Source organism: Trichosurus vulpecula, chromosome 5, assembly GCF_011100635.1.
Source record: "Trichosurus vulpecula isolate mTriVul1 chromosome 5, mTriVul1.pri, whole genome shotgun sequence".
NCBI classification, from domain to species: Eukaryota; Metazoa; Chordata; class Mammalia; order Diprotodontia; family Phalangeridae; genus Trichosurus; species Trichosurus vulpecula.
In genome coordinates this window covers 205,946,726-206,211,810 of record NC_050577.1, presented here as the reverse complement: position 1 = coordinate 206,211,810, position 265,085 = coordinate 205,946,726, and the positions used below count along the sequence as shown (strand labels likewise).

Sequence of the window (265,085 nt, the reverse complement as noted above, 5' to 3'; positions counted from 1 at the left end):
GAAGGGTTGATATCTAAAAATAAATAAATACAATTAAGGGGTGAGAGAAGAATATATTGGGAGACAGAGAAAGGGAGAGATAGAATGGGGTAAATTATCTCACATAAAAGTGGCAAGAAAAAGCAGTTCTATTGGAAGGGAAGAGGGGGCAGGTGAAAGGGAATGAGTGAATCTTGCTCTTATCAGATTTGACTTAAGGAAGGAATAATATACACACTCAATTTGGTATCTTACCCTACAGGAAAGTGGGGGGGGGAAGGGGATAAGAGAGGGGAGATGATAGAAGGGAGGGCAGAAAGGGGCAGGAGGTAATCAAAAGCAAACACTTTTGAAAAGAGACAGTGTCAAGGCAAAAACTGAACAGGATAGGATGCAGGGAAATATAGTTAGTCTTTCACAACGTGACTGTTATGGAAATGTTTTGCATGATGATAACAGGTGTGGCCTATGTTGAATCACTTGCCTTCTCAAGGAGAGTGGGTGGAGAGGGAAGAAGGGAGAAAATGTGGAACTCAACGTTCTAAAAATAAATGCTCAAAAAAAAAGTTGTTTTTACATACAACTGAGAAATAAGATATACAAGCAATGGAGCATATAAATCGATCTTGCCCAACAAGAAAGTAAGGGGAAAGGAATGGGCGGGGGGGGGAGTGGGATGACAGAAAGGAGGGCAGATTGGGGAAAGGGACAATCAGAATATATGACATCTTGGGATGGGGGGAGGGTAGAAATGGGGAGAAAATTTGTAATTCAAAATCTTATGGAAATCAATGTTGAAAACTAAAAAATATTAAATAAAGAAAAGGAAAATGCAATACTTTCAGTAACTAAGGAGCAGCTAAGGAAATTTTGAAAAGTCTGAAAATCATTTAAATGGTTTTTTTTCCTAAGTTTTTAGTATTTGTACTTGAGTTATTTAAGCTTAAAACTACCTTAAGATTTTGGGTACATATATTATTCTTCAGGTCCTACTAACTTTACATCAGTTCCTAAAGCTTCCTATTGCCAAAGAAAAAATACTAATAGTAATGCTATACTCTGGCATTTAGGCTCAAGTCTTACTAGACACAATTAAAAGAACAGGACTGGAGAAATATATCTGTAAATAATGCTTTGAAGAAACACAGGTTATCCTGTAATCTGCTGTGCTTAAATGAAATTCCATGGAAATATCAAACTCCTATGCGGCCAGTATCTTACTCCTACAATCACTTATAAGGTAGTCTTCCCAAACCTGTGAATTTCATCATAGTTTATCTCTTCTTCAAATCTTTCCTGTGGTTCTGCCCAACAAAACAAGTTACTATGTGGTTATTTTGAATGGGATTCAAATAAGTACAAAGACAATGATAAAATGTCCTAGACTTAATTCAAGATAGGCCAGTGGTTCAGGTTTAAGATGGAATTGCACTAAGGTTCTCATTGATGATAAACTATTTAACAAAGGGAAATTTTCTCAATCCAAAAAGGATCTTGGGGCAGCTAGGTGGTGCAGTGAGTAGAGCACCAGCCCTGAAGTCAGGAGGACCTGCGTTGGAATCCGGCCTCAGACACTCGACACGTTCACTAGCTGTGTGACCTTGGGCAAGTCACTTAACCCCAATTGCCCTACCTTCCCCCCTACAAAAATTTAAAAAAAAAAGGATCTTAAGGTTATAACACTGATTCATGATTGAGATTCCCAAGTCCACATCTATAACGGCAGCAACTCCCAGAAATGTATATTAATTCTGACAGCACCTGAAATTCCATCAAGCCTAAGGATCTCTGACTCCTTATAGGCTGGACTATTTATATTTCAGGCAGGCAGGATGCACCATCAACATTAAGTACTAATAGATTCCTTGCCCCTTTAAAGAGAAAAGAGTACAGCCTCCATAAAATAATTGCTATCACACAAGGTAAGGTCAGATTCTCATTAGTGTGAATCATAAATAATCCCATGAAGGGTCCCATTATTCAAATTCACATTAGTTATAATTATAGACAAAAATATGGCAATTGGTTTCAGCCCAAGGAAATGTGCAATGAAAAAAATTTAAATACTTTTTTATCTGTTTATTAACATAAGAGCAAAGGATAAGAAAAATACACTTCTGATTCAAGTTTATTATAAGGATAGAGTAGCTATAGAAAGCAAGTTTTTTTAAAAGCAAAATCACTGAATATCATAGCTAAAGATAAGCCTACACTGACAACAGGATAAAAAGATCATTAAGACCCTGTTTAAAATATTTTAGCAAGGTAGACTGAGCTGTTTCTTTAAATCATCACACACATATGTAGGCAGATACAGAGAGCTTTATCCAAATCTCAGTAAATCTGCTGGCTCACATTCTCACATTTTAAACCAAATGTAGTTGGATGACCTGGAGTATTACCTAAAATCAGCAATACAAGAACATAATACCTTAGTCCTGTGGTGTGGAACCCTAGGTCCTCAAGTGCAGTCCCTTGACTGAATCCAAACTTCATTTACAATCATTTGGATTCAGTAGTAGGGCTGCACTAAAGGACCTAGAGTGCCACCTGTGGCTCCTAAGCCACAGGTTCCCCACTCCTGCTAGTAGTCCTTGAAATATTTTTCAATAGCTAGGCTAAAATAACTTCACTAGGAGACAGACAGGGAGGAACACACTGGGGACAGCACTTTACCTACCTACGTAGGTAAAACAACACTGCCCAGGGACAGGTTGTACATCAGGGTAAGAGGATGTCCATGACCCATACTAAGATATATCAACATTGCCAGCAAGGCAACAAGCGCCAACCGATGGCTTTGTTATGCAGAGTATGAAATAGTCATAGGTCCAAGGTGCTGTACGGATAGACGAACAAGTTCAGATCAAGAAGAAACTGTGCAACTCAGAACCAAGGTGCCAAACAGGGTCTCAGTTCCAACTTCTACCCTCCTCTGAAGCCTACAATTACTTGGACAGGTATTCCAAATCAAAGGGGAGCCTGCAGTTCTATCACTCTGAACCCAGAGAGATTCCCAGATGGCTGGCAGCAGCTGAGTGCAGCAACATTCTATTGTTCAGACCCAATCCCAGGTCAAGGACTTCCAGTGTTCAGATCAAAGGCGTTACACTCAGATTTTGCCCTGATCAGACTAGCTGGAGAGCAATGAAAGCTTGAACACCTGAGCTGTCCCAGAGATCTCAGAATAGTACAAAACTCAGTACACCAAGAAAAGAGCAACAGGACCAGTCTCCAAAAGGATCAGTCCAAACAGTCAAGTCTAAAGTCAGGAAAAAATCCCACCATAAAGAGCTATTAGGGTGACTGAGATGTTTATGACACAAACCTAGAAGAGAACGGTCTCAAAACAGATACAAGAAAAGCCTCAAAAACAAAATAAAAACAAAAACCCCACAGCTTAGGCAAAAATTCAACTAAAATTCTTGGAAGAGATGAAGCAACAGTTTTGTTTTTTTTCCCCACATTTATTTTTATTGTTGGAGGGGAGAAGGCAGGGCAATTGGGGTTAAGTGACTTGCCCAAGGTCACACAGCTGGTAAGTGTGTCAAGTGTCTGAGGGCACATTTGAACTCAGGTCCTCCTGACTCCAGGGCTGGTGCTCTACTCACTGCACCACCTAGCTGCCCCTGAAGCAAGAGTTTTAAGAAGTTTTTTTTTTTAGAAGAGTTTTTAAAAGTGTTTAAAAAAACATTTCATAAATGAGAGCACTGGAGGAAATACTGGAAGAGAAATTATAAATATGGAAGAAAAGGATGGAAAGACAGTTAACAGCTTGGCACAAGAGGTACAAATTTCGCCCAAGCAAAAAAACTTCCTGAAAATTGGAACAGATGCAGAAGGGGCTGTGGGAAAGCAGATACTCTGAAAAGCAATTTGGAACTTCAACACAAAAACTATTAAACTGTGCATATGTTAAATAAATAAATAGATGACTAAATAAATGAAAATTGGAAAAAGACAACAAGAAACATCAAAATCAATCAAAAGGTTAAAAAAAATAGAAGAAACTGTAAAACATTACATAGCAAAAAAAATTGACGAGGAAAATGGATTAAGGAGAAAAAAAAATCAAGAATCATTAGACAACCTGAATACCACAACCAAAAAAGCCTATAAATCATATTTCAAGGAATCTTCAAACAAATCTGTCCAGATCTCTTACAACCAGAGGGCAAAGTGGAAATAGAATCTGCCAGAGACTTTGTGAACGAAACCCCCAAATGAAAACTCCCAGGAACACTGTAGCCAAATTCTATCATTTTCAGGTCAAAGAAAAAAATATTTTAAGTAGCCAGAAGGAAGAGCCACAGTCAAAATTAGACACAATCTGGGGCAGCTAGGTGGCACAGTGAGTAGAGGACTGGCCCTGGAGCGTGGAGGACCTGAGTTCAAATATGACCTCAGACACATGACACATTTACTAGCTGTGTGACCTTGGGCAAGTCACTTAACCCCAATTGCCTTGCCTTCCCCCCTCCAAAATAAAATTTAAAAAAATTAGACACAATTTAGCAGCCACCACCATAAAAGAGTGGAGAGTATGGAATATCATATTCCAGAAAACAAGGGATATGGGCTTAGAGACAAGAGTACCTTATCCAGCAAAACTTAAGTATAATCCTATAGGTGAAAAAATAGACCTTTAATAAAATAGAGGACTTCCAAGCATTCTTTATGAAAAAAGACAAGACTCCACAAGCACTTTGAAGTTCAAACACAAGAGAAACATAAAAAGATAAAGAAGAATAAATAATCTTAAGAGAATAAGCAAAGATAAACTACTGACATTCAAATATGGGAAAATGATTCACGAACCCTATCATTACCAGGGGTCAAAAAGAGAATCTAATTAGATGGAATGCCTAGGAGTGGTTCAATTATATCTTGATGATCTTAAAAGAACAGAAAGTGGGAGGGGTGTGATTTGTTGGGGAGGTAGAAAGCGGGGGTGATGGGGGAAGTGAGTGAAAACAAAGAAGAAGGGGTAGGGTGGAATACTTGAACCTTACTCTCCTCTAAACAAAGGAAAAATACACATACATATATACACATACACCCACTAACTTGGGCAAAGAAATACATTTCACTCAACATGGAAATAGAAAGGCAAGGGGAGAAGAGAAAGCTAGATGAAAAGTAGATTAAGCAAAACAACCTCTAAAGATATACAAAAATATTTATAGCTTTTAAAATGGCACAGTATGGGAATTTGGGAGAATGACCATCAAATGGAGAATGAACAAACAAGTTTTGGTATACAAATGCAATGGAATATACTTGTGGTATATGAAATAATGAAGGGGATGGTTTTAGGGAAGCCTGCAAAGACTTGTAGAAACTGATGAAGAATGAAGTGAAAAGAATCGGGAGATCAATTTGTACAAGGGCAACAATATTGCAAAAGCAAACAACTATGAAAGAATCAGAAACTCTGATCAGCATTAATGACCAACCATAATTCCAGAGGACTCATAACAAAACATGCTACCTACTCTGAGAGATGAACATAAGACTGAAACTGCAGGAGATATATGTTAGATAGACACATATATGGAGAGATACACACATACACATATACACATTGACATGCACATTATATAGATTTGTTCTTTGGACATGGCCAATGCAGAAATTGATTTTGCTTGACTTGACATGTCTTTAACAGAAGTTTTGGGGGGTCTTTTCATCCTCCATTAGCAGAATAGAGGATTCAGGTTGGTTGAGAAGGTGGATTTTTGCTGACTGAAAACAACATACACTTTTCTAAAAAAAGAAACATAACATGTGACAGAAACAATGTACCTATTCTGAACCCCACCCCCCATTAGATATCAACCACTCAATAAGCATTTATTAAGTATATGCCAGGCACTGTGCTAAGTGCTGACAAAAGTGAAAGTCCCTACCCTCAAGGAGTATACATTCTAATGGGGAAGACAACAAGTACATGGGACATATTGGTATTCCGGGAGGACTAGCATCTCTGGTGTGAGGGCTTTTGAGCCCTTCTCAGGACTGCTCATCTACTTTTGTTGTCCACTTTCACCTGTGGCTCCAAAAAGCTGTGGCACGCATAGCAGCCACACCCTGGTAAGTGGTCTCAGCAGGCAGGCTAAAACAGGTTGAGGGTAACTAATGTGCCTCAAACCTCTCTTAGGGGGATGTCTACCCCAAGCATGATGTGAAAACTTTCCCCAGCAGAATGAGCACATGAGCAACAAATTTTTCCAAAGACCATGAAGACAGCTGAAGCAGGTCCATGGACTGCTTACAGCTTAGTCAGGCATCCTGGGGCCACTGCCAGTCATCTTGACTTTTGTCCTGCCACTGGACTTCAATGACTAAGGAAGAGTGAAGGTGACAACTGTGACAACTTTGTGCAACACTGCCTCACTTAAATCCAATTGACATGCACTAGTCAAGACATCACCCCATGATGTGACTGGTCCTCTTTGAAAATGAAGGACAAACAAAGGCTGAGTCTTGAAGAAAGGCAGGGATTCTAAAGGACAGAGGTGAGGAGGGAGGACATCTAAGGCATGGGAGACAGCCAATACACAGGCGACTAAAAACAACTAAAACCAAGAAGACTAGGACTACAACAATACAGGGCCCCCAAGGAATATTGAGAAAGTGAAGGAGTTAAGCACAAGGCCTCTGGTTTGAAAGGCAAAGCAGCTGGTGAGATGACTTGGAAGTGAAATGAAGCCCAGGGCTAGTTGCAGTAGGTACTGGGGTGTCAGTAGGAGAAAAAAGATTACATCTTCTGGGGTATCACTTCAATAAACTATGTAGAATTTTGTTGGTGTAGTCGGCTGAGATAAGTACTTCCTGGATGGTTCATGTGTCTTTAGATCTTTCTTGAGGAATAAAAATGAAGATGCTTATTACAAGTTGTGGATTTGCAAACATTGCTAACCATTGTGGGAAATACAGCCAGCCAAGATATGCTTTGTTTTAAAAACTGAACAGACACTAAGTATGGTATTTTAATAAGTAATATACAGTTGAACTCAAAAACATGCTTATCTAACTGAAACACACTAGTTAAAACTTTGTGATGACAGCTGCCCAAGAATATTTATAGTCACTGACAGGCATCCCTTTACGCTTTGTTTCTGATCTCTACTACTACAAATAGAACTTTTTAGGGCACTGCGTTTCAAAATAAATTAAACTTCCCTAAAATTACCTAAAAATAGGTGATAAGTATGATGTGAGTGATAAATTCACTTACAGAAAAATGTATCCTTTTGGGAAAGTGACAGGGAAAGAATAGGTAGCCCCAGAAGAAAACTTCTACCAATGCAGATAAGCCACTCCAATTAACAGTCACAGAAAGAATTTTTGATGATCTCAAGTCTTCCTTAGTGGAGAAAGTCTCTCTATCCATCAAGCCCCACTCTTTCTATATATAGTTCATATTTCAAGGCACCTCTTGTCTTTAGCACAGCCCTCTGCAATAAAATGAAATATGTGTAAAGGACTATATGGCAACCACCTTATTTGGCTGGACTATTAGTCAAAAATTTCTTTGATTAAAAAAAAAGACTTCATTCTTGTTTTGTTAAAAAGATGTTACCACAGGGAAACATCATACTTCAAAGCAGAGGTCCTTAATTTTTGGGGGGTCATGGACTTAGCACTCAATGGACCCCTTCTCAGAATGCTTTTAAATGCATAAAATAAAAAGCATAACATTACAAAGGAGATCAATTACATTGAAAGAGCTATCAAAATATTTAAATAAGTTAAAGGACTCCAGGGGCAGCTAGGTGGGGACAGGCCCTGGAGTCAGGAGGACACTTCACACACTTACTAGCTGTGTGACCTTGGGCAAGTCACTTAACCCCAATTGCCCTGCCTTCCCCCCCTCCAAAAAAAGTTAAAGGACTCCAGGTTAAGAACCCCTGTTCTTAAGGTTTACTATTAAAGGCATTCAATAATTATTTGTTAACTGAATTTTCTAATAAACATTAACTTCTAGCTTATATAATCTACTAAACATGATTTAACACATCCTTCAAAATGTAAGGTTTAGTATCTTCAACCTATTATACAAGCTCCCTCTCTTTCATTTTTTTTCAATATATTTCAGTTGGAACTACCCCTGGTAAGCTAGGCTCTCCTAAGTAATTGATCTTTCCTTCATCTTGTCCCAAACCAGGTGTTCACAAGGCTTCTGGGCCATCTCTACTATGCATGTTATCTGCCTGAGAGACGGAATAACTCCCTCCACAACTAGTCAAACAAAGATCTAAGAAATGTGTCAAACTGAGTTGTGCACATGGAAAAAAATCTCTACAAAAGGGAGGAGCTGGTATCACTTGAACCTCACTGTCATGTGAAACTAGTCAAATTAGGGTAGAACAAAGAGTTTGGTGTAGAAATACATTCAACTCAACAGGACAGGGAACAATGAGAGGGTGGAAGAGAGATTAGTCATTGGCAAAACAAAGCTCTGAGCATGTAACTGGCAAGAAAAGATTTAAAAGGAAAAATAAAAGGTAAAAACCTATGCTTTCGGTCTGGATGAGAGGAAAAGAGGGACTCCAAGCATCAAGCATAGGGAACTATCAGATAGTTAGATTTTACCCAAGAAGCAATAGTTAGATGAGGGTTGCCAAGCAATAAAGACAGACTTAGTAATATTACTTGGCAGCTGTGTGGAGGGTAGGTGTTAGAGAAGGGAAGAAAGTGGTAGCAAGCAGATCAATTAGAACCCTGTTACAATCGGCTATACCAGAGGCGATGCAGGCTAGTGAATGAACAGGTAGGTATTTCTGAAGTAAAAGAGAACTGTCAACTTAAAATCCTAAATTCCTTAAAAGCAGGAACTGTATTGGCTTTCAATTTTATATTCTCAGTCCCAAACATACCTGCAACATAGTAGGTGCTTAATAAATGTCTGAAAAATATAACAATTACCTTCAACAATTAAAATATTCCTACATATCTCCAGATTGAAAGATTAATGAGCAGGATCTACATCGAGATAATTTCTGATCCCATTCCTCTCAGCTTCGTATTGCTAAATAAAGGTTATTTCATAATGCTTTAAATACTCATGATACACAAGGTACATTTACCCAAGGACTTGTGAACATTTCACAAGCACAAAACATCACCAGTAGATTAGTACTTGCTCAATTCTCTGGAGAAAAAAAAATACTAGAAGAAAGTAGCTACTTATCCAAAGTTATCAGTACGTCAGGGAAGAAATAAGTAACACTGGCATTCTGGTAACTAAATTTTGTCTCTTACAAGTAACCAGTGGAAATTAATAGCTTTTTTAGCCGTCTGTTTTCCCCTATTTTGATGAAAAGACCTCAATACAAAAGCAAGATATAAAGAATCGGCTCGGTTTATTGGAACTCTCCCTTTGGATAATTAGCGTTCGCAAAGCGCTTTGCATATAGTATCTCATTTGATCCTCACAAAAACCTTGATAGGTAGGGTTTATCATAGACCCCACCATTTCATAGTGACTTAATTAACCCAGGGTCATATTAACTAGTCCCTAAGCCAGCAACTTGCTGCGTGACCCAGCATAATCAATAGTTATTATTTGTAAGATTATTTGATCACACTTAAGCAAAAGAATTCTTCTTTATCAGCTCTCTGGTTTTCAACCACAAGCAAGCCTCAAGTTTTGGACCCGCAAAGGAAGCGCCCTCGCTCTTCCTTCCAGTCCAAAAGTTGTCACTGGAAAAAGGGGGGGGGGGGGGTCTCAGCTAGACTCGCGGCAAGGGACTGGTCTATCGTCCCCCTGAATGGCCCCGGGGAGGGGAGTTGGGAGCACAAAAGCCACCCGGGGGGGAGGGGCTGGGAAGGAGACGCCGAGCTAGGGCACCCAAGCTCCCGGCTCGAGCCCCCGCTTCCTCGGCTGGCCCGGCCCGGCCCCTGGCTGCCCGGACCCCGTCCCCTCGTCACCTGGCCCTGGTTCCGGGGGAGGAAGAGAAGAAGGAGAAGAAGAAGGAGGAGGAGGAGGGAGAGGAGGCGGCGGCGACCGCAGCGGCAGCGACGGGTCCTCGGACAATCCCGCAGAGGCGGAGGCAGCAACCAGCCCGACCCACGACCCTAATCTACTGCCGCGACCATGATGGAGGCGGAGGTCAGCCTGCGTGATGACGTTAGCGCCAGCGTCAAGGCGGTCGGGAAGGGGAGGGTCGAAGGAAGAGAAGGGAAAGGAGAAGGAGGAGGGCCAGAGACAGCCAGATCCCCTCCCTTCGATTGAGGCGGAGGTGTCTGGGGAGTTGGATGATAGACACCCGCAGCGGACTCGACCGGAAAGAGTCTGCGAGGTCAGCACCACCCCCTGGCTCTGTGCGTTCTGACTCTATAATTGCGGGCCGAGAGGAAGCGACGTTGGCTGCAGTTACTTCCGCGGTCGTGGCTCCTCTAAAAGATGGATGCTGGGAGTGGGGTGGGGGGGAGAACGCAATCGGAAGTGAAAAAGACAATTTATGTCTTTATGAGCCTAATCCCTAACTAGATCAGAAGGAGAGGCGAGGGATCACTTATAAAACACGTGCTGCGAGGTGGCGTCATTACGTTGGCAGGCAATGTCATTAAGAAAGATCTGGTGGTGTCGTTACGTCTAAAGTAGTCAGCAATTAGGCGGCCTGGCAGCAGTTTTTCCAGTTGAGGGCTTGGGTGTTTTGGAGAGAGACAGCCAGCCTGGAATTCTGGGTTCAAGTCCTGCTTGTATCCGACTCTGGCTCAAGGTGATTACCATACTTCACCTCATAATCATCATAGATTTTATGCCAAAATTTTTTTGCAGAAAAGCGGGGTGAGACCATTGTGCGAAGCTTTAAAAAAAAAGATGAAACCTTGTGCTGGTCCTTGCTTGTCTTTTAGTTGCTCCCCATCTTGCACGGACTGAAAACTGTCTTTCCCAAGCTCTGTTTCCATGCTGTTCAACAACACAACCACTTGCCGCTTGAAGCTCGCAGAATAGTTTTTATATTTACCCATAATCAGAAAGAAATGTATTGCCAGAAGACAAGTTGTACAATTTAGCTAGCTCGGGGAAGATGCAAGTCTGACCGTATCACGTGACTTACTCAATGCCCTCTGCCTTTGAGCTTCCATTGGATATGCCAGAGAGATAAATATAGATCCATGTGCCGCTGGTGAATACATTGCTGCTGTTTACCATTTAAGCAGTATGACAAACAACAGAATTATACTGTGTGTAAGGAGGATTTTTTATCCTTTTTAGAGTTCAGTTTCTCAGGATCCATGGCCATGGATAGTTCCTGGGTGTTAGATAGGAACTCCCAGAATAACCCCAAGGATCCTAGATAGTAATTCCCAGATTCATAGTGACAGACAGTCCTACTGAGGCTGTACCATGAGACATGGGGGTGACATAATTGATATTTACTATGCTTGCGCAGAATGACAATATTGCTAAAGTTAGCCTGTGAGCTTAATGTTGGCAAGATGCCTTCTTTGTCTGTTGCCCTGAAAAGCAAGTGGGCTCTGGTCAGTGAGTGGGGAAACCACTGGGAACCCATAGGGGAAACTTGTGTGTGCCTTGACTTGCCCCCATCAAGGCTTGAGGAGATTTAGGGGGGAGTGCACAAACTGTGCTTGTCTTGATTGGCCCCAACCATAGTAGGGGTAGTTGCCCCGCCTTCTCACCTGCCCCTTCGAGAAAGGTTGTTAGGGAATGCTATAGAAGCTGGTTTTCCCATTATCAGCAATCCTTTGAGAAGACTAGACTAAAATAGAGTAAGATTATTAATCCTTCCGAAGCTGTCTTCCTGTCTTTCCTGTCTGACGAGACCAAGAGTGCACCTGTTAGAGGCTGGAGTCCAGAAACTCTAGTGCCTCCTGTGTGTTATCTGTCAAACATATACCATGGGATGGTTACTTGATGAAAGGTCATAAACCAGTTTTTGGAATGAAAAAACAGGGTGTGATGATTATGCTGTGGCAACTGTTATGTGATGAAATATGCTAGTACTCTAAGCAATTCTCCCACCTTTCCTGAGCAATTTCCTATAAAGTTCAGTCACTAGGTAAAGAGAAGGACCAGAATTCAAGACAAGGTCTAAAAGAGGAAGCTGAGTTAATTGACTCATTGCATTTCTGTTGTTGTTTATCCAGAACCTTAAGGCAAAGAAAATGGAGATAGGATAAAAATTTTTGTTGCAAGAAAATCTGCTTGTAATTACCTTAAGTAGGCAAAGGAATTGGCGATAGGGTGAAATTTTTTTCAAAGTAAAGTCAGAATATCTGCTTAAGGCAAAGAGAATAGAGATACTGGGGTAAAATTTTTTATTTAAAAGTAAAATTAGAAATTCTGCACAAATATTTGTATTTAAAATACATTTGCACAGATAGGAGACATAGTTGTTCAGTCATGTCCAACTCTTTATGACCCTGCTGGGGATTTTCTTGTCAAAGATAGTGGAGTGGTTTGCCATTTTCTTCTCATTTTATAGATGAGAAAATTGAGTCAAACAGGGTTAAATGTCTTGCCCAGCGTCGCACAGCTAGTAAGTGTCTGAGACTGGTTTGAACTCACAAAGATTCTTCTTCCTGACTCCAGGCTTGCCGTGCTATCCATTGTACCACTAGCTGCCCCCAGTAATTAAAGTAAGTTATAGTAAAGTTACAAAAGTTCTCCATCAATGGGCTGGTTCTTCTAGTGTTAAATGCTTACTTATTAAAATGTGGGAACCAGACTTGGGCCTGATATTCCCCAACACAGTATACACTGCATCATGTTGGCTACTCAAATACTTATCCAAAGAACACACTCCAGAATCATGAGTCCAGCCTCCCTTCCTGTTTCCCATGCTTGACATGCTCTTCCTCCTTAAATCCACCTCTGCTTCCTTCAAGTCTGCTAAAAATTGACCTATAGAAGCCATTCTGGCTCTTTTCCCCACAGCTCTTCATCCTCAGATTACCTTAATATTTTTTAAACTTATTTATTTATTTTTAGGTTTCAACATTTACTTTTATAAGATTTTTAGTTCTAAATTTGTCCCCTTTTCTCCCCTCCCTAAAACGGCATGCAGTCTAATATGGGTTATACATGTATAATCATATTAAACACATTTCCACATTAGTCATGTTGTGAAAGAAGAATCCAAACAAAAGGGGGAAACCATAAGAAAGAGAAAAAAGAGACAGAAAATAGTATGCTTCGATCTGCATTCAGACTCCATAATTCTTTTTCTGGACATGGATGGGATTTTCCATCCTGAGTCTTTTGGTATTATCTCCTTAGATCATTGTATTGCTGAGAAGAGCTAAGTCCATCAAAGTTGGTCATCGCACAGTGTGGCTGTTACTGTGTACAATGTTCTCCTGGTTCTGATTACTTCACTCAGCATCAGTTCATCTAAGTCTTTCCAGGTTTTTCTGAAATCCACCTGCTCATACTTTCTTATGGAACAATAGTATTCCATTACATTCATATACCACAACTTGTTTAGCCGTTCCCCAACTGATGGGCATCCCCTCAATTTCCAATTCTTGGCCACCACAAAAAGAGCTGCTATAAATGTTTTTGTACAGGTGGGTCCTTTTCCTGTTTTTATTATCTCTTTGGGGTACAGACCTAGTAGTAGCATTGCTGGGTCAAAGGGTACGCACAGTTTTATAGCCCTTTGGGCATAGTTCCAAATTGCTCTCCAGAATGAATGGATCAGTTCATAACTCCATGAACAGTGCATTAGCATTCCAATTTTCCCACATCTTCTCCAAAAATTATCATTTTTCTGTTTTGTCATGTTAGCCAATCTGATAGGTGTGATGTGATACCTCAGAGTTGTTTTGATTTGCATTTCTCTAATCAATGGTGATTTAGAGCATTTTTTCATATGACTATAGATAGCTTTAATTTCTTCCTCTGAAAACTACCTGTTCATATCCTTTGACCATTCACCAATTGGGAAATGACTTGTATTCTTGTAAATTCGACTCAGTTCTCTATATGTTTTAGAGATGAGGCCTTTATCAGAGATACTGACTGTAAAAATTGTTTCCCAGCTTTCTGCTTTCCTTCTAATCTTGGTTGCATTTGCTTTGAAACAATGTATATACTTTACATACATTGTATGTATACATAGTTATTTATATTTAGAATTGAGAGCAGGGACCTTGGTTGGGTTTTTTTTTTGTTTGGTTTTTACTTTCTCTGTATCTCTAGTACTTGACATAGCACCTGAGATACAGTAAAGCTTATTGATTTATCCCTAAGTCCAAGCTCACATACTAGGGAACTCTTCATTCTTCATGTAAGTTCACCTGATTCCTGTTGGCGAGCTCAAATTAACAATGAGGATCGCTTCTTGAGACCTGATGGAACTCTTGATTTACAGCATGATCTCCTCGAAAGGAGGAGTTAGAAAGCCTCAGTCAGCCTCCTCAAATTAGCTTGCATTTACTTACATGTATCCTCCCATGAAAATGAAACCATCTTTAAATACATATACATATATATGTATGTGTGTATATGTATATACGTATGTATATGTATGTGTTTACATACTGCTTTTACATTTGGGGGGAGGGAAGGACATAAATTTATATAGAGCCTATTTTGAACCACTGCTCTGTGCTAAGGACTTTACAATTTACAATTTACATTTGATTGCTAAGTACGTGTTATACCAACTCCATTTTATAGTCAAGGAAACTGAAGGAAACAGTTTAAAAGACCTTCCCAGGATCACACAGCTAGTAATCCATGAAGGCTGGATTTGAACTCAGGTCTTCTTGACTCCAGGCCTCTATCCTCTGTGCCACCTAGATGCCTCTAACATTAACTATATTTCCCCCTGTGTTACTCCACTATGCCCTCCCAGAAAGCCATTCCTTATAGCAAAGAATTTAAAATGAAAAAAGGAAAAGACCTCAGTAAAACTGATTAACACATTAAAAAAAAAAAAACCTTAGGTTACATGCAATATTCCAGGTCATTGGACCCTGACCACTGCAAAGGAAGAGGGAAGGGAAGGTAACTTCTCATAGCTCTTCTTTGGGGCCCAACTTTATTATTTCACAGAATTCATCTTTGATTGTTGGTGGCAGTTCTTCCCATTTACAATTGCTGTAGTCATTGTGTATATTGTTTTCCTGGCTCTGCTTACTTCACTTGCATCAGTTCATAAAAATCTTTCCATGCCTCTGTATCGTTATGTTTGTTGTTTCTTACAGCACGATAATATTCCTTTACATTCCTGTACTACAGTGTCTTTTGCCATTCCCCAATCAATGAGCTTCTACTTCGTTTCCAACTCTTTGCTATTACAAAAAGTTCTGCTATAAATATTTTAATTTATATATGACTTTTTTTTGTCACTGACCTTATTGAGGTATACACTTACCAGTGGGATCTCTTCATCAAAGGGTATGGACATTTTAGTCTCTTTCTTAGCATAATTCCAAATTACTTTCTGTAATATTTGTACTAATTCCCAGCTCCACCAAAGTTAAGTGTGCTTGACTTTCTGTACACCCTCCAACATTGACTAGGCCCGCTTTTGTCATTGTGCCAATTTGCTGGGCAAGGCGAAACCACATGGTTGTTTTGTTTTGCATATCTCTTATTTCCAGAGATTTGGAACATTTTTTCACATAGTTGTCAACAATTTGCAATTCTTGGTTTGAGAATTATTTGTTCATATCCTTTGACCACTTGTCTGTGGGCATCAGTTTTTGATCTTATGTATTTCTGTTAGTTGTCTATATATCTGGTATATCAAACTATCTATATAGACATAGATAAAAAAAGATGTATCTCAAACTCCATATATCTGATACATCAAACAAAGATTGCTGCTTCCTTTCTTACCCTAGATGTATTCACTTTGTGCAAAATCTTTTTAATTTTATGTTATTAAAATTATCTGTGGGGCATAAAGACTTTAAGGGTCCTTATGTCAACTCCAGCTCACACTAGCAAATCAGATCTTCAAAACAAGCCTAGCTACTTCTCTCCCTCAGGTTTTTAGGAGTCCCTCTGAGGGGCAGTTGGTTCTTTTAATGCTATTAGGTGGAGCTCCTATTCAAATTATCAATCACCAGTGCCAGTTAACATCTACTTGATATTATTGACAGCAGGAATTAGAACCCCAGTCATTTAATTATTTGATATCTCATCGATGTCATCAATATCAGTTAGCTTTTACAAAGGGATACTTAATGAGAAGATACTACACAGAGGTACATCACCCTCCCACTTGGGGTATGCACATTCTTTTTCCCCTGTACTATCTCAATGGGTAGAGAGAGTAGGCTCAAACATCCTTCCAAGTACTTCTGGATGTAGCATAACCAATGGATAAGTCATTCTCTTGCTTTCAGGACACAAGCTTCACTTGCCTGGTTCATCTGCTGCAGTCCTAGGTCAAATTGGTCCAAGTCCACTACAGCTACTAGCTCTTCTGATTTTTCTAGGTTCACAAGGTCATACCATCTCAATGCTCTCACCTCATAATATAGTTTAAGTTCTGCTACTGTTGAATCTACTTCCTTTACATCTTTTTCCCCTGGTTTCTTTGAAGTTCCTAAACTTTTGTTCTTCCAAATGAACTTTGTTATTATTTTTCTAACTCAGTAAAATATTTTAATAACTTAATTTGGATGACATTGAATGAATAGATTAATTAGGTAAAACCGTCATTTAAAAAATTATATTGGCTTTATCTATCCATGAACAATAAATCTTATCTCAATTATTTCGATCTGAGTTTATTTGTATAAAAAGTATTTTATGTTTGTGTTCATATAGTTCCTGTGTCTGTTTTGGCAGGTACTACCTAGGTATTTTGAATGGTCCAAAACAATATTGAATAATATTGCTGGCACATAATGTGTACTTTCTTTATTTTTCACTTTTGATTAAATCTGTTTTAACTTTAACTTTGTCTGAGATCATGATTGCTATCCCTACTTTTTTTACATACTAAATTATACTCCTGCCCTTTATTCTATCTTTGTGTGTATCTCTCATTTTTATAATGTTTCCTGAATGCATATTGTTGAATTCAAATTTTTAATCTACTATCCATTTCCATTTTATGGGTAAATTATTCCTATTCACTTTCTAAGCTACAATTACTTTTGTATTTTCCTCCTTCCTATTTTCCCTCACTTTCCTTCTCATCCTATTTACTCTATCTCTTTTCTCTCCTCTGCTTTACTTCTACCCTACCCACTAACTTGCTTTCCTGTTCCTTAACCTACCTGCCCCTCTAAAAATCCTTCCCTTATCCTCTCCCCCAACCTTATTCCCTTACCCTCTTATTTATTTCTAAATTTAGAAGACTTTTATACCCTTCTAGCCATATATATTGTTCCCTCTTTAACCCATTCCTGAAGAGCGTAAGGTTCCAGCACTACCAGCTCTCCTCCCCTACTAACTTCTTCTGTATGTTTCTCCTTTTATGCCTCATTTGTATGACATAATTACTCCTTTTTATCTCTCCCTACACAGTTTTATTTTTTTAGAATCACCCCATCGTGCTCAGCTCAGCCCATGCTTTTCTTTCAAACGACCCAAATAATAATAACAATCAGAAGAGTACTGCTAATATTTTCACATATACAAAGTAAACAATTTGACCTTATTGAGTGCCTTATAATTGGTCTTTAATGTTTATCTTATATTTCTCCTGGATGTTATATGTCAAATTTTCCCTTAAGTTCTGAGGTTTTTATCACAAAATAGTCATCTTTTTTAAAACGCTCCAAATCACTAATAAAAAAGATAATTGCAAATTAAAATAACTCTGAGGTTTCACCTCACAACAGCTTGGCAGAGATGACAAAAGGGAAAATGACAATTTAGGATGGCGTGTGGGAGGAAAGGCAAACAAATACACTGCCAGTAGAGCTCTGAATTGGTACAAAGATCCTGGAGAACAAATTGAAACTATAACCTCAAAGTGACCCAATTGTGCATGCTTTTCAACCCAGTGATTCTGCCACTAGGTATATACACCAAAGAGAACCAAAAAAAAAAAAAGGCATATGTACAAAACTATTGTACAAGGACTTTTTGCTGTAGCAATGAATTGGAAATTATGAGGGCACAGAAGCAAATAGGTGCAACCACCTAGTTTTTGATAAACAAAGATTCCAGTTCTTAGGGCAGGAATTTACTATTCAATAAAAATTTTTGGGCAAACCATTTGACAGGAAGTAGGTATGGACCAATATCTCACACCATAAACCAAGACAAGCTCAAAATGAGTACATGATTTAGACGCAAAGGGTGACATTATAAGCAAATTAGAGGAGCATGAAAGAAATTACTTTGTTGGACTTGTGGCTAGGGGAGTGCATGGCCAAACAAGAGAAAGAGAGGTTCACAGGAGATAAAATGAATAATTTTGACTACATAAAATTAAAAAGGTTTTGCACAAACAAAACTAATGCGGTTAAAGCTTAAAAAGAAGCAGGAAATTGGTGATGGGGCTGGGCGGGGTGGGGAGGGGGAGGTGGAGAATCTCTGCAGCAAATTTCTCTGATAAAGTTCTCATTTCATTATAGGGCACTAAGTTAAATTTATAAGAATAAGAGCTATTCTCCAATTGATAAATGACCAAAGGATATTAATAGTTTTCAAAGGAAGGAACTGAAGTTATCAATCACCATGTGAAAAAGTGTTCTAAATCACTAGTGATTAAAGAAACACAAAACAACTCGAGGTACTATCCCATACCTATCAGATTAGCTAAGTTGGTGACAAAGGAAAATGACAAGTACTGAAGGGGATATAGGAAAATAGGTACTTTATTTAATGTATTTTTGGTAGAGTTGTGAACTAGTCCAACCATTCTGGAAAGCAATTTGAAATTATGCACAAAAAGCATTATATCGTACCCTTTGATCCAATAACACCGCTACTAGGTCTGTGATACAAAGAGATCAGAAAAAGAGGAAAAAGGCTTCAAAGGGCAGACGGAGATACACATTTTTATTTTGTTCATTTGTCATAAGGGAGTTTTTTGGTTTTGTTTTGTTGTTTTTTAATTTGGGAGAGGGAATTTAGAGGAAGAAGCAGGACTGGTGATAGTGATATCAAAACAAAAGAAGGAAGGAAAAGAGAGTTACGGCATTTTTGTGGACAGGAGAGAACACAAGGAAATTCAAAAGGTGACATGCTCAAAAAGATGACTTTAAAATTAACATGTATTTATTATATTTTTAAAGAAGCAATCCACATATAATAGATTCATGGGTTCATATACATGCTTCTTTTTCTGTTCTATGTGTGTGGAAGTTTTCATTTTTGATTATACATATCAAACGCAGAACAACAAAAACATGTAGATTTGTTTTAAAGATGCTAACCCTTTATTTTTGGAGACCGAGGAAGCCATCTTACCCTCAGAGATCAAGATGATGAAAAAGGCTGACCCGATATAATCAAGGAGGGGTACATAAAAAAGGAGTTTACTTGAGCTGGTAAAGGTACAGATGTCAAATAAGGCCTAATCATTGTTCCAGCCAGAAGACAGATTCTCCATACCTCTGCCTGAATCCCACAACAGCTTCCTCAAAATCAGAGGACTTTACCTGGTCAGAAAAGGAATGACCTCTCTCTCTTCCTCCTTGCTACTTTTATCCCCAAATGCTGAGTGCTGCATCAGTCTTGGGAGTTGTGTAGGTAACAGTCAAAACAGGATCTAGATGACTTCAGTATGTCTATTAAATGTTTTGCAATATTTTTTCTGACTTCTTTCCCTCCCTTATTTTACAACATATTTCTTTCTGGTTTCCACCTAGTTAATCCCTTATTATGTTCACTTAGGGTACGAATCTCACCAAAGCCTACCACATTGTTTATATAACCAACATAGAATGTCAAAATTAGGATATATATGCATGGAGTATTTTTTTCCCTATAGATGATATGGAAATGGATTAGACCGATGTTATTTATTAATTGGACTAATGTTGTTAATTAATATTTGTTTTGACAAGTTTTATTGTATATTTTAGAAAGATTATTTTAATGCAATGTTTATAATTTTCTTGCATATAGTTTTAAAGATTAACCTATTAATATTGGGGAACATATTGGACATGGGAAAATGCTGAATTACGAAGTTATATACAACATGGACCTTGCTCTTAGAACTTTGGCTTCTGGGGAACAAGGTGACAAAGGAGAGAAGTCCAGACAATGTACTATGAACAATTTTAGATGGGAAAGATCATTTTAAATTTGGAGAGTGAGAATAAGGAAGAGTTTGGCAACTCTAAGAGGTGACACCCTTCCTTTAACCAAGAGAAGAATTTAATCAGACACCCACTTTATGTATTGGCAAATGGTATACCTGTAGTGGCTTGTGCAAAGGCATGAAGACAAAAAGGCAAAACAAGAATGGGTTAGAGGTTAGACCAGTTTGACTGTAACGTAAAGTATGTTAAGAGAAGGAGTAGTGGAGTTAGATTGTAGAAGACATTGAACGCCATATTCAGGAGTTAATTCTTTATTTTGTAGGCAATTGGGAAGCCACTAAAGGTTTCTGAGTAGAGGATGGGCCTAATGACTAGTTCTCTATCAGAAATTATGTGGGCAGCAGTATAATGGACGTTAGAGACAGAGAAGACTAGTTTGGAAGTGAATGCAATAGTCTATCTAGATCAGGATATTTGATGAACTCTTTATCAAAGAACTCCTGAAGTGTAGACATTGTGTCATTTTTTTATTATTTGTATCCCTTGTACCTAGCACCATGCTTGGCACATAGTAGGCACTTAATAAATTCCTGTCAATCACAGATTTTATCCTGGAGTCTCAAGTTATAGCTTTTTTGTTTGTTTGTTTGTTTTAAAGATTTCATAGGCATAGGAACAGGGGGCATGGGTTATGTGTCTCCATGTGATATAGAGTGTTATTGAGGTGTGTAGCAAGGGGATCATGAACCATGATCATTAAAGAAAAAGGGTTGAAAATGAGAGGTGACAGGCCATCAGAGGCAAAAGTCTTCTTTCCAAAAAGGAGAAAAAGGTGGATTCTGCAAACTAAAAGCGGACAAGGTTGATTCTTGAAAAAAATTAGAATCGAATAATCAGAATGGATCATTGAATGGGGTGGCCTGTGAGGAAAGCAGTGATCACAGAGGGCAGCACTAGTTCATCAAGAACAGGTTATACCTCATTTTCTTTGTTTAGACAACAATTAACATTTATTAAATACCTACTATGTGCCAGGCACTGTGCATTGGGGATTCAAAGAAAGGCAAAATATAGTCCCTACTCTCAAGGAATTCATGGTTTTGGAGTCTGGATCCAAACAGTTATTTACAGAAAGCTAAATACAGGATAGATTTGAAATAATCAAAGGAGAGAAGACAGTAGAAGTAAGAGGAATCGAGAAGGGTATCCTATACAAGCTAGGAGCCAAAAGAAGCCAAAGAAGCCAGGAGGCAGAAATGAGTAAGGGAGAGCGTTACAAGCATCAGGGACAGCCACTGAAAATACCTGGAGTGTATTAGGAGATAGAGTGTCTTGTTTTCAGCAAAGAGGCTGGATCAAAGAGTACCCAGATTTGGGGGTTAGGAAGTAAGGTATAGGAAGACTAGAAAGATTGGGTGGGGGGAGGCAGCAGAATAGGTAAAAAGGGCTTTGAACACCAGAGGATTTTCTATTTTATATGAAGCAATAGGGAGCCACTAGGATTTATTGAATCAGGGAGGGAGGGTGACATTGTCATACCTGGGCTTTACAATGATCACTTTGACAACAGAGTAGAGGAAGGACTGGCATGGGATAGAGACTTGGGGTAGGGAAAACAACCAGCAGGCTATATCAGTCCAGGCATGAGGTGATGGTAGCCTACACTAGGGTATTGACAGAGGGCACTTGGGTAGCATAGTGGATAGAGTGTTGGGCCTAGAGCCAGGAAGACTCATCTTCTGGGGTTCAACTCTGGCCTCAGAGACTTACTAGCTGTATGACCCAGGATAAGTCACTTTACCCTTTTTGCCTCAGTTTCCTCATCTATAAAATGAGCTGGAGAAAGAAATGGCAAACCACTCCTCTTGGCACAACATCTTTGCCAAGAAAACCCTAAATGAGGTCATGGAGAGTTGGACACAACTGACCAGCAGTGTCAAGAGAAAGAAGAGGACATATGCAAAAGATAAAAGGTAAAACTGATAGGCTTTGGCACAGATTGGAGATGATAAGTGAAAGAGAGTGAGGAGTAAAGGATGACACTTAGGCTTTGAGCCTGCACAGCTAGGTTTATAGACTAATAAATCTGGGGAATGCTATAAACATGGTCTTGAGAGTATTGTCAATTTAGAAGGAGGTCTTATGTGAAGTATTCCAGGTTTTGTCCTCCCTGTTCTGTTCAACATTTTTATTAATGATTTAGAGGAAGCCATATGATGTTCTCATCAAATTTACCAACAAAAGTGCTGGGAAAGAAAGCTAATACACTGGACAAAAGAATTGAAATTAAAAAAAATCTTGACATTCTAGAAAGATGGGCTGATTTTATTAGGATTCTTTTTTTTTTTTTTACTGGACTTATGATCAGTATGTCTGCTCTATAATATAAAGTCTTCGAGTTGTCTGGGGCACTGAGAGGTTAAGTGATTTGCTCAGAGTAACCCAACTAGTATGAATCAAGGGTGGGACTTGAACCTGGGCCTTTCACCAGTTCTATCCATTATGCCATGCTGCCCCTCAGGAAATTTAATGGTATTAAAATGTAAAGCCTAACATCTGGCTTTTAAAAAATCAAGTGCACAAATACAGAAGTACAGAAAGAGAGCAGGGGAAAATAGAAAACAGTTAATATGAAAAAGACCCTAGAGTTTTAGTAGATTGCAAGACATGTATGACACAACATCCAAAAATCTTAGGCCACATTAATACAATTATAATGTCTAGAAAGAAGGAAGTATTGTGTGTACCACTGCTATTTACCCTGATCAGACTACCTTTGGAGTATTGTATCCAAATCTGGATGCCATATTTTAGGAAGGGCACTGATAATTTGGACTTTTTCCAGAGGAGGCAGGATGGTATGGAGACCAGAAACCATAAAAAGATCATTTGAAGGAAATGGAGATTTTTAATCTGAAGAAAAAAAGGACAGACATGCTCATCATGTTCAAATATTTGAAAGGTTGTTATGTTAAGAGGGATCAATTAATTTTTGCTTTATGCCTTATGACAGAAGTTGTGGAGAATCACAGTTTCATATACAGTTGTCTTTTTATGTTCTTTTTAGTATGAGAAAATATTGTTATTTTTCTTGACTTTTGTCAAGTTAATAATAAAAAGAAAATGAATGCTGTGTATTTATGACTAAGTTTAGTCCATGAGAAGAGCTGAGAAAATGTACTTCTGTTCGGTGTTTGTGCTTGGGCCCCAGCCCTAAGATCATGTCTTTGGAAGCCTCCCAATCTCTCAGTAGCCCCCTGCCCTGTGAGAAAATTTTCTCTTGTTGCAGAACAAACACAGGCCTGACTCATTAATTCCTTTGATCAGAACCAACACAGGGGTGCATGGCCCAAGGGTTTTTGTCCCTGGCTGACCTGAGGACTCTCCCTCGACAGGATCTGCAAGGTCCATGCCTCTGGCAGCAAAACAAAACTGTTTTTTTTCCCTCAGTGTTTGGTATTAGCAAAATTATCCCTGCAGACTCTGTATTTTCTGATCCATAGATTATAGGTGCCTGCTCCCAAAGACCCCTGGACCCCTGGCATATCCCTTTAAGTCCCTAGTTTACCTAATTAACATCCTTGGCATTCTTTTGCCTTGTCCCTTTTCCACATAAGCCCCAGTACCATCCTCATTAGTTTGTAGGTTACCTTGGAACTTCACCTGCTTTTGCTAATGGGTTACAATGAACTTTTGCCACTTAACTGAGAAGGCTTGAGTGTGTGAATTCGTTCCAGGAAACTCTCCGTTGGCATTCTCAGGGTCCCAGCACCCCAAAACCTCTTCACTTTTCTTAGCATTTCAGAGGTGGGACACTGTGGATGTGGAATATTTAATATACTTTCAGACATGATTGATGTATTGATTGACTTTAATGAGCTAATTTTCCAGTTCCTTTTTTTTTTAATCTATAGCATAGGTGAACTGGTTCAAGGGGGCCAGACACTGGAGCATAGGCGGATGTCCCTTTCCTATTTACAGTCTACCATGTGGAAGCCTGTGGAAATGCTGCTCACCTCCAAAAAGAGAGATGATGAACTTAAAATGCAAAAAAAAAAAAAAAAGATACATACACTTTTGAGACACAGCTAATGTAGGCATTTGCTTACCAGAGTACCTAGCTGTGTAGCTGTGTATTGAGGGCTTATTTATTTTAATTTGCTCAGGTAGTGGAACAGATAAACAAATAAAAATAAATAAGTAAAAATAAATAAATGTTTGAAAAAATTGCCAGACATGGAAAAAATTTTTTGGAAAGCCTGAATTGCACTGAGTGATGATGAAGAGTTTCCTGATTGATTGCTGAGCTGGAACTCAGTGGATATACAAAAGGAGCAACCCAGCCTTCTTCCTTCCTTGTTCCTTCCTATTGGAAAGACAGGTCTGGTTTGAGTAACCTACTGAGAGCTGTGGGCGGGATATACAGCTGCCTATGGTAGCGTGGGCGCATGGCACCTTCTATCTCTTTTGGCTTTGTTCTGTCCAAATGATTATACTGAGATTGAAGCATCCAGGTTAACTCGTATGTTCTGAAAGGCCCAAAGATCCTGGGAAAACTGCAGGGGGAACAGGAGCTGTGTGCCCAGAATGGTGGTGGTCAACAATAAGGAAAGTGTCTTTACTGGGAACGAGTAGATGCACACGGGACAGATAAATTCAGACAGTGTGATCCTTCACGGTGGAGAGAGGTGCCAGCTTTGTACTCAAGAAAGGCACAGAACCTTGGAGCCTGATTGAGCTCCCTTTATACCAAAAGTGAACCCTTAGGGAAATTTGTGAGGATAAGGGAGAAAGCATTTCCAGTCCTAGGGTCCGTTACTTTTTTTTTGTCATGTGTATTCCCTATATGTGTGTCTTACTATTGTCCCAGTTCAGTCTTCCTGTGGACACTGTGTGTATCTGTGAGATTGAGCCCCAAATTTAGGGGTGGGGAGAGATGTTTTAGAACAATTGTCTTAGTAAAGGCCTTTGCTGAAGGTTTGGTTATTAACTGAACTGATGAATTTAATTATCAGCACGAAGGTGGGGGCTCAGGAGCTGTAGAAGTATACACAGATTACTCCTAGAACCCCAAGCATAGGACCCAAGCCTCAGGTTCAAGTGTAAAATGGGAAATAACCCAGAGTGGGTATTGGAGATCTCTGTTCCAAGGGGTAGCTCTCTGGGTAGGAGACAGGAGTACTGAGGGAGAAAAACCCAGGGATTCAGGGATCCCAAAGCTGAAGTTCCCAGGACTGGAGTTCCCAGTTGAGGGGGAGTGCCCCTCAATGACCCAAGTACTGGAGAGGGTTGGGGTGTCTGCAATGAATTTATGATCTCAAGCATTCTTTAAGTCAAGGTGGCAAAGATTTATTATGCTTTACAGCAGGCAAGAGTTCTCAGGGAACTTGTAACCTTAGAGGGGTGCAGGGAGAGCTTTAGGGGTGTTTTGGGGTGGGATTAGGGCGTGGTTAAGGGGTGGTCAGTTCTTAAAGGAACATGTACTTTTAGTATCTAGTACGCAGGCATATTACCCAGAGTTCACTGGGAGATAGCCCAAGGAGGGGGGCTATTAGGGGGTATGGTTTTGACTCTGAAACTAATCAGTCAGGGCTAACAAGCAATCTCTATGTAGCTTTTCATCTAATGTCTTGTTAGACAAAATACTATGTCTAGGATACATATTAGAAAGGTCAGTAACTAGCAAATATGGTCATGACTCAGTGAACAGTCAATTATCAGCATGGGGGAATCAATCTACAGATAGGCACAGCTGCTTGCTGAGGAAGAAGCAGAGATAAGCTGGGGCACACTGCCCTTTAGCTAGAGGGAAACTGCCTGGAACAGAATATGTGTTTAGAACTGGATGTGTTTTGGAATTGGGGTTCAGGCACAAGCACCCAAGCAGAGGCTGTTAGAATTAGGGTCCAAACACAAGCACCCCATCATGAGGATAAATTCTGAAATGGTGATGTAAAATCAAAAGCTGTCAATAGAAAGGTTTTTAAAATAGGTACTTTCTATAGTGTTTGTCTTTACATAAATTTGAGACTCGGAGTCCACACCCTCCTCCACAGCAAACAAAAAATCTTCCTGGCTAAAGTAGATGAGCCTCCTGAATTATTCAAACAAGAAATTCATTTTTTCTGTTTACTCTGAATGACAAGCGTAGAAATATAGTATTTGGGTACAAAGAAATACAAAGGCTAGGCTAGACGCTTTCGGATACCACACAGCTAGCAGCCAGCAGTCTAATAGCTTAGGCCTCACAGCCTCACATTTACTATGCAACGAGGGGGCGGGAAAGTAGGCGGGGCTTCCGACTCCTCTTTTTCCCGTGGGCTACCAGGGAAAAGGAAAAACGGGGCGCTCGCCGTATCTGGAGGAGCAGCTGACCGGAACCGGAAGCTGAGCTTGTAGAGTGAAGAGAAACCGGAGCGCCGGGCCTCCACGGCTATTTCATCTTCTGCTGTACTCTGAGGCTGCCAGATCAGTGTAGGGGTAGCTGCTGTCACCATGGCTCTCAGCGACGCCGACGTCCAAAAGCAGGTACGGGGCCCACACTCTCGAACCCGCGTCAGTTTTCTGAGGTTGACGGACCGGGAGATGTTGGGTCGGATAAGTGGTTCTCCTAACGCTAGGGAGACCGGGAGCCTCGTAGCCTCCGTGGCCTTCCCCCCTGAGCGCCCTGGGGTCGTGTTGTCCAGGGGAGGGCGACGTGGGGAAGGTCACCCACTGCAGTAATTCCCCCACCTCCAGTGACCTCTTAGCTCCGATCCTGTCCCGGGATCTGAGTCTTTGGGACCGAGGATGACTGTCTCCTGACGGCCTCTAGGCCCCTTTTCCGTGCGCGGCTCCGTTGGGACATTGCTTAGTAGGGGGCAGAGGGAGGGAAAGGGGTGTTAGAAATTCGCCTCGCTCATCTCGGGTTGGGTTTTTTAGGGGCTTTAAATGTGATTCTGCGATATTTACCGTGTTTCCCGACAGAGCAGCCCTAAAGTATTCCGCCATAGCCTACACGTAATTTGCAAGAAAAAGGAAGTATGGGGGGAAGAGCACTAGATTGGGAGTCAGGAGACCCGGGCTCTATTTTTATCTCTGCCTCTGATCTTGGGCAAGACACTAACTATTCGAGGTCTTTTTTTCCTTTTCAGTAAGATTGGTTTAGATCGAAGAAGAGTCTTATCATTTATATAATCGGTTTGCTTTGTAATCTTACGTATTTTATTTTATGGCTTTAAAAACAGTCTGAGAAAAGATTAAGGATGATCTTCGAGGTCCCTTCTATCCATAACATTCTCTGATTCAATTAAAACCTACCTTGTGAGTTCAAAAACAGCACTTTAAAATATTTGCATTTTCTTTACCACTGTCTGTATCATTTCTTGATTTCTTATGGAGAATCTTTTCAAAGAAAGAAGAATGATTACACTTATAAGTAATTTCCATTTGAATACTTAGCAGTGAAGAGTTAAATACCCTTGCCGAAAGGGTTTTTACAGACAAGGAAACTAAGATCATATTAGCAGGTAAATGGTAGAAACCAATTTAGAGAGAAGCCCCTGAATTGACATATTTTGAGGTAGTTGGAAGATTATCTGACTCATATTCACAGACTGGTGAATATGCTGGGTGAGGAATGGGATGAAACCACATTAGAATATAGAATTTTTTTCTCTCAGGCTTGGAAATGACACTCACTATATATTATTTACTAATTTGATTGTTACTCCACTAAGAGGGAGAGCAATCTTTTTAAGCTTTAACTGCTGCCGAGTTCTAATTAAAATTTAGTTTAGAAAAACTTATAGGAAATCTTGTATTGGTATGCATTGCAAATGAATAGTAGCTTCTTGAAGTAAAGTAACCAAGGGAATGTGTTTTCTTAATTCCTCAAGGGAACCAAAAGTTTGAATCTTTAATTAATTAAACCTATGACTTGAAGGCTGTTCTCCCCTCTTCCCCCATGCCTCTAGAAGTCTCCCTAGTTAAAGTAGATTTGCTCCCAGTATGATCCAAAGAATCAATTTTTTCCTATTTGTTTCTGCTAAGTGACAGGTGTCAAAATGTATAGGTATTTGGGTACAAAAGAATCTAGTCAGTTGTCTATAAACTTAACTGCTTTGTTAGTTGGGGGGCAAGGGGGAGGGAATAAGCAATTATGTAGTGCCTATTGTGTGCCAGGCTAAGTGCTAAATACTTTAAAAATGTTGTTTCGTTTGATTTTATATAATTCAGCCAACATTGATGATTTATTGGATGTTAAATTTATATTTTATTGTGTAATACTTTTTTGAGTAATTTTTTAAAGATTGCTAAAACATTTTGTTGTTAAAATATAAGGAATTCTATTTTGTATATTTTCTTTAGGGAACCTCTTTTGCTTAGCAAAATGTCTGTTGTCTAAGTTTATTCTACAGTGAATTTGCATTTGTGGGAATTTGAGGGAAGAGGATTGTTATCTTTCTGAGAGCCAGAATCTTCTGCTTTGAGGCGAAACCTTTTCTTTCCCACAAATCTCTGAGGTAGAACACATTGTCCTCTTTGACAGTCCACTGGACTCTTTTAAGAGATCTGCACTGATCTAGTCAGAACTAGTTGCTTCCTCCCTCTGGAGTAACAAAAGGCAGATAATGCAGGTTTGAGCGAGGGGACAATATTATGTTAAACAAGGCTTCTGTAGCATTTATAAATACCTACTTTTCTTTTTGCTGTTTTAGTTAAAGTAATTTAAAACCTCAGGAACTAGCAGACCAAACAAGTTGCTTCAAATTGAATAGCACCAATCATATCCTCTGTGTCTCTGAGGTCCCTCATACAATCACTGTATTTTTCCACAAGTATAATAAACTTAAGAGTAATGATATTGTGATCCAGAACATTCTAAGACTTGGAACTTGAAGTCTATTGTTCATGTGTAAGGTACAAAAGTTTCATGATTATCTGTGTAGATTTTTATAGGTGTTTTTAGATATATGAAAAACCTGCTTTTGAAGATACCAGTTTAATAAGACATAGCATCCCTTGGGTAGTATTCCTGATTTACTTCACTATGCAGAAATGTTATAATATTCAGATGGTCAAAATATGTTCATAATGTATTATTTGTAGAGCATTATTAAAAAGTAAGTAGTGTCAGGGGCAGCTAGGTGGCGCAATGAATAGAGCACCGGCCCTGGAGTCAGGAGGACCTGAGTTCAAATCCAGCCTGAGACACTTGACATGTACTAGCTGGGTGACCTTGGGTAAGTCACTTAACCCTAATTGCCTGGCCCTCCCCCCTCCAAAAAAAGAAGTAGCATTACACTACTTCCAGAGTTAAATCCACAAAGGTTCCCAGGCTACCTTGTACTTCTACAAAGCATTTATTTTATGGGACATAATGATCTAGAAAAAAAAAAAAGGAGTTGGTAGATAATTTCTTTTTAATTTTCAATTCACCAGTTACTGTTTTTAGGCCCAATTGTTATCAATAAATTTGATTAAATAGGTTAGCCTAGAGTCTCATCCAAGACTGTAGAGAATTGTTGAGAGGTGCATACTTTAAAGTATTTCTAGAGCCAGAAGGAAATCAAATTTTTTCTTCTTACAGATCAAACACATGATGGCTTTCATTGAACAGGAAGCAAATGAGAAGGCCGAAGAAATAGATGCAAAGGTAAGATTAATGATCTTTAGCGAAGTATTAGTACATTTGTAATTCTTTATATGACTAGTTGATTTAGGGGAAATAAGCATTTATCCTGTTAGTGTCAGTGAAATTCAGAAATCAACTTCCTAGAAATTCTCAGTTGCAAATGCTCTGATAAGGCCATCAGAGAAGAGTAATTTTCCTATGGAAACTTGGAATTTAGACATTGAATGCCTTTGAACAGACTATAGCCTATTATCCTAGGGCCAGGAAAAAAAATGGTCTTTGTATACAGAAAACAGTTTTGTAAGCACTGTCATTTTTTTTCCTCACAAATTAATTTAGGCTATGAGGAACACCTCAGGATTCCTTTAATGGAAATAAGATAGATGTAGATTTTTCACTTCTGAAAACCAGAAGTGTACAGCCATGCTTGCAGTATGAATATTTTGTTTCTATTTCAATATAATTAGTTTCCTTGTTAATCCTATGAAACTTTTTGAAATTATTTTTTCCAGGTCAAACAATATTATAAATATGAATAATGCATAAAAGTTCCATGTGGAAAGTATGCAAATAAAATGATGAAAATGAGGCACCTGATAAATACTGTATAATTAGTAGCATAAAAGACAGCCTTTCCTTTTCTTCTTTAAACAAGAAATTTCTGAAACTAAATTGCCATGATAAGGTCTCATTAAAAAGCAAAACAACACGCCACCCCTCCAATCTCCCTGCCAGCAAAAAAAAATATTCTGAGGCAGGGTCCATAGGTTTCGCCAGCTTGCCTAAGGAGTCCATAACACAGAAAAAAGGTTAAGAGCCCCTGCTTTAATAACTAGCAAGTACTTACAAAGTGCCAAATGCTTTGCCAAGCTGAGGTTACAAAGAAAAAGCAAAAAAGAGTCTGCCCTCAACATACATAAATCAAAACATAAAATGAATATATAATAGATGGATGCTAAGAGGGAATGTCACTAGCAGCTGGGGTGATCAGGAAAGTCCTCCTGGAGGAGATGGCCCTTCAGCTGAACCTAAAAGGAAGCCATGGATTCTAAGAGTCACATGTTGAGAAACATCAGGTAAGCCAGCATGGCTAGATAGGAGAGTTTTTGGAAGGGAATAGCACATATGAAGATTGGAAAAGTAGAAAGGGGCTAGGTTATAAAGAGCTTTAAATGCCAAACAAAGGGCTTTATATTTATTTGATCCTGGAGGTAGGAAGAAGCAACTGAAGTTTCTTTGGTGGGGGAGAATGGCATCTTCATATCTACACTTCAGAAAAGTCACTTTAACATCTAGGTGGAGGATGGATTGAAGAGGGGGAATATTTGAGGTAGGGCATTTAATTAGAAGACTGTTATAGCTGAAGTGAGAGCTGTTGAGAGCCTGCACTAGAGTGAATAGAGAGAATGGCACATGTTCAAGAGAAGTTAGTTATGAAAGTAGAAAGATTTGGCAGTGGATTGTGGGGTGAGTACAAGCAAAAATTTAAGGATGATACCTAACAATATAATTGGGAGGTTCAAACCACTGGAGGATTTTGGGGGGAAATCTCACTTTTGGACATTTTTGAGTCTGACATGTATAGGAGACACTCAGTTTGAAATGTCCTACTAGATGTTGGTGATGCAAGATTGGAACCATAGGGAAAAACTGGACTGGATAAATAGAATAGATCTGGTAATTGTGTGCATAGGGATGAAACAATGGGAAGTGATAAGATTATCCAGTGAGAAAACACTGAAAGAAAAGAGGGGACTGAGCCTTGTTTAAACATACTATGTGCTAGCCACTTACTAAATTCCTTACCAGTTTATCTCATTTGGTCTTCACAGTAACCATGTGAGGTAGGTATCATTATTATCCCCATTTTACTATCGAGACACTAACCTTTAGTGAACTTTCTGGATGACATTGAGGAAAAGAAAAGGAATGGAAAAGGGAAGTAGAGAGCAGTGTCAAAACCTTAGGCCACAGAAAGTATCTAGGAGTTGAGGGTGGTTTGTAGTGTCAAATACTACAGAGGATAGGAGTTAAGAATAGGTCATTCTGTGTGTCCGTTAAGAGATCAGTGGTTTGGAGAGTGCAGTTTCAGTTGAAGTCAGAAGCCAGAGTTTAGAAGAGAGTTTGAAAAGACACAGTAGAGGCACTGATAATAGATATGCTTTTTCAAGTACTTTAGTTGAGAAGAGGAGGAAAGATAAATGGTTAACTGGTGGTGTTTTGAAGAGGGGGAAGATAGTAGGTGTATTGGAAGAAAGTGAAGATAAGAATAATAGATGAAGAAATAGAGATGCTGGTGGAGGCATTTGGCTAGAAAAGACAAGAAGGAATCAAAGGTACATTTTGGTGCATTGGCCTTGGCTTTAATTATTTAAAGTTAACTTCCCAATTTTTTTTTGTGCTCAGGGAATTCCTCTAGTGAATTCCATCTGTAATTTTGGTAAATTAGCCTTATAATGTTTCCTGGCACACTGAGCTTAGATGTCACATCTAGTATGTGTCAGAGGCAGGACATAAACCCACATCTTCCCAACTCCAAGGCTGTCCCAGCATACAGATACAGCCTTAAAGTTGGCCGTGTTGGCTTTTATAGACATAGGAAAAAGAAAATCACTCTATAACTTTCTGACACATTTGACTAACTCAACAGTACGAGATTTTTTTGTTGTGTGATCGTGTTTTGATGATCACAAATGCTGCGGCCTTTTACTGATGATTACTATACTGTAATTACTGTACTATATTCGTTTCTTTTTGGCCCGTTATCTATCTGATGTTCTTCAGATATTGAAATCTTAGCATTATCTGTAACATCTTCATCTACCATGATGGGAAAGGAGATAAGCTGTTAAGTTGTTTTTTTTTCTGTTTGTTTGATTTTTTTCAGAATATGAAGACTTAGCTATTTTTAAATACTAAACTGTTTTAATTATAAATTTTAGCTCATTTTTTCAAATCCCTAATTTTATTTGTTAATCATGGACTACTGATATACAGAATAGGAGGAAAAGTCAGAATTTTATGTCCTTATATGAGAAAAGTAAGTTTAAATACAGAATTTTAACATTTACTTTTCTTGAAAAAAATTTATCATCTCTGGAGACAATGTTTTTCTGCCTCATTTGCATACAAATTCTTGGATCAAATATTTTTAGTTTCTCAAGGCCAGTTAATCTTTGTTTTTAGTAATAACTGACATTTATATATCATCTTAAAAGTTTGCAAAGCACTTGACATATTTTTCATTTGATCTTCATAATTTTATAAGGTAAATGCTTATAAGTATTGTCTCCATTTTACAGATGTAGAAACTAAGGTTCATAGGTTAACCAGTAAAGATAAAAGCAGGATTTGAACCCCAGTATTGCCTAACTCCAAGTTCAGTGTTTCTTCCTACATCAAACTGCCTTTCCTGTATGTATTTGAGAATTATCTGTCTCTCATTTTCCAGATATTAAAGCTAAAAAAGCAAATTCTGATAATGAGATGAGGCAGAGTAAATTTCAGGTTTTCCTCATTGAATGACATAGTTATGACAAAACACATGTCACACAGGAGTTTGGACAAGTTTGCTGCTATATTGGAACCTTTTTTGGTCAGTAATTAGTGCCTCTTATCTGAATGTAAATTGGTTCCATGTAGGCAGAAGAAGAGTTCAACATTGAGAAGGGTCGTCTTGTGCAAACACAGAGACTGAAGATAATGGAATATTATGAGAAGAAGGAGAAACAAATTGAGCAGCAGAAGAAAATGTAAGTAGCTTCTACTTCCTGGTCTTTCGAGTAAACTTTTCCACTTTTGAGTAAAGAGCTTTAGTAATGGCACTCACTGAAATCATTGGGTACAACATAGGTAAATATTACCTCCAGTAAAGAAAAGCATTTGCACTTTGTCCAGAATGTATAGCAACTTCTGCTGCTGTTGTTAAAAGCACTCTGTACTGACTCTTATGTTTCCATGCAACTTCCAGTCAGATGTCCAACTTGATGAACCAGGCAAGATTGAAAGTCCTCAGAGCCAGAGACGACCTCATCTCAGTGAGTATCTAGCCCCTGTGGTATTTTTTCCAGTGTACTTTGCTTTGATAGGGATTGAATTGACCCAGTTGACTCCATTAAATGGTTGATGATTTGATTTTTAAACAGATAGAATGTCAAAAAATGTTTAGGTCAAATATAAGTAACTTGGCAAAAGAATTTCTATAATTGCTACTCGAATTATAGAGAACAGCTCTCAAATTAGAATCCTTTATTGCTGGCTTGCAGACCGGTTCTTAAATTGGATAATTCATCTTTTATGCTGCTGAGCTCAGAGAATGGGAAGAATTTTATGACTAATTCAGTTTGTCTAATGGAACAGAAATACAAAATGTTCGTAGCTCCAAGTAGCTAATAATTTATGTCTTAAACAATTTTTAGCCTTCTGTGAATAATGGTAGTTTCCCCCTAGAATTGATTGACTCAACTAGTTCATTAACTATTTTAAAGAATACTAATCCTTTTTGATCATAATTCGTGTAGTTAGTTACAACATTCTCCAGTAACACAAAAAGTGTAACTTTATTGCAGGTGCCATTTACAAAATTCAAAGCATTATGGGTTTGTGAATTTATTACAAATGAAGAATTGTCTAAGATGTGTCAAGAGATAACTAGCAGAAATGGTCAGCCATGCAGCAAGTGTGGGGAATAACATGGATAGCCTACATACTTCATTGATACCCATTGGTGTCTAAGTCAAGAGACATAGAGAAAGGCCCCTAAGCACGTTGGGAGGAAATGGACAAGAATATTACAAGACAGAATGGCCTGGGTGGTTTGCACTTTTCACAACATTGGAGGGAGTGCTCACAGATCTAGAAAGTATCAGAGAAGTTTATGATGTAAATGCCATAACATTGTTTAGTGTTAGTGCCAAGAGTTTTACCACATTCATATAGTTATGATCAAATACTAGTTTTTGTAATTTGGAACATCTAGTTTATTTCTTTGTTCTATTTATTGAAAACAATCCTTTTAGAAGTGGAAAATGCTGAAAAATATCTTCTAATTTATTATAGAAATACTTCCATAATATATCCTTTGATAACTTAATAGTTTTAGATGGTAGAGTTTGTATGTATCCACACACATATATGCATATATATGTATGTTATATATCATATATACATATAAATCAAGAACCTTTTTTCAGTAGATTCAATTGATTATGAACATGCAGCTCTAAGAAGACAGGCAAGGTATCAACAACCATATGTAAAAATGTTCCCAGTTACTAATGAAACATACAAATTGGAATATACCTCAAAAGTCATTAAATTGTGCATAGCCTTTGACCCAGCAATGCCACTACTTGTCACTTACCTTAAAGAAGAAAAGGGAAAGTGTGTTGTGTGGATGTATGTGTGTATTCCAACAACAATCACCAGTGGGCCTATCCCTCCCAAGATTAGCCATTCCCATCTTTTGTCCTAAGTACTTACTATGTGTCAAGCACTGTGTTAATTGATAAAAATATAAAGAAAACCAAAAGACAGTTCCTGCTGTCCAGGTCAAAGGTCAACTCAAGGTCTAATAGTGGAAACAAAATACAAACAACTATGTGCAAATAAGATACATAGATGGTAAATAGGAGATAATCAACAGGGGGAGGGTGTGAGAATTGAGGGGGAAATGGGAAAGGCTTCTTTTAGAAGATGGGGTTTTAGCTGGTTCTTGAAGGAAGCCAGGAGGAAGGGATGAGGAGGGAGCAGTGAACTGGCAATAAAGTGAGTACCCTGTCAATTGGGGGATGACTCAGCAAGTTATATATGTGAATGTAGTGGAATATTATTGTGTGGTAAGAAATGGGGGCGGCTAGGTGGCACAGTGAGTAGAGCACCAGCCCTGGAGTCAGGAGGACCTGAGTTCAAATGCGGCCTCAGACACTTGACACACTTACTAGCTGTGTGACCTTGGGAGTGTCACTTAACCCCAGTTGCCCTGCTTTCCCCCTCCAAAAAAAAAAAGAAATGACGAAAAGGATGGTGATTAACTGATGAAGAATGAAATGAACATAACCTCAAGAACAATGTATAAAATAAAGAAGAATAACTAAAAAGGATGTAAGAATTTGGATCAGTTCAGTAGCCAGCCTCTATTCTAAAGGATGAAACACATTCCGCATTTCTTGACAATGAGATAATGGACTATAGGTGCAAAACAGTATACTCTCAGATGTAATGAGTTCATGAGGTTGTTTTGCTTGACTGTACTTGAGGGGAGAGATTTGTGAGGCAAAGGAGTGGGTAGTAATTATGATGATGCCAAAAAACCAAACAAATGTCAGTGAGGCCTTAAATACACAGAAGAAAGTAGAAGGAAGTTCAAAATGGAACTCAAGACAATCTGGACAGTGTTGGGACTATTGTCTTAAATTTAAAATATGTCTTTAAAAATTATATACTTTTGGGGCAGCTAGATGACTCAGTGAGTAGAGCACCGGCCCTGGAGTCAGAAGGACCTGAGTTCAAATCCGTCCTCAGACACTTGACACATTTACTAGCTGTGTGACCTTGGGCAAGTAACTTAACCCCAATTGCCCTGCCAAAACCAAACAAAAAAAATTATATACTTTTGTGTGCCGAAATAGTAGCTTTGGTTTTTTTTAATGGTATTTTATTTTTTCCCAATTACATGTAAAAACAATTTCTAACTTTCTTTTTTTTTTTAATTTTGAGTTCCAAATTTTCTCCCTTCTCTCACTGAACGTAAAAATTTTAAATAGGTTATATGTGTGCAGTCACGTAAAACATATCCGTATTTGTCGTGTTGTGAAAGAAGAAACAAATCAAAAGGAAAGTCCCAAAAAAGATAAAGGAAGTGAAAACAGTATTCTTCAATCTGCATTCAGACTCCATCAGTTCTTTTTCTGGATGTGGATTGCATTTTCCATCATGAGACCTTTGGAATTGTCTTGGGAAAATATACTTTAAAAAAATAGCAAGATGTATGTAATAGAAACTCATTGATTTATATGCAAACCTCATTTCCCATTCTCTGTATATGGAAATGTTTGTGTTTGTCATTGTTGAGTTCTTAATTAAAAAAAAAAAGGATAGTGTCCAGAAATAAAGGAAGTAGTAGTCTTTTTGTCCTCCACCTTGAACATTTGGCATATTGTGCTCAGTTCAGGTTGCCATGTGTTAGGAAGTAAATTAATATACTGGAGATCATATAGAGATTCCATGCTTTGTGAGGATGTCAGTAGAACTGGGGGGAAGGGGAAGGGAGACCTGAGGAAGGAGAAGCCTTTGGGGGAGGGGAGATAAGGCAGGGGAGATGGCTTTATGAAGCACTGTTATTTGGAAGAGTGGGTATACTTGTTCTACTTGCTCCTGGAGGGTAAAACTAAGAGCAGTGTTGAAGAGATAAAATTATGCTTTATGAGGAAGTCTTATGTATGATCAGAGCTCTCCCAAAGTGGAATAAACTGCTGTGGGACATATTCAATTCAGCAAGCATTTATTAAATTGCTATGTGCAAAGCGCTGTCTTAATTGCTTGAAATACAAAGATAAAAAGGAAAAATCATCTTTTAAGCAGCTTACTTCCTACTGTGAGGATACAAAGAAGTAAACAAATAAATACAAGAAAATTTGAGAAGAGAATTGTAGGAAGGTTATTGTAGGATGTGGCAAGAAGCTAGGGGATTCTTTGAAGTAAGGGAGAAGGCAGAGTGCATTCTAAGCATTCATGATAGTTCGTACAAAGGCAAGGCAGTGACAGGTAAGATGTCAAATCTGGTTAACAGCAAGTAGGCAGTTTGGGTGGAATGTGAGAAGAGTTATATGGAACCGATATGGGAATATTCATTGTAGCCTGATTAAGAAGGGCTTTAAATGCCAAACTGAGGAATTTGTATTTTTATCTTAGAGACAATTAGGGATCCACTGAAGATTCTTGTTCAGAACAGTAGAATTGTGGTCATTTGGCAACTGGTTAACTATGGAGAATGAGGAAGAAGGAAGAGTTTAGGTTTCTGAGGTTAAAAAATTGAGTAACTTTCAGGATGGCTTTGTTGTTTTCAGTTGTGTTCTACTCTTCAGGACTCCATTTGGGGTTTTCTTGGCAAAGATATGGGAGTAGTTTGCCATTTCCTTCTCCAAGTTCATTTCACAGATAAGGAAACTGAGGCAGAAAAAGTTAAGTGACTTGCCCAGGCTCATACAGCTAGTAAGTAAGTGTCTGAGGCTGAATTTGAACTCAAGGAAATGAGTCTGCTTGATTCCAAGCCCAGCACTTTATCTACTGTGTCACCTCTGCCCCATAAAGACCTCACGAAAAATATAGAAAGCAGAAATACTAAAGCCTTCATTTCTTTAGGGAAGAAAATTATATTCAATAAAGGGCCCTTAAAGAAAAAAAAAAAGAAATTGGGGACTGAAGAGACTAAATATAACCTTAAGAACTATATAGAAGCAATAGAAAATTTTATCAAATTATATGACAATGAGACGATATATTAGATTTATGCAGCTAAAGCATTTTTTAGAAGAAAATGTATATCTAAAGTATTTTATCAACAAAGGGGAAAGAAAAAATGAATTGGATATGAAATTTAAAAAAAACCTTGAATAATGTCAAAAAATCCTCAACTGAGTAACGAAGTAAAAAATCTGAAAGTTAAAGAGTTTAATAAAACTGAAAGCAAAAAGTCCATTGAACTGATAAATCTAGAATCTATTGGTTGGGAGTTTTTTTGGGGGGGGGATAATAAAAAGAAGAAAGTCAAATTTTTCATATCAAAAAAGAGAACTTACAGTTGAAACAGGAAAAACAGTTGAAGAGGAAATAATCAGAAATGATTTTGCCCTACTGTCAAAGCTGATAACTTAGAGAAAATGGTACTAACAAAAATATAACATTCAACAAAAGAAGAAATATACTATTTAAATAAGCCAGAAGAAATTGAATAAGCCATAAATGAACTCCTGAAGAAGAAAATCAGGAACAGATGGATTTATAAATGAGTATCAAACATTCAAAGAACAAAAATTTGATTCCAATATTATATAAGCTGTTTACAGTAATAAGAAAATAAGGCTTACCTCCATTCTCTTTCTATGATGTAAATATGGTCTTGCTACCAAAGGAAGGAAGAGACAAAGCAAAGAAAAGAAACCATACACCAGCATTCCCAAAGAATATTTGATGCAGAAATTTTCAGATAAAATATTAGTAAGTAAACTATGACAACATATTAGAAAAATTGTTCACTGTGACCAAATTTGATTTACACTAAGGCTGCTCTGCCCAGTTGGTTCAATATAAGGAAGACTATAACAAATAATTTTTTTAAAAAACATGCAATTATACCAAAGGATAGGGAAAAGGATTTTGATAAAATTCGCCATTGATTTCTCGAACTCATATAAATAAAAAGACCTTTTCTTACTATAGTAAATAATATTTATCTAAATCTAAGAACAAACATGTAATAGAATAAAATTAGAGGCCTTTCCAGTAAGTATTCTCATCACTACTAATTAACGTAGTGCTAGAAATGCTAGATTTGGCAACAAAACAAGAAAAATAAATTGAGGGAATAAGCATAGGCAAAGAAGAAAATAAATTGAGATGATCTACTTAAAAGAACTCTAGAATCAACTAAAAATGAAGTAATTTTTAGCTACTTTGTAAGATACGAGATAAATCCACATAAAATATTGGCATTCCTATATATAATGAAGAAAACCAGCAGGAATAGCTAGAAGGAGAAATTCCATTTAAAATAACAACCTATAAAATGTTTGGGACTGTATCTACCAAGATTCATTCAGGTAGTATTTGAATTTTACTATAAAATACTCACTGCAGAATTAAAGACAGACCTATATAATTGGGGAAATAGTAATTCCTCATATGTAGGTCAGGCCAGTATAATAAAAATAACAATAGTACCTAAATTCACAAAAGAATATTTCGCAGAGCCAGGAAAAAAATAAAATTCACACGGAAGAACAAAAGACTAAGAATCTCAAGGTTAATAATAAGAGCTGTGGGTATGAAGTTAATCAGTACCAGATGTCTACAAAGCAGTAATTATTAAAATGATTTGATACTGTTTCTAAAAAGAGGTGATTAGTGAACAGTTTAGGTATATGACATACAGAATCAAACAAACACAATAGCATAGTGTTTGATAATCCTGAAAATTATAGTTACTCGGGGAACAACTGCTGGACAAGCAGTCTAGCATAAATTAGGTTTAGACCAACAGTTTATCCCATACCAAGATAAGCTCTAAAATGGATACAGAAACAAATCAGAGGAATAAGGAAGACTTTACCTTTTAGATTTTTTAGATACAGGAAGACCATAATAAAATGAACAGAGTTTTCAAAGAAAGAAATCCAAGCTATAAATAATCATGAAAAAATACTGTCCCTAATAATTATAAAAATCCAAATTAAAGCAACTTTTAAGAATCCACCTCATAACTACTTATGACACTGGCAAAGATGACAAAAGAGGAAAATGACAAATGTTTTAAGGGCTATGGGGAAAAAAAAGGGTACACTGGTTTACTGTTGGTGGAGCTGTGAATTGGTCCAGCCAATTTGGAGCTATGACCCAGAAAGTTAACAAACTTTATCTATACTCTTTGACCCAGGTATAACCCTACTAAGCCAATGAAAATATTTATAGCAACTTGTTTTGTGGTAGTGAAAAATTGAAAAATGAAGAGGGTGACTAAACGAATCATGACATATGTATATAATGGATTGTTATTGTGCCATTATAAATGACAAAATGAATAATTTTAATGGAAACTGGGAAGACCTTTTTGAATTGATTAAAAGTAAAGAGAGTTGAAGTAAGAACAATTTATGCAATGAGGCAGTGGTGGGAGGAAGAAATTTTTTTAAAAGTTATTAAAAAATGAAAATAAACTATTCTTTAAAAGAGGATTGGCAATTGTTATTGAGTTGTTTCAGTCATGTGCAATTCTCCATTACCCCATTTGGGGTTTTCTTGGCAAAGATACTGGAGTGGTTTTCCATTTCCTTCTCCAGCTCATTCTACAGATGAGGAAACCAGTAAATAGGGTTAAATGACTGGTCCAGACTCACACAGTTATTAAGTGTCCAAGGCCGGATTTGAACTTAAGTTCTTCTGATCCAAGGGCCAGAGCTCCATCCGCTGTGTCACCTAGCTGCCTAATCTTCAGGCATAAGGAGTATTTTTCAGGATTTGAAAATTACTTTTCCCCTTTCCTTTATTCTTTCTTTTCAGGACTTATTAAGTGAAGCAAAACAGAGACTCTCCAAGGTAGTGAAAGATACAACCAGGTATCAGGTGCTTTTGGATGGTCTGGTCCTTCAGGTAATTTTGCACACTATATAATATGGTTAGAGGCCCCACCCTTTCTAATAACCATTTCCTAGAACTTTTTACTAAGTACTACCTTCTTTAGTATTGGAACTTATTAATCATGAAATCATTTCATTTCCATTAACTTTCTTTTAATAAAGCTCCCCTTTAATTGATTCTACTCTCTTTTCCTTGTCTAGTATGGAAATCTGTGCTATCTAGCCTAATAAAATGGTCCTGATGGCATTTTTCTACAAATTTATCCTAAATAATTCAAGTAAAGTTTGTTTGGAACACTCAAGTTCTAACTTCCAGTTTGTATCACAGACCCTTACTATAAATGTTGATTTTTGGCAGTTTGACCAAAGAATCTATGTATTTATTCGTTGTCTGATACTATTATGTAATTATCTTAATTACAGTATCTCATGATATCTTAATTACAGTAAGACTTATTCCTTATTGTCTGTAGCCAATAAAGAACAAAAACTGGATTTTGTTTTAACCTGACACTCTTATCTGCATTTTTATGGTACCAAATAAAATCATTAACTTCACTTTTATTATTTATGTAAATACTGTTATCTTTTGGAAACTTATGATTATCTTTTTTTCTAAGCTATATGAAATAAGTGCTAGGAAAAGTTTTCTCTGCTTTTGCTGTCTTAAGATTTTATTTTGTATTTTCTGCCAGTTCTACCTATTCTTATCTTGCACAGGGTTTATACCAATTGCTGGAGCCACGAATGATTGTCCGTTGCAAGAAAGAGGATCTCCCTCTGGTCAAGGTAAAGAACATGTTTATAAGAGAAGAAAACTTCCATTCTTTAAGAGGGAATTGTTGGGACTTCTGGCTACCTTGAATCAGGGGAGTTGAAACATGGCATGTAGACAGTATTTGTTATTTACTATCATCTCTGGGGAAAACAATGAATTTTTTCATAAGAGCATCCAATTATTATCATTGACTGAACCTCTAAGAAGGGTTTAATTTATCAGTGGGATTGAGTCAGTCTGTTACAAAAAAATATGAAATTCAAGAAATCTATATGTAAGAGGGCTCACTCATGCAAATCAGTTAAACATATAAAGGTTTATTGGCAGAACATATTCTCTATTAACTGTTTTGGTGCACTGCAGTGGAGTGGTCCTAAAAATCTAACTGCAAATTGATCTCCCACCCTTTAGTACCTTTTTTCCCCCAGAAAGTAGATGACTTATAAATATAATTAATAACTGAAATTTCAGATACAAAAGTAGAATGATAAAATCTCTGACACCTCCAGCCTAGTACAGTGTTCACTTAATTCTCAAAGAAAATGGAGAGATTGCTGGAACAGGGGATGTTCTCACTGTGCTTCTGACACTTTATTGGATCTTTGATGTGTAATGACAGCATTTATTAAGCACTGTACAATCACAATGAACATTCACATATGTTTTCTTATTTGTGTATACTGCAAAGTTGCTGCCAAACCCTTTAATCACTATTGTCTTTTGTTTTCTAGGCTGCAGTGCAAAAAGCAATCCCTATGTATAAGATTGCGACTACAAAGGATGTTGATGTCCAAGTTGATCAGGAGGCATACTTGCCAGACGAAATGTAAGCAGCAGTATTATTGCTTTAATATCTAGCTTCCAAAGATGAGTCCTTTTGCTTAACATTTATTATGGTATAATTTCTCCAAGGCACTTGGAGCTGCAACTCACATTAAAAACCCCATAGTAGAATTGAACAGTGAGCTTACAACTAACACTTTTATAAGGCTCTGGTTTTTCTTTGTATGCTTTTTCATATTGCTCTCCCTTGTTCATTACTTGAGAGATGTCCCAAAAGCCAGCTTCCAAGTGTCATATGTGCTCCAGACACAGCTCCAAGCAGAGGTAGAAATCAAGTAGCTACTATATGCTAAATGCTGTGTGCACTAGGTTTTAGAAGGAACTAAAAAAAGAAAGAAATAACATATTGTCTGCCCTTGAGCAGTATATCATAAAAGAAATTCAGGTTACTGTGGTGGCTCTTTTTGCCAGCAAGCAGTTGGAATAGACCACAAGATGTGCCTTTGTAGTATAGGATGCTGACATGGCAAGGACAGTTTTGGGGGGTGTGGTCAGCATTGTGATCCCCAATGCTATAAAGCAGGTCTTGGGGACTTAAACTCCTTCCACATTCTTTGCTAGAACTATCTCTGCGATTACAGTTGAGAGCCCTTCATTGTACAGGATGGAGCAACAGTAAAAAATAGAGAAGATACATCCTTCATTCCCAGGGAACTAGGTCTAAGCAGAGAGACCAAATACAGATGAAATAAGTAACTAGATGATGATTACAAGACAATAGATAAACATTTTAAAGATAATCAGATTAAATTCCATTAAAACATAATTATTACAAAATAAATGCTTATAAAACAAGAATTTCCATGTCCCAGCTGATGTTTGATACTAAAGAATTTTTGTGCACCAAAAGAATTTTTTCCCTTGGGTTTCCTTATAACAAGACTTGACCTCCAGGCTATGTAGGGAGGTGCTGAGGTCTTGAGGGCTTGGGAGTGATCATAGTGGAATGTTGGGGGAGGAAGTGGATTTTAAGCCAGGACTCATTGTTCCATTGCAGTAGAGCCACTAGGGCCCTCCCTTTTCTGCTTGCTTGGCAATGAACGACACTGTTTTCACTGGATCAGGTGTTACATTATCAATTGAAATATTTCCTGTACTGTAGTTTTATACCCATTGTGTGCTTTTTTGCACTAATTTTTTATTATATTATTATTTGTTGCTTGGAGGAGCAGGGTTCTCTTAAACTGTTGGTATTTTATGCCCAAATACTGCCTTGTCAAGGATATTCTTTGTACCTCTTGAATCTGAAAATTATTACTATTTTTTGCAGAGCTGGAGGTGTTGAGATTTATAATGGGGATCGTAAAATAAAGGTTTCTAATACCCTAGAAAGTAGACTGGATCTTATAGCCCAACAGGTGAGTAGAAGTAGTCATCGACGTTCACTTTCCCTATTTACCAAATACAAGCTTTGGTTGGGAGGGGTAGAGAGAACAAATGTCCTTGGCTTGTCTGAAAATGAAGATGGTTTTGTCACTTTGTTTCTAGAAAAGGTCAGTATAGAGGGGTCTCTCGTGATCAGTGACCTTGAAGAGAACATTTATCAGGCACTAGGTCCCATGTACTGAGGTTATACTTCACATAAAAGAGGATTTGAGTCAAAGAAAGAACTCTTTTGAGCTCTGTTTATGCATAGTATTTTGCTATGTGTAGCAAATACTAATCAAAGTCCTCTTCTAGGAATGAAAGGAAATAAAGTAAATATCCCTGTAAGAATGGCTGCTGCAATCATTCTATTAGGGAGTTTTGAGCAGTGCACTTCAGGGTGAGAGAAGGAGTTGTTTGAGAAGTATCTGTTTCCCAAAAATCAATTTTTTAAAAGTGACTGCAGGGCCAGAACATTCAGGCTTGAATGATCACCACAAAACCAGCTGGGGATACGTCTGTGCTCCTGAATACTCTGCAGTTTGCAGTAGTGGCAGGGACTTCTTCCTCATCCAGGAATGCAGGTTGGTCTCCAGTAAAATGCTTGCTAGAGTAATGCATTAGGGAGTAGCTCAAGATGACCAGATCAGTTCCATTCAACCTAATAGGTATTTGCAAAGCACTTACTGGGCAACATGTCTGAAAATATGGTCTCTCTTAGGAACTTTGAGATTAATTGTGTAACATAAGAGACACTGCCCAGGACTGCTCAGCATAGTGTGCCCTCATCAGAGAAGGTGTTGTGCTCTATGAGAAACGCAGAATTGAAGTAGCTCAAAAGAATCCACCCCAAATATGTGCCCAACTTGTGTTATTGCATTCCAAGCTCATTTTGGTCTGATCAGCCAGTCAAACTAATTGTAACTTGACTCTAACAGTGATATCATTTTTGTCCTCTTTGAGAACAAAGGACAACAACCAGCCATCCAACTAAACCTGGGAATTCAAAGATCAAAATGATACTGTCCCTACCCTCTAGGTGTTTAGATAAGGAAGATGAGTCTGGTATGAAGGATGGTTTGGGGAGGAGGGGTAGAACATAGGGGCAAAAAGGTTTATTGGGAGTCTATGGTAGTAGTCTAGGTGTGTGGTAAGAAGGGCAAGAAAATGAGTCTAATCCTTTGACAATTAAAGTGCTTCTCTAAGTTTCTCAGAAGGAGTTAATGGAGGCACCAACAATGTTGGAGATGTTTTATCATTTATACTTTTATTCCGCATATTAAACCTTCCTACACTTACAAGTATTTGTAGGATGATCCAGGCCTACAGTAGGAAAAATTCCTGGTAGGAGAGTAGTCCAAATTTTTCTAAAGAAGTCTTTCTAGTATTAATGGATACTTTATACACTTAGCTGAATTATGATGTGTGGAAGACTTATTAAATAAACAGTTTAGGGGGATGGGGTGACTGTCTTTGAAAATATCAATTTAAGAGTTGGAAAAAAACTTCCTTGGCTGTCTAGTTCAGCCACACTATTTGAAAAATGATCATCCAGCCTCTGATTGGAGACAGGGACCTTAACCATCACTACTCCAATTTTGTAGAGGTTTGTTAGGAAGTTTTCCCTAACATCAAGTAGATATGCCTCTTTGCCAATCATTTCCTCTGGTTCAGCCTGTCAACCTTCTTATTCCTTGAAGTTATGCCCTTCGGTTCAATACAAGATCTCATTAGCTTTTGTGCCTGTCACATCACACTCCTGATTCATATTGAACTTGCAGTCCGCTTAACCCCAAGATTGTTTCAGAAGATCTGCTATCTGTACATGCTTCCCCCATCAGTACCAAGCTGATAATGTTTACATGGAACCATTTAATCTGGCAATCCAGCCGCTTCCAAATCCATATGGTTATATTATCTAAACAGTATCTTTCCATCTTCTCTGCAAGAATAGGTTGAGATACTTTATCAAAAGTTTCGCTATACTCTAAGTAATCTATATTGACAGTATTCCTCTCATCTACTAGTTTTGTAATCCTTTCAAAAAGGGAAATGAGGTGAGTTTGGCATGACTTGTTTTTGAAGTAGTCATAACTGGCAAGAAGTTTGTGTTTTTTTCAGTTTCTTTTCAAATCTTTTTTAGGGTGGGGTAGGGGGAGTAACTTTCTGGCTTAGAAACAGTCATTTTCAGTAAGAATGATCTCAATATGGCAAGGACAACTTATAGGGCATGAGCCCTATAAGTATGCCTGCTCATTTTGGGAATTACAGTAACCAGAGAGTGGTAATATCCTTGGTATGGGGATAACTGGCCAAAGAATCCCCCAATCTTTTCTCATCTCCCCCCCTGCCCCCCAGTTACCCACACAAGGGCCATGGAATGAAGCCTTGCTTTTACTGGGCTGAGACATGAATTCTGGGGCTGGGGTGGGATAGCCTGTTCCTTCTAGGTGGCCCACAAGAAACCCAGGCCAGCTCTTTGTAATCACTGCCTCTTTTTCTAGATGTTTGCCTAACAAAATCAAGCTCAGGATATTTGTCCGTCTTCCAATTGTAGCACCTTCTCTATAGGACCCTGTGGTATAGCTGATAAGCCAGGTGACTTAGATTCAACCAGAGGAGCTCTCTCCTTCTTTAGCTTGGGGCAACTACCTGTTAGTCTTTTTTTTTTTTTGGTCATTTTCATTCTCTTTGATAGAAAAGAACAGAAACCAAGAATTGAGCAGCTTTTTTCCCCCTTTGTTTTCAGTTAGCAAGATCTCATTTGCCCCAAACAAAATAAGAGTTCTGACTCACCAAGTTTTGCATGCAAGAGATCTTTAATTTAAATCTTTGCATACTTGTCAGTCAAGGGCAGATTTTTATGTTCACCAGGTGTTACACCTCACCAGCTCCTTACAGGACCAACAAATTGGTTCAGATGGACAGGCTTTGGTTGTATTTAGGGTCTTTAGCTTGCAAATTCTGCCTTCCTATTCCTTTTTCTTCTGCTTAGTTCAAGCTTTTACCATCTCTTGCCTGAACTAATATAGTAGCTTCCTAATTGGTTTCCCTGTTCTCTACCTTCTCCAGTCCATTTCTCACAGCTGCCAAAGTGATATTCCTAAAACAAGTTTCACCGTGTCACTCTCATGGAAATTTCCAGTGGTTCCCCATTACCATAGGATGAAATGCAAACTCCAGCATTTAAAGCCCTTCAGATTATGCCTCTAACCTATCTTTTTAAGCTTATTATGCATAACTTCCTTTTATGCATACTTTCATCCATCCCCACAGCTGGAATGCATTCATTCATCTCCTTAGAATCGTCCTTCAGCTGAAGTGCCATTTTCTAAAAGAAGCTTTTCCTGATTTTTCTGAGCTGCATCTTCCTCTCCCAACCACTTAAAATTAACATAAATATTCCTTCTTCAGTTGATTTTGCAGATAAGGAAACTGAGGCAGCAAACAGGGTTAAGTGACTTGCCCCCAGGGTCATACAGTTAGTGAGTGTCTGAGGCCAGATTTGAATTCGCAAAGATAAGTCTAATTCTAAACCCATTGCTTTATCCATGGTGCCACCGAGCTGCCCCCTTTCCGACTAATACTACTTTGTATTTATATGTTAATATATTTTCCTCTCAGCATAATGTAAAGCCCTTAGGGGCATGGACTGTTTCATTTTTGTCTTTATATCCCCAGTGTAGCCTGGCACATTTGTCTGCCTGGCTTGTTCAGTTGTTTTGGTTGTGTCCAACTCTTTGAAAACCCATTGGGGTTTTCTTGGCAAAGATAATTGGAGTTCCCCAGCTCATTTTACAGATAAGGAAACAGGCAAACAGGGTTAGGTGACTTGCCCAGGGTCACACAGCTATTAAGTATCTGAGGCTAGATTTGAACTCACAAAGATGAGTCTTTCTGACTCTAGGCTGGACACTGTATTTACTGCACTACCTAGCTGCCCATCTGGCATATGGTAGGCACTGAAAAAAAAAAAGTAGTTACTGAATGTTGTATGAGTTAACCAACTGGAACTATTAAAAGGGGAGGAAAAACCTATTCTTTCTCTTTGCAGATGATGCCAGAAGTCCGTGGGGCCTTGTTTGGTGCTAATGCCAATAGGAAATTTTTGGACTAAGCCTCTGATGAGGTGGGATCCATTCCATCTGCTGTATTGATGAGTTATGTGTGTCTAAAATTGAAGAAACAACTATCAATATTCCTCCTTTCTGATGCTCTGACATTGTCCTGTGTTCTTCAGTGGAGTAACCTTTGTGTAGAATGCCATCAGCCTAAATGTTAACTTTGGGAGAGGATTTATGGACTTAAAACTGTCAAGAAGTAACCTAGTTCATCTAAAAGTGACTAAGTTCTGATCTACATTCTAGAGACAAGGGGATTACATAACAGTTGCATGGTTTTCACTGAGAATCCTTCTGTGATCTGCCTTAGATTGGAGTGAGCTGTGTATGTGAGGTATATCATAGCCTCTTTGTATTTTATTTCTGTAGGTTACTTTAATAATGCATATAGAGCATGCCTTCACTCCAGCATTAATAGTATTACCCGTTAACTATTTGGGCTTAGAGGCTTTCCTCAGTTATATCTGTGATTCAGAAACCCAAACTATGAATATGCTTTATTTATTAAAATAAAAGATAATGTGGATCAAACTACAATAATCTCTTATTCAGGACATTCTCAGATTTGAGGGATGAGGTGAAACGTTTAGGGTGTTCTCTAGGAAAGAATAGCTTTCTACCTACTTTGGAGCATTTAGTTCACAAGTTATTACATCTCCTGTTAACCTTTTTTTTTTTAAGTCTACCAGGTCTGTCTTACTCTCTGATCTTATATGCTATAGTAATATGGTACACATCCATTTAGGATTTTAAGACTTTTGGCAGGAAAATACTTTTATTGGTTTCGGCTAAAATTGTGAGTTACGGTGTATTTGCATTCAAGACCATGTTAGCACCATCCTCTACAATCTTTCTCCTACAGTAGTCTTGGGATGTGTGAGAAAGACCTGGCTTTTGTAGTCCTTTCTTTTGGGAAATGAAAACATTTGTATGCTCATTTTTTTTTTCTCATAGCAGACTTAGGGAATTCTGAACAATTATGACTAAAGCAAGGCTAAATGACTTCTCCAGGATCTCCCCATTGATGGTAGAACTTAAAATCCAATGCAGCGCTCATTTGTTGATAAAAAGTAATTAATGATATAAAGAAACTGGTAACAATTCTTTGTTCATTGCTTGTTTTAATGTTTATTTTGTTTGTTTATATAAGACACAAGGATTGTTGGCTTTAAAAAAAAAAAAGACAGCCAGTATTCACTGTTGCTTTTAGTTCTCACTCAAACTTTTCATAGAATAAGATCTTAAGCAATCTTTTTTTTACCTCTAACACTAATTATCAAGAGTGTTGAGACTTGGTCTCAATGACTGCTTTAAGGATTGTCATGTCTACAGCTGAACTGACTTTTTCCCAGAGAGTGCTCATCAGCTCTAGTCACCCTGATTCTTGAACTGGCCATGGTCTGGCGTTGGTATAATTAGTTACATAGGTTCCCATAATTATCTCTTAAGCTTCTGATTTTTCTTTTCCCCAATATCTGAAATTAATTCCTGGCTTCATACCTAGGAATTAATGTGACCAGGTCCATTTTTCAGTGTTGAGCAACTACTAAATTAAAAGGAGTATTGTTATATTTGCAGGAGAGTCCTTTTTTAGCTAGATCTAAAGAAAACTGTTAAGATGGTTTCCCCAACACCAAGGTAATAGACACCTTGGGCAATACCAAAGAGAGGTGCTATGACTAGGGCCCGGCAACCAGCCCCTTTCATGAAGGCAGCAGGTCCCTCGTTAGTCCAGATTTTCCTGGAGAGAAAGAAGATCCTGGTAAGCTGAAGAGCAAAAGTACAATGAAATACAGGCATTATGCAGTGAATTCTATCCCTATATTACTGTTTCTTGTGGTAGGTAATTTCCCTTGGGCTAGAAGGAGCCTAACTAGGAAACCCTGTTCCACGGGCTAATATCAGCAGATGAGTGATTCAGCAGTCATACCCTGTATACTTGAGGTCATCCTGAACTGCTGGTTAGAGGAAACTGGCTAAAAGGAGCTTCCCACTGACTACCTTTAGCAGTCAAAGGGAGCAAAAATAGTTGTTTTCCTCCCCTGGAATTGGAAGGGAGAAGTAGAATGGGTAGGTCCTAGCATTTTTCAATATGACAGATTATCAGGTGGGAGGGAATGAGGAAATGCTAAGGCTTAATAGGGCAAAGCAGTGGATGGTACTTAGGCTGATTTTTAGGAAAACATACTCTACATGTTCAGTTAAATGTTAAAGTATCTGTTATGTGCAATGCATTGTGCTAGGTAGAAGGGGAACAACGGTGAAAAAGTGACAGGTTATGAAGCTCCTTGGGGGTAGGAACTACTGGGGATAAGATGTGCAAAAACTAGAATATACAATTTGCAAATTAATTACAGTCAAATCACAGAATTAACCCAGTGTCAGGCCATAAAGGAAAACAGTTCTCACCTGGCACAGTCTATGATCCCATCGTAGGCTTCATCCCCCACACCTTTCTTGAGAGTTTGAATTCGTGTTTTCAAAACTAAAACAGGTAGAAAAAGAAGTCATAAACTTCTTGCCTCTGATATCTTAAGTGGTTGGATTTCCCTGACTCCATGCTCCAACAAACAAGAAAGAAATCATGACAGTTGACCCAAGGCACTTCCTCAGAAGAGACATAACTAGTCACAGCCCTAAAGCCAAGCACTGCTAGAAGCCCATTATTTTGCTTGTCACCTTAACTAGAGACTAAAACTTGTCAGGTTTTTTCCTGGTCTAGACCAGCCTATTGGGAGGTAACAAGTTGGTGAAACCAAGGCAGAAAAGGACCTGTCATTGGCTGAAAGTAAAACCCAGCACTTAAGTCCAGTGCCTAACAAGTCCCTCCGGTAGTTCTAAGTAGGTACTGCTGTCGTTCTTTGTGGAGTATGGAAGAACTACGTCTATGAAGAACTACTTCTAATAAATTCCCTATTTCTCTAATTTTTATTGTAACTTTCTCCTAATCAGATGCTGCAGAATTAATTTGTTCAGTATTGTTACCCTAAAAACATTTTTAAAATGTACCTTAAAGTTGAATTAGCCTTCACCACAAACAGACCTAATCCTGTCTCTTAAGCCACCAGTTTAACCCAGACTCTTACCATCCAAGGGTGTCACTGCAACAGCAGCCAGAGAACCTGCTAAACAACCAGATGCAAATGAGTGGGCAAAAGGGGCCTTCCCAGTAGCTTCATTGATCCCCAGATGGTTTAGGTTGGCAAAAAAAGGAAAATAGATGACCGAGAAAGGAATATCCCTGTAGGAGAGGAGGGGAAATTGCTTATACCACAAACCAAAAAGACCGATATCCTAGCAACACATATGCCAGTCAGTAGGCAGAGGTTCTTTCAATTGTCTTGGGGCCCTGGGGTAGGATCTTGCCAAAATCCACCTTCAGCAAACAAATGGAGCATATGGACAGTCAGCAATCCCAAGGTGGAACTGGGGATAAGGGAAACTGGGGAAAACATTTGACATTCAAAGATCCCTTTGAATGATCCTATACTTCTCTGATCCATTCAGTTGCTGGGAAATTAAGCCAGATAGTGTTCCAAACTAGAGAATGACTTCAACTCTTACCTTAGGAGAGTGGCACCAAAACCCCTATAAAGGCCAGTCAGGCCTCGAGTACGTAAGAGTTCCCAGGCGATGACAGTGGCAGAAGGACGCTTAGGGGTGGAGTCTGTGGTATAGGGCCTGACAGGAGAAGCTGCTGATGTGCATGTCCTGTGCTGCTGACCAACTGGAAAAGATGGGAAAAGCAGGCAGGCTTCCTTTTCCTCCCAGCCTGACTTCCCCTTCTATGCACACTCACAACCCTCCCATGTCTCTCAGTGGTGGTAAGGGAATAAGAATGGCCACACTGGGCTACATCTAAGATTCACTGAACCAAGTATTCCGTATTTGACAGAAATTTTCCGAAAGAGGGCACTGGAAAAGTCCTTTTATGACTGATGTTAAAAAGATCTAAAACTCAACCTTCATCCTTCCATACTAAAGAGTCCCATTTTTTTAAGTCACTCATAATCATCCATCCCTCTGTCCCCGTGACCATTTTAGTGGTCCTCTTAATCTACTCCATTTTCTTTGGTAGCAAACACTATTCCAGATGCAAGCATACTATATTCCATATCTTTTGGATTGTTTCTAATATCTTTCACTTGCAATGCCTTAACGCTTGCTGGTCTTTTTTAGTTAAAACAGCACACTAAATTGAAATTTTCATGGAAGTCATCCAGGATACATTCCTAAGTCATAAATAATAATTGAGAGCCCTTGGAGCATAGCTTGGATATAAATACTTTGCATAATTTTCCCTAATACATTGCCCATTGAAATTAATTTGCTAGTTTTCTGTCTTCTACAGCCTTGTGAGGTATCGTATCCCTGATAGTCTGGCACTCTACTACCTACGAGAACTGTCACCTACGATTTAGGGGATTTCCCAGATTATGTCTGATTGTGCTCCTGCCTTGAAATCTGAAGCTCCCACTTTGGTGCCCATAGTTTGACAAATTCCTTAGGCTGCAGTCAGCTCACTTAGAAGGGCCTGAGATTAACTTACAGAAATTAATAACAAGCACTTCTTATCTCATACATATGCATAGAAACATCCAGTAATGACTACAGCATTCAACAAGAAAAATTATGAAGTTCGCTGGTTTTGCCATGCTTCTCAAGTTCTGTCTTAATTATGAGTTCCTAGTAAAAAATCGTAATTCATAGCTTGTTTGAATTCAAGGTGCCATGCCCCAAATGAGAATAACGGTGTACACAGAAGCAAAATTATTTAATCACTATTGTGATCCTTGTAACATAAATAGTGTATTCATAACCTAAAATGTTCAAAGTCATAAAGTACTGGGAATTACCCCAGTTTAGTTAGAACTATATAGAACCTTAACTCAGGCTGCTTTGGATTGGCCTGGGAAGAAAAAAACCCAGCTAGCTAAATTCTAGTTAGGCATACTAAATATTTAGCCTGAGGACCCAGTCCCCCCAAAAAGATAAAGATGCTTTCCTGTGTCCCTCCCTGGTTCCTTTCTTCAGGCCCCCTTTCCTTAGGAGTGAGGAGTCTAGCTTTGCATGTCTGAATGGGCTGAAAGACCTTTGCCACCTGCCAAAAGGACACAAACAACCCAGTCAGTCTTCTACCCTATCCAAGCCTCACCTGGACGTCCAGCATCCTGCAGCTGTATCTTCAGCATTTCCATAGGAGAGGTAACCACCGCCTGGCACACCCCAGCTCCACACCCAGCCAGCATCTCCCTTATCAGCTTGTGTTTCGACCTGCAGGACCAGCCCAGACACAAGCCCCAGAGAGACCAGATGGACAGTCAGACTCCTTTATCATATGGATAGCCATTCTCCTCACCCTTTGAAATGGGTAAATTAAAGTGGTGAATGGCCAAGATGCTTCTTTCTATTCAGCTTTGCTCCCAATGACCGCCACTCATAGCTAAGTAAATGAACACCCACCCACGGGGGTAAGGGGAGCCAAATTAGGGTGTTAAGATAAAAGAATTTGAAGCCACTGTAACAGTTTCTGCTTTCCCTACTACTTGAGACTCAAATCACTAGGAAGAACAAGAAGGGCTAGGGTTTTGTTTTTAAAAAAATTTCAAGGCTGGTAGACATTGTCCTAGAATTCTGCTTCTAACTGCATTCCTCCTCCACCTATTCCCAATTTCTACCAACATTCTGTATGTAAACTCAGGTACACACAGACACATGCACACCAAAGGGAGTTAATCAAGCCACCCTCTTGCCCATTACCCATCTTCTAAGAGCTGCTCTCGGAAGAAGTCATTGGCTGCCAGCTTGATAGCTTTCTCCGGAGTGACTAAGGTTAGGTTCACTGCTGCCCCTGGGAATTTATACAGAAAAATAAAAGGATTGATTCAGTGTCAGAGGTAACAAGATATATAAACCATTATGCATATAACTGGTTATACACATAATCTGTTCCAAGACCTAATTACCAAAATGAATTCTTGGATAAGTGGAATTTGGCTTCTTAGAAAGAGAGTAACTAAGGGCAAACAGTTTAGGGGAGTTCTGGTATACCTGTATTACCCATTTTTTTTAAATTTGCAGATTCATTTAGTATTGTTCCTGTTTTCTACAAGTCCTACTCTGCCTCTTAGAAAACAAACCAACCCCTAGAGGAGAGGGAATGTCTCTAATTTGCTATGGCTTTGTAGGCATTTGTTTTATATTTTTTCATGCCTGGGTATCATTCTCTGCCCATTTTGGTCTCAACTCCAAAGAGACTGGAAGTGTACTGCTACCTATAATGATTTTTCCAGTGCTAATCAGAGTCTGTGGTCCAGGGTAGCTGCTCAATCAGAAAGGAACAAGGTCTAGGAAGGGATGGGAAAAGTGCAAGAGGAGTGTCAGGAAGATCCAGTAAATTCTGTGAAGTCTGGATTCAGTCAAAGGGCTGCACTTGAGGACCTAGAGGGCCATATGTGGCCTTGAGGCTGCAGGTTTCCCACCCCTGCAACTATACTGACTACTAATTTCATTGGGTGGGATGATTTTTTTTAATCTTACTGAAAATCTGTAGATGAGTTTCTGGGAAACCCTATAAAATTAAGCTCCAACTCTAGTCAATATGCTATTTTTAGCTTTTCTAAGAGGCTACATTAATTTCCTTTCATAATACTATGGTGAGGCAGCCACCCCCTCTGACCTTGAACCTGGCTTCCTGCTCCTTCCGCCAATGGATGGAGAGCTGGCCTTGGAACCAGGAAGACCTGGGTTCAAGTTCCACTTCTGACACATACTGGCTTGGGATTCTGGGCAAGTCACATCATTTCTCAGTGTATAAAGAAGGTGCTGGACCTGACTGGTAGAGGGAGTTTTCTCATCTGGGAATTACCCAGAACAGTGAAATAACATCTCTTCCCCTATCTTAATACCATGTAATTAATAATAATAATCTCATTCCCTAAAGATACCCTTTCTTTTAACTGCTTAAATTGTATATGGGGCCTTTTGAGAACATAAGTTTAATAACATTTTTTAAAAAGTCAGTGTTATCCTTAAACATAGATTTTCAGCATCTCTTTGCAATCAGCTTATGTCACTTCACCTTCTAAGCCTCAGTTTCAACATCTGGAAAATGACCCCTGGGTCTCTTCCAGGCTTAAGGTATCTACAAAATGGTGGGGCTAAAACTGATAATCTATGATCCCATGGTCTTTAAGGGCCCTTTTAGCTCTCAGCATTTACTGCCATTTACTACTCCATGGGCATCTGGGTGGCGCAATGAATGGTGCCAGGCCTGGAGTCAGGAAGACTCATCTTTCTGAGTTCAAATCTGGCCTCAGACACTTAGTGGCTCATGTGACTGGGGAAGTCACTTAACCCTGTTTGCCTCAGTCCTTCCTTGTCTATAAAATGAGCTGGAGCAGGAAACAGCGAACAGCCCCGGTATCTCTGCAGAGAAAACCCAAACGGGTCCGAAGACTTGGATGCGACTAACACCACTGAACCACTCCACTGACTTGCTGGCGCTGCCATGTCACAGCGGCCTGGGAGGGCACTGCGGGCGGATGGGTTGGGTGGCACTAGATGGGAATCGCTTATCCTTTCCTGAAGACCAAAGGCAGATGTGGGGTCAGAAGCAGAGAGCCTCCTAATTCAGCCCAGGGCTCTACCTGGTTTACACCGTGTTCATTTAACTCCAGCTCCGCCACACGAAACATAAAGGCCGCAGTTGCTGCCCAGGTGAGGCGGGTAGTCTCCCGCCCTCATGCTGCGGCTCTCTCTCCAGGAAAGAGGTCTGGGTCATGGGTTCTGTCCACATCCTCGGAGTCCGAGGGCCCCTGCGCCAAATCCACAGCCCTCCCCCACCGGGCCTTGCCCTTCCCCGGGGTCCCGGGTAAGCCCACCTCTGTACATGCCAAAGAAGCCATCTGCGCGGGTGGTCTTCACCAAGCAATCTATCCTAGAAGAGAAAGCGAGAGGGGCATCGCCTGTGTCTGAAGGCCGCTCTCTCCCGACCCTCCGTTCTAGCCCACGGCTGGGACGGCTGCCCCCAGAGCCTAGAGTCGAAACCTTGGGGAGATGCCAGATGCAGGAGAGGGGCAGCGTCCTCCTCGGGCTCCTTCTCCATGCCCCTCTGATCCGCCTCTCCCCCTCTCTGGTCCTCCCCCCACCCCTGGCACCTGCTCATCCCTGCAGCCTTCACCTACATTCCTTTGTAGGCCATCTTGCCATGCTGGTTCTGCAGTCGGGTCTTGGCCAAGTCGATAGGGAACACACAGGTCACCCCCACCAGCCCCGCCACGCCACCATTGATGAGCTTCGCTGGGAAGCTGGGAGAAAGGAGAAAGATGATGGGAAAGGGGGGGCCGGTCCGTGCGGGGGGATCCTTCCGGGGTTGGCTGGGTCAGGCAGGCGGCCCACGAGGAAAACTGTGCCCCCAACACTGGGGAATACAGCTGCTTCCCCCCCAACCCCTGCCTCCCTCACCCCATCCTCCCCCCACGTCGAAGGTGCGAATGGAGCCCGAGTTGACTCACCAGGTTTGGTCCCCACCTTCCCAGCAGCCCTGCATAGCTCCCATAATGCCTAGCGCCTCACAGTGCCTCTGGGGAAAGGGGCGGGGCTTCCCTGGGGGAACAGTCCAAGGATGCCCCGCCCACCCCTTGGGCGAGTGGGGGGGGGGAGGGGGTCCCCGGTACCCAACTGGGCACTTACCTAATCTCATTAGACATCACCATTTCCTGGGTGGGGCCTAAGGGCAGCCCTGGAGGAGAAGGGATCCCAGGTGGCTTCAGCTGTGAGGGAAGAAGTAGCATCTACTCATTTCTTTGGTGGCTGCATCACCTGGCCTGGAGCCCAAGGAGCTGATTCAGTGCATCCTTCCTCCCCCTGGGCGCCCTCTCCCACCCCCACTGCAGCAAGATCATAATCCTTACCAATCTTTAATCTCACCCACGTGGATGCTGTTGAATTCCTGGAACTCCTTTAATTAGGATATCAGAAATTCTACCAATGGGTTAGCAAACTAGACCTGTTCCCAACTTTGTCTAAATTAATTTACTATGCTGACTTTCTTCCCAACTTCTAGAAAAGAGCAGCTGGGAGTTTTGACGAGGGGAAGGGAAATAAGAAAGGGAGTGAGGATGGGAAGGGAGAGGTAATTTGGCAGCAGGGTATGATTTAGGTCAAAGGCTGACCTGGTTAGGATCCAGCGATGGGGAATTTGGGGGAGGGAGAGGAAGGACTTTGCTCACATCACAGCTTTGCTGAAGGAGAGCCCTTGAAGTTGGGTCTGCAAAATTTCAATAGAGGAGACATTTTAGGTCATGGTTAGGGATCCCATGGCCTGAAATTGTTCACAGAAGTCAGCCCAGGAGGGATGAAGAGCTCTCAAAAATGAATTTCTAAAGATACAGAGAGAAGGAATTCTGATGAGAAAGGGGGAAGTTGTCAAAAGGGATTGATCTGGATACACAGATAACAAACTATAGAAGATAAGAACTAGGATCGGTAATGAAGATGACCACAACAGCTTGGCACAATATGTAAATAATGATGCCAGGCATGCTAAGGACAGCAAAAAGAACTATAAAAAAAGTTATCAAAGGAAAGATATGGGGGATCAAAGAAGGAATGAATGGAGAATCTGCTGGTTGGAATGATGGCAATGGATGAGAGAAGGCAGAAATACTCGATTCTTATTTTAATTCTGTTTTCTCAGCTCAAATATGAGGTTTGAACTGGAAAGGGCAAAACAAAATAGTTTGATGGAGAGTTAAAATAAAAAATCAGCAAGGAGATAATAAAAGAACACCTATATGAGTTTGTCACTAAGCTCAGATGAACTGCATCAGAGTGCACTAAAAGAACTGGCAAACGCAATTGCTGAACCGCTGTCTGGGATCACTGAAAGATTGTGGAGAACAGAAGAAATGCTATGTGTCTAGTGAAGGTCAAATGTCATTCTGCTTTTCAAAAAGGGATGAGCAATCTGCATACTATAAGTCCTGGCAAAAAAAAAAACCAAACATTTTTAAAAAATAATTTTCATAATGCCTTCTAATTCTACAGCACAGGTATTTCCAGACATCCCTTCCTCACCCCAAAACTGACCCTCCTTTGCAAAAAGAAAAAGTCAATAAAAAAACAAATAATACTGTGACTGTATCAAACTATCTGGGTAACATTTTGCTCCCATAGTGCCCTGGCTTTCCATTGAGAGAATAGAGGCTTGGTTGACAATCTGTCTAAAGCAGTAAAAGACCAAATATTGACACTTGAGAAGTTAAATTATCTCTATTTAGAGACTTCATGATTGTATACCTTGAAAGCCCAAAACAGCCAATAGAAAAATTGTTGGAGGTAGCATGAGATAAATGCATAAAAATAATCTGTGCTTCTACCAAAAATTACAAGGAAGTGATTAATACCCTTTATAACAATGGCAAAATATAGGAAATATTTAAAGTTTTGGTGAATTCAACCCTCTCATTCTCTTCCTCATTCCCCCATCATTTCATTCTCCCTAGGGAAAAACAAGTATGCCTTATCAATCTTTATTAAGGGAGATTTTTTTTTTTGCTTCTTGTTTTGTCACTTTAAAGAAACCTGTTTTCTCTAAATATGTGGCCATTGTTACCATACAGATTTATTTGTGTGTCCTGGGGTGGGAGAGAGGAAGGGAAAGATAAAGTATGAAAAGAGAGTACTTTTTGTGATTGGACTAGCAAACAAGACTGCCACACAAACAAGATATATCATCTCAGCTCCATGCATTTTCTTGGGCTTTCCCAGGTGCTTGGAATGCTCTCCCTCCTCCACTATACTACTGACCTCCCTGCCTTCCTTTAAATCTCAACTAAAATCTTACCTTCTATAGGAAGTCTTCTAAGCCCTCTCAATTCCAGTGTCTTCCCTCTTTTTAATTATTTCCTATTTATCTTGTATATATCATACTTTGTATGTATTTGTTTGCATGTTGTCTCCTAGAAGGCAGGGACTATCTTTTGCTTCTTTTGGTATCCCTAGAACTTAGCACAGTGCCTGGCACAAAATAAGTGCTTAATAAATGTTTATTAATTGATTGAACACTCCCAGTTTAGGGGCTCAGAGCTAGACTGAAGACATATTTTTAAATTTTGTATTTTATAAACTTCCCAAACTCTGAGTAAGTTCAAGTAAATCTGTTCTAAAAGATTGTTGTTTGTCCTTCATTTTCAAAGAGGACCAGTGACATCACAGGTGATGTCTTGACTTGTACCTGTAAATTGGATTTAAGTGAGGCAGAGTTGAATAAAGTTGTCAGCCTCATTCTCTCTTCCAAAGTCATCAAAGTCTAGTGGCAAGACAAAATTGAAGACTACTGGTGATGGTCTTGGATGCAGTAGATGACCTTGGCATCTTCAACGTCTGATCACACTCTAAATGCACCACAGCTCCTGCTTTAGCCACCTTTATGGCCCCTGGAAGAAATTGTTCTTATCTGCCCATTCCACCAGGGGAAGTCTTCATATGCTTGGGGTAGATACTCCCCCCAATTCACTGATGGGTTTAAAGTCTATAGGGTTATCCTTAACCTGGTTTAACCTGGCTGCTGGGATGGTTTTATTGCAGTGTGGCCACTGTGCATGCTACAACTTCTTAGAGCCACAGGTGAAAGTTGAGTGCCAGGTAGACAAGAAAGGTGGATAAGCAGCCCTGAGAAGGTCTTGGCAAGCCCTTACACCAAAGGTGCTAGTTTTCCTTGAACACCCCATGTGCTCCTGGCCTTGGATTATAGAACATTGGAAGAACCAAGAGGTCAAAGGCCCTCAGAGCTCAGAAAACAGCACCAAAAATCCGAAGCCTGAGACATTATCCCCCACACCCCAGGAATAGAGCCTGCCTCTAACATAAAGTTAACAGCCAAGAAATAAGCTATTTAAAAATGAGTAAAAAACAGACCATAGATAGCTACTTTTAAAGCTTCAAAGAAAAATATAAAATGATCACAAGCCCAAAAAGAGTTATTGAAAGAGCTTAACAAGAACTTTAAAAATCAAAGAAGAGAGGTTGAGGAAAAATTGGAAGAAGAAATGAGTAAGATAATAAAAGCAAGAAAATCATGAAAAGAATGTCAACTGGAAAAAGAGATCCAAAAACTTACCAAAGAAAATAACTCCTTAAAAATTAGAATTGGGCAAGGGGAAGCTAATGACTTTATAAGACATCAAGAAATAGTAAAATAAAATCAAAACAATGAAAAATATAAGAAAATTTGGAGCATCTCATTAGAAAAACATCTGAAAACAGATCAAGAAGAGATAAGAATTATCAGATTACCACACAATTATGATAAAAAGAGTCTAGAGACTTGTGCATAAAATAAATTACTTCAATAACTTATTAAGGAAAATTGCCACAAAGTTCTTGAACTAGAAGGTAAAATAGAAGTAGAATAAATCCACCTATTACCACCTGAAAGAGATCCCAAAATGAAAACTCATGGGAACATTATAGCTAAGTTTCAAAGCTCCCAGGTCAAGGAGAAAACATTACAAGCAACTAGAAAAAAGAATTCAAACATCATAGAGCCACAGTCAGGATAATACAAGATTTAGCAGCTTCTACATCAAAGAAAAAAAAAACCTGAAGGGCATAGAATAGAATATTCTGAGGAGTAAAGGAGTTGGGTTTGTAACCAAGAATACCCTACTCAGCAAAGCTGAGTGCAATCCTGCAGGGGAAAAATGAATATTTAATGAACTAAAGGGCTTTCAGGTATTCTTGAGGAAAAGATGAGAACTGAACAGAAAATTTGACTTACACAAATCAGGAGAAACACAAGAAGATAAATTTGAAAGACTAATTATAAGGGATTTAATAAGGTTCAACTGTTTAATTCTTCTATGGGAAAATGAGATTTGTAACTCTTAAGAATGTTATCATTACTAGAGTAGGTCAAACTAAACCTTATAGCAGCCCGTGTGAGGGAAGAGCTAGAATTAGGTTTGCTCAGGCTGGCGGCTTCAAGTATCTTTAATATCTTCGTTCAGAGTTAAAAAAAATTCATCCTCTGAGTGAGAGCTGAGAATGTTGACTGAAAAGAAAGCCACAACTGAAGGGAGGATTTGGGAAAGAGCGGTGCTGCCAATGCAAGTCTGGAGACCAGTCAAGTGGGAGTAACTAATTTGTATGCTCACCAACCATTCACCTTCTGTTCCATTCATAGCTAGATGCACAGACAGCCATTATTAAAAAGTGTTAGACTGTGAAAATCATAACAAAATTTGTAAGGAAAATATATCTACAAGAATATCAGGAATATTTTTTTTTAAAAAATAAACATGCAAAGGGAAATTAAAGCTATCAATTATCAAAAATATACTACAAAGCAGTTGTATTATGAAGGCAGAATTAATTTATGATTTCAAAGAGAATCATATATATGTCTGAATGGTTCAGAACTGCAGGATATAAGGAATTGTCTAAGTAGAAGGCAGAAGAATTAAAGCATTTATTCAAGCTCCAAAGTAACAGAAGCACGAACCAGCATCCCCATTTTGATATTTCGATCAAAAGCTTCCAGGCCCAATAAGTCCTCCTTACAAGAATAACCAGGAGGCCACAGAAAAACATGCTGGTATTAAACCAAATCACATTCATGCTTCCCCTCTCCAGTAAGAAGATTACCCACTGGCCTCAAGTCCTTGCTCAGCACTCCTCAGTCCACACTGTGGGTCGGCAGCTCCTGCTTCGGCTTTATCTTCAGCTTCGGCTGTAGCTGTCTCTGGCTCCAACAGAAATCAATCTTCAAGCTGTCTTCTCTCCTCTTATAGAGTTGTTGATGTCATCAAGTGGCATCTGAATGACCAGAGCTTGGGCTCTGGTGATTGGTTCTTGAGTTGACCCCTCCCCTTAGGACCCTGGGAGGTTCACATCCACATAGATTAGGTTAACACCTAATAGGGCATGGCTCTGGAGTTAACACCTCCCCTTAGCCAGCCCCACCTTGGGCCCCACCCCAGTCACCAATCCACACCCACATAGGTTCCACACCTAATAGGGCTTTGGGCCTGGGGCTTAGCACCTAGTAAGGCTTAATGAAATACACTGAGTTACTCAAAGAAAACAAAGGCCATTTTGCTTACCAACACAGCAGTATTTTTTAAAACTCTTTGGTACTTAGAAAAAGAAAAGTGAGATAGGTCATTGGAATAGAACCAAATGAAATAAGATTGGTGCTTGATAGCCACTCATTAAAAAACACTGGGATGGAACATTATAATACAATTAAGATAAAGTATGAGGAATCCAAAGAAATCTGGAAAGACTTTTGTGGAGTAATATAAAGCAAAAAAAAAAAAAAAAAAAAAAAAGCAGAACTAGAAGAAAATACATATTATCATGATATAGGGAAATGTGAATGAGTGTGAACAAAGCATCCTGAGGGGAAGTTGTAAGGACTGAAAAAAAAAGTTATGATACTTTATGTGCTAGAACGAAGTCATTTAGAAGCAAATAGTACTAAACAAGTTTAATGTCTCTACTGATGTTTAATGTTATAATAAATCTTTTAATTAAAAAGACACTGGGTAATGGAATCACTACTAAAGCAAAATTGCTGGGAAAACTAGCTCTATGGCAAATCAAAAAAAAAAAATTTGGATCCATCCACTACAACAAATTCTAACTAGTTAGGTAATCTAAATATTTTTAAAACAAAAAAGCAACACTATAACAAATCCTCACCCATGAGGAAGAGGGACATTTTTATTAGTCAAATAGAAGAATACATTGGGAACAAAAACCACAAAGATAGTTTTGGGTTATTTTTTTTTTTGCACAAGGAGCCACATCTCTAAAATGGCAACATTTTAACAGAAATATTTGCAAAAAAAAATCAGCTAAATGTCTGACATCCAAAGTCTATAAGCCAATTTATACATATCTTCAAGCTCAGGTTCAAGGCTGAGAAGCATTTTGTGGAAGAGACTTCTACAATGAGAGAACAAAGAGTTTCTCTCTTTTCCTTTACCCCATTTGTCATGGCATCTAGCAGTGACTTGCCCAGGGGTTTGAGAGTACAGTAGTTGGAGGCATAGTTGAGAGAAGTATACTCCAGACAGATACAGAGAGAAAGTCACAGAGGGGAGCCAGGAGCTTTGAGAAATGGGAGCCCTACCAGCAGAGAAGAAAGATGACGATGGAGAGAAGACCCTGGGGACCAGCTAAATTGCCTGCTCAGCAGAGATGTTGTTTGATTTCCCCAGCTGTTAATAGCTACCCCATCCCCTAATCACTTTGTATATAGACTATCCTTACTTATCTGGAAGCTCCTTCAGAGCAGAATCTACCTGACTTTCCCCTTTCTATCTCTAGCCCTGAAGACAGTGCCTGTCGCATAGGAAGCACTTAAAAAATGCTAGTTGGTTGACGATTGATGGTCTCTGTGATCCCTTTCAATTCTGAGGTTCTGTAAAGATAACTTATATAAAGAATTTTGGAAAGTATAAAGTTCTATATAATTGTCAACCAAATGAATTTCAGATCCTTTCTGAAAACTAGCAGGGAGGAATAGTGTTTAAAAATATTGTCAAGTCACTGCGAGATGCCAAAAGATAGCAAGCAGGAAGGACATTACCATCAAAAGAAAAAAAGGCAGAGAAGTGGGGGAAAAGTCCCTGAAAGGAGAGGCCAATGTCCTTGACTATCTTATTAACTTGGCTACTTCATACTTTTATCTAGAGTTGGCTTCTAGCTTCTTTTCTCATCTTGGATTTAAGCCTTCACAACCCTTCTGGGGCCTTTCCATCCTGATCCAGGAGCCCTTCTCTTCTTCAGCCTGGCTCCTGGCTCCCTCATTCCCAACCAGGAGATCCATATGTGAAAGAGCAGTGTTGATTTGGGGTTCTGACAGAAACCACCATTTCAGGATAATGCTGGAGAACCAAGATCATCAGAAATGTTTCTAGGAAGTAACTGCTTCCTCACCTTTCAAATGCTGACATAGGGCAGCGAGGTGGCACAGTGAATAGAGCACCAGCCCTGGAGTCAGGAGGACCTGAGTTCAAATTTGACCTTAGACACTTGACACTAGCTGTGTGACCTTGGGCATGTCACTTAACCCCAATTGCCCTGCCTTCCCCCCTCAAAAAAAATCAAATGCAAATTTCCTTGGAGCCAGGAGGGCCCAAAATATAGCCATTAAGTGGAGCTTAGGCAGGGACCTATGAGTTCCAGCGTGAATGGTTTTAAGGGACTCAGTCTTTGGGGAGAGAGAGGAGAGAGAAGAGAGAGAAAGGAAGACAGGAAGGAAGGAATCTAGCCAGGGCCCCTTGAGCCATCTGTATTGTAGAGCTTCAGTGTTTTGCAAAGGGGTGTCCTCTAAAATTTCTCCCTTCAGCATCATCCATCATCCATTCTCCCTAGGTTTTCCCATTGCTCCATTGTAAAGGCTAGGAGGTGGTGGGAAAGGGGAGGACTATCGGGGTGCTTCCTTGTCCTCTGGCTCTTATCTTTAGCTTTGGAAATGCTATTGCCTCTAGCTTAGACGATTACTATTACTGCCTGCCCTCCCTCCAGTCTTTTGCCTAATACATCCAGAACATCAGATTAATCTTCCTAAAAACCAGCTTTGATCGAAACTTTCAAAGGCAAGAGGACTTCCGGCTGCTAAGTCAAAATCCTTATCTTGGTCTTGTAAATAATTTCCTTATTGTGCCAAGTGCTGCTTAGTTCTCAATGTCGTGAGAAGTCTCCCAACTCTTATAACTCATTCCGTTTCCTTACTATGTATGGGAGACACAGGAGTGAGTAATACAGTCCATCATTCAATCACTGCCCCACTTTTTTTTTTAAACTAAAAAGCAGTTTCCCAGCACTTGTGAGCACATGTAATTGAACAGACAGGAAACTTACCTCCTTGTTTTCTTCTACTGAGTACCTAGAGCTTCTTCCCAACACCAAGTTGCAGGCATGATGCCTTTTCCATGCAAATGGGAAGGCAAGCTTACAAACTCTTGTCCCTTCTAGACTAAGGGCAGGGTTTCCTCCCTCTTCTCTCACCCCTGGGGGCAGCTTATTCACTCAGGGGCGTCAGGGGTGGGTAGAGGTCTTCTAGGCCCTCCTCATTCTCCACTCCAGCCCCTAAACCTCCCTCTGCCAGCTGCTTTTCTCTTTAAGTAAGTTTAGTTTGCCACAGTAACCAAAAGAGGCTACCCACTCACCTGTGCCAAGTCCCGCCTGCCCAGGCTAAAAGCAGATCGATGTTCATTTGGTGACCAGCGTTTGGATGAAAGGCTCAGTTTGGGAGAGGATCTCAGCCAGGCTGCTGCTGGGGGAGGCCTGACCACACAATCACAGGCCTGCAGTGCCAGAGAACTGAAGGGAGGGGGCGGGGAGAGGAGGAGCTGGAAATCTGAAAATTCAAATCAGTCACTTCCCAAGGAGAAACTAGTCTAGGCTCCACCTCTCAATGTGATACATTTGCAAACTGCAGGTAGTTTGTTTTCATACATATTTAATAGATTTTGTATTTTTTTTTTACATGGGAAGACAGGATGCTAATTTCCTGCTTGTAGATCTGTGAATTGGTTCAACAGTTCTGATAAACACTTTGTACTTATAAAAGAAAAGTTAATAATTGTTCATGTCTGTTAACAGAGATCTCTAGAACTGGGACTATCTCATGAGGTTGTTGACATCAAAAAACCTCCAAGGATCCACACGGACAAAAATGTTCACAGTAGTATTATGTGTGATGAAAAAAACCAAGAAACAAAATGCATGCCCAATGATTGGCGAATGATTGAAGAAATTACACTATGTAATGGAAGATCAGTGTGCTGGAATGATGAAAATTTAAAATTCAGAGAAAGATAAGATGTGTAGGAAGTGATGGCAGCTGAAGAAGGTAGAGCAGATAGAACGATAAACATGATGACCAACAAGGTAAGCAAAGACATTTTGGGTGTTGGCCATAACTTTGGGTCAAATACAATGGATGACGCTGATACAAGTTAAGTGATGGCAGCTGAAGAAGGTAGAGCAGATAGAACGATAAACATGATGACCAACAAGGTAAGCAAAGACAACATTTTGGGTGTTGGCCATAACTTTGGGTCAAATACAATGGATGACGCTGATACAAGTTAAGTGTTGGCAGCTGAAGAAGGTAGAGCAGATAGAACGATAAACATGATGACCAACAAGGTAAGCAAAGACAACATTTTGGGTGTTGGCCATAACTTTGGGTCAAATACAATGGATGACGCTGATACAAGTTAAGTGTTGGTTCTTCCTTTCTGTTAATAATTGGTAAACAATGAAAGGGGAAAACGACATGGCTGCAATCATGCTAGGTGGTTTTGCTTAACTGTTTACACAGAATGTACTTTGTATTAGGGAAGGAATAAAAATGGATAAATAAACTTTTAAGAGTCAGGTTCTAATTCCGACAATGCTACCAACTAGCTGTGTGACCCTGTTCAAATCCTTAAGCTTCTTGGCATTGGCTTCCTCATCTGTAAAATGAGAAGCTTCTAATATGACCTCTAACAGTCCCAATACCATATTATTCTATTTTAATGTTTAAAAGAAATCAAGCAGGGATTCGTTTGGCTTAATTACTGCTTCTTTTAACATGGAAACATCCTTATTAGTCATTAACACCTCAGTGAAATAAAATATATGAATGTATGAAATAAAATATCTCTCTTCAGAATATTTAGGGGATGAGATCAGGGAATGAAAGTTTGAATGTGGAAAGAAGGGAATGTGAGCACTGAACATTTGTGGAGGGGAGGTGACAATGAGAGAATCTGAGGAAGAAGAGAGAAGTATAAAGGTACTGGGAGACTTAAGGGGAGGGACTACAAGGTCCCAACAGCAGCAGTTACATCCACCTGTGACTGTCTACAGAAAATCATCAGCTTGGGCTACAACAGGGGAACAAAATCTGGGGATTACTTGTTAATGTCAATGATCTTCACTACTTGGATAACTGATGGAACTCTGTTCTTAACAAGATGGGTGCTATCTCCACCGATTCAAAGTCCAACCCATTCCCAGGGGTTCATCCTGGTGCAATGTTTGTCCACTTTCTTTTGTAACTTCTCCAAGGAGTATTTTTATCTAATGTGCTGGAGGCTTCCCTTTAGGTCACTCAGTGAGTCAATAAACTGTTCATTGAGAGCATGCTACATTCCAGGCACTTTGTGCTAAGCATTGGGGATACAACTACGGGGGAAAAAAAAGGCAGTCTTTGCCTCAAGAAACTTACAGCCTAATGGGAGAAGACAACACACAAAAGGAAGACAAAAGGGATGGACAAAGGGAAGGTACCTGGTGCAAGGCTGTGATAAAGAAGTTAAAGGGGTGCAGCTAGGCAGGAAATGAAGAAGTGGCTGGCCTGGGGGTGGAGGTGTTGTGACCTCTCTGCTCCAGCACTAAGACTTATGGGACTCGCTACATATCCCTGAGAAGCACCTAATCGTTGGAGAATCTTGAAGGCTTTACTTTATCCTTTTTTGTAAACAACAAACAATAGACACAGAAGAACCTTGTGTTGTTTACAGCTCTCTAGTCAAATGTGTGGCTGTAAAGAGGTTGTCTATCGTAGAAATCAGTCTATGGAAAAATTGTCTATCCACTTTTAATATTCTCATTAAGGATACTTTCAATATAAGAAGGAAGATAGTGAGAATCTTCCTCATTAAAAGCCTCCAAGAGAAAGACGGATGATCCCTTGTTAAGTATGCTAACAAAATGACACTTTTTGAGGTCTCTGTTGTTCATCCATTCTCAAAGAGGACCAATGACATCATGAGGGTCATATCTTAACTTACCAGTGGATTGGATTTAAGTGAGGCTGAGCTGTGTAAACTCATCAGCCTCACTCCCTCCTCCAGAGGCATCTGAATCCAGTGGCAAGACATAAGTCAAGATGACTGGTGATGGCCCAGCTCCATTGGACTAAATGTCCATTGAGACCCTTACATCTCGAGATTCTGTGATTCTCTATAATCCAGTGACACTGGCTTTCTTGCTACTCCTCTCACAGGATACTCCATCTCCCAACACTATGCTTTTCACTGACCTGCAGGCCTGGAATGTTCTCCCTTCTTACCTTTACTTTCTGGCTTCCTTGGCCCCTTTCAGGATTCAGCTCAAATCTCATCTCTGCAATTGTCTCCACCACTGGGAATGCCTTCCCCGAGGGACTGATTGAGAGAAAGGCTGTGATCTGGCTGTTAGTGTTTCTCTCCACACTATATCACTGGAGTACAAATAATGATGAAAAGGCCGTAAAAGCAGATTTTCTCATATAGCATCCCCATCTGAATCATGAGTGTCTGAGCCCCTTCTGCTTTCTGTTCCAGGAATATGTTGCCTTAGAGATGGAGGAGAGCACAGGCTAATCTGGCACAGGTCATCATGCCAAATAGAGTCAGTTTCATACTTTGGGATGCTGTTCTTTGCTTGCTTGATATATTCAGTACTTTCTAATCCTATTCTTGCTTTCTTAATCTTATCCAGCATATTTTTGCCGTCATTCCTTGAGTCTCCCTTCAAAATGAAGTCACCCAATTATCTAAGGATATGATGACTTGCTTTATTCACTCCTGGCTCTCTCTCAACACTCAACAACCTCTCCACCTTTGAGGTTCACTCAATCCACACCTAAAACTCAATCAAGATTCTAGTGGACTATTGTCTTATCAACCCCCAGGGTATTCTCCTTCCTTTTTCATTGAATTCAGTGTCTAATTCAGTTTTTCCTCCAACTCCATCATCTCCTGCCCCCATAAGAAACTTTAACATACATGTTGATATTTCCTCAAATACCTCCATTTCCCAATTCTTCGATCTACTCAGTTCTCATTACTAATGCTGTCACTCCCCTTCAGTTTTGAACAGATGGTCATTCTGAAATTTATTTGATCTTAATTTTTTATCATTCCATATTTCCCTCTGACTCATGACCCTAAATAAACCCTGTTCTTCCCTTCCCCCATCACATTCTCACCTTCTTAGCTAAAGACCACACCTTATACTTAACTGAAAAAAACTGAGGCCATTCAAATAAAGCTCCTTGTTCCCTCTCCCTCATATCACTCAAGCATCTTCTCCTTTACTCCTATCACACAGGAAGAAGCAGGTCCTTTTCAGGTACACTCCTATACCATCCTGTCTTCTCTAGCATACTCCCCTCCCATTCCCACTGTCTTACTAATCTATCCCTATCTACTGGTTCCTTCCCTGCTGCCTACAAACATCCAATTCCACCCCCCCCCACTTAAATATCAAAACCCCAAACCAAACCCTCACTTGGTACTTTTACTTCCTCACTCTCTTTTAAATCCCCTGCAATCTAGCTTCCAACATCGCCATTCAATTGAAATTGCTCTCTTCAAAGTTACTGAAGATCTTTTAATTACAAGATCCAAAGACCTTTTCTTATTCCTCATCCTTTTTGACATCTCCAAAATGGCAGATAACCCTCTTCTGAATACTTTCTCCTCCCCAGTTTTTTGTCACACTGCTCTCTTCTCTCTCCTGGCTCCTCTCCCATTCGCCTGACACCTCTCCTTTGCTGGATCTTCATCCGGGTCACACACACTCATCATTGATGTCCACTAAAGGGCTGTCCCACCCCCTCTACCTTAATACTCCTTCCTGTTCCATCTCACTGGCTGTTGCTCAGGGCTGGAATGCTCTCCCTTCTCCTCACTTCTACTTCTTGACTTCCCTAATTTCCCTCAAGGTTGAGCTGAAAGTCCACCTTCTGTAGGAGGCCTTTCCTGGTAGTCTTCCTCCTAGCTCCCTCCTATCTTCCAGAGATTAACTTCCGTTTATACTGTCTGTATCTTGTACGTGCACAACTGTTTGCATTTTGTCTCTCCAACTAGTATGTGAGCTCCTTGAGGAGAGAGAAAATATTTTTCCTTTTTTTTTTTTTGGAAGTCCCAGCATTTAGCAGTCCCTGACACGTAGTAAATGGTAGTAAATGCTTGTTGACTGATTAAGCTTCTGTTGCCTAATGTTTATAGACAATTTAAAGAGCAGGATTTTTGTGGATCATCAAGAACAATTGAGTTTTATTTTGTACAGTGTTTACTTATAGGAATGCTGTCCTGCTAAATGTGAGGTGTTGGTGATAAAGCACTGAAGGGGGATGTACAAGTGCCCAAGGCCCGAACACCAGATAACATACCAGCGTCTTTCCTTACCTTACAGGAGAAAAGATTATAAAGAGATCTATGCATCTCTGTTGTAGTCCTTGAAGTATAGAAGGAAAAAAGCAGAAATTCACTGTCCCAGAATAGTGAAGTTATTACCCATGACTTAGATTAGGTTAGGCCAGTCCGGGTTTTTGGAGCATCCAAACCTGACCCTCAGGAAGGATAAAGACAATTCTTTTACTGACATTCCATGATGGGAGACAAATGGTAAAGCACTGGAGGCACATGAAATTCTAGGGACTGAGCCCTAGAAGATAATAGGCGTTATTAATAGGGAATAGTAACCTAGAAGTTAGTAAGACAAAAGTCCCAAAAGTCAGGGGCTTATTTATGGTGTATATTTACATTTCCCAAACAGGATTTGGCACAAATAAAGCAAGTTCAGTACTTCTCTGGTTTCACTTATCAGTATGATGAAATTAAATTAATATTGTAAGAAATGGGAGGAGTTTTGCTTCCACAGAACTAAAGGTGTGCTTCCCCGACCTCCCCCACCCCAGCTTTAGCAGAGACCAGGCCTCAAGGTCGGTCAGGTGAGGTCAGAGGCTTGTACACATGTGCATACTTTTTGAGAAGGCAGTCTAGGGAATTAGAGAGACCAAACCCACTTGAACCAGTTCAAGCTTATCTAGGGTCTGGTCTTGGTCAAGAATCTAGGCCTACTGATTTGCATAATTTGCATATGTTAAAGAGGAAAAGTAGGGGAAGTAAAAGACTATAGTTTAATCCTAAACTAAGACAAGGAAAATCTAATTCACTTTTGCTTCTGTATCCTTATTATCCTATTGATATAAACTGTATAACCTAGGAAAACTATGTAAAAAACAAGACTGTAAACTAACCATGACTCTAGCAGGAGTGGAGGGAATGGTTACCCCTGCTCCTGCAGCTGTGTCAGTGTGAGTGTTCCTCATGAGCACTACATCCGCTCTCTCTCGAGGAGTGTAATAAAATGCCTTCCTCTGCCCACTCTGGTCTTGAGTTCTTTGGGTGAGAATGGGCAAATCACATGGATTTTCCTAAGGTCAAGTGAAGGGAAGCAACAGGCAGCGGAAACTTGCTGGGCTTACTCTTGGATCTTGTCTTGGGGTGTCCTGTGATCCCACAGATTAAGGGATGGCTGCCACTTGGTCTTCCTCTGGGAGTCTTATGATCTGTACAGTCTTCCCTAAGGATTATCATAGGGTTTTTCCTCAGGACTTTGGCCCTGCCTAGGAAGTCCAGTGATCCCCAAAATCACGTTTCTCAGGGGCACTGTTTACTATGTTGTATTTTTATGCTGCCACTCCGGGCTCAACCAGAGGTTGCCATGACAAACCCCATGTGTACTGGATATTAGTGTAGATGGTGAACCTTTAGGCCAAGTTACTGCTCAGTTATTCACAGACAAGGATGCAAAGAAAGTAATAAACTTAAGAGCTTTGAGCCCTGGAGGGAAGGGATATGGTTACAAGGGTTCCTGCTTTCACAACATCATTGCTGGGTTCCTATGCCAAGGTGACTGCACATGCCATAATGGCACTGGTGGCTAATCCCTTCATAGTGAGGAATTGGCTGATGGGCACTTCACTGTGGGGCACATGGATTCTAGCTTCCTGTTCATGGAGAAAGCTGGGCCAAACACAAACAGCTCCTCCTTTTTCATTTGTACTGCTAACACTGATTGGTTGGACGACAAGGAAACATGCACTTTTTGGCCGGGTGATAGAAGGTACTTAGCTAACCGAAGCCATGGAGTGCTTTGGCTCCTGGGGTGGCAAGGCCAGTGTTGCTGACTGGGGACAGCTTTTTATTTTGTTCTATTAGTGTCTCCTCTCCACTGTTGATTATCTATTTTATCCCACATGTATCTCATTTGTACAAAGGTGTTTGCATGGCATCTCCCCAAACAGACTGTGACCTCCTTGAGGCCAGGGATGACCTTTTGCTTTTTTTTGTATCCTTAGCTCGATGGCTTGGCTGAATGAGTTCTTACAGCAAGCATCTTAAACCTCTGAAACACATTTCTGGAAACAATAGCCTAAGGCAAAGGCATCCAAGGGTTTTCAGCCTTAACCACATCCCTCTGTGCCTACTTCTATTACCATTTGTTTGGAGACTCCAGGATAACACGTGGGGGCAGTCATTTAGTATAGTGGAAAGAATGTTGAATTGGGAGTCACAGGATGAGCGCAAATCACAGTTTCAAAATTTACCAGCTTTTAAGAGCATGGTCAAATCCCTTTACCTTTCCGAGTTACCTTTGCAGTTTTCCTACAAGGTGGTATGATTAGGCAGACTTGAAATAACCAATTGTTTAATTTTCAATGGTGACATTTGTAACCCTTGCAAATGAAGTTCATTTGGTAACCAGTGTGGATGCATGGGAAACCATGGGCATATAATTTCCATTTGCTTTCGGGGCTGATTCAAAGTTTTTTTTTTAAAGTACTGAAATAAGAGTCCTGGTTTAGAAATCTACTTACTGTGTAGTTAGGGGCATTTATTCACTCCCCTTTCATGCTTTTTTCCTTATATAACTCCAGTTTAACTAGCCCCTGACAGTGACTTCGGGTACTTTCACTGTACCTTTAAGAGAGGACTTGAATCACTGTGAGTAGTACACTCTTAATTATGGTGATGAGAGGGTTGAGAATTTCATTCCTGAGGGAACTAAGTTAACTGTAATGAAGAAAGTCTATGAGAGACTTGGACAGTTAACTGTCATCTTGAGATGGTCTTTGTGAAGCACTGAGAAGGGACGAAAAGACGACTTTTCTTGAGATTTGGGAACTTAACAGTGACAGCAAAAATCGGCAATTCACTGAATATTAACTGCAGCTCAAGAATCTCAGACCTAAGTCTATGAAAGGCTTGTCATCTCTGAGAGTGTGAAGAGCTGTTCTGTGAAAACTGAACATAACACATTTTGTGGAAAAGTACTACAAGAAAACTGTTGGCGTGTTGTTCCGATATTTTGGAGGATTCACGAGTTGCAGCCCTTAGTGAAAGGGTGCAATCTTCCTCACATCTGACACAATGCCGAAATATTTGTAGATGTTATTTGTTAATGTTAATAAACTATGTTGCCTGTAACACTAGGTTTATAAGAGAGAAGAAATCTAACGGGGAAAGAGGTCTCTCCCATTTTTATAAACTGGCATGGGGGCTGAGAGCTAATTGAGAGACTTTATATTTTTAGAAATGTATGAGAAAATGTCAGACTATATCCCTTAACTGCTTATTAATAGAGTCATCTTTATTGCATTTAACAGTTCATAAGTATCTCAATGAATTTTAAATCTGAGCCTGAATAACTAGACTGGACTGAATTAGCCATGGCCCAGAATACTCCCCTTCTACAAAGAGCAGCTGGCCTCAGACATGGCTTCCCCATTCTTCTTTTGATCCTATATTCTGCTGGATGATGTAGGAAAGATTTATCACATTCTGAATGGCTAACCCATTATCTATGATAAAATAGAAAAAGACACAAAAGGCATTTTCCAATGACACTCAAGTACACGTAAATCCAACTTCATGGACTTTTGTGAAATTTTTCCAGATGGCAAATGAACCCCATGCCCAAACATATACACACCAGAGCCTTGCTATTTTAAGAATGTACTTTATACAAAATAACCAATTCATATGGAAATAAATCTACAGACCTCCAAGGATCAAAAAGCTTTTAAAAAGTTCTTTTAAAAAAGTATTCAACACAGCATTGAACTAACTATTGAGGTAAGTGTCGCTCTCAGGGTAAAAGGGAATCAGCAGACCAAGACAAAATATACACAAATATAAAAATAAATAGCATTCCCCTTTTCAGTACTGGCCAGGAAAGTTCACACAGCTTTTGCAGAAGGAGCAAAGAATCCCTGACACTGTGTGCCACAGGCTGGTTGGTGGATCCTGAACCAGGCTACCAGGAACAGTGTAGAAGGCAGCAGAGTGAGATACCTGAGCCCCAGCTCGGGGCGGGGGGAAAAGAAGAGGTCACTACATGGAGAGAAAGGAGTTCAGCATTTCAATAACTTACTTGATACCCTCACCTCTGTTCCCACCCCAATACCTTTCAAAAAACATGCAGGACAATCGGCTTGTTCCCAGTCTTTTTATACATCAGTATAAGTCCGTTGGAGTACAGCAGTAAAAAGAGATCGGTTAAGTTTCCATCACATGGCCTGGTGGCAAAAGTTGCTTTCACAATTTAAGTCTGACGGCTGGAAAACAGCAAGAAAGGATCGAAGGACTATTTCTGCCCAAGTTACAATAGTGGGTTTCATGGAAGGCAGGGTCAATCAATGTACCTTTAGGTTTCGAGGCACAAAGAAACCCAGTCTCCATCAGTAAAAGAAAGACTATACACTTTGCTGTCCGCAAGTCTAAAATCACATTCCTCTCTTAATTGGACAATGGTGCCTTGACTAAACCAGTAAGTTTAGGATACAGAGTTTAAGGAAACTGAAAACATGAAAGTTGATTTGTAAGCAGTCACTAGGACAAGCTTGGTTTGAAAACACACATACCCTGAGTCTCCTGGTGACTGGAGAGCAAGGAAGGCACGGCATCCCAGTATCATATGAAGGTACCCTGATGCATGTGATTTGCTCACATGTACTGTGGAAGTGAGTTCCTCCACAAGTATCTGTCAGAGATCTGCGCAAGGGTGGACAGGCTCTTTAAGTAGGCACTGAACTAAGTATAATGCTGGTATAAAGCCTAGGCTCCACGCCCAGACCATAGGGCATTTTCTCAGGGATAGTCAAGCACATCTATGATACCACTTGCTTCGTCACTGTGAGGAGAAGGAAAAGCTGATCTCAAGGGAACTTTTAAACCAGTGTTGTCCCAAAGAGGGAAGCTACAGGCCTGAGCAGAGTGGTGAATCATTCTTGGATGTCCAGTTCCACATAGGTATAAACGTATTAGGTTTAACCAAGTATGCCAGACAAGAGTGCTTGCTTCTGGCTTCTGACAGGGATGTATTTATGTGCTTTAGTATAGCACTAAACATATGGTGGGGCCCCAACAAGGCAGGGATGACCATGAATAATAAAAAATACCATAGGCAAGATCCACACAACGGTGGCACCTACTGGTAAGTCACAAAAAGTATTATTAGGTGTTTAAGGCAGCACAAGTACAACCTTCTTTTGATAAAGGAAGCTGTTCTCAAATATAAAACCTTATCTGTGAGTAAGTCCTGGCATGGACACTGTGGCCACAAAACATGGGCTTTAATATGCTTCACAAAGTGCAGAGTGAACACAAAAGTCTCCTTCTTATGTGTACTTGGTTTGCTCTGGAAGTTGACAATTATGATAAAGAAGAAGCTAGAAGCGTTACTTTATATTTAAAAGGGATGGGTGAGAAAAGAGTTATGAAAAGTGCCAATATCTGGCTACTTTTGCTTGAGAAAGAAAGCACAGTAAGAATGTGAAAATTACCTCCCTAGGTATTATACCTCATGTCTTGGGAAAATTTATCTGGGTAATTTTCTGCAACTTTGATAAAAGTCTGGCAAAAAAGGATTCCAATAATTTACTAGGGTAGGTCACTAGGAGCTGGCTACACTGAAAGGGAGGCATTTGCCAAGGCTTTGATAGTTCTTTCAAGACATTGCACCTGCTTAAGAAACTATGAAAGAAGTGCTCGAGAAAGCCGAGTTAAGCAAAACAAAGCCTCAACTTCATCTTAAATGAATTAGCCATTCAATATGGCTTGAAACATAGATGCTCAAATTTGAGCGTTTCTGCACTTACAAGGATGGCCTTAGGTGATCTCTAACAGCTTAGGAACTACCTGATAACAGAATGTGGTACTAACACCTACCCTACACAACTAAAATCTCAAAGGGAACACAATTAGGTTATTCACATACATTTAAGATGAGCCGACAATGGGGCTCATGTGTTCTAACACATCCTATCGTACTGCTGCCCATGTTCACAGTGTAACAATTTTAATACAGTAGTTCAGTTTTCTATTGCTTGTTTCAGACTCGTCTGCTCTTCACATTGCAAGAAGAGATTCGGATTTCTCTTACTTGTATTATTCACAGAATCTGCTAAGAGAGATGTGGGGGGATGACATGCTCATCATGCCATTTTGTATAGAGAACTGCTCCGGCAAGAACAAGGGGTATGTAGGAAAAGATACAGAAATTCAGCTTCTTATTGCTTAGGGTTTTTTTTGCGAATCATTAGAGACAACCTTTATACAGCTTTAAGAAAGCTTTTGCTACATTTCTACAGATGTAGGAGTCAAGTAATCCTCATGTTACATATTTCAAACTTGATTTAAGGAAGAGGCTGACTGTGAGCGCTTCACAATGGCTAAGAACCTTGGGTTTTGACTGGCCTGCACCAGTCAAAAACAGTCAGACCTTTTCAAGCCTGAGATTAAGGTAGTACAGTTTAAGCCGGTTTACACCAGCTCAAGAGCAACTGCATGTTTTCAGGCAAACAAATGCATTCTATGACCTGTTTGTTCTTGGATTGAGAATACTCCTGACTCACTTTTCCAGTTCAAACCATTGTATCGGTGGTGGAACCCTAACACAAACAAGCATTAAATGAAGACAATGCTTCAAATTCATTCTAAATGTGACTAAAACCAAAGATTAACACAGTTCAGTTGGAGAAGGAAGCATCACTACCAGAAGTTTCAGCACTTCCTGTCCACCCACTCCCTTTCAACCTTGACCATGTCCCAAGTGTCACTGCCTTTCACTAGCTTTTGTCACTGGAGCTGGTTCCAGGTGTATTATGTGGCCACAAAATAACAAAACAAACCATTTTCATTATGGGTTCTGAGAGTGGAAGAAAGGGGGCTGCTATAATGAACTATCTCTAGGAATGCATTTTCATAAGGACCCTAGAAGATGGAGATTTTGTGGGTGTGGATACTGTCTCAAACATATTTTGGTAGATAATGTTATTCTTCTGTTAAAACCAAACCAAACCCAACCCTGTGATTTCAGTGTTTATCTTCTAGAGTTAGTCTTGTGGCGAATAAATTTTAAACATATAGTTATTAATTTCAGAGGCAGTGCAGCTATAACAGGATTTACAACATAAATCCAAAAAATGTAGTAGAGTGCATATTCTAAGGTTGAAATGATGAAATTAATTTAATACTGTAATGCTGTATCCTACCACTGATGGGCGAATGATTCTCAACACCTTGCTCTTGGTAACTCTTAAATTATGGTTTGACCAGTTTTACTATGATGTGCCTTATGTGATGAATTAAACTATAAATGGAATCACTCCTAAATTCAAACTGTAAGTCTAAGTTTTTCCTATTCAAAACACACGAGTTCCTTATCGATACTACCATGTACAAACCTGAGTACTCACTTCCCACAAAATATGATTAAATGCTCAGAAGCTTTTAATGAAGCTTTCTATATCAGTCTTGGTAGGTCCATCACTAAAGGACAATCCAGTTTTGTTTTCCAATGAGTGAAACATTGCAGTGATCCCCATTCCTGATATCCATTTCCAGACAACTGAAAGGCCTATCAAACAGTGTTTCTTAAATCCTGGATTTGGGCCACCAGAATGATAAACAGAGCAGCTAATAGGGCGCAAACATGGCTTCATATCTGAAGCTTATTTGTCTGCTTTCAGAAAGTATGTGGCCTCTAGTGAATCTAGTAAAGGAAGGAGCCTGGGAATGCTCTTTTGGGCTGATTAAAGGGAAGGCTCTGAAAGCATGGAGGGCTACCCAGGGAACACCAGAATGACAAATGACATGATTATGTATCGCCTGACCCTTCCAGCTCCTCAAAGTTTTCAGTGTGACATGATTGTAAACAGTAGAGGATCACCCCAGTGCTACGTGCCCACTACAGTTGGGATTCCCACATCCACTTCCCTCCCTTTCCCATTTTATATACAATACATTCACCACCAACAAAAAAAAATTATTTTAAAAGGCAACAGGTAAATTCTGTAAACTGGACCCAGATCCAAACACATTAATACTACGAGTAAATTACATCTCCCATCCCCAAATATATACCTGAGTTTAGCTGCTCATGAAAATTATAAATCATCCCTTTTCATCAGCTCTCCCCATCCCACCCGATTTAAAAATTTTCCCTGAATGAGACCTCAGTCTCAAGTCTTGAAAACCCACTAGTTCCAGGTGTACATGGTTCATCCTTTTCTGTCCAGATCAGCCATGTTGAAGATCCCTGACCCAAGACCACTGTACATTTTGTGTTCATCATCTAAGGGTTGTGCCCCAGGGATCTCTGGAATGGCAGTAGTTGCCAGACGGTAAGAAGTTTCCACTGTGGAAGAGTCAGGGGTGGGAAGGGGAAGGTGAACAAGGATCACTGTGCCTCTCCAGTTCTCTATGCCCAGGTCTTCATGTGCAGCTTCTGTTTTCTTGGGGGGTCTTTCTTCCTTGAACTAGCTCTGAGGAAAAGAAGAGACAAAATTGTATGCATCTCCTTTCCTCACTATACTCATACAAGCATGTCAACAAAGGTGTCCCTAGATAGAGACAAAAACAGGAAAAACAAAGGACTGGAGTTATACACCCTACCCCTTCATGCAGCCAATGTGGTGAGAAGCACTGGATAGAGTCCCTTCAATAAAAGGAAAAGCAGGTTTGCTTTTGAACAATCAACACCTCCAAATGCTTTCATCTAGTAGCAGATATTTAAATAATTTAGATAAATTGACTGTGGAAAAAACATAGAAGTGCATGAATGGCTATCGTTCATCTCAAACATCTCCAAGGACTAGGATATAGGCAATGCGGAGCCACTGAAAATTTTGGGGTAAGGAAATGACATAATAGGATGGGCTACCAAGGAAGAGGTTACTACCACAAGCCCAAGAGGAACTTGGGAGACGATTATTTGGAGGGAAGATTAAAAACAACAAGTTTTTCACTACTGATGAAGGCTTTGTTTCAATATTAATTCTCCAGTTATGGTAATTCACATTTCTATGGCACTTTAAAATTTACAAACTAATCTTGTAAGACTGTCATCATCATCATCATCATCACCATCATCACCATCATCACCATCACCACCATCACCACCACCACCACCACCATCATCACCACCACCACCACCACCATCACCACCACCACCATCATCATCACCACCACCACCATCATCATCATCATCGCTGTCAGCATTTACACAGCACTTTAAGGCCTTTGATCCTCTGTACATGTGCTATCTTACTTGATCCTCAACAATTCTGGGAGGTAGGTGCTAGTATTATTCTCATTTTATAGATAAGAAAACAGACTTAAAACTAGAGTCAGGTGACTTAACCATGGTCACAAGACGAGCAAGTTAAACCTAAGAGAAGAGTCCAAAGCATTTCACCTGACTAGACCAGTGCCCTTCCCTCCAGAAATACTTGCTATAGTTCTGAAATCTCCCTCTTTTCCTTCTCCCCTCACCACAACCAGTGGTGGTGAGCTTGTTGGGAGATAATGTCCACTTTCACCATGTTTCCCACAGGAAATCATTCACACTTAAGACAAATTTTCATGTGTCTACTTAGCCACAAATTCTGCCTATTAGAAAGGCATTTAAAAACAGAAGCTTCATGAGAAACATTTTTTAAAATACTATTTTTTCTTCCAGAAGAAGGAACAGGGTGGGGAGAAATCCCCAAAATCCTTTCCCTCCCCCTAACTTCAAGTTCTCACCTGATCAAGAGGCAAGGCTGAGGGCTTTTGTGAGGAAAGTTCTTTTCTTGATGTTGCTGGAGCTGAAGGCTTTGGAAAGGGAGACTGTGACTGGGCCTGGGCTTGATGCATTTGCATTCTAGAGCCACAAGAGTAAAGATGAATAAATATATTAATAAAATATTATTTCTTAGAACCAACCACCCCCACCCCCGTTGGATTTTGGGGTCCATTATCTGCATACTACTTTCCATTCCAGTACCATGACCTCAGATTCCTACACTATGCGATCATGGTCCCTAAACAGGCTTTCTTTAAACTGGATTAGCATACCTAAAGCAAGATATGTAAGGTCTCTGAGCATGAATTATTTTGTTTTTCTTTGTATTTTTAGTACATAGCAGTGCCTGGCACATGGTAAGCATTTAATAAATGCTTGTTGAATAAATGAAAGGGAAAAGGCTCTCAGCTGTCTCAACCTAAAATGCTCTCAAGAACTGACTCTGTATGGGTAAGGATACATTTATGGAAAATACTTAATATACATAAAAATCCCTATTGTTTTCCTTTTCTAAACATCTTTCAGCTGATATTTTTAAATTAAGGACTTTTCAGTTTATAGTTCACTTTGTGGGGGGCAAAAGCCACAGGCCTTGAATTCTATACAGAGGGCTACATGACTCTTGCTAATTTGCACTGCCAGTAGAGAAAAGACAAGGGTTCAAGTGTTATAAAGAAGCAAACCTATATCACAATTCTTTGCTGAGCTGTCCATTCTACTACTCCCCGAACCTTTGGAAATCTTAGACCCCAAGCCACTAAACAGTCCCAGGGCAATGGCTACAATATGCTCCAACTGTGGTCTGTTAGTTTCTTTTAGTAAAATCACCTAGAATTAATAGCCTTTAATGAAGACAGTCAGATCCATGTAAAAACCTAATCACTCCAATTAGGTAGAAAATATCAAAGTCAGAACTGAGTTCTAAAAGTCAATGCAACTTAAATTTAAAAAAAAAAGCTGTTTAGAAGCTTAAAAAAAACCTACCACTGTAATTTCCCAATGAACTTAAATGCCTCCCTGCCCCACCAAAAAAGTAGAGTCTTGGCTTGCAACAAATAAATATAGTCATTCCCCACTGCAAAACAAATACATTAGCCATGTCAGATAAACTTTCTGATAAGGTCTATAAGGTCAATGACCATTATACAATTCTTTTCCAAAGTACTAACGTGTATGTTTTAATATTACTTCATCCTTTTACCAGAAAACAATTCTTACCCTGATGATCTGTATAAGTCCTGGAAAGGTCCTCCCATTCCACTAACGTTGCCCCTCTGTTCCATCATTATAGCCTGAAAGTGACCCATGTTCTCTTCCTGGCAGCGGTAGAGAGGGCCCTCCTGGGGGAGGCCATTAGGCTGGCCAGCAGCTGGATGAGATGGGTGAGCAGTGACTGGTGAATAGGCCCTAGGCTGATAATGACTGGCTGTATGCTGAGAAGCATAAGGAGGCCCTGATTGTAACATCATGCTGTGGGGTGGGAAAGTAGATGAAGTAAAATTCATCCCTGAACTCAGGGCTGGGGAAGGAGCTCCATAGAGGAACTCATTAGCGGGCACAGAGTTTTGTCGCTTAGTAGCTGCATTGTGGTTGTCCAAGTCGAGAAATTCTTTGGGACTCTCTGGCCTCTCAATGGATTCATCTAGTTTTTCTTCTTTGGGCCCTAGATTCTGCCCATCTGTTGGTACCACTTTGGCACCCACTACAGCAATCCGAGTTGGAGATGCTAGAGTGGCATTGAGTGCCTCACAACCCTGCAGATTAGCTACAGTCCCTTTATCTGAGAAAAGCGGCCTTGGTTGGGGAGTCTGGTGAGCTGGGTGCCCAGGCTGGTTTCCCTGGGGATGGAGAGGCCTTTGCCAGTCAGAATAGCCCTGTGGACATGTGTAATAAGGAGTTCGCTGATAGTGGTGGAAGGAAGGCTGAGGTGGTGGCTGATAAGAGTACTGGATGCCTTGATGAGGACGATATCGAGGAAACACAGCTGAGTGGGAGTTGCTGGGCTGAAAACCACGAGGGGGAAAAGGCTGTGGATGTGATACCGGGGGTTGTTTCCCCCCCATCATAGGACCAAAACCTTGAAGACCGGGATTGATGTGGTAATGTGTAGCTGAATTAGAATATTCTAAGCCAGGCATATATAGAGGGGGGAACTGGTTGACAGTGCTGCCCATCAAACTTGCATCTATGTTCCGAGGAGTATTGGAATTCGGCCCCGTACAAGGTATAGCCGCTTCCTGAAACATCTTGTTTCGGGGGCAAAGTGGCTTTTCAGAGGTGCCACCCCCTAGTCCCTTTTCTTCTGAGCCACAAGGAGATGCTTCTCCAATGATTCCATTTTCAGGAAGGCCCCCTCTATCTGCTATGGTTGTAAGGTCCCTCATACAGCCTTGGGCAGTGGGGCTTGGGTAGCTGCCTTCTGTTGGCCAGGCATTTTTGCCCTTGGAGGCTTTACAGTTTTCCCCAGACTGAGAGGAGTCATTTTTAACCATCGGGCCTTCTGTTTCTGTATCCTGTGGTGAATTCTGCCTAATGCAGTCAGTCTGCAGGGATGGTTTGGAATGAGGTAGCTGTGTGAGGTATGTTCCCTCGGGAGCACCAAGGCTTGGAGGTTTCTCCTCAAGTCTAGGCTCTGCGACACAAAGGAAAAGAGGATAACAATCAGAACAGAATTAATGGAGACAAAGCATTTTTAAGGCAGACATCGGAAAGTCAAGTTAAGTTTTGATTTAAGGCACGTGCTGACTTCCTTCCATGACAGGATAGTCTGAAAGCTCCCAAAGGAGACAGCAACGGCAAAGCCAGTCTGCCCACAGCTGTTCCTGACTCTTTAGGAACCTGGAAGTGAGATGATCTGTCACTAAGAGTTCAACAAATGCTTTAACAAAGGTCTGCCCAAGTCCTGGAAGGGCCTTACTAGAGTCGTACCTGTCAAATGGAGATGGAAATTGGGCAGCTAGGGTGAAGCAGTGGGGAGAGTGCTGGCCCTGGGGTCGAGAAGAACTGAGTTCAAATCTGGCCTGAGACACTGTGTATAACCTTGGGCAAGTCACTTAGCCCCATTTGCCTCAGTTTCCTTTACTGTAAAACGAGCTGGAGAAGGAAATGGCAAACCACTCCAGTATCTTTGCCAAGAAAAACCCCCAAATGGGGTCATGAGGTCAGACATGACTGAAAAATAACCGATAAGTAGAGAAATTTCCTCTGACAACAGGAGACTCAGAAAAATGCTAAGAGAATAGCATTGAAGCCTGCTGGAGGCAAAAGGGATGGGTCAAAAAGTCCAGAGATAGGAGAAAAAGACTGTGGACTACCGTCATTGGGAAGGACCTCCTACTTCCTACAGCAAATAGCATGGGAAGTTACTCCAGAAGGCAGAGGAAGGACAGGGTGAGAGGGTGAGGACCAACACCAATTCTCAGGTACTCAGGCCATAGCTATAGTGTAATCTGACATACCATGTGTGCGACAACGTGACCAACGCCGAATGGAGCGCAGAGTAATCATCTCTTGCATATCCTATCTAGTATTAGTTCCCTGAGAAAACTTAGTAAAATCAAATCAATTCAGCCTCTTAAACAGCTAATCAGAACCTTGGGATTCTTCAGGGTACTACTGATAGCCCACCAAAAAGCCTCCCTGGCTATGGGGAAAAGCGCTTCTGAACAATGATTCATTCTAACTTGGCTTTTAAGAGGTCTCTAAACCCAAGTTAGAGAAACACTTCTCCCCCTCTCCATTTACATCTCAAAGTTACCTTTCTGTTAAGGCTCTGAAGAGGTTTACTGAAGTAAGCCCATTGCTTTAGTCATCACTATGCCCTCCAAACAAAAAACCATCCCCTAGACAAGTAACTGCAGGGTTCCACTGAGGAGAAAAAACCCTTTTAAAAGTGGAATATAAATTCAAGTGGGTCTTCTTCTCTAAAGATTTGAATTACAACCAACATTTAAAATCCAAATGGGAGAAGCCTGTTCATTGGGTAGATCAAGCAAAGGATTCAGATGCCAGTATTTAAGCACCTTAATGAGCTAATCCAAGCTCTGCCCACTTATTGATTATATGACCCTGACTGTAGCTAATTTCCACAAGTCTTAGCTTCCTTATCTGAGCATTAATAGCATAAACCCATTCCCATTCTACTCATTTCATGGTGTTTGTTCTCTCCAATGGCTTTTCTAAGTGGCTGTTTAAAGAATTTATAATTTGCATTCCTTCTTCTTCACTAACGCTAGGGATAGTTTTCAGGAATACTATGTTGGTAAATGAGGTAGCTTGGTGGCACAGTTGCTAGAGTGCCAGGCCTGGAGTTAGAAACTCTTCAGCATTCAAATCTGGCCTCAGACACTTAGTAGCTGTGTGACTCTGGGCAAGTCACTTAGTCCTGTTTGCCTCAGTTTCCTCATCTGTAAAATAAGCTGGAGAAGGAAATGGCAAACCACTCCAGTATCTCTGCCAAGAAAACTCCAAATGGAGTCACAAAGACACAAAGGCAACACAGAAAAAGAACTGGTGAAAGAGAACTACTTCTTAGCAACTTTCATCAATCATAGCTTTTAGCAAGATAATATCCACAAGGCAAAGGGAATCATTACAGAGTTGTTGATAGTTTATTTGTCTGACTTTACAGGCAGACCTGTGGATAAAGGAGCTAGAAATCAGTTGTCATTCTGATTTCAGAAATCATCCAATCGATTCATTCAATCATAAGTTAAAGTAAAAGCCAAACTCAGAGGGTACCTTGTTTACTATCAGGTTCCTTTGTTTCGCTGATGTTTTGTGCACTCCCATTGGTTTCCAAGGCTGGCATAGAGGTGGACATGCTTACTGCTGCTGAATGAGCTACCTGGGGAAAAGCACCAGGTAGGTTTGGGGAAGGAAGCTGTCGGGGATGGTAAGGCACACCTGGTGGGCAAACACGGGATGAGAGCTGCTGCATGGCAATCATCTCTGGGCTGTCCATCATGGACTCTCCTCCTTGTACTCCCCGAAGAGCTGGGGAGGGTCCCCCAAACAAAGAGCTCTGTGCTGGTGGCTGCTGTAATCTCTGTCCAGTAGATTTACAGGGCGGCCTGATATACCCTGAAGGAGGAACCCCATGAGGTAGGAAGCTTGACTGTTCAGTCCATTGGTTTGGGGTCAGAGATGATCTCATTCCTCGTGGATCCATCATGTGACTAAGAATTCGAGGCTGCAGAGGAGCTCCTGGTCCTACAGGGGCCTTCTCTTCTGGACCCAAGGGACCTTGATTTGTTGCCCCATGGTTCCCATTCCAGACTGCAGAGTGTACTCGATTCAGGTACTTATACGGTCTATACATGTGACTGGGAGGGGGTACATCTGAACTTTCAGGAAATTCTTGTCTTATCGGAGGCCCATTATGCCTGGGAGGAATAAATCCTGCCTGGAACTGTGCTGTGGGATACATGTTACCATCCTGGCTAGGGCCACCCATCTGCCCAAGTTGTAAGGATCCAGGATGTGGTCCCATGGTAGAGAAATGAGTCAGCCCTCCACACACCTGATTTTCTTCTGGTACACCAAGTCTAGGCCCTCTGTGTTCATTTAGTCCGACAGGAGGCTGAAACAAGACAAAGGTAAGAGAAAACATTCACTATGTGCCCTGAATGATGCCCATCTTATTCTGTCCATCATAGGCCCGACAAGACTGACTTTCTAGATTAGAAGCTAAAATTAAAAAAGTAAAAGACAGAACATGGTTTTAGAGTTAATGCCCATGGGATCTTTGCCACTGCAGTTTTTGAGGTCTCTTACTTGCATTGCAAAGTGCTGGTGCTGCTGAACAGATTCTCCAGGGTGTGGTTCTGGTACTCTGGATGACCCGTACAAGTTAACTGGATCAGATCCATGAAGGGGGCCAAATGTTCCTGGCACTGCTGGCCTCTGGACACCAGTGGGGAAGAGGGTAGGGGGGAAACAGAAATATCAGACATTAGGTATAAGGTGGTAGAATTCTTTAAAGAGAAAGATAATATGGAATAGGTCTTGAAAGAATATCAAGCATGAGACATCAAGAAAGGGATGGATGACAGGACATGGAGAAAAATGTGATATGAATCCTGGCTAAAGAGTCTTCCACTCCTTCTATATAGTGACTATATAGGGGAAAACCACAACAATATTTAGGTTACTCCTTACCATCTGGCCTAAAAGAGGTGCCTGGCTGGGCATCCCACCAAAATGCAAAGGATGAGAGAAGCCTCGGCCATTGGAAGGACCCACCTCCCTGGGTGGCTGCAGGGTCCTGCTGCTCTGGTCATCTGTGGAGGAGGAAGCTCGATGTGGTGGTGGCAGGGGCTTTCCCCCATTCTCCAAAGGCTGCTGTCTCCTGCTGGATCCCTCAGTGTCTCTGGATCGGGTCCAAATGTTCCCTGAACCCCCTCGCCCAGCTCGGTTCTTCCTCTTTTCCCGCTTCTCATCCTCTCGAATCCAGAACTCTTCATCTGTGTCTCCATCTTCACCAGGAAAATGCTTTAGCATTGCCCGATGGAAACACCTCTCTAAATTGTCAGACATCTTGGTATACTCTGTATTCAGGGCAAAATGTAGTAATTAGGCATGGATCCCCAGGACAGAGGAAAAGGACCTTTGAGTAATTTTTGCCAGAGCAAAGAATTGGAAATAACAGAAGTATTCGTAATTTGGAAAAGGACAACTAACTGGGGTTTATGAATATAACAGTTATGATGTCACAAGATATGATAAATACAATGGATTTGTAGAAATATGGAAAGTCTTCTATGAACTTCTGCAGAATGAAGCAGAACCAGGAAAACAAATTATGTGATGACCACAATAATGTGGATAAGGGAAAAGCTCTGAATGACCTCAGAATTATGACCCAGGCAGCAACCAGTCATGGCTTCAAAAGAGGATGAAAGATTAGAGATACAGAATGATCTGATGTATTTAAGCACCTGTTTATTACAAGAGATGGGGAAGTAGGTGGGTCAGTGGGTAGTGACAGACATTTAGAAAAATCAATAAAACATTTAAAAATGCATTAGGCAAACGTTGTGCAAATGAGCTCAAATAAGCAATTTTGTTACTATCTTGTTAAACTATACATTTCATTAAAAACTTACTATGTTATAGATTCATTTTCTTATACAATCCCCTTTATTGTTTTCTTTGTATATGGAAATGTTTGCATTTGTTGATTATTGCTAAATTCACAACAGAAAAAGAAAAATACAACAATGAGATGAAAAACCTCAAGGTGGGATCTGTATAGGCCACTTAAGCAACCACTTGAAAACTGGTAAATTCTGGGCACTGATAGTTAATATGAAAGAGATGAGAATTTATTCTCAATCACAACCAAGCCAACGGCACCCCCTAGTGGTTGATATAATACACTCAAAAGTTGTATGTGGTTAAATCTACAATGGTTAAGAGTTGAGTCTCCGCTGCACTATTTACATAATGTGGCGATCCTAATTCCTGAGAAGTCTTCTCTGTAAATTTTTTTTTTTGTGAATGGTTTCAATGTAGCCCAGGACAGAAAAAAACCTGAAACAAACTGATACAAAGTAGAAAAGTCCAAACAGCTGTTGTTTTCGACAGTCATTAAATCTGTCCCATCAGCAAAGTCACTTGGAATTAAAAATTCAAACTATAAGCCTTAACGGAAGGGGGCAAGAAAACCTAAAAAACCCAAACCATTTTTTATCCCCTTTCCCTCCCCTCTAACATTCAAGGCTCACAAGTCTCAGAGGAAGAGGTTGTGGAGAGCAGGACAGGGTCATGTGTAGAGTGGTTCAACTGGACTGGCATGGAGGAGAGAAAGTTAGAGATGTATACATAAGACTAGAGAGGAGGCCAGAGGGAGAATGCATCTGACTGAAAGTCCTCATCATTACCTCAGGTTCCAGCACAACTACTAAATGCAATTATTGTTGGAATGAGGTTTGCCTCCAACGTGGTATTTTGCAATGACATATGTCCAAATATGGCTTCATAAGATAATTCTTTAAGAATGAAAAGGTTCTATTGGGTTGCACTGCATCGTGGAATGTTTTTTCATAACTCTGCTAAGAGAGAAAAATCTTATCTTACCACTACTTTCCCCATTGTATTTTAGGCAATTTCTGAACATAGTCTTCATGTCACTGACAAACTCTTCCTTTGTACAGTAGAGGCCCCCATTCAGTTTCTTCTCCATGCTCGAGATATCCATGGGGACCTGAAACAAAACACACACCTTTAATTAGAACACATTAAAGAAAGAATCTCTTTTTAGTATTGGAGAAGAATCTGACCCATGTGGTGATAACTTTATTGTTAAAGACTACTAGAGGGACCAACATACAGGAGTGACATCTAAAGATTTTTTAAAAATACGTATTTTATCCCCCACCCCCGTCCATTACATATTAAATCAATTTTTAAAAACACTTATCATGTTTTTTAGAAAATATTTTGAGTTCCAAGTTCTGTCCCTCCCTTAGATGGTAAGCAATCGAGACACAGGTTGTACATATACAATCATGTAAAACATTTCCAAGTTAGTCATTTTGTACAAGATGACTTAAAAAAAAAAGTGAAAAATAGCATGCTTCAGTCTGTATTCAGATAATATAAGTTCTTTATCTGGAGGTGGTTAGTATGCTTCGTCATTAGTCCTTCTGGATTGTCTGGGATCATTGTATTACTGAGAAGAGCTAAGCCATTCACAGTTCTTCATCATACAATGATATTTAAAATTTTTTTTTAAAAAAATGGTTGCCTACCTTAATGATCTGGTAATAGTTTGGGGCATAAGATTCATCTACAGGTTCCAAGAAGGGCCAAGAGTCTTTGTGAGCCTTCACGACATCCAGAACTGGTAATCAGAAATGGATAGTTTTAAAATTTAGATTTAAACCTAGATAAAACACTTTCATTTCAAGAACAGAATATTGAGAAAAGGCACTGACCTTTGTACATGGCAGTGAACTCATCATCCAGATCAAAGCTACAAGTGATAAAAAGTAAAAATCACTAGTAACATTTCATCTCACTCAGTCCCTCTACCAGTCATAATTGTGTAGCTGTAGTTATGAAATTATAGTAGCCTCGAATAGTTTATAGCAAGTAGACTTTCTTTGTTCAACTTTACCACAATGTGGATTGATATTTATAGGCATAAAAATATAAATACAGCAAAATCCCAGAAGTTTATAGAAAGTGACTGATTGATTAGAGTGTGTGTGAGTGTGTGTGTGTGTGTATAAAAAAAAGTAAACAGAAATTGAGAATTTTTAAGCTTCAAATCATTATTCCCTTAAAAAATTCCAGAAGTAAAAATAACTTTTATACTTTCAAGACCTATAATGAGTGTGCGTATATGTATATGCAAATGTGCCATCTTAGAAATGTGAGACTTGCCAAAGAACTAAAAATCAAGAAGAAGCTCTGTGCACACATAGGGCTGTATTTCTCACTGGGTAGCAGAAGGACTCTAGAGCATCATTAGTAAGTGCCCACAACACTCCAAGTACATCCCATAACCCATCTACATTTTTTTTCTGCATCGCCATCACTGAGATGTCTATGAAAAATTCAAAGTCCTACCTGAGAGTATGTATATGATAGAATACCATGACCAGAACTGTTTTTACTCTCATTGATACTCACAGATCCTTTGCTTTTCTTTCATCTCTGGCGGGAGAACTCGGGTCCAAATGGGAGAGCTCTGGGGGAAGCTCTTTCCCTTGGGCTAAAAGCCATGCACGTTCTTCCCTGAGCTTCCTCCTCTTGGCTCGATCTGAGAGAATGAAAAACATTATTACTTGCAAGCAAAGTGAATAGAGGCCACACAATGCAGAAGCCTGATGAGGTCTCTCTTAAATATGCAAGAGCGTTCCTCCTTAGAGACATTTTTAAACATGGGAAGGTAAGAGAAAATTGCCAGCTTTGCTAATGCTAGTCATTCAGTGGGAGGACACATTAAAATCGTAATTAATTCATTTCAATGTTAAGGTGTGTACTTCTTTAGAGATAAAAATCATCTGACTACACTCTCTCAGTGGGCAGAATGGTCAAGGCAAAAACTGTTTATGTTGGTCCAGTAAAAAATTATTATTTCTAAGTATAATAACTGCCTTCACAGAAAAAAAAATAGAGATTTTATAGATTGTATAGATTTTACCTTTGGCTAGCTCCCAACCTAATGCAATCTTCCTCTAAGAGGAAGTATGGTATACTAAAAAGACAGTTGGACTAGGAATTAACGGATCTGGTTTCCAGACTAGTATCTGACACCAATCAACTTATATGAACTGAGGGAAGTCATCTACAAAATTAAAGGACTCAACTGAATTTTCTCTAAGGTCCTTCTGTAATATTCTATGACTTCTTGTTTGCCTCTTTACAACACTACTGTTTTTTTTTTTAAAATAAAAGATAATTTTTTACTATAAAACTTAACTTTTAATAAATGCAAATAAAATCAAGAAATAAACCCATAAATAAAACCATGTAAAGAATAGCTTTTCTAGTGATTTACTCAAAAGATTTTTTGAGTGGTCTGCTTTGTATCACTTTTTTATGTTATTTCTCTTCATTTGTCATTTCTGGGTTACAATACCTGTTGTTTAATAGATTTAACAAATCTACTTAGCCACTTCTATGTGATCAGACTTCTGCAGTTGGAAACAAATCCAAATCCGAAGTTTTTTAAGTGAAGCTATTAATAACTTAGATTATATAAGTCTTGGTAATAGGATCACTGGGTAAAAGGCTATAATGTACATTTTATTGTATATTGCAATTGAAGATAGTTGTATCAATTTATAGTTGTATAATTCACCCCGCTTTTCCAGATTCATTTTATGTGGGTGTTATCTTCCTCTATTAGAATGTTAGATCCTTGAGAGCAAGGCTCATGCTGGTTGCTTATATCTGCACTCCATAGAATGTTCTTAATAAATGCTTTCCATCTAGCTAAAATTGCAAATTCTAATTCTTAAATGATCTGCAAATAACTGAACTAAATCAATTGTTTAGAGCTATTTTTGCCAATGTGATGAGCCCTTGCATTTTCAATTAAACACAGTTAGCTTCTGGGGAAGTATAAATTAGTGAGACCCACTCCTCTCACTGCTACTAATTCTTAAGTTTAAGATAGGCAGGAAGAAAGAAGAAAGTGGGTAGAGAAGAAGGAAGAAAAAGAAAGCAGAGAGAAATGAATGATCTCTCTCCCTTGAGGTCTACGATTTATTCCCCTCTTCTCTCACTGACAAAACCTATGCTCAACTTCACACAAACACAGATGCGTAGAATTCTACATTTATAAGGAAAAATGGGGACCCATATACTACAATGTCACAGACACTCAAACATTTGTTATGTGAAAACGGAATTGAGTTCAAGAGACACTAAAAACTTACTGTGTCACAAGAACACTGTATTAGGTGTTGGGGGAGATAAATTTAGGTAAGACCTAGCCCCTACCCAGGCATTCACAATATATAATAATACATAGGTGCATTAGAAATGTACAAACATATAGTGAGGTGGGGAGGCGAAGGTAGCATCAAGCTTGAACACATACCAACTGCCTCTGTCCTCTTTCCTCTCCTTTATCTTCTACTTTCTTTCCACTGAGCTCCATGCCCTGCTTTGCTCCCTCAAGTCTTGGTAGAAGTGCTGGCAATGGATCTAGCTAGAACTGAGAACAGAGTGGCAGCTATAATTGGAATAGGGCTAGGTGATACAGCCAGGCTCTTTTTGCTTACCACCAGGTAATTATTCCTATGTGGAATCCTAGGTAGTCTGTGAACAAACTCATGTTAATATAGAGGATGTGCTGGAGAGGTAGAACAGCCAGTCATCAGACAAGGCCAAATTTTAATCTATCTCCCCCTACCCTCTCTTACCTAGTGATGGGCTACATGTACGTACACACAGGTTATCTGCAGTGCGTCTCCAAACCATTCACCTACATAGACTTAGGTCCCCCAAGGTATTTTCCTAATCTCTCAAAGGGTAAATTCAATTCTACCTTCAGAAAAGGGAACAAAAATGACTATATTAAAAGGATGTATGCTTAACTTAGAAGAAGAAAGATTTGAGTTGAAATTCTAGCTCTGCAACAAAAATAATTGCAATTTGAGTTTCTTCATCTGTAAAATAGTTATACTACCTCTCAGGTATGCTGTGAGGAGCAATAAATAATAGAAGTAAAATGTTTCACAAACCAGAAACCCAGCCCTGGCTTTACATGGACCAATTCAATCCTGGGGGCAACTGCTCTAATTTTGGCTCATGTCTATATCTCCATGGAAAAGGAGAAGGACACTCAGTTTCCATCCATGCACTCAGGGTAACGATACAATGAATACAGGATATGCTTTGCTTAATCAGACAAAACACACAACTTGCATGAGCCCCCAAACCAGTCAAGACTACTTTCCTCCTGTCAACTGTGAGCCCCAACTCAAATTACCCATATAGTATAAATCTCCATTAAAGTTATATAGAGGCAATGCTAGGGACGTGACAATAACGCAAAAAAAAAATTAATAAAATAGTTTTTAAAACTCGAAAGGCAATTCTATTGGACAATAGGGAGTTGATTTTTAATTTAGACTGCATCCTCTCTCCCCTCCCCTCAATCCTGTTTCTCTGTTGATTACCCAGATGTTTCTCGAAAAAGGCAATAGCTATAGAACAGCTACTTAACTGGTGATAGGGGGATTGAAGCCATAACCAAAGCTTATCAGCATCACATTCTAAATAGAACTGGCAGAATAGGCATAGTTACTATGGCAGTGTTTAAGATATGTATTCAGTTGCTACATGGACATAATTTAGATTTAGAAGAATTTTCTACTCCAGTGGTCTCCAAAGAAGAAAATTAAGAAAGAACTAAAACTTTACCAATATGTGTGTGCACACAGGCATATACACAGATTGATACAGGCATCCCCATTCACACAGTTGAGTGTATTAAGGTCAAATGGGTAATGTATCATATACAGGGTGTGAGAAACCCTAAGGGACTAACGGAAGTTCCACGACAAGGAGGGAAAGGTTAATAATGACATCCATAAACACTTGCTCATTTTGTTGAAATAAATGTTCATGAAATAACTATTTAACATTATTCTAGTGATAAAAAAACCTTTGCTCTTATTAAAATGCATATGTCATTGTGATTGAATATGTTTCTCTTTTGGAAAAAAAAAAAACCTTGATTTAACATTCTGATATGTGGGTTTGAAGGTACAATTCTAAATTCTAAAATGTTTTGTCTGATTAAGTAATAAACACAAGTTGTGGTTCACGTGTGCCAAGTTAAGTGGATTTACGGATGTTGTCTAGTTTTTACTAAATTAGCCTTCACAAAATAGACACGTGATTCATTTAATCACTTGTAAAGAAGTTGCAAATCGAAGATAATAGTTGTAACATAAGTATAGTCGAACAAGAAAATAGAATTATCCCTTCTATTCCTTAATACAGCACAGTCACATCATGAGGTATAAATAATAATAATGCAATCGGATCTGACAAGTTGGGCCAAAAAAATTAGAATTCTTAAGAAGCTTATTTGAAACGTGAATTTACATCACTACTATCAATGACGAACCTCATCTTAAGTGTATATGTTAAGCCTTGGGATATTAACTAATGATAAAATGAAGTAATTACGGCAAGTGAGACATTTAAAAACTAACCTTCTGTTACCACTTACTAAGCTTTTGCGTCATTTATAAAGTTATACCTGCATATTAGAAAACTTGAAAACAGAATTTTCTATTCTGTTTACAAAAATCTTCTAAACAAAGAATTTCATTGCTCTAAACCCATTTGTTAAAAAATATAAAACTGCAATGCCTTTTGATTAATTTTCATCAGTAAAGGTCCATTAAAACAAAAACCTCTGCCTCAATGGTAGATTGAACTGAGATCACGATTTGGTGTCCGAACCAATAATGCACTTCCTTCCAACTTTGTGAGGTATCCTTTCCAGGTCTAATGGACCTTAAAACTGTGTATCAGAATAAACTGAGCTTAGAATTGGACCTTCAAGCCCACAAACCAAAATTTCCCCTCCAAAAGAAGCATATTCAATCACAATGAAATACGCATCTTTATTAAGAACAAAAGGATTTATCACTAAAAATTATTAAATAATGTTTATTTTTACCTTTATCTCATTCTTGTCTATGTTTTATATATATTTAAAAAATACCTATTAGGGTAAAAGCACATTTAAAAAAACTAATAAAAATGCATAATAAAAAAAGTTAAAAGACCACTGCTCTATTCAATCAAGAAAGGACTGAATGCTAGGTTGTAGACCAGAAAAATGTCCCTGCACTGTAGAGCTGAACTAGAGAAGAATGGAAGAGAACATCTTCAATCATTTCAGAACTCAGTGCAGATGAGCATCCTGTCTGTGACTTAACAGTATAAAAGAGTTACTTGAAAGAGAAGTTAAGTGATTTCTCCATAGGTCTTGAACCAAGATTTTCCTGGCTGTAAGTGTTTCTAGCCATTATGCTATATACAATGCCTCTTGAAAAAATATTTTCATAAAAATTCTCATTTTTCTCACAATATTCCTGTGTGATTACATATCTTCTTAAATTGTTTCCAAGCACCACAGAGGAAATGGGATGCATTATATTATGAAAACAGCAATGAGAAGTGTCTCCATGAGAAGGGACACTAGTCACATGCAAGAAAATAACCAGGAGAACACAGATGGACAATCATGGAAGAAGAAAATCACTGAAAAGACCGGGGGGCAAGGTGAGGCTTTGCATATACATGTAGAGTCTGACTCGGTACCATATATGACAGCAGCGATGCCTTGTGCTGAATTTATTCTTATTCATGGAGAAAGCACATCTACCTTCTACTGCTTTGACCTTTTCTTCCATTTCCCGTTTCCTCTCCTCCTTGAGCATCTGTTCTTGTTCTTTCTTTTGCACGGCTAAAAGGATTTGGCGTTCCTCATCCTCCTCCTTTCGCCTCTGCTTCTCTATTCTGCTGAGCACAGGGGTCTCCTGGGAGAAACCAGACAAGTATAAAATCTTATCATGATAGAAGAATACAGTACTAGTTTATACATTTGGGGGAATGGCAATCTATACAGCTGGAAAATCAAGTGTAAATATACGAGTTAAATCATTATGATTTATGCCCAAATTTAAAATTGCATGTAAGCCTAAATAAAATTTTGTGCAAAAGTACAGACATTAGGAAGTTAAGTGACTCCTGGGAAAGGAATTAAAGAATCATGGAATTTAAGTGCTGGGATATGGACACAGAAAATGCTAAGACAAGAAAAGCTTTTAGTTCTGATTTTTTTCAGAAAGTACATGGCCCTTTGAAAGAAAGAAAAACGGATGAGTGGATGGCTTAGTCACTCAAATGAGCAGAGATTTAATTTCATTCATCAATGTGACTGTGAGTGAACCTCTTTTAGTATGCTTTCTGGGCTTCTCCCCACTTAGAAAGGCACTATAAACACCACTTTGGAGTTTCTAGATTCAAAAGATGGAGGAAAAGGTAGAAAAAAAGAGTAATACAAGAGTGCACTGGGGTTTTCCAAAGCAGCTGCTGTTGTGTTTTTCTCCCTTCCCCCCCCTCCCCCCCCCGCTGTCCCTGTTACTTACAAATAATTATGGAGAAAAAAAACTTATAATCAACACTGTGGCCTAAGTAAAGAAGAGAAAATATACCTCTCTCCCTTTTTCAAAGATGTGACGATTAAGTTTAGTTTCCCTTTTTATTTTTCATTCTTTGGCAAAAGTGATGATGGGGGAAGGTAGGAGAAAAGGATATGTTTAGAAATGAGGGTGATGTGAAAACAAGATAACAAAAAGAAATTAAAAAATAAAAACAAAACACTGGTATGGTCCTGGTAAAGCAGTAATCTGCATCTATATCACCGGAGAAGGGTTGAAGAGTGTCTGGAGTTAGCTTTTTAAATCTGATCAGAAAAAAAGAAAAAAGAAAAACAGAAAACACAAAGATAACAGGATTACAATACTGTCTGGAAAAACAAAACAAGTCATTAATTTGAGATGGAGTGAGTATATGTCATAAAGATAATACAAAATTTTGCCTCTGTGGCAACAGGGTTTGCGCCTGTTGGATTTGGATACATGCCAATATATTCTGCTCAGGCTTGATTCATGGTAGAACCTCAACCCTTTCTCTCAAACTTTCTTCCAATAGAGAGAATTCCTAGGTCATTTATTTCAACAGACACTGTCCTATGGCCATTCCCAACTAGCGCATGTGTTAGCAATCAAACTGGGCTCTTAGCACTCAGTTCAACCAAGTGCCCTTGAAGAGTTTGGCCTTTATTTCCTTCATTAAATTAGGAGTCCTTGATGACTGCCTTGCCTCAAGGGAAAGCCTAGTTTACAAGGGTTTGAGTGACATGTTTGTGACATCAGAGGCTTTTAGACCCCATGGGTTTAAGTTGCATCTTTGTGATGATTTTAGTTCATGTGGGTGAGTCATATGTGTGACTCACTCTTGACCCTGAAAAAGATATAAAACCAGGGTTGGCTTTCTCTTTTTTGGAGCTCTGACCCACAGCCATGATGGTGCATGTGACTCTAGGCCAGCCCCCGTTATGAGCTTCCGGGCTGAGCTTAGATGTTGGTAACTATGAATTGTATTTGGCCTGTCTGTCGATGTTTGTAATTTGTTTCTATTTGCTCTGAAGTTCAGGGCGCTGGCTTTTTCCCCTGAACTAAGTGAATGGTATTTGCATGCTGAATTAAAGTAAGCCTGTTAACCCCTTAACGGTGCTTTCCTTAGTAAGGCAAATCAAAAGAACCTGGGCTTTTGCAGCCTTCTGTGAGCTGGTTGTTGTTGATTTTACACTCCTCAAGAAGCTGCTAGCCGGATTGTTGAAACAGTGCAACTGCCCCAGACCAATTCCAGTACCCTTTAGGCCTTCTCCAGTACAGACCAGCCCATAGACAAGACTCTTTGCACCTCCAGACCTCCAAGTTCTTCTTAAGGGAAGACACCACCATTATTTCTGAATCTGGTCCCCATACCTCTACCTCCTTTGTGCTGTGAGGCAGGGCAAACTACCATAAGGTTGGGAGGATCTCTAATCCTACCACAGATACTCTGCCTGAATTCATTCTTCAAGAGTTAGCATACAACTACCTTTTTATATTCAGCTACAGTGATTCTAAACCTCTGAAGGTTGATATACCAATACTTAAATGGTTCTCCTACTTCCCATATATCTCCCACTCTAGCCCAACAAAGTACCACTCCTGATCTGACTTCCACTGTACCTGGCACATAGGGAGTCCTTAAGAAATGCTTGTTGATTATTTCTTAATTATCTAATCACTGAAGCCTGATGATCTGTTTGCTTATGAACAGAGAGAATACTCCCTGATCTTAGGAAAGATGATACCATTATTAACTCAGGTAGGACCAATCCCAAAAAGCACTTCAACCTTTCATCATGATGATTTTTAGCATAGAAGTTTGAAATCCAGGGGCAGCAAGGTGGTGCAGTGAGTAGAGCACCGGCCTTGGAGTCAGGAGGACCTGAGTTCAAATGCGGCCTCAGACACTTGACGTATGTACAAGCTGTGTGACCTTGGGCAAGTCACTTAACCCCAATTGCCCTGCCTTCCCCTCCAAAACAAACAAACAAACAAACAAAAAGAAGTTTAAAATCCTCAATCCTATGGCCCTGAAAGTTTGTTTGAAAGCGCAGACTCCCATTTATAATACCCTTGAAAAGTGGCCATGCACACTCTGCATGAAGGACAGAAGAAATTATTAACCCTAAAATACCCTATTCTACTTCTGGAGAGCTCTGATTGTTAAGGAAGATTCCCTCAGTCAATATTCATAGAGTATTACTATATTCAATAGATGCTACATGAGTTTTAATTTACTTTGAGCATTTTGGAAAATAACATAATTAATGCCAATAGTGGCTTCCTTGAAAATGCGGGTGGTGATGCTGGAATGAATGTCATGGGAACAATGACAAACAATCAACAGACCAGAAGTTGTACCAATGGGGTTTCCAACTATAGGAAGCTTAGTTATAATGTTGGGCCAATTTTACACACCAAGAGTTCAGTTCAGCAAACATTAAATAGCAGCTTATTAAACAGAAAGGCAGGTTCTTGAGATACAAGGATGAAAAAGAATCTCTGCGCTATGGGAACTTAAAAAGTCTCAGAGGAGACAATCAGGCCGATTCGAGGCCAGATGTTAGTTTGCACAGGGATTGGACCTATGATTTCACAGGGAAGGAACACTCTTTAGATGAGACAATTCACCATACCAGTGCAATCAGGCATCTTCTCCGCAACTTATAGCCCCGGATAACGGCTTAGACCAGGGCTGTCCAAAATGCGGCCAGCTACAAGCATAGAAGTTTACATAAATGCTTTAGTAAACAAACCTGAGCTACCACAGAGCTCTCACTAAAATGGCAAATCAAAATATATTGTCTATTGTTTCAATAAAAACCTAAGGTTGGACAGCCCTGGCCTAGAATATCGAGGGTGAATGACTTCCCCCAGGTCTTCCAAGCTCCAAGGCCACATTGCTATCCATGACACCAATGCCTCTCCTGTGTCAAAGGAAGTAAATTCAATTCCTGTACCAGGTATTATCCATGAGCTTGAGCAAGTCATTTCCTCTAGGACAAGGAGAGGTTTTTAACATGGGGCCTGTGAACTTGTTTTAAAAAACATCCTGAAAAATATAATTTAATAGTTTCCTTTGTAATCCTCCATATGTTATTTTATAAATTTAAAAAGATTATTCTGAGGAGGGGATCCATAAACTAAAAAGTGTTAAGAATGTCTGAACTAAGCAATTTTTAAGGTAGCTTCCATCTCTAAATCTTATAACATAATTAAAGGACACAGTGGAATGCAATAAGGGTAAAGGAGAAATCAAGACACTGAAAATTTGAGAAGATCACTTTTAGCTGAAGTGATAGGACCACAGCTCTAGAGCTGGAAAGGACCTCAGAGACCACCAAGCCAAACCCGTCACTTCATAGATGAGGAAAAGGTGTTGGAGAGGGCGCCACAAAGTTAATGTGTGGGAGGCAGTGCTTCCTGCGTCCATATTCAGTGTTCCAACTATTACTCCACAATGGCTCTAGGCCTAGAAGGCTTTATACAAGCCTTTATAGCACCTAAGCTGATCCTTAAAGATATAGAGAGATTTCGCTCTCTTTATACCTAAATCCATCTCCATTGATGCAAAAATAATCTTAAAGCAGAGGTGTGACATCATCCTCTAAGCAAAAATGCTCACTGGTTCCTTTATGAACTACAGGAAAAAATACAAACTCCTTATTTGGCATTTGCAGCCAGGCCCTCACCCCTCTTCTCCAAATTTATTTCTCATTACTCCTTACCTTGCACTCTGGGCCCCAAGTCAAAGTGGCTTACTTGCCATTTCCTCTTCTCCTTTCATGAGTTTGCAAAGGATGGCCCCCATGCCTGGAATGCATTACATCTTTCCTTTTGCTTTTTTCCTTCCAGGTTCAGACTCTATAACAATCCTTGCCTGAATGACCTAGTTGTAGGTACTGTTTTCCCTTTCAAATTAATGTGCAATTTACTTATCTGTAAAATTATTGGATCTTTCAGTAGAATGTAAGCTCTGGAGGGCAAGGAAAGTTTTTCACATCTTGAACACCCAATACAGCACCTTGCACTTAGTAGGAACCTAATAAATGGTTGTTTGTCGCTTAGCCATGATTGGTTTGGGACACCATTTTTCTCTCTCTGATCAGCCTCATTTTCTTTATCTCATTTTTTTTTTTGCTTTCATCATAATATGTCTTCAGCCTTCCCTTTTCTAACAAAAGCACAGCTACTAAAGAGGATTTTAATAAGGATCTAATATGAACCACCTGTCTGAAATCCCCTGCAGGACTGGAAGTAGAACCTCTGATTTAATCAGAACCTCCTTTCTTCCATCTCCTGCTATCAGACCCTATCTGGCCCCTTCTACTTTTTGCCAACCCACCAGAGACCAAACTGCCATGTCTAACTCCTTGGCAACGGCAATATCCAGAGTCTACTGAACTAACAGCTTTCACTGAAAATCCTAGGAGGATTCCCATCACAGGTATCCTCCACATAAGTAGCAATTAAGAGAGGCCTTATAGCCGTAGAATTGGACCTCCTAGGTGACCAGTGAAGGATTAAAAAAAAGCCTGACTGTTAAGCTCTACATTAGGGATTTTTAATAGCTAAAGTATAGCTTTGAAACTCATTCCTCTTCCCCCTAAGAAGTATTCTCAATAATTTTTGGCTTTGCAAATTTTCACCAGAGTGACTCTAACCTAAAGCTAGAGAGACAATCAAAAGTATTTCTGGGAGGACTAAGTAAGAGGTATAGAGAACATTCTGTAAACTTCAGGAACTGTGTTAATGTCAGCTATGGATGAGAAAAGGAAAGGTTTCAAAAGGATAATGACATTACACAAGGAAATACACAAAGTTAAACAGGAAATGGAGAACTACATGTAGAGTGAAAAAAATGTTTAAAGAGCAAAGAGAAGGAAAACCAAGTCAAAAGGTAGCAGAAAAGACCTGGAAAGGTAGAGGAACAAAAGCGTTTTTTTACTTATGGATTTCATGTAAGATTATATTCTCTTTCACATTCACACACGCACACACACAATTCAAAAATGTTCCTAATGGTTAGGTTTATGAAACTTAATAAAAAAATGACTCACTACTTTCATACCACAAACAGTTCCCAAACATCCTCTATAAAGTACATTCCCTGAAAAGTTTATTGATTCACAGAAAGCAAAGGTGTATCCTTTTAAGTGGATGGTACTAACAATGACCATTATATCTGAGCAGGGTTTTGATGTTTCAATGTTCACTTTCTATAATATTAAAAGCAGTGTTTATATTTTTCTCTGCCTACCCTTTCTTCACTTTGAATCTCTTGTACATACTTTTACATGTTAAAAAAAATTATTTAAAAGAGTTAATGAGTTTATTACAATAATGAATTCACCTCTAACACACTAGGTTTGAGTATGTGGGATAAGAGACTGGCTATGCTGAAGAACCAAATTGTTACCCTGAGGGTTCTACCAAAGGCTGAGTTGAATAAATAGAAAGGGACTTTGCTTTTAGTGGGTGTTCACAACTGACACTGTAGGATAAAGACAGGGGATACTATCTGAAGCAGGAAAACTTAGCAAGAAGATAAGCTAGATCCCAATTGGTAAAGGTCATTCTAAAATTAAAATCTACCGGGGGAATAAGAGACTTAGCAACATGGATATGAAGTAATTCCTTACAGAACTGCCAATGTGGAGATAAATTACAATTGCTTTTAAAAATTACCTGAAAATAGTAAAGAAGTGCTATTTTTTTTTAAAGCAGTACAAAAGAAAATACAAATCAAGTCTCTATTGAGGTGAAAAACAAGTTTATATATATAGTATGCTAGAATTGGAGACCTAAAAAGGAGCTTGGTTTGTCTGGTCCAGATCTCTAATTTTACAGATGAGAAAAGAGAGGCCCAGAAAAATGACAAGTAATCACTGTGCTTTAGTTAACATGACATCTCTGCGATCATCATTCCAATTTGTGTCTCTGAAACCAAAGTACAAATGTAACAGTAAGACTCTTAGTTTGCTTCTTAGGGGCAAAGGCTGGATTAAAATGCCTCTCCTGGGACAAGATTTTTTTTCTACTAAGTTGCTTCCATTTAGCAAATATCCACTGAAAGCACTTAATAAGACAGAAAACAAATGAATGATTAAAAATGTGGAGAATATACACACTCTGTCGGCCTAGATCAACTCACCATGAGAGCAGCTGAGAAAAACTCTTAGCAAAGCAGAAGAGAACAGGGGCTGAATCCAAGGGCTGAGGTGGGCAAGAGTCAAAAGAGAAAAAGAACAGTGGGGAAGGAGAGAAGGTACAGAGAATGTATGAACACAGCGTTGGGTGTAGTTCAAAAAGAGGAGGGCTCATAGTAAACAGCAGGGAAATTAAAATTAGGCTTATCAAACCTAACTGATAAGGTAGAGATCAAAACAAGGATGCAGAGAAGCCAGGGTGTGGACTAGGTAAGAAATTAGGAAACCATATGTAGCCTGAGAAAGCAAATGCAGAATTCAAATTTACAGTATCATATGAAAAGTAAACTTTAATCTGGATAGCTCCATTATCTTTTACTTTCACACACTCACCTCCTGCTTAAGGGACTTGATGGGCAGGTGATCAGACATAAATCTAGGATGTAATTCTGCCTCTGTTCGGTGTAGACGCTTTTCCTAAAATTCAAAGTAAAGAGGAGAAAAGTAAAAGAAAGATCAAGGAGACCTTTGTGTTTAGTACTACAGAGTGCAGGAATGGCCTGAAACCTTTAGGGCACCAAACCTTGACAACCACTGCAGCCTTCCCATAGAAGTAAGCCAAAAGTCACAAGGACTAGATGATTTAGCACAACTTGAGAAGACCAATGTCTCAAAAGGCAGTTAAATGACACTTAATAGTCATTGCTACTGAAGGAACCCATTAACTGTTTCATTTCATGCTTTGCTTTGTTTAAAAACGTGCAGAAGCAAAAAAAGGCAGGGTGTGTCAAGATGAAGGGAGTGGCTCTGAAATTAGGGAATTAGGAACAGTTGGGAAACACAGAATTAGGCAATTCCCTCATGGAACCATCAGAGAGATGAGAGAACAGATACCTAAAGCCTGGTAGTAGATGGAAGGAATACTATGAGACATCATATAAAAGGTAGTTTTGAGTACCAGCTTAATTTTGATCTAAATCTATCCTGGAGCTTGCTAGGTGAAAATTAAGCAAATTTATGTAACTGGGTATGTAAGTTTCAGGCAATACTGACCTACACTTAACTTCGAGAGGAAAATTAGCCTGCTTCTGAATGAACTCTCAATAAGCTTCCTTCAGGGCCTCCTACCATTAATTTGGCCCCCAATAAATTTCTACTTAAGGCCCTTCTAAAACAACCTCTATTTTAAGCTCTTAGGCCCTACTTGCACAAAAACACAGGTAGCATCAAAGAGGGTATGGTAAGGTGGGTGAGAAAGAGGGGTTGGGGGTGGGGCCAAGACTAGGTCTAGTGATTACAAACTAGCTATACCAAGTTTAATTAATTGGCAAGAATCAAAGAGAATAATTAGTTAATTGGCTAGAACCCCTCTTTTGGAATTCTCAAATGTATTCATCTTGTTCAAAACATTCACATTACTTTATTCACTCCTATTATTCAATCCTTTAAGATGGTCAATCGAACACAGATATGCCTTGCATTATTGGGATAGAAGAGGTTAATGGCAACTCCAGAAGGTCCTTCTAATGACTTCTCATTCTTTCACTATTTATTTTTTTAAATTTATGTGCTTTTTAACAAAAGATTCTTCCCTCTATACTTCTACAAAGTATATTCCCACAAAAGCTAAGCAAAAGTAGATTGCAACTGATAAATGGTACATATCACTTTCCTGTTCTAATGCCTTTAAAGAGAGGGAGAGAGAGATATTAGCCTCTCTTATTATCATCTAAATGGTGAGAAGTCAGCAAAATACATTGACAAATCCATTTCTCATAAATTATTCATCAAAGGACACCTTTGAAAACTGTCCCCAAAGAAATCCTTCAGCATGTCTCTAATGGCATTCCATTACTTACGGAAATGCTGAAGGAATCATGAAGAGCATTTTTGTTGGTATGGACCATCTTCTACAAAAATGGCAGCAGTTCCTCTGTAACTTAAGTGATAATCTTTGAGACTTTTTGAGGCCAAAAAATTAATCATCCTCTGTTGATAAGCCTTTCTAAACTTAGGTAAGCTGGTCCCTGGCAGTCCACTGTTAGGCCCACACTCCATGCTTAAGAGAACCTGCCAGAGCTTGCAATCCACTGGTAACAGCATTTTTCATGTATAATGAGGACTAAGAAAAGTACTTTATCATAGAGAATGTAATTACATGTGGTTTGGTACTTGCTGCCCTGCTTAAAATTTACATGTGCTTCTGAGATTCTGTTAATAATATCAAGCAAGGCAAAGAATACAGGGAGATATATGAACAATGGTGTTCATCACGGAGAATATTTAGTACAGAGTTGAAATGCAAGAGGGATTCCCCATGGATGGTGAGGCCCTCCAGATGCTTCTGTTTGTGAATAATACTGTGCTGATTCCATCAAGCCTTAGAACCCCGCAGGGCTTCTTAAGTGAGATAGAAAATCAAACCAAGAAAACCTACTCTAACCATCCCAAGGGAAAAACAAATGGATGGAAGAATACTGGCTGTCCAGGCTGCGATTGACAGTTGGAAGGGAAGCCTAAAGAATTAATCATCAATATTTTGGACAGACATTACAGAAGCCCAATATCAAACAAAGGGTAGAGTGAGCAGATAACATTCAGGAAATCGTGTGGTGATTTCAATGACTTTGAGCTTCTCCCTGGAACAAAAACTAATCATTGAAATACAAACATTTTTCCAGTGGTTCTCTATGGCTTGAGAATAATACAATGTCACAATCACTAAAAAACTGAAAAATCAAAGTCAACCCTGGGCTTACTAGATTTCATAATATTATTATATTTATGCAAAAACTGGTATTAAGGGGCAGCTAGGTGGCGCAGTCAGTAGAGCACCGGCCCTGGAGTCAGAAGGACCTGAGTTCAAATCCGGCCTCAGACACTTGACACATGTACTAGCTGTGTGACCTTGGGCAAGTCACTTAACCCCAACTGCCCTGACCAAAAAAAAACAAAAAAACAAAAAAAAAAAAACCAAAAAAAACTGGTATTAAAGATATGAACCAACAGGTGGGCGGTGGCTATGTGCAGGTTCTATGCCCATATAACATGGAGAGGCCAGAGGATCGCTCCCTGAATGGCCAGAGGGTACACTTGGAAGGGACACACAAACACAGAGATCACAGCTTCTTATCAGAGAAGACAGGGTTGGGTTCTCAGCTGAATTGTTGTATGGCATTCCCACATTGATAAGATCATATAGATTGAATGAAGAATTTGAGAATCTTTTTAGAGAGCCCATAAAAAAGTAAAGAGATTCATTTTATGGTGATTTACATCAATAACCACTGATATCATATTTAAAGCTAGGCCACAGGTATTCAATCAGGGATACCACCTCCCTCTTTTTCATTGTTGTGGAGCTGCAATTTAATTGGTACAGGGAAATGCTGGTGAGGAAATTCCCTCTATCCATGCATATCAGCAACTATTCTGAAACTTACAACTTTGGGGTTATCCCAAGAAGTGAGAGATAAGTGACATGACCAGAGTCACACAATGAGTATGTGTTAGAGGCAGGACCTGAACCCAGATCTTTCAACCCCAAGGTTAGGTCTCTCTACCCACAAATGCTATGCTGCTTCTCTCTGAGCAGATTCTACACCTCTTCCAATACATAACAGTATTGTTCTTTTAAAAAAATAGAATTAAATCATAGCACTGATGGCATTATCTTCTTTAAAAAGTATGTTTTTTAGATGTTAAATTGGCATTTTGTATGTTACAAAAAAAAAAAAAAAGTATGAGTATATTAATAAGGACAGCTTTGGTTTCTCCTTCATTACTGACTGATATAATGCACGTTAATGAAGGGACATCTGGAAATATCTATCCAAGGAGAAGGAATCTCAGAAAATGTAATCACAGAATAACAGAGATCGCCTAGTTCTCATTCCCAACCCAACAGATACATCCTTTCCTCAAGATTAGAATTTATCTGTAGGATAAATCCTATGCCGGGCAGGGCATGTAACCTTCAGTGATGCTCGACTGTATCTCCTACCCTTTCTGCCTAATTCTCCTCAGTATGGGCAAAATCCTCTTTACTACGTCTTAAAACTTTGGAGATCTCTTTCACATCCTATACAAAGTCTTCTTCTCCACAGGATGTATCTCCCATTCACTTGACCAAGCATCTATCCATAAATAAGTATTCTTCGGGTACTAGTATTCAAGTTGAAAATTCACAAAATATACTTTCTGGCTTCCATTTTTCCATCTTGTTCATAAAAATATCATGCAAGACTTTATCTGATATCTAGCTGAAATTCAGATATATTACATCTACAGCAAACCCTTCACTTATTCTAACAAAAGGAAATTGTTATCCTGGCATGACTGGTTTGAGTGTGGCTACCTTTTCTAAATTCTTTGAAAAATCATCTGATTTTTTTTGACCTGCCCTATGACTTGGGAAGGGATATCAAAAGCTCAGAATCATAATTTTTGCATACACCTTTGAAACCTGACTTGAGTAAGTAATGGTCAAGAACATCAAGAGCTTTTTTTTTAGGTTCATGCCTCCTGGATCTGTTTCTATCTATCTGTACAGTTTCCTTCCCATATTGAACTTAGTTCAGACTTACTTGTGTGCTTAAATCAATCTCATTAAATGTCTCCTTTCCTTCTTCATTGGAATCATTCAAAATGGTCAAAATTTTGTCCTTGAGACCCTCTAATTCTTGAATTACTTGAACCAGTATTTTAGATGCTCAGGTCATGGAATCATAACAATCCTTTTGAAAAACAAGTGAAACAATACCTACAAATACATGGGTGTGTCATACTGTGTGAAGCATTTACTCCCTTCCTTGACTCACTAATTTTTAGGAGACAGTTATTTTCTCCCCAAGTTTTCCCCCAACTTCATCTGGAAGTGCCTTCTAATTGATCCAGAATGTCAACTTACTTTGCTTCCTCTACCTTTTGAAAGATAAAATGAATTCATGCTTTAGAGCAAAGTAGGAACTCCAGTAGATGGCTGGAGAGTAAGGAGTACCTCAACACAACTATATTCTGTCTCTGTGCCGATTCTGTATCCTAGGAGCTAATCATCTGTTTTTCTATCTGGTGGGGCTGTCTCCAAGATACTCTGAAGCAAATTTTTTTCCTCTATTCCTATTATTCTTACCAAAATACTTTCCACCACACTCCTCTTCCTTGTTTCTGGATTGCCACACAGGTTCACAGCTTCTTGACATACAGTGCTATGTTATTATCATTTCTATCAGATCCATTTCTTTTGAAAAACATGCATACACTTTTAATTTCAATATTTCACATTAGCATATTACTGTCACCTCTTGCCATTTATTCTTCCCCATTGAATTATGAGGCATACTCAACAACTATACTTCTTTCTATAGGAAACCTTCTATTTTCTATTTTGAGGATCCTATCTGGGGAATTTTCTCCTCATTTCATTTTCATTTTCAAAGACTTAAGCAGAGATCTCACCAAAAGGCAATAATCCCAAACCAAATAACATTTATTCTGATAAATTCACATTTTATACTTCCTTAGGGATGTTGAGGTAATGATTAATAAAACTCCTGTGTTTCCAGATTAATTCTACAATTATTCAATTTTTTCTTCTTCTTACAAAAGAAATATTCTTTCTTATCAATAAACACCTTGAGCATACAGTCTTTACCACCTCAGAGAATTAGCATAGGCCACAAGTGTACCTACCTTCTGTGCAATCATGTTACAGATCTCGGGCAGAAAGTCTTCACTCAAGAGCTTGTACAGCTGTCGTTCTCTTAGGGATGTCCTCTCTCTGAAGCTCTCAGTCACCTGCTTCCATTCTTCTTCTGTTTGACAGAGAAGCCACCATGTCCCATGTCCTGGTCCTTGGGACCCTAAAGCCAAAAAGGGGTTACTTTTATTATAATATACCCCACATCTTTATCCTAGTATAAGTTTTACCTTCACCATCTATTATGAATCACATACTGTATATTGGGTTATCCTTCAAATGAGGAAGAATCCAAGTTTCTGAACTAGCCCTCTTTGGTGTCTACTACCCTCTTAACATATGGTGGGAAAAAATACTGATGTTCAAAATGAAACCTAAGATTGATTATGCTCAAAGCAATTACAGTTTATCTTTTAAACAGATTTAGGCCTTCTGGAACAGCTTAAATTGTGACTCACATCTATTTATATAATTATATGGAACTCCTGGCTTAACACAAGTCCATAGTTTTTACATTCTCACACATTTTTACTACCAGAAGTCAATCTTGTTTTCTTCTACCCAAAGGTCAGAAAACACAGGCTATTATGATTGTGTGTATGTGGTTTATACAAAATAAACACAAGATATTTTCCAGGGGAAACACTAGGGACTGGGGGAAGTGGAGGAGGCCAGTGGGGCAGGGCAGGAAAGGCCTCATGTAAAAAGGCTTGCTTGATGAGCTGAGATTTGAAGAAGAGGTGAAAGGTTAGGAGAGAACACATTCTAGGTATCACAGATAACCTGGGCAAAGACAAGGAGAGGGTAGATGTATTGTTCTGTGTTAGGAACACTAAGAAGTTCAGTTCCAGGGTGCAGGAAGGAAGCAGTGTAGGTTAAGGCTGCAAAGGTAGCAGAGATACAACATTAATATAAAAAATTACCTGCCCTTTCCCTTTCCAAACCCCAGCAAAATTTACCATTTCTTGTCTGTGGTGCTAACATTGAGTTTTCTTCTTGTTTTTCACTGAAACACAGGGAAACAAAGAATATTCATTTAAAGCACAGACTTATTCAACTTTCCTGCAATAGAAACATAATATAATGACCTTAATCAAAGGACTGGGGTTTATGCATTGAATGTCCCAATGAAATATCATGTTAAGGCTGCATGTGAAACTATGTTCCTTGACACATAAAAAAAGCTGATATCCAGGTATGTGTAATGGTGAAAATGAGATGACAATCCCAAATGACTTCTTTCCTGAGAAGTCATTAACAGGGACTTGTTAGGCATAGGCTAGCAGTAACTTTAACAGAACTATGGAAGTCTCCATCATTTAGCATGAGGCCTTTTCCCTCTGTTCTCCAAAGCCACGCTCTAACCCTGACAACATATGTAAGAACTGAAGGTGCAAAACTGCCAGTAGAGGGTGACATAATTCCACGAAGCATTCTCACCTGCCCCTTACTCAGTAAAAGAGAATCTAACTAAAAAATTTTATCCTTTGAAGATGAAGTATAAGAATTTTTGTAATACCATGCATAAAAAAACCCCAGGCTTTGTTTCTCCAAAAGGTATATAGACTAGAGTCTTGCTCCTAAAAAATAAAGGGTTATGAGGAAATTTTAATATGGAGATTTTGCTTGTTTTCCCCTAACGGCAGTTAAAGGAAGGAGTATAGGCCCATTAAATTTAAAGTAACTTTGGGAAGATAGCAGGAAGACGAGAACTGTGAAAGTGCACAGGCTTGAGAATACATGGAGATTTTAACACTAGAAGCTGTGGGGTACAGGGAACAGCTAGAGGGAAGCAGCTAGGGACTCTGGATAGAACTCTGGGCCTGGAGTCAGGGAGACCTGAGTTCAAATACGGCCTCAGACACTTACTAGCTGTGGGGCCCCAGGGCAAATCCCTTAATCTCTGTTTGCTTTAATCCACTAGAGAAAGAAAAGGCAAACTACTCCAGTATTGTTGCCAAGAAAACACTATGGCCAATACTGGTGTGCTATGATCCATGGGGCTACAAAGAGTCAGACGTGACTGAACTGAACAACAACAGGCTAAGGCCCAACTGATTATGATATGCTTCTCACGGACACTGTGTGGAACACCAGTTTTAAACTTCTGATTCTGGAATATGAATCAAAATTTTGACTCTTCATATTATCAGATCTAGATTCCTGAAACTGACATTTTCAACTCCTCAGTAAGGACATCCACCTAGGCAGTTGATCAAAAGAATGCTGGGTTGCTTTGTTCTCTGGTAGTTACTTAGGCCAGGAAGAAGTGGCTTATCCTTATGAGCATCACCACTAGGGTTTTTGTACTCCAGATGCTTCTCCCTATTGGTAAGCTAGTATCATCAGAATGAGGGCAAGTTTCCAGCCATGCCCTAGAACCTTAAAATGCTCCACAAACTAAAATCAAAACCAGCAAGGGTCATGTCTGACTTATCCTTCCACAAAGCATTTACTGAGCATCAAAAAATCTGCAATCTACAAAATCTTTCTCTTGATAAATAAATAAAAAAAAAGGTATTTGTCAAAACTGGCCAGAATCCTGGCACAATTGTTTTTCTTTTATCCCCCCAAAAGAAATGCAAACATTCATGGAAATACATGATAATCATGGTTTCACTCTCACCTGATGGACAAAAAAGTACAACCTGGCATGTCAGAGCACATTAGGCCTAGGACTTCTTCAGAGTACTCTCTAAGGTCGACATCTGGGGTGGGGGGTTTATTCCAGTGGCCAAGGTCTATTGTTAGATCTGGGAGCTGGAACATGCTGCCTACCTTATGTCATACATGTGTGGCTGGCTTTCATTCATAGAGAGGGACACATATATACATGGAGATTCCTTGCTCTTGGCAAACATGATTGCCCCCGAATTACTTTGTATTTTTATGAGGGGCATATACTATTTCCCTCCAGTAGAATGTAAGCTTCTTAGATCACAGATTTAGAACTGGCAGGGATCTAAAAGGATATTTAATCTGGTGCCTCGATTGTACAGATGAGGAAACAGATCCAGGGGATCGTTAGGTCAGAAGCGGGATGGGAATCTAGGTCTTCTGTGTGTAGAGGCAATGTTTCCATTCCATGCCTTTTAATGTCTGTCTTTGTATCGCCAATCGGTGGCTGGCACAAAGAAAGCACTTCATAAATGTTTACCAAATTAAAGTGATTGAATAAAAATGAAATTACATTCTCAATAAAGATATTGTCGGGAGGACAGATTAATTTAGAACTTCCTCACTAGTGTATGAGTTAGTAAGTTGGACTCCTTTCTCCCCCAGCTCCCTGAAGAGTGAGGAATCCTTTGCATTGCTGTGAGTACAAACAATTATGTCATAAGGAATATATTGAAAAGAATAAGCTGACACCATGAATTCTGCCACTTCAATGGGCACTGGGAAGAATTATATAGTATAAAGGTACTGGGTAAAGAAATTAGAGACCAAAGTGATTATTTTGGTTTTACCACTAGGTGTGTGTAAGGGTCACTTTGGTGTGACCCTGGACCCAGTCCCTTTCAACTGTGGTGTCTTCATGCACAACATGAGGGGCTACTGTAACTTGAAAATCCTGCAATTCTATGACTACAGGATGACAAAGTGTTCTTACTTGAGCGCAATCTCGTCCTGTAATTTCTTCCGTTTTGGGGGTCGCCCTCTCCTTTTTCCTGTTTTTCCAGGTACGTTTGGGGCATTTTTCTGCCCTCCATTTTCCCTGATTAAAAAAATATTTTAGAAATAAAAGCATGAGTTGAGAAGAAAAAAAAAAAGGGCAGTGTTCTTGTCATAAGATTGCAAAAAAAAGATGAAATGAACATTGATGAGAAAAAGGAAAGAATTTGTTGTCCATTTTCACGGTGGAGAAATAAAACAGAAGAAATAGCTTTAAGTTGCAAGATGAAGACTAATGTTACTTTTAATTCTTCTTTGGGGTATATAATTTCTACCGTGGGAGGTCTAAAATCAAGAGACTCTTAACTTACTTGATTCTAAGAGAGTACTAGATTGGAAGTCAAGAGAAAGCTGGGTCCAAATTCTGCTTTCAACACTGACTACCTGTGACACTAGGCAAGTCACTCAAAGCCTCTGAGCTTCCAGTTATTTCAACTGTAAAATGGGGTTAACACCTCTTGTATTATTATCTCACAGGGCTATCAGAAAGATCTAATGAGAATATATGAGGCACTTTACAAGTCCAAATGTCTGGGCCTATTCTATGTACCTGTGAGCCCTCATACTGGGGGAGGTTGAGGCTGGTGAAACCCTTGGGTTCATGAGTTATAAGCTGCAACAGGGTTGAAGCTCTATGTGTCTGAGTTAAGTCTGACACCAACATGGGGAGCCCCCTGGATTGGAAGCCAGAAAAACAAAGCGGGCTCAAGTTTCCATGCTGGGCAGTGATGGAAGCAGATCTGTAAGGAGCTGTTGGACTTCCATTCTTCCAGGTGGGGTGAGAGATCTCACCTCACCCCCAAAGCCACAGAGCACTGGACAGAGACAGGCCAGCTCTTATTCCCAGGATGCTCTATGGGCATTTTTGCAAGGGGGCAGCAGGACAGACTGGACCGCCTCTATTTTCACTGATTCTAAAATGAACAAAATGGCCAGACCTTACTGATAACATGAGCTGCCGACAGTGTGATTCACAGAAGAAAACTTTTGTTATATTTAGTTGAAAAAAGATCAAACTGCCATGAAAATTAAGCTTTCCTAGCATAGGTAACATACAGACAGATGGAGATTGGAATAATGAATTAGAAATCTCACTTCGAGAATGCTATCTTTTACTATCTCAGATCTATAGAGATTATTTGCTAAATTACTTCAAACCAGCTCTTTGGTTTTTAGACCTAGTCAAATCACTTATTAGAAGAGAACAAAACCAACAATAAATAATGGACCTTTACATGGTATTATAATATTAATAACACATTTTAGATACACTATAGATCACAAGAGCCTCACTACAATGTAAGAGAGAGATACCATAGGACAGCAAAGCGGCACAGTAGATGGAGCCCTGGGATCAAGAAGACCTGATTTCAAATCCAGTCTCAGACACTTACTAGCTGTGCAACCCTGGGCAAGTCACTCCAACCTCCAGCTGCCTCAGTTTCCTCACTTGTAAAATGAGGATAACAGCCCTCACACCTCCCAGGGTCATAGTGAAGATCAAATGAGATAATAACTGTGAAATGCTTAGCATAGTACTTGTCATATGTTGAGCACTACATGGATGTTAGCTATCATTATTACAATTTTAAAGATTAGAGCCCAAGATCATAGTGCAAATAAGTTTCAGAGGCAAGACTTAAAAATCAGGTTTTCTTGTTTCAAGTGTAATATCCTTATGTATTGGCTATACAAAGCTACCTCTTACAAGACTGTCTGGGGTGGCGGGGGGGAGGGGGGGTTCAAACATACAATTTTAACTTTTCATATAATCAATTTTTATTGATGTCAACAATGTCTGTTGATTGCACTTATTGATGTTAGTCATTAAAATGTCTAATTTTCATATAATCTCAACACAGGACTTATGGGAAAAGATCCTGATGTTGGGAAAGACTGATGACAAAAAGAGATGAGAATGAGATGGAGAGATAAGAGTCACTGAAACAATGAACATGAACTTGGACAGACTTCCAGAGATAGCGGAGGATAGAAGGACCTGGCATGCTATGGTGGTCCACGGGGTCAGTCAGACATGTGCACAATGGTTTGAGCATCTGTTTTATGTAGGATACTGTGCTATGTACATCTATGTTTTCAGAGAGAGAAAAATAAAAGGCAGTCTTCTCCCTCAATGTACTTACTTAATTGAGGCCAGTTCTCCATTAGATTTTCCCTGTACTGGATCTTCTTTGTACATTCGGGTTCCATAGAAATACCAATACAAAGCACCAGTGCTGTCTTCACCCAAAGGTTCCACTCGGAGGCTATCTGCATCCAAACCCTATAGCCAGAAGCACAGGAAGGAAAGGAAGAAAACTAAAATGAGAAATCAAAAGGTACACATTGTCCAACCAAATTATAAAATAGATGGGAAATACTGAGACATAAAAACACTGCTAATCTAACAATTTGGTGTAGAATAACTTTTCCTTATTTTTTATATCCATGAAAAAATTGCTGCCACAGGACAGAATCAGATACTGTGAAAGCTTCATCCCACATTGCTAATGTACCATCTTAATCTGAGGCATCCAGTACAACAGACGACTGTTTACAGTGGGGTCCCACCTCCAACAGTCTTCCTATGATGTACCCTAGAGCAAAGCTAAATGAAAAAGTTATCCAACACCATTTCAGATTGGAGAACATTTGATTTTAGATCTCTAACTTCTCTCTACAGCCTCCTCCTAAAGATGATGAAGGTGAGAGACAAAGGCGAGAAAAGACAGGTTTCTTTACTCTCTACCTCCATGACTTTTTCAGGTCAACGTTTATTTCGCAAGATGTACTGAATTGTCAAGTAATTTTAATGTTCTGATCAACAGGAAGAGGAAGATAATTTGGCAAACCTTAATTTAGTGACATTTATTCGCATTCTTGCATAGAGGTAGTGAAAGTTTTTATTCCCTCCCCAGTTTTCAAGCTTTTATTTAGTCTAGTACAAGTGTGAAAGAAGGTAGGTCCAAACTAAAAATTCTATCAGTCATATTCTTTTTAATGCAATATAATTTCTTGGTATTGGTAAACACCAATACTCTTGGTAAAAAGATTTCTGTTATCTATGCATTTTTCAGATGTTGGAATCCATTAAAGCGAAACAAAATTAACTTCTAAATCCTCCTTCCTTTCCTCTATCCTTGTTTTATATATTAACCCCATCTCTAAGTGTTGTCTTTATGGCTTCAGGACCAGCACTGCCAGTTAAACACCTTGAGGAGATCGAAGACATCATCTGCATCAAGCCGATAATCACAGAGGCGATGGAGAATCTCCACTCGGGTGCGCAGAGGCAGGTCTTGAAAACTGGCTTCTCTCAGGGGGTTGGGTTTTCCTTCCTCAAGTTCCCAGCGATAGTTGATGATGTCTTCTAGGTAACTATGGAATGTCTGAGACCTAATCAGAATCCCAATACAAAAACATTTTTTTAAGCACATGATGAAGATGGAGAAGAGCGTTTGGAAGGGTGAAAAGGCGGTAGTGTAGGGAAGCAGGCACTGAGGAAGCAGACATCTCAATTAGGAAGAAACATAGGATAATAAAAAGTATCGAAAGGCCTATTGAATGAAGCTCATTATCATATATATAATCACCTGTGTGTTTGTGTCTACCTTTGGGGAGGTCAAAGTGTTTTGGAGAGCGTTGGGAGGACTTCATTGTTTTCTTTCAAATCAAAGCAAAACTTACTACATCCCTATGAAATATAAAGAAAGGGAATAATATCCACTTTGTAATTGGTGAAGCAAAAAAAATGATTTCCCCTAATTTTTGTAGTTATTGGGGAGATGTAAGTCAGTATCTTAAGCATCAGAAATTTACTATTGTAAAGGACTAATTTGAGTATTCTTCCTTTTTCTTTGAGAATCTAAATCTGGTTAGCCTAAATGAGTCAATTTTATTCTATGCCTTATACGGACTGCTATCCCAGAGAACAAGGAAAAGTTTCCCTGATTTTCAGTTATATTCAAGTAGCTACAACATTGAGGGAACTTTCCAGCATATAGTATTTAGTCATTTTTTTCATGAAAAATTATATTCATTGAATTATGTTACTTTGTTTAATAGTTAAATTAAGCACCTATATATACTTTTGAATTAACCAACAAGAAGGAACCAAAAAAATACCACATACACATATCTCTTTAAAGTTTGCAAAGTGTTTTCACAAATGTTACTTCATTTTTAACTTATAACAACTCCAAGAGAGAGAGATGCTATTAAGGCAGACAGAAGTTGTAAGACTTCCCCAGGGTCACACCATTAAGTGTCTAAGGCAAGATTTGAACTCAGCTCTTCTCAAATCTAGGTTTAGTTTTCTAGCAGGGGGTTTATCTAGGATCAAATAAATTAACATACATAAATTGCTTTTCACCATATAAATGCCAAGTGTTATTATTATGATATTATCACCATCATTATTCCTATACTCTGCCTCCTGCCACTTAAAGGAATGTGTCAAAATAATATCTACTATTTTATAGGGGAAAATGAAAAAGACTTAGGAAAAAAACCAGGTAGCAAATAACAGTGAATTAAGTTTTCTTATTTCTCCTTTAAACAAGAAAGGAAGCAGTCTTCTAAAAGCTACCTGTAACCTTAGGTTATCAACCCTAAGTGTAGACGTAATCATCTAAAAATTGCATTATGGGTCCTAAATTTATTTCCATTGTCCAAGTTACATTTAAGATCCAATTTCTGTGCATCAAAAACTCTTCCCCTCTCAAACAGATGTTTTAAAAAAGAAGATTTTTTTTTTTCTGGTATTGGTAGGGGGCTGTGGAGAAAAAAGAAACAAGAGGTGGATAATGCTATTTATTTACAAATCCTTTCTCCTACTACCAGGTGCAATTTGGTGGTTACACAAGGCTTTTCTTCTCATTCCCCCCTTATCTTTTGCAATGAAGGAAAATTGCTGATTCTGAGACACTGCATCATTCTGGGAGCCCCAGACTGATGTCATGAGGAGGGAGGATGGCAGCTTCATTACAGCAAGAAGACAGGCTGGTCTGAGAGAGTGAGAGAAACAGAGAGAGAGAGAACTCTCTTATTCAAACAGTGAAATGGAAGCATGCAAAAATACTAGCCAAGCAAACATCTGTGTGTATAAACAGTGTTCTTTGTGCTTACAATCTGTCTGAAAGCCTCCTTTTCTTTCCTAGAACTGCATGTTTGGGATTCCTTTTTTCTCTGATATGGTTGCTTCAATTAACCCAGTTATACTCAGAAGTTTTCTCAAGACCCCCTCAATGCTACCTTATTTACAGACATGCCCCTCCCTCTCTTTAAGCTACAGAATGCTTCAAGATTGTGAAGGCTAGAGGTAAGAGAGAGGTTTGCATAGCATTTTTCTAAGAACTCTATATCGTTACTTCCTAATTTTAAAGAATTAAAAAGCAGCTGTATAACAACATAAAAAGGAAAAAAGTTTCTCAAAAGATAAGTGGGTTAAGATGATTCCAAATTTCCTCCTATTTTAGCTGAGCAAAGTAAGTATTAAATAGTAGCAATTCTAAACACAGTGCAAGGTTGTATCTTGAAGAGGAGAAAGTGGTTTTATATTTTAGTTACTTTGAAGAGATCAATGAAATCAGCTAACCAATATTGGCCTTCTCTTGCTTATATCCATTTTTGATGCCAGCTTATTACTTTAATAATAGTGATGGTGACATTTAAGTGTTAAGCAGACTGATATCAGACCTATTAGTTCTTTGCACAACTGGTCTACTTCCCTCTCCTTTCTGGCAAAAACTCCAGGGCTCCAAAGTGGGCCATTGTCCTACTCATCTCCCCTCCCCCAGCAGCAGAGGGAAAAGCCTCAGGCTATTATCATTCAGCAGTCAACTAAATAAGGTAGTTTGGAAAGGCTAAGGGTGGTCGATTTTTGGGACTTCCTCCTTCCCCTCCCCCATTTCCACATTATTTACCTCCTCTCTTCGTACAAACAAGTTTACTGAGCTTAAAAACGGGTAAAAGTCTTGTACTTTGGGAGCTAGTGAGTTCTGGAGAAATGAGTGGTAATAATATTCCATTTGGCTCTTTTCCTACTATAGCCTTCCACTAATTGACTGGATTCTCAAACTCTGGAAGGAAGGTCAAGTTGGAACGGTTCTGAGTGTTTACTGTCTGAAGGGCTAAGTTCACTGGGTCTCATTACTGGGCTGGCCTCAGGATGATTTATTTTTGACCACAGCAACTCAGAAAGACTAAATCTACTAAGCTGTGGAGTACCCACACAGGCATTAATTATGAGACAATTAAAATAACTTTACTCCATAGTTCTTCCTAATAATGGCTACTGATATTTAAAGGGGGAAAAATGCTTTATGCATACATTCTCATTTGTACCTCACAATAACACTGAGATAAGTATAAAAATATAATGGCTATTACCTCTATTTTAAAGATGAGGAAACTGAGGCAAGGTAACTTGTCAATTGTCACACAATTGGTGAGGCTCCCAGGCAGAATTCTAACCCAGTTCTTTCCTGACTCTTAAGTCCAGCTCTTTCCCCTAGATTGTTTTGCCTTTCAAAGGTCAGGAAACCAGCCTAGAGAATGCAGGAATTCCATTGTTAAAGAACTGGGATCCTCTGGCCTTAGGGATAATTGCCTCTCCTCCACAGAGGACAGACCACTTTGATACCACTTTAACCAAAGCTTCGAGACTACCAATATATTAAATGACAAACACTAGTGACTGTTCAAAATAAGTCTTTTAAAAGAAAAAGTTTGAATCAAATTTTCCGTTGGGATTTTAGAGCCCTTCATAAACCAGCCTCTTACTACGTTTCCAGTTTTATTACATCCTCACTGCCCCAATCCTATGACATATATTGCTGTTCCTTGCTGGCTGGTCTCCCTGACAAATTTTCTCTCCATTCTAGTCCAAAGCTGCAGCTCTGACCTAGTCACCCTGGGCACCCCTCCCCCCATTCAATAAACCCTAGTGGCTCCCAATCACTCCACTATGAAACATAAAATCTCCAGCCCTCCAAATCCCTTCATAATCTATGCCCCACCCTAACTGACTCCCCTCTGTATATCTGCAATCTGGTGACTACTAGCCTGCTGGTAGCTCCTGGGAGGCATTTTCACAGCCTGGCTTCCATGTCTGTCATTCACTCCCTCCTATTTGTCTCCATCCCTGGTCCTATCTTCCATCCTTCAAATCCCAGCTAAAATCCCAATATCTTTAAAAAGCCTTTCTTGGTCCCCCTAAACGTGCTAGTCCCTTCTTTTTGTGATTATATTCCATTTAATCCCCTACAGACCTCGTTTGTATATGTTGTTTACATGTTGTCAGCTCCATTAGATTGTAAACTCCTTGAGAGCACAGACTATTTTTGCCTCTTTTTTTTAATCTCCAGTGCTTAGCACAGTGCAAGGCACATAGGCACTTAATGTTAGTTGACTCAAATCAGGATGCTATGAATAATAAATGGATACACAGATAACGCTTTCCATTTTGTATAACCATTTGAAAAATTATAATACAGTGAAGGTAGAGGCAAGTAATTTACTATAAGGGAACCTCACAGGCAAAACTTCTGATCCTAGCATCAGACTGTGTGCATCAGGAACTTGGAATGGGTATTTTTAAGTGTCTTCCTGGAACAGTTACAGACAAGCAAGAAAACCAGTAAATATTTGCTTTGGTAATGGCTTCTAGTACATTCAGAGTAGGTATCTTCATACCTAAGTAAAGAATTGCTGAAAAGGACATCCCAGATTAATTAAGCAAAGATATATATTTAAAAAATATACAGTTCTGATATAATTTTTTCCTAGGGTCTTCTAAATAATTAGGTTCTATAACATGAAATACCAGCAAATATAAAGACAATAAATACTAGGCCTAGTGACATAGTTTGTATTCTCAAATTTAAAGGACCATTGTTACAACAGAGAGAAACTCAAAGCACTGAATATTATTAAGGGGGAAGCAATTTAAGTTGGTTTTTTTTGTGAAGGGGGTGGGGTGGGGTAAGGTAAAGTGGGATAAGGGTAGGGAGAGTTTCAAAGAACCCATGTCTAATCAGGTATATGATTATACCTAAGTCCAAAATAAAGAAGCCTGGACAGGTTAATTTATTCTATCATGGGAATATAAAGACCTCTCTTTCCTAAATATCAGGCGAAAACATGTAAGGACAACAGTGTAAACAGAAACTACCCAGAAGCAACCTACAGAACAGGAATCTAGGGTTACTAATGAAAAAATTACAATATGCTGAGATAGTATTCTGGGGCCAAATGTCACTCAGTGGACAGAGTGCCTATCTGGCCTCAGATACTTACGAGCTGTGGGACCCTGGGTAAGTCATTTAATCTTGTTTGCCTCAGTTTCCATCTGTAAAATGAGCTGGAGAAGGAAATGACAAACCACTCCAATACTTTTGCCAAGAAAACTCCAAATGGGGTCACACAGAGCCGGACATGGCTAACAAGACTCAACAACAACAAGACTCAAAACTACTTAAATCATTATTCAATAGACTATCAGGTAAGTCGAACTTGATTCAGTTTTCATATTAGGTAAATTGAAAACGAAGAGTTGAACAACTGCTCCAAAATTTCACGGTGAGCTTGGTGACAAGTCAGTCTGAGGGTAAGACCTTTCCAGATTTCTACTGCTGAACATAACAGAATGATAGAATAGCATAACAACACGCTGGGTACATTCTAGAGAAATAAAAGCATTGCTGTAGACCAATTCATTAATAATTTCTGAATTCTTGGGATCCTCATATTTTGGATTAGAATGGACAATGGGTCCAAAGTCTTACATTTGCAAGAAATAGTCTAATACTTGGCTACAAGTAAATTACCAAGAAGGAAATATGCAGGTGACGAAACAATGCTGAGTGTCGTCCCCCCCCCCCCAGAAAAATTAGGAAAAGGATACACTAAAAATGAATGGCATAGCAATTCAAAGAATCAGAGAGAGAGAGTCTGGAAGTGGGAACGGGGAGCAAGTATTCCAACTTCCCCACCTTGATGAGTGAGTTTGGAGTATCAGTGAAAGTCTAACTCAGATAGGGTGGTCAGGGAAGCTAAGCTGGGTCACTGGAAGGAGCCATGTCTCAGTTAGTGCAAAAAAAAAATTGAGGGAGCCAGAAAAGAAAAAGTTTAAGATGAAATCTAGTATATTTACTTAGGAGCAGGCACTCCAGAGAGCACAGGTAGTAAGGGAGAGGGGGTGTTTTAGAGTTGGGACATGGGGTGGATTGGAGAGAATGGGAATAAGGGCGTGATTTGTGGGGAGCTAAAAATAGCAGTTGAGCAGTGGCAGCTAAGAGTTCAGAATCCATGGAAAGGGGAAAGATATGATGGGGTAGTAGTATATTAATCACTGAAAAATAAATCCAGGAAGGTTATTGTCCACAGGGGTGCTACCTCTCAGGACATCCTTGTGTAGCTAGAAAAGGGGACCAGGTCGGGGCAAGCCAACAGCTATAGAGTTGTAGGCAACAAGAGAGGGTGATGAAATGAATGGCTGCTCAGGAAGCAAGGCACAAGCAAGGAAACTATTGTGGAGTATGGGAGAGGAATAGAAGAGAATACAGTGGTGTGTTCCACAACCACTCAGTCTACCGCTATTATTTCCTGAAGGAACACAGAATACTATATGCAGGATGTCCCAAAAGTCTGAAACTGTGGATACCTTCCATTAAACACCTCATATTACGATGATGAAAGGCTTTTTCCATTCCAATTCTGCTCTTTTCTTTCATTCCCAGTCCTTGGTTAATTGTGCCTAAGGCACTGTTACGCAGAAACCATGGACTGCCATTCCTATGGAATGGTTGTGGCTAGTTATTTCAAGTGCTTCATCACAATGCCACTTTAGAATAGCAATTCACACTGCTGCCCTTATTTCAACTTCCTGTGGCAAAAACAAAACAAAACAAAACAAAAAAACCCCTTCCAGCAAAAACTCCATTCCAACCCCCTAGCCTGCAATCAGATTCACATTAAATAACTTAAATAATTTCATTCCAGAAACAAAAGTTTAGATACTTATGACACTGCTCACTTCTCTCTCTCCTCCTACCTGTCTGACTGCTCCTAATTTTCCTTTGTTGAGTCTTCATTCTGTTCATCCCCAAGGCTCTGAACTTTCTCCTAATCCATTTTATTTCACATGTACACGTATTTGTGGAGTCCAGTTAGTTAACAAGATAATCTAAAGATACTGAGTCTGGACCTCTCAATATAAAATTCACAGCCATACCCTTACACAAATTGTCCTAAAAAATCAGTCTTTGACCCAATTTTAGTTAAGTCTAGTCTTACAAAGTCTTAGACGAAGACTTTTGGTACACTGTGTATAGAGCTTCAGAGATGCTGTCTTTGAAAATGCTCATATTAAGTTCTCTCCTTCCTCCTAGACTTTTAAGAGACTATGATATCACCACTCATTCTCATTCAAGCATGTCACAAATCAATTTCCTAGAATCAAGTGAGAAGAGATAAAGCTTATTATACTAGCAAAAACAAAACAAAACAAAACACTGGGCCTGTGTCCAGGAACTAAGTACCAAATGTTTTGTTAAGTCACCTCTGTGGGGCTCAACTGCCTCATGTATAAAATAGAGGTTCGGAATAATAAACTCTTCTTTCTAGCTCTAAAATACTGTGATGTAAGATACTTGATATATTTCATCAAATTCATTTTTATATCATATTGTGATTTAATTTCTTCAGCTACAAAATATAAGGCTATTTGGCAAATGCATTAAGCTTTATATTCAGAAAGTACTGTCAAAGGGACTCATGTTAAAAAAAATTGAGGATTCCACATGTATGAAAACTCACAAAGGATCTTTTTTTCTGTCATAAACAAGGATTATGTAAAGTTCTGTTACACTGACCTGCTCAAAGGCCAGAGAATAAGATCAGACAGAAAGAAGGCAAGATTTATTTTTTTTTTTAAAAACTTTAATAATATATTTTGTTTCTATATTGCCAATGCTTCCTGAGCTATCCTATATGTCCCTTCCCTCTCCCAGAGGGCTATCCCTTGTGAGAATATAGAAATGGAAAAAAAAAACATTCAACAAAAACAAACTAACATATTTTAAAAGTCTGAAATCCTATGGGGTGCTCTGCAACTCTACATTTGCAAAGAAGAAATATTGACTTTGGGCCCAAGTGTGGTCACTACTATCAGGCAGCATTAGGATTCCATTTTGTTGCTGTTCTTCTGTCACTGACAAGTGTGGTAGTAAGTACATTGTTTTCTGGTTCTGCTGACTTAACTCAGTTCCTATCAGTCTTGTCAAGCTTTCCTATAGTCATCGATTCATAGAGGGCATAGAGGTTCCATTACATTCACGTACAACGAATTGTTTTACCACTCCCCAATCAATGAGCATTGGATTCCAGTTCTCTGTGCTAAATTGTATTTATTATACCTTTACACTACTTGTGCTTATTTTACTCCCATGTGGTATAATACCTACTGTTGGCAACAGCTATTATGCATTATTTCGGATGCATAATAGTTGCCAACGATGAATCCATTTGCATATACTGGGTAGTGTGAAGTAAGTTTTTGGCTCCTGACTGGTTCTGATTTGTTTTGGGAGTTATGAAATCTCCTTGCTCTCCTTCCCAAGAAATATTTAACTGAGGAAAAAAAAAAAAAAAAGCTTACTCACGTGATATCCCTCCTCTGATAGCAGCCCTGAAGCAGGCAGGCGATCAGATCACTGATAAACTCCACGTCATCCCTATGAAGGGCGGCTTCTAATTCCTAAAGAGAGAGAGAGAGAGAGAGAGAGAGAGAGAGAGAAAGAGAGAGAAAGAAAGAAATAGATTACACGATCAAACACAGATGGAGATTTCACAAAATCCCTCCTGGCCCACCACCAGCAGGAAGCTCCAAGCACCTTAAAGGTTAGTGTAGCAGCAGGAGCTCCAGAGAAGTATCAGCCTGGCCCTACCCACCCGCCCAGACACCTCTGCAATCAGAGCATACCATTATCTCATGGGTCCCAGGACTTATTCCTTCCTACTGAATCACAAGGAAAAAGAAAAGGGAAATGTATCTTTCCCCTTTAATTATATCACTGTTAGGAGAAGACACAGGAGCTAAGGAAGACTGTGGGGCTATTTTAATGACAATCAAGTAAACAAAGAAAAGTAAACATCTGATTAACTAAAAAGTGTACTTTGGTTACTTAGCTGGTCCTATAGAGCAGAGACTATTGTCTCGGATTTAAAGAATGACTACAGAGCTCAGTGTGTGGCAAATCTTATTTGGGGAATACTACAATTATATAATGAATGAAAAATTACTACGCTGAAAAGCATTGTGTTTAATCTTGCATCATCTACAGAAATGAGGTAATGTCTACACTAACAGAAAACTTAACTCTAGGTGAAATGTGTATCTTCCTTGGGGGCTTAAGGATGACCAGGTCTCAAAACTCCAAATGAAAACAACTACTCAAGGAAGTTATCACCTGGGAAGGAAAATGGCAGCAGAATATTTTTATAGAGAATTCCAGCCTCCCCCAAAGAGACAATGCTACTGTTCCAGCAGGAGTAACATGGTCTGAAAGTGTCATCAATTCTTAGTTTGTGTGAATTACATTTCCACAAGGATGTGGGTCTGCATGTGGACTACAAACAATTTTCTCATGAGCCCTTTTAGCCCGCAGTTTAATTGAGTCATAACAAGTAGCCACAATACACAGAAGACTCAACTATCTATGAATCTGGGTTGCAATTCTCAGTTTATGAAGAACAAACACTGTCGGACCTTAACATCAGTTACGTGGTCCTTTGTCCCAGTAATCTCTTAAAAACAACTCCTCACATTAATAGAACATTAAGCTTTTTATTAACATTATCACATTTGAATCTCACAATAATGAGGTAGTTACTATCCAAATCTTCATCCTGATTTAAAAGAAAAGTGAAATTCAGTTTTGTGAGTTGTCCATGTTCACATGGGGGGGGGGGGGAATGGAATACCCCATCCAGGTCCCAGGGTCAGAGAATGAATTCCAGTAGGAGTGTAGGCAACATGGGTTTAGAAATGGCTTGGTCATCTCCTCAGCACTTTGGATGCAGGAGGAGTCAGAATCTGGCCCTTAGATCCCTGCCCTTCTTAGATTCTTGGTTTGCCCCCAGGGGAGGCACCAGAGGTCTGCTGAGCTTCCAAGGGAGGCAGAACTCAGCTGCACTGACGACACCAGGGATCTTTCCCCGATCCTGAAGGGAGGAAGACGCCTAAAAGGTCTCCTGCCTTGGCCCTTCTAACTATGGGCTGCTCAGGGATGCAGAGACCCTGGCAGCTGGGTCCTTCCTAAGCTGTCTGGCTCCTTCTACACCACCTAGCTTTGCCATCTACAAAGGAAGATACTTCCCTTGACTCTCTGCCTTCCAGACCCTTACATCTTTTTTTTTTTCCCATCATTGTAATCTTTCGGCCCCTAGATTTATCACGCCCCTTTGTCAGAAGAAGCCAGATCTCAGAAGCTGAGGATGAATGACTTTGTGTGAGAAAAGTGATGGATGATGGATGGCCTCCCTCTTCTAGTAAGGAGGAGGAGGCAGGGCCTGGCATCAGAACTTTTACTTGGCTTCTGGCCTGCTCTTCCCTGGGGGGTGGGAGCAAGAGCCTCTGTTGGCCTAGTAATATGCATTTCTTGGGGTTATCAAACACTAGAGTTTTGGTTGTTTTTCTTTCATGCTTATCTAGTCTATGCCACCTCTGTTTGTTTTTAAAAGTTAACATCAAAGAGTTCTGAAGACAACTGCTTTATCATATAGCTGGAGGTCTGTTAATACTGCATTCTTATTTTTTTTTTCCTCAGTATTTTCCTTAGGATTCTACACCTCTAGTTCTTTCAGATTAATTGCTGAGGGTATTCTCTAGTTAAGACAAGTGTCTCTTGAATGAGTTTTCAAATGGTTATGTAAAGCTGCCCCAGGGGACAGGGAAGAATGGAGAACAGCCAAAATTATTGGATACATTCAAGTATAAATACTACATAAATACATCTGCTTTATTTAATGAAAACAGAGTTCAAATCCAAGTCAACAAAAATGAGAATAAAAAAATGTCAACTAAAGTGTGAATTTGCTATAAACCACAGCGAATGCAGCTCCAATTTGATACAATATGTACAAATGAGGTCAAAGCAGGTGTATATGGGTTCAAGATGTATGTGGGTTGAATCATCGACTGCTCCTCACATTTGAATGTGGATTATATAAACTCAAAATTAATGGAACGTTGTGTAGAACATAAAAGTACCCAAGTTATATTTCTTAAAATTACTTTGGTAAATACAATAAGCTGGTTAAAAAAAAAAAAAGAACCAAAAACACAACCCTCTACAGGGGTGGGGAACCCTTGGCCTTGAGGCCACACGTGGCCTTTTGACTGAATCCAAGTTTACAAAACAAATTAAGGGGATATGTTCTGTGAAGTTTGGATTCTGTCCAAGGGCTGCACTTGAGGACCTAGAGGGCCACGTATGGCCTCCAGGCCACAGGTTTCCCACCCCAGCTACCAAGATTTAAGTAACTAATTGTGCCATAAGAAATGGGGATGATGCAGACTTCATAACAACCTGGAAAAACCTACACGACATAATGCTGAGTGAGCGGAGCAGAGCCAGGAGAACGTTGTGCACAGCCACAGATATGTGGATTCCGTGAGGACCAACCCTGACATACTGCGCTTCTTTCAGCAACCTAAAGGGGCAAGGACAATTCCAGGGGACTCACGATGGAGAATGCTATCTTCATTCAGAGAAAGAACTGCGAAGTTTGAATACAGACTGAGGCACACTACATGCTCGCCTTTTCTGCTTCTCTTTTGTTTTTGGGTTTTTTTTTGTTTGTTTGTTTTGTTTTTTTTTTTTTTTGGTTCTATTTCTTCTTTCTCATGATTCATTCCATTGGTCAAAATTCTTCTCCACGACTTGACTAGAGCATAAATTAATTCAATGCGAAGTTATACATGCCGTCTTGGGGAGGGAGGGGGGAGGAAGGGGAGAAAAACTGGAACTCAAAACTATGTAGAAACGTGTGTGGTAAACTAAAAATAAATAAAACACCTTTAAAAAAAAAAGATTTAAGTAACTAACATGTGAATGGTTATAGATAATAGTTTGACAGCTGTCTTTTTAAAATGTAATAAGCCTTTGTGACAAACATACAACCAATTTAAAAAGAAAATCCACCAGAGTAGCTGAAACTAGCATAAACAATTGCTGACACCTTTGTAAACCACGTTATAAAAAAAACAATTTCTTACAAGGAAGGCTCTTTAAACAATTTGGAGAAAAACAATACTAATTCTGTTACTGAAATGCATTCAGGCTTCCTCACACCAAAGGATTCTTAAGGATGATTGAGCTGAAAGAAGACATTTCCATTTTTAGTGGATATGGATGATGTGAATACATTTTATACCAAAAATTTCCTCCTGACCCTTGTATATTCAGTGCCTATTTTGAAAAACCAAATATTCTAAATAAAGTTTCTACAAGATCCTGTCCTCATGGTCACAGTTTAAACCTGAAAGACAAAGTAGCTGCATTTATGAAGAAGCTGGATAATACATTTTTCTAATTGCATTGTTTTTTAATTTTGAAAATACTTGTCCTGCAAATGAAATAAAAAAAATGGATAAACAAGCCATGCACCATGGCTAAATATGATATACTTGGTCTTCATCTGAAAAAAAGAACAGCAAATAAGACTGTAGGTTGAAATAAGCATTTGAACCTGAAAATCTTATGTTTGGCAATAAATTTTGTACAACCATGTGGTGATTGTTTATCTTTGACAAAACACTGTTAAGGGTTTACTGGATGCCAGGGAATGAGGTAAGTGCTTTACAAATATTATCTCATTTGAAATTCACAGCCATGGGAGGCAGGTGCTATTATTATCACCCCCATTTTAGTCTGAGAACCTAGTGTGAGAACTGGTTGTAGAGAGTGAACCAACCAGCTTAGTGAGTAGGTGTTTACATATGACCTGCAGAAGGACAGAGGGCGTGATAGGGTCAAGGCAAGGTTTTAAGGATGGGGGTGGAGCAGAGATATGAGCACTTCTGTAGACAGAAAGGAAGGATGGGCAAGAAACCTGGGTTCAAATCCTAGTCTCACACTTAATAGCCAAGTAACCATGGGTGTAGTCTCTTGGAGTTTCAATTTCCTCATGTTTAAAATGCTAGCAACTACCCACCTACCTTCAGCAGTTACAGTGAGATAAGTTCTTTATAAACTATGCAATTAAAACTCACTTAGGAGAATTATGTGTTCAAAGCTATCCCACCCACTGGTAAAAGGGGAGAAGAGCAGATACAGAAATGAGTCAATAGCAAGCAATCAACGTATTGAAACCTTAACTCCCCAGGTCCCACCCTTCTCCAGGGTTCTCCAGTATCCAGATGGGGTGGGGCAGGGGCTGGGGGAATAAAAGGTCTCTCATTTCCATCGGTGCTAGCCCCTACCAATAGTGTCTGTTCCTCTAATTTTAGGTCAGATTAGCCTTTACAAAGGAAAATATACTCCAAAGTTATGGCAAAAGAAAATATGCACCTTTCACCAATACCTGGGAGGGGGAGGGAACTAACCCTGGCACTACCTCAATCTAGAGGAAGGGGATTAGATTCAGAATTTAGCTCAGTTCCTATACAACATTATTCCCACCAAATTCCAAAGTCCCCCAGGGCTTATGTCTTAGAGATACAGATTTCTCAGGGCTTCCTTTGTTGGGCTGGAGGATGGAATTTGGGATTCCAAGGTCACTGTGGCTTAGTCCTGAGCTCCCACTCCCAGATTTGGGACTTTCCCTCCTATACCCAGAGCTAAAAAGAAGACGGACAAAACCAAACCAAAATGCCAAATCCTTTTCTCAGTACTGCAGGGTCGAAGGGGAAGAGGTAAGGTGGTACTCCAGGGCTTCCCTAATTACTGCAGGATGCCCTTGCTTAGTGAACACTCTTTCATCTAGGGGTGCACTAGAAAAGACAGTAGGTAAGCCTGTGCGCCTCAGTCAGGTAAATTTAAAAATGCAGCCAATGAAAAATAGGCTCCTCCCAAAAGAGTGCCTTCTCCCAGAAGTAGGTCCCTTGAGTCTCCCATTGGGTGCCTCCACCATAGGTGAGCTGGGAATGACAGGGAGAAGAGTGAGAAAATGTATCTTCCCCCTTTCCTTTCTTGAAGACATGGGAAACTGTGGGTCTGTAACAATGCATGTGTTAGGTTAGTTTTGGTGAACCAATCTTTTTTTCCCCTTTAAAAAAAAAAAGTCTTTGTTCCAAGGGATGACTCAATGAGGAAGGGAGGAGGGTGCCCCCCTGGCAAAATATTCAGAAATTAACAACACAAAACTTTCTTAAAAGAATGGCAACTGGCTATAGTGTTTTAATCCCACTCCTGATTAAATTCTCTTGTACTTTCAAATCTGAATATTTCCTATTTTCCCAATGATACTGAATGACTTAGAATCATTAAGCATCATATTCTTAGAGGAATCAAAATTTCAGGCAATCACAAGAGAGGTGGAAAGATGTAGAGGATGTAAAAGGAGGTTACTGCACATAACCAGAGGGCTGTGTGAAATGGTATAATGAATGAGGGAGCTCTTGGAAGGATAAATAACTCAGGCATAGCTCCTGGGCAGCACAAAAGGTCAAAGCATCAGAGGGAGTTCTGCAGCATACTGAATAGATCACATGTGGAGGATTTACCAGGAGCTCATCATGCCCATCAATAAAAGACTTCTTGAAAATGTATTACTGGCCTTTTCCTTGATTTTCCCATCCCATGTAAAGAAGACATCTCATTTTTTTCAACGTTGAGTTTTACTGGTGTAGGTCCTCCTTTCCCTAATGCAACATCCCACAACCTCTCTCTCATCTCCATTAGTTGGTGTACACTGCTCCCCCACCCCATATTCCACATGTGGTACACAATCTTTTGAGTGATAAGCTTCTCTGAAGCTGGTCTGTCTAGTTCTCAGGACATACAATCTATGGCCTTTCCAAACCCTAAGATCCTTGAGGGTAGGGACCCTGTCTTATTCAACCTATCTCCTCTAATACCAAAAAAACATTTGGGATATTATTCAAAAATGAAGATTTCTTACAGGTTCAACTCTATAGGCACATCTTTTAAGATATTAGGTCATGATGAAGCAAATTAGTGCAGCAGCTGTTGAAATGAAGGACTGGATCATTACTTCATCAGAGGAAAAAGTGTTATTAATTGTAGAAAAGGGGGCACTCTTTCAGAGGGTTTTCTGAACAACAGGTAATTCTAATTCATTTTTAAAAAAGAGTAAATACTAGCTAATTAACACAAAAACTGTTCTGTAGAACTCAAAACCTTGCTAAGTCATCTCAGAACTGCAAGTATTAGACTGAATAGTAAGAGACATTCACTGTTCAACATTTACCTCCTTTTGCTTTTCCCTTCTCTTTGAATACCAAATGTTGAGCCTACAATCTGAAGCTTTCTTTCCAACATTCTGGGACAAGGACACGACAGAAAACAGACTCACGGAGCAGTAATGAGCAGAAAATGGGGAGGCCATGCCAATCCTCTTCCTCACTCTACAGCTTCCAGAGAAACTGATGAGAGTAAAACAGGGTTGATTCTCTTTGCTGCTGCTGTTACAGCTCATTATGGAAAGGTTTTTATGTATTTCTACCTCCATATGACCAAGCACTCCCAGTAATGGTAGGGAATATTATTAAAGCAGTATATCTGTAGATAACTTTAAGAGTGAAGTCACCTCCAGGAAGCACGATGAATAAACGAATGAAAAAGCATTTATTAAAGTACTTTCCATATCTATGCCAGGAACTGTGCTAAGAACTGGGGATACAAATAAACAAGCAAGCAATATAGTCCTGCCCTGAAAGAGCTTGCATATAGGGAAATTGAAAGGAGCTGGAAGTAATAAGTGCAGGGGTGGAGAGCCTGAGGCCTCCAGGCCACATGTGGCCCTCAAGTGAGGTCCCTGGATTCAGTAGAAGGCCTGGAAGCCTCAGGTTCCCCACCCCTGAATAAGTGACTAAGTAGCTTACATTGTTCTCCAAAAGAACCCAGGCCTGCAAAATCTCAAAATAAGAGGCAGTGAGATGATGAAGCATGCTATTAATTCCTATAATGTGGCACAACCACACAAAACATTTTCCTTAACACTTACACACTGTTCTTTGTTGGGCATACCAATAGGGTCATCCATATCCTGTTTCCTGCAATCTAAAGGGCAGGTACGAAACAAAATACAAATTATAAAAAAAAGAACTTTAAAATCCTAATTTCTTTCCAATAAAGATAAAAACTAATGATTAATTAGAGATTTCCATTGATATTTCTAAAAAGACTAGGTTCCCTTAATGTAAGGGGTGGGGGGGTGGGGGGGGCCGTGCGCAAGTTTGTTTCCACAGAGTTGAAAGTAGCAGAAACCAGGTCTCTTGGTCAGTCAGGTGAAAGGTTAGATGCATGCTTAAAGGAGCCATTTGACGAAGGCATGACTAGGCGGTCAGGGGTTCACATCTGGCCAATGAAGAGCCTGGTGGGGGAGATTCGATGTGGAGGTCAATAAAAGGAGTGTCCATCAGAGTCCTTTGTACTTTCAGCTGTATTCTGTTCAGGGGATGTACCCATTTATTCAGACCGAATAAATGTAAAATATAATTAAACCGTTCCTGGCTTCCCAACGAGTATTGTTTATTCCTAGACAATGTAAGTTTATGTTTCTAACACTTAAGGAACTAAATATTTACCATATAAAACATGCGAAAAGGTGAATATCATGTTAGGTCTGCATTTTTTTTTGCCCTCAGACAGAGATGTGTACACTATCTATGATTTTTTGTGTTGGCCAGCTGCTAAGTCAGAATGAACAGAGAATAAGGTTTAAAATACAAGTAGGAAAAGGTACTATGACCTTCCAAAAGCACCTCTAGCTTTGGGGCTGATGGCAATTTTTCAGCTGGTTTAATTTGTGTCCCAAAGTAGAGTATAAATCAGCTTTAGTGGGTTTAATTTTAAGAAACCCAAACTATACAACACTTCGAATTGACACTATTTATCCCAGAGTTCCAGTTCCCCAAAGGTTAGTGCAGCAATGGTGGGCGAGTGTCTTTCTGCTTGGTTTTACTATCGCTTATCCCCAACAATGTCCTCAGAATGAACTACTTCAATGCTTGGAAAGGAAGTATCTGCTGATGGAAGCCATATCAATTTAAATGAAATGGTGGAACTCCTATCAAACACCACTGCTAAATATTGTAAAGCATAGCAAACTGAAAAATGGTGGTTATTCAGTGATTTAAAATGAAAGAACTATGTTCAAGAAGGTTTCACAGAAAGTTGTTTTTTAAAAATTTGTAATCAATACATCTACAAATGTTTATTGCACACTTATTAAATGGTAAGCTGAGGATGGGGGAAGATAGTTAAGTATAAGACAACTATTATAATACGGCTACCACCCTGGTGAAGGCACTCCTTTCCTCACCCCTGGACTATTACACTAGCCAGCTGGTAAGTCTGCTGCCTCAAGTCTCTCCCCATTCCAAACCAGCCTCCATTCAGTCACCAAAGTTATTTTTCCTAAAGTGCAGGTTTGACCATGTCACCTTCCTACTCCTTTCATAACCTAGCCCCACTCCCACCTTTCTAGTCTTCCCACACCCCCTCCCACTACTTTTCTTCCAACGACACTGCCCTCCTCCTTGCTATTCCCCCAAGAGTTACTTATCTCTCTGCTCTGGCTGTCCCACACACCTGGACTGCAGTTCATCTTACTATCTGTGGCTCTTGGCTTCCCTGTAACCCCACCTAAAATCCTACCTTTGAGAGGAAGCCTTTCATCAATCCCTCTTTGTTCTAATGTCTTCCTCTTTTGATCCTTTCTGTTTATCCTGTATAGAGCTTGTCTGTACATATTTGGTTTGCATGTATGTTATCCACCTCGTTAGACTGTGAGCTCCTTGAGGACAGGGCCTGTAACTTGCTTTTCTTTTTTTGTATCTACAGCACATAGCACAATGCCTAATAGTTGGTGTTTATCAAATGTTTACTGACTATCTAGAGACCAGTCTACCAAAGGAACTTGTATAAACCACTTAGTGTTCAAAGAACAATGATCTGAGGCCAATTCCAGTTGTAAAATCTTTTAACTGGGGAGGATAATTAAATGCTGGAATACATGGTGTTGGGAGACTACTTGTATACTGTCAATATATTTTGCTAAAGACCGTAAATATTCACAGAAAGGGGAAAATAATGATGGAGTAAGTCCAAGGAGACCTGAATAACTTATTTGGCGACAACAGATTTTCTTCTAACGCTCTAATTCATTATTTATTTGGTTTATCTCTTTTTAAATTGAGTTCCAAATTCTCTCCCTTCCTCCTACACACACTAAAGAGGCAAGCAATACAGTATTATACAGGTTATATCATATACAATATATTTCAATATTGGTCATATTTCAAAAAATAGTGAGAAAATTATACTTCAATTTGCACTCTGAGTTTCTCAGTTTTTTTCTTTTTCATCACAAGTTCTTTGGAATTTCCTTGGATCGCTGCATTGACCAGACCAGCCAAATCTTTCATATGTGATCATTACAACATTCCAGGTGCTATGCACAATGATCCCTGACCCCTAGCCTGGGTCATTTCTTATAGCACAATAGTACCCCATATTGCAATCACTTACCACAACTTGTTCAGCCTCTCCCCAACTGATAAGCATCCCCTCAATTTCTAATTCTTCACTATCACAAAAAAGGGTTTCCATGAAGATTTTTATACATATAGGTCCTTTTCATTTTTATTTGATCCCTCTGAGATATAGACCTAGTGGTGACATTACTACTATGTCAGTGCATATGGAGTACCTGGAGTTTTCTAGCCCTTTGGACATAGTTCCATATTGTTCTCCAGAATGGTTTGACCAGTTCACTATCCCAGCAACAATTCATTAGTGTACCTATGTTTCTCTCATCCCCTCCAACATGTCATTTCTGGTTATGTGTGAGGTGATACCTTGGAGTTCTTTTAATTTACATTTCTCTAATCAGTAGTGATTTGGAGCATTTTTTCATGACTATAGATAGCTTTGATTTCTTCTGCAAACTGCCTGTTTATATCCTTTGACCATTTAACAACTGGGGAATGGCCCTTATTTTTACAAACTTTTATAATTTTTTTTAATAAATTTCATTCAGCAAATTCAAGAAATGATAACTTTAAGAGAGAAAACTTACTGTAAAAATTTTTTAAATATTATTTCATTGTCTATGGTGCCATCAGCATTATGTTGTTTCCCCATTACCTCTTTTAATTAGGTCTATTTTTGCTTTTGCTTTGACTGAGATAATGATTGCTATCACTACCTTTTTGACTTCAGCTGAAGCATATTAGATTTTGCTTCAGCCTTTTATGGGTGGGTAGGTGTCTGTCTTTATTTTTCTCTAATAAACAATATATTGTTAGATTCTGCTATCTACTTCTGTTTTATATGTGAGCTCATTCCAATCACATTCACAGTTATCTGTACTGTGTATTTCCCTCTACTTCACTTTCTTCTGTTTCTCTCTTTTTATCCTCTCCCTCTTCAAAAGGCTACTTTGCTTCTGACCACCGCCCTCTTTTATCAACCCTTCCTTCCTCTCCTACTTCCTTAGCAAGATAGGTTTCTATACCCAAATGAATGCATCTTTATGTTCTTCCCTCTTTGAGCTAATTCCAGTGAGAGCAAGGTTCACTCCCTTCCCCCATTTTCCTCTCCATTGAAAATGCTCTCTCTTCCTTGTGCACCTCTTTTATTTGAGAAAATTTTCCCCAGTTTACCTCCTTGTTTCCCCTTCTCCCAGTATGCCCCTCTTTCTGACCCCTTCACTTTTTGGAGATCATTCCAACATAATTTAGCCACATACCCATGCCCTCTATTATAAATTCCTTTTAACTGCCCTAATAATGAAAAAGTTCTTATGAGTTACAGGTGTATCATCTTCTCATATAGGAATATAAACAGTTTAACTTTATTGAGGTCTTCATGATTACGCTTTCATGTTTACATTTTTGTGTTTCTCTTCAGTCTTCTGTCTGAATGTCAAATTTTCTATTCAGTTCTGATTGATTTATGAGAAATGCTGGAAAACTTCTATTTCTTTAAATATCCATTTCCCCTCCTAGAGAATTATAATCAGTTTTGCTGGGTAGGTTATTCCTAGTTGTAATCCTAGCTCTTATGCCTTACAGAACCTCACGTTCAAAGACCTCTGCTCCTTTAACACAGATGCCACTAAATCTTGGATAATCCTGACTATGGCTCCATGATATTGAATTATTTTTTTTTGGCTGCTTCAAGTATTTTCTCTTTGAATAGGGGAGCTCTGAAATTTGGCTATAATATTCCTGGAAGTTGGGAGTCTTTCAAAAAGTGATCAGTGGATTCTTTCCATTTCTATTTTATACTGTGATACAAAGATATCACAACAGTTTTCCTTGATAATTCTTGAAATACGATGTGTAGGCTCTTTCTTTAATCAGGTAGTGAAATAATGTTAAATTATCTCTCTTTGATCTATTTTCTAAGTCAGCTGTTTGTTTTTCCAATGGGACATTTCATATTTTATTGTATTTTTTTCATGCTTTGGACTTTTTCTTGATGTCTTGTGGAATCATTAGCTTTGACTTAGCCAATTCTAATATTCAAGGAATTATTTTTTTTCAGTGAGATTTTGTATGTCTTTCTTCCATTTGGTCATTTTTGCTTTTTAAGGAGTTCTTCTGTTCAGTAGATTTTCTTGTGTCTTTCACCATTTGGCCAATACTGTTTTTAAGGCATTTTCTTCAGCATTTTTGGTGTCTTTTTTTTTTTTTAACCAGGCTGATTCTTTTTTCATAATTTTCTTGCATCACTCTCATTTTCCCCTCCTTCAATTTATCCACAATCTCTTTAACTCTTCCAGGAATGCTTGTTTGGTTTGGGTCCAATTAGTTTTTTTCATTGATGTGTTTTTGGAAGCTATTTTCACATTGTTGTCGTCTATATCATCCCTGCCCCTCTAGTAGCTTTTTATGGTCAAATTCTTTCTTTGTTGTTTTTCGCTCATTTTTCCAGCCTATTTATTGACTTTGAAGTTGGGCTCTGTTCGGCTAGAGGTGGTAGCACATTCTGCTAAACTTCAGACTTAAGAGGTTAGCCCCTGCTCCCTTGTAACTGACCATCAGGACTCCTTTCTGCCTTGTAACTGAGGCTAAGAACTGTGTATGGGCAATAGAGTTGCCAATCAGTGCCAGCTGTACCTGATACCAGCAAAGGGTCCCCTGTAATTTCTTTCTGGCCAGTTGTCTGACCTCTAGTAGTGGCTACCAGTTCCAGACAGACCTCCACCCTAGAGCCACAAACTTCTCCTGCTAACCTCTTAAGTTTTCTTAGATAGGGAAAATGTCTTACCTTGACCTTTTTTTTTTTTTTTTTGACTCTGTCACTCCAAAATTTGTTTGGAGGAAAATGTTCAAAGAGTCCAACTGGCTGGCTGATCTTAATCTGCCATCTTGGTCAACAAGTTTTTTTGAAGAATCGATGGGATTTAGGAAGGAACCGGGCAGAGATCATTCCAGAGAAGAGAAGACAACTAAACAGGAAATAATCCTAAACTGAATACCAAAGGACTTCAATATACAAAGGAGAACAGAAAACAATATTCTACATGAAACTGTGAATCTATTATGCACAACTTGTTATTCCTATTAAGTATAATACATTAAACATGTAAATATCAAAGCTGTTCTGCTTATCAGGGCTTTATTTAGGCCTTCCTTGCAGTCTCCTCTGTACATTTAAAGAATAATTCAGTGATCCTTTATCTATCCTTTTCTGAGGCAACTCTATCATTACCCAATTCCTCTGCATTGGAAAAATCACTGTAACATACATAGCTAAGCAAAACAAATTCTAACATTGGTAGTGACCAAAAATATGTCCATTTGCCTTTCTTTTAGGAGGTCAGTGGAACATGTTTCTTCATTGATCTTCTGGAATCAATTTTAACAGTAATTCTGAAGACTCTTGGAAACCGTAAAGAAGCTTGGCAGACAGTAGATGCTTAATAAGTTGCTTATTGATTATATTACCCTATTGACTGTAGCACCTTCCCTGTGCTCCAAATGATAAAGGGGTATCCAAGAATACCTCTGGGTGATCTAACAAAATTAAAATTCTCTAAGGTCCTCTCACCCCCATTGAACCTTAGTTACTTTTTAAAATATTACCTCTCTTAATTATGTAGTTTCCTATGATTTAGCTGAACTAGGAAATAGAGCAAAATGCCTAAAACTGAAACTTTAAGGAGCATGGCATGTACAAGGCACAGAATTTTTCACTACTATTTTTCTAATACTATGTACAATCATGTAAAAAAAATTCTTTGAAAAAAATTTTTAAAAGTATGAGTTACAATAAACCTACTCTCTATGTCCTATTGCTGACCCACCTGACAGTGCTAAGTAGAAACGCTGATAATCACCCAGAAGGATCATTCCCAATCCAATTTCTGCTATAATTGCTTATTTTGTCTTATTCCCCATGATGATTATGCTGCTGCAGATGTTAACAGTTATTATTATGGGTCCAACTCTGTGATTTTACTGGTTTAGTAAACCCTATTGTGGGAACTTCTTCCACCCATCAAGAGAAAGGCAGGATGGAGTAGTGGAGAGAGAGACAGCCTTATAGATTCAAAAAGATCAGATTTATGTTCTCTCTCTGACAGCTACTGGCAGTGCTTCCATGGGTAAATCACTAAAAACCTTTCAGTGCTCCAGGAAACTTCATCAGCCAGCCACTTGTTTCCATTTTCACTGATTTGCCAAAATATTTACAGAATGATTACAATGTATGTGAGGATAGGTGTAGTAAGTCTTGGGTTCTTAAACCTTAATAAATACCTATCCCTTTCTTTAAAAGAAAAAAATGCTAATTGATGTCCTGGTATTTCTTATCTCCCAGATAAGAAATACCCCCTCCCAGAAAGCATTCCCATATAATGGTTATTATTCTTTTAAAGAGGAAGAAAAAAATTAGCACAAAGAATCGACATTAAAAAGTTTGAAAACGTATACAATGTATAACACCTGTGGACCTCCCACCTCCATGAAGGGGTGTTCTCTTATGTATCTTTATTCAAGTATGCTTGAACTTTATCATTTTTGATACATTCACTTTCGATTTTTTGGTGTGTGGTTTTTCCATTTCCATTATTGTAGTCATTATGTATATTGCTTCCTTGATTCTGCTTACTTCATTCTGCATTAGTTCATGTAGATCTTTCCAAGCTTCCCTCTACCCATCACATACTATAATTTCTTACAGGACAATAGTAGTCCATTACATTCCTGTACCACCATTTGTTTAGCTTTCCTCCCAATTGATTGACAACTCCTTTGTTTCCAATTCTGTGCTATCATTTTTGCTATCTCAGAAAGTGCTGGTATTAATATTTTGGTATATACGGGGACATTCTTATTGATGGTTTCCTCTGGGTGTTTTGTTGTTGTTGAGTCCTTTTAGTCATGTGTGACTCTCTATGTGATCCCATTTGGGGTTTTCTTGACAAAGTGGTTTGCTATTTCCTTCTCCCAGCTCATTTTACAGATGAGGACACTAAGGCAAACAGGTTTAAGTGACTTGCTCAGGGTCACACAGCTCCTAAGTGTCTGAGGGCAGATTTGAACTCAGGAAGAGGGATATGGATAATTTAGTCACTTTTTTGCTTAATCCCAAATTGTTTTCCAAAATGGTTGCACCATTTCCCATTTCAATTTATTAGCATCCCTATCATCCCACAACCCCTCCAACATTGACCAATGTCATTTTTTATATCTTTGCCAATCTGCAAGGTAAAATTCTTATCTTTTTCAAAATCCATCCAAAAAATTTCTTCTGTACAGTTTGCATTAATATTTACTTTCACAAAAAAAAAAAAGCGAGGAAAAGGGAGAAAAATCTAAGAACAAGACTGTTAATTCCAACCTAGTTGAATTGTAAAGAATTTATCTGGTCAAGATGGCACATAGAATACGGCCACCCGCCCACACCCAGGCATCCGCAACCTACCTCAACCATAGATACAAAGGGTACTTGGTTAAGTATCTTTTTCATGCTGTGGCTAAGTAAGCTTGCTTTTGCTAACTGTTCATGGGAAATCCCAGATCTAAAGCGCTAAACATACTTAGGTCAGGTGGGGCCTGACTCATTCCCTCTAGAAGAATGTAAATTCCTTGGGGGTGCAGGGCCTATTGCTAAGCACCTTACAAATATTATCTCATTTTATCCTCACAACAACCTTAGCAAGTAGCTGCTCTAATCCCTGTTTACAGTTGAGGAAATTGAGGTAAATAGAGATTAAGTGACCTATCACACAGGTACTTACTTAAGTGTGTGAGGCTGGATTTGAACTCAGATCTTCCTGACTCAAGGGCTGGGGATCTATTCGCTTTGCCACCTAATTGTCCCTAGAATCAGATTAAACTATAACTGGGAAATGTTTAACCAAAAAAGAAAAAGAAAAGAAAAAAAAGCAACACAACAAAGTTAAATTGTGGTTTCCTAAGTCAATATGTGGTCTGCAGAGATTCTTTCTATTTGATTTTTACATCACTGCTTTACAGTTTACAAAATGCTTTCACAAAGCTCTGAAGTACATAGGAACACCCATATTTCAAAATAAAAACAGAAGCCACTATTTTAACTAGACCACAACAGAATAATAGAAAACAGAATCTGTCATTAGAAAAAATAATTACTGGCATCTGTACATTATCATGAAAGTGTGAAATTTATAAAAAACAGTTCTTGGGATGCACAGATCTCTGATACACAGGCTTAATGTGGCTATTAGAGAATACAGTGACATGAAATTTTCTTACACAACTTTAAAATGCCTAGTATTTGTGGGAAAACATATACTTATGTGATCTAAATGAACCCATCAAGATTTGTTCCAGTCCAATTCTTGCCAATTCCACCGGAATGTTCCTTCTTTCCCCCAAATCTACCTACCAATGACTCCTCTCTCTTTTCCCCTCCCAGAATCCCATCTCCTTCCCCTACTGGAGGGAGCCCAGAGCACCTTGGCAAACTATACCCTTCCCAAGAGTTTGAGCATCCAAAGACTCTTGGCTGAGGGGCAGACATGAGCTCTCATACTGCTTTCTGCAGCAGGAGTTTACCAACCAAAATCTTTCCAGTAAGATGAAAGACTGAAAGACTACCTACCAAGACGAATGTCTGAGCTAAAGGCAGCATTCCCAGCTCTTCTACAACTCCAGTAAAACTCTGAAATTTGCACTAGACTGAATAATGATTAAGAAACTAAGAAACTGCAGAAAGTGACTACTTCCACCCCAGAACTACACACACACATATACAACAGCAAGAAGTGGGTAATTCAACCAAAGCAGTCAACAGAACACATGTAGCCTATAAGACTCAAAGCCTAGAGACAGCAATAGCAAAGTGCTCCCCTGAGAAGCTCCTGGGGAACAGCATGCAACCAGTAGACCCAAGGGATCAGATCTGGTCAGCAGAGGTCTCTATGGTTTCTAAAGTCCCTAACACTCTGTGATGAGCCCTGAAAATTCAGTGGCTTGGAACTGCAAAGATACAGGTAGGATATGATTCTGAGAGTTGACATCAGAACTAGAACCTTTTAATGAAATATAATTTTATTGCACTGTGATCAGTATACGGTGTGTTCAGTATTTCTGCTTTTCTACATTTCGGGGGGGAGGTTTTCATGCCCTAATAGGTCAATTTTAAAAATGAAACATGTACAACTAAGATATTCCTTCTAAGTAATCATCTCTAATTGTTCTCAATCTATCATCTCTAATTGTTCTCAAGTTCCCATGCTTATCTTTTCATTAAATTTCTAGGTATGACTCCTAACAATTTCCTCACTATTATATATAGTTAGGTTAGTTTAACTTTTCCTTTAAGTATTTACAGTATTGGTATATTGAGTATTAGGTTATTACAATACTGATACTAACATAATTTTCCCTATATGTATTCTAACTGTAATCTTAATCTGAAATCATTATTTCTAATCTTCCTTTTCTAAAGTATGCAAATCTTTGTGTCTGAAGTGTGATACTTGTAGTCAGCACATTGCCAGATTATACTTTCTAATCCTTTTTGCTCTCCTCTTCCATTTTATAGATGAGTCCATCCCATTCACATCCAGTTATGACAGTTAACTATATTTCCTTCCTCTCTGTTCCCACCTCCCTCTTTACAAATAAGCAGGTGATAGGTGAGGGAGTTTGCCTGAAACTTGTGATCTCCTAAATGAAAGTTTGCTTCCTCCCAGTTGTAGGTCTTCTCTTCTTACCTCTCTCCTAATGCCAGGTTCTTACACTGTCTTCCTTCCCTTTTAATCCTCCTTGTACTCTTCCCTCCTTTTTCTATATCCTGTCCTTTGAGTTTCATGTATTTCTAAACCAGAGATCGGTGTGCATGCACACACACGTGCACTAGTTGTATTCAATCTTCCTATTATCTGATTCAGATGAAAGTGAAGTTCATGTACAGCCCATTCCTCCCCACATCTTCTTTTCATGACAACTCAATCTGATTACTATTATGTAACAGTGATTTACCTCATCCTCCTTTCCTCTCAGTTTAATCTGCTGTCCCTCCAATCTACTCTTAAGGCCATTAAAAGAAAACCAAACTACGCACAGCCCTTCTGTCATTTTGTTTTACTTTTTCATTGTTAAAAATTGTTTATAGTTTTAACTTTTTACATTTTAATTTATGGAATAAAACAAGCATTTCCATAACATAGTATATTTTTTTAAAAAAGACAACTGCACATGAAACTGCTAATCTATTATGTACAACTTGCTATTCCATTCCATTTAAATATAATAACATTATCATGTAAATTTCTTTTTTTCCTCTTTCCCTCCCCCCTACCCTAGAGATGGCTACCATTAGACAAAAGTGTGTGTATGTGTGTAAAATCATTCTATACATACTTTTATTTATCAGTTCATTCTCTCAATACAGACAGCATCTTCCTTCATAGGTCCTTTGTAGTTAAATTTGGGTATTTATAATAGTCCAAATGACTTAGATGCTCAAAGCTGTTCTTAAAATAATATTGCTGTATACAACAATGTATGTATATACAACAATGTAAGAACAATGTTACGGTATACAACATTCTATTAGTTCTGCTCATTTCAATCTACATGATTTCATGCGAGTCTATCCATGTTTCTCCCTAAGATCATTGACCTCATTTTTTTTTTTAATAGCACAGCAGTATTCTGGCACAATCACATATCACAACTTGTTCAGCCATTCTCCAACTGATAGGCATCCCCACAACTTCTGGTTCTTTGTCACCACAAAGAGGGCTGCTATAAATACTTTAGAATAGATAAGGGTTTTTCCTTTTTCCCTAATCATCTTTGGAAAGAGACCTAGTAGTGGTATTGCTAGGTCAGAGGGCATGTAGGCAATGTAATAATTCTGGGCAATATTCCAGATTGCTCTCCAAAATGTTCACAGTTACACCAACAGTGAATTTTTCCACATTCCCTCCAACATTTGTTCCTTTTCCTTTCCAACATTTTAGTAAATATGGTAGGTGTTGAATGTTATCTCAAGGTTGTTTTAATTTCCATTTCTCTAATCAATTCTGGTTTAGAACATTTTTTCCTAAGACTTTATATAGCCTTGATTTCTTCATCCAAAAACTGTCTATTCATATCCTTTGACCATTTATCAATTGAGAAATGACTCATATTCTTATATATTTGACAAAGTTCTTCATATATATATGAGATATAAGAACTTTATCTGAGGAAACTATAAATTTTTATGCTCAATTTTTTGCTTTCCTTCTGATATTGGCTACATGTTTATTTAAAAACTTTTTAAATTTAATATAATCAAAATTATCCATTTTATACTTCACTCTGCTCTCCAGCTCTTGTTTATAAATTGTTCAATATCTATAAGTGTGATAAGTAACATGTTCCATGCTCTTCAAATTTTCTTTTAATCGCTCTTTATATCTAGGTCATAATATCCATTTTGACCTTATCCTGGCAAATGGTAATTTCTGTCATAATGCTTTTTTTCAGTTTTCCCAACAACTGTTGCAAATAATAAATTCTTATCCCAAAATTTTAAGTCTTTACATTTGCTGGTGTAAACTTTATATCTACTCTGTTTTACTGATTTGCATTCTTACCCAGTACCAGATAGTTTTAAGAATTATTGCTTTATAATATAGTTTAAGATCTAGTACAACTAAACCTCCCTCCTTTACAGTTTCTTTTTCCATTATTTCCTTTGATATTCTTGACTTTTTGTTCTTCCAAATGAATTTTGTTATTTTGTTTTCTAATTCAGTAAATTTTTTTGGGGGGGGGGGCGGTAATTTAATTGAGATGGCATTGAATATATAAATTAGTTTAGGTAGAATTGTCATTTTTATTATATTGGCTCTAATCACCTATGAACAATTGGTATTTCTACAATTATTTAAATCTGAGTTTATTCGTATAAAAAGTTTTTTAAAAATAATTTTGTTTATATAGTTCCTGGGTTTGTTTTGGCAGGTGTACTCCGATTTTATAGTGACTTCAGTATGAATGAGCCTCGGTCAATTTTAAACCTCTCTCTGACCCTCAGAGGCATAAGGGTTCTGAAAACACATTTGTTTTTTGTACCCTATTAATATGTAAACAATTCATCCCCAAATATTCCCTTTCAACTGTAAGATTATTACTTTGATTTGGATGTCAGATGTTTTTAAAGACATTTAATGCAAAGTTTTGTTTTTGTTTTTCACAATCCGCATATTTTCTTCAGACTCTAGTTGTACTGATTACGTAAGTGGAAGATCTTCCTAATACTGAGCATCCATTTTGTCTCAGTTTCTTCTTTTGCTGCTTTGAATTTTCCTCATATCCACAGGTACAAAAGATACAAATTTCCATTTTCCTTTTCTTTTCCTTTTTATACCATGACTTCCATGTGGAATTTATTTTGGTATATGACCCTGGTCTTAATCTGGTTTTTAATAAGACCATCTTGAAGTTAGCAGTTTTTCTCAAAAACAATATAGGTCTGGAACATGATAGTGATTTAATAAATTGTTGGTAATTGGCTAATTTTACCATCTTAAGTTTATGGAATATGAATATTATTAGCTGCCAGAGATGATTTCTTGGTCTTGCTTACCTACAATGTTTCAGTTTAACTCTTTCAATTTAAAAAAAATTATTATTGACTTGTAATAGTCACTTTCACTATAAATACTTCTCTATTTGTTTTATTTATGTAAAATGCTTTATATAAATTTTGTAGTTTTACTTAAGGCCTGTGTTTATTGATAGGTTAACACCCAGATATTTAAAATAGGGAACTGACAAACTTAGAATGAGAGCCAAAAGGCTGAAAACAGTTTTCAAAAGAAATTAAAGTATCAATAACCAAATAAAATGAACAAAAAAAATTTCAGTCACTAAATTACAGAGATGAAAAGATAAGCATCAGGCACAAGCTCATGTTCATCCTATTAGGAAAAAATGGGAAAGTTTAAGTTCTGAAAAAGGATGAGAAAAGGTAGAAAGCACTCTTCCCACCCCTTCACCCCTTACTCTTCGGTCTCAGGAAGACAGGCAGGCTGATTACTTGTGGGTGGAGCTATGACTTTGTTCAACGAATATTAAAAAAAAAAAAATCAATTTGGCCCCATTACTCCCTTTCAACCAACAATACCACAGCTAGTTACAAACTCTTACCGAAACCAAAGACAAAAGGTGCCACATCTACCAAAATATTCATAGCAACTCTTTCTGTGCTAGAAAAGAACTGGAAATAAAAGTATGTTTACATTGCTTGGGGGAATGGCCAAATAAAGTGCTTTATGTGAATGTGCCACAAGAAACAACAGCTGTGAAAAATTCAGTGAAGCAAAGACATGAACTGAGTCAGAGGGAAGTAACACCACAAAAACAAATTTTAAAAAAGGAAACTAGATGACAGCTATGGTGACCAAAGTTTGGCCCAGGACAAGAGTTGTGAAAATGTACCTCACACCTCCACCCCTTCTGTGAAGACCTAAGAGTATGAAATACTGCATGTAACATCACACCTGGTTACTGGTTGATAAATTTGCCAACTTCTTTTTATTCTTTGTAACAAAATCTATTTCTGGTTTCTGTGGGAGAAAGTTATGTGAGAAGGGAGGACTTGAGCCAAAAGAGAAGAAAATTGTATATATCATTTGGAGGGTTTTAGACAAGTGAAGTAAGTCAGAGGTTGAAATGGGGAAGGGGATATTTGGCAAAATTTAGCAGAAATTAAAGAAAATTTGTAAAACTTCAGGTCCAGTTTCTGGCTGAGATTCTGTGCTTCCTGACTGAAAATGAAGCAGGATCAAGGGCAATGGGGAAGACTGTAAAAGGATTAAGGAGGATATAAGGCAGAGTAAGGAGTAGAATCTTAAGAGGTACACTGCAGAGCAGCTGACAGGACAAAGTAAACATGGAAAGGTAAATGGAACAATTAGAAAGTGGATTAAATTATCAAGTGGATACAGTGGATTGGTGGCAAATCGGCAAAATGTGAAACAGGAGGGTTTGGTGAAATGTTGAAGGGGAGCCGAGTGTAGCTGTGGCTTTGTTGACACGAAGGAAAGGAATTTGAGTGAGGTTGTTATTTTTAAGGTAAAAATTGGCTATTTTTTTTTAAACCAGGTGCTTTGCACTGAGAGCTAAACCCTAAAAGAAACAAGGTTGACAATCTCAACTGTCATGGAAGGTAGAGAAATTGTGTAAAAAATATAAATGAAGATCACTCTACAAGTCAACAAACACTTATTAAGCACCTACTATGTGCTTTTTTTTTTTAAAGGCAAAAAAATAGGAATGGGGGAGGCAACAGTAAAATGACTTATCACTGAGTGACATTATCATAGGCTGATCTCCCTCAGCACGAAGGTAAAGAGGAGAGAGGAATGAAGAACCAAAGAATGCCAGTCCATATTCAAGACTGTTACGGGAGAATGAAAAGTTACTGAAATTAGATTTTGATAGAGAAGAAAAGGAGATAGGTAGAAACGGGGAGACCTAACCCTTATTAGAGGGGCAGAGAATATAAGAGTGCCATACAGAGGACAAGGAAAAAGCAAAGGATACCTGGATACCTCCACTCCAGAGAGGGTAGAGGTACAGAGAAGAGCGTGTGAGAGAGGAGTTAGAATAGGGCAGGAGAAAAGTAGTCTGCAGTTAGAGATTCCTTGAAGAGCAAGGAGCATCAACGCATGGATGTGATCTGAGGCCCTCCCAAGAGCTACTAAAACAGAGGACAGGTGATTCATGCAGGCACAAGTGACATTTCCGAAAGAAAACAAGAAAAGGGCTCCTAAGAGTGGGACTTGGATTTCTGGGATCACAACCTGCAATAAAAAGGAAGTCCATTCAAAGATGGAGCATAACTAACAAAGGCTGATAAGGAAAAAAAAAATATATATATCCAATATATCTATAGCTCACGTGTGTATTTCTGTATATGTATACGCACATGCCGAGCCTCCTGCATATCTAATGAAAATGGATTTAAACTAAAAAAGATGAAGGAAAAGAATGTCCATTATCTCAAAGGTAGATACTATAATAATAGCTAACATTTACATAGCACTTATTACGTGCCAGGCACTGTGCTTTACAATTATTATTTCATTTTATCCTCACAACGACCCTGGGAAGTGGGTGCTGATATTATCTTCACTTTGTTGTTCAGTTGTTTCATTCATGTCTGAGTCTTTATGAACCCATTTGGGGTTTTCTTGGCAAAGATACTGGAATGGTTTGCCATTTCTTTCTCCAGCTCACTTTACTGATGAAGAAACGGAGGGAAAAAGGGATAAGTGACTTGCCCAGGGTCACATAGGTAGTAAGTGTCTGAGGACATATTTGAACTCAGGAAGATGAGTCTTCATGACTCCAGGCCAGGCATTCTATCCACTGTGCCACCTGGCTACCAAGAAATGAAAAAGGGTCTGGATGCGTAGATCTTATTTAAAAAAAAAAAAAAAAAAACAAACCAAAGGGGAAGGAGTAAACACTACATCAAGAAAGTATACTCATGTTAGGAAATCAAAAAAAAACAAACAAAAAAAAACCAAAACCAGACAGGAAAAGCACAAGAGACAGTATGTGGAGTACAGCAGGGAACTGTGTTCAGCTTGTGGCATTATCGTTTTCATCAGTGACCGGGATAAAAGCATAGATGGTATGCTCATCATTTTACAGAAGACAAAACCGGAAGGAATGGCTCACGGTGTGGATGTAAGGATCAAAAGGATCTTGACAGGTCAGAGCAGGGCTGTCCAACCATAGGTTTTTATTGAAACAACAGACAATATATTTTGATTTGCCATTTTATTGAGAGCTCTGCAGAAGCATTTATGTAAATTTCCATGCTTGTAGGCAGGCCGAGGGCAGCATAAATTGCACTGATGGGGCCTGCCTGCATTCTGGACAGCCCTGGGTTAGAGGATTGGGCTGAAGGATAAAATTCCATATAAGATCAAACCTTGCACTTGGGGACCAAAAAATCAACCTCACAAGTATAAGATGCAGAGGTTCAGTCAGATGACTTTGTCTGGAAAAAAGATCTGGAGGTTTTAGTGAAATGCAAGCCCAATGTGAGCTCAGCAGAAGGATGTGGCAGACCAAAAAGCAATTTGTTGTGATCTTGGGCTCCTCTGAAGTTTTGTGTTCAGCTCTGGGGAACACAGTTTAAGGACATTAGTATAAAGTAGAAGAGGGAAACCAGGACAGTCAAAGGCCCCAAGTCCAGGATATATGAGAATCGATTAAAGGAACTGGGGATTTTTAGCCAAGAGAAAACAAGGTTTAGGGACCTTATAGCAATCTCCAAGTATTAGACAGTATCACCCAGAAGGGATTAGATTTGTTGTTTTGCTCCAGAAGATAGAACAAGAAACAACATGTGGAGATGACAAAGAGGTCAATTTAGGAGCTGCATCAGGAAAAACTTCTCAACAATTCAAGCTGTCCAAAGGCAGAATGAATTGCCTAAAGAGGGATTCTTTTCTTTTGAGGTTATCAAGCAGAAGCTGGATGTCAGGTATGTTGGACTATACATGGACACTGAAGTTCCTTCGAATGCTCAAATTTGATGACTCTAAAACAAAGGATAGCTTACTCCTTGTAAAGAGAGGAGAAGAGATGTATATTCGAAAATAAAAGTGATGGAAAAAAACCATCAATAACAATTTAAAAACAAGCTAGCCACTGACCCCCACCCTCCAAATTTGGAATAATGTAAAAAAAAATTTACTAAGTTGTTTATACACATTGACTTATTGATCACAATTCATTATCCCCTTGGGAATCACTTCTTCCTAATGTGGTTACTGACAAGTAAAGATCCATATGTATAAAGATATTAGCAGCAGCATTATTTGTTGTAACAAAGTTTTAAATATTAAATGCTGAACAATAGAGGAATGATAGAATAAACAGTAATGAAGCTCACTGTTCCCTAAAGGATGATGAAAACAAATCAGAGCTAATCCTGAAAGACCCAAAATGGAGTAAAGCACTGCAGAATGAAAAAGAAAGAGGCAAAAAGATAATGATATAAACAATAGAAAATCAATCATCATTTATATAGTGCCTACAACATGCAGGGCACTATGCTAAGCATTCTACAAATACTATCTCATTTGATCCTCACACGAGCTCTAGAAGGTGGGTGCTATTATTATCCCCATTTTGCAGTTGATGATACTGAGGCAGAGAATAAGTGATTTACCCAGCATCACACAACTAGTAAATGTCCAAGGCTGAAACTGGACTCAGGTCTCCCTGACTCCAGGTGTATGTTATATCCACTGTATCCCCTGGCTAATTGCCTCTAAACAAAAAAAAAAGGGTGATCAGGAGTGAATCTGAGATTTCACAAGAAATTCCCTCTCTCTGTGAAGATCTGCACCTTCTCTGCAACTCACTATATCAGAGAGCTACCTTGGGTATCGAGATTAAATGATTGCTCAGGGTCACAGAACCAGTATGTGCCAGAGGTGAGAACCAAACTCATGTCCAATGGGCAGGTGCAGGTTAAATCACTGAACAAAATGAGACTATAGCAAGTCATTCGGGAGTAAATATAGAAAATCTGCAGATATCTTAGCAGCAAAGACAGCACAGCACTCAAGGTACTGGCCCCTACTGCAAAAGGAGTTTTTAATGCCTTTAGGAGAACAGGAAGCCAGGGTCACAGGGGTACTGGAAGCTTCATCAGCAGATGCAGAGCTTAGTCCTTCCCCTCACCATACTAATTCACCTCTAGGGAATATTCCAGTAGCCTACTTCATAGGTCTTCCTCACTCAAGTCTCTCCCTAGTGGTCCATTCCCTGATGATTTTCCTAAGGCTAGTATGTTTGATCACTTTCCCTATTCAATAAACTCCAATGGCTCTCTTACCTCCTGCATCGAATATAAAATCTTCTCTTTGGCTGTAAATGTCATAACCTTGACTCCTTCCAAATTTGCAAGTCTTTTTTATACTTTACCCTCTTCCTTTTCACCTCCACCTCTTTTCTGCAAGCCTCAGCTCAAATCCCATGTTCTTTGAAGGCAGGTTTTGCCATTCTTCGAAGTACTTAGCACAATGCCTAGCATATAAATGATTAATAAATGCATGTTTTGCTCGCCTTTTCTGCTTCTCTTTTGTTTTTGTTTTTGGGTTTTTTTTTTTTTTGGTTCTGTTTCTTCTTTCTCATGATTCATTCCATTGGTCAAAATTCTTCTCCACGACTTGACTAGTGCATAAATTAATTCAATGCGAAGTTATACATGACAGTTATATGATACTTCATGCCGTCTTGGGGAGGGAGGGGAGAAAAACTGGAACTCAAAACTATGTAGAACCGTTTGTGGTAAACTAAAAATAAATAAAGAAATTTATTAAAAAAAAAATGCATGTTTGCCGATTTATTTAATCTCCATCTGTTGGGGAAGAGGGAAGGAAGGTTTGAATGTTTGAAAACAGCCTTTTCCTGCTACCTCTCGCTGGTCTCTGATTCTTGGATGTTTTTCTTTCCTCTGATCTCTCCTTGAAAGAAAGTCTATCATTAAATTTCCCTTTCCTTCTATGTCTTTTCATCTCTTAACCTTCTTTCCCATAGATCACAACTCAATCTCAACCATGGGCACTGTCTATAGTGCTAGGTGGACTATACTGGAGTCAGGAGGAATTGGCTATTTAGATGAGTAATCTTCAAACTTAACAGTAAAAAAGTTATTGAAAATGTTCCCCAGTGGCATAGATATTGACTTATCTATAAGTTATAAGTACTACTGTACAAATAATTATGTATATCATAACACTTACACAAAAACAAATTTTGAGGCTGAGATAAAGATAAATATCGTTTCTTACAAAACTTGTTCTCACTAAACTATTACTAAAGAACAATATAATTGAATAGGCTACATTGTATTTGAAAATCTTGGCTTAGTACTTAGTGATAGTGACTCAAAAGTCTTGTTCTATGCTAAGTTTATTCCAAAACTTGAGATTTTAAAAGATACTTCACAAAAAAGTATATCCAAATGAAAGCACATTTTTAATAAATGAAATCGATGTATCAATTTTTCAATCCAATCAATCAATTAATGCAACGAATTGTTGAAATCTGGCTAGCTAAATTTCCAAATTCCCTGGCATCAATCTGTCATTCTTGCAAACCAGTCAGAAGGTATTACATTTTTAAGTGTTTAACAAATAGGTTCCAAACACCCTCTTCATTTGGAAGAATTTTAAACTGGCAATAAAATGTTGTTTCCAAGTTTAAATGTGCACGTATGACAAAATCATTTTCAGCAATTTAGAGAGATGCCCGTTACTCAGCAGTTTCACTTCCTCTAAGTTTCCCTCTACCAGTCAGTCTGTCTTGTCTGTAAGATAGGCCCTGCTGCAGTGGCTATTCTCAATTCTCAACTCTCCTCAAATAAAGGCCTCTCCCATCACTAAGGTCACCATCAATGAGACTGTGTTGTTGTTCAGTCGTGTATGACTGACTCTTCATGACCCTGTGGACCACAGCACACCAATACTGTCCATGAGGGCTTTCTTCACAAAGATAATGGAGTGGTTTGGCATTTCCTTCTCCAAGCGCATTAAGGCAAATAGTGATTAAGTGACTTTCCCACAGCTACTAAGTGTCCAAATCTGGATTTGAACTCCAGTCTTCCTGACTCCAGGCACAGTGCTATCCACTGAGCCACCTAGCTGCCTGTTCTTTGAGAATGGGGACATCCAATCCAATAAACATTTATTAAGAGTCTGCTATGTGCCAGGGAGGCAGCATTGTCTGAATGCGGATTGAGGCATCCAATTTTTCTTTATTTCTTTCATGTTTTTCCCCCTTTTGGGTCAGTGTCTTCTTTCATGACATGACTAATATGGTAATATGTTTTCCATGATTGAACATGTATAAGGTGTATCAAATTGCTTACTGTCTCAGGGAGGGAGGAAGTGAGGAATGTAAAAAGAAAACTTGGACCTAAAAAATTTTTTAAATGAATGTTAAAAATTGCCTTAAATGGGGGAAAATAAAGTATTTTTTAAAAATTTGAGTTCCAGATGCTCTCCTCCTTCCTCCATCTCCTCTGCCACCCACTGAGAAGGCAAGTAATATCTCAATTAGCTAATAATCTAAAGGTGACAACACACACACACACACAAAAGGAGGAAGGAAGGGGGTGGGGACTACAATGGGCATCTTGTTCTGAAGAACAGCAAACAGGGCAGCAGATGAAAAGTGGAGTGATCTGAGAGTTCATTTCTGCCCTCTATAAAGAAAGGCATTGGCAGGAATTTGGTATTCCATCCTCCGGGCCTCTTCCACTAAAAGGAGAGAAGAGGAAGAGGGAGGTGGAGTCAATCAAGGCTCAAGTTAGCATCATAGCTGGGATGAGTTTACCTTGAGAGAGGCAACCTGTTCCTCAAAGTTGAAACCAGGTAGGGAACCAGATGCAAAATGGAGTGAGCTGAGCCCAGTTTCTGCCCTGTATAAAAGGCATTGGGAGGGGTTTGGTACTATACCCTCCAGCCCTCCAATCAGAGGGTAGAGAAGATTGAGGAAGGTGGTGGTAATCGAGGCCTGAATTAGCGGAATGGTGGTGAATTTAGAAATGAGCTTATCTGGAAGTGGGAGTCTTTTTCCTGGAAGTGAAGCCAGGGCAGGTCTGTCTCCTGTATGTTTCAAAACCACTCTACCAGTGACCTCAACGCCATCCTCTTCTGTTTCCTTCAAACTGAATTTTTCCCAACTACCTGGTCAGCCATTTATTATTCCCTGTTTATCTTTGTTAAGATTTATTTTATAAAACTTTCTATGAGCACTGTGTTGCCACAGTCTTTTTACAATTCAGTTGATTTTTGCTCTAAGAACACGAGATGAGGTGCCATGTGTTACACACAAAATCAATGATAATCACAATGTAGTTGTTTTTTTTTGAAGGGGGGAGGCAAGGTAGTAGAGGTTAAGTGACTTGCCCAAGGTCACACAGCCAGTAAGTGTCAAGTATCTAAGGCTGGATTTGAACTCAGGTCCTCCTGACTCTAGGGCCAGTGCACTATTCACTGCATAACCCTAGTTGTCCCTCACAATGTCGTCCTGATAGGAAGGTTTGGACTCCAAGCCCTGCTTTAGACACACACCTCTCCCTGACAGGGCTTCTTAAACTTTTTCCACTCTCAACTCCTTCAGTGCTTCTTAAACTGTAGGTCATGACCCCATATGGGGTCCACAAGTCTCTAAACCCATATAAGTTAGTTATAACCTATTGCTTATCTTTATTAGTAGAGGGAATTTCCACACAAGGAGTTTCCTACACATTTTTGAAATTACAAGTCTGAAATCTCTCATTTCCCACCAAAATACTTCTATTACCTACTTGATAGGGCTACTGTGAGGAAATCGTTGGGTAATATGTGACTATAATTATTATTACTAAGTGCAGAAAGTTCAATTCCGGTTTTGAAGTTGGGGGAAATGTTACAAAGCTATGTTTTTAGGGCTTAAAAAGGCTTTGAATTTTTCCGGTTTGCAGAGGCCAAAGAGTAGGCTTTGTACACCCCATTAAGAGTTTCAAGATGATATGCATCTTTTTTCCTCTATCAGAACCTCACAGGCAGATAAGCAGATTATCAGTCACAGAATGGAAGAGGTGAAAGACACCTCGAGCCACCTACTCCAACTCATCCTTGAAACACTCTCCATGGGCTCCTAAAGTAAGTTTAGTACAACCTACCTTGGTTTACAGATAAGGAAACAGGCCTAGAGAAGAGAAGGGACTTGGCTTACAGATAAGTCAGTGGCAGAGCCAGGACTCAAACTGATCCTCTGAGATCAAGTTCCCAGATCTTTCCACCGCACCACACTGCCTCCCTTCTCCTACCCCATAATCTCTGTCCACCACCCTTGCTCTGCTAGAAGCACAGCCAATCATACCTCTTGGATGAGCAACCATGCACCAAAAATTCTTCCTGTAAATCGCAAGGACCCACTGGGCCTTACCATCTGCACTGACACTAAGGCCTCCAGCCTGCAATTTGACTTGTGGGTCTAGCACAGGACTATTAGGACTATTGGGCACTTGGATCTGCCCTACAGCATAATTCTCCTAAATATGTGGCCAACCTAATTCTAATGTGAACTCTTGGATAGCAGGGACTGTTTTGTCATTCTTTTTGTTTTTCCCAGTGGTTAAGCACAGTGCTTAAGCACATAATAAGTGCTTTATCTTTCATTCATTCAATTGTGTACTCCAGGAAGCTTCAAGGTCTAAATGGGGACATAAAGTAGGCTCAGAGAACCCAAGGAAGTATATGACCAAAGCATATCTCTTCTGGCAAGGGATTCGCTACCAAAAATCGGTAAAATTGCACATACTTTGTTTTTAGCCTTTTGCTAGTACAAACAGCTCTGCTACCTGAGGAACTTTTCTTTCTTTCAATGACCTACCTCGAGTAGAATATTCTTACATAAATTCTAAACTTTTCTAGGAATCATTTGTGCCAATTCAGAGCTCCACTACTAACATCTTTGTTAGGTTAGATATGAACAGGTATCTCACTACTATTTATCAGCATTTCCTTCATTATCAATTTGGAGCAATTTTTCATATCCTGCCCATTAGTCTCACTGAGAATGGATCTCAGATATAGAGTTGGAAGATTTTTGGTCATCTACTCCAGTCCCTTTATTTTATAAAGCCCTGAGGGGTTAAGCGATTTGCCTAAGGTCATACAGATACTATGTTTCAGGTCCTCTAGAATGATTACTTTTTTCAGTGGAAAAAGCCTTTGACTAAATACATCATTCATGTCAAATACACAGCATCTATCTTAATCAGGCTTGCATAACCTGACACTTGAGATCATTTTTTGTAGGCCACCCAAAATCCTTTGGCATGCCTTTGGACGGCTGGTAATGCAGGATTGATGTAAATCAAGAGCTAGCACTATTAGTAATAGCCCACCACTAAGTTTTCTCGAAAAGTTTAGGAGTAAAATGAGGGATGCCTCCACTAGGATTTGATAGAGTAATATAAATGTTAGCTAAAATTAAATTTTTTTAAAAAGCTATGGGCCAAGAGAAGGAAAATGTTAATTTGCTGGTTATACATAGTATGATAGTGACATACATACTATGATAGTTTACTATGAAAATGAAGACATAGCATCAGCAAAATAGAAAGATACAAAGTAAATCCACAGAAATCATCAGCATTTCTGTATATTACTAATATATGTCAGGAGGGAAATATAGAGAAATACTCTTGAAACCTACTAAGAACTTAAATACAATTTAAACTACAACAGTACTTATAGAAATAAAGCAAAGATCCAAATAGATGGAGATAAATTAAATGTTTATAGGACAAAGGAATAAAAGTGTTCTATAGAATTTCATGCAGTAATATGCAAACACATCATAGAATCATATGTGTAAAGCAGAAGATATCTATTCCAAATTCCTCATTTCACATCTGAACAAACTGTACAGCAAAGGGATAAGGCTACTTACCAAAGTCAAAGTAACTGCAAAGCTAGGATTTAAACTCAAGACCTCTGGCACAGGACTGAATATTTCTGACAAACGAGAAATTTTAGTCCAGCAGTTTTCAAACTTGTTGGTGCCAGAACCCCCTTTACACTCAAAAATTATTGAGGACTCTAAAGAGGCTTTGTTTATGGGGGTTATCTACCTATATTTACCACATTAGAAATTAAAACCCCTTAGTTTTATTATAAAAATAGTTCTGACATCACAAAGCCCCTGAAATGATCTCAGGAGATGCTTTGAGACCAGCTGATTTGGTTAAAGGCTTTTTTATTTTTTTTTAATCAATTGAAAAAATAGCAATTCCAGAGTTCCTGTGTTCAGATCCTTGCTCAACAAAGTTGCTGGCTAAGCCTGGGCAAATCATTCAACCCTTCAGGGCCTCATTTTTTTCATCTGTAAAATGAAGGGGTTGAACAATGTCATTATTATATAAATTGTTCTCCTGGTTCTTACTTCATTCTAGCAGTTCATACAAGTCTTCTAAGGATTCTCTTAAATCGTCTTTTTATTATTTCTTATGGTGTAAAATTATTCCATTACATTAGAGACAGTGTGGCATAATGGATTCAAAATGGCCTTAAAGCCAGTAACTATATCTGAATTCAAGCTCCACCTCTGTAACAACAATGTTGCTAGCAGCTGCTGTGGGAGTGTAAGACCCAACAAGACCAGTAAGCAAGAGCTGCCAGCACAGGTTCTTTGATCTGCTTTTCTAAGGAAAGAAACTTTAAGAGGTTAACAATCTCACTTTAATCAAACATATATCATTTACTTAGCTCAAGGGGAAAAGCCAGCACCAGCACCCTAAATGTCAGAGCAAATAAAAATAGAAATTATAAACAGGAAATACCAACAGATCAAATAACACAATTCAACAGACAGGCTTTGTCTGATCAAGATATCACATACATAGTTACCAAAAAGAGAAGCACCAACATCTGGGTTTTCTTCAAAGCCCAGGGGGCTCCCTTGGCTACCCAGAATCTCCACACCAACACTCTTGCAGTGGGGTGAGAGCCCCAAACAAAATAAGAACCTCTAAGTTTACTACCCTTCTTAAAGCCTGAAAGCTTCATACCTAATCAGCAAAAGGGTGTGGGTCTGAAGCCTTGCACCTAGTAAGACTTAATTAAGGCTCTTAATTACTTTGGCATTCTAAAAGAGAAAACAGTAAAAAAAAAAAAAAAAAAAGGCCCATCTTAATTAATACTACAACCTCAGGCACTGCCAGTCTTGTAACTAGGCAAGTGATTCAACTTCTCAAAACCCAGAAGATGCTGACCTGTATTTGGTACAGTTTCCTAACTGGGAAGAAGTATGCTGCCTCTCTCCCTATACACATATCCCATGATTTGCTCAGTCATTCCCCAATTGATAGGTACTTAATTAGGTCCCAGTTCTTTTCTTATTTTTTCTCTTTTAATTTTCTCTTCTTGGATCTACTCTGACAAATTGTGGAATTGCATTTTTCTTTTTGGGGGTAGGGGATAGGAAAAGAAAATAGTCATTGAAGCATTTTTTAATGCACAGAAATTCGAATTTCTGAAGGAAACACAAGTAGGCCAACTTTGAATTTAATTTACTGAACTTGAATCCCGAATTTAAAAAAAAAATTTAAAAAAGATTCAGCCCAAGTGTATCCTTCTTTATGAAGCCATTCCTGATTTCCTCAACTCCAAAGCTAAGTGCCTTTCTCTCCAAGGGGACTGTTTTTAATGACTATACACATATACTGTTTCACTGTAGTGTTTTGTTTTGGTATCCCCAGCACCTAGCCCAATGCCTATCCCATAGCAGGTATTCAATAATGTATGCTTGACCAGCTCTGAAAAAACAGTTGTGTGGTTTCAAAGTTTTATGAAAGCAGAGATTATCACCTGTTTAGTAACTTATGTAGTTCACATGTTGGTAATAATGTCATTTTATTTTGTATTTAGTCCCAGAATCTCCTATTTCAGCAAAAATACAGAGCATTTGTGCAACTTCAGGGATTTAAAAAAATATTTACATGTAAGTATACAATGAAGAGCAACAGGTTACGGGTTCTATCCTTTATCTCTATCTAACCTAACAATAAGAAGTGTTCTATCTCCATTCTTCTCCTTCCCCTAGAGGAAAAAAAGCTGCATTTTAATGTGTTTTTTAAAAAAGTTTTATGCAATTGTTCACAGAAAGAAAGGGAATCTTATATGAAATTCAAATATTCAACTTATAATAAATATTCAAGACAGGGCTTTCAATTTGTTAAGTATATTTCTAAATGCATTTTCCTTTCAGGTTCAAATATAAGAGATTTGGAATTGTTCTGTGGAAAAAGAAAGGATATCTCTGGTCCTACTCAGGCACTATATGCTAAACACTTTACAAATATTGTCTCACTTGAGCCTCACAACACCGCAGGAAGTTGTGCTATTATTATCCCCATTTTATAACACCCAAGGAAACTGAGGCAGAGGTTAAGTGACTTGGCCAGGGTCACACACCTAGTTAAGCATCTGAGGGCCATATCTGAAAGAAGGTCTTCCTGACAGACTCAGCACTCTATTTAGTAGGCCATGTGGCTGCCTGTAAGTGTCTAGATTCCTCTTCTCATCAGATTTCTGTTTCTCTTTCCTGAGGAACAACAAATATATTTTTGACCTTACATTTCCCAATCGATGACTGTACAAATCAGTGGATTTCAAGGTGGAGGGGATGAATGCTGTTATGGAAGGGTTTGTATCATATTTAAAAAGCTGATCTGAAGATCAGATACACTGTTCTCTTTCTAACAAGTCTGACACTGGAAATGTCCTGTTAAATTAGGTAGGAGTGTGTTATAGACTCCTCTCCCTGACAGGAGAGAATTTGTGAATTCTACGGACTGTCAGATAATTTTCTCCAATTTTCTTATCCCTTCTGCTAGGACTTGAAACCTGCCTGAGGTTGGATTCATTACTGTTCCAGCTTACAGTAAACAGCCTGTCACACACAAGGTAACATTTAGTACAGTGTAGTATTTCATACAATGTAGATGTGTTCCTTCACCAGTTATTCTTAAAGCATCTGATGAAAAGCCTGGCATCATGACCATGGCGTAGACTTGTTTAGGGGTGACTAAGGTTCTCGTAGAGCCATATTATGTCACCTAAACTCAACATTATAAAGCTGTTAACAAAGTGACAAGAATAACTATCAGGGCCTTGTAAGTAATAGCAAAACTTATGGCTTGTCATTCAAGCATCTAAATTTATTTCATAGCTGCTCTGTTAAGTCCAAATAACAATATGAAACAAAATTAGTCTATTGTAATCTGCTTTAAAAACTCTACCCTAGAAGTTTCTTATTGTTTCATTTCTACATCATTAAACGGAATAGAACTTTAAAATCTTAAAACCACATTTAATATTTTCTAAAGTGCTATCAAAATTTGGTATAAAACTTTATCAAATCACAGTTAAAATTAAATTTTAATGTAAAGTAAGGTTCCTTCTAGCACTAAATTTCTAGTCCAATAATCTTACTTTTGTGCAAAATCTTCCAACAGATCTGGTTAGGCTACCATATCTCAAAAAGTAATAGTTTATCTTAAAGGGTGGGAGGAAAATGATCGTGATGTAAAAAGGCATCAATATACACATAAAAGGAAAAATATACAGTCATTCTCAGAAAACAGGTCACAGTGTAAGACACAGGATAATCATTAAATACTGAATGAGAAAGGGAAGAAATATATGAATAGATGCAGAGTGAAGAAAAAGAACCAAGAAAGCAATGAATAAACGCATCTCCAAAAATGTGAATAGAAAAGCTCCTCCCCCCCACCCCCAACAGAATGACCAATCCTGGCCTCAGAGATGAAGTGAGAAAATGTACTTTCCTCTCTTTTTTGAAGGTAGGGGAATGACAATTTATGGAATATTGTATATACTGTTAAACCCAGTTAGCTTTGCTGAGCTGCCCTTTTTACCCACCTCTTCTTTTTTTCATTTTTGGTTCCAAGATGGCTAAGCTGGATAATGGAGGTGAGGGGTGGGGGGAATTGTATAATCAGAAATGAAGGTCAGATAAAAGCACAAATATCACCAAAAATTTTAATAAGTTAAACAAAAAACTGAATGAATCTCCAGGCCACTTTGTAAATAAAATTTTTATTAGAGTTTGTATCACAAATGCAATCATGAAGTATTTTTTAAATGAAAAAGCTGATGAGCTTGCTTAAAATGACCATAATTCAGAACAAATATGCCTCCTTTAATCCAATAAATTCTTAAGATCAAACAAACATTAAAGTGAGCAAACTGCCATAATTCAGACATTATAACGTAGTTTCTGGGAGCTACCACCAGCACCTTGTACTTAGTACATTAAGTCCCGCTTTGCTATCAGCTGAAATGCTATCATCCTGTTACAGTACCAATCCCCCCCCCCCCAAAAAAAAACCCTTTCCAATTGAACATATACAATTTTGCTGTGCTGGTATTTCCTAATAGTGTGTCCTTGGTAATTACTTGAATAAACATACCACAAATATATTAATAGAATCATCTTTTTTTGGGGGGGGGGATGTATGATTTAGTTTTCCAAAGAAGATTTGTCATTATCAAATTTATGATATAATTTTTCTATTACTTCACTCTCTGTAACAGATATTGGCACTTACACTGTGATTCTCTTTAAAGTGAGTTTTCTGTTTATATTCCTTACAACAACTGCACAGTTGGATGACCAAGTGTTCAATGAAATTATATTTCTCATTGCCTTCTACAAGTATTTTATTTGACAATCTAAGGAGAACCTGTGAGCTGTCTTTTCATTTAAGGGCAACTTCTTTGTGCTATCGGGTTTTATTTATAGTGAGAATGTCAATACTAATATAGTTCCATCCCTTTAGTAGTATATCAATTTGTTGGTTTGGGGGCAAAGAGCTCACATTAAGAGTAGCAAAAGTTAAATCAATGTTTACAAGATGGTCTAGAACTTGGGTGATTCTTAAAACATCCTGCCCCCTTTTCTGCTACTCTGCTACTGTCACTGTGGAAGCAGAAGAAATCTACACAGAACTGAGGGCCATTTTTTATTTGTGTTTCCTAGGTTGCCATGGCCAAAGAATTCATCACCTAGTGGCCATCCAACTAGTGATGAGCCTCTCCCTCCCTTAATCAGTTAGGCTGGTTCACAGGCAACAGTCAGTGTCTGTTGCTAGGACCATACTCATAGCCTTTAGAGCTTGGTAGAAACTGCCAGAGCCTTCCCATCACTGGCATAGTCTTCAAGAACCCAGGGTTACCTCCATGCTACAATTAAGCACTGGATTAGAATTTTTGTAGAGACAAACAACCATACAAATACAAAAAAGTAAATGGTTACTTTAAATGTAAAGTGAAAAAAAACTTAATGATTACCTAAAAGTTTTAGCAATTTGAATTTATCTGCAAGAGAAGCAATATTTTTAAAACAGCAGGATGTTCTGCATGTTTTAAGATGGAAATCAATTGGAAATAAGATTCATTCAAACAAATTCTTTTTACAGCCTACATTCCTGAAAGATTTTATCAAGCGGGGATGCCTGGTAATAAGCTACATCTGGCCAGCCTAATACTGTATTTAAATGGCTCTATATGTTTATTAAAATGCTTCTCCACCAAGTTCTATTCTTATATCCTATCCTGGATCTGAATGTCAAAATCATTCCACAACTTAACTTTGGTCAATTGTTAAGGACCTGCTGTGCTAAAAACCTTGCCTTAGGCACTCAGATGCAGACTTAAAAAAAAACTCCAAGAAACAACCCCTGCCCCACCAATATCATACCTCAAGTAAGTTACATAATACCTGGAAGATATAAAGGCATATGTGAGTAAATACTAGGTAATTTGACAAAGGAATAAAAATAAACAAATGGTAGGATCAGGAGTGGCAGCTAATTTTAAGCATGGATGGGACAGAGTTTGTAGAAATACCTGGGAGGCAGGAGATAAAGTATAGAATTTAAGGAAAATTTAGTGTTTGAGGATACCTGGAATATACAGTACAAGAAAGGTGGTAATGTGAAATAAGACTGGAGTGGTGGTTTGGGGATAAGATTCTGGAGAGCTTTTGACTAGCAGGTTTAGGAGTTGATGTTTTATTTTGGAAGAAGTAAAGGACCATTGAGGGTTCTTGAGCAAGAGTGATGAACTAAGATCTCTCTGCTTTAGGAAGATTGTTGCAGCACCTGTGTGAAGGGTGGGATGGGAGAAGGAGACTAGAAGCAGCATGACCAATTAGGAGGAGAAATGGTGAGGACCTAAGGGTGGTGCCTAAGAATGTAGGGGGAGGGGAAAGGATTTAGTGACTGCTTGTAGGTAGCAGTGAGTTTTCAAACCTGTGTGATTGAGTGAGGGGATAGCGGCCCCTTTCACATTAGAAGGAAGTCTGGAGATTTGGGGAAAAGATGAGTGTGAGATGCCAACTGGATAACCAAAAAACATGTTAAGCAGACCATCCACTGGCAATGCAAGACCGAATCAGGGCAGAGATTAGGGGTGAACATATGAATGTGGGGAGGGGTGTGTGTGTGTGTGATCTGTATGGATTAAACCCTAAGTGCTCCCGAAGTCACTAAGAGGGAGAGCATGCAGAGAAAAGAAAAAGAGCAGGACAGAGCTATGTTGGAGAGGTCTGATTAGGAAGGATACAGATGATGAACTATCAAAGGATCAGTCGGGCAAGACTGAATACTGCCCTGTGGCATTTAAATGTCCTTTGCACTTCAGCCCCTTCCTACCTTCCCATACCTTCCCAGTCTTATTCTTTCTTCCTTCCTTCCTTCCATATTGGTCTACTTACTTACTGTTTCTCTCTCCATCTCCCATCATCATTAACTTTGCATGGCTATCTCCCATGCCTGGAATACTCTCCCCTCCTTACCTCCTCCTAAGTTTCCCTGGAAGCTTCCTTTAAGTTTCAGCTCAAACCCTATCTTCTGAAGGAGTCCTTTTCCAAGTCCCCTGCTAGACGTGCCTTCCATTTACTTCCCAGGTATATCTTGTACATACCTAGTTATTTACATGTTGTTCATCCCATTAGAATGTGAATTCCTTGAGGGCAAGGACTATTTTTAAACCTTTCATTGAATCTAAAGCATTTAACAGAAGTGTTTTATAATTTTTTTTTTTTAACTAAGACTGGAGAACCCAGTGACAGGTCATGGGTGATGGAAATGTATCTTCAAAGGCTCAGAATATAAGCTCAGGAACAAGCCATTGCCAAATCAAGAGAAGCTCAACAGCATAATTGTGGTCAACAGATGATGTTACACATTATGACGTGTGAAACTGCTCTAGGCAGGTCATGGAGGGGCTGTGAAATCACAGGGATTGATCCCCACAAAAATTCAGCAGGTGTGGAAGTTGACTCCATTCAGTCATAAAAATCACATGCAATCAAAATAAACTATAACAAACACATATATAGGGGCAGCTAGGTGGTGCAGTGAGTAGAGCACCGGCCCTGGAGTCAGAAAGTACCTAAGTTCAAATCTGGCCTCAGACACTTGATATACTTACTAGCTGTGTGACCTTGGGCAAGTCATTTAACCCCAATTGCCCTGCCTTCCTCCCTCCAAAAAAACAACAACAACAACAACAAAAAACCGCATATATAATGTCAAAAAGTGATCCCAACACAAGACACAATCAGCCTGAGAATCCCAAATATTATACAGAGAACCTTAAATCTAAAGTCTTCAAGTCATCTGAGGAAAGTTGTTTAGGCCCAAAATACAGCCCCCAGGGCTCATTACCACCTACCCCTTCCTATCCTCCTTTTCAATCTTCCAATAAAACAAACCTAAGTAAGCATCATTTTAATTTCCAAATCAATATAAATGAATATTAGGAAATAGTCATGATACCTCTTAAGTGTTCACCTTATCATCAAGATACTTCAGAACACTTTCAAAATTCTTTAAGTCAAGGATTATAATGCAAAGACGTATATTAAACAAAGTATCATACAAAGTGACCAAAAAATACTCTTTAAAAGACCAGATAAATAGTTCAGAATAGTGTGCTCTCTGAATGGACAGATTCATATATTTTCTGCTGTAATTGATATCAATATGCATTCATACAGACATAAAATACATTAAAAGAGCACCATGAGCTAAGGGCAAAAGTCATGATCTTAAGAGTTTCTGTCTTGATCTTGGATAGGCTATAATCTCTTTGGGTCTCTGTTTTCTCCTCTGCACATTTAAGCAGGGTGACAGTCTAGGTTGAGCTTTACGGACCCTCATAGTTCAAATCCTGAAATGCTAAGAACCCTAAATTGAAGAAAAAGCAAAAAAAAGGTCACCTTTTAAATTTTGTTGGTGGAAAATTCAAACTCACTACTTACTAGATGGTAAACAGGATTATAACAGGATAAAGTACCGTTCTGCATATGCCAAAATATATACCATAAAATAAGTCCGGAAAAGGGACTTTCCTTCTCATTAGCTAAACCGGATCTGTGATAATCTGCCACTTGGGGAGAAGGGAGGTAAGGATGGAGGGAATGGGTAAGCAGGCAAGTGGTAAGAACAGGAAGACATCAGGCAAAAAAGCCAGAATACATCTATTTTTAAAAGCTTCAATGGGTGGATGGATACATGGAAGTTATCAAAAAGAATAAATCCCAATACAATTACAAACATGTATGTCCGGGCATATGCCCTTCCAAAAAGCTGGCAACTAAAATAAAAGGTAGCAGTTGCAACAGCAACCTTTGGTAGATGAAAGGCGGCCCCTTTAACATTTGCTCCTGGAGTCCAGCAACTCTCAGCAGTTGGCTGGAGACTAAGCTGGACAATCCTGTGGAGCTCCAACAAAGGGACGAAACAAACTCCAGCCCCTGGGGCCCCCCTCCCCGACAACGCGTGAAACAACTTGATAAATGATTGCTCTGTCAGGGGACAAGGAGATGGAGACGTCTGGGAGCACAGGGGGAATGTATCTAATTTAGGAGGCAAGTGGGGGAAGGGGAAGATGAGGGAGATGGGAGAAATGGAGAAAAACAGAGAAGGCCATCTTAGAAAATACACAAATAGGAAACATAGGAAAAAGCAAAATATGTCCTCCTTCCAATCTGAGAGCATTCGAATAAAGTGATGAGGGACTTGTCAAGGTTTATCTGAACCAGTTTTTTTAAAGCGATAGTATTACTACCAAGTTACTAGACATAATGAGGGGAAAACATTTCAGCTTCCTTCATCAACCCATTCTCTTGCCTCAAGTCCAAGCTTAAAACAGTGGTCTCACATTACCTTATTCAATTGGGAAGGCAGGAAATACAAACCTCACTCCCCACCCCCAGCTCAGCCCAATAAGACTTGAATTGAAAGTCACAAAAACAGGAGCCCATATCCTGACTTAATTCAAGGGAACATTAATTACCCTAAAACAAAAACAAGAGGAGTTCACAGCTGGGGCCCAACACTCCCTCCCTTCTCCAGTGTGTGAGCCAGCTATTTATACAGCCTCTCCTTGCACAGAATTGATATTGGACCCAGAGGACTTCCTCAGTTGGGACTTACAAGACAGCACACTGCTGACAAACTCAGGCCAGCATAGCACAGGCATTTTAAGAACTGTTTCCAAACCTGAGAAGGGTTTGGGGCGGGGGTGGGGGGTGTCTGGTTTTGGTTGGTTTGGGTTTTTTTAAGAAGTCAATTCTACAATCATGAGATTGTTGGTTTACATCACTATCATTAGGCCAGTTTCACAAAAGCCAATACAGATCAGAGGTAGCTGAATGAGAGTCTAAATTATTAGTTTAAGGAACTTAATTGGCATTTTTTCCTTGGGGGAGAAGGAGTAAGCAGGGATGCTTAGGAAGCATAAAAAGAGGCAGTCACATTATGATCCCTTCTCTTCATTCCCCCAACCACCATCCTGGTAAAAGCCCTTATCACCTCTCATCCAGACCACAGCAACAGCCTCATGACTAGTGTCCTAGCAGCCAATCCATTCTTGACATGGATGCCAAGTTGATATTAACTGAAGGGAAGGTATAACCGTGTCAAGCAAGAAGCTCTGGTGGCTCTCTCTACTGCTTCTACAATAAAATGCAAATTCCTGTTTGTCATTTAATGGCCTTCACAGGCTAGTACCAACCCATCTTTCCAGACTTTCAAATCTACACTTTCCCCCTCACATGCTTATGTTCAGGCCAAACTGGCCTCCGTAGTTCCCCAAACACAACAGTCTAACTCTCACCTCCAGGCTATCTCCCCGGTCTGAAATGCTTCTTAAAATCCTTGGCTGCATTCAAACACTACTTCCTACATGAAGCTAAGGACTGATATGATCATGGGGGATCACAGATCTAGGAGAGTAAGAAACCTTAAAGGTTACCTAGTCCAACTCCCTCATTTTACAGTTGAAGAAACTGAGACCCAGAGAGGTTAATTAACTTGCCCAAAGTCTCACAGGCATTAAGAGGCAGAGCACTCCAAATCTAGTGCTCTTTCCAGGTAAACAGTATTGCATGATATTGCATGTAATATATTACATCTCTAAGGGGAAATGACCCTAGTTTTGTCTCACTTGCCAGACTACTAAGCTACTGTCATGTTACCTCTGAGGAAAACCTCTGGCTCTTGCACAGCCAACTGACAAATCCTCTAATCAAGCTTCTCCCAGCTCAAGTTACCAGCTCTAACCAACCTTCCTTATTTCTTCCTAATTCACATTTGGGGTGTTTCCAGGAGTGGTCTTTAGAATCTCATAGCTTTATGTTTATATTATCAAAACACACTTTAATAAGTACAAGTTAAATGATAATTCCCATAAACAGGGAGTTTCTCCAATTACTCCCAATTGTTAGTGACCCCTGGAGAAATTAAAATAACTGTGTATATACTTTGCATTTACTTACCTGTGTACATGTGTTTTTCCTCCAGTCGAATGGAAGGTCCTTGAGAGAAGTAACTACATTCATTTGTTTCTGCACCCCCAGAGTCTAGCACAGTCCTGAACACATAGTATGTCTTAACTGCTTATTGAATTAAATGATTCACTCATAAAGCTTAAGTTTGAATCAAGTATTACTAAAGTCAAGCTAGAAATACATTTCATGACAGGGCTAAGATGGTGGAGTAGAAAGAAGTACAACCAGCTTCTCCCCCACCCCAATTCTTCTGAACATTTTAAAAAACACACCAGACCAAATTTTGATGGAGAAATACAAGTGAAAAAAATCACGGTGAGTCATTTTTCCAGCCTATGTTGCCACAGAGAAACCTGGACACTAGGGATGAGGTTTGACCAGGCATATACAACCTTAGAAGCATCCCAACACAGGGAAAAGTTGTATACAGAGCCAAAAGGAAAAAAAAAAAAAGACCCATAAGGAGCACCTCGACTTCATGAAGAGTGTAGGAAGAGGCACCAGCTGGAGGCTTTGTCCCCCATTACTCAGTTCCAGCTCACAAATCCAAGGCAGAATGAGTTCTGTACCTGGGTCCCTGCAGGGGTAGCTGGGCAAAGGAGGGATCACAGGTCCTAGGCAGTGTAACCATAGAGAAAGAAAGTTCAGAAGCAAGCAGCAGCCGCGTGGCTCAGATCCTAGGAGCAGAGCAGGGCCTCAGTTCCAGCTTCCATGGCAGGAATCCTAGACCAAAGGGAGCCTGCACTTCTGTCATTCTGAACCAGTCCAGCTTCCTAGCTGGGTGACAGTGATTGAGTCCAGCAGCAATCTACTGTTGCTCAGACCAAACACAGGTGGGGAAGTAGCAGAGGTCAGGCCAGGGGTACAGTGATCATACTTATCCCCGGATCAAACCACTTTGGGAACACTGAAAGCTTGAAGGTCCTTGTCCTGACCTGTCCCTGGGAGCCTGGAATAACACAATGCTCGATGCTTTAAAAACCAACAGTAAGAGGACTAGCCCAGAATGTCCTTCCAGGAGTGTGCAGAACCTGCATTTGTGGTAACATCAAATCTGAAGTTAGAAGTAGGTTGGAAGAAGGAACAAACAAAAAAAAGAAAAGAATCCTGCCACAAAGGTTATCATGGTAAGCGGAATGCTTAAGGCACAAACCCAGAGGAAATGGACACCAAAACATCTATAAGCAAAGATGCAAGGAAAAACACAGCTTGGGGACAGATTCAAATAGAATTTCAGGAGAAGAAGTTTAAAAATATTTTCATAAATGAAATGAGTGCTAGAGAGAAAAATTGAAAAATAAATGAGAGCTATATTACAAAGAATTTAAAAGATGATTAACAGGGTGACACTAGAAGTATAAACCCTTATCTAAGCAACACACTCTACGAAAGTTAAAAAGGATCAAACAGAAGTCAATGACTCCATGAGACAACAAGAAATATCAATACAAAGTCAAAAGACTGGGGAAAAAATGCCAAAAATGTAACGTACCACATAGCAAAAACTGATCTAGAACATGAATGAAAGAAAGAAAAGTTTAATGATCACTGGAAGACCTGAAAGTCAAGACCAAATAAAAGGGCTCAGATAGCATATTTCAAGAAATCTGAAAATACTGCTCAGTCAGTAAACATCTTTTAAGACTATGTGCACTGTGTTAAACATTGGGGATACAAAAGAAGTTTACAAACTAATGAGGGATGACAACCCACCAAAGGAGGCTGAAAAGGAGTGGAGGGGGGGAGGAATAGGAAGGGTACTTGGTACAGGTGCTATGATGGAGAATCCAAATGAGTGGAGATGAATGGGAAATGAAGAGACAGTTAGCTTGGATGCACTCCTTAAAGAGAGGTTTGGGGAGGAGCTCTCCACTCAAATCTCCAGAGTGCTGATGAAGTAAGTTCCAGGGCTAATGTGATCTTGTAGGATGAAGAGGTTCCTGCAGCATGATGGAGAAGTCTAAATGAATGCAATAAGATGGGACATGAAGAAGGATCTCTTAGAATGAGGGGGCAAAGTAGCAAAACCCAAAATGTAAAAACCTAAGAACATCTGAATGAAAATTCAGAACTTCTAGGTCAAAGAAAAAATTGTGAAAACAGCCAGGAAGAAGGAATTAAAGTACTAGAAGCCAGAGTAAAGATCACACATGATTTAGCAGCCACCCCTATAAAGAGAGAATAGGCTGGAATTTGATAGCCTAGAAAGCGAAGGATATAGACTTAGATCCAAAAATAACTTACTCAGAAAAACTTAGTATAGTATAATCCTGTAGGGCAGAAAGTAGATCTTTAATAAAATGCTGTTCAGTGATTTTTTCAATCATGTCCTACTCTCTGTGACCCAATTTGGAGTTTTTAGGAAAAGATACTGGAGTGGTTTACCATCTCCCTCTCCAGCTCATTTTACAAATGAGGAAACCGAGGCAAACTGGGTTAAGTAACTTGCCCAGGGTCAAGCAGCTAGTAAGTGTCTGAGTACGCATTTGAACTCAGATCTTCTTGACTCCAGGCCCTAGCACTCTTATTCGATGCACCACCTGGTTGCCCCTTTGATGAAACAGAGGACTTCTAATCATTCTTGATGAAAAGAATATAAATGTGTAGAAGAAACTTTAAAGTTCCAACACTGGAGTTAAGAGAAACATTAAAAAGATAAACACAAACATATGGTGATAAGGGACTAAAGAATAAGTTGCTTACATTCTAATGTGGAGATAATACATGTGTTTCTTCTGAATCCTATCATCACCATGAGTTACAGTAGGATTCTAATTAGACAAAAGACCTAAAAATGATTATCACTTCCCCCCCCACAAAATTTTCAAAATAATTTATTTCAGAAATACAAAAATGTCATTACTTTTATATTTTGGAAATTTTGAGCATCATACATTTAGACATACGTTTGTATATTTATCTAATAAATACATGCCCTTTGTATATTTTCCAGTCACTTTTTTTTTAAAGCAGAGATTTTACTTTTTTTTACTTAGAAATTCTCTTCCTCCCTCTATGGCCTCTCTCCCACCCAATGAGAAAGAAAGAAAAATAAAGCCTATTATCAATATGTATAGTCAGGGACAACAAATTCGTACAATAGCAATAGGTGTGTACATACACACATATCCCATACACCAAGAAAATAAGAACAAAAATATGTTTCAATCTACACTGAGTCCTTAAGTTCTTTATCTGGAGGTAAATAACATGCTTCATCATGAGTCCTTTGGAAATGCAGTGGGCCACTGTACTGATCAAAGTCAATAAATCTACCAATATTTATCTTTACAATACTGCTATGATTATATAGAGTTTTCTGTTTCTGCTCACTTTACTTCTGCATCAGTTCATAAGTCTTTCCCACATTTTTCTGAAACTATTGCCTTTATCATTTCTTACAGCGCAATAGTATTCCATCATATGCATATACCATAATTTGTTCAGCCATTTCCTAATTGATGGACATCCTCTTCTGTTTCTTATTTCTGAAACTGCAACAAGAAAAAAAGCATCCTTTTCCTCTTTCTTTGATTTCTTTGGGGTATAGCCCTTGGAGAGATATTGTTGGGTTAAAGGGTATACATGGTTCAACAGCCCTTATGGCACACTCCCAAATTGCACTACAGAACAGTTGGATTGATTCACAGGTGCTCTAATAATGGATTACTGTACCTATTTTTCCCACATCCCATTCAGCCTATCATTTTCCTTTTTTGTCCTCTTAACTAATGTGATGGGTATGAAGTGGTACCTCAATGTTGTTTTAATTTGCGTTTCTATAATTATCAATGATTTAGAATTTTTTTTCACATGGCTATTGATAAAATGGATTTCTTTCCTGAAAACTGCCTACTCGTATCTTTAAATCATTTATCAGCTGGGGAAAGGCTCTAATTTTTTGTAAATTTTACTCAGTTCCCTTTATATTTGCAATATGAGATCTTATCAGAGAAATCTGCTGCAATGATTTTCCCTGCAGTGTCCTTTTCTTATTTTAACTGCACTGGTTTTGTTTGTATGTTTAGTCCTTTTTCAATCATGTCCTACTCTCTGTGACCCCATTTGGAGTTTCTAGGAAAAGATACTGGAGTGATTTCCCATTTCCATCTCCAGCTCATGTTTTACAAATGAGAAACTGAGGTAAATGGGGTTAAGTGACTTGCCCAGAGTCACATGGCTAGCAAGTGTCTGAGGACATGAGGCCAGATCTGAACTCAGGAAAATAAGTCTTCCTAACTCCAGGCCCAGAATTCTATCCACGGCCCTTTGTGTAAAAATCTTTTAATTTTCTATAATCGAAGTTATCCATTTTGACTTCTATCTTTTGTTCTTCCCCTACTGAATGTAGTTTTTTATTGCGTGTAGTCACAGAAGATTCATTTAATATTTCTTCTTTTTCACTTTTGCCTGAGGTTTTTATGCTCTAATACATGGTTAATTATTTTGAAGGTATGATACACAGCTGAGGATTTCTATTACCATTCAAAATTCTCCAGATGACTACCATATCTAAATTTTCAAAATTCAATGTCTCCTTAATCTGTCTCTTCTTGTAAGTTTTATGATTAGATTTATCTAGAAGGGGAAATTGAAGTACTCCACTAACATAGTTTTGAATGGTCCTTTCATCTGGGCAGCTGACCAGCAAACAGGACAGTTCTCACAAGTAAGGAGCTTGCAAGAAAACAAGCTAGCTGACCTATGAGGGTAAGCCTAGGCTAGCAGTTCTCAAACTTTTTTGGTCTCAGGACCCCTTTAAATTCTTTAAAAGATCACAGAAAGGGGCAGCTAGGTGGTGCAGTGAGTAAAGCACTGGCCCTGGAGTCAGGAGGACCTGAGTTAAAATTTGACCTCAGACACTTGACACACTTCCTAGATGTGTGACCTTGGGCAAGTCACTTAACCCCAACTGCCCTGCCTTCCCCCCTCCAAAAAACAAACAACAACAACAAAAAAATTACAGAACACACCAAAAGAGCTTTTGTTTATGTGGGTTATATCAACTGATGTTTACCATATAAAAATATCTTAATCTTATGAAAATCATTTTGTCCCCCAAGACACCCAGAAATGGACTTAGGGACCCATAGGGGTCACCACTCCCAGACTCCATTAAGGTATTATTCAGTTGAAAACAGAGACTACTTAACCAACTGTTGTATACCTAACACCCATTGTATATTGTACATTAACAGGATTTTAATATGTTTGATTTTTCATACATCTTCATATTCTCTATTCAGCACTCCCTTTGGTATATACTTGATAAGGAAGTCAAATAAGACTTAGATCAGGACTGCACAACTTGAGGTCTGCTTGTGCATGTCAAAGGATTTCTTCTACAAACAAAAGATGTTTTCCTATAAATTTTTTGCAGGCTTGACTTAGATGGTACTTGGTTCTTACTTTAGCTTCTCACATCTCTGAGCCTTTATAAACAATACCCCTGAGTATCAGGAATATACTCCCCAAATTTCTGTTGGCCCTGTTAAACATGTTCTTCCTTCAGGAAGACACCTTCCTTAATCAATGGAAGTTCCCACTCAGGGTGGAAAAGATCTCCCTCCTCTTTAAAGCATTCTGCTGCTTGGTTTTCTCCTTTGCACTTAACATATTCTAAATTTGTATGAGAGGTTATTAACTTTCCCCTCTTGTCCAGCCAGAGTTGAAGAACCGTGTGTTATTTTATCTTTGTGACTTCAGGGCTTTTTACATTGGGGGGGGCATGGTGATAGGTGGTAGAATTTGTACTTTGGGTGTGAAGAGCTCTCAGTGGTAGAAATTCCTTTGAGTAGACAATCGGAAAAGCCAGCCTACATACTGTGACTTATCTGTACTGGGTAATAAGATTGCCTGGGTCACTGAGAAGTTAATTAATTTACTTAAGGTCATAAAGAGTCACAAAGATAGTACATGTCAGTGTCAGTCAGTACTTGAACCCAAGCAACTAGGTGGCAAAATTGATAGTTTTAAAAACTTGGGAGTCAGGAAGAACAGAGTTTGAAATCCTGACTTGGATATTTACTAGCTGTGACCCTGAGCTTCTACAAAACTTACTTTTCCGGAAAGTGGATGACACACTTCATCATATGTCCTCTGGTCACTGCTTTGATGAGAATTCACTAATCTCTCAAAACTGTTTTTCTTTATACTATTGTTGCCATGATGTTAAGTCAGGGCTGTCTAACATTAGGTTTTTATTGAAACAACAGATAATATATTTTGATTTCCCATTTTAGTAAGAGCTCTGCTTTCTTTACTAAAGCATTTATGTAAATTTCTATGCTTGTAGGCAGGCCGCATAAATTGCACTGCATGCCACCGCATTTTGGACAGCCCTGATGTAAGTTATTACAATATGGGCTGTTCTCCTAGTTATGCTCAATTCATTCTTCATCAATTAATGATGCCCCGAACCTTTCTGTGCCTCAGTTTCCATATCTGTCAAATGATTGGATTAGACTTATTGGCCTCTAAAATCCCTTTCTTGTTCTAAATCTATGATGTTATGATTCAGAATGTTCTCCAAGGTTAGTCCTCTATCCATTATACTGGGCTATTCTTCTTGATACTTAATATTAATTAAACTGAATAAAGATTTGCTACCCCCCCCAATAAAAATGACACAAGCTCCTTGAAAGGAGAAACTGGGGTAAATAACCTCAGTATAATGAAATGAGAAACTGCCTAATCATTCCTATAAAATCCCCATATGATGACTGAACTTAAACTCATGTCTTCCTGACTCTAGATCCACTAAGTATAATGGTCAAACTGTCTTAAGAATTGTCATAAAAAATAAAGAGTTAAGAAACGAATATAGCTTATGCCCAGGAAGCAAGCTTAACTTGGACTTTTTAAAATACAAAGAACTTTACAAATATAAAGCAAATTCCAGTAAGCACTGGGACAAACTGAACAACAAACAATTCAACATGTAGTGCTCCATGTTCACCATAGACACAATCCAGAGTGGCGTGGCAAATGGAGAATTCCGAATGAACTGATTTAACAGTCGAATGAATCAAAAGCATTTTCTTATAATAGGTTATTGAGCACAGCCCATGTTCTAATTATAACATTTCCCCAAAATAAAAATGGTAGGAAAGTAGAAGCAGAGAAAGAGAAGAAATGTTATTTTTTATATCTCAATATTTTTAATTGAACCACAAAAAGGAATAGCTAATGATGATGATGATAATAATGATAGTGAGAATAGTTATCACCTATACAGTGCTTTAAGGTTTACAAAGCATTTTACAAATACTATCTCATTTGAGCATCCTGACAAAAAACCCCAAGAAGTAAGTACTATTAGAGAAGTAAATACTATTATTAGCCCGATTTAATGGATGAGGAAACAGGTGGAGTGACTTATTAAGGACAGATTTGATCCATTAAACAACCTAGCTATCTCCATATTCTGAATGAATCCATGAAATCAAAATCAAGTGGGTATTGACTGTGCAGATGATGGTGTATAAACATAATGGATCATTTTGCTCTAAGAAATGAGAAGAGGGTTGGATTTAGAGAAACTTGGAAAGACTTAAATGAATTGATGAATGAAGTGAACAACAATTTACAAAATAACTATAATAATGTTTAAATAAATCAAATTTGAAAACTCTAAGAACTCTTATCTAACCATGATTCCAGAAAAATGATGAAGATACCAATACCTACTGACTGACTAACAAAGGGGCAGGGGAAGGTGACTGGGACTCAAAAGTGTAAATTCTCAGATGGGACCAACAAAGGAATGTATTTCTTTTGCTTGACTATGCTAATAGTTACAAGGTTGTGGGGTTGTGGTTTTTTGTTTTGTTTTGGGGGGGACTTGTGGAGAGTGAGAACAGCAATGATAATGAGGCCAAAACAAAAGAAAATAAAGAGGATCACTGCAGTATTTAAAACAAACAGAGGTCAGCTAGGTGGCCCAGGGAGTAGAGCACCAGCCCTAGGGTCAGGAGGATCTGAGTTCAAATACGGCTTCAGACACTTGACACACTACTAGCTGTGTGACCTTGGGCAAGTCACTTAACCCCAATTGCCCTGCCTTCCCCCCTTCCCTCCCCCCAAAAAACAGAACAAAAGGCAGCTAAGGAGACACAGCCAAGCAGTATGGCGTTGAAATGAAGGTGGAATTTATTGTGTAATTTTGTCAACAAAACAGTTCACCTTTAGTAAGTTCCTTGCAATTTCTTTTTCTTATTCTTTTTCTTGATTACCTTTTCATGCTTCTCTTGATTCTTGTGTTTGAAAGTCAAATTTTCTATTCAGTTCTGGTCTTTTCACTGAGAAAGCTTGAAAATCCTCTATTTTATTGAAAATCCATATTTTGCCTTGGAGCATGATACTCAGTTTTGCTGGGTAGGTGATTCTAGGTTTTAATCCTAGCTCCATTGACCTCCGGAATATCATATTCCAAGCCCTTCGATCTCTTAATGTAGAGGCTGCCAGATCTTGGGTTATTCTAATTAGGTTTCCACAATACTCAAATTGTTTCTTTTTGGCTGCTTGCAGTATTTTCTCCTTGATCTGGGAGCTCTGGAATTTGGCAACAATATTCCTGGGAGATTTCTTTTTGGGATCTATTTGAGGAGGCGATCGATGGATTCTTTCAATTTCTATTTTGCCCTGTGGCTCTAGAATATCAGGGCAGTTCTCCTTGATAATTTCTTGAAAGATGATATCTACGCTCTTTTTTTGATCATGGCTTTCAGGTAGTCCAAAAATTTTTAAATTCTCTCTCCTGGATCTATTTTTTAGGTCAGTGGTTTTTCCAAGGAGATATTTCACATTGTCTTCCATTTTTTCATTCCTTTGGTTCTGTTTTATAATATCTTGATTTCTCATAAAGTCACTAGCTTCCACTTGCTCCAATCTAATTTTTAAGGTACTATTTTCTTCAGTGGTCTTTTGGACCTCCTTTTCCATTTGGCTAATTCTGCCTTTCAAGGCATTCTTCTCCTCATTGGCTTTTTGGAGCTCTTTTGCCATTTGAGTTAGTCTGTTTTTTAAGGTGTTGTTTTCTTCAGTGTATTTTTCAGTATTTTTTTGGGTCTCCTTTAGCAAGTCATTGACTTGTTTTTCATGGTTTTCTTGCATCCTTCTCATTTCTCTTCCCAATTTTTCCTCTACTTCTCTAACTTGCTTTTCCAACTCCTTTTTGAGCTCTTCCATGGCCTGGGACCAGTTCCTGTTTTTCTTGGAGGTTTCTGTTGTAGGCTCTTTGACTTTATTAATTTCTTCTGTCTGTATGTTTTGGTCTTCTTTGTCACCAAAGAAAGAATCCAAAGTCTGAGACTGAATCTGGGTGCGTTTTCGCTGCCTGGCCATATTCCCAGACAACTAACTTGACCTTTGAGTTTTTCAGTGGCGTATGACTGCTTGTTGACTACAGAGTTCTATGTTCCACGTTTGGGGGGGAGGTGCCAGCTCTGCCACACTAGCACTGCTCCTTCCCCAAGAACCCCCAACCCGAACTGGGCTTAGATCTTCGGCAGGCTGTGCACCCCTGCTCTGATCCGCCACTTAATTCCTCCCATCAGGTGGAGCCGGAAGCAGCAACAGCCTTGGCTGCCCCACCTCCACTGCCCCTGGAGCTGGAAGCCGAACCGCGAACTCCTTCCACTCCCGCAGCTTTTCCCACTAACCTTCTCAGCAGTCTTTGGTGTTTGTGGGTTGAGAAGTCTCGTAATTGCTGCAGCTCACTGATTCAGGGCGCTAGGGCCCCCTCCGCCCGGCTTCTGGTCTGGATGGTCCACGCCGCTCAGGCTGGGCTCTGCTCCACTCCATTCCCAGCTCCGTGTGGGATAGACCTCACCCAGAGACCATCCAGGCTGTCCTGGGCTGGAGCCCTGCTTCCCTCTGCTGTTTTGTGGGTTCTGCCATTCTAGAATTGGTTCAGAGCTATTTTTTATAAGTTTTTGGAGGGACTCGGTACGGAGTTCAAGCTATTCCCTGCTTACAAGCCGCCATCTTGGCTCTGCCCCCCTATTGTGTAATTTTGAAGGGAAAAAATGCCAGCATTTTTTGGTGGAGATGTGAAACTTCATATAATCCTGTTTTTCTTTGTACATGAAAATACTAACATTTGTCCATGTTTGCCAAATTAAGAATGACCAACAAATTATTTTTAAAAATTGATTCCCGACTCCAAATGTAGATGTTTCACAAATCTTAGGAGAGTTTACGATCTAACAAGGACAACGAACCATACATATATACCAAGAACCATACAACAAACCAAAATAATCTGCATAAACATACAAGTTAATGAAGTAATTTTTTTAAGGATTCTCTCCTTTCTCTATTCCTGTAGTTTATCACTAAACTAGTATGACTGCAGTTACGGCTGGCTTTGAAATTCTCAAAATACCACTTTTCTTCAGGCACAACCTAAGTTTGGAATAGTTCACCAAGGTAGGCCAAAAGGTGATGAATATTTGTTTTGGGTACATCAATTCTCTGCTCTCTATACTACACTAAAAGTTTTAGTGTAGTTTTAGCCTACACCAAATTATAGAGTTTGTAATATGCATCCATTGAGTACCGGATCATTTAATAGGGAATTGGGATAAGGATCTGGGCTCTGATTTCACTGATGTAGGGAGGAAGCTCAATGGTTAGTACTTTCTTTGCAATTCAGTCTTTGTGAATTTCCTGAAGAATTCAAGAGGTTGAATGACTTGCCAGTATGGATGGATGGCTGGATTTGAACTAGGATCTTTCAAGTTCAAAAGCCAGCTCTTTACCCACTAATCCATACTGCTCTGAGCTATTAATGTATTAAAACCATTTTTTCGTTTGCACTAGAATTTTCAAAGTGTCTTATTATTTTATATGAGGCTCACAATCTTGACAGACACCAGATCATAAACAGAAAGTTATAAGAGACCTTAACGGTAATGTAGTCCAACCTCCTAATTTTACAGATGAGGAAACTGAAGCACATAAAGTTTGCACAAGGTTATCCAGGCAGTCAGTAGAAAAGCTGGGATTCAAACCCAGGTCACCTGACTCCAAATGCTGCATTCTTTTCACTTTGTTTTCTGCACGACCAGATCAGCCTTGATAACTTCACTTGGGTCCTAACATATCATCATCACTTAAATTCAGTCCTCAGAAATACTGCTATTTGGCTTCAAAAATCCTCTTATAATGGAATAGGAGCGAAGGAATAAGGCAAAGACCATTGCTAGGAGATCCCAGTCTCTCCAGTCTGCAAGGTAAGTAGTATGATAAGTATTTCCTCATCAAGCTAGACTGAGAGATTGAAAGGGCTAAAATGACAAAACCCTTTTTAAGGAGAGCACAACTATTCTCCACCTTAAAACAATGGCTTTTCCCACATCATTTGGTTAGCGACTTACACTTGGCTGAATAGCCAAATCTTCAGCCAAATATCAAGGAAAAAAAAATGCAACGGAGAGATTCAGATCTGCCTGACTTCAAAATTCTGAACAAGGGACTATTATTCTGCCTAGAAAGTTAATTGGTCTGTGAGCCATAAAACAAATTAGTGTCAAAACGGGCTTTCAATTTCTATCTCAACTGAACAGGCCAAATATAAGTTCAAAGACATTATAATAATTTTGTCATTTGAAGAATATTAGCACCCAAGAATATATATGAACACTGGCCTTGGGTCATCCAAGCATGCATTACAAAGAGGTCAAAATACACTAATAAACACATCTTACCTTCCCTCGAAAGAGGAACAAGAGGAAATCAGAGAAAGTGAAGCTAATAGTTCTTGGGAGTTTCAATGAGGAGGCTGGTAAGAACCAAGGCACTCAATATGCCAGTCTGAATCGCCACCTTTTGAAATTTCATCAACCTGGTGCTCCCTCCATTGGTACAAAGTCCTTTCCATGCCTTCTCATGCAACTCTTGTCCATGTCCTTACACCAATCTTCAACAAAGGTTAGACTCAAGGTGCCTAGATACCACATTAAAATCAATTGAACACACATGCAGTCACCTCCACATCATAAGGCAGAATAGGATAAGACTCATAAAAATTGACCCAAATTCCTAGAAAATCTGGAGGAAGTAAGGCTTACAGCATTTTGGAAAATGGACACTTCCCCCACAAAAGGTGAAAGAAGAGATGCTTAGGATTCTGATAGCCATGCTATAAAGATGAAGGTAAAGAGAAACACGTGACATGTGATCGATGATTATGAGTGAGTTAAAAATAGAGGATATTCTGAAAGACAGCAAAACCTCTCACCAGAATTAACGATCAATTTTATGACAAGTTGTCATATGATCTAAAACTAATATAGAATACACAACGAAAATTTCAAAGAACCAAAGACTGATTATAAGTAACTTTAAATAAACGAACTTCAAGTAACTGCTGACAAGGGCCAGTTGCCTTAGAAACAATATATAAGCTATGCAATGATAGATGAATATTCAAAGGAATAATGGGAAGAACTTCCGAAAGGTATTTAACTAAGCATTAGTCAAGTTTCTCCACAGTCCTCACACTATTTGAAACATTTTGTAACATCAAATAACTTTAATCAGTCAAATAACTTATCTTTCAAAGCTAAAATTGTAATTTTAGAAACTTTTGCTTATCCTTGTGGCTTGATGGCATCCGCACCAAAAACTATAAATGTCTTTGGAGGAGACAAGAATTTGACCACTCGGCTCTGAACTGGTTTAAAATCCTCTGGAAAACAATACGGAATTGACTCAACTGTCTATAACCTCTACTCCAGGGATTCCATTAGTGGGACTACATCTAGCAGGTAGCAAATACAAAATATACTCACATATTCATACTCAAACAAAAAATAATCATAGCACCCCAAAATATGTTCTCAACAACTGGAGAATGGCTGAATAAACTCTGGTATGTGTATGAAATTGAATATTACTATTTTGTAAGGAATGATGAATATGAAGAATTCAGAGAGACCAGGAAGACTTGTATATAAAATTAATATATTATACTCTAACTTTAGTGTCAAGTCAACTGTGAAAGGCACCAAAATTCTGATAAAAAATGAAAATTAATGGACTGGCCTATGTTAATAATCAGGAACAATAAAAATATAAAGAAATCTACATTATCAGTCACAACTAGGTATTTTGGGGAATATACTTTGTTAGGGTATGTCTGAGAGCTTAGCTGGGAAGGTGCTGCATGAAAATTATTGGTAATATTTTTTTTCTTTTGGAGGGGGGAAGGCAAGGCAATTGGGTTTAAGTGACTTGCCCAAGGTCACACAGCTAGTAAGTGTGTCAAGTATCTGAGGCCAGATTTCAACTCAGGACCTCCTGACTCCAGGGCCGGTGCTCTAGCACTGTGCCACCTAGCTGCCCTGGTAATTTTTTAAAAAATCAGCCACGTCCACATTCATGGTGGAATGACAGTAGGGATTCATGGTTCTAAAAATAGCAGCATTTTTCATTCTCAATTCTTTTGAATTGAGCTGAACATGACAATAATGTGTGTGTGTCTTTCTTGAACACAAAAGTCAGCCAGTTTGCCTTCTGTGCCAGTCCAGAAATGGGAATGTAACATTCTCATGTCAACAGCCACCGGGATTAGTGGCAGCAACAGTCTTTATGTTTTGGATGTTTTGCTGATTATGACTTTACTGAGACATTTGGTTTTATCAACCACATTAGAAGACTGAAAATCCTTCTCAAGATGTGAAAGGCATCAAGTGCTTTGATTGACAGCACTATGATCTCATGGAACCACTATTAACTACTTTATAAAGCTGCGTAATAATTACTACCACTTGACTTTGACCAGGCAAGATTAGGGTTTAATAACAAAATTCAAAGTGTGGAAGGCAATTAATCAAGATCTTCTCTGGGCCAATAATTATGATTTAAAATCAGAATGAAACACAAAAACCTTTAAGATTGGTACATGATGGCAGCGCCCCTGTTCCAAAAAGGCTGTTTTTATGATTCTGTCAAACTAACAGATCTTAAGTAACCATTACATTTTTCAGCTGAGTGGCTTCGCCTTCAAAAGTGAGATCATTATCATTCTAAATGTTATCCTTGAAAAAAGAGAATTAATTAGATAGTAAAAATCAGATGACAAAGTGTTTACAAAATGAACAGAGAGATAAGATAAATTCAATACACAGTGTCTGTGATTCCAATTATCTCCCCTCTACAATCCACCAAATTATCTAGGTGCCAAAACAATTTTCCTAAGACCTAAGTCTGACCAAGTTACCCCTTGTTCAAAAATCTTCCGCCTTCCCATTGCAGGTAAGAAACAAACAGACAAATCAGCCTGGCCCTCCACAATCTGGCTCTCACCTTCCATTCAAACCTTCCTTCATGCAAATTATCTTCCAGACAGACTGGTTTAGCAGTTTTCCCACTAGAATGCCCAGAGTGAAGTTCCTTTTTTCCATCACTCAGAATTCCTTATCTTCCCTTCAAGGTTTAACTCAAATATCTTCCTCTCTCTACAGTTAAGAAAACCTTAATTCAAATCTGAACTCAGACACTAGCTGTGTGACCCTGGGCAAGTCATTTAACCTCTGTCACATTTTCTTCATTTATAAAATGGAGATAACAATAGCAACCACCTTCTAGCATAGTCGTGGGGTTAAAATGAGCTAATAATTAGGAAGTGTTTTACAAACCTTAAAGAGTGATGTAGATAGCATTCTCCATCGTGAGTCGTTTGGAGTTGTCCCTGCACCTTGTGTTGCTGAGAAGAGCAAAGTCTGTTAGGGCCAAGAATGTTTGGATTTTATCTCTGTATCCCTACCTAGCACAATAATCTGAAATAATAGTCCACCCTCCCGCCATTATACTAGGGGGGAATTACTTAACTTTAGTGCCCCAGGTGACTCTCTGGTATTGCGAGTTAATAATACTATGCACTCAATAAATTTTTGATCTCCATCTTACGCAAAAGTTAACATGATTTAGTGCTTGCCAGGATTCTTTTTTAAAGTTGTGAATGATCCAAGAAGGGACTCTTGGAAGACAAAAGACTAAGGAATTCTGAGTTTTAAAATTCAAAACGAACTAACTTGGAACGTAATGACACTCAAAATATATTGTTAGGCTATTGGAAATTTATAAGCCAGCTGCGTATGACTGATCAACATTTCAGTCAGTTGGAAATCAGTGAAAAAAGAAGGAAATGGGCTGCATGGGACATTGTCCTGAGGCCCTCATGAGGAGCTAAGACACGTAAACCGGGGAAAAGCATGTCTCACTTATCCAGGTCTTTGCATCTGTGTTTCAGAACTCAAGATGTTCAAAGATAAAAGATTCACCTGCCTTCAGCCATTAGGTGGTTGAATGAGGCAGTGGGACTTGAGGTAAGGGCAACTTTCCACTAAGTGGGGATTCAATACCTTTCAACAAGAGACCCAAGCCTCTTGCGGCACATTGGAAGATGGGAAAGAGAAAAGCAGAGCAATGAATTCAGAGGGCCATCTTTCACCTCTCCTTTCCCACTAATGTGTATGATTTAAGGGAACACCATCTGCTCCAATTTTTTTCCTCTACATTGCCAGAAATTCTATTAATTAAAAATTCATCTGGGCTAATAACCAAGTATTTCTAGTTCGAGTAGGCTAACATTGGCACATTATTGGGAATTCTTTTAATCCAATTATATTCTAAGTAGCTGAGTTTTGATCAAGAATTCTGAAGCCAAAATAAGATATCTGGACCATCCTGTGACCCTATGTGTACAGGAAGCAGAAAATTAAGGATGAATAGAGAAGATAGAATGGGAAGATGGTATAGAAAGAGGACCTTATTGACACTAGATTGTGTTTACCTATCAGATCAGATACCTTAGGTTAACCATGCTAAATAGCTATTAAATCTAATCTATACCTGCATTATCAGTACTAAGGCGCCTGATTAATTTAGTATCCTTTCTCTGTGAGAGAGTATACAAGAAATAATTAGAAATACATCTTTCTTCAATCATGGGAAGTCAGAGATAATACATTCTAAAACATGTCACAATCTGTTTATCTTAAGATCATTATCTAAAAATAGTGACCAAAGCAGGTTCTGTGTTGATGATCAACTTTTGGTAAGGCATAGTTATGCAGCTTTGTGGTTCTGGAATTAGAAAATTTTGTGTATACCCACACATACACGTATACAGTTTCTGGCTGAAAAGTGACAGAAAAAGTCTAATTAGTTTATTTAAGTTGCAAGTTACAGGTGAGTGAATGAGTTTATTTCTCCCTGATTTACAGAAAAGGGGTGGGGGAGTCCTAAATTTTAAAGCTTTTCTGTGGGAATTACTTTTTATAGCTCCCAGTCCAAAAAGTATGTAGAAGAATGGAAAATGATGAGATTCCTTTAATAAAAAATATGTGGAAGTGAAAGGAGCACAAAAAGGGACAATTCTAATTATATAACATTAAGGATTTCTGCACCATCCAATGTAGCATAAAAGTTAGAAGGGAAACAGTTAACTTGAGGAAAAATTCTACGCAAAAAGTTTCTTTGATAAAGGTCTATCCAAAACATAAGAAATCAATACAAACTAATAAAACTGTAAGGCATATACTAAAAGGTAGTCAAATAGTTTACTGGTTTAAAAGAGGCAGTTTTCAGAGGAAAAAAATTAACACTTGATAACCATATGAAAAAAATGCTCCAGACCACCAATAATTAGAGGAATGACAATTAAAACAATTCTGAAATACCACTCCATACCTATCAGATTGGCACAGCTGACAAAAAGGAAAAACACAAATGTTGGAGGGGCTGTAGGAAAAACAATACATGAATGCTGCTGGTGGAAATGTGAACTAATCCAGTCATTCTAGAAAGCAATACAGAATTATGCCTAAAGATATTAAACTGTGCATACCCTTTAACTGGACAGTATCATTTCTAGGTCTATAATCCAAAGAGATCAAAAGAAGAGGAAAACAACCTATATGTATATATGTATGTGTATCAGCTTTTTTGTTTTTTGCTTTGGCAAAAAAATGGAAACTGAGGAAATGCCCATCAATTGAGAAACGGCTGAATAAGTTATGGAATATGCATGTGATAGAATACTCTAGTGCTATGAGAAATGAGGAAGGGGATAGTTTTAGAGAAAACCCAGGAAGACTTGTATGAACTGATGTACTGTGAAGTGAGCAGAAAACAGAAGAAAATTTTATACAATAAAAACAATATTGTAAAAAGACAAGCAACTTTCAAAGCCTTAGGAACTCTGATCTAAATGACAAATGCGATTCCAGGCAATTCATGATGAAACATGTTACTGTCTTCCTCCTGATAGAGTTGATGGACTCAGAGTGAAGACTGAGTCATTTTTTTTAACATGGCTAATTTGAATATTTGTTTCATTTCACATGTTTGTAACAGAAATTTTATATTACTTTCTCAATGGGGGAGGTGAGAGGTAGGAAGAAGAGAAGGCAAATCTTCATGAAAATAAAAAGAAATTTAACTTTTAAAGTTTAAAATGCTCTAAATCACTAATAATTAGAGAAATATAAATTAAAGCAACTTAAGAGATTTCACCTAGTGCCTATCAATCACATATGCAAAGATGAGTAATGTTGATGGAGCTTTTTGGTCCAGTGACTCCAGAAAGCAATTTAGAACTATACCCAAGTTACAGAACTATGTACGCCTTTTAACTCCAGCTATACCACTACTAAGCTTATAATCCAAAGAAATCAAAAAAAGAGTTAAGGGATCTATGTGAACAAAAACATTTATAGCAGCTCTATTCATGGTAGCAAAACTCTTAAGGGGGTGTCCTCCAATTGGGAATGGCTAAATAAATTGTACTATAGGAATGTATTAAATTATTATTCCATAAGGAATTATGAAATGGATAATTTCAGAAGAAACTGCTATGAATTAATGTAGACGGAATTAATCAGAGAGCAGGAAAACTATTTAAATAATAATCACATTCTCCTTTTCAGTCATAATAGCCACTCTGATAAGTGTGAGGTGGTACCTCAGAGTTGTTTTAATTTGCATTTCTCTAAACAATAGTGATTTAGAGCATTTTTTCATCTGGTTATAGATAGCTTCGATTTCTTCTTTTGAAAACTGCCTATTCATATCTTTTGACTATTTTCTCAATTGGGGAATGACTTGTATTCTTATAAATCTGACTCAGTTCTCTATATATTTGAGACTCCTAATAATTTGTTCAATATTATATAGTAATGAAATGTACTTAAAAGTGGATGTTTTCTTGAAGTGCTTCTGTTTTTTTTCATTAGTAAGCAGTCTAAAATCATAAAGTAGCTTCTGTTTTTCATGGTCTAACTGTGGCTTTTAAAGTTTTTTAAAGACTAAAATTAAAAGCTTACCCTATTTTTCTCTGTTTATTTTTTTGGGAGGCAGGGCAATTGGGGTTAAGTGACTTGCCCAAGGTTACACAGCTAGTACATGTGTCAAGTGTCTGAGGCCACATTTGAACTCAGGTCCTCTTGACTCCAGGGCCAGTGCTCTACTCACTGCGCCACCTAGCTGACCCTCTCTGTTTCTTTAAACATTGGTACCACCTTGGTTGCTAGTTAAGAATTTTAAAAAAATGAATCTTCCCCTTTTATTATTACCACCCCTAACTCCGACCCACAATGAATTCATTTAAAAACATACAAAAAAAGCAAACACAAAAATAAAGCACTTCATACATCACTGTTCTGGCAGAACAAATTCTCATATTACCCATGTCTAAAAACTATCTCCTTTTTTTTTGTAGTTTAAGTTCATGACTTCTCTATCAGGGGATCAGTGGAGTGTTTCTTCTTCATTCTTTCAGAGTCAAGATTTACTATTGCATTGATGACTGTTCTAAAATCTTTCTTTAAACCATGTGACTATTTATCTACTGGCATGGGTCTTATAGTTTTATCGATTTGTATCAATTTCTTACGTTTTAGATAGACCTTTGGCATTTATTCTTTACTTAGGTTTTATTTAACAAGAAGAGTCATGGTCATTATTTAAATTTGTGTCTATTTTCTGTGAGAAGCAAACACATTATCATAGTTTTTGACAAACCCAAAGACTTTAATTACTGGGGGGGTGGGGGGGGATGATTCATTATTTGATAAAAACTGCTGGGAAAACTTTAGACCAACATTTTATACCATAAACCATAATAAGTTCCACATGACTAAGATACAAAGTTACATCATAAACAAATTACAGCAAGGAAGAAATTACCTTCTGGATCTACGGATAGGGGAGGAGCTCACACCTAAATTTAAGTGATGAAGATGACCACACAAGAAAAAATAGACAATTTAAATTACACAAAACTTAATCTAAAAATTAGAAGGGAAATGAGTAAATGGGAAAAAAATCTTTCCAGTAAGTGCCTCTGATAAAGGTGTCATATGCAAAACATATATGTAACTGATTCAGTGATGGAACTAGTATGAGTAAGACAGTGATTAAAGAATATGAACAGGTTGATCAGGGGAATAGGTTAGGTACACAAGAAACAGCAGTCAATGACTATAGTAATCTATTGTTTGATAAACCCATGTTCTGTTATTGGGGAATAGATAAGGAAAGTGCATATATGAATGTAATGGAATATTACTGTTCCATAAGAAACGATGAAATGGATGATTTTTGAAAAAAACTGTAAGACCTTTATGAAACAGAGTGAATTGTCCAGAAGCAGGAGAACAATTTATATGATAATGAAAGAAACTGTATAAACAACTTTGAAAAACTGTGAAGGAACTCTGATCAATGCAATGATATATCACAAGCTTAAAAAAAATGAAGATTGCACAAGTCACTCACCTCCTATGCTTAAAATGCAGAGACATACATTTTCAATTACAGCAAATGTGGGAATTTGTTTTACTGGCCTGTATATTAAGGGATTTGTTTTCTGTCAATAGGAAAGAGGATAGAGGGAAGGACAGGTTAATAACAAAAATATTCATTATTTAAAAATAAAAATAATTAAGTTTCAGAAAAGGAATATATGGCCAACAAATTATGGTCTATATGATCATGAAACTTGTCACACCAGTAGAGAAAATAAAATATAACAGTAACATAATACATAGGGGAAAAAGTACAGTGAGAGAGAGGGATATATGTCCAAATTAAGAAGAAGTTAATCCTGTCCAGAGGTAAAGCTAAAAAGGTTGGTGAAAAGAGGCAGCATTGTAAATGAGCCTCAAAGGGTGGTATCATATTGAACAGAGAAATCTGAGGCATAAAAGATATTCCAAGTAGAGGGACAGCAAAGTGGAAGTAACAGAAAGTAACTAATTTGGCAACACAAGAGGATACTCCAAAGGAAACTCAGAAGAAGATAAGGCTAAAAACAGAGTATAGTGATTTCCTGGAGGATTCTGAATATCAGACTCATCTTTTTAGATCACATTTAGTGTTGGTATAGCACCTTTCTCACATCCTTACAAAGTGGATGGGAGAAACAGATCCTCTTCACAGATTAGAAAACCAAGGCTCAGAAACTAGTTGATTTGCCCATGTCATACAGTAAGTAAGTACTGGAACCAAAATGTGATCCCAATTTTTCTCATTTCATTATGATAGACCATACAGCTGATTTTTCAAACAAGCCCTCCAAATCCCAGACAAGAGGGCAGAGCAGAAGGAGTAGTACAGCCATGATCTAGACTACATAACCACACCAAGTCCCAATCTGGAAATGCAAGAAAAAAAAAGCAGAGTAAATCACTTTTATAGCCCAGGTCAACACAAGAGACAACAGACAGGTCTTGTGGTCATTGGAGAAACAATTTTTCTAGGAGCACGAATTGTAGAGCATTCTAGCTTAGGGAGTAACAAGGGCCTGCCCACGATTGTGCACCAGGCAAAGAAGAGGTTCCTGATCTCGCACAGAGGAGCCTGACCTTGTGAAATAAATAAGTAGGTACGTTCACGATTCACAGGTGGGAAGAGGAAGGGCACAAGAGTAGTACAGAGGCCGCCATATACCAGTCACTGAGCTAAGTGCTTTGCAAATATTATCTCATTTGATCCTTACAACCTTGCATGGTAGGTGCTATTATGATCTCATTTACAGTTAAGGAAAGGAAGGAAGACAGAGATTAAGTGACTTGCCCAGAGTCACATAGCTACTTAAGTATCAGAGACTGAAAGCAAGCTGAATGGGCATGGAAATGGAACAGAAAAAGGCACCATTCAGGATCACAGTGAAAAAACTCCTTACTTGGCCACTTTCCTCAAAGTGGAGGTTTTGAGAGGAACTGACCAATCAGATAAAGGCTGGAGAGAGTCTGGAGAGGAGTGAAGACATGGCTACCCTGGACACTTACCATAAAATGGAAAAATGTAGCCTCAAAGGTGTTTGGCTACAGGATTGAAGTTGGATTTGGGCTAGGGGCTCCAGTAGGGGGCAAGTGGCTTCCTATTGCCTCTAAAATGAAATAGAAACTCTTGTGTTTAGTTTTTAAGCTGCAGTCCAGGGGGCCAGCTTCAGCAGAGTGGACACTGCTCCTCCCTTCCCACGCTCTCATGATCCAGACAGCCTTCTCTAATCCTCACACTTGGCAGCCCATCTCCCCTCCATGTGTCTTTGTCCTGGTATTCCACATGCCTGGAACGGACTCCCTCCTTACCTCTCTTCTTTTAAGTCATTGTTCAAGTACCATCTTCTGCATTAAGCCTTTCTTGATCCCCCAACTGCACTAGCAGGCCTCCCTCCCAAACTATCCTGTTATTTAACTATTCTGAATATTGATGTTTATTCACTTTATGTTTTTGTGACATCTATAGATGTACTTGTCTCCCCCTCTACAATTCAGGATTCTTTCATTTTCTGTATTTGTATCCCTAGCATAGAACAAGTACCTAATGTATAACATGTTGATTAAGAGTGACTTTTCTTAGATGGCCTTGTGAAAACAGCATCTTACCGGAGGTCTCTCACATACCTATAAAAAAGTGAATCTGAGCAGATTTGAGAGAGTTAGAAGCCACTAGCAGTCTGAGTGGGGCAAATTTCCAAGCCAGGAGAGTCCAAAAGGTCGATGGGATGGATCTGTAGGCTGGGAGAGAACTCAGCCGTGCAATGCTGCACCAGATAGTACCAAAGTGGAAGCAGCTGCAGAAACCAGCCAGCGACCCAGGCTGGGAGAAAGCTCAGCACCCGAAACTGTGGAGATCCCCAGGCCTCCCAACACAGGACAGGAGTCTGTAAAAGTGACAAAAGGCAGCAGCACAACACCTCTGACATCAACTCCTGAGGCTTGAAGCCCAAAGGTTTGAAACAGTGTCATAATGGCCAGGTAAACAGCTCTAATCCCTCCCCTGCCCTGAAAATTCCTCAGGGAAACATGCTAGAATAGAGGAGACATAAGTGGAACTTCAGTGGCTGAGCAGTGGGAGTTCCTGAGTCCCAGAGGCGCAGAGCCAGCAGGGGTCAATACCAGGAGCCCAGACATACCTTTGCACAGCCAGGGGAAGTGGCAGACACCAGCACAGATAACAAACAGCTGAGACCATTGCTGAAGAGCAACAGTGCTGGAGAGCAGCCCCAGGGGAAGAGGAGAATCCAGGCAGCCAGACCCCTCCCCCACACCTCAGGAAACTGAAGGCTATATAATACACAAAGCCAGTAACTAGACTCATAATCCCCACAACAAGAAACCTGGGACAGAGAACCCTGAGCCCTAAAAGCAGAAATTCACTGTAAAGCCAGGAAAAAGCTAAGCAACATGAAGAAGAACATGAAAAAACCAAGGACCATTGATTCTTTTTATGGAGACAGGCATGATCAAAATACCAAATTGGAAAAGGATAGCATTGACACTATACCCACATCTGATACCTCAAAAGGGAATGTGAACTGTTCTCAAGCCAAAAAAGCATTACTGGAAAAGCTAAAGGAAGTTTTTAAAAACCAAATTAGGGAGGTAAAAGAAAAAATGGAAAAACAAACAAACAAACAAAAAAAACAAACAAAACACTGACGAAATCAAGTCCTTAAAAAATAAGATTGGCGAAATGGCTACGGAGATTCAGAATCTAAAAAGAGAAAATAATACCCTGAGAGGTAAAATCAACCAATTGGAAAAGGAGATTCAAAAGCAAAATGAAGACAGCAACTCATTTAAAAACTAGAATTGAGGAAGTGAAAGCTAATGACTCTATGAGGCATCAAGAAGCAGTAAAACAAAATGTAAAGAATGAAAAAATAGAACAAAATGTGAAATATCTGTTTGGAAAAACAGCTGACCTGGAAAATAGATCCAGGAAAGACAATTTTTAGAATTATTGGTCTTTGGGAAATCCACGATGAAAAAAAGAGTCTTGACAGTATCTTCAAAGAAATTATCAAAGATAACTGCCCAGAGGTCCTAGAAGAACCAGAGGTTCTAGGTTCCACTGATCACCCCCTGAAAGAGATCTCAAATTGAAAACTCCAAGAAATAGCCAAAATTTCAGAATTACAAAGTCAAGGAGAAAATACTGCAAACAGCCAAAAAGAAACAATTTGAATATCGTGGAACTATAGTCAGGATGACACAGGATCTTTTGGCTTCTACATTAAATGACAGGAGATGTTGGAATATGATATTCTGAAGGGCAAAGGAGCTGGGACTACAACCAAGGATCAACTACCCAGCAAAATTGAGCATAATTTTTCAGGCAAGGAGATGGACATTCAACAAAATAAGGGAATTCCACACCTTCCTGATGAAAAGGCCAGAACTCAATGGAAAATTCGATCTTCAAATATAAAACTCAAGAGAGACATAAAAAGGTAAACGGGGGGGAAAACCCCCACAAACCTTATTAATCAATAAGGGCAAATTATTTACATCTTTATATAGGATTATATCATCTTATGTATGTTATATATATATGTATATGTCAATCTTGAAAATAGTACAGTTATTATGACAACTGAAAGGGATACACATAGACTGTGCATGTATGTATAAAATAACTGATATAAGGATAAAAAACAATTAAGTGACGTAAAGGGAGGGTTCTGGGAGAAGAGGTAAGGGGGTAGTAGAAAAGGGTAAATTACATCAAATAAGGAGGCACAAAAACACAATATGGTAGAGGGAAAGAAGAGAGGGAGAAGAGCCAGTATTTGAGTTTTACTCTTATTGGATCTGGTTCAAAAAGGGAATGACATACCCTGAGATAAGTATAGAAATCTAACTTGTCCTACAGACACAGTGGGGGGGGGGGGGGGATAGGAAGGGAGGTGTCAGAAGGGAGGGAAGAAGTAGCAAGTGGAAAACGGTAAGATAAGGGAGGGGAATCAAGAGGGAGGGTAAACTGAGGAAGGCAGCTGTCAAAAGTAAAACTTTGTTGAGGAGTAGAAGGGGAAAGGGAGCAATAAAAGCATAAACAGGAGGGAAATAGGATGGAGAAAAAGACACAGATAATAATCATAACTGTGAATGTGAATGGGATGAACTCTCCCATAAAATGGAAGCGGATAGCAGAATGGATTAAAAACCATAATCCCACAATATGCTGTTTACAAGAAACACATTTGAAATAGGGGGATACACACAGGGTAAAAGGCTGGAGTAAAATATATTGCACTTCAGCTAAAGTAAAAAAAGCAAGTGTAGCAATCCTAATCTCAGACAAAGCAAAAGCAAAGATAGATTTGTTTAAAAGAGATAAGGAAGGATACTACTTCCTGCTAAAAGGCACCATAAACAATGAATAAATATCATTGTTACTCATAATGGAGAATGCTATCTACATCCAGAGAAAGAACTATGGAGTCTGAATGCAGATTGAGGCACACTCCATGCTTGCCTTTTTTTTTCCCTTTGTTTTTGGATTTTTTTGGTTCTGTTTCTTCTTTCTCATGATTCATTCCATTGGTCATAATTCTTCTTTACAACGTGACTATTGTGTAAATAAGTTCAAAGCAAAGTTACATGTAGAAGATATATTGGATTCCACGCCATCTTGGGGGGGGGGGGAGAAAATCTGGAACTCAAAATTATATAGAACCAAGTGTTGTAAACTAAAAATAAAAAACCTCAAAAAAAAAACAAAAACAAAAAACAGTGACTTTTCTTAAACCCAGATTTGACCATGTATGTCATTGCCCTAACTTGATAAAACTCCAGTGGCTCTATTTGGCTTTCTGAGCCCTTCACTCCTGGCCCCCACTTAGGTTTCTGGTCTCAGAGTATATTAGTATATTCTGGCACACTTTAATCCAGTCAGACTGGCCTTTTTTCCCTTTCTCAGACCTCTTTCTCTCAGCCAAACCGGCCTTTTCTCCCTTTCTCAGACCTCTTCCTCTACCATCCTTCTCTGTGCTTTTGCCCTGCCCATCCACCTCACCTCCATATCACAGTTCATGAGTTCCAGCTAAGATGGCTGCCTGAATGTAGGCAGACCACCTGGCTCCAACAGACCAGACCAAATAGTGATTAAGAAACAGAATGAGAAACTACAAGTCTTTTTTTTTCACCCCAAAACTACACAAAAAGTCAGTCAACAGTTCATGGGCAACAGAAAAGGGGGCTGCTAGTAAAGTTATCATCAGTGCAAGCAAAGCAGCGGACAGCTTTTAAGCATGACCAGAGACTCAAGTATGCCTGTCCAAAGGCAGAAAAACTAAGACATTTGATATCAAAAAACAAGTGACCTCGAAAACAGGTTGTGGTGAAGCAATTCAAGAATTATTGGACTCCCCCGAAATTCATGACTAAAAAATAGGTCTAGAACACAATATTTCAAGAAATCTTAAATAAGCAATGCCCAAATATCTTAGAATCAAAGGGTAGAGTGAAAACTGAAAACATCCACCTATCACTTCCAGAAAGAAACCCCAAAAGAAAACATCCTAGGAAATGCCCATCAAAACCCAAAGCTCCCACAGCAACATAAAAATAATAGACAGTGGCATTATCCTCATTTTACAGATAAGGAAACAGATTCAAATGTCGATAAGTTTATTTATTGCCATATTGCTTAGTATCAAACATTAAATCTGAGCCTATGTCTTTGACGCATTTTGCTTTTTAGAAGGCAGAAGAAATGCAGTCAACTATTCCGGAAATTAGACCTACTCCCTGTCACATAACTTGCACAGCTTAACCTCCACTGGGATAATTTTTAAAAATCCAAAGTCATTTCTACTCCATAGTGAGGCATCAGGAGGATCATAAATACAAGAGAAACGCCCAGTTCTCCCCATTCTTCTTACCATCCTTGCCAGTATCACTGCCACCTGGATGGGAACTATTCCCTCCCCCCAGCCCTCCTTATGAACTGGCTCACTTGGCTTACTATTTCAGACAGGTCCAGAATTCCCTCCACTTCCCTCTCTTCTCCTCTGTCATCTTCCTGACAGAGCCCATGTTTCTGACAAATTCCAACATCATGATAGCCTCACTGGCAGTCTTTCTGGGAATCAGAAACCATGCTCTGAACACTGTAACCTTTAAGACGTACCTCCTTATCATGAGGATTAAATGAAGTGTATGCAAAGTGCTTTGCAAACCTTCAAGTGCTACATAAATGCTAGCTGTTATCATTATTCCACATCCTGAACTTGGGCCCTGGAGACCCTGATGTCTCACCTGACCCACTACTCAGGAAGGCTCTAGTCACACTTCACTCCAGTCTCAACTCTTAAGTTATCTTCTCCATAGCAGCCTTGCTTCCTCATGAATACTTCAAGCTTACTAAATGAACGGCCTAACACCACCTGCAAGCCATAATAGTTTACCATCAATGAGGTCACAGAAGAAAAGCAATGCTTCAATACTGCAAATTTTGCACTGCAAGTTATGTCAGGGAGTAGGTCTAATCTACATAATAACTGACTGCACTTCTTTCCTTTTCTAAAAAGTAAAATGCATGAGAGTGTTGGACTCACAGTCAGACAGACAGGCTCAGATCTGATGTCTGACACTAGGCAGTATGGCGAAGAATAAACTGGTCAACCTTTGAGTCTGTTTACTCATCTGTAAAATGAGGATAATACCACTACTTATTATTATCATAAGGTTACTGTGAGGCTCGAATAAGATCTGCTAAATAAATGTCAAATATTATCATTACAATTGATCTAACTACATAGTTAAACTCTAAGCAGCTGCAGTAATAGAATAAATGAAGCAATCAAAAATAAGGTGGCCTCTGAGTCTTAGACAAGTGCTGACTTCAGGGTGATATGAGATTTAAGCTGTGGAAGAAGCAAATGCATAGGCCTAAGTGCAAAAGGAGAAAGATGAGGCAGAGGTCTGAGCTCCCCCCGCTGAATGCTGACTACAGAGGCCAGAAGAGCAAAGATGCCAAGTTCCAGACCCCAGGTCACATCTGGCTGAAGCCTTTGGAGATGTCAAGCTATCCAGAGCTCTTACCAGCTTCTCCTACCTGATCCATAATTCTTATCTCTACCCTCTGATATAAGGCTCTTACTATTATTATTATTATTTGAATCCTCCCTGACAGGAAATTCCATATTTTAAGACCTGAAATTCATACATCTGACACTCTAGACCAATTTTGAGGTTCAGTGTGGCACTTATATCATCCTTCCTTCTTTGATCAGTGGGAAAAAAAAACAAACTAAGATGGATAAGAGAATAATTGAGCAAAATTTCAAGTGTGTGTGTGTGTATATCTCATCTATGTATATATGCACACACATACTTTTTGACAGTGACTTATATATTAAATGTGTCCTGTTGACAAAGAAGGCTTTGTACATGACCTACCCCTGGCTGCTGTGCCAGTTCCTGCTATGCATCCGTCTACTTATCTTGTGCCAAGCTATGAACTGCGTTCTCACTGCTTTAAGTTCCAACAACTTGTATTCACTCAATCCATCTCCCCCAAATTTTAATTTTATCATCTATGACTCCCTACCTGACCTTCTACAATACAAAGTCAGCTCTACCTGAGCTTCAGCGTTGGGCTTAAAGTGTTCCCCTACAAGGCCAAAAGGAAAGCATTCATGTCTCCCCTGGATCTTCATCGAGGTCATGCCTACTAACTGTGGGTATCCATCCCACAGGCCTCTGTGGTGGGCCTCTTCTTTTCCCCTCTCTACTGATTCACTCGATGATCTCTTCAGCTCCCATAGATTTCATTATCATTTCTACAGTGAGGATTCTCAAATCCAGCCCTAACTTCTATTGTTGACCTCCAGTCTCGCACCTCAAACTGGATGTCCTATAGACATCTTAAACTCCTTATGTCCAAAACTGAACTCATTACTTTTCCTCCTAAAGACCCCTCCCTCCCCCACTCCAAACTTCCCTCTTACCGTTGCAGGTACCACCAATCTTTCCAGTTCCCATGCTCCTAGCCTAGATGTCATCCCTGACCCTGAATTCTCTCTTACATTCCTCATTTCTAATTTGTTGTCAATTTCTAATTTGTTGCAATATCTCTTAAATATTTGGCTAAAGCGCAGGTTCAATCGTGTCATCTCACCTACTCAATAAACTCCAGCAGCTAAGTATTGCTTCTAGGATCAAACACCAAATCTTCTGTATGTTCAAAGCCCTTCTTAACCAGGCCCCCGCCCTCACAACCTTTCCAGTCTACTTACTGATACTCCTCTCGTGCACTCTTCAACCCAGTGACACTGTTCTCTCTCACAGTTCTCTGAAAGATATCCTATCTCTTGGCTCTAGGCATTTTCTCTCGCTGTTGCAAATGACTGCAATGCTCTTCCTCCTCACCTTTACCTCCTGGCTTACTTCAAATCCCACTTTCTCCAAGAAGCCTTTCAATCTCTCTTAATTTGGGTACCTTCCTTCAGTTAATCATTTCCTATTAATCTTGTATATACCTTTCTATGTACAGGATTTTGTTGTTCGGTCACTTCAGTCCTGTTTGACACTTCATGACCCCATTTGGGATTTTCCTGGCAAAGATACGGGAGTGGTTTGCCTCAAACACTGTGGTTCCTGAGCAAATCACTTTACTTCTCTAAATCATGATTTGCTCATCTTAAAAAAAAATGGGGACAACCTGCACTATCTACTTCACAATACTTGATCTGCTGTAAAGTTCACACATGAATGTGAGCTCTATAAAAGAGTAAGTGGAAAAAAGAAGAGAGATGGAAAGGAGAAGAGTAAGGAAGGACAGGCAGTGGCAGGGTGTTTTTTGCCAGCAGCCAAGTCAAAATCTGGGGTCCTATGGTGAAATTCTCCCAGATTAGGAAGGCTATTCTAACCAACCAGCTGTCAGATCTGAGCACCACTACAGACCAGGAATCTAGTGGCAAGTGGAGTCGTTAACTCTTCTACTATCAATAGGACAGAATTGAAGAAAGTCTTTTTCCATGTAAGAACTGTTGACAGGAAAGTGAAAGATGAGCATTAAATCACAAAATCATAATTTTAAAAAGCAAATGATCACCAGGCTCAAGGACTTGTATTTTACATGGAAACAGGTAATTTTGCATTCCAAACACACTGAGTGGCATGCAGGTTTCTAGCATCTTTCCTTTCCACCTCTGTGCTTTCTGACCCAGCAGGACAACCATTACTAGTAGCATCCACTTCCAAACGAAGCATGCTTTTCATATCCTAGGTTGTTACATCACATTCTTGTACTTGGAGGAAGCCCAGATGGATCCCTCACACTGGATTGGACAGCAGGAACTGATGGAGATGTTCCAAGAAACTGAGCCACCATCTGCAGCCTTCTGTTAATCCTCTCTCCTTTTTATCTCCTCTCTCCTCCTCCACCCCCCACCTTTTTATTTTCCCACTGAACAATTCACCAAAATCTGCACCACCAGGACGCCGCTGTCTTTTCCTATCCCTAAGAAGTCATATACCCAACCTGTACACAAGGACACTTAGATGCTATAGCAATTAAGAATATGAGCCCTAATTCTATCATTCAATCAATCTGCATGTAATGCATATGCTTAAATACTCCGGATTCTATACCTTCTCCTTGATTTGGGATTCCCTGATATCTTTGGCTCCTCCTGCTGTTGCATCTCAGCAAGACCTCTGCTCCTATTTACTGACTCTACTGTAGTAGATCTGGCCAACAAAAACCAAAATTCCCATTCTCTATAAAGTCTCTTGGCAGCTAGGTGGCTGGCACAGTGAATAGAGTATCAGATCTGAAGTCAGGAAGTTCAAATATGACCTGACTCTTACTAGTTGTGTGACCCTGGGCAAGTCACTTAACCCTGTTTGCCTTGGTTTCCTCATCTGTAAAATGAGCTAGAAAAGGAAATGGCAAACCACTCCAGTAAGATAACCCCAAATATAGTCATGAAGAGTGGAGCAGGACTCAACAACAACAAATATAGTCTCTTGGCCAGAGTCCAGGGAAAAAGCTCTTGTGGAAATATGACTAGTCACTTTTTTTACAGGTGCTACTGAAAATCAGGAAAATAAAGCCCTCACCATCAAAGCCCTATCAAATGGTTCAACATCAGTAACCAATATGGTTTTACTAAGGGAAATTACGTTTAACAAACTGCCTTATATCCCTTTTACGCTGTACCTAAGGACCACAGGACCTTTCAACATGACTTGAAGCTGAAACAGCCTTTCCTCTATGTCTTGTCTCCTCCTTTTAGAGTGTGGGCATCCTAAGAGCAGGGGCTGTTTTTGCACATCATAGGCACCTAATACTTATTTTTTTAAATTTATTTTTAAAATTTACCACACTTAGTTCCACAATTTTGAGTTCCAAATTTTCCCCACCTCTCTTTCCTTCCTCCATCCTCCCCCAAGATAGTATGTAATCTGATACAGGTTCTACATATACATTAACATTAAATTTATTTTCCCAATAATTAAGTTGTAAAGAAGAATTATAACCAATGAAATGAACCATGAGAAAGATGTAACAAAACCAAACATAAAATAAAAACAAGAAAGAGCAAATAGTTTGCTTCAATCTGCATTCAGATTCTGTAATTCTTTCTCTGGATGTGGATAGCCTTTTCCATCATGAGTCTTTTGGAGCTGCCTTAGGACCTTGCATTGCTGAGGAGCCAAGTCTATCAAAATTAGTTATCACAGAAGCAATGTGTCCGTGGTTGTGTACAACGTTTTCCTGGTTCTGCTCCCTTCACCCATCATCAGATCATATAAGACTCTCCAGGTTCTTATGAAGTCCATCTGCTCCTCATTTCTTATAGCACAATAGTATTCCATTACATTCATGTATCACAGTTTGTTTAGCCATTCCCCAATTGATGGGTATCCCCTTGATTTCCAATTCTTTGCCACCACAAAAAGAGCTGCTATATATATTTTTGTACATGTGGGTCCTTTTCCCCCTTGTATGATCTCTTTGATATACAACCCTAGAAGTAGTATTGCTGGGTCAAAGGGTATGCATATTTTTATAGCCCTTTGGGCATAGTTCCAAATTGCTCTCCCGAAGGGTTGGATCAGTTGGCAACTCCACCAACAGTGCACTGATAAATACTTCTTTATGTGATTTTTCTATTTGTATCCTGAATGTTTAGCATTATTACGTGCTGTGAAATGAATATAGTAAGAGCTTTAAATAAACGCTTTTTCATTCACTCATTCCTTCATTCTCTCTGACATTTCTGACCCTTGATTTTATTTATAGGCTGACTGCTGACTGGTCTTAATACACCTATGTTTCAATCCTGGCTTCGCTACTCGCTAACAGGGAAACCTTGATAAATTTCATGCATTTAAGCCTCAGTTTTCTGAGTGGCAATAATATATTATCGTTAAGGTCCAGAAGACAAAAATTGTGAAATTTGGTCCTAGTAGAATACACTATGATGGAGCGCGATTTGCTTCAACCCTTTCAGAAAACAGCTTGGAACTATATACCCCTAAAATCACTCAACTGCACATACTGTTCGACTCAGTAATATTGCTAGGTATATATTAGACCCAAGAGGTAAAGAACAAAAGGAAAAGATATCGCCGTAAGCATATTTATAGCAGTGCTTTTTGTTATAGAAAAGAGAAGACAAATGTGGTACTTATTAATTAGGGATGTACTCAACCGATTGTTCATAGAAAGGAAATGAAATATTATTGCACCATAAGAAATGACAAATATGATCAATTCAGGGAAACATGGGAAGACTAGCATGAAATGATGCAGAATGAAATAAGCAGAACCAAGAAAACAATTCACACAACAATTCTGAACTTTAGATCAAAGCCTTGGCAAAGAGGCGATACACCAGAGACAGGTAGTGGTTTGAGGTCACAGAGACGGGGCAAAAACCATCACCAAAATATTTTTTTAAATTCACAAAAGGAAAAAGGGTGCTGATGATGAATCTTGATTCCAGAAGCCAGATGATGACATGTGCTACCCACCTTCTGAAAGAGGTGATAAACAGAGTACACAAAGAAACATGTGTTTTTGAACATGGGCCAATGTGGGATTTTTTTAAAAAAATTCATTTTTGGAAATTTTTTTGTTTGAAAGTGCTTATTTGTTACTAGCGGTTTTTTTCTTTTTTAATGGTATGGATGAGGGGGAAATTATTTTTAATGCAGATAATATTTATCTGGATAGCTATAATAGCTGACCAAAGGGCTACATAACAATTCATTACATTTAACTGGAAGTCAAGGGAGCTGGTTTACATTCTCAGCTAAGTAATCTTGAGAGTAAGTTATTTAAGCTTTTTATAACTCAGTTTCCTCAAGTACAAAATGGAGATACTATCTGCTTTTATCTCAAGGGTGTCTGCAAAGATAAAATGAACCAAGAAATTTAGAGAACTACATTACATGTATCATGAAACTTTACTAGAACCTCGTTCATTATAACTGCCAAGTTTTGAAAAGTAATCAGTCGTAAATGATAGGTGGCACAGTGGATAGAGCACCAGGGCTGAGAGTCAAGAAGGCATGGATCAAATCTAGCCTGACCAGCTGTGTGACCCTGGTAAACCACTTAACTTACGTTTGCTTCGTTTCCTCAATTATAAAATGGATTGTTGGGAAGATCAAATAAGATAGTATTTGTAAAGTACTTAGCACAGGCTGACACAGAGTAAGTGCTATATAAATGCTAACTACAAATAATAACAATAATAAGTTACTTATTTAAATATTTGGGTACATCCAAAAAGGTTTAGTTATCAGGTAGCCAAAAGGAATTTATTATAATGCGTTTTCACCTATGATGCCTAGAGCATAGAATTGAAGGGCACCATCAGAGCTAGATTTGAGCATAGATCCTGTCAAAAGGTCTGAAGTTAACAAAGTTACACTTTTTTCTCCCCTTGGAGAGTTTTAAAAAACTATCGCAAGAGCTCAAAAACTATTTCTAAGACCACATTCTGTATCAAACCCACCCTAACCCTAAATTCTAAAGGTAGGTTTTTACAGCCCTCTCCATTCCAAGTAAGCGCACCTTGGGCACACAGGGCAGTAAAGGGTTAATTTAATTAGTTCTGTGTATGCTCAAAGAATTACAAGCAACTTCATTTAATTATTAAGTAGCCAATTGGGTAATCTCTGTAGCTGATTAGTGCACTAATGAAATAATGTCTTCCAGTTCAAAGCTGTCATTCCAATCAGGAGACAGCCCTTCAATCGAAGAAAAAGCTGGCAGGATTTCCTGGGGCCCACTCTGAATTTTGAGGGAGAGAAATGAGTCTCTTTCATATTTCATCCCTTTTCCATTAAAAAGCAAAAAAGTTCTTACCCTCTGACAGACAGGAAGCTATAGCTATATGCATCCCCATTACAGAAGTCCTCTGATACACCTTTGCTCAGATGCCAAATCCTCCCTAATAGGATTTAGGAGGTCATAGAGGGAATCCCTCCTAAACCAACAATCTGTGGTCTTCACCAAGACCCCAGCTACAATGACCTTGAAAACAAGATGCTCCTTGAGTAATGCCACTAGGTTCTGCAAAGACAAGCCAGTACAGCTGTCTCTAACAGAAGAAAACAAAAGGCAAGGCCACTGGATCAGATTAAGCATTTAATTCATCAAAGTCTCCCCCCCTCCTTTTTTGCCCCTACTCTTCTTTTACTTTACTTCCCCCTTCCTTTCTTCTGCTCCCATGTCACATACGGCTGTTTCAAGCCTGGGAGAAAATAAGTAGGTGGCATCTGTCACAGACGGCCAGAGTATGGCTCCCTTTTAAACAAGGATTTCAAAATGAAATGACCCATTACAATGAGCACAGCTGCAAGAACTGGGACATTTCCACACAGCATCATGGAAAGGGATGATAGGAAGAAAAAAAAAGGGAAAAGGTGAGAATCTCATACTAAGACCCAGGATGGGTTTCTGATTTTCTCTATTCTACACACACACACACACAATAAAAATTACTCTTCATTTTCCACCCTTCTTTCCCATGAATGCTTAGTTCCCCAACATAAGTACTTTATAAAAACATTTGCCACTATCACAACTTAGACTCTCTTCCTTTAAATATAGACCTTCCATCATTCTCTGTAAAGTTGGTACTAAAATTGAGGTGAGGAGCTCCTATTAATACAAATGTTCCTATTTCCAGTGGTGGGTAGGCCTGGTTTCCCAACTGTATGAAAAACTATGTATACAGTATTTTTTTAAGAGTATTATTTTTGTTAAAAAAAAAAAAGAAGTTTGAAATAAGACTTGCAGGTATCTAAACACAATTAAAACAGTTGGTTTTTTCCCCATCAGTTGAGAGCTATGGAATGGATGTGACTGAAACCAAACAAGACACAATCTCTACGCTCAGTGGATTTATAATCTATATTAAAGAAGACAGGATATATACACAAATAATTACAATACCAAGTAGAACAAAGCATTGAGGGTTAGGGGACAGGGAATCCACTTCCAGCTGAAGAAGGAAGTGAAGGATGGCCACGGTTTCTCAGGTGAGATAATTCATGAACAATATCGCTCAAACATTTCTTGAGCACTTGTGTGAAAAAGACTATGTGACACTGTATAATTGGAATAATTAATCTTGGCTTTGGAGAAAAGATAAGGAAACGTACCTCCCTCCTTTCCTCAGAGAGGTAAGGGACTATGGCTATAGAATAATGCATTCTTCTGCATCAGTTGGCTTTGCCAAACTTTTTCCTTGTTAAAATGGAAAAAGGCTCACTGAGTGGGGTGGACTTTCTAGAAATGATTATGACGTAACAACAAAAGGCATCCACAAAACTTAAAAAGAAAAAAAAAAGGACTACATTAGGCATAGGCTTGATCTCTGCCATTGAGTTTACCAGCAACTTCACTAAGTCAGAATGAGAAAAAGCAATGAAGGCCAATGTGAAGGTGATGGCTGATAGGGTTCTTGGATTTAAGTACTTACACGTATCATGAATGATAAAAAAACTTCAACTACAGCATAGATTACAAATAAAATTAACAAAAATCTAAACATAAGATCATATAGCATAATATAAAATAGAAAAATACAATAAATAAGTATTTCTAAAGTAAAGTAGATTAAGAGATAGAACTGTAGTAGAAGGTACACTGGATTGATTTTCAAATTCTAAATCTGCTACTTACTACCTACCTCTTGGTGACAATCTTGAGGTTTATTTCATTACCTTGAGGTATCATTTTCCTCATCTATAAAATCAAGGGGTTAGACTAGATTGCTTATATGGTCTGTTCCAACTCTGAAGTTTGATGCTAGGGAACAAGCATTTATATAGTGCCTACTATGTGCCAGGTACTATTAGTTAGATACTTTACAAATGTTATCTCATTTGATTGAGACTATACACACACACACACACACACACGTATATATGTGTGTGTACGTATATACGTATATATATACGTACACACAATACATATGTATATATAGATATGTATGTACAGACATATTATACACATATACACACATACACAATTATAATGTAGCTTTCAACACAAATATTAACTACTAGACCCCCCAAAATTGACCTGCATGTTTTCTGAGTCCAAATTGTAGACAGTATTCTTGTTATAATACTACCTTAGCCCATTCAAGTCTTGTTCCAGACTAGCACAGCATTGTCCCTTCTCTGATTTCCTAACATACAATTTAACATTTATTACTACTGCATCTTTTCTCCTCAGTTAGAATGTTTGCTAATTAATTGTAATTCAGGAAAACCAAATTTAGAACTAGAGAAATACAAAACTAATGAGCTTTGTTGTATATGGATGCTAGATATTTAATGTCAACACTCTATATGAAGTAAATTAGACATTAAAAATAATTAATTAGGATTTTCTTGCCTTTTTAGATTTCCTTTGACACATCTGCTTATACCCTTCTTTATAAGGTATCAGGCCCCCACATCCTTCCCACTTTCAATTACCTCTGCTTCCCTCCCTGAAAGCAACACACTTTATAGCTTAGCAAGCAAATTAATGACTTGAGAAAATCCTACTTGGTTCAGCCAGTAGAGGTTCTATAGATCCTTCCTTTTAAATACTATCATGAGCCAAGGTCTTCATTTGGTTTACAATAGCTAAACAAAGTTATATTAACAAGGCTCCAAATTTACTGGCTTCAGTTTAGGAGCATAAAATATCCTTCCCTCCACTATCATGACTATTCGAGTATATAGGTCTCCCATCTAACAAAGAATAAATACACAGGTAGTCTCAATTACCTGAGGAAAGGAAAATGAATAATACTCATGTATCTTGTTCCAAGGGCAATCTCAGGGATAGCTATCATTTCCTATTCACAGATGGGCCATCAGCTGAGATTAGAAGAATATAGCCCAGCAAAGATCTGCCAGTAAGAATAACAGAGTTCAATTTCACTGTGTTTCCTGATTATCTTCCACATTTATTCTCCAATTTGCCCTCAAAACCAATGAACATAGCAGCTCTATGGTCACTATTCATTCATCAATTAATTGTTGCTTTAACAATTTATTATTCTGTAGTTTAACAATTATTTTGTGGAGCTTCACATATTAGAGAAGGCCTATAAATGCAGTGCAATTTCACCAAATAGAAGAGGATCAACATGTGGAAAAAAGACCCACTATTATCAACCTTGAACCTCAAGAATCTCACTTAGAACCTGTGGCCAGTCAAGCAGTGGTCACTTCACAACTGTCTCTCTTTCTTGCCTCTTCATATCTGTTGGGATCCCCATGGCTAACAGAAACTTAAATCCAGGACACTGCTGCACCTGTCCCAGAAAATATTCTTTCAATAACCAAAAAGGGGAAAAAACAGAGAAAGCAAACTCCAGGCTTTTTAATCCTCTCCAACTGGAGAAGAATGAAGCAAGAACTCTACCATTAAGGCTTGCCTATTCAACTGCACCAGATAACCCAAGAAGGTTTAAAGGCAGCTCCATTAAACATTACATCAGCAAGTGGACTTAGAGATGATGAAATGTCAGCTATTTCTAAAACAGCAAATCTGCAATTTTTTCTTCTCTAAGTCTCATAACTATTTTAAAATACATTTAGCAATCATACACAACAAAATATTAAAAACGTGTACATTTCTACATTACTTCTCAACTTTAAGTTGTAAAAGAATCTATATACTTTTATGAGGACCTGAGTTCAAATCTGGCTTCAGACACTTGACACATGTACTAGCTGTGTGACCTTGGCAAGTCACTTAACCCCCAATTGCCCTGCCAAAAAAAAAAAATTTCTAGTTACACCCCACCCCTTACCATCAAAATTCAAAATCAAAATGAGCTTTTAAAAGAAATTGTCTCATCCTATTAATTCACCAAAAAAACAGTATCTCCCACTTCCCTCCCCCCTCTTTTGTCTATCACTAGATGAAGACAAAAGTAACTTCAGTTTATTCATTTTAGGGACATTCCTATTCTAGGTTCATTTCAGGGAAATTGTGTTATTTCTACTAATATCAGATACTAGAAAAAAAGTTCTGACTGACTCTTAAAATACAAAGCCAGTGACAATATCCCAGAGAATGATTAAAAGCAAAGGCAAAAAAACCAAACAAACCCTTCAAGGGTCATGGAATATTGTGCAAAAGAGTCCAAGAAGCAAAAAGATGCCATTGTCATCTCCCAAAACACTGTCCTCATGGTAGCTCTAAGTCGACAGGCTGTAACAGTTGATCATTACAAAGCTCTTCTTATATTTTACAGGAAGTTAATCCTCCAAGTGTGCCAAAGCTCACTAAGCCAGGAGCTTCAGCAAAAACTGTCTTACCAAGCTTTCCTGGATCCTTTGTTAGTAAGAATCCCTCAGTCCAAAGGATCGGCCACATCAAGCTTCCCACAGATGCCCCAATCACTGTGCTACACAGACAGCACTTCCCTTGTACGTCAGAGTCTCTTTCACAGACGCCTCAGAAATCTGCAGTGGTTTCCCATTGCCTTTAGGATAATCCAGTGCTGGGCATTCCTGCTAAACTGGCATACGTGCTTTCTCTACACACCACAGTCCATTTCCCACCATCATGCATTACTACAGGCCTGAATTGCTCTCTTCTCCATTTTTCCTCTTAAAACTTCTTGCTGTTCAGTCCTTTTTGACTCTTCATGACACGCTGACCATACTGTCCACAGGGTTTTTTCTTGACAAAGATGCTGGAGTAGCTTGCTATTTGTTTCTCTAGTGGATTAAGGCAAACAGAGGTTAAGTGACTTGCCCAGGGTCACACAGCTGGTGAGTGTGTGAGGCTGAATTTGAACTCTGGTCTTCCTGACTCCAGGTACTGCACTCTACCCAATGAAGCACCTAGCTGCCTCCTCTTCAAATCCCTAGCTCCCTTTTAAGGCTAGCTAAATTTGTCACCTCCTTCAGGAAGAGGACTTTCTTGATTTCCTCAGTAGTTAATGTCACTATCCCACCCCATCACTGTGCAATTACCGTATTTCCCCATGTATAAGATGCACCCTAATTTTGGGGCCCAAAATTTGGAAAAAAAAATGTATTACACAGTCATCAAACTCAAGTTTTATTCATCTGCTCATAGCTTTCAGGCATCTTTTGGGCAAGTCTGGTGTGTGTACACATGCTTAGTACATTCTGTTTCATAAACCTGAAGCACCAATTGTGTCCTCCTTTGAAATCAGTAACTTCTTTTTCATCAGCAATTCTTCTTGCCTCATCATGCTGAACCATCTTTGTGGATACAGGAATTCCAATTGCCCTTTGCTCTTCAATCCATATCTTCAATTCCCTCTCTAAATCAGGCCATTTTGCTGACTTGCCTCTCATGGCCTTCTTCTGCCCGTGGTGTTTTCAGTAGGGTTTCTTCTTTCCGTAGCCAGTCTCAGATTGTTTTCTCAGTTGGAGGAGGACCAAACTTACGTTCAGCAGCACGATTTCCATTCACTTTTGCAAACTGGATCACTTTTAACTTGAATTCAGCACTGTACGAAAATCTTTTCTGAGCCATTTCTGGGCAGAATGTGGCAAAACGTAACCTAATATACCGGTAACAAATGGGAAACAATGAGCACAGAGACGACAAGCACCAAAAAGCAGGTTAAGGCAAGTAAAAAAATCTACAACCACTGTAATAAGAAGCACCCAGTTTTTAGACCTCAAATTTTTTGAAAAAGGGTGAGTCTTATACATGGGAAAATACGGTACTTAGTATATATCCAGAATTTCCTTGTCAATGAACTACTGTATCCTCTTACTACAAGAGGCTCTCACTCCTTTTTATTTTTGGTCATGGACATCCACCCCACCCCAAGGCAATCATTTAACCTCTGCCTCAAATTCCTAGTCTGTAAAATGGGAATAATAATAGCACCTACCTCCCTGGGTTGTCGTGAAGATCAAATGAGACAATTCCATAAATGCTAATATTATGAATAATATGCATATTCATTTCTTCACTACACACTCTCCTTCAACCACTTCCAGTCTTAACTAACTCCACCATCCTGCTGAAGCTCCCTCTCCAATCCAGTGACACTGGACTCCTTGATGTTCTCCCCACCCGGAATACTTCTTCCCCCTCCCTGTCTCTACTTCCTGGCTTCCTCAAACCCTAGCTAAAATCCCATGTACAAGAAGCCTTTCCTGATCCCCTGTAAGAGCAATTTAGATTTGAAGATCTTTCCCATTCATTAAAAGGCCATGTGACCTGCTTACATCACAGGAAGCCTAAATCACATGTGGTAGGAGGAGCTTCCTGACAGGAAAAGGAAGTGATGTCACAGGAAATGCTGAGAGAGAGAGAGAGAGAGAGAGAGAGAGAGAGAGTGTGTGTGTGAGCAAGCACCGGTGGGTGTGTGAGAGGCAGTTATGGCTGCTAATGGACACCATCATGATAGTTAGAGCTAAATAGGCTGACTCAGCTGTACCTTGAGTTTGTGTTTGGGGAAGGCCCCAGCAGCGGGTCAAAGAGGTTTTGGGATGTCGAGGCTCCATGTTGTGATACTGTGTTTTGGGTTCCTTGCTGTTATGGTGAAGTGGGTTCACGGTTGTGGGAGCTGAAAATTTGGTTATGGGATATGATTCTCTGGTGTCTGGATAAACAGTTTACTTCTTCTACCTTCTATGTGGAGAGTCTCATATACTTTGCGATACAGAGCTACATGGGCATTTTGACAATTATCATCTACATTGTTATTACTGCCTTACTGCTACATCACCCTCGATGCTAAGTGCCTTCTCTCTGTGGATTATTTCCAATTTATCCTTGATACATCTTGTTTGTACACAGCTGTCTGCATACTGTCTCCCCTAACTAAACTGAGCTCCTCAAGAGCAGGTGCCTTTGGTTTTTCTCTGTATCCAGGGTGCTTAGCACAATTCCTGGAGCACAGTAGGCACTTAACAAATCCTTACTGACTGATTCCAAGGTTACAAATGCCCTCTTTCCTAACCACCTAATAATCCAAGGGCCTTTTCTCAATGCTCATTCTCCTCTCCTGGGTGTTTCCCAGGTCTAGTCATGTTGCTGACCATGTCCTTAGCCACATTACTGTATGTTGGAGCTGGAAGCTTTGCAGATTATATGAAATAGAGATCCAGAAGTGATTGCCCAAAGTCAAATGACTAGTTAGTGGCGGAGCTGAACCCAGGTCTCCTGACTTCCAGACTGTCTGTTGCTCTTTTCTATGCCTCCCTCAAGAGGGTTCAACCAGGCTCCTAGTCTCAACTATTTATCATCTCCACCTGGATGACTCGCTAAAATAACTATCTTCAAAAACTTTATGGATGATTATCTTTACTTCCACTTAGCTTTCTTTTCTTTCTATCAAGCGGTTCTTAAATTTGTGTCATGGATCCCTTCTCAGAAATAAGTTTTTAAATGCATAAACTACATGAGATTATAAAGGAAACCAATTAGATCGACAAAAGTTATCAAAATTTAAAAAAAAAAAACATTCACCCAGGCCAGGTTAGAACCCCTTATCTATATTCCACAGTCAGCTCATATGCAGAAGACTCACTTTTATCCTCAGTTCTAATCTCTGTCCTAAATTCTTTTTTGTTGTTCAGTCCTTTCAATCATGTCCAACTCTTTGTGACCCCATTGGCAATGATGGTGAAGTGGTTCGCCATTTCCTTCTCCAGCTCATTTTATAGAGAAGGAAAGTGAGGCAAACAGAGTTAAGTGACTTGCCCAGGGTCACACAGCTAGCAAGTATCTGAGGCCAGTTTTGAACTCAGGAAGATAAGTCTTACTGGCTTCAGGCCTGGTGCTCTGTCCATTGTGCCATCTAGCTGCCCTAGTTCTACTCTAGTTGTGCCCTTACAACCTGACCACAGCCTATGTATGTATGTATGCATGTATATGGATTCATAGGCGCCTCTTTCCACACTCTACTGTCTAGACAAACCAGTCTCCCTGTTCCTCATACACAATGTTCCATTTACCTACCATCCCCATGCTTCTGAATTCCATACCAGGATTTCCTTGTCCCTTTCCACTTCTCTTAGAAACTTTGGTTTCTTTCAGGACTTGGCTGATGTACTTACCTTCCGCATTTAGCATGTCCTGATCCCCCAAGCTGCTTATCTGTGTAGATACAGTGTACCTTGATTGAACGTAAAGTCCTTGAGAGAAGGAACTGTTCATTTTTATTTACCTCCAATGCACAACATAGTACCTAGTACACAGTAGTCACTTAACAAATAACTAAGTACTGCATATATGCAAAATAAAGATCCAGTATGGAGAATGGGGAAAAGAAATGGCAGCCAGAGAAATGAGGTAAAGTAGGTTACCCAATATGACCCCTAAATTGAACCATATAAGGAGTTAGGGAGGGGAATTCAAGGGGTAGAACATTCCATGAGTGGGGATCAGCATGCGCAAATGCATAAAGTTGGGAGATGAGACTGATGTGTACACAGAAGATTAAATAAACCAGTGTGATGAGTATGTAGGGAAAATGATGTATGATCTGTCTAGAAAGAGAAACTGAAGGCAGGCTGAGAAGGGATCTGAATGGCAAACAAAGGCTTTTATTTTATTTTAAAGAAAATGAGTAATAATTAAAACTTGTTGAATAGTGTAGTAGTAAGACTGGTGCTTAAGAAATAACAGTGTGGCAACTGTCTGGAGGATGGATTGGAAAGGAAAAGGACTGAATGCAAGAGGATCGATTTGGAGAATAATACCAACAGTCCATGTAAGAGATGATAAGGAACTGGACTAGGGGGGGTTATAGTGCAAAGAAAAAAAAAAGAAAAACCTGATGCAAGAAAAGTAAGGACTGGAAGTTAGGGTAAAAGAGGCAAGCTGCAGGAGGTAACAGAAAAGGATGAAGTCAAGGGCACAAATAGAGGGGATGGGTTGGCAAAGACTGAAAACTCAAAGGGAAAGCAAGAAGATGGAGGGATGATGCTGAGGTGATTGAATTACAGAGCTGGGGAGAAGAGGCAGCTCAATAATGGATGGTCTCAATTTTTCAGTGGAAATGTAGCATGGCCCAATAAAAAGACTCAGAAACCCCCACTTAGACTTGAATCTCAAATCTAACCTCACACTCATAGCTTGTAATCCTGAGCTAGTCACTCAACCTTTGGAGCTCAGTTCCTTGTCTGTAAAATGGATGGCCTTTCAGTCCTAAATCCAGGATGCTATGAGAGGATCTCTAATAAGAGGAAGAGGGGAAGTGGTGACATAAGGTAGCTTAGAAGAAGGCTGGACAGCCACAGTGAAGAGTACCATAGAGCAGCAGTGTCCAACGTCAGGCATATAAGATCAGCCATTGACATCTGGAAATACTAGAACTTCTATTTTTATCTAAAAAAAAGAAAGAAATTAAGCTTGGTTAATATTTAACATATGAATTCATAGTGGCAGCCTCACACGATCTCAATCAAAGTCAGTCACATATCATATACCCTAAGAGTAGGTGACAGTGACAACTCAATTAGTTCTTTCATTTTCAGCGTATTACAGTGAAGTATTAAAAACATATTAGAGTGCCCAATTAAGTGAATTTAAAAAGATTGCTGTTGTTTAGTCGTTTTTCAGTCATGTCTGACTTCCTGACCATTTGGGATTTTCTTGGCAATGACCCTGGAATGGTTTGCTATCTCCTTCTCCAGTTTATTTTACAGAGAAGGAAACTGAGGCAATTGGGATTAAGTGACTTGCTCAGACTCACACAGCTTAAGTATCAGAGGCCAAATTTGAACTCAGGTCTTCCTGACTCTAGGCCCAGCGTTCTACCTACTGTGCACTACTGAGCTTCTCCTTAAAAGAATTAGCTACTTTTTACAGAACCATTTTTTTTATATAGAACTATTTTTAACTAAACTACTGATCCTAACAAAATGAACCAGTAGCTTAAAAAGATGCCAGCAAATACACACACACAGACTGAAGACAATAGTAATGCTGCAAGCATAAACAAGGGCTGATGTAGCTGGCAAAAAAAAGGTGAAGTCCTCAAATTACCAAAAATAATTATCAAGTCATATGAAATACGGATTGACATCTACTATCATTAAGGATAATTCTCACCTTAAATGCATATTATGCTTTGAGAGGGTAGGTAATGACAGTATTAAGTCATCATTAGAAAGACACTTAAAACCTAAGTTTTTGTTTTATTAATCACCTATGTGCCAGGTGCTGTACCATACACTGGGAATACAAAAACACAAATGAAATGTGTTACCTTTAAAAATCCTTATATCTGAACACTTTAAAAACCTGTTAACAGTATTTTCTAACCTATTTAACAAATCTTGTAAATGAAGAATTTCAATGGGTTTTGAGCCCATTTGTGAAAATTAAAATATACAATAGCTTCCAATTACTTTGCAAGAACTGATTGATACTAGAAAGGAGAGGAACTTACTGAATCTTAACAAAAACCTTTGTATAATTAGTGGAAGAGACAGAAAAATAAGTATCATGATTTATAAAGGAAAACCAACAAATGTACTTCTTCCATTTGGACTTCTGTGAGGAAACTTCACCAGCTATTATAGCTGCTAAAACCAGGGACCAAATGAAATAATAATACTCACAGTTTTTTGAGGCTTTGTAATTGTTATTATTCATTATTGAAGCCAAGTGGCCTTAGAATTAGACTTTTATTCTATCCCTAAGATTTTTCAAAATGATACTTAAATACATTGGTCTCACTAAAAATTAATATTTTAGTGAGAGCTGAAAGGGTTTTATGCTGTTACTAAAATTAAAAATTACTCTAAAATAGTTTTTATTGGGGGGGGGGGGGTGGAGCCAAGATGGCAGAGTAAAAGCTGGGGCTTGCCTGAGCTCTCCTCCAAACCTGGCCAGATACCTGTAAAAACATGACTAAACAAATTCTAGAGCAGTACAACCCACAAAATGACAGAGTGAAACAAATTTCCAGCCCAAGACAACCTGGAAGGTCGACAGGAAAGGTCTCTTGTACCAGTCTGAGAAAGGAGTGTAGCACAGGCCCGGCTGTAGCAAACCTAGAGCAGCCCTGAGGGGACTAAATCACTGAGCTGTGGCTGTTTTCAGACCTCTCAACCCACAAATGCCAAAGACAACTTAGAAGGTCAGTAGGAAAGGTCTGTCAGACCTGGATGAGAGAGAAGCACAGTCCAGTGCAGCCCAGCCCAGCCCAGAGGCAGCAGCTGAATCCATGGCTGCTCCCCATCACAGACAGTGAGGGGCTCAAGCCGCTGATCAGAGGGGTATCGCAGGGATCTCTTTGCTGGTGCTGAGTTAGGATTCTCGTGGTCGGCTCTGGGCTGCAGTCCTGGGGTGGGAAGGGGCACTAGCATGGTGGAATTCGTGTTCGTGATGGTGGAGAGGGAATCCTCCTCACAGTTCCAAGACAGAAAAAAGTGCTTGTGGTCACTCACAGACAGAGCACAGACCAGGAGAGGAATAAATATGTCTCCTTTGATCATACAACCTTGGATTAACTGAAAATTTACAGGTCCCTAGAAATATCTCTGAAAACAGCTGCACAAAACCCCTGAAGCTTGGGACAGTACAGCCTCCACTGGAAGCAGAATCCTATCTTAACAAAGAGTTAAAAAGTTAAGTAATTGGGTGGGAAAATGAGCAAACTCTGTGTGTGTGTGTGTGTGTGTGTGTGTGTGGTGGGGGTGAGGGTGGGGATGGAGTTAGACTACAGAATCTTACTTTGGTGACAACGAAGATCAACAAAGTCAAAGCTCTCACATCCAAAGCCTCCAAGAAAAATTTAAAAAAGAGCCTAGACATAATCTTTCAAGAAATCATCAAGGAAAACTTCCCTGTTAGTCTAGAACCAGAGGGGAAAATAGAAATTGAAAGAATCCACCAGATCACCTCCTGAAAAAGAGCCCCAAAGGAAAACTCCTAGGAATATTGTAGCCAAATTCCAGAGTTCCCAGGTCAAGGAAAAAATATTGCAAGCAGCCAGAAAGAAACAATTTAAATGTGGAAACACAATCAGGATAACACAAAATTTAGCAACTTCTACATTAAGGGATCAAAGGGCTTCGGATATGATATTCTGGAAGTCAAAGGAACTAGGATTAAAACCAAGAATCACTCACCCAGCAAAACTGAGTATAATCCTTCAGGGGAAAAAACGGCTATTCAATGAAATAGAGGACTTTCAAGCATTTTTGATGAAAAGACAAGAACTGAATAGAAAATTGGACTTTCAAACACAAGACTTAAGAGAAGTATGAAAAAGAAAACAGAAAGCATGAAAAGGAAAGAGAAATCATAAGGGACTTACTAAAGTTGAACTGTTTACATTCCTACACAGAAAGATGATATTTGTAACTCATGGGATCTTTTCTCAGTATTAGGGTAGCTGGAGGGAATACACACACATACACACAGGGCACATAGTGAGTTAAATATAAAAGGATGATATCTAAAAAATAAAATTAAAGGGTGAGAGAGGAATGTACTGGGAGGAGAAGGGGAAAGGTAGAATGGGGTAACTTATCTCACATAAAAGAGGCAAGAAAAAGCTTTTACAATGGAGAAGAAGAGGAGGGAGGTGAGAGGAAATGAGTGAACCTTATTCTCATTGGATTTGGCTTAAGGAAGGAATAACACACACACTAAATTGGGTATCTTACCCTACAGGAAAGTAGGGAGGAAGGGGCCAAAGGAGGGGGAAATGATAAAAGGAGGACAGATTGGGGGAGGGGGTAGTCAGAAGCAAACAATTTTGAAAAGAGTCAGGGTCAAAGGAGAAAACTGAATAAATGGGAAGGGATAGGATGGAAGGAAACATAGTCAGTCTTTCACAACATGACTATTATGGAAGTGTTTTGCATGATGATACATTGATGACCTATATTGAATTGCTTACCTTCCCAAGGAGGTGGTGGAGAGGGAAGAGGGGAGAGAATCTGTAGGGTAAGATAGATTTGCATGTATAACCTATATCAAATTCTTTGTCTTAATGAGAGTGGTTGGGGAGGGAGGAAGGGAGAGAATGTGGAACTCAAAAGTTTTAAAAATGAATGTTAAACATTGTTTTTACATGCAACTGGGAAATAAGATACACAGGCAATGGGGCATAGAAATCTATCTTGCCCTAAGGGGGAAAATAGAAGAGAAGGAGATAAGGGTGTGTAGGGATAAAAGAGAGGACAGATTGGGGGAAGGAGAAATCAGAATGCACACCATCTTGGGGTGGTGGGGAGGGGAGATATGGGGAGAAAATTTGGAACTCAAAATCTTGAGGAAGTGAATGTTGAAAACTAAAAATAAATTAATAAATTTAAAAAAATTATTTCATTTTTTCTCTGGACTTTGGTTTCCTCATCTATAAAATGAAGGGATAGAATAGATGGCCTCTGAAGTCCCTTCTAGCTCTCTACATAAATGATTGTGTGATCTTTCATCCTTTAAAAATCCATATTATATACACAATACATAATAGCACATGTACAAGCATACTTCATTTTATTGTTCTTTGCTTAACTGCACTTCGAAAATATTGCAGTTTTTGTTTTGTTTCTTTTTTAAACTGAAGGTCTTTAGCAACCCTGCATTAAGCAAGTCTAGCAATATTTTTCCAATAGCATGTGCTCACATCACGTGTCTCTGTGTCACATTTTGGTAATTCTTGCAATATTTCAAACTATTTCATTATTATTATTATATCTATTATGGTGATCTGTGATCAGTGATCTTTAATGTTACTACTGTGACTTTCGGGGCGCCATGAAACACCCCCATGTAAGAAGGGGGACTTAATCAACAAATGTTGTTTGTGTTCTGTCTGCTACACAGAGTTGCTGTTTCCCATCTCTCTCCCTCCCCTAAGTCCTCCCTAATTCCCTAAGAAAGAACAATCCTAAAGAATATTACATAAACTTAGATAAAGCAGAAGCAGGATTTTAGAGGATTGACTCTAATTTTAAAAGAAGTTCTACTGCGGGCAAAATTCTATCAAACACCATTGGCACGCTACAGAGAAATCTTTCATGAAAGAAAAAGTCAAACCATGCAGCAAACTTCATTGTTGTCTTATTTTAAGAATTAAGAATAAGGAAATAAGAATAAGACCCACCCCACCCTTCAGAAAACACCACTCTGATCGATCCGTAGCCATCCACATGGAGACAGGACCCTCCACCAGCAAAAAGATTACCACTCACTGAAGGCTCAGATGATGGACCGTTCACATTTTTTAGCAATAAAATATTTCTAATTAAGGTATATGCATTGGTTTTTTAGACATAATACTATCATACACTTAATAGGCTACAGTATAATGTTAATATAAATTTTACATGCCCTGGGAAACCAAAAAAATTCATGTGACATGCTTTATTGCAGTGGTCTAGAATCAAACCCACAACATCTGAGGTATGCCTGCATACAATTTATACAAGGATGCACAATAAAAAAGTTTGGAGAGCACTGTAATAGATCATGAAAAGTCTAAAAGGATTGATAAGGGCCAAATTGATATTAGATAACAAACTGGTAGAGGAAACAGCACAGTTGTGGTTTCCTCCAGTGTTGAAGTAGGGGTTGAGGTGGGGGGAATCTAGAAATGTTAGTAGGGCAAGGAATTTCAGCAATTGAGGACCTTTAAAACTAAACTGATTACCTAAGATGTACTAAGATTGTAAAATGAGGAAAGTGACCAGAGGAAACCAGAGAAAGAAAAGATCGATGGAAAAAAATAGAGGGTGTCTGAAAATAAAGAATAGAAAATGCCTTTGGGAGTGAGGTATGGGAGAGCTAGAAGAATAAAATAGAGTCAGGGAATGCAGAATTATGGATTGTAGAGGCAGAAACAAAAGCCCTATCCCAATGTGTAGCTGAGGGGGAATGAAGATGAGGATCAAAAGAGAAGGAATCTCCTTGACAACAGCATTGATAAGGGCCATATCAATCTAACAACCAAAGGATTATTTTAAAGAGCTAGAAAAAAATGATAAAATTCATCTGGAGGAACAGAAAGTCAAGAATATCAAAAGAAATAAAAGGTGGGTGTGTTAGGGGGAGGAGTCCTCTAAGTTCCACATCTCAAACTATACAACAAAGCAATAATTATCAAAGTGTCTTAGTACTGGTTTATAAAATAAAAGCATCAATGCATGGAACACATTCAGGTACTTAACATATAGAAACAGGCAAATAGCCTAGTGTTTGTTAAACCTGAATGCTAGCCATTGAGATAATGATTTATTATTTGAGAAAAACTGTTAAAATAGTCCACCAGAAAGTAGGTTATAGATCAACATCTTAAAAATAGATACCAAGAAAACTCCAAATGGATATATGGCTTAGATATAATGGATGACACAAGCGAATTAGAGGAAGAAATTACCTTTCACACACCTATGGTTAGGGAGAACTATTCATGACAAAAAAATAAAATTTTGATTACATTAAAATTAAAAAGTTTATGGACAAACAACACCAAGTGAAGCTAAAATCAGAAAAAGTTCATCTGAAAAATGTCTCATTTCCAAGATATATAAGAACTAATTTAAATGTATAAGAACAAAAGCTTCCAGGCATGATGAACACTCCTGGTAAGCCTTACTACTTGGGAGGCTGAAGCTGAATTACTTGTGCTTCAATAGAGCTAAAGGTTATCAGTGATGGCATTGAGTCTGGGAGGGACCAGAATGGCCCAAGTCAGAAAACTTAAAGATTCCAAGCTGAGCTGGATAGGGAGATCCAGACTCAAAAACAAAAAAAGAGGTATTCCACAATTGATAAATGGTCAAAGGACACCAACAGGCAATCTTCAAAAGAAGAAATCCAAGCAATCCATTTGGGAAAAAAATTCAGAATCACTAACAATTAGAAAAACGTAAAAGAACTCTGAGGTTAAGATTGGCAAAGTTGACAAAAAGGGAAAATGATGTACACCTGGTGGAGTTATGAGTTGTTAACAGCCATTCTGGAAAGCAATTTGAAACTATGTCACCCAAATTACTAGATTGTATATACCTACCCTTTGACCCATTGATACCACTACTAAATCAAAGAAAGAGGAAAGGGATCCCTGTATACAAAATATCTATAGTAGCTTTTTTCTTAAGTAGTAAAGAGCTGGAAACTACTGGAATGGTCATCAATTAGAGAATGGTTGTACAAATTATGGTATATGAATATAATGGAATATTACTGTCCCTGAGAAGTAATGTTTTGCTTGATTATGCGCATATTTACCAGTTTTGTTTTTATTTTTATTTTTCAACAGAGAAGTGGAAGGAAATTTTTTTTTTGAAAAAAAAAATTTAACTTAAAAAAAGCCTCTCCTTGAATACATTCAGTGACAAAAAGCCTATTATTTTTGTGATAATGGATTCTTCTTTGACAGCTCTAATTATTACTAAGTTTTTAATAGTACCTAGATCTGGCAACGTCTACCCATTGCCCCAGGGACCAAAAGATTCTAATTCTTCGTCTACATGACAACAATCGTTTACCTAATTCTAGACACTTAGTTCCTCTTACTGCAACTTAAGATCACATTAGCTTTTTTTTTTTGGCTGCCATTACACTTGACTAATCAAACTGGCAGCGCACTAAAAACTCAGATATTTAGATAACTTAAGGTCCCTTAAAGCTACCAATCAATGATCCCAGTGATTCTTCTCCTGCTTGCGAAGCTGATTTTTTGAAAAGGAGTGAATAAATGAAAAATCATTTAAGTTATGTGTCAGGTATAGTGCTAAGTTCTGGGAATACAAACGTGAATGCGTTCCCTGCTTTGGAGGAGCACTGAATTGGAGGAACATATTCTAATATATTCTAATAGGGGAACAGGATACACATAGGTCTGGGAAGTCAGAGAGAAAGTGAGTGAGCCATAGTGGGAGGAGGGGGGAAATCGATGAAATTGAGGCATGGCAGCATAGCATGCCCTACAGCAGGATAGGTCTGCGCTAGATATGAAGGACTCTGACCAGTAAGAACTGAGAGTCCCAAGGCAGGGTTCCCTCTTGGAAAGAAGAAGCTGGGGCCTGGTTAATGGATGGAGAGCAGCACTTTTGTCTCTATTAAATCTGACACAAGCCTGTGCAGATCCTGACCTTCTTCAATCAATGTGTTATCACTCCAACACCCCTCTCCCCTCATATATACACATCTTCAAGCTTTGTATCAACTCTAAGTTTGCTAAACATGCCATCTATCCCTTCGATACAAGCCACTGAGAAAAATGTTAAACAGCGCAGGGCCATGCACAGATCCTTATGGCACATCACTGGAGACCTCCTTCCAAGTTAATAGGATTACTCACTGGATTTACTCTTCTGGTGGTATCTTTCAGCCAATTGTGAATCTATTAAACCTGTAATACCTTATCCATAATTACAGCACGAAACATTTTGTCAAATGCTCTGCTGAAACCTAAGTAAACTATATCGATTTAATTCTTTTGCTTCACTACTCTGGAAACCCATCAAAAAAGGAAAATAAAATTAACCTGCCATGATTGGGTTTTGATAAGCCCAAGTTGACTCTCTGGGATCACCTCTTCCTTTTCTAGGGTTCATTAACCATTTCTTTATTTTATTTCCAGAATTTTGCTAAAAATTAAAGTCAAATCTCTCTGACCTAGTTTAGACTCCCCATTCTCTTCCTGTTTTTGAAAATCAGGACAAAATTTACCCTTCTATAGTCCCGGGAGACCTTTTTTTTGAGGGGGGAAGGCAGTGACTTGTCCAAGGTCACACAGCTAATAAGCGTGTCAAGTGTCTGAGGTCAAATTTGAACTCAGGTCCTCCCGACTTCAGGACAGGTGCGCTACTCACTGTGCCACCTAGCTGCCCCCCCCCCCGACTTTTTCCCCACAATCTTTCAAAGATGATAGTCAGTGGCCCTTCAATCCTATCTGCCAGTTCTTTACGCATGGTGGGAGATACTTTGTCTGGGTCTAATGACTTGAATTTATTAAGGGCATTTGGGTCACATATTAGTAGTTCCCTACTTATCTTGGTTTTAAACTTTTTAGTCAGTTTTGTTCTTTTTCTCTTTCACAGTAGAAGATGAATAGTTTTGTCTTTTTTTCCATTATCTATATTATCACTGAATACACTCAAACCCCCATCCCCAGGCAGGAGACTTCTTAACATAATCCCAAATTTCATTAGCTTTTTGGCTGTCTTGGCACACTGTTGATTCACACATAGTCCACTCATCCAAGTTAGGATTTATATTTATGAGGCTTCATGGTACAAGAGATTGAACAGTGGCCTGGGTCAGGAAGAATTCAAATCCTATCTTAGATACTTACTAGAAGACTGACCTATGGTAAATCATCTAGAAATTTCCCTCATCCTTCCATTTCCTCAAATGTAAAATTAGGATTATAAAAGGGCCCAGCTTACAGGGTCATGGTGAAGATCAAATTGGGTAATGTATGTAAAACCCTTTGCAAACATTAAGATGGTATATCAATTATGTAGTTATTATTTCTTATTCCAATATAACATTATCTTTTAAGGTATGGCCCATAGTTCTCGCATACCAAGATCACTTTGTTCTTATTTTTCCACATTCTGTCCTCTAATCAATAGGAGAGCTCCCAGTTTTATGTAATCCACAGATTTAATACCATGCTGTCTATGACTTTAGCCAAGTCACTGATAAAATGTTTAACAGCACAAGGCCAGACATCTGGAGAAGGAACTCTTTTGTAGATGTCCTTGTTTACCAACTCTTTGGGTTCAATTAACCAGCTCCAAGACCTCATCACCTCATCTTGTCCACAAGGATAACATGAGACTTTCCACATATTGTCCACCAGGAGAACTGGGAAGATCTTATTCAAAAATCTTCAATGGCTCCTCACTGCCCATAGGATTAAACCTAAAATGAGTACAAGGCTTAGCATTCAAACTCTTCCCAAGACTAACTGTAATATCAATTAAGTTGGGCCTTTTTTTTTTTTTTTTTTTTACTGTTTTAGAAAGCTAAATTATGTGTCTCTGATTGAGCCTTACTAGGTGCAAAGCCCCAGGTCCAGACCCCTATCTACCAGGAGCTAAGCCAATGTGGGTGTGAAGCCCTTGGGGCCCTAAGAGGAGTTGCTAAGACCAGAGCCAATAGTAGGAGCCTAAGTTCTGGTCACTCAGATGATGTTTGATGATGTCCAAAGGCTGTATAAAAAGAGAGAACAGAGCTTTTTTGCTTGGGGCTCTCACTCTTGGAGGAGTGTTGATGTGGAGACTCTGGCTTTGCTTGTGAACCCAGGTGTTGATGCCTTCTTGGTAACTATGAATTGTATTTGGTCTGTTTATAATATATCTTTGTAATTTGTCTGTATTTGCTCTGAAGTTCAGGGTGCTGGCTTTTTCCCCTGAACTAAGTGAATGATATTTGTATGTTGGATTGAAAGAAGATTGTGAACCCCTTAACGTTGCTTTCCTTAGTAAAGCAGATCAAAAGAACTGGTGCTGGCAGTGTTCTTGTTGTTGGGATTGTGTTGGTCTTTTACCCCCACAGCAGCTGCTAGCCCAATTGTTGCAACACCAACCGCTAATTACTTTCAATCCTATCTTACCTCCTACCCTTCTTCCCAAACACAGCAGTCTATACTGAAAAGCTATCCAGTATGTTCTCTCCCCTTGTCTAAAACTTCCTCTCTTCCAAGGCCCAGATGTTTCCTTATTGTCCACATGCTGACAGAGTTTTCCAAGTCCCTGAAACAGGCTACAATAGTTAGCTCTCATCTCTTTGGGTCTCAGCTTCCACCTACGCAAAAAGAAGAAAATGTCTGAATTACTACCTCACAGGGTTGGGAAGATAAAATGGAATCAATGTATGTAACTATATTGTTTTTGGCCTAGATGTTATACAAATATAAATTATTATAATTCCATTAGGTAGCTTGGTAATGCAGTGGTTAGAACGTTAGGCCCGGAGCCAGGAAGACCTACCTTCAAATCTGGCCTCAGACACTTGCTAGCTGTGTGACACTGGGCAAGCCATTGTTTGCCTCAGCTTTCTTACTATAAGTCAAAGTATCCTGTGAAGTCTGGATTCAGTCAAAGTGTCCTGTGAAGTTTGGATTCAGTCAAAGTGTTTTGTGAAGTTTGGATTTAGTCAAAGGGCCGCACTTGAGGACCTAGAGGGTCACATGTGGCCTCGAGGTCGAAGGTTCCCCAGCCCTTATAACTCCACCGTGTAATAATAGCAGCTGACCCTAATATACACGAGTGATATTATCCCCATTTTGCAGAGGAAATCAAGGTTCAAAGAGGTGAATGGACTTGGCAAGATCACATTAGTGTCAGGGGTCAAAGGTTGTATTACAGACCAGAAAACAATAATAACAGCTAGCACAGTGCTTTTATATAGTTCTTTAATGTTTACAAAGCACTGTTACACATAGTAAATATGCGTTTAAGGGAACAGCTAGGTAGTGCAATGGAGGAGTATTAGCACTGGGCCTGGAGTCAGGAAGACCTGAGTTCTCTTCTAATCGCTTACTAGTTATGACTCTGGGGAAATCACTTAACCTCTGTCTGCCTCAGTTTCCTCAGCTATAAAATGAGGATAATAACAGCATTTGCTTAGCTGGGTTGTTGTAAGGAACAAATACGGTAATATTTATAAAGTGCTTCTTCACACAATGCTTGGCACATAGTAAATGCTATTTAAATGCCTTATTCCCTTCCCACACCAAACCACTTAAATCATCCTTCCCTTCTCTCTGTTATCCCGAAACCCATTCTCTAACATAATGCCAAAAATGTTTATGATCAGAATGTGATGGTAGGGAGAGAATAAATGATTATGATTGTGAGAATTCCTTTTATTTTTTCCTCCCAATGTCATTCGTGAAATTACATATAACAAGATGAGTTATTCCAACTGCTGTTACACTAAAAATGATTTAAAAGTTTTTTTTTAAAAAGTATTTAAAAGATTGTCTGGCCAACTGCTCTTCAGGACCTTTGGGATTTAGGAATTTTGGGGATGCTTGGAAGGTGTTTGCATGGAGGGAGTATCTCGATAACTGGTTTAAACAAATAAGAAAGAGGAGAAAAGCTTTAAGAGAGGCAAGAATGAGGAGACTGAAAAATCAATTCAGCAGCAGGCCAACCCAAATTAATAATGTTGTAGAATAGACCAAATTGAAATTCCTTAACTATAGCAACAGGTGGAATTTTTTTTAACCACCTTTTTCTCATCACAAAAACTACATGCCTTCAAACAAAGAACTCCAGAACACAAATTACAGAATTGTCCCCCTACCTAAAAGAATCCACTAACACAATCTTCCAGGGAGAAAGAAGGAAACAATAAGGGGGAAGGAGAATTTGCCAAGGGAATAGATCTGTTAATTTAACACGATTTCTGTCAAGCAAACCGATTGTCCTCTAGAGCCATTGTTACTGAAACAATGAAGACCCAGGAAAGGGGCACCCATTAAAAGAAACAGACCTAGTGAAAAATATACTTTGCAGTCAATGAGATTGTTTAACAGGACTCTCTACTGTAAGGAAGAGTTTCTAGGCAGTATTGTTCTCATTCACAGCCATCACAGGGGGGCAGGGACTTAAAGGTTCAACAAAACTCTTGCCAATTTAAACCTCAGATGCAGTCGCAGCACTGATTTTTAAAATTCTGTTCCTCCATCACTCCTCCTGCTTTTATTTCTTAAAACATAAATCACAGAATACTAGACTTGATCTCTAGGCCAGCTCCTTCATTTTATATATGAGGAAACTGAGGCCCAAAGACATTTAAGGTTGTCTTCTGACTCCCAAGAATTACTAGGGGGACATAAAATCTAAGCAAAAGAAGATCCAAGAAGCAAAAGAGCTATAGCTATGCAACAACTATTCATAACTGACTCTAGTGGTCTGACACCATAGCAATATATGGATACTAGCCAATTTACCTACAGCTACCACATACTATGAGCAAGTCCCAATTTGAAGAAAATAAAGAATAACTTTAACAAGACTTTGTAAAAGACTATCTTCTGTCAAACCATGTGTCTCAATTTTGGATTTGGAAAATATGGTCACCATTCAGTTACCCTCCTGGGGAAACATCACTTCTTTAGTCTGATGTGCAGATCCAAATATTTTCTCTGATACTCTTGGAACTAGAAAATTACAAAAGGAAACATAATAGCAAGCATTAAAATTTTAAAAAAAGTGGTCAGTACAATTCAAACCATTTCTAAGGATTTTTACCTTACTTAATTCAAATGGTATCTCAAGAGATACAAAGGAAACAAGCGATACAAATACTTTCGAATGTGTGAACAGAGCAAAGTGACGTTAAAGGTATGTGGAGGAAGAGATACTATATTGTTGAGTCGTTTTGGTCGTGTCCCACTTTTTGTGACCCCATTTGGGATTTTCTTGGCAAAGATACTGGAGTGGTTTGCCATTTCCATCTTCAGGTCATTTTACAGATGAGGAACTAAGGCAAACAGGGTCAAGTGACTTGCCCAGGGTCACACAACTATATTAAGTATGTGAGGCCACATTTGAATTCAGATCCTCTGGACTCCAGGACCCGCACTCTATCCACTGTGCCACACAGCTGTCCAGATAGATAGATAGATATAGATTGATACATAGAATTACTATAGCTAGTATCTATAAAAAGATATATCTCTATAGATATACATACATAGATATATAGATAGAAGAGACACGTGTATATATACACATATATACCTATATATCTCCCCAAATAACTGATTAGCTTTTTATATTGACCGTCATTTGGTGACTGAACAAAGAGACTGGTATTTATTCTCTACCTCTACCCCAATCCAGGTTATGTGCTCAGGTGATCCAATGTCTTCCCCCTTCTTCACTCCCCACTCCAGAGAAGCCCAAAAAGATTGAGAAAGAAGGCTGGGACCAGGAAGACAAAGAAAGAGACCCCAAATCTAGCAAATTTCATCTATTTTAGGTTCCAGGAAAAAGGAGATAAGAAACATAAGGCACTGTCATTTATAGAGACTAAAAACAAAAGAAGAAAAAAATTAATCTTGAACCTGACACTTCTGGTGAATCCAGATGGTAAGTATATCAAAGAGCTTTATTATTAAGTTAAAGACACACCTTCTAGGCCTAATTTTTTCCCCTCCACATCAACTTGAAAATAAAAACCTTTGACTCTCCAAAGGATTTTGCCATCCTTCCCTCACGTACAGAATCAAAAAGGAAAAATTATTACATTTGTGAAGTATCAACATGAAGGGTTAGAGTGGAAAGTAGTATAGGTTTTAAATCCTAAAACTTGGAGTATGCAAACTGCTTCCGTTATTGATATGTATGTATGAATTTGACATATGCATCCCTAAATCTCCCTTGGTTATTATATACTCCCTTGCCAAAATGTTCCCCAATGCACATGAACCCTCAACTTTATGTCCCACTGAACTTTTGACCTGGTTATAACTAAGCCCCTCCACAGTCCACTGCTATCAATGCTTAAGACATTTGTAAAAAGCAACCCAGGTCTTGTCAGGCAATAGCAACTGCTGAAGCCAGCATGGGAGCTGCTGTTTCATCCCCCTTTTCCCATAACAATGCACCAAGCCTGGCCTGATGGATGCACTTTTTAATCTGAGTCAGCCAGCTTTGCATCTCCTTCACTATCGCCAGGACCTCCACCATTACTGCTACTCCTCTTAAGACTTTCCTGATTTAACTCCCCAGGGGGAAAAAAAATTAACATGTTTCCCAGAGTTCTGACATGTACAGCTGCAGATAGTACACATCTGGAAGAGGCTTCACTTCACTTCAATCTCAGTTAAGGACAAGAGGCAATAGGTGTATCTTTAGGAAAAAACCCACTCTCCACTATATCACTAGGAAAGAAAACAAAAAACCTCTACCACACAGGCAGAGAATTACTTAGACATATCCAAGTTGTTCATTCCCTAACTAATACTTGGTCAGTCTTTTACTATCAAAGACATCTAATTCTAACTCAGTTTTTTAGCCAAATCATATCTTAATTGGAGAAATAAAAAGGTTTCTTTCCTATTTCCTGAAAAAAAAAAAGAACCTACAATTTTGTACTAGGTATTTTTGAAAGAGCAAAGCAGAATCATCTCCATAAATGCAAGGAAAAAGGGAAAATTGAGCTATTCAAAATTCTAATATCCCAGGAAACAAGAGCAAACTACAGATAAAAAACCAAAATTTACCTCAAAAAGCAAGCAGCAAGTGAAGTGAAAGGAACACAATATTAGGAAAATTATATAAATAAAAGCAAGAAGAGTAGAATTGAAGTCTTCCCTCCAGGACATCACAAATTGTCACAGCAAAATTCAATACATTTTTACACAAAATACATTTTTACGTGAAAACTTCTCCCTTTTGGACACAAAAATCCTGGCTCTTTTTAGACTACAAGAAAAACTAAACCATATGCTATTATTGCATATGGAAAAAAGTTTATTTGGATGGGTAAAAAGTTCATCATTCTAAGCCAGAAGACTTGTCTTTGAATATACAATTAAGGAGCCTTCTCAGAATCTTAGTTGAGTACTCTGACTCCTTCATTTTATAGTTAAGGAAATGCAGCCCCAGAGCAGCTAAGTTACCTGCTCAAGCTCCCACTGCTGTTCGGCAGAAGAGCAAGTCAGGACACCATGGATAAGAGTGCAGCACTAGGCCTGAAGTGAGGAAGAGAGTTCAAAGCCAGCCTCAGTCACTTCCTTGTTACATGAGTCTCAGTTTCCTCAACTGTAAAAATGGGGATAATAACAGCACCTACCTCAAAGTATTGCAGTTAGGATCAAATGATATAATAATTGCAAATGCTTAGTGTAGGCCCAGGTACTTTAGTGCAACATTTCCCTTCTCTTCCCTTCTACCTATTCCCTTCATTCATTCACCGAACTACCTCAGAAGTAAGTTTAATCTCACTATCAAGATCTATAAAGAAATAAAAAGAAATTATGTATTCTTGCCCTTTACACCTTTGACAATACACCGGCTCTCTTTTAAAACCTAAAATACCCACCTTTACCCTCCTAATACTTTTATAATACTTTTCACTTCAAGAAGAATAATATACCCTGGAGGTCTAACCCTGAGCCTTGTTAATAAGGACAGCTGTTCTGAATGCGAGCAAAGCTGTATTTTCAGCTCTCACAGACTGCTTTCCAGAAAATTAAGCAAGACCAAATTTAACCTCAGCTGTGAAGTAAGCCAGATGCAAATGTGGGCCTCCAGAGGTGAAAGGGTAGGGCATCGCCCCTTTTATCATTGTAAATATGGGCCCCTTTGGAAGCTTCACACTGGTTGGTTAAAGACTCTTCTTTAAAGATTTTACTATCAATAGGAAGGGGGAGGGGAATTCCCTTTTGGAGGGAGTTACATCACTGGAGAACATTCTCCCCTTTCAAGATTTCACACTGCATAAGGGATTCCCCCTCCTCAGTAATTCACATCCTGTTCAAGGGCTTTTCCTTTGCAGAGAATTATCACATCCTGTTAGTCTTTTAGACTACCTTAGTCCCATCTGAACTTACATTATATGAATTCTTAGGGGAAATGACTTGTCTTAAAATAATCAGTCCCAATGTTACCAAGTAGAGTTCAATAAAGCTGCCCTGTAGTACTTCTCACCATAATCATAGAAATCCTAAGTTTTGAAGCTATAAGATTACAGATAAGGCAACTAAGGCCTAAAAAGGAAATGGTCTGAAACTCAAACCCTGATATATCTCCTTCCTGGCTCCCATAATGCTGGGAGTTAAATGGAAGCCAAGCTATTCAGGATTCAATGGCTAAGTCATAAAACTACAGAAACGAGAGGTAGATGGGACCCTCAGATCTAGAATGCTGCAACCATGCAGAGACAAAGTATCTAGAGACCAACTTCCCTGGTTACTTTACCTTTAGCTTAGAGTACATTTTACGTTAAGTTCTTGTTTTATTTCCCCCTTCCTTGTTTCTATCTTCACCACTACCCCCCAAAAAACCCTACCCCTTTTTAATTTAAGCTAAAGCACAGTATTACAGAGATTTATTACTTTTTATTCTTACTTGGTACTTTGGCAAACCATGTGGCCACATGGTCTGGGGGTCAGGAAACTTGAATCCCAGGCCCAAATCCACTAATAACTAGTTATGTATCCTGAGGGTAAATCATTTAACCTTTTTACACTTTAGCTTCTAATTTGCAAACCAGAATAATGATGTGTCTACTTTGCTTCAAAGGGGCATTAAAATTATTTTAAGGGGTCTTAAAGAATAAAAAAAATTATACAAATATTGGGGGCTTAAATATTACTAGGTCCTTGAGGGCATGGCTTCCGTCATAATGTTTCTTTTACATCTCCTAGAGTGTCTTGGCACCCCACTGGGCACGTAATTGGTCTTCAATAAATTCTAACTGAATAAAATCATCCCTCATTTTGCTACTTCTACCCTATCTAATATACCTGTTTCCCTCCCCGAATAAAGAAAAAAAGCTGAACCCGAAGAATACATAATACAATGGACTACACCCTGACTTAAAGACAATAAAGGTAAAAAATATGTTCACCCAAACAAGAATGATATAGATACCATGTTAAAAACATTCATAAACATCCTTTGGAGTTGAGTTAATTTGCAGAAATTAATAGATACATGCACAATAATTTACAACATCCTGGTGGAGGTTTGTTTCATTTTGCATGCTCATTTTTCCTTTTTTCCTTATGATCTTGTGTATATATTTGACTAGCCATCCTGGTCAGCAGGAGTGTGTGCGCATATAAATAACTAAAGGAAATATAATAGACTTGTAAGAAAAAAGTGTATTATAAGTCAGCAAGCCAAAAATGACTTTCCCATCATATATGGCCAGTTAACTGATTAAATCTGATTAGCCTGACAAGTTATCAGATAAAAACAATTATCCATCCTGGTTCGAAAGGTGAAACATTGCAAAATTTGTTTTTAAAGTGTAGTTGCAGAAGTAACGTGATAACACTTTGCTAATTAAGGGAAGGATCTTTGACCTCATGCAGGGATGCACGAGGGTTTTTAGGTCTGCCTTCACCTATCCAGAGGGCCTGATGACAAATAAAAACCAAGGCCCCCCAGTCTCAGAAGACATCACTTCCTGGTGTTGAGTGCAACTGGGTCTAAGCCCTCTGGCCAAAGAGACGAAGCCTTTTCCAAACACACAAAAAAAGTTTCATCATGAAATCTTGTTTCTAGAGCTTCCTCAAAGAGCATGATGTCCAACTGTAGCTCAATATATAGCATTTCCAGAATTTCTTCCCCTACCCTAGATAAGCAGGTGTACTGAACCCTATTCTGGCCACCTTCCTTTCCCCTTCTCCTCCCTCCAAAAAGGAAAATCAAAGATCTCTTAAAAAGGAAGGACCCAATGAATTTCCCGGGATTCAAATGCCAACTCTTCTTCCCATAAGCATAAGAATATAGTTAAATGAAGCAATATGCTAAGGAGAAGCTTCCTCTACAGTAGCCTTAAAAGTGTTATAAAGACTTTGGCTCAATTTTTAAAAAGTTTTAGAAAGTTTTAAATGATTTCTTTCTAACCAACTTGGCCAAGATGCTCAGAGAACACAAAAAATACAAGAGCAGTGAATAAACAATTAAAAGGCATTATGTTTCAGTGAAGACAAATAGGGTTATGTCTCAAAATGTTTATTTACTAGTTCTCAAGCATCATGTGCACTTATGGTGTTATATTGCTTCCAGTCCAGGATGTATTTCAGATGGCTATATTGTACTCCAGGAGACATTAAGAGTACAATAATAATGTCTATTAGCCACACTTCACAGTAGCATATTAATTTATTTAACCAGACTTTTAAAAAAAATTTACATTGTGTCAACTGGATCTCAATCCGTTGAAATCTGAAGTTAGCTAATATCTGGGAACCACACATCTAACTCGAAAACAGATACATGCTAAAGATTTTCTTGGATATACTTCAATTACCTCAAGCAAAAATCGCGGTTGTACTTATTATGAACAAGGTTACAAGTATTCATATATCATTTCCTCAATAGAATGAAATGCTACACATGTACCGCGAACATTAATCCAACCTGATGGACACTGGGCAGAATGAGGATTCCTGAACATTATCTATAATGTGAACTGTTTAAAGATGGCATTATCACATAACCTGTGCAACACCAGCACCTCTCACTACAGCCACCATTTTGAGGAGCAGGATAATTCCCCCTACTCATATTCAACACTTTTAAGAAGAAACCGGGGCAAGAGAATAATTCGAAAATTTCTTGACTCAAAAAAACCCTCCAAACTTTATAATCCCATTTTTCTTTTTTCCTCAAACACGTCTGAAATTCGAGATCTATCTAGAATTAGTATAGTAAGAATGATAGATCCCATGACAGATTTTTCTTGTGAACTTCACTTTCAAAGATTGCAAACAAATATCGTATAAGTAAGCGGAATACTTGGGTTATTACAGCTTTCTAGAAACGGATGAGGGAAACCGCAGGTATACATCGTTTTAAGTGGCTTAAGAGCCGCAAAATCTCTAAAAGTCTTTGGCCCTGAGCAGTTTATCTGGACACATGCCTACTCTCCTCTCCCCCCACCACTATTTTTCTCATTTCATTAACTCTGGAAGAAGCACAAATTCCCACAGAGCAAGGGCTCTGGCATCCAAAATGCTATTGGGGGTAACTAAAAATAAAGTGAATGAAAAAACTTAAATCGTGCGTAGACACATTAAAACCAAGCTGAGAACATCGATAAGTCATCTCTGTACTATCAAGAGATTCGAACACACACATATACACACACACACAAACACACACGACGTGCTTACAAGAGACGGTAATTATGATTTCTTCTTTAGATTCCAAAGCCGTGGCAAATGATTTGTAATTCACCGTAAAGTAGTCAACAGAGAACCTGACCGGCAAATATCGTTTCCACTAGCTTTGTTCAGAGACAAAAAGGAGAGGGGGGGGGCCTGGAGGACGAGAGGAGGGTAATTCAACCTGGCACCCTATCAAACATTTTGCGTCCCCTTCCAAAAAAGAAGACTGGGGGGTTGCTGCACGTAGGGGCGCTTTCTCTTTTCTTCTCATCACGCAGAGTCTCTCACTCCCACACCCCCCTTACTAGGACCCTGGGTTTGTGTTGCATCCGCACAAAGCTCGGGGCCACAAGCCCCTCCTGCCCAGCCTTGCAAGGTCTGCAAACCCCAGGGCGAATAATGGTGTCGAAGTTAAGCTCCGGAGAGGCCAAGCGCTCCAACTCAGGAGGGCCATCCTGGGAAGGAGAAGAGGAGTGATCGAGCAGAGAAGAATAACGGAGGAGAAAACTTTCCTGTCCAAACCCCCAGCCCCGGAGCAACGCCAGCCCCAACTTAACCCAGCGCCGCCACCAAGAGTTACGCGCCTCCTGGAGGGTCTGAAAGCTGCGTTCGCTGCCCCCCCCCCCCCACAACACGGATGGGGTGGTGGTGTCCCTTTGCAACACAACAGACCCCCTCCCCCGCAAAGAGAAGCCTCTGCAGCCCGGGGTCCGAGTTTAATCCCCCGCTTCTTCCACCTCGCCCCCTCCCCTGCATCCCCCTCGAGCCAAGCCGAGGCAGCTGGCAGGCTGTTTCAATGGCATTGGGGACAGATCGCGCGCGCGCACACGCGCGCGTGTATACACACACACACACACTGTCCCAGCTTCCCTTTCTACAGGGAGAACTCCTGAGAGACCCCCCCCCCCAGAAGTGGAGACCCTCCCTCTTCCTGTGTCCCTTCTTCAAGAAGCTCCCGGAGAGGCTTCCGAAGCTCCAGCTACACCCCCCCCCACACACACACACCCAAGGCGGGCGCTCACGCTCAGGTCCCAGGCAGACCGAGCTCCGCTGGCCGAGCGCCCCCAACCCTCGGCCCCGGGTCCCAGCCCGAGTCACAAGGGAAAGTCCCCGCGCTGCGCGGCGCTCCCCTCCCCCAGGACATTCCCGGGAGTCTTCAGGCGGGGAGAAGAGGGGGAGCGAACGGCAGAGTCGCGCCCGCCCCACGCCCCACGCCCCCGGCTCCGCCGGCACTCACCTCGATCTCGAAGTCGGGCAGGCGGAAGGCGGTGCGAAAGAGGGAGCAGAAGTGCGCGATGGCCGGGACTTCCCACCAGGAGCGCAGCTCGCCCAGCCCCGCCGCGTCCTCGCCCGCGCCCTCCTCCGGGCACATCTCCCGGCCGCCGCGGCGGCGGCTCCTCGCTCCGCGCGTCCCTCGACGACCCCCGCGCCGCCTGCTCCCGGGCTCCGGCGGCGGCTCCTCCCGAGGTGGCGGCGGCGGCTGCTGCTGGGGCTTCTCCTCGACGTGGGCATCGGCCGGGGGCGGGCGGCTGGGGCAGGGGGCGGTGGCTCTAAGGCCGGCGCGGCTCGGGCTGCGGCGGCGGCGGCGGCTGCTGCTGCTGTGGCTGGCGGCGGTGGCCCTGGCGTGGACCCATCCCGCAGCTTGGGCTGCTCCTACTGCCGCAGCCGCCGCTGCTGCCCCCAGTTCCATACAATATAATCATTACACCGCTGGGGAAAACAGATGGGGCTGGGGGGAGGAGAGGAGACGGGAGGAGGAGGAGGAGAGAGCCCGAGGGGGAGGACTCAGAGCCTGGGGGAGGGGCCGCACACGAGGAGGGGGCGGGGCTGCCCCTCACCACAACAACAACCTCCGCCCCCACCCCACCCCCGGCACCAGCGCGGACAACCACATTGCCAGAGAAGAGGGAGAAGAGACGACACTCGGGATCCCCGCGACAGAAAAGGGACAACCAGGAGGAAAGAAGTACAAGCACAGGGACTAAAGACCCGTCTTGTCGTCTTCGTCCCAATATTTGGGGCGGAAATTTTGGAGTTTTTAGGAGGGAAAAGCAAATAGGGCTATTAGCACCCCACTCGGCGTTAGTGGTCGCGCCCTTTTAAAGGGCCCTGGGGTGGTACTTTTTGGAGGGGTTATATCCGGAGGCATGCACATGTGGGCACTCAGTTATTATTCATGAAGACGATATTAGGGGGAACAAGTGGGATGCCCACCACCTCCTGAATCCCAGAAATATGAATCCCAGACATAGCAAGCAGTTACCCAACACCAGCATTTTGTCTGCTCTTTCCAGCTTTTGTCGGTTCCACCAGTTGCTGGGCTCCAAAAGGCATGCTCATGAGTGAGTCTGGCTAATTTGGAGCTATGTTAGGATGGAGGCCAGAGTGCACTGGGGAGGGTGGGGGGAGGCACCAATCAGCAGCCTTTCAGAAAGAGGGAACCCCCCCCCCTCTCCACCCCTACCCAGGGAATGGACACATGTGACCGCCCCAGAGAAGCCTAGTAATAGAGCACTGCTACCCCTGAACACCCCTCACTGTGAGAAAGCAGCCTGAAGGAGTGTGCACAATGAGGTTTGAGAAAAACTGAGGGAAGTGGAAGCTGTAATTTAGGGAGTATCCTTTGGTGCGGGTGTAGTTCTGGGAGCCTTGGATGAGAGAGCACAGATGCAGACGTAAGGAAAAGGTTGTGAATTGAGTATTTTTACCAGATAATAGGTAATTAACTTATGTTGACGTAAAATGGACAAAAACAGATAATGCTAAAAGGCCGTTAAAATTCCCCAACTATCGATCTAGCAAAACTCTTAGAAATACCAGAAGTTTTAGAAGATGTGTGTTGAGAGATTTATTTGCTCCCTGCAACGAGTCGACATTATATTTACAGCTAAGTTTTACTTTAACTATGGCAGGTTGGGACGGAAAGAGATCATAAAGTCCAGGATTCTAGATTGTGAGGCTCCATTCCAAGAAGGCAGTGATCCACCCTTTCCCATAATATCTCCAAAAAGGAGACTCGTCGAACTTGTCAAATTCTCGAGCAATTTCGGCCGCTATCGGGAAGGTATTCTTTGACAACCCCTGCTTTGAGAAGCTTGTAGTCTAATCAGGTTGATAGGAATGAAAAATCATCATTATAGGTACACGTAGTCATATTTTGACCGAAGGCAAATCATGGTTTGAGCTGGCCAGCTGCTTAAATTAAGCATTGCTTAGATATTAAGTGTAAAATGTTTAATTAGGAAATACACGTTTCCTTTCTTAAAAAAAATAAGTTGAGTTTTGTTCCAGAAATTTCTCCCTCATGGTAATGATACCTCATGGTAATCCTTCAGAGGTCTTAAATCTTTTTCCAGAGTTTTGAGCCTTTCTTCAAATGCTTCAAAGATACATAATTTTAGTAGAAATAAGCCCTTTGAGGGCAGGAAAGCAGGGTTTGTTTTGTTTTGTTTTTGTGGGGGAGAGTGAAGATTTATAGAAGAAGATGGTATTTATTTGTATTCTCAGACCTCACCAGAGTGCTTTGTACATAGTATGCACTTAATAAATGGTTGTCTTAAAACTCTTTATCTTGCTTTTCCTTTTCTTTCTGCTTTTAAGTCTCTTTTTTTTTTTCATAACTATCTACAAGGGTTACTTTTTTTCACCTGGCTACTCATTTGTTTTCATCAAGCCAACATATTTTAGATGATGATGAAATAATGATAATACAGTTACTAGAATTTTCATTCAAGGAATCAAGAGACATGAATTATAGGCTTGCTTCTTGATCTTCTCTGGGCTTCCTTCTTCACCTGTAATATGAAGTTATTTCAAAGGTCTTTTTTAAAAATAAATTTTTATTGATGTCTTTTTTTTTTTACCTCACCAAAATTTCCCCCAGTATCCCTCCTTTCCCCCTTTCTCAGAGAGCCATCCCATATAACAACATTTCAAAGGAAAATAAGAAAAAAGTCAGCAAAATTGATTAATACACTGATGAAACCTGGAAATATATTCAAAGTACCACACATGTGGACCTCTGCAGAGGAGTGGGATAAGAGTATATATAGATACAGATATAGATACATTTTCTTTGCAGCCATGCTTTGTTCTTTGTAACTTTGTATCATTCAATTTTGATTTTTTTTCATGGTTTTTCTTTCTGTTTACATTGTTACAGTCATTATAGATATTTTTTCATGGCTCTGTTTATTTCACTATGCGTCAGTTCATGTAGATCTTTCTATGTTTCTCTGTATTCATCATCTGCATTCATTTTAGCTTCCTCCCCAAAATCATTTATATGTTTGTTGTAAGGGTTGTAAGGGTTACTAATTAATTCACCATCATTCCTCAGTAGTCGGGCTTCTTGGATAGCAAGTGTTGGCCTTAAACAACTGACTTTAACACTCAATTATCAAGAATTATGAGGTGGCTCACTTCCTGGGGTTAGGTAACATGGGCATTGGGCACCGAAATGGCAGGTGCATGGTATCCCAGAGTCTCCATATCAGTGGCCTGGCATATGGGTCTCTGTATCTTTTGAAGAGGCAGCTTTAGTCACCCCAGTTGAAGGTGCCTGCAGTGCCCATTGTTATTGTTATTCAGCTGTGTCCCTTCATGACCCCATGGACCAACTGCCCATAGGGTTTTCTTGGCAAAGATACTGAAGTGGTTTGCCGTTTCCTTCTCCAGCGGATTAAGGCAAACAGAGCTTAAGTAACTTGCCCAGGGTCACACAGTTAGTAAGTGTCTGAGGTCAGATTTGGACCCTGGTCTTTCAGATTTCAAGCCCAGTGCTCTATGCACTGAGCCACCTAGCTGCCCCCATTAACCTAGGTGACATTTGTGGTGCTTTCACCAGGTGCAAAAATTCTTATATAAAATTATAGCTCTTTTTACACCCACTGGTACTGGTTCTCCCAATGAATCTTGAAATAAATAAGACAGAGCTACAACTACTTGGTGCAATGACTTTTTCACATGTCTGTATTCTACAATCCTTAGAGATATATAGGTTGATTCATCTAAAGCAGTCTTTGTCACATGTATATACATGCCCTCTTTAACTCCCTCCTTTCTTTCTTCTGATTCTTTCCTAGTTATTGTAATGCCCTACCTAGTTCCCTGTCTCCTTATCTCTCTAACCTTGGAGCTAATCCCTACTTACCGTATTTCCCCGTTGTAGAAGACTCACACTTTTCCAAAAAATTTGGGGTCTAAAACCTGGGTGCGTCTTATACGGTGGTTGTAGATTTTTTTACTTGCATTTCCCGATTTTTCGAGCTTGTTGTCTTTGCGCTCATTGTTTCGCATTTGTTACCGGTATATTAGGTTACGTTTTGCCCCATTCTGCCCAGAAATGGCTCAGAAAAGATTTTCATACAGTGCTGAATTCAAGTTAAAAGTGATCCAGTTTGCAAAAGTGAATGGAAATCATGCAGCTGAACGTAAGTTTGGTCCTCCTCCAACTGAGAAAACAATCTGGGACTGGCTACGGGAAGAAGAAACCCTACTGAAAACACCACGGCAGAAGAAGGCCGTGAGAGGCAAGTCAGCAAAATGGCCTGATTTAGAGAGGGAACTGAAGATATGAATTGAAGAGCAAAGGGCAATTGGAATTCCTGTGTCCCCAAAGACGGTTCAGCATGAGGCAAGAAGAATTGCTGATGAAAAAGAAGTTACTGATTTCAAAGGAGGACACAATTGGTGCTTCAGGTTCGTGAAACGGAATGGACTAAGCGTGTATACACGCACCAGACTTGCCCAAAAGATGCTTGAAAGCTATGAGCAGATGAATAAAACTTGCGTTCAATAACTTTATGTAATACATTTTTTTTTCAAATTCCAGGCCCCCAAATTAAGGTGTGTCTTATACACGGGAGCATCTTATACATGGGGAAATATGGTAACTGGCCCTGAGTCCCATTCTACATAAGATAAATATTTTCCCTAAATTAAAGATTCTTAACCTGGGGTCCATGAACTTTTTTTTCTTTTCATACCTGTATTTCAATATAATTGGTTTCGTTTGGGATTTTAAGTATCTTGTTTTATACATATAAAAACTGTATCTGAGAAGGAATCCATAGGCTTTACCAGACTGCAAAAGGGAACTATGATGCACAAATAAGTTAAGAACCCCAGCCCTAAATAGTATTCAAAGGACTATAGACTCGGATCTGGAACATCTAGCCCAACCTTCTAGTTTTATAGATGAAGAAACTAAAGGACAGAGCAGTAAAATGACTTGCCTATGATCACACAATTAGTAAATGGCAGAACCAAGATTCAAATTGAGGTCCTTTGACTTCAAATCCAGAGTTGTTTCCCCTCTACCAAGATTTCTCATTAGTCCTGTTCTTGATTGAATTAAATTCAACAAAAACATTAGGTGCATAAGAGCATAAAGCACTACAAAGATAAAAACACTATAATGCCTGTTCCCAAGGAGCTTACATTCCTTTGGGCTGGGGTTAGGGGCTTCCAGCTTACATGACTGGGTTTTATACTGGGAACTTTACCCAAAAATGTCAGTTTCTTCCTTTGGTTCATTGCCTGCATCTATAGTTGTTCTAAAGCTCCAAGAAAATCTGATAAAGTCGTTATATTGTCTGTGTCTGGGTTTCCAAGAGGAGGTAAAAGGCATTCTTCTAATCTGTACAAGCAAAATTTATACATAGTTACCAAATACATATATGACATAGGAAAGCTTTAATTTTATCCCACCAAAAAAAAACCCATAAGAAAGAAGAGCATCAGAAGCCCATGACCAGGTAAACACATAAAACACTAAAATAAACCATCAATTCCACACGCCACCTCCCAAGAGAGCTTAACTTTAGGGCTATCCTTTGACATTACAGTGAGTCTCTTTTTCCCACAAAAGCTGTAGTACCAATCTGCAGTTAAGGCTCTTTTTTCTGCCCTGCTCTCCCCAAGGTAACATACTTTGAGATGAGTTAAACAAGTAGCAACTTTGGTTTGAGTAACTCACTGTCTTTTTTCTAAAAGTAAGCAGTCTTCTTTCTCCAAGGGGCACACTCCATCAGAAAATTCCCTTCTGTTTCTGTTGGGGTGCTTTGAGCTCTTGAACTTGGAGCTACCTATGAGATAACTTCAAAATGGCATTCCTTTCTTCTACCAAGTGGGTACACATGAGTTTCTGCAGTGTGCTTCTGTAGGAAATTTCTCAGCTCTCCCTTTTCATTTCTGCTTCCTAGCTTCCCTGTCTTCCTTCAAGTTTTGCTAGTGACCCACCTTTTGCAAGAATCCTTTCTTAGTTCCTTTCCTCAGAGACTAGTCTCAAGTTTATCCTATATGTGTTTTGTTTGTACATTGTTTATATATTTGTATGCTTTATTTATTGCATGTTGTCTCTCCCATTATATCATGAGCTCCTTCAGAGCAGAAACTGTTTTCTGCTTTTCTTTGTAATTGTAGTGCCTAGCACAGTGTCTAATACATAGTAGGCATTTAATTGAACACTACTATTGCTACCATCTCTTGAGCTGGGAAACTCTGTTCTCATGTCTTTGGTCTCTGAAGTGTTCAGAAAGAAATAAAAAGGCAAACAGCATCCAGGAATTCCCTTCTCAGGCCACTTGTGCAAGCACTTGCAATTTGCCATGTGCTTCTGCAAAGAGACATTTTTTGCCCTTGAAAAGAAATTATCCATGGACCCAGGTTCCCATCCCACCAAAATGTAAGTCCACTCAGCTGTACATTGTTCTGTCTTCTCAAACTCCAAAAGAGAGAAGAGGCATGGAGGGGGACAGAAAGAGAGACAGAGAAAACCCATGTCAACTAGCCTGTTCGTTTACTTTGTAATTCACATTCTCAGTCAACCATCTTGAATTTTCTGTGTTCTATCATTCAGGTCTGATATTTCATATAATGCAAAAGTACTGTAGGAGTCAGGAGACCTGAAGCCTGACTGCCATTAATTTGGTGGGGAACCTTGGACAAGTCACAACCTCTCTGTGATTCAGTTGCTTTGTGTTAGGTGAGCAAGTTGGCTAAGATGTTTGCTTAAGGGCCCTTTCAGCTCTAAAATTCTCTACTTATTTTAAAGATACAGTGTCAAATTAATATTCCTAAATTACCATTTTGGTCATTGTTCAGTAGCTCCCCATTGCCAACAGGATGAAAAATCATGATTTTGTAGCCTAGTATTCAAGGACTTCTAAATTCTGTCCCCCAGCCTGTTTTTCTAGTCTCATTTCCCCGTTGCTAACCTACTGAAATCCTGTGTTTCAGCCAACATAATTTACTCACTGTTTCCTCTCAAGTTTATTTTTTTTGTTGCAGCTGCCTGGAATGTCTATACCCTCCCCCTTTTCTCCTACTATCTAGGTTTTTAAGACCCAGTTCAAATCCCAACTAGCTCCTTCAGAAAGCATTTTTCAGACCAAAACAGCCTGAAATGATCTCTCTCCCTCCTCTGAACTTCCAAAGCAATTATTATTTGAAGATCCTTTGGACAATTAATTAATCAGGTATTGCTTTGGAACACTTCTGTTTGTTTTCTTCAAGTGTGAATTTTTGCCTTGTCTTAACTAGATTATAGATTCTTGGAGATCAGAAACTGGATCTTAAAAGCCACTGTATCCGAAACTTTCTTCCAATATTCCCAGTGAATTGGTGATCTCATCAAGGTTAGCATGTAATAATTAGCGGTAAATAATGATTTAATGGTGATGGTGCTTGAGAAGGAATTACTGACAAGGAATAGAAGTATAGTTTCTTAAGATGATTAATCTAAACTAACCAACTTTTCTTCCCTTTTTGCATTCTATTAGTTTTGAATTTCTCAGTGGCAGAGGCTATCTCACTTTTATATTTATATTACTAGTGCCTGGCTCATAATACTCTTAATAAATGTTTGTTGATTATTTCTCTGTTTACAATTCTGCCTTTCAAGGCATTCTTCTCCTCATTGGCTTTTTGGAGCTCTTTTGCCATTTGAGTTAATCTATTTTTTTAAGGTGTTGTTTTCTTCAATATTTTTTGGGTGCCCTTTAGCAAGGCATTGAATTGTGTTTCATGGTTTTCTTGCATCATTCTCATTTCTCTTCCCAATTTTTTCTCTATTTCTCTTACTTGCTTTTCCAAATCCTTTTTGAGCTCTTCCATGGCCTAAGACCAGTTCATGTTTTTCTTGGAGGCTTTTCATGTAGGCTCTTTGACTTTGTTGACTTCTTCTGGCTGTATGTTTTGGTCTTCTTTGTCACCAAAGAAAGATTCCGAAGTCTGAGTCTGAGTCTGAGTCCGTTTTTGCTGCCTGGCCATGTTCCCAGCCAACTGCTTGACCCTTGAGTTTTTCATAGGGGTATAACTGCTTGTAGAGTATAGAGTACTTTGTTCCAAGCTTGAGGGAATGTGCTGTTGTTTTCAGAGCTATTTCTATACAGCCAGCTCTGCCACACCAGCGCTCCTCCTCCCCCATGAACTGCCAACCTTAAGCAGGCTCTGCACTCTTGCTCTGATCCACCACTTAATTCCTCCCACCAGGTAGGCCTGGGGCCAGAAGCAACTGCAGCTGTAGTTCTGTAGCTGTACCACCCCAGCTGCCCCCAGGGTGGTGGCCAAACCTCAAACTCCTTTCACTCTGTCCCCGCAGTTTTTCCCACTGACCTTCTCTGTTGTCTTTGGTGTTTGTGGGCTGAGAAGTCTGGTAACTACCACAGCTCACTGATTCAGGGCACTAGAGCCTGTTCTGCCTGGCTCCCAGTCTGGCTGGTCCTGCCACCACCCACGCTGGACTCTGCTCCCAGCTCCATGTGTGATAGACCTTACCCAGTGACCATCCAGGCTGTCCTGGGCTGGAGCCCTGCTTCCCTCTGCTATTTTGTGGGTTCTGCAGTTCTAGAATTTGTTCAGAGCCATTTTATAGGTTTCTGGAGGGACCTGGGGGGGAGGAGCTCATGCAAGTCCCTGCTTTTCAGCTGCCATCTTGGCTCTGCCCCCCGGGGTACATTATTTAGATATAAAGGCTGATGCTATAAGCAAATTAGGAGAGCAAGGAATAGTTTATCTGTCAGATTTATGGAGAACAGAAGAATTTATGACCAAACAAAATAGAAAACATTATGAGATACAAAATGGTTAATTTTGATTACATTAAATTGAAAAGTTTTTGTACAAACAAAGCCAATGCAACCAAGATTGGGAGGGAAGCAGAAAATTGGGAAAGAATTTTTACAGCCAGTGTCTCTGATAAAGGTCTCATTTCTAAAATATATAGAGGCCTGAGTCAAATTTATAAGAATACAAGTCATTCTCCACTTGATAAATGGTCAAGGGATATGAACAGGCAGTTTTCAGAGGAAGAAATTAAAGCTGTCTATAGTCATATGAAAAAATGCTCTAAATCACTATTGATTGGAGAAATGCAAATCAAAACAGCTTGTAGTTACCACATCAAACCTATCAGATTTGGCTAACATGACAAAACAAGAAAATTGTAAATGCTGGAGAAGATATGGGAAAATTGGAGTACTAATGCATTGTTGGTGGAGCTGTAAATTGATCCAACCATTCTGGCAAGCAATTTGGAACTACGCCCATAGGGCTATAAAAATGTACATACCCTTTGACCTAGCAATACCACTTCTAAGGCTGTATCCCAAACAGATAATAAAAATGGGAAAAGGACCCATGTGTACAAAAATATTTATAGCATTCTTTTTGTGGTGGCCAAGAACTGGAAATTGAGGGGATGCCCATTAATTGGGGAATGGCTGAACAAGTTGTGGTATATGAATGTAATGGAGCACTATTGTGCTATAAGAAATGATGAACAGGCAGCCTTCAGAAAAACCTAGAACAACTTATATGAACTGATGCTGAGTGAAGTGAGCAGAACCAGGAGAACATTGTACACAGTAACAGACACATTGTGTGATGACTGTCTTTTATAGACTTACTTCTCAGCAATGCAAGGACCTAAAATAACTTCAAAAGACTCATGATGGAAAACGCCATCCAGAGAAAGAACTTTGGAGTCTGAATGCAGATTGAAGCATACTATTTGCTCTCTTTTTTTTGTTTTTGGTTTTTTTTTCTTTTTCATGATTCCTCCTATTCATTCTAATTCTTCTATACAACATGACTAATGTGAAATATGTTTAATATGAATATGTATGTAGAGCCTATATCGGATTATGTGCCGTCTTGTGGGGGAGGGGTGGGAGGTGGAGAAAATTTCAAACTTATGGAAGTGAATGTTGAAAACTAACAATAAATAATTTAATTTTTTAAAATTATAGTAATATTCTAGTTAAAAAGAACAGCATTGTAGAAATGGGCAGGATGAGTTTGGGAAACAGTAAGTATTCTAATTTGGCTAACATTATTACTTAAGCATAAGCTAAAGAAGGAGATAAAATCCAAACTCCACAGCCCAGACATGCCACTGAACCCAGTTTTTCCCAGTTACTTTCTCTCCCTTGTTTGGAGCTGGCTTGCTTACCACACTTGTATCTGCTTCAACAGGTCAAGGTGATTTCCCCAGAGGACCTACTACTAAATTCTCAAATGATACTAGGGATAACCCTGGTATAGTAGGATATATTCCTATTATTCACCAGTGTAGATCCTGAGCTGGAAACCAAATGCTTCCCATTTATACAAAATCAGTCACAATGATACAATTGACTTAAACATGAAAACATTTACAAATATGAGGGCAAAAGCAAGCACAAATTATATTTGATTGCCTATAATAGAAGGCAAGATGAGAAATAACCAAAATATAACAATCCACTCATAAACTTGGGTCAAGTTCTCCTACCAATACATACAATATCTGTGGGAAAGAGAGGGCACACATGGACAGAAACCAAGTTGGGAGAGAGATGAGTAGTGAAATCCACGTGTCTGGGGCACATGGGACTCTGGGTGGCAGGCCTTTATGTTCTTGGTCTCTACAGAGAATAGTGTGCTCCATGTATCTCCTGCTGGGCAAAATTTCTTCTCAGTTATCTACTCACTTCTGATCCACACAGCTCTCCTGCTGGACAAAGCCACTTTTTTCTGCTAGTCTTGGGTTACTGGTGGTGACAGCTTGTCTTGGCACACAGCCACCCTTGAAAGGATGCTAAGAAAATATTACACTTCTTTAGCAAACTATATCAGTTATATACATCCCCAGACTTTATGCTATGCATACCTGTTGACCCAATGAAATAACTACTATATTCAACTAAACAACTACTATACCCAAAGAAAGAGTAAAATAATCCATATATATACAAAAATATATTTAGCAGCTTTTCTGTATGGTGGCAAAGAGTTGGAAACTGAGTGGGGTACTCACTGATTAAGGAATGTTATGGTATATATATGTGATGGAATACTATTACTCTGTAAAAAATGATTAAGTGGATGGTTTCAGAGAAGCAAAGCAACTCTTCCCTCCCTTTCCCTTAAGCTATAGAGTGCAATAAAGGGCAATACCAGCATCCCTAAGAAGTTTTCCCCTCTCTCAAGCTCTAGATGGCTCTGGAGGGCAGTAAGCCCAGATAGCTCTTCAAATAGTAGAAGATTCTGCTTTCTTCAGTCAGATTTTATAGCCACTGTAGAGTTTATGTGACTTTATCAGATTTTCTATAAACCATCAGCTCCCAGTATAGTAATACCTCTGTTCCAACACTGCTTGTAGGTGTCTTGACCAAATAAAATTCCAGATGATTCAAGATGAAATGTAGTACCCACCTCCTGATAGAGAGGTGACAGACCTAGAGTACAGATTGACACTTTTTTTTTTATCATGGCCAACTGGATTTTGTTTTGTTTAACTATATATGTTTGTAATGGGAGTTTTATTTTTCTCATGGAGTAAGGGACTGGAAGGAAGAGAATGTAGATATGAAAATAAATTTTAATTTGAAAATATATATCATATATGTATTACATATGTATATACATATATAAAATAATATTTTTTCCTAGCATAGCTCAAAACAATTGCAAAGCAACTTTTACTTCCCTTTCCCTTAAGCTATAGAGTGCAATAAAGGGCAACTGCAGGGCTGACCTGAAGCGCGGTACTTGTTAGTGTCTATGTCCTGTCCTCTGTAAATAGCTCCCCTTATTACCTTCTATGTCTTCCATCCCTGACTCCCTCTGTGCTCAGCTTCCTTTACTAATTCTATCTTCTGATCTGGTCATCTTGTCCCCTCCTTTCTTGATATCTTTCCAATTAGGGCGTCCTCATAAGCAGTGACTCTTCTCTAACATGATGTGAAATTCAACGAAATCCAATTTTCTGTTAGGTATGAACCCAACAGTCCTTATAAAATCATTCAATAACCCCCAAACAATTATTTTATTTTATAATTTATCATTGAAAACTCTGAAAAAAATTGTTGTATAGCTCTGGAGCTACTCTCCAAACCCTAACTCTCAAGCTGGGTTCCCAGAGCACAAATTGCTCTATCTTTCCTCAAGGATCTAGTTGTAGCCCTGTGGGGTTTATAACTCATATGGCCCCACCAGTGTGCTTCCTTCCCCCTCCTTCATGATTATTAGTGAAATCTATTAATATCCAGACTTATCTTTTAGAAACAAGTATTTACTGTGGTGGTATAGCTGGTACAAAATATTCCTTCTAAAACTGTATGGCACATTCTTTTGTTGTTCATCTGTGACTGATTCTTCATTACCCTGTTTGAGGTTTTCTTGGTAAAGATAGTGGAGTGCTTGCCATTTCCTTCTCCAGCTCATTTTACAGACAAGGAAACCAAGGCAATCAGGTTTAAGTGAATTGCCCAGAGTCACACAGCTAGTAGGTGTCTTGAGGCCAGATTTGAATTCAGGTCTTCCTAATTCCAGGCCTGGTGCTCTGTCTACCATGCAAACTAGCTGCCCATGACACATTCTACTACTACCATTATATATAGTGTCCAGGGGAAAGTGGGCTCAAGCTTAGAAAGCACATGTGGTAAAGTAGGTAACTTACAGCTTCTGAAAGTCCTTTTGCACGAATGCTTAAGATGTTCCCCTTAAGTATGGTGTAGTTTTTCTGATGGGTTGCTTCTAAAGCCTTGAATCTGCCTTTCCTCATTACTTCCAATCTTTCCTCAGCTCCTGATGTAGACACTGCCACCAGATGCTGCTGTCCCGAGGATGTTATTAGGACAACCGTCTGAAGTCTAAATCCTCTGATCACAAAGTTCATAAAATCCTCCTTTGGTCAAGTGACTGGAGGGAAGAGACGAAGGGCAGGTTCTCTACTCTCTCCCCTCCCCCAACTAATTCCTTGGCTGGAGTATTCTCCTACTAAACTTCTAGATGATCAAATCCTCCAATTCCAAACTAGTCCACTGGTATTATATATGCCCGTAGGGTGTGGCCAATTCTTTCAACCAACTGGGAACAGACTTTCCGTCAGAGATGTCCAGGCCTTGTTCACACTTAGTCTATAAAGCTCTTAGGCCTTAGTGGGGTATGGATTGATTGATTGACTTGATCCGCTTAAGCAGTGGACCACAATGCCATGCATCCATCTTTACCCCAGTTAGTACTCTTTTTCCAACAACATTTTATTTTTTTTATTTTTTTTGGCAAGGGGGGAAGGCAGGGCAATTGGGGCTAAGTGACTTGCCCAAGGTCACACAGCTAGTAAGTGTGTCAAGTGTCTGAGGCTGGATTTGAACTCACATCCTCCTGACTCCAGGGCTGGTGCTCTACTCACTGTGCCAGTACTCTTTTTTCAAATAGATCCTTTCAGTATATTTATGTGAGGGAGTTTCCTTGCAGAATGAAGTACAATCTGTGTCTCTCCTCTCTTCTCAAATTAATTTTATCAGTGTTCCACAGAAAATATTCTTTTTTATTCCTTTTTCAGCAACAGAAATGTGTACATTCCATAGTGTGGCCCTAACATGTTTTTCCAAATATTTTCTTCTCTTCCAGGAATCCTCTGTTGTTTCCAGAGTTGACTTGTCTACTCATTCATGACTACTCACCCACCAGATAGATGCTATGCCTTTATTTGCCCTGTTCTTTCCTTTCTGCTGATCTAAATCTTGCACACACAGCCTTTAAAGCCCAGCTCAGATTCTGTTTGCTCTATAAAGTCTTCCCTGAACACTCTATCCTACAGCAATTTCTCTCTCCACTTGGTATGTATGTCCCCATGTATAAGACGCACCTTAATTTTGGGGCCCGAAATTTGAAAAAAAATGTATTACATAAAGTTATTGAACTTAAGTTTTATTCATCATAAAATTCATACAACTCCTCATCTCTGTCAAAACTCCCATCCCATCTCATTTGTGTTTGATGACGAATCACTGTCTTCATATATTGCCTCGTCCTCAGTTCCATCTATGGCATTTGAAATGCCATACTTCTTAAATGACTTGACAATGATCCCAATCTTGATATTATCCCAGGATCTTCTCACCCAGGTACAAACTTCTTCTATAGTTGGTTTCTTCACTTTTGCCTCTCATGGCCTTCTTCTGCCGTGGCGTTTTCAGTAGGGTTTCTTCTTCCCGTAGCCAGTCTCAGATTGTTTTATCAGTTGGAGGAGGACCAAGCTTACATTCACCAGCACGATTTCCATTCACTTTTGCAAACTGGATCACTTTTAACTTGAATTCAACACTGTATGAAAATCTTTTCTGAGCCATTTCTGGGCAGAATGGGGCAAAACGTAACCTAATGTAGTGGCAACAAATGCGAAACAATGAGCACAAAGACAACAAGCGCAGAAAAAGCAGAAAATGCAAGTAAAAAAATCTACAACCATCGTATAAGACGCACCCAGTTTTTAGATCCCAAACTTTTCAAAAAAGGGTGAGTCTTATATATGGGGAAATATGATATATTCCCTGGAGGGGTAGAATCCATGATGTCTTACTCTTTTTCATATCTCTTACATGACTTAGCAGAGTGCTTTGAGTAGAGTAAAGTAAAGAGAGTTAGACTTTGAGTCCAGAGAAATCTGGGTTTTAATGCTGCCTCTGATGCTTACTAAGCTGTAACCATGGAGGCAGGTCCCTCAACCTTCTTAGATTTCAGTTTCCTTATCCGTAACATGGAGTAATAATAGCATCTTCCTCACAGGGTTGTTCTGCAGATCAAATTAGATAACTCAGGCAAAGAACTTACCTATACTCATGGTTAAGAACCCTCGTATTAACTTATCTTCAGAACCCCTACTTTGCCGTTTGCCACAGAACCTCTGGTTCCAACATTCTGTTCCCTTCACCTGCCACTGAGAACCAGACAGTTCCCCCCTTCATAGTGATCTCTGAGGAATACTCAAAAGGCTGGGACACTCCCTCCCCTCCCCCATCACATCTGTCCACAAGACCAAGCCTGAGATGATGACAATTTATTCAGAAAGTAGCAAAAGATGCTTTTACTTTTCCTAAAGCATGGTATTGGGGAGGTGACTAAAACAGCCACAAGGATACTTTGAGAAAAAGAACCAGGGTTAGAAATTCCTTGGCTGGCCATGTTGTGCTCAGTGTAACTTTCATTGCCGATCTGGAGAGCATTTCCTCAGCTAAATGATCTCCTTAATGTGCAGACTAGAAACAGAAGCATGATGAAAGCAATATATATATTTTTTTTGTCCTTTCCTCTGTGGACTCTTTGAGACAAGAGTATTCATTCCTGCCTCATGAATTATAGCTCAAAATCATCACACGTATCCACAGTTCTGTATGAAAAGCAGCTCTCAGAGACCAGTTGTACTTGAGCAGCTTGCTGTATTTTTGCCTTTAGGACTGGTCATGTCCTTCTGACCCTTGCTGAGAAAGGCCCCTGGCACTTTGTGAGATCCAACCCTGAGGAGGGGAGGCTGCTGCTCTCTTGTCTGCACTGGCTTAAACCAGCTTTAAATCGGAAAAGGACTGGGCTGGATGGAAGCTTCAGCCTCACAAATAATGTTTTAACACCACATGCCGATACAAAGGAGATGATTACAAATTTCAGCCAACTCAGCATTCAGAACGCAAGGATGAAAAGGGGTGGGGTGAGGGAGCCCTTCTACCCGCCCCACCTTTTGTTGCCTTCTAAAGAGAACTTGTTCAATTCCTTTCTTAAAACTATATCCGAGAGTCAGTTCTCTTGCTGCCCTGGGTCGTTGAGTCCACATTTATGTTACTCTGTTCCAAAATTCCTTTCTGAATTCCTGTAGTGTCCAGCTCTGGCTAATCTTATTGTCACATCTCTCCTTGTTCTTGACTCTAGGTCAAATAGCTTTGTAGCATCCCAACCCTCAGTGCTATTCAGAATCTGGTGAATCTTAATGAGTTCTTCTCCTAATCTCTTTTTTCAAAGGAGCTACAATCCTTAATTTCTCTAACTTGCTTTTAAAATTAATTTAGCTTCCCTGTGTCATTCTCCTTGTCTCTGGCTGTCTCTGTTCTATTGAAAGGTCAGGTTATTTTCACCAGGAGATGCCTCAAACTGCATGCAACGACTTCATACTGCAAATGAATTCAAGTTGTTTCCTCAAATTTATTTCATACAAGGACAGATGTTTTTTGATTTAGGCAGAAATTTCCAACTGCTGGATGATCAGTTTGCCTAACGTTCAAACCCAGCAGTCCATCCACAAAGATCCTGGTGTTGGCTTAGTTATCTCTCAGTTCAAAGTCTTAGGGTCAGAGTTTCATATCTGACACGGATCTTGGAGGCCACCAAGTCCAACCCCCTCATTTTTTGGATAAGGAAATGGAGGGACAGAGAGATTGTCCATGGTTGCATAGTTCACAAGTATCTGAGATAGGATTTGAACCCAAGGTTTCAGGACTCCAAGTTCACTAGGCCTTATATGTGCAGAACTGTGAAAGATAAAATAGAAAAAGAAAAAAAGTCCCTGACCTTAAACAGCCTGCATTCTTATTGTAGAGATAAGACTTAAACCACTAGGGAATAAGACAAGATAAATATATCACAAAGTGCTAAAAATTTATGTTATGAAATATATAAGTACCATAGGAATTAAGATGATAAAAGTTAATTATGTGCTAGGGTCATCAGAGAAGCCTCCATGGAGGAGCTAGAACTTGAATATTGGAAAACATATTCAGAGCTTTAAAAAAAATGAAACCATTTTATTCAGTTAAAAACAGTTTAATACCTTAATGAAATTAATTTTTACTTAGTTTTGTTTTTTAAAAATTTTGGGTCAGCTAACAAAAAGTTTTTCATGTTTGTAAAAATTAAATTGATATATAAGTATGCAATACTATTATTATGAAACATGCTGTAGAATAAGGGAAAACTGTAGTTAGTCACTTAGCATTTATTAAGCACCTACTATGTGTCAGGCATTGTACTAAATGCATAAAAAGTAGAATCACAATTCAAAAGTTAGAAGGGATCTTAGAGAGATCATCTAGGGTGACCCTCTCCTTTTACAGTTGAGAACACTGAGGCCTAAAGAAATTCATTGACTTGTCCGGGGTCATACAAGTAGTAAGCGGCAGAGCCACAATTCAAAATCATATCCTATAAATCCTTATAAAATCACACCACAGTGAATTTCTATAAAATAAGGTGCATGATTATACATATCTGACTTTATGAAGCTCTTCATGGTTATTAAAATGCTTTTTATTTGCATTATGTTATTTGATCCTCAGAGCAATCCTGTGAGGTAGGTATTGCAATACTTTGATTAAAAAAGGTAAACCAGTCATGTGATAAGAATGGAGGATAATATATCATCATTCAGAGCTGGGAGGGACCTTCTTGGTCATCTTGTCCAACCCCTTCATTTTACAGATGAGCAAAACGAGATCCAGAGAAGTTAACTGACTTACCCAAGGCCAGGTAGTGAAATAGGAGAGTAGGTCCTGGGACTTTGTTCAGCACTTTTTCTTCTGCATGACTTCCAGCATGGTAGGTTAGTTGGGTGCTGTATTGGCACCCACATAATATGGGGGAAGCAGACCACCAATCCTGCTTCCAGCCCAACCCTCACAGCCGTCATTGAGCGGGAGGCAACTACTCTAGGGAAGAGGCTAGCCGTCCCTACCAATTGCCAACCATTTGCTACCAACAGGGCATGCAAGCCAGCTTGATAGGAATAATACTGCCTCTGAGGGAGAGACAGCAAGCAGTTTGTGCTATGCAAATCAAACCACCACCTTGACCACTATCTGTCCTCTCCCATGTGAAAACTGCTGCCATTCAGTTCTAACCGAGAGACTGATAGTGCTGTTTCTCTTGGACTCACAAGGCTGCTTCTAAAGCTGCAAATGTCCGTCAGGATCACCATTCAATCACCTGTGCTCAGGAAAGAAAGACGAAGCAGAAAGGCATCTCCTGATTTAGTTGGTATGTTTTCACAGACGCTGCCAGCGTGAGGAGAAAGATTAGTTTGAAATTTCATTTGGATTGCCCTTTCAGTGGCAATGATCCATTGGATAATTTTAGTGTGCCCTCTGTAGAAAGTGGACACCTAGAGATTTTGCCCAGATTTCCTTTTGGATTACCTATGTGTTTCAGAAATCTCTGGAGTAAAGTTTGAGTGTCCTGTGTTGTTTCAGGAAGACAGTGGGATTTTATGATAGTGAACCTACCCTATCAGTGTGAGTTCAAAACAGAAGGAAGGCCCTTAGTGACAGAGAGAGACAAAGAGAGAGAGAGAGAGAGAGAGAGAGAGAGAGAGTGAGAAACAGAGAGAGAGAGAGAGACAGAGACAGAGAGATCGAGCTCAGGAGGGAGAGAGAGAGAGCGAGCCCGAGCCTGGGTGCTTGAGGGCGCAAGGTGAAAAGCTTTAGTCTCTCCCCACTCTCCTACCCAGGACCAGTTTCAAAAGCATTGTTTTGATTTCTCACCTAAGGGTATGGAGATTACTGTTAGCTGACCCAGTTCCACTCAGTCCAGAAGGCTCTATTTGGACCAGGTTTCCTTCTAAGATAGGAACTGATTTTCTCTGTCTTTTTCTTTACTTTATTACTTTTGGGCTGGGAAAGGCAATTTCAAGCACTAAGCATCTTGTAACAAAGCAAGAAGTGATATTTGGTAAACTTTGTGAAATGTTCTTTGCTAAATTTGCATTACTCTGTGTATGGGAACAATTTACCTGTACATGTAGGGCTGTATAAGCTTTATACCATCTTGACTATTTTGAGACTCTTTCCTGTATGGCAGTGAAGAATGATTCAAGAAGAAAAATAATTACACCTTCCCAAGAACTCAGAGAACTGTTCTGGACTTGTATTGAAAGAAAAATTCTTTGTTTAGGCTTTTATCTTGATTAAGGAGGCAAAACTTAGGACAAAAAGAATTTGTTCAGTCGTTTTCAATCCTGTCTGACTCTGTGTGACCCCATTTGAGGTTTTCTCATCCAAAGATACTGGAGTGGTTTGTCATTGCCTTTTCCAGCTCATTTTATAGATGAGGAAACTGAGACAAACAGGGTTAAGTGACTTGTGCTGGGGTCACACAGCTAGTAAGTCTGCGAGACTAGATTTGAACTCAGGAAGATGAGTCTTCCTGACTCCAGGCCTGGCCCATATCCACTGGCCGCCTAGCTGACCACAAAGAGAATTAAAAGCAGTTTATTAAGGTATTAAGGTCAAGGTAGCTTTTAGTACTAACTTTCATAATGAGATAAAGACAATTCAGATAAGTCCACGGCAGCAAAAGCAGTTGGGCCCTTTCGTCTTGGTTCCTCCCTAATGTAGCAAGTTCATGACAATTTCCAGGTATTGCCAGGTTGGGGGGTGACTTGAGTATGTGACAAATATCAGGGGATTGGGTGATGCTTTACCCCAACACTAATTGACAAGCAGGCCCAGGAACAATGGGTCACCGAGTCAAGATAACTTTCTTGTACTGGGGACATACATAATGTTTTCAAAACAAGACCCAGTCAGTTTGCCCAGGGTGGCAAAATTTTTACACTAGGGGAGAGTGAACCATAGGACTGGCCAAACCCAACTCTCATGAGTGTGAACAGAATTCTTGGCTGATGCAGTCCCTACATGGACTTCAGAATATGTGACATAGTCTCTTCTTTTGGTCCACAATCAGTAAGCTGAAGAAACAGATTTTTAATTGGCTGCTGACTTCAAACCAGGTAATCATTCAAAGGAATTAAAAGGCACTAATCAGTCAAAGGAAGCCTCTCTGATTTTCCTTTGTTTCTTGAATATATTCAAGTAAGATAACTGTTTAGATAGAGGGAGCATTTATTGAGCATTTACTTTGGGCCCGGCATGGTGTTAAACTCTAGGAATAGGAATGAATACAAACAAAAAGAAAGGCAATCCCTGCTTAGGTTCTAGAGAAGGAAAACAATACATAAAAGGGAGCTGAAAAGGGGAGTTTAGGAAGGTAGAGAACGGGGAGGTGTTACTGGGGGGGGGGATGGGGGAGGGGAAGGTGAAGAGGTGGTCTGGAGTGTCATGGACTGGTCTGGGTCTGAAGAGAACATGATGGCTGGTGTGGGTGCTTACTCAAATGGAGGTTCAGAAAGGAATTTACCAATCAGAGGAAGAGACCATGGGATAGAAGCAGAAAGCCACTGGGGCAAAGACGCAGAAGTGGGTTATGCTTTTAAAGAAAGAGGCCTCAGACCTTTATCTCCCCACCCAGGATATCTGTGGCCCATAAGCCTATGGTTCTACTGTTCCTTCTGTATCAGTGGTATCTGTTTTTTCCTGTTCTTAGGTAAAGGAGTATCAGAGATGGAATGAGCTAGCCATTTAAGCTTGTGAGAATTGAAAGGTCAAAGTTATGTGGAACGAGTGGAACCTCTCATAAAAAGGAACGGATTAAATAAATAGAAATAAGTAGGATAGTGAGTCCCATTTCTCTACGTAGATATTTTCCTTTCTGTAAAGCCATTTCTCTACTTAGATGTTTTCCCCTCCATAAGCTAAACTAGTGACTGTAAGGCCCCCGAGGTTAAGAACAGGACACAGGATGCTCACATCCTGTGTATTTACCTAATGGTGAGAGGCCTGAAAGAAAGAAGGGTTGAGGTGAATAAGTCAGCAACCATAAAATCCTCTGAACGTAAGGATAGGACACAGGATGCTCACCCCTGTGTATTGACCCCAGGATAAGGGACCCTCAGCTCAGCAGAAAAATGGATGAAAAACCGGAAAGCCAGGTGCAATGTAAACGTGCAAGACCAGTTAGGTATGAATGATGGGAGACAAGGTGTAAGGGTGCTGGGGATATCCGTCACAGATGTAAAGGTGATGGGAAAGGCTAGTTTGCCACAGATGTGAAGATGAAGTAACCAACAACTGGCTTCTGCCTGTCACAGATAACCAAACCATTTGTTCATTGTCATTATCATTAAGATAGATTTATCATTTCAGATTGATTGGAGAATGGGATAAGAATGGTGGGAAGGTTATGTCCGTCACCTGCTTGTCAAAAATAACCATACTGTTTGTTCCTTGCCATTGTCCCTGGGATAGATTTATCGCATCCAGACTGTACCCTCAAAACTTACGTCTGGAAGCTGAGAGGAAGGAGGTTGGGAGGGGGAATTGAGGTTAGGGACCTATATAAACACCCCAATTTTCTGTGTCCAGTGTGCTCTGACACTGAGAGGACCCCCAGTCCTTTTGGTGTCCTAGTTGCCCTTTCCCGCGGGATTGTAATAAATTTTCCTTTCTACTTTCACCTTGAGATGCCTCTGTTTTTAATTCTTGGGTTCATAAAATCCATCCCACACAAAGTGAAAACAGTGAAAGCTCCAGTGAGACCCTAAAAAGCAACTTTCAAAACTCAGCCCAACAATGAGACCCTGAACAGCAACTTGGAAGACCTAACCCATCACCGATTGATTCAGACCCAGCAGCCAAGAGGCCATTTTCCAAAGCAACTTTGTCCACTGACTATACCCCAAACAGAAATGATAGAGTTAAAAACAAAAAAAAGAAAAACTGTACATAGTAAAAGTTCATCATTTCACACATAGTCCTCTTTTTCCGTTCTTGTTTGTATATTGAAATATTTATTTTTGTGGATGTTTAAGTTCATGGTTAAAAAGAAAATAAAAAAATAAATGCTATGACTCTTGTTAAAGTCTGTGCTACCGTCAGTGCTGATGAACCACTGTCAAATAGTCCCATTATTTGTCTGATACAAGGCAAGTATGTGTGGGAGAATGTGAAAGTGAACTGTCAGATAATTGTAGATTCTTAATATTGGTGTACTCGAGCTCCTTCCCACTTATCTCAGCCTTTGTTCTATTTAGCTTTAGATGGTGCTCCACTGGGAGAAATAGTTAGAGACTGGTATCATGTGCTTATGTTTTCCTGGATCCTATATTTCCTTGGATCTAAAGCAGATGTTCCCAAACTTATTTGGCCTACTTCCCCTTTTAAAAAATATTACTCAGTGCCCCTCTGGAAATCTACTTTCTTTAACCCTTTAATATTTTAACAAATTTGCATCATTTAAAAAAAAATTTTTTTAAAAATGACGCATCTTAAATTCAATAATTTGTTATAAATTTGTGGGTTTTTCCCTGCATTGAAATTTTGATGTATCATATTGTAAATAAGTCATTACACATGCATATTCCTGCTAGATGCATGGTGGGCTTCCCAACAGTTCAGGACACACTTGCCTGCCAACACTTCCTTGTTAAGACCTGTCCCTGGACTTGACCATTGATTGGTTGTAACTTGTGTGTGGGTCAGAAGACCACCAACTCAAGTGAAAAAAGAAAGATGTTTCTCAAGTTAGGAGAAGCTTTATTTGAGCAAGTCTCACGAGAATTGGGCATCTCTCTCACTACCAGGGCGGACTAGTAGTGATGAGGGAGGCCCAACTCTTGAGAGACTTGATCAAATAAAGTTTCTATTTTTCCTAACTTGAGAAACCTCTTTTTTTTAAACTTGAGTCGGTGGTCTTCTGACCCACACAGATTTGGGGGCTTGTCTAGGATTCCCCTTAATTGAGGGGGGTCTCCTCACTGGAGAGCAGGATCCAGCACACACCCAAAATTTATTGGGGGACTCCTGGTCCTGGTGTGGGCTCCTGCTGGTTGAGGGAAAATCCTGAAGAGAGGGACTCAGAGGAACAGAAGCTGTGCTAGGGCTCCGACATTCTAAAGTGAAAAAAAAAAAGCCCAGGCCAGCCAGTGTGGAAGAGTCATAAATAAATATGTATACTGTCCAGAGGTAAGAACTTGGAGGTCTGGGGGTTATCTGTTGAGTCAAAGACTCGGGGAGTACGGTGATGGCTCCCAACCAAATTACGGCAGGATAGAAACCCCAAGGGAAAGGATGCTCACAAGGAGGCTTCACAGGGGACTCTGAAGGAGTTGGGTGACCCTCCCCATTTGGCTGAGTTCTTCTGAACTTGGAGGGTGCAGTGACGGACCTCGTAAATTATGGGGAAAAGAAAATCAAAGTCTGCACAGTTGGAGCGCAAATGTGAGGCACTATTGCAAAATTGAAATGAATGACAAAAGTATAAAGGGAAAGGGCAATTAAAACCCATTGCTTTGGAGCAAAATAGAAAAGAAAATGGCCATAGATAAGAGCTCTTAAAATATTTGATCTAGGTGGGGAGAATGGATTTTTCCTGGTGCTTTGAGGAAAGCTCTCCCAGGGAAAGGGAAAAAGCTTTTGGATTTCTGTATCTTTGGGTCTGTGTCTGTCTGTATCTGTGCTTCTGTGTGTATGTAATCTGAAACCCTGTAATGTCCACTATCTGGTTTTCTCTTCCTCCCTGACTCCAGTCTCTTTGGAGGAGCAGGAGGGTGGGGGAGAGAGAAAGAGAGAGAAAAATGTGATGGAAAAGGCAAGTTGAAGAGGAGTGTCAGGTCAGAATTAGAAAGAAATAAGGGGCTTTAATCAAAGTCCACCAGAAAGGAAAGGCAAGAAAGTTTAAGCATGTAGGGAAGAGGCATGTGAAGGAAGTTTAAGGAAGGCATAATCTATTTTGCACAAACAATGTGAATAGAGGTTTTGAGAGTAAAAGGTTTGGAAACTTTGGGGAAGTTGTTGGAAAAAAGGCTCCTTCTTTCTCCCTCCATTCCAATTCTGACCAAATTTGGAATGTGAAGAGAGCTAAGAAAGAAAGCGGTAAACTTTTCCCTTAAATTCAATTGAAATGTGTTACTCCTAAATTTGATACACAGGATAAGTCAGAATTTATGATGCTATTTGGCACTAAGGCAAATTTGGAAAATGCATAGATATGAAAAAGAGACACTTTGAGCGCTCCAGTACAAGGAGAAAGGACTTTAAAAAAAAATCTAGTGTGTGTTCTACAATGCATTGTAATTATGGTTTCCCAATTTTCAGAATTAAGAACTTTAAGTAGTGATCCTATAAATAGAATTGGAAAATATTTGATAACATAAAGGTATTAAATAAATCTATAGAGTTAATAAGTACTTTTTTACATACAACTACAGAGATTCTTATGTGCAATTTAGTGACCCTCATTCCTATTTGAGTTTGAAAAAAAAAGTGGCTTAAAGTTTCAAAATAGAGAAATATAAACAGAGAATGAGAACCAATCTGAACATATTTTACCCAAAAGACTGTCACTTACTACATTCCTGAGAAACAAAAATACTTCCTAGAATACGAATTATCTCAATAGATATAGATATTTCTAACTTGCTGTGATTTTCCTAAGTTTGTTACTTGGAAAGTTTAAAAAGTTATTCAGCTGCGAATATACAATAGAGAGTTTGCTCCTTTTCAAAATAATTACCCCACTGACAACAGCCCTGGACCCCTGGGTAACCTGAAGCCCACACTTCTAGGCAAGCAGAGGAACCTAACCTCTCAAGCCCCCATGTCCTTGCCTTCACACCACTGGAACCTGGAATTTTTGCTCCAAGTTTGGCTTTGATTCAAATGATGGACTCTACAGCTTCCCAGCACTCCCTGGTCCTTAGTCCCTCTCCCCTTTCCCAAATCCCTGACTCTACCACCCCTGAGTCTGTACCCAGGCTCTGCAACTGTGGGGAGAGAAGAAAAGCCTCTATGCTTGGTAAGCCTAATATATGTAATGATTTGGGAATGCGACTAATATTATCTGAAATCTTTCTGTTTGTACTATTATTATACTTCTAAATTGCAGTAAAAATTTCCTATATTGTAAAACTTGAGTGAATGTTGTGAGCTAAAAATAGTGTTAGACAAAGCAATTTTTAATCTGAATTTTGTTGAAACCAAAAACAAAATGAAAACAATTGTGTAAAACTGGTTAAGTTACTTTCTCAGCCTTAATTGCTGTTTAGAAAACCAGGTATTTTCTACCTTTACCTGTAGTTAATGGAAGGTCACAACTAAAACAATTCAGCCAGCACTTATGAAACTTGTAAGATTGTTAACTAGGTTATTTAGGATTACTCCTTTAATGTTAAAACCAATAAAGTCCTGGAGAGATAAAAGAATTATGTCCACCCACCTTTTGGGGTAGATTTGTGGGTGAGTCTGATTAAATCTTATTTGGATGTCAAATAGGGTAAAGAAATTGCTCTTCAATTAATTATCAACCCCCTCTGCCTGAAAGGGAAACTGACCATACCTTGTTAGCAATGATTCAGATTTCTTAGGCTTCCTTTTTACCTGGGCCAAAAGAAGTAGTTAGAATACTGGCCCAGCACATTTTAAACCAATCTAATTATAATAGGTGATTGCAAACTATTTGTAAAACTTTCCCAAGAAAAATGTGAATGGAACTTAGAAATGCATATTTGAATAATTTTTAAAAAGTGCATATTCTTATTTGGCATTGAGAAATTTATTAACTATATAGCCCCAAGAAAATTCTATTTACTGTAGTTTACTGTTCAATAAGGGGATGGTGGTGGAATTCATTCCCAGGGATATTACAAAGATCACATGATTATAAAGGTGCTTGGCACAATGCTTGGCATAAAATAAATGCTATTTAATGTAAACTGTTTTAAGTTAAAAATAATTGCTTCATATTCATTAACTTTATGTGGATTTTCTTCAATGTGAAGTTTTGATGATGAGATGAATGATTCTCTGTATCAGGCAATTTGGGGTCACATCTGACTGAGGTAAAGCCACTGGAATGGTAATTAATTTGTTTTGATTTTCACGTTTAAATAGATGATAATTGTTTATGATATTGTTATATTTCTAAAATTTTTCTTATTGCATAATTTGGTAAGCAACTGTAACATCTGTGTTGTTAGAAAAGCAGTTTCTTTTATAATCTAAATATTAGGTTAAGAATTGTAATTTAAGAAATCATAAATCATCAAATTTTCTCTTTAATTGTTTCGCTATCATTTGGGAAATTTGTGAGATTGTTAATGAAGATATTGATGTTATTGCTTAGAGATAGTATTTACAAGAGTATGTTTAGTTTTCTTTTTTTTTCTCAATTATGTGGAAAAGGTTTGGTGATCAAATTTAAGAATTGTTTAGCACTTCGGAATTAATAATAGTATCAGGATAAATTATAAGCTGTTTCTGAGAAAGGGAGATATTTTTATGAAGAAAAGTTTTGTAAAATCCTTTGCATGATTTTTAGAAAGCCTCGACCTTGAATAAGTATGCTCAGAGAAACAGCAAAAGATAGCAAACAGGCCCAAGGTTTTTCTATTAACCCCTTCCTGGGGGCCATGTTACTTCTCCTAATTTTGTAAAATTGCCAAGGCCCCTGGAAACTATCTGCATGGGCAAGGTCATCAGCCCTAGAAAAAGAACTTGTTTGAGTTATGTAGGTCTTAAACAACGAACTTAGCTTGCTGAGAAATTGAAAGTTTATGTACAATAGATAGAAAGGATTCTAATATTTGGCTTTTACACCAGGGCAAGTTTAAAGTATGATGGATGAAGATAATAGGCGGGTAGATAATTCATATCAGCCATGGTGTGTGAAGTCTTCAAAATAGTGTCAAGAAGAGGAAGGATTGTGTGAGGCAGCGAGAGAATAAAGTGTGAAGGCTTCACAGGGAATATATGTATATACATATATGTATGTATATATGTATGTATTTATATCTAAAATGTTTGACAATCAGTATTTAGAGAAAAGGGAAATGGGATAAATTTGAGTCTGTGGGAATCTGACTATTTAGCCTTTAGGCATGTCTTTCTGCCCCTCCTTCTTTAGATTTATAGATGTCACCTCAGCTGCGAGTGGAATACAAAATTGTGAAAGCTTCCCTATGAATAACTCAGGCATGGCAATATTCAAAATAGAGATAGTACTTAAAAATTTAGTTAGGATGTGAACCTCACCAGGCCTAAGTTTTGTTTTCCTGTAAATCATATGATTTCAGGGAATCAGATGGTATTCCCCTCTCCCCCTCCCCTCACCTATTTCCTCCATAAGGTAATTCTGTAGTTTCTGTGCTTGTATTGGGTAAAAACTTATTTCTTTATTCCTGGTTAGATTGTGAGGCCACTTGTCTCGCACCAATGGGGATGGGGGGGGGGGTCCAGCCTCTGGGGTGGTATTTCTTAGAATTGTTTGTACAAGGGTATATATCTCCCTGCTTGCTGCCTTCTCCTCGCCTCCCTCATCACTGGTAGTCTGCCCTGGTAGTCAGAGAGATACCCAACTCTGGAGAGACTTGATCAAATAAAGCTTCTGTTTTTCCCAACTTGAGAAATCTCTTTTTTTTTTCACTTGAGTTGGTGGTCTTCTGAACCACACACTTGGATTTTGCGTGTTTATTTGGAAAATAATGTAATCACTATGACTTTAACTCTGTTACACAACAGATGAAACATATACAAAAGGTTTTTCAAAATTTTCTTATATTCTCTTCTTTCCTTATGCTTCCACCACCCCCTTGTTTTTATTCAACACCCAGCTCTACCAATTGCACCCAAGGTTATTACTGCCCCTCCCTGGATCCCCCCAGGTCATTTTGGGAACCTCTGAAGCCTGGACAACAAGGTCATCAAAGAGGAGATCTAGATGATGGTAATTATGGACTCTGTGGATTTGGCCTGGAGTTTCATTTTTGATCCTTCTTGTCTGAATTCAATCCCCCTTTCCTAGGAAAGGGTACCAAAACAGTGGGATCTTAATGTAAAAAAGTATTCTCCATCAGCTCTGAGAATTTCCACAGGTGATCTGCCTTTGCCCATTTCCCATAAGAGAGTTTGGGGCAGGTATTCAAACTGCTGGTCAGAGTGCACTGGCCTCCAATCTTTGGTAAAGGAGCTTGTGGGTAAAAGACAGAGGGAGGAAGGGAAGCAGAAAAGAAAGAACAGAGAAAAGAGAGACAGAGACTATCCCAGACAAGAGACAAGAATTCAGAGCCCTGGCCAGCAGACAACATTGTTGCCTAGTTATCAATTGGTAGTTTATGACTTAAGTGTTGTTATGGCCACATTACTGCTAATTTGCATGTTTATTTGCTGTGTATCTGCTAGGAATCACTTCCTTTGAGCATTGTTTTATTGTATCTCTGTGGTATAATTTAAAATGTTTGATATAAACTTTTTTTTGATTGCTGAATAATAACATGGTTAGATCCAGTAAACAGATAAGAGTACAACTTACTTGAAAAATATTATGATGTTTCTGAGATGGAAATTCATAAAGGGCTCTTGATCTTAAGAGGGAGCCCAATGAATAAAAATAAGAGCAGTTTTTAAAAAAGTGAAAAATACAGCAAGGAGGTCAGTGACAAAAAGTAAGCCCTCATCTTCACCAGAGTATTTACAGAACTTTTCATGGTAGCAACGAAAGGGAGACAAAGTAGATGATAGCATTTAAGGTCTGCAAAAGTTTGGCAAATATTTTATTTCATTTTATCCCTGTGACAACCCTGGGAGGTAGGTGCTGTTATTATCCCCATTTTACAGATGAGGAAACTGAGGCAGACAGAAGTTAAATAACTCTCCCACTATCTGAGGCCAGATATGAACTCAGGACTTCCTTTCTCCAGGTTAAGCACTCTATCCACTCTCCACCTACCTGTGCATCAACTGGGGAATAGCTAAACAAACTGTGGCACATGAATGCAATGCAACAGTGGATAGAGAACCTGACCTGAAGTCAGGAAGACTCATCTTCTTGAGTTCAAATCCAGCTTCAGACATGAGCTGGGCAAACCCTGTTTGCCTTGATATCCTCATCTGTAAAATGAACTGGAGAAGGAAACGGTGAACCACTTTAGTATCTTTGATGAGAAAATCCCAAATGGGGCCACAAAGAGCAACACAACTGAAAGGTTTGAACAACAACAAGGAAGAAATAACAAATATAGAAAAGCGTGGAAAGACTTACATGAACTGATGCAAAGTGAGGAAAGCAAAACCAGGAAAACAATATTAATAAAGACTAAAACAGTCTAACAACAAAACGATCCAAATTGATTGTGGCAGAATTGTAATGACCAAACTTGGCCCCAAGAAGAAATAAAAGATATCAGCCCCTACTCTTTTTTTGGACATTGAATATAACACACACACACACACACACACACACACACACACACATATATAGGATCTCATTAGTTTTGCTGAATTAATTTCTTCCTCTTTTAAAATTCTTTATTATAACAAGTCATTCCCCAATTGATAGGTGGTCAAAGGATATGAAAATGTAGTTTTCAGATGAAGAAATCAAGGCTCTCTATAGTCATATAAAGAAATGTTCTAAGTCACTATTGATTAAAGCAATGCAAATTAAAACAACTCTGACATACCACCTTATACCTATCAGATGGTAGTATGGCTAATATGACAGAAATGATAAATGTTAGAGGTGAAATGGGAAAATGGTACACTAATGCATTGTTGGTAGAGTTGTAAACTGATCCAACCATTCTGGTAAGCAATTTGGAGCTATGCCCAAAGGGCTATAAAACTGCACATACATACCCTTTGATTCAGCAATACCACTAGTGACTCTGTATCCCAAAGAGATTTTTTTAAAAAGGGAAAAAGACCTATTTGTACAAAAATATTTGTGGCAACTCTTTTTGTGGTGACAAAGAATTGGAAATTGAGGGGTTGTCCATCAAAGGGAAATGGTGAACAAGTTGTGGTATATGAATGTAATAGAATACTATTGTGCTCTAAGAAATGACCAACAGATGGATTTCAGAAATACCTGGAAAAACTTACATGAACTGGTGCAAAGTGAAGTGAGCAGAACCAGGAAACATTGTACACAGTAATAGTAACGCTGTGTGATGACCAGCTGTAGTGACTTAGCTCTTCTCAGCAATACAATGGTCCAAGACAGTTCCAAAAGAGTCATGATGGAAAATGCTATCCACATCCAGAGAAAGAACTGATGGAATCTGAGTGCAGATTGAAGCATACTATTTTAACTTTTTTGTGTGTTTTTTTCCTTTTAACCTATTTCTTCTTTCACAACATGACAAATATAGATATATGTTTTACTTGATTGCACATACATAGCCTATATCAAATTGCTTAGGAATGGTGAAGGAAGGAGAAAATTTAAAATCAAAATTAAAAAAAAATGAATGTTAGAAACTGTCTTTACATGTAATTGGAAAAATAACATACTATTAAAATTCTTTGTTATAAGGCATGATTCTCTGGGTATAGGTAGGGGGAGGGAAACAGTGAGAAATTTAGGTGATGTTTTAAAAACCAGGATATCAATAAAGTTTTATTTCAAAAATAAAATTGAACAAGTTGGCAAATGAAAAGGAATTAATAACAAGGTCAGGACTGGGAAGACCACTCAGTTATTACTTTATGCATTTGATTGTTCAAAAATACTGGATATATTGAGAGGAGACAGCACCTGTGTACTTATTTCCACACTTATCCACTCCTGAGGGGGAATTAGTCAAGATAGTAAAGGACATACTGTGCAAAGAAGATTTGATAGTACAGTTTGAGAGGAGTACTCAAGCCAGAAAGAAAACTCACCCCTGGACAGGACTGAAGCAAGGGTTCCTACTGGAGGAAAAGAAACCTCTCTTGTGGGGTGAATTGAAGACAGATCCGCTGTGGCCGCAAGAGGAAACCCCTCCCATGGAGGAGATAGAAGGTAGATTCCATATGGCAGAAAGAAAACCCTTTTAAGAATCTTATTGCAGAGACACATCTCAAGTCTAAGTTAGAAACCTTCTTTGAAAAAGAAACACTTTTCCCTGGGGAACAAGCAAAAGAAATTTGGGTTAACCAGGTTACAGAATCACTACAAAATTGGCCTGTATCTAAATTAGAAGAATTGATTAGTAGAATGCCCCAGGAGTCCTCCACCAACTATTGCAGAGGGCCAAATCCACTCCCCTGTCTCTTTTTGTATAGCCCCCTTTACACTGTTGAATACAATACAACTTTATTTTAAAATGTAAAAACCATTCTTAGTTCACAAGCTATACAAAACCAGGGGGCAGCTGGATTTGGCTTCGGGGCAGTATTTTGCCGACCCCTGCCTTAGAGGATTAGTTTTTGGACTTGTGCAACACCTGGAGACTACCCAGTCTGAAATCATACAACAAGCCTGTTTGCAAGAGATACAATTAATATTGGTGGAACAATGCAGCAATAATATGGTGCATTAATCCACCAAAGAAAAGCTTGAAGGAATGAATGAGACTAGATTGGAGCTAGTTTGCAGCTGCCAGAAATAAAGTGGCAGCTAGTGAGCCTTGATCTCTGTCAACCTCTACCACATTTCAACAAGCTAGTAGAAACAGTATACAAAATGGAGCACAAGAGCAAAGTTTGCAAGGAAACGTCCCTCCAGAAATTGTTGTTCAATCGTTTCTGGCTCTTTGTGAGGCCATTTGAGTTTCCGTGGCAAAAATACTGGAGCGGTTTGCCATTTCCTTCTCATTTTATAGATGAGGCAACTGAGGCAAACAGGGTTAAGTGATTTACCTAGGGTCACAAAGCTAGTGAATGTCTGAGGTCCCATTTGAACTCAGGTCTTCCTGACTCCTGGCCCTGCTCTCTATCCACTGGGACACCTAGCAGCCCTGCCTCAGGAAGACTCATTCTCAAAGGGCTCAGGAACATGCTCTGTTTATGGGTCACAAAAGCAAGGGAACCACACCTCAGGTGCTGATTCATTGGTAAGAAATCACAGGAAATCTGGTGAGAGGTGAAATTGTAGGAAAAGTTCTTCTCATTGGAAGAGACAGGAGTTATAAGAGGATTAAGAGGATGTTACTATCAAGAGACAAGCAAAACAGAGCCACTTTCTGTTACAGCTGCTAAGAAGAGGAAGATGTGTAGGTTGGATTTACTTCTGAGAACACAGCTTCAGTGCTGTGGAGTCTGAGGCTTACAGAACCAGCATTAGGGAAATACAACAGGTTGAATGTATATACCACAAGATAAGGTCAAAATGGGTACATGATTTAAACAGAAAGGGTGATACTATAAGCAAATTAAGACAGCAAGGAATAATTAACCTGTCAGATCTATGTAGAAGGGAAGAATTTATGACCAAACAAGAGATAGAGAGCATTACTAGATGTAAAATGGATAATTTTGATTATATTGAATTAAAAGGTTTTTACACAAACAAAGCCAATGTAACCAAGCTTAGAAAGAAAGCAGAAGTATCTCTGATAAAGGCTTCATTTCTCAAATATATAGAGAACTGAATCAAATTCATAAGAGTATATCATTCTCCAACTGAGAAATGGTTAAAAGATATGAACAAGCAGTTTTCAGCTGAAATCAAAGCTATCTATAATCATATGAAAAAATGTTGTAAATTACTATTGATTAGAGCAATGGTGATTAAAACAACACTAACACACCACCTCCCACCTATCAGATTGACTAATTTGACAGAAAAGGAAAATGACAAATGTTGGAGGGATTGTGGGAAAATTGGGACACTGATACATTGTTGGTAGAGTTGTAAACTGATTCAACCTTTCTAGTGAGCAATTTGGAGCTAGGCTCAAAGGGCTATATTTCAACAATTCAGCTAGCAGCTGCTGTGGGGGTGAAAAACCAACACAAGCCCAACAACAAGAACGGTGCCAGCACTGGTTCTTTTTATCTCTTTTACTAAGGAAAGTAGCATTAAGGGGGCTAACAATCTTATTTCAATCCAACATACAAATATCATTCACTTAGCTCAGGGGGAAAAGCCAGCACCCTGAACTTCAGAGCAAATACAAACAAATTACAAACATACATTTATAAACAGACCAAATACAATTCATAGTTACCAAAGAACCATCAGCATCTGAATTCAGCCAGGAGCTTGACAACGGCTAGCCCAGAGTCATGCGCCACTCTTGCTGTGGCTCAGAGCTCCAAAAGAGAAAGCCAGCCTCTGGGTTTATATATCTTGTTCAGGGTCAAAGATGAGCCACACATGCGACTTACCCACCTGACCTAAAATTGTCACAAAAATGCAACTTAAACCCACGTGGTCTAAAAGCCTCTGGTGTCACAAACATGTCATTCAAACCCATGTAAACTAGGCTTTCCCTTGAGGCAAGGAGGTCATCAAGGACTCCTAATTTAATCAAGGAAACAAAGGCCAAACTCTTCAAGGGCACTTGGTTGAATAAGTGCTAAGAGCCCATCTTGATTGCCAATACAGGCTATAAAACTGTGCATGCAACCCTTTGATCCAGCAATACTACTACTAACTCTGTTTTCCAAAGAGATTTTTTAAAAAGGGAAAAGGACCTATCTGTACGAATATATTCATGGCAGCTCTTTTTGTGGTAGCAAAGAATTGGAAATTGTGGGGATATCCATCAAATGGGGAATGACTGAACAAGTTGTGGTATATGAAGAGATGATCAATAGGCTGATTTCAGAAATACCTGGAAAGACTTACCTGAACTGATGCTATCTACCTCCAGAGAAAGAACTGATAGAATCTGAATGTAGATGGAAGCATACTGTTTTCACTTTTTTATGGCTTTTTTTTTCCTTTGGGTCTGTGTCTTCTTTTATAATATGACTAATATGGAAATATGTTTTGCATGAATGCACCTATAACCTATTATCATGACGATATTCAGGGAAAGTGACTTAGAGAGACTATGGAGCATGTGTAGACATTCTGTTCTGGTTCCAGTAATGTAACCATGTGTTGAAGAGGAATCTCTTTGATTGGCTGCCTAGGCTTGAGCCACATTCTGTATCCCTCATACAGTAACTCCTTCACTCACTCTAACCAGTGCCATAAGAGAAGAGGCCATGGGGCCTCCTCCCTCTAAAACCATATGACTTTGTGAAAGAGACTTTATCCTTGGGCTCTGTGATAATTTTTTTTCTTTCAGTTGAAGAGTTTTGGAACCTATGATTTTGTGAGTTTGAAGGGTCAAGAGGATGCCCTGACACCCCAAACATTCCAGAGTGTGCGTTCTAGAACCAGTGCAGCATCATTGACCTAGGAAGTAAGAAGTCACCCTGAGGAGTGACCCGTGGGACCCCAGCCCAGCAGTAGGTGAGACGGGGACTCATGCTGCCTTTGGAGGTGAACTTGGTGGACCTAGAGTATGTAGGAACTGAGCTAAACTTTGAGCCTATTCCCTCCAGAGACTGAGGTGAAATAGAAGAGAGAATACACCTGAGATATTGAGGAAAAATACCTGTACTTTCTTTTTGCTACATCTTTGAAGTAAATATACTTTTGTAAAAGCTACTCAGTATTCAGTGGTTAAATGGAACTGGGGAGGAGTCACAGGCCCCTAACAATGGGAGGGGACACGGCTGGTTGGGGCTCAAACTGATGGCAATAGAGAAGAAAAACCACAAACCCCTCATGATATTGCTATAGGTGTAGCAGGCCTGGCTTTTAGAGTGAGCCAGAACATACACACTACACTTATGAAATAAGACTGGCACTTGGTGAACTAAGACAGGGCTGTCCAACCTTAGGTTATCTTAGGGCCTCATTAAAATAAAATAATTATTCGAGTGCTGCACCCAGAATAAAAGTACAGTACACTATTAGAAAGTGGGGGAATATGTGTCATCAATATGACAGGCAAAGGTGCAAAGCACGAAAGCAAACACAAAACAACAAAGCAACAACACAACAGTATAAAGGTAGGTGCATACTGACTAGTCTGTATCGTACAGATGGAACCCATCACATAGATCGATTGAAAATTCCATGCAATATGTTCTGTCCATAATACTGCTTAAAAACACCAAAGAAAATTAACAGCAATGAGATTATTTATTAGTGGTGGAATTAAAAAATCTAATATGCATTCCATGCAAATTATTATTTTAATTTTTTGCTCATGAAAATCGAAACCCACAGGAGGGCTGCATAAAATTACATTGTAGGCTGCATGCCGCACGTGGGCCATATTTTGGACAGCCCTCAACTAAGATGAAAAGACTACCATAAGTGGGATATGTTAGAGTAAGTTTGAGGCTTCCTAAAAAATAGTGTCAACAGGAAGGCAAACGCTGAAGTTCTGGTATGTCCAGACCTATTACCCTAGAACTGTCATTCAACTCCAATTTATTCGAAGTACTACCAGGATACTAGAAATTACAGGCTGGAATCCAGTATCTATACACTGTCCTGTCCTGAAGGACCTCCCTTTGCCCTGGGAGTCTATTTTCCTGCTATTGCCTCTTCACCAGCCTCCTCAGGTGACAAGAGGAGTCAGGAGTCAAACATTCTCTCACCACACCATGCCTTGTGCCTTCCATCTCCTGCTTGGTGCAACTTGTCCGCAGAGGGAAGGCAGAAAAGGGTCAGGCCTGGCATTTTCCATCTACCCCAAAGCAACAACTCCCACCTGTGCTAGCACAAGACATCTTCCACTTCCTGTTGCCAGTCCAATCTCCCAACTGGGACCCCTCAGTTCTGTCCCCTGCACTAGTCACTGTCTCCTCTTTTCCCCATCTTGACCCCTTGGCGAACCAATTACGCTCTTCTCCTCTTGATCCCTAACCCCCTTATGTCACCAATTATGCTTTGCCAAGCCCTAGCCTTAGATCACTCCCACCATTCACTACCTTCGTTCCTAACCCATATGCTGCTGAATGATGGTGGAAAAAAATCACACAACTGTTTTGATTGAGTCCACCACAAATTTATGACAGCTTTGGCAGGTAAGAAGTCCCAAACCACATCTTACCATCTTCAAGGAGACCCACATTGTAGGCATTTCAACTGTATATTGCACGTATGTTATGAATACTGAGCACAGAACCAAGTGGAGTCAACATGTGATACTTCCAGTATTACTATACAACTTCAC

At 39.2% G+C, this 265,085-nt stretch overlaps 4 protein-coding genes across 5 annotated transcripts in view; 1 reads left to right on the top strand and 3 right to left on the bottom strand.

The window, feature by feature from the left end:
- The window catches only part of BCL2L13 (BCL2 like 13), a 70,522-nt gene extending 60,405 nt beyond the window's left edge, over positions 1 to 10,117 (bottom strand). The window contains exon 1 of one of the 2 annotated variants that reach the window (XM_036759592.1): positions 9,916 to 10,117. The gene's annotated coding sequence lies outside the window, so the exon portion shown is untranslated. Of the gene's footprint in view, positions 1 to 7,219; positions 7,399 to 9,915 lie in introns of those variants that run through there. The other variant, XM_036759593.1, reaches the window with a different exon arrangement.
- A 16,346-nt stretch (positions 10,118 to 26,463) lies between these two features.
- On the top strand, positions 26,464 to 49,320 carry ATP6V1E1 (ATPase H+ transporting V1 subunit E1). The gene is made up of 9 exons (XM_036759989.1): positions 26,464 to 26,673; positions 29,717 to 29,782; positions 33,404 to 33,513; positions 33,732 to 33,798; positions 41,036 to 41,125; positions 41,833 to 41,901; positions 42,622 to 42,716; positions 44,004 to 44,091; positions 48,153 to 49,320. The coding sequence occupies exons 1-9, from the start codon at positions 26,641 to 26,643 to the stop codon at positions 48,213 to 48,215; spliced, it is 681 nt and encodes a 226-aa protein (XP_036615884.1). The 5' UTR covers positions 26,464 to 26,640; the 3' UTR covers positions 48,216 to 49,320.
- A 489-nt stretch (positions 49,321 to 49,809) lies between these two features.
- Positions 49,810 to 56,944, bottom strand: SLC25A18 (solute carrier family 25 member 18). The gene is made up of 9 exons (XM_036759987.1): positions 56,914 to 56,944; positions 56,406 to 56,528; positions 56,103 to 56,158; positions 53,980 to 54,070; positions 53,370 to 53,493; positions 51,784 to 51,938; positions 51,306 to 51,460; positions 50,629 to 50,704; positions 49,810 to 49,960 (listed from the first exon to the last, which is right to left on the bottom strand). The coding sequence occupies exons 1-9, from the start codon at positions 56,934 to 56,936 to the stop codon at positions 49,810 to 49,812; spliced, it is 954 nt and encodes a 317-aa protein (XP_036615882.1). The 5' UTR covers positions 56,937 to 56,944.
- Positions 56,945 to 74,020: 17,076 nt separating this feature from the next.
- On the bottom strand, positions 74,021 to 229,408 carry LOC118850372 (cat eye syndrome critical region protein 2). The gene is made up of 19 exons (XM_036759722.1): positions 229,230 to 229,408; positions 122,987 to 123,081; positions 114,536 to 114,719; positions 113,468 to 113,607; positions 111,262 to 111,366; positions 108,611 to 108,657; positions 107,645 to 107,814; positions 102,347 to 102,430; positions 95,006 to 95,159; positions 89,776 to 89,905; positions 89,076 to 89,113; positions 88,890 to 88,981; positions 88,216 to 88,342; positions 86,296 to 86,684; positions 85,912 to 86,040; positions 84,877 to 85,717; positions 81,355 to 82,768; positions 80,097 to 80,214; positions 74,021 to 78,835 (listed from the first exon to the last, which is right to left on the bottom strand). Exons 1-19 carry the CDS (start codon positions 229,362 to 229,364, stop codon positions 78,830 to 78,832), a joined length of 4,398 nt encoding a protein of 1,465 aa, XP_036615617.1. The 5' UTR covers positions 229,365 to 229,408; the 3' UTR covers positions 74,021 to 78,829.
- Positions 229,409 to 265,085: the final 35,677 nt, after the last annotated feature.

Coding starts and splice junctions, on each gene's coding strand:
- ATP6V1E1 (XM_036759989.1), top strand. CDS start 26,641: ATGGCTCTCAGCGACGCCGACGTCCAAAAGCAG. Junction 29,783..33,403: donor CCGAAGAAATAGATGCAAAG/GTAAGATTAATG, acceptor GGTTCCATGTAG/GCAGAAGAAGAGTTCAACAT. Junction 42,717..44,003: donor GCATACTTGCCAGACGAAAT/GTAAGCAGCAGT, acceptor TATTTTTTGCAG/AGCTGGAGGTGTTGAGATTT.
- SLC25A18 (XM_036759987.1), bottom strand. CDS start 56,936: ATGGTGATGTCTAATGAGATTAG. Junction 53,494..53,979: donor GAGCAGCTCTTAGAAGATGG/GTAATGGGCAAG, acceptor CTGGTCCTGCAG/GTCGAAACACAAGCTGATAA. Junction 51,461..51,783: donor TTTGGTGCCACTCTCCTAAG/GTAAGAGTTGAA, acceptor CCTCTCCTACAG/GGATATTCCTTTCTCGGTCA.
- LOC118850372 (XM_036759722.1), bottom strand. CDS start 229,364: ATGTGCCCGGAGGAGGGCGCGGGCGAGGACGCGGCGGGGCTGGGCGAG. Junction 89,114..89,775: donor GAAAGAAAAGCAAAGGATCT/GTGAGTATCAAT, acceptor TATCACTTGTAG/CTTTGATCTGGATGATGAGT. Junction 88,982..89,075: donor GTTCACTGCCATGTACAAAG/GTCAGTGCCTTT, acceptor TCTGATTACCAG/TTCTGGATGTCGTGAAGGCT.